At 32.3% G+C, this 288,358-nt stretch overlaps 14 protein-coding genes and 5 long non-coding RNA genes across 31 annotated transcripts in view; 6 read left to right on the forward strand and 13 right to left on the reverse strand.

Moving 5' to 3' along the window:
- LOC145314590 (SET domain-containing protein SmydA-8-like) overlaps positions 1 to 7,394 on the reverse strand; it is a 13,545-nt gene extending 6,151 nt beyond the window's left edge. For both annotated transcript variants that reach the window (XM_080154574.1, XM_080154573.1), the window contains exons 1-9: positions 7,227 to 7,394; positions 6,048 to 6,108; positions 5,789 to 5,835; positions 5,417 to 5,504; positions 2,723 to 2,785; positions 1,956 to 2,038; positions 1,693 to 1,720; positions 701 to 807; positions 357 to 404 (exon numbers count right to left, since the gene is read on the reverse strand). In XM_080154574.1, coding sequence (XP_080010700.1) covers positions 357 to 404; positions 701 to 807; positions 1,693 to 1,720; positions 1,956 to 2,038; positions 2,723 to 2,785; positions 5,417 to 5,504; positions 5,789 to 5,835; positions 6,048 to 6,108; positions 7,227 to 7,363 — 662 coding nt within the window. In that variant the 5' untranslated portion in view covers positions 7,364 to 7,394. The remainder of the gene's footprint in view (positions 1 to 356; positions 405 to 700; positions 808 to 1,692; positions 1,721 to 1,955; positions 2,039 to 2,722; positions 2,786 to 5,416; positions 5,505 to 5,788; positions 5,836 to 6,047; positions 6,109 to 7,226) is intronic.
- A 22,659-nt stretch (positions 7,395 to 30,053) lies between these two features.
- Positions 30,054 to 53,953, forward strand: LOC145314593 (uncharacterized). Of its 6 annotated transcripts, none has more exons than XM_080154579.1 (11): positions 30,054 to 30,105; positions 32,338 to 34,531; positions 35,164 to 35,249; positions 41,650 to 41,760; positions 42,319 to 42,419; positions 43,191 to 43,293; positions 43,489 to 43,554; positions 46,964 to 47,046; positions 50,863 to 50,928; positions 51,596 to 51,638; positions 53,089 to 53,300. In XM_080154579.1, exons 1-10 carry the CDS (start codon positions 30,097 to 30,099, stop codon positions 51,606 to 51,608), a joined length of 2,832 nt encoding a protein of 943 aa, XP_080010705.1. In that variant the 5' UTR covers positions 30,054 to 30,096; the 3' UTR covers positions 51,609 to 51,638; positions 53,089 to 53,300. The 6 variants fall into 6 exon arrangements, with proteins under 6 accessions (XP_080010705.1, XP_080010704.1, XP_080010703.1 ...); XM_080154578.1 differs by having other exon boundaries at positions 51,596 to 51,620; XM_080154577.1 differs by lacking the exon at positions 51,596 to 51,638 and having other exon boundaries at positions 53,089 to 53,953.
- Positions 53,954 to 55,750: 1,797 nt separating this feature from the next.
- Positions 55,751 to 66,393, reverse strand: Brd8 (Bromodomain containing 8). The gene is made up of 17 exons (XM_080154584.1): positions 66,270 to 66,393; positions 65,637 to 65,690; positions 65,187 to 65,322; positions 63,847 to 63,985; positions 63,188 to 63,280; positions 62,585 to 62,780; positions 61,962 to 62,176; positions 61,387 to 61,513; positions 61,083 to 61,144; positions 60,302 to 60,451; positions 59,849 to 59,965; positions 59,417 to 59,531; positions 59,004 to 59,222; positions 58,541 to 58,648; positions 57,073 to 57,162; positions 56,593 to 56,728; positions 55,751 to 56,038 (listed from the first exon to the last, which is right to left on the reverse strand). Exons 1-17 carry the CDS (start codon positions 66,391 to 66,393, stop codon positions 55,900 to 55,902), a joined length of 2,220 nt encoding a protein of 739 aa, XP_080010710.1. The 3' UTR covers positions 55,751 to 55,899.
- A 430-nt stretch (positions 66,394 to 66,823) lies between these two features.
- LOC145314596 (spindle assembly abnormal protein 6 homolog) lies at positions 66,824 to 107,937 on the reverse strand. Its single transcript, XM_080154585.1, has 22 exons — positions 107,826 to 107,937; positions 105,627 to 105,691; positions 105,053 to 105,163; positions 104,478 to 104,578; positions 103,051 to 103,171; positions 101,623 to 101,663; positions 100,776 to 100,877; positions 100,506 to 100,596; positions 100,013 to 100,069; positions 81,314 to 81,459; positions 80,719 to 80,855; positions 80,376 to 80,480; positions 79,638 to 79,743; positions 79,062 to 79,165; positions 71,897 to 71,984; positions 71,381 to 71,476; positions 70,677 to 70,860; positions 70,118 to 70,184; positions 69,237 to 69,364; positions 67,867 to 67,966; positions 67,253 to 67,321; positions 66,824 to 66,963 (listed from the first exon to the last, which is right to left on the reverse strand). Exons 1-22 carry the CDS (start codon positions 107,873 to 107,875, stop codon positions 66,891 to 66,893), a joined length of 2,142 nt encoding a protein of 713 aa, XP_080010711.1. The 5' UTR covers positions 107,876 to 107,937; the 3' UTR covers positions 66,824 to 66,890.
- LOC145314591 (uncharacterized) lies at positions 73,801 to 78,115 on the forward strand. Its single transcript, XM_080154575.1, has 2 exons — positions 73,801 to 76,484; positions 76,623 to 78,115. The coding sequence occupies exons 1-2, from the start codon at positions 75,342 to 75,344 to the stop codon at positions 78,090 to 78,092; spliced, it is 2,613 nt and encodes an 870-aa protein (XP_080010701.1). The 5' UTR covers positions 73,801 to 75,341; the 3' UTR covers positions 78,093 to 78,115.
- LOC145315306 (uncharacterized) lies at positions 106,084 to 107,233 on the forward strand. The gene is made up of 4 exons (XR_013878023.1): positions 106,084 to 106,544; positions 106,693 to 106,817; positions 106,926 to 106,987; positions 107,129 to 107,233. It is a non-coding gene; the product is annotated as an uncharacterized LOC145315306 (long non-coding RNA).
- A 1,003-nt stretch (positions 107,938 to 108,940) lies between the features above and the next one.
- LOC145314597 (abasic site processing protein HMCES) lies at positions 108,941 to 131,863 on the reverse strand. Of its 4 annotated transcripts, none has more exons than XR_013877813.1 (13): positions 131,502 to 131,863; positions 131,136 to 131,211; positions 130,717 to 130,838; positions 113,337 to 113,452; positions 112,660 to 112,772; positions 112,344 to 112,413; positions 112,081 to 112,195; positions 111,468 to 111,559; positions 111,205 to 111,260; positions 110,331 to 110,691; positions 109,922 to 110,022; positions 109,363 to 109,480; positions 108,941 to 109,144 (listed from the first exon to the last, which is right to left on the reverse strand). XR_013877813.1 is itself a non-coding variant. In XM_080154587.1 (12 exons), the coding sequence occupies exons 2-12, from the start codon at positions 131,195 to 131,197 to the stop codon at positions 109,429 to 109,431; spliced, it is 1,260 nt and encodes a 419-aa protein (XP_080010713.1). In that variant the 5' UTR covers positions 131,198 to 131,204; positions 131,502 to 131,863; the 3' UTR covers positions 109,351 to 109,428. The 4 variants fall into 4 exon arrangements, 2 of the variants coding, with proteins under 2 accessions (XP_080010713.1, XP_080010712.1); XR_013877814.1 differs by having other exon boundaries at positions 108,942 to 109,095; XM_080154587.1 differs by lacking the exon at positions 108,941 to 109,144 and having other exon boundaries at positions 109,351 to 109,480; positions 131,136 to 131,204.
- Positions 122,408 to 129,359, forward strand: LOC145314592 (uncharacterized). The gene is made up of 5 exons (XM_080154576.1): positions 122,408 to 122,507; positions 122,774 to 122,901; positions 127,451 to 127,554; positions 128,331 to 128,389; positions 128,986 to 129,359. Exons 1-5 carry the CDS (start codon positions 122,413 to 122,415, stop codon positions 129,125 to 129,127), a joined length of 528 nt encoding a protein of 175 aa, XP_080010702.1. The 5' UTR covers positions 122,408 to 122,412; the 3' UTR covers positions 129,128 to 129,359.
- Positions 131,864 to 132,338: 475 nt separating the features above from the next.
- LOC145314598 (centrosome-associated protein 350-like) lies at positions 132,339 to 133,987 on the reverse strand. Its single transcript, XM_080154588.1, has 3 exons — positions 133,869 to 133,987; positions 133,212 to 133,322; positions 132,339 to 132,578 (listed from the first exon to the last, which is right to left on the reverse strand). The coding sequence occupies exons 1-3, from the start codon at positions 133,947 to 133,949 to the stop codon at positions 132,435 to 132,437; spliced, it is 336 nt and encodes a 111-aa protein (XP_080010714.1). The 5' UTR covers positions 133,950 to 133,987; the 3' UTR covers positions 132,339 to 132,434.
- Positions 133,988 to 134,233: 246 nt separating this feature from the next.
- On the reverse strand, positions 134,234 to 150,656 carry LOC145314943 (uncharacterized). Its single transcript, XM_080155019.1, has 8 exons — positions 150,504 to 150,656; positions 150,107 to 150,295; positions 139,180 to 139,235; positions 138,617 to 138,734; positions 138,040 to 138,291; positions 135,459 to 137,530; positions 134,981 to 135,154; positions 134,234 to 134,637 (listed from the first exon to the last, which is right to left on the reverse strand). Exons 2-8 carry the CDS (start codon positions 150,145 to 150,147, stop codon positions 134,234 to 134,236), a joined length of 3,117 nt encoding a protein of 1,038 aa, XP_080011145.1. The 5' UTR covers positions 150,148 to 150,295; positions 150,504 to 150,656.
- An 878-nt stretch (positions 150,657 to 151,534) lies between these two features.
- Positions 151,535 to 161,305, reverse strand: LOC145314944 (uncharacterized). The gene is made up of 17 exons (XM_080155020.1): positions 161,291 to 161,305; positions 160,937 to 161,165; positions 160,278 to 160,472; positions 159,663 to 159,737; positions 158,869 to 159,145; positions 158,580 to 158,587; positions 158,272 to 158,482; positions 157,396 to 157,601; positions 156,837 to 156,997; positions 156,241 to 156,438; positions 155,503 to 155,594; positions 155,047 to 155,172; positions 154,244 to 154,384; positions 153,739 to 153,820; positions 153,298 to 153,404; positions 152,916 to 153,043; positions 151,535 to 151,833 (listed from the first exon to the last, which is right to left on the reverse strand). Exons 1-17 carry the CDS (start codon positions 161,303 to 161,305, stop codon positions 151,535 to 151,537), a joined length of 2,550 nt encoding a protein of 849 aa, XP_080011146.1.
- Positions 161,306 to 161,447: 142 nt separating this feature from the next.
- On the reverse strand, positions 161,448 to 166,272 carry LOC145314945 (uncharacterized). Its single transcript, XM_080155021.1, has 7 exons — positions 166,197 to 166,272; positions 165,600 to 165,743; positions 164,955 to 165,053; positions 164,599 to 164,676; positions 163,651 to 163,800; positions 162,183 to 163,230; positions 161,448 to 161,714 (listed from the first exon to the last, which is right to left on the reverse strand). Exons 1-7 carry the CDS (start codon positions 166,253 to 166,255, stop codon positions 161,448 to 161,450), a joined length of 1,845 nt encoding a protein of 614 aa, XP_080011147.1. The 5' UTR covers positions 166,256 to 166,272.
- Positions 166,273 to 168,125: 1,853 nt separating this feature from the next.
- On the forward strand, positions 168,126 to 209,341 carry hyd (E3 ubiquitin-protein ligase hyd). Of its 2 annotated transcripts, none has more exons than XM_080154593.1 (63): positions 168,126 to 168,236; positions 168,710 to 168,828; positions 169,388 to 169,511; positions 169,856 to 169,989; positions 170,296 to 170,417; positions 170,817 to 170,954; positions 171,313 to 171,600; positions 171,842 to 171,951; positions 172,561 to 172,686; positions 173,084 to 173,203; positions 173,633 to 173,722; positions 173,968 to 174,074; positions 174,538 to 174,692; positions 175,261 to 175,349; positions 175,604 to 175,890; positions 176,524 to 176,618; positions 177,136 to 177,213; positions 177,778 to 177,912; positions 178,304 to 178,392; positions 178,562 to 178,761; positions 179,239 to 179,357; positions 179,871 to 179,976; positions 180,285 to 180,361; positions 180,504 to 180,809; positions 180,949 to 181,059; positions 181,503 to 181,605; positions 182,094 to 182,182; positions 182,474 to 182,652; positions 183,176 to 183,320; positions 183,641 to 183,729; positions 183,924 to 184,019; positions 184,560 to 184,731; positions 185,092 to 185,235; positions 185,963 to 186,140; positions 186,681 to 186,762; positions 187,071 to 187,201; positions 187,607 to 187,704; positions 188,038 to 188,182; positions 188,459 to 188,588; positions 189,310 to 189,488; positions 189,863 to 190,062; positions 190,404 to 190,515; positions 191,143 to 191,250; positions 192,082 to 192,282; positions 192,801 to 192,883; positions 193,417 to 193,565; positions 194,067 to 194,247; positions 194,545 to 194,626; positions 194,971 to 195,504; positions 197,203 to 197,522; positions 197,921 to 198,281; positions 202,057 to 202,338; positions 202,598 to 202,662; positions 203,001 to 203,068; positions 203,924 to 204,002; positions 204,505 to 204,615; positions 205,569 to 205,653; positions 205,972 to 206,079; positions 206,668 to 206,815; positions 207,588 to 207,734; positions 208,068 to 208,139; positions 208,624 to 208,700; positions 209,250 to 209,341. In XM_080154593.1, exons 2-62 carry the CDS (start codon positions 168,711 to 168,713, stop codon positions 208,685 to 208,687), a joined length of 8,844 nt encoding a protein of 2,947 aa, XP_080010719.1. In that variant the 5' UTR covers positions 168,126 to 168,236; position 168,710; the 3' UTR covers positions 208,688 to 208,700; positions 209,250 to 209,341. The 2 variants fall into 2 exon arrangements, with proteins under 2 accessions (XP_080010719.1, XP_080010720.1); XM_080154594.1 differs by having other exon boundaries at positions 183,644 to 183,729.
- A 16,151-nt stretch (positions 209,342 to 225,492) lies between these two features.
- On the reverse strand, positions 225,493 to 227,312 carry LOC145315307 (uncharacterized). Its single transcript, XR_013878024.1, has 3 exons — positions 227,291 to 227,312; positions 226,638 to 226,747; positions 225,493 to 226,174 (listed from the first exon to the last, which is right to left on the reverse strand). It is a non-coding gene; the product is annotated as an uncharacterized LOC145315307 (long non-coding RNA).
- A 21,391-nt stretch (positions 227,313 to 248,703) lies between these two features.
- On the forward strand, positions 248,704 to 249,297 carry LOC145315308 (uncharacterized). Its single transcript, XR_013878026.1, has 2 exons — positions 248,704 to 248,754; positions 249,013 to 249,297. It is a non-coding gene; the product is annotated as an uncharacterized LOC145315308 (long non-coding RNA).
- A 1,825-nt stretch (positions 249,298 to 251,122) lies between these two features.
- On the reverse strand, positions 251,123 to 251,712 carry LOC145314946 (uncharacterized). The gene is made up of 2 exons (XR_013877891.1): positions 251,656 to 251,712; positions 251,123 to 251,390 (listed from the first exon to the last, which is right to left on the reverse strand). It is a non-coding gene; the product is annotated as an uncharacterized LOC145314946 (long non-coding RNA).
- A 3,926-nt stretch (positions 251,713 to 255,638) lies between these two features.
- On the reverse strand, positions 255,639 to 256,811 carry LOC145315309 (uncharacterized). The gene is made up of 3 exons (XR_013878027.1): positions 256,786 to 256,811; positions 256,358 to 256,548; positions 255,639 to 255,771 (listed from the first exon to the last, which is right to left on the reverse strand). It is a non-coding gene; the product is annotated as an uncharacterized LOC145315309 (long non-coding RNA).
- A 1,298-nt stretch (positions 256,812 to 258,109) lies between these two features.
- LOC145314608 (T-box transcription factor TBX3-like) lies at positions 258,110 to 274,102 on the reverse strand. The gene is made up of 14 exons (XM_080154601.1): positions 273,641 to 274,102; positions 270,737 to 270,813; positions 269,915 to 270,028; positions 268,394 to 268,470; positions 267,652 to 267,728; positions 267,189 to 267,335; positions 264,102 to 264,178; positions 262,822 to 262,908; positions 261,422 to 261,473; positions 261,163 to 261,247; positions 260,734 to 260,844; positions 260,220 to 260,277; positions 259,782 to 259,844; positions 258,110 to 259,332 (listed from the first exon to the last, which is right to left on the reverse strand). Exons 1-14 carry the CDS (start codon positions 273,689 to 273,691, stop codon positions 259,233 to 259,235), a joined length of 1,176 nt encoding a protein of 391 aa, XP_080010727.1. The 5' UTR covers positions 273,692 to 274,102; the 3' UTR covers positions 258,110 to 259,232.
- A 9,824-nt stretch (positions 274,103 to 283,926) lies between these two features.
- Positions 283,927 to 288,358, reverse strand: part of LOC145314607 (uncharacterized) — an 8,352-nt gene continuing 3,920 nt past the window's right edge. For all 3 annotated transcript variants that reach the window (XM_080154598.1, XM_080154599.1, XM_080154600.1), the window contains exons 4-8: positions 287,243 to 287,328; positions 286,744 to 286,833; positions 286,022 to 286,077; positions 285,477 to 285,539; positions 283,927 to 284,482 (exon numbers count right to left, since the gene is read on the reverse strand). In XM_080154598.1, coding sequence (XP_080010724.1) covers positions 284,437 to 284,482; positions 285,477 to 285,539; positions 286,022 to 286,077; positions 286,744 to 286,833; positions 287,243 to 287,328 — 341 coding nt within the window. In that variant the 3' untranslated portion in view covers positions 283,927 to 284,436. The remainder of the gene's footprint in view (positions 284,483 to 285,476; positions 285,540 to 286,021; positions 286,078 to 286,743; positions 286,834 to 287,242; positions 287,329 to 288,358) is intronic.

Consider the following 288,358-nt stretch of genomic DNA (forward strand, 5'->3'; position numbering starts at 1 on the left):
AAGTAATTTTTTTTTCTAAATTGCCAGGTAGAGAGGGGACATTGAGTTGTTCATTACAATAGTTCCAAAAGATTTATAATAACGTTTTCTTATACGTTGGCTTAACAACTTTGGGGACTTTTTATTATTTTTTTTATTATTTCATTAAGTTTAGAGTCCAAACGTTTTAACAACTAATTGTAATCTACAGAATAGGTTATTTTGTGTATAATCATTGATGATGTACATCAATTTATTAACCATTGTCTTATCCCTTTAAATCCCTGAGTTTTGCTTTTGAATGTATGACTTCAAATTAGAAAAGATATAAAAATAGTTCTTCATACAAAGTGAAACAAAAACAAATCAATATCTTTCCTATAGCACTTAGATTACAGGCATTTGTCCTTGCTACACCAACACATCTAAAAATGATAAAAAAGTTTATGCACAGTTCAAAATGATTGAAATAGAGGTATTCAACATATATTAAAGTAAAAGAATAGATGGGACACGAGCTATATGTAACTACAGACAGGGTGGGGACCCTATGTCTTTGATATCAGCGTCGAAAATGCAAATCCCTACAAAAGAACAGAAAGCAACTTAATAGCAGACAAAAAGGGTGCCCAAATAGTTGTCTGGATTACACATCTATACATATACATTTATTCATCATATTGAAAATATGCAGATAAAATCCATTAATTTTAAATGTAACCTTTGGATCATTTCTGATGTCCATTCAGTTTTCTTGAGCTTTTCATGAATAGGTTTGACAACAAATTCTTCAGTCCTTGCCCAGTTCTCTTTCTCTGCTTCTCTTTCCTAGTAAAGTTGGGAAATTAGGTAACTTTTACAAAGTGTCTCAAAAATCAGCCATGTGACGTCATAAAAATGAGGGTGATGAGAGGAGAAGTGGGAAAGAAAATCCCTAAAATGAGATGGATAATCCCTTATTTTTATGACGTTACATGGCTGATTTTTGAGATACTTTGTAAAATGTGCAAGGCTATTATCTTAAATTATCTCAATTAAAAGTAACATGATCTGTGTCTGTTTGTCTGTACTGAAGAATCTTGCTGAACCGATATGGTTCTCCTTTATAATTTTGCTTCTTATAAGTAATGTGAAGGTTTATTTCTTTTTAAGGGAGGATACTACCTCCCACTCAAGAGAAATCACCCCTAGAAAAGAAATATTCCACATCCAAATTTTTAATCACTTATTTTTTTCTTTAAAACTGAAATTGAATGTTTGGGGTGGGTAAACTCCCATTTCACCACCTCAAGTGCCCATAGTACAGTATGACTCTCGAAAAAGTATTTTTTAGCATCTGCAGCCCACATTTATCAATAAAATAATAAAAGATGCATATGTACTATTTTTTACATCAATTAACAGCCGAGATTTTTAGAGCCAAAGTTTGGAAAAAGTGCTTGAGAAACTGGATATTGCTAAATATTTCTTAGTTTTTTATTAGTATATTACTTTTTTTTCAACCAGTTAAAAAACAAATAAGAAAGAAGAGCAAGTTTACAATTGATACATTATTATATTAAAAAATGTTAGTTTTACATATAAAAAATTACTTTTCAAAATTTCATCAAATGCATAAATATGGGAAATATGGGCTGCAGATCCTAAAAAAATACTTTTTTGAGAGTCAATCTGTATTATATGAACTTAGCCGCTTATAAATATTAAAGTAACCTGTTTGTGGTCCATGAGAAACTCAAACCTAAAAATATGGAAACATATTAAAAACATACATATGAATTTTTTTTTTCTTCATATCTAAGTGCAAATGATAATTATCCAAATAATATGTGTATTAGCATTTATGATTTATGATTAGATTATTTTATTGTAAAATTTAAAAATGGTGGAAAAAATAGATTTAAATTGTATTTTGGTATTATGTACAATATGTAAAAAAATAAAAATAAAACACTCTTTCAAGATATTTGTCTTACGTTGAATGCCTTGATAGTTGATCCTCTAGTTGGGTCAACATTCTAATAGGCATTAGAATTTGATACTCAGATACATGCTCAAACTAATCAATAATACAAATATATAAAAAAGTTAAGAACTTTAGTTTAGTTTTCTTTTATCATGCAATAATCAAGTTTATCTACTTTTGAATTTAAGATTAAAATTATATTTATTAAGATCGACAAACCCCAAACTGTCCCAGTTTTGAGCAAGACGATTCCTGTGACGTCATATAAAAAGGGAAGGGAGGAAGAAAATCTCTTCCCTTTTCTCCCATCTCTTTTGAAGAGATTTTCTTCCCCCCTTCCCTTTTTCTTTCCCGAAACGTATATGACGTAACTGGAATCGTCTTGCTCAAAACTGGGACAGTTTGGGGTTTGTTAAATACAAAGAGTATATTCGAAGTAGCTTACAGTGCCTAATAAAAAATGACGTAAAACAATACAAATGACCAATTGTAAGCCAGTATACATTTTGATTGAACCATAGTAAAATATATACTGGCTTATCATTGGTCATTTGTATTGTATGACGGCATTTTTATTAGGCACTATATAAGCTGCTTCTGTACATACTAGTAATTTTTTATTTGTAACTGAACTATTTTTTATTAGAAATGTCCCGTGTACATGCATTATTTCAACTCCATTTTATCAAATTTTATCAGTGTTTGTTAAAGTAATATTAAAATCCCTTTTTCATGGCCATCTTAATTAGAATAACTAGATTAATTTAGTTTTGTAACCTGAGCACTTGCTTCTTGGTATATTTTACATTCAGCTTGATGTCGTCTTCCAGAACAACATTTCTGAAATAAAAACTTTTATTTAATGGAAATCCTTGACTTTGATTACTTATGTGAATGATTTCTTTAAATTTAATTTAGGTAATTAAACGGTTTTTCAAATCTCAAAGTTTAATATATTTAACTATTCAGTTAATTTGCAATATCCTATTTTTTATATTAAAAAATTTTAAACAAATTCTAAAAAAAGTAAAAAATTATCTGTTTGTACCAAAGGATCTTTCCAACTTATTTAAAATGTAGTTTCTTATAGGTAATTGAAGTTTATAACTATTTAAGGAAAAGGTACCACCATTCCCCCAAAGAAAAAAATTAAACCCCTGAGGAAAAATATATTTTTTTATCTTTTTTCAAAATAAAATCGGCTTAATACCAGCTGAGTATCCACGGGGATATTTAGCTACTATTGGGGTCATTTTAAGATACTCAGCTACCATTGGGAAAATGTGTGGATATTCAACTATCATTGAGGGAAAAAAAGTTTTTAAAAAATTATTTTAGTTAGCTTTTCTGTTAATCTATACATGTTAGAATTGTCCTATCGATTTAATACAAAAGGTACGATTTAGGAAGCGTAGCAACTCTATAAAAGAAAGTCTGTAGTTCAATTTTAAACATGTTGCTTTTTAACCTTTTTAACAATTTTTAGTAGCGAAGCTACTCTATAATTCACTTTGTCTGTCAGTCAGTCCGTCAGTCCGTCAGTCAGTCAGTCCGTAACGCTATGGGGGAAATGGGATTTACTCAGCTCCTATAAAAGATAGAATTCTGAAATTTTTTGACAACATTCCCATCATTAAGGAGCACAATTAACTATAAAACATCACTGGCGGTCGGACGGCTTTTAGCAGGTTTTAGGCTATTTTTAGATTTCCCACATTTTCCCCCATATCTTTGGTGTTTATGGTCCGATTTTCAAAATTCTTTCAGTTAAAGATATCAAAATTAAATTTTCCGTCATTTGGAGAAAACAACAATAACGGTCAGACTGCCTTTTTGCAGGTTTTTAGCTATTTTTACATTTTCCACCATATCTTTGGTATTTATGAACCGATTTTCAAAATTTTTTCAGTTATAGATATCAAAATTAAATTTCCCGTCGTTTGAAGAAAACAACTATGAAGGTCAGACTGCCTTTTTGCAGGTTTTTGGCTATTTTATATTTTTTTACATTTTCCCCCATATCTTTAGTGTTTTTAGTCCAATTTTCAAATTTTTTTCAGTTAAAGATGTTAAAATTAAATTTCCCGTCGTTTGAAGAAAACAACAATAATGGTCAGACTGCCTTTTTGCAGGGTTTTGGCTATTTTCAAATTTTTTACATTTTTCCCCATATCTTTGGTGTTTATGATCCGATTTTCAAAATATCTGTTTTAGATATCAAAATTAAATTTCCCGTTGTTTGAAGAAAACAACCATGACGGTCATTCCCATCCACGAAATTTTGTGCTTCGCTACTTATGGATGTTGTCATCCTTGTTTTAATATAATGTAATAAATGAAAGCAAAGTTTTTCTACATTTCTAGGAAATTATATCAACTCTAAAAAATCGTGGCTTTAGGGGAACACAGTAATAGTATCTGACTGATTATGACGTAACAAAAAAATTAGCCAATGAGAGGCCACTATAAATTTTACCATTGGTCAATAACGGCCTCTCATTGGCTAATTTTTTTTTGTTACGTCATAATCAGTCAAGTTTTCAAAAAAAAAATATTAGATTATTAGCCCTGTAGATTGATCATTTTAAAAAGCGAAGCTTTTTTATAATAAGGGTCTGTGCAGCATCTGTCCGTCTGTCGATTTCAAACTTGGCATTCTGATTCCTGTAAAGCACATTACAAAAAACGTAATTACCAATATATCAAATTGATTATTGTATGCCCAATTACGCTTTTAATGATTTTGTCATCCTTGTTTTAAAGTGCAAGGTGCAATAAGTGGGTGGAGATTTTCCGTCTTCTTTGTACAACTTAAATTCAAGACAAAACATACATTTATATCTAAATGGTATTTATTATTTTTAAGTTTGAGGATATTTACTTTATGGAATACTGATTCTTATTACGATAAGGTACAATGTTATTACAATATCTCAATAATAAAGTCCTAAAAATGTCAGTATGTCCTTAAACAGTTGCATATACTTCAGCAGTTTTGCAACAAATTTACTATAATTGCAATAATTTTATGTAGACTTATGCATTATTATCCTGTTAATGTTAGTTTGCCCTTTCATTTAAGAGCTTCGCTTTTTTCAATATTTGGTTCCTAAATCTGTATTAAAGTTAAATGATAGGTGTGAATTGAATGCATTAATGTGCTTTATTGTCATGGGAATCAGCATTATGAAAGGATATAATAAAAATAACAATAGGAAACTATTGTGGATATTCAACTACCATAGGGGAAAAGTTTGGATATTCAACTACTCTTATGCGTGGATACTCAGCTACTATTGGGGAATTTGTGGTTATCAGCTGGTATTGATCCATAAAATCAAATCTTGGGGGGGGGGGTCGACTATCCATCCTCCTCCACACACACACATTAAGTGCCCCTAGAGCTCGCTGGAAACAAAATAACACAATTTTAACAATGAATTGAATCGTAGCAGTGCCACATAAAACTACCTGACTACACATGGGAAATCCGCATTTACATGTGACTGTTGGAATATTTTCTAATAATTTGAAGCATTGCAGACAAACAGGCTTTGTGTCCTGGATTTAAACTATTGTAAACATACTAAAGACTCAGATTTTGTGTATAGGAATAGTTCATTCATTTATAGAGAAACTATCTTTTTACTCCAGTAAAAGCAAAAATAAGACAGATAAAATTACCTAAATTGAATTTAAGGCCTAGATATTTGCCTTAAAAATTGCGGTGGGAGGTTTAGTGATTGACAATTTGAATCAAACATATTCAGTCGATAGTTAGATTAAGGTGTCGGCTGCCGAGTCATTCTTAGATTTAAATGATATATGTTTTTAAATAAATTTTCCTGAACAGGCGCTAGACCAAATGGATCATCGTGCAGTATTATTTCCTGAAAACAAATAATTAAATAAACATATTGATATTAGATTTGCTTAGTTTCATAAAACGCCATTATTAAGTCAAACATACAATAAATATCAATATAGTCTGAAGTAGACAATTATGCATTTTTAAAATAACCAAAATGTTGTTTTTTTAAATGAAAATGAAGTTTAACTAATCAAATATATTTTTAAATTCTTGCACAAAAAAAGGTCTCACCATGGGTTGAATATCTCTTACAGCTACAAGTTTTCTTTCTGATTCATCCATATACTCTAGCCTATTTACCAGGGAGTAAGGGAGGGGACAATGGATCGAATATTCAATTTTTAGGAGTCTCAGACTTTGGGGACTGGCTTAAAGGGAATGTGCAAGAATTTAGCAGTTTCTGACTGAGTTTGGGGACTTGCGCATAGAATGCCGCTACTCGTTATGTATGTTTTGAATATTGCAGACGGGGAGAAGGGATAAGGGAAGTGGGGGGAAGGGAAATAAACACTCATTGTGTTAGTTTGGAATGTAGCAGACGGGGAGAAGGGAGAAGGGAAGTGGGGGGAAGGGAAATAAACACTCGTTGTGTTAGTTTGGAATGTAGCAGACGGGGAGAAGGAAGAAGGGAAGTGGGGGGAAGGGAAATAAACACTCGTTGTGTTAGTTTGGAATGTAGCAGACGGGGGGGAGAAGGGAGAAGGGAGGTGGGGGCAAGGGGCAAGGGAAATAAACAGAATAAAAAGGGGCAGTCATATTCTTGCTAGCAGCTGGCCGGGTCCAATAATCTTTTAATATAAAAATCGCACCAAAAAACCTCAATATATTTCATCAAAAACAAGTTGTGATTTCACTTTACATGACGCTATGGAAATCTATTATTCAATTAACAATCCCTTTATAATTTCCTACAAATTTATTGGATTAAACTGGATTTCATGCCCTTTCTTTGATAACTCTTATATTGAATTAATTGCCCATTGTCCCCTCCCTTACTCCCTGCCTATTTACACAAACAGTAAAAAATATCATTTCACAGAATGATTAAATGTGTTTAGCAAAAAAAATGAGATGATCAATAGAAAGTTTGGTAATAATTTTTTTAGGCGAAGAAATGGATTTATCATAAATCTTACACCAGATTATCATGTACTCTAATAAAGTGAAACTTGTAGCTAGCTACAGGATTTACGCTTTTCCCATCCCCTCTGCTCCTACTTGATAAACGACCATTATCTGATGTTTGTTTATGTTAGCAATCTAAACTGACGATACTTTACCCTGTCAAAATATCCACGTATATTTAACATGCATTGGTGCAGCTTTAACCAAGGCTCGGCAGCCAAAACTGCACTGATTACGGATGCCAAAGTCAGCCTAACATATTTACTATATAAATTGTATGTGCACCTTATTGGCAGACACATATCATCATATGTATGGATGGAACAATGTTTCTTGCAGGTGTAAACAGATTTACAAGACGGGCACAGGTCACAATCGTCACTGTGACAGAGGAAACAGTTACCAATACTTGTTTGTGGCATTTTATTATCTATTTAATTCAAATATAATTGGTAGAAATAAATATATCCAGCCTTACTTTAATTTTATCAAAAGTGTTCCCTAATCAATAAAGTAAACATATTTTTAAAAGTGAAGCTTTTCTATAATTAGGGTCGGTCCGTCCGTCCGTATCGGTTTTTTTCCGTTAAATTAGGCATATTATAATTGCCCTATAGATTTCAAACTTTGCATGGTGATTCCTGTAGTGCATAAAGTGTGGCAACTCTATAATCAATACCAGAATGTCCGTACGTCCATATTAAACATGTTAATTTTTAACTTTTTAAACAACAAATTTTTATGTGATCTAATTATCTGATTGGTATGATTTTTGATATACTGATTCCTAGGACAACAAAGCACAATATTATAAGCGAAGCATCTCTATAATCAAGTCCTAAAAATGTAAGTATGTCTATAAACATTATCCTGTATTTAATCAGTTTTTCAACATTTTACTTACATTTTTTTTAATCTTGTACATTTACATTCTGATAATTCAGTTCTGACACTCTAAAAGTGTTAATGTCCGTTTGTCCTACCATTTAAGAGCTTCGTTTTTACGGGCGGATAAAAAAAACCTTACTACTTTATACAATAGGATAAGCAAACTGAAATGTTAATGTGATAGTTATTAACTTTTAACATTGTTTGGGATTTATTTCTTGACTGAAACAATTATTTCTAACAAAATCCTACATTCTATCCTTCTTAGGTCCATTAATAGACAAATTAGTTTAGAGTTTTTCAATTTGTTTAACTGCTTTAGGGGTGTAACCATCACTTACCCCCACCCTTGGACGTCTAAGACAAATATAAAACTCCCTAATGCTAATAAAGAAATTTAAAGGAAATTAATTGAATAACACTTCGAACCATTGAATAGTTAATTCTAAAAAAAATTAAAATTAAAAGATAACTCATAATAGCATGAAAAAGAAAGCTATTGTCTAAAAATTTCTATTTTACCTCAATTATATTGTAGAAAATTTTCATAGGGAATTGTTACACAGATTTCCGTGGGATCTATATCTATATTGGTGTCCTAATAAAACAGCAATATTATTGTAAATTGTTAGCTTATATCAATCTATTTAAGATAAACAAAAAGAATGGTCGAGAATATTTTAATATGTAAATATTTTTAGTTTGCCCTAGAAAAAGTAAAAAAGTCTACAGCAAACCAATAAAAAGCTTTGAAAAGCAAAGAACAGTTTTTCTCGTATTCATTTGAATCCGGTGGATAGGAACCGGTTCTCATGAATACGAAAAAACTATGTCTAGCATCGTATTATATCCAGTTTTCTACGAATATAGAAATGTACAATCATAATCCGAAGGCACCAGCTAAAAAAACTAGTTTTAATCTTATAATTGTACATTCTATATCCGCGGAAAGCCGTTTATAATACGATACGAGAAATAACTATTCTCGTATTCAATCGAATCCGGTGGATAGGAACCGTTTCTCATCCATACGAAAAAACAATGTCTAGCATCGTATTATATCCAGCTTTCTACGAATATAAAAATGTACATTCATAAGATTAAAACCAGTTTTTTTAGCCCATGCCTTCGGCACCCAAGGGCTAAAAAAACTGGTTTTTATCTTATAAATGCACATTCTATATCCACGGAAAGCGGTTTATAATACGATGTAAGAAATAACTATGTATATATACAGATATTACAAAACAAGAGTATAAAAGAATAGGATGAGAATATAGAATTAATTTGAATTAATAAGAAGATTTCAAATTCGAGATTTTGTAGAACAGTAAGTTTAAAGCTTTTACTACTTTGAAATATTACATAAAACATTTCCCCCCAAAAGTAATGATATTATACGCCTTAATTTATTCCTTTTGCTATTAATATTTTTTTGTTAGTTTATGAAAACAGGATATTCTTTCCCTTTATGGGACTGCTACCGCACCACCTGGCAGCCGCTGGCTCCAGCTGGCCCCAGCGGGCTCAGGCTGGCAGCCTCCTCCAGCCTACCAGCTGCAAATTAAACTGGAAGTCTGCCAATAAAATTTTACCAACGTATTAAAGTTAAAGAAAACAACATGTAATTTTTCTGAAAAAAAAACATTTTTTGTTGGGCAAAAATAATTGTAAAGAATTTTTGCGGTCTAAGGATTAATTTAAGTAAAGCATATAAAGCAGCAAAAAACTGTAAAAATATGCAAAAATTAAGGATTAACATATTATTTTCTTTTACTTATAAAATGAGAAAAAAAAATCTTTAAGGTCGAAATTCGTTTTTACAGAAAAAGATTACCCCTATGAAACATCAAGGGTTTTCTATATATCAATCAAGAATGACAACATTCATACCTGTAATAGAATTAAGGATAATCATATACTATAAGATTGTTTTTAAAAATCCTCATGTTAAAAGTGGACATCCATATGTATTTTGGTATTAATTATGAAGTTGCTACTCTTTCGAAAATGTACCTAACTGTTATAGAAATCATAAGGCTAAGTTTACAGAGATACGGATCTAAGTATTATTAAATCATTGCTTTATACATAACACAATACTTCATAATCCCATTTAATAATTATAAATACATAATATTTAATTTTCTTTCTATTTTTATTGTATCTTTTCGTGTTATGGCCGTTTTTTTGTGTTTTCTGTATAAACCCCGTAAATTCTTGTAAATAACGAAGCCTATCATTTCTCAAAGGAATGCCTGTCAAGCAACGAAAACTCCCCCTCCCACCAATTTTTATATTGTATTTAAAATTAGGGTTGTAAATTTTTCCTTTTTCCTATCTCATGTGGGGCCTACCCTGCAGGGCTACCTAAAACCAAATATCACGTAACCCAACCCGACCAAGAGTAAATAAACAAACGAACAAAACTAACACTGCCCCAAATTTTCAATTTATTTCTGAAATGAGTGGGGGGGTTACTGTGTTCAACAATGCAATTTGAGGGAATAAACCGTAACATTTTCTTGACGCTTAATCTGCATTCTCAACATAATGAAATTTCTTAAATTCTCTTAGAAAGAAATGCGTCAGCTTTCTTATTTCTGTTTAATAATGTGGCTACGCCCAAAGTTGTAGAGCTTGAGTCCAGACCAATAATAAATTCATACCAGACGGTCGTGCATTAAGAGTTCTGCTAGAAAGGTATTGAAATTAACTTTTTAAAATTCAAAATATAGTTTAAGACTTTATCAAATATCAAATTGGCGAATTAAACAATTTTAATTAATTATAATTGTTTTTATTACTTTATTTTTGTAAATTTTCAATCACAAAAAAAAGAAAAATTGTATAGGTTAATTTCCTTTTATTTAAAGATGATTTTTTGATGAAAAATTATGATAGCAATAAATGTTTAAAAATTCTTAATGGTTATAAAAAAGAAATTTTTTTCTAAATAAATGTATTATTCTAACATGACCCAAGCATTCATGTTTGATGTACACTTTATTGTACTTTATGATTCTATTTATGAAAAGTGAATACACAAAACAAAACAAAACGTGAGGATTTCGCAATAATAATTTTTTTTTTACATTTCTTTCCAGTAAATAGGAAACAAATTATTCATAGTAGCGTAGCTGAAAACTATCTAAACTATGGGAGAAAAATGGTATTCAATTATGTGTAAGTAACATTGATATCTAACACTTAGATTCATAAATCTCAGCAGATAGATACAGCTAACTCACATGTCATGACATGTTGAAGCATTTTATAGTGCCTATAAAATGACGTCATCTGACCTACCAGTGGTCAATTAAAATGTATACTGGCCTGCCATTGGTAATTTAGTCTGTGTATTGGCCTATCATTGGTCATTTTTATTGTATGATGCCATTTTATTACAGGCTTGATACATTCAATGGGTGGAACGAAAACTTGTAGATAAATTATTCTTCAAAGTGCATTTTTATTTTATTTTGGCATTGTCAAGGCTGTTTATAATGCAATTGAAAAGCCGGCAGCCTACAAAAATGGGGCCAAAATTCACCCTTTTTATTATATTATGTAAAAGCAAGGATGACTGCATCCATAATTGCAGAGCTAAGAATTTTTATTAATCAATACAATCAATAACTTTAATATGCTTTATCATTTTGAATTACATAAATCCTGGTATTATTATTGTATGGTAGCCCAGAAAGATCTCAGAAATCGCCAAATATATAATTATATGTACATATATGTTTTTACTGGTCCAGGTCAATTTTCAGCCTCAATGGTCATAAATGCAAATCACTGATTTTCGTTTTGACTACATTTTTTTCTTTAATAGTGTTAAGTATTATAATTAAGCTATATGTAAAAATTATTGATATTTTATTCATTGATAGTTTTCTAGTTGTTCTATTTCACAAGGGAGGAAGGAAGTAGAGAATTATTCACCAAGGATTGTTTACTTACAAGTTTCATAGTTTTCTAGTTATTCTATTTCACAAGGGAGAAGGAGGTAGAGAATTATTCAACAAGGATTGTTTATTAACAAGTTTCATAGTTTTCTAGTTGTTCTATTTAACAAGGGAGGAAGGAAGTAGAGAATTATTCACCAAGGATTGTTTACTTACAAGTTTCATAGTTTTCTAGTTGTTCTATTTCACAAGGGAGAGGGAAGTAGAAATTATTCACCAAGGATTGTTTACTTACAAGTTTCATAGCTTTCTAGTTGTTCTATTTCACAAGGGAGAAGGAAATAGAAATTATTCACCAAGGATTGTTTACTTACAAGTTTCATAGTTTTCTAGTTGTTCTATTTCACAAGGGAGGAAGGAAGTAGAGAATTATTCACCAAGGATTGTTTACTTACAAGTTTCATAGTTTTCTAGTTGTTCTATTTCACAAGGGAGGGGGAAGTAGAGAATTATTTACCAAGGATTGTTTACTTACAAGTTTCATAGTTTTCTAGTTGTTCTATTTCACAAGGGAGAGGGAAGTAAAGAATTATTCACCAAGGATTGTTTACTTACAAGTTTCATAGTTTTCTAGTTGTTCTATTTAACAAGAGAGAGGGAAATAGAGAATTATTCACCAAGGATTGTTTACTTACAAGTTTCATAGTTTTCTAGTTGTTATATTTCACAAGGGAGAGGGAAGTAGAGAATTATTCAACAAGGATTGTTTACTTACAAGTTTCATAGTTTTCTAATTGTTCTATTTCACAAGGGAGAGGGAAGTAAAGAATTATTCACCAAGGATTGTTTACTTACAAGTTTCATAGTTTTCTAGTTCTATTTCACAAGAGAGGGGGATATAGAGAATTATTCACCAAGGATTGTTTACTTACAAGTTTTATAGTTTTCTAGTTGTTATATTTCACAAGAGAGAGGGAAGTAGAGAGTTATTCACCAAGGATTGTTTACTTACAAGTTTCATAGTTTTCTAGTTGTTATATTTTACAAGGGAGAGGGAAGTAGAGAATTATTCACCAAGGATTGTTTACTCACAAGTTTCATAATTTTCTAGTTGATCTATTTCACAAGGGAGAGAGAAGTAGAGAATTATTCACCAAGGATTGTTTACTTACAAGTTTCATAGTTTTCTAGTTGTTCTATTTCACAAGGGAGAGGGAAGTAGAGAATTATTTAACAAGGATTGTTTACTAACAAGTTTCATAGTTTTCTAGTTGTTATATTTCACAAGGGAGAGAGAAGTAGAGAATTATTCACCAAGGATTGTTTACTTACAGGTTTCATAGTTTTCTAGTTGATCTATTTCACAAGGGAGAGAGAAGTAGAGAATTATTTAACAAGGATTGTTTACTTACAAGTTTCATAGTTATCTAGTTATTTATCCTAACAAGGTAGGAAGAGTAGAAATTATTTACCAAGGATTGTTTACTTACAAGTTTCATAGTTTTCTAGTCCAAAGATCGGGGTGTTAAGTTAAGTATCACCCCACAGACAACCAACTGTTTAATTGCACAACCTATGTCTGGAAGTCCTACCTGTGCATAGTAATGAGTTGCACATTCACGCACATCTGACATATAAGCAGTATAAACCATTTTTAACATCTTTAGTTATATCGCGGTGTTAAGCCGAGATTCGAACCTATCACCTTCAAGACAATGAGCGGATGAGCTATATGTTGAGCCACGGTCGCGTGTAAAATACGGAGGTCCATTTAAGAACCACCTATTTAAAAAATAAATATCAGTAGACAAGAAATTATTAATTGAAACTATATAGTTTATAACCTTGAATAACCATGGCTTGGTTTGGTTATTGGTTAAAGTATCCCTCCCTACCTTTACTATTTACTAACAATAGTTGGATATTTATAATCAATATAAGAAATGGATACAGTGTTTATTTCGGTGATTTTTTGTTTACATATAAAAAAAATATACCAAAATGAGTAATTGAGTCTACAGTCAAAACTTGGAACACAGGAAAATCTAGCCCTGCAAGATCATAACTGACTTTTATTTGCTATGTAAAATAACAGAAATCTTCCATTTCTCAACAGTTAAAGAAAAAGTCCATTAGCCACATATTGAGGTCGTTATTTGTTAATACTTTGTACCCATCCAAGTATCCTGAATGATGTCATATTAGAATAGTCCATTATTCTCGGCATTCGAATTAATTCGGCAAAAATCTTAAATTTATCCCCTTTTTTACAGGCACTATAAAGAGCTTCAGAAGTTATTACAGAGAACACAGTAAAAGTGTCGGACTGATTATGACGTAACAAAAAAATTAGCCAATGAGAGGCCATTATTGACCAATGGTAAAATTTATAGTGGCCTCTCATTGGCTAATTTTTTTTTTACGTCATAATCAGTCCGACACTTTTACTGTGTTCTATTACAGAAGTTATTAATCCATTTATATTATATCCATTGTAAAAGGCGAGAAAGAACAGTAACACAATCATAGAGATTGAGAAGGAGAGAGAGAAAGAGAGAGAGAGAGAGAGAGAGAGAGAGAGAGAGAGAGAGAGAGAGAGAGAGAGAGAGAGAGAGAAAAAGAAAGAGAGAGCAAGAAAAAAAGAGAGAGTGAGAGAGCAGGAATAATAGTTTGAATGTGTTTGTAACCAACTGTTGGCTGACTTTTAGTAATCTATAGACACGCGGGTGGCAAGTACTCTACCTGTAATACTTGCTGAGTTATTTGTGACCTTTTTCATTTAAATGGTGGATTATTTGTTCAAAGATTCTTTACAATATATATCTGTCCGTCTAATATCTATGAACAATAACATATAAATTGATTGTAATTATTTGAATGAAATGTTTCTACAATTTTAGTCTGTCCGTCTGTTTATAATGCTTTCATAGATTTTGAACAAGAAGTTTGTGATTTTAGAAAGGAAAAATGTAGAATTTTCCTTTAAAAAAATCTTTTAGACTGGGTCTATCTGTCTATTATAGTATTAGTGATTCAATTTTAGTAAGTGATATAAACTTTTAATCAAAGATTCTACATATATTTTATATATCATGACATGAAATTGATAAACATTGCATTGCTTGGTTGAAAATAATTTTTTAAAATTTTTGGATATTTTTTTCAAGCAAACTATTTACAGTAAAGGTATTTTTACACAATCACAAGATTTTTAACTAAATTACAAAACTACAAAAGTACCAAAACCTTTACACGGTTACGAGATCTCTACATTGAATTCCCCCCCCCCCCCACCCCCACCCCTTTAAAAACTCTAATTTTTATATGTCTTGTATTTTGTGCAAGAAATTTATTTTGAAAAGTTTATTATTACCACAGCGAGACTTTTTATAATGACGTTTATATTTGAATAAGTTTAGTGGTAAAAGAAAAGACAATATTAGAATCTACAGAAATGGAGTAGTTATTTTTAGATTTTTAAATATAAACGGAATTAACTTTGAAAATAGAGCAGACATGTGGGGAGCTCAAACCCTGCTATAAATGATTTTCAGTGATTTTCGAAACTATGCTCTAAAAATTGTTTAATTGAAATGAAAAGTGGTATAAATATTGTCAGTTAGACTTTAACAAAGCATTTATTTACAATAAGAAATAGCAATTGATATATTATTACTTGGATGTTGCACCAGATTTTCATCACTCTTATAAAGGTTTACTCGCAGCTGGCTAAAATAATGACAATACACACGCCTTTTACCCCATCCCACTCCTTCCTACTGGCCTACTGGATGAACGAATTAATCAATAAATGAGTTTCATATTAGCAACAAATTTTTCCCAATGCATCCACGTATACTATATCTATTAAAATAACCCAGCAAGGATTTGCCACAGGAAAAGGAGCAAGAACAATATCATAAACTCTACCTAAAAAATTCGAGAAGAATTATTCAAAATAATCAAATGGATCAACTATAGTCATGATTTAGAATTAGATGCAGTACTAGTGATAAAAATTGGCCTTTATAATAATTTAATATACTTCTCTTTCCAGACGATTATATCTTGTTTTTTCAATGCAATGATATTGGTCAATTTTACATTCAAGATTTAACCGGTATAAAAATAAAAATATTATTATTCATGATTCACGATAATGGGCGTTTCCCTTATATAGCATTTGGAACACAACCGAACTTTTTAACAAAAAAAAAACATTCTTTTGATGCTTATTGTAAAATTGCAAGAGAGTCCCGCAGGGGCTGGAAATATTTTTCTTTCTAAAATGTGAAATAAGGTAGATGGTCAATAAGTGGGTTTCGGTGACAGCACCTGTGAAACCTAACTATAAATTTCTTGTAAGGAAAAAAGTAGATTTTCGTAACGGATAAAAATGCCTTTACGTAAGAAAGAGATTACAACCAGGAATTTTACACCCCTGCGGAGGACTTTCACCCCCCTGGATCCTATACACAATCAATCTAAGATTTGTTTTATATTCTTAACCTAACCTAATCTTAATAAAAATAAACTTTCCTATAATATAAAGTCGTAGGGTTTTCTTTGTCTGAAGCTCAAAATCTCTGAAAATTCTGGTTCGAATTGGTTGTACTTCAATAAAGCTTTTTTAATGTTTTGTGGTGGTTTTAGGCTGTTTACCTCACCTTACCCCACCCCCAGCTGCTAGGGAGGCAGCCGCTAGTTTTTTTTTATAAAGTGTGTTTCTAGAATATTTTCGGTAAAAGTAAAATTAACAAAACGGTAGACATACTCTTGTTTCTTGACTTGACAAACTTTATTAAAAAATCTAAATTTGTAAATTTCTGGATGAATAATAATAATTGTAAGTAGGGTAGGAGTATTGTTAATATTTAGACGAGGTCTACCATGGCAATGGATAATTATTCTAAAATAATCTTCATTCTAAATTAGCAGAATTTGTGTGTAGGTGTGTCCAGTAAGATTAATAACCGTTGAAAAATTATAAGCATTTTTAACAATTTTGAGACAGAATCCTGTAACTAGACAAAATGTCTCAAAAATCTACCTTGTGACGTCATAAAAATGAGGAAGATGAGGAAAGAACTGGGAAAGAAAACCCCTAAAAAAGAGATTGATAATCACTCATTTTTATGACGTTGAGAAACTTTGTCCAGTTACCAGAATCCTTCACTTTACCAATTTTTAAAATTTAAAAAGCTGTGAAATATAAAGATTATATTAGAAAACATGCAAGAAAAGCTTTCAAAATGATATTATAATTTTAGTTTATCATACCTAAAATTATGACTGGTCGTATAAAATACGACGTAAATAGTTAAAGTGGGGGGAATGCCTTGGCCCAAAACAGGCGCAACTCGTTACCATGCACAGTTGGGCCTTCTCAGTCAAAGGTTGTGCATCTCAGAGAGTTGGTTGTCTGATGGGCGAATGAACGCTTTACACCGCAATCATAAGCGGGGTATGTTTCAAGGTGCGTGGAGAGAGGTCTAGTCTTAATATTTGGATTTAATTTTAGTCTTCTTTTATCTAAATTTAAAGTTGTTATAATTTAAAATTAAAATAATATTCCATATCCCTTGAGTCTAGTTGTGTGAAACTAAGCAGAAAACAACCCTCTAGCTACCCTCATAACATAGAATAATGTTCCCTATCCCTTGAGTCTAGTAGAGTAAAAAATAAGAAGAAAACAACCCTCTAGCTACCCTCATAACATAGAATAATGTTCCCTATCCCTTGAGTCTAGTAGAGTAAAAAATAAGAAGAAAACAACCCTCTAGCTACCCTCATAACATAGAATAATGTTCCCTATCTCTTGAGTCTAGTTGAGTGAAAGTAAGAAGAAAACAACCCTCTAGCTACCCTCATAACATAGAATAATGTTCCCTATCCCTTGAGTCTAGTTGGGTGAAAGAAAGAAGAAAACAACCCCCTAGCTACCCTCATAACATAGAATAATGTTCCCTATCTCTTGAGTCTAGAAAACAACCCTCTAGCTACCCTCATAACATAGAATAATGTTCCCTATCTCTTGAGTCTAGTTGTGTGTAAGTAAGAAGAAAACAACCCTCTAGCTACCCTCATAACATAGAATAATGTTCACTATCCCTTGAGTCTAGTTGGGTGAAAGTAAGAAGAAAACAACCCTCTACCTACCCTCATAACAGTTCATTGCACTATTGAATATATACATAACTTCTGATAAAGTATAGGTTACATCAACCTAACAAAATATTAACCTATTTATTTACGCATAATAATTAACTTTTAATATTTATACTCTCGTCAGATGACAATTTATACTTTTTTATATATTTTTATATGTTTTATATATATATTTTTATATGTTTTAATTAAATCAATATTCCACAATTCGCTTTTATTGGGTTATGGGAGGTTTTCATAAATTAAGCTTAATAAAAAAAATGTTCAAAACTTATTTTATTTGCAGTGGCTGCATAATATTACTTGACTTTATTAATTATTTCCTTAGTGCAGTTTATTGTTCTTTTCATTTAATCTTAACATAGATTACTGGGACATCCAAGCTTTTTATTTTTATGTATGAAAAATGATGGGTTCCAAAGGTTTGAGGGGGTAATCGAATGTATTACTTTTTAAATTTTGAAGAGGGTTGATTAAGGGGTTTCAAAGTTTGAGGGAAGAGAACACCCCTTTACCTCCACCTTAGGACGTCTATAATAGATAAATATGATTTTTAAAACTGTTCTGCTTATTAATATCTTTGCCAGCCATGGATCTAATTGCTTTTAGTATTTCTATTTTTAAACTGCATCACAGTTTTCTATTGCTTTTTCTTACACTAGCGGCTTCGCCCCTAGCCTCTAGGGACTTTTTTTCCATGAGGTAATTTTAAAAAAAAATTAATAAATTTTGTTGGGGGGAAATTTTCCTTTTTTGGGGGGTTGGGGGTGTCCCACCCCCAAGAAAATAGCTTAAAACCACCACAGGACAAATAGGTATATACCTTGAAGAGTAGAATCCGATCGGTTCCGAGATCTTAAGGGACAGACGGACGGACGGACAGACAGACAGACAGACATCGTTCTACTTAGTATTATAGATATGTTGTTATATAATTGTTGCTGCGCTACTTATGGACATAATTATCCTATTTATTCTCTTATTATTCCACCGTGCAGGCAGTAGAGCAGAGAGAGAGTTTCTATCCATGCAATGGTAAAATCCTTGACAACAATAACTATAAAACTTTTCCTCTACATTTTTATTTTATTTTAGCAAGGATTACCACGGATATTTGCATTTCAGTCAGGGATTCAAGGATAGGATTATGCAGGATTAATTAATCTTCCCCAATTACATTGGGCTGTTTATTACACTAATCCCAAAAGTTTTATAATAACGTTTTCTTTATCGTTAGCTCAACATTTTTGGGGACTTTTATTTAATTTTGATTGGTTGATTAATTAAGTTGTGTGTCAAAACGTTACAACTATTAATTGTAATTTAATGAAGGGGTAATTTTGTGTCTGATGATTAGTGATGTAAATTTATTTATTGGCCATTGTCTTATTCCTTGAGATCCCTGGATCAAATTGCATTATAGAGAAAGGAAAGCAATTTTTGTAATTGTTAAAAAAGAGAATTTAGATAATTTTACCAGATTTTTTGTGATTTATATGGTTATTCTAAGGCTATTTTTGTAACAAAGCGACTGTCTTATTGCTTGGTTTTAAAAAGGTTTGTAAGAATAGTTAATTATAGACAGTTTTCCCGCATATATTGAAATGAAATATTTTGTTAGCCCCGTGTGGTTAATGGCATTGGTTAACAGACGATGCTATACATGATTTTTCAGAATAGCTGAGAACTGGTTCTAGTCCAGTGTATATTAATCGGTTTAATGCCACTGGAAAGTCTGTTAGTATGCTACTCTTTGTTGAATTAGCATGGCTTGTTAGAATTGTCCTTTAAATTTCAAACTCTGCATGCAAATTCATTTAAATTTAAGAAATAATTTTGAAAACATACCAACTCTAAAATTAGCACAAGAAAATCTTTACGTCTATTTTTAAGTTTTTTTAGCTATGTGAAACCATTTGTAAATGCTAGAATTGTTCTACTAACTTGAATTTTGAAATAGTGATTCCCAGGTCAATTAATTACAATATAAAATGAGTAACATTTTATCAATCGTCATAAAATATAAGTACATCCATATTGGGTAAATTTAATTGCAATTTTTTGGGATATTACCATCTTTGTGATCTGTGAAAAGACTTGCTATGTATTGTTCACCATTTTATATCATCCAGTAAACGTTGCAAAGCTAAATACTGGTAAAATCAGGTAAATGTTTATGCCTTTTTTTGTGTTATTACGCACAAACTCGTTGGGAATAGGTAGTTAAACATCAAATACTTTATTTTGAATGCGAAGCTTTTCTGAAAATCTTAAATCTGTTTATCTAAAATAGTTGATTTAAGTCCTTGAAAATAAAATTAATATTCATCATAGAGAAATTGTAATAGATGTAATAATTGGCATAATTGTATATTTAATCAAAGATACTTGAATACATAATTTATGTATTTTTAATATCGAATTCACTTTTCTGTCTGTCCTTTCGTCAGTCAGTCCATCCTTAACGCTATGGAAAAATATGATTTCTCGGCTGCTATTTAAGACAGACAATTGACATTTTGGGTATATTCCCTTTCGTAGCAACGCCTAAAAGGGGTGTTTCGTTGTATTTTCACATTAGCTTTTCCCCTGCTTCTAGCCCTTGCGGGGAGCTCTAACATTGTGGGGCAATCACCTAACCTAACCTAAAATAACCTATCAAAAGATACTTGAAAATAAGACGAAACGCCCCTTAATAGGCGTTGCAACGAAGGGTACTATACCCGACTTTTTTGCTGAAGAGTACCAATACAAAAGATCAACCCAGTATATATTTTTTGGTCCTTCGGTCAGTCGGCCATACTGTGAAAGCCAAAAATAATTTTTGAAATGGGTTTAGTGATTTTCTATATTTTTTTTCTTTTTAGTTTTAGCTAATAAAACTCCTTGTTTTCTAAAAAATGCTTAATCCACTTTTCTAAATTCTACTGCTTTACTGTTTTCGCAGTAAAACTGTTCCCATTTTTGCAAAACATGTTTAAATCAAAGAAAAGTAAACTTTGTGAAATGTACTTTTCAGCACAAAATAAAAGTTTTAATGAAAAAGCGCCAACAGCCATGCACTATTCATGTTTTATCATATTGTTGGCAGGAAGGGGAACAAAAAAATGTTTTAAAATCAAGATTTAGTCCAATAAATATTAACCACAAATCAGTAGGCAGTGGCATGCACTAGATTTTGTCATGGGGTGCGTTTTGCGAGCTCTATAACAATTTGTTAATACTTTACTTGAAATGGATTGGTAGATTTGCGCGCGATGCGATCTAATCATTTCTTACACACCTCTTAATTTTACACTTGACACGTCCTTTGACAGTTTTAGACCCCAGTCAAGAGGGTTGTATCTACCCCCCTTTATTTTTCAAGGGAGTGTATACAACCCCTTAAACTCTCCTTCTGCACGCCTTATAGGTTAATCTTTGGTTATTATTATTGTATTATCATTTGCCTTTCTCTTAATAATAAGGATAAAACTTGTTTGAGGTTTGGTGAGGAATAAGTTTTAGTGATAATTTAAATCATATTTATTTATTGTATATTATTATTTACAATTTTCCACTGATAATAACATAATAAATATAGTATTGTTTGTTGATATTCGTTTTATTAAACTGCATGAATTAATTTTCCTAAAATATATTCCAATGCCTACTTGTAATAATGTACAATTACAAAACTGTATATTACAGGGAATTCTAGATTTAAATGACCTCATCTCCCTTAACATTTAATGCCAAAATTTTTTCAAAAATTTGGATGTAGGATTATTAATAATTACCATGAAATGTGAATCAATCATCTTATTTTAAAAATTGCTTTTAGTTTAACTAAAAGATTTTTAAAGAACAAGGATGACAACATCAATAAAAGCAAAGCTCTTAAACGGTAGGAAAAACGGACACTAACACTAAAATCAGAATATAAATGAATAAGAGTCAAAGCATAATTGTGAGTAAATTTGTTGAAAAACTTCTTGATACAGGATAATGTTTATGGACATACTTACATTTTTAGGACTTTTCTATAGAGTTGCTTTGCTTGTAATGATGTACTTTGTTGTCCTAGGAATCAGTAAACAAAAATCAGAACAATCGGATAATAGGATCACATACAAATAAGTTGTTAAAAATGTAAAAAAATCAACATGTTATAAATGGACGTACATACATTTTAATAATGATTATAGAGTTGCTACGCTTGTTAAATCGTACCTAACTACTATAGGAATCACCATGCAAAGTTTAAAATCGATAGGACAATTCTAACATGCATAAATTAATAAAAAAGCTATCTATCTCAGACGTACGGACGGACCGACCCTAATTATAGAAAAGCTTCGCTTTTAAAAATAGGGAAGATTACGAACCACAAATTTAAAGCTGTTTGATTTTAAGCAAAAGATACGGTCAACCACTAAGATAGTTGGAGAAAACAAATTTAAGAAAAGAAAAAGAAGTTGATTAAAGTCCCTCTACAGATTATGACGTCATACGATAAAATAACCAATGAGAGGCCAGCATAAATTTTACCATTGGTCAATTACAGTGTATACTGGCCTCTCATTGGCTATTCTATCGTATGACGTCATAATCTGTGGAAGGACTTTAATCATCTTCAAAGAAAAAGAATTAAGATAAGGATCTTTGAATTCCACCTCTTTATGGGTAGCCAGTGCATTTTTCTCTCTTTTTGACAAATGATTGAATGTTATTATCACAATTAAGCCACCCTGCATTACAGATAAAATGAAGGACAAACAGACAGACAGACAGGCAAATGCGAAGATTTAAAGAAAAGCTACCAAAAATTTGTTTCTTTCTAAAGCCAGCCAGTGACAAATACGGTACTACGTCAAACCCTAGATACGCCAAACAGTAGATGCGACAAACGCTAGACAGACAAACAGTAGACAGACAAACCCTAGACACGACATACGCTAGATACGACAAACACTAGAATGCGACAAACGTTAGAATATGACAAACAATAGATTTTTTCTAAAGGCGACAAACAATAGATACGACAAACGCTAGAATTAATCCTATTATGTAAAGGAATACGCTTTTTTTTGTCTGTAGCGATGGATCTCACTAACCGCTAAACCGTTATGGTTCTCATTTACAGTGAAGCTTCATATTGTCCAGGGAAGGTTTTTTAATAATTTTGTGGAGAGTATCTACCCCCCCCCCCACCCCCAAAAAAATATTTTTTTTCTTTTTAAAACTTAAAAAGAAAATGAAATAATCTTTTTTTGTATGTACCAAAGGATCTCACTATCCGCTGAACTGATATGGTTCTTCTTTAAAGTGAAGCTTCATATAGGCCCAGAAGGTTTTTAACTAATTTTGTTGAATTTAAATTATTTTGCCTATTACTGACTAAAATTATAAGGTGATTATTATTTAAAGTAGTGCCTGTGGTAGGGGTTTGTAGAGGGGTGACAACACCTCCATTTAAATTTAAATTAGTATTGCCTGCATTCCCCTACTTTTCCCCAAAATGACCCCAGACGAATCGCTGCACTAATTCAAAGACAAGGAGAATAACATATGTTAGTAGTGCAGCAACATTAAAGCAAGATTTTTTTCTCTTGTAATAAACAAGTATTGTAAGTGGTAAGTATGAATCTAAAAAGAAAAATTATTTTATATTTATTAGATTTATTTGATTTAACCCACGGCCTAGGTGAAATAAATTTCTGTAAAACGTTTCAGTCAAGCAACGGATTGTCAGAATTATAGATATACATGCATACACTTACTACTAAATAGCTGCGCTGTTGAAAAAGTGTTGTAAGGCGAAGTCATAAATGGTCAAATAATTAATGCTCATAAAATATTGCTCATACTAAGTCTTTATTACTCCGCCCATTTATATCTCCCTTTGATGTTTAAACAAAGCAACTGTAAAAAAAAACTTTATACAAACATGTCATTTAAAAATAATTATATTTAAATTACTAAAATTCTTTATCTGTTTAATTATATTAGACTTAATTTAATAAACCTTCTTTGATGTATCTTATAACTGTTAATGACTACAAATACAAAACAATAACACATGCTGGTTTAGTTTTAACTGTATTACAAAATCACCTTTTCATTGCTATATCACATTTTCTGCAGGGAAGGGACAATGTTAGCAGAGCAAGAGGGGACAATGGGCTGTTTAGTACACTAGTCCCCAAAGTTTTATAAGAACGTTTTCTTAATCGTTATCTAAACAACTTTTGTTACTTTAATGAATTATGATTGGTTGGTTTAATAAGTTGATTGTTCAAACGTTTCAACCACTTATTTTTTTGCTATAGGGGATGTACATAGATTTTTACGGCAATTATCTTATCCAGTTAGATCCCTGCATTGATAGTAATATAAATTTAGTATTAATGAACAAAAATTTTTTTTAAAGTTTATATTCTAGCGTATGTCGCTTCTAGTGTTTGTCGCATTTTACAAATTCTACTGTTTGTCGCGAAATGGCAAATTCTACTGTTTGTCGTAGTCTAGTGTTTGACGTATCTATCGTTTGTCTGTCTAGCGTTTGACGCATCTACTGTTTGTCTGTCTAGCGTTTGTCGCATCTACTGTTTGACGTATCTAGGGTTTGACGTAGTACCACAAATACTTTAAAAGATAAAATTAAGTACCAATTAGAATAATAACCATCTAAGAAACTGTTTAAATTTAATTAAACCTTCTAACAAATGATTAAGAAAACCTTATTTATAGTGACACAAAATAGTTATAAAAATAGTTATTTATCGCATCGTATCATAGACAGCTTTCCCGGATATTAAAATAAAAAAAAAATTATAGGATTAAAACCAGTTTTGTTTGCCCTTAATATTAATTTATGATTTTTCATTTTAATATTCGTAAAAACAATTCTGTAATTTCCAGTTTGGCCGGTTCCAATCCAGCGGATATCAATCGGTTTCGAAGCCATACTGGAAAATTATTACAAGTATTACGACAGCAACTTATTCAAAACTGTGTAGACAAAAGTACAACAAAACATTACAAGAAAAGACTAGTCTACCTTTTCAGGCTTTGAGTAAACTTAGAAAGTATCTTCAAATCAAAAATATGTAGATCTATTTTAATAGTTAAGTATTTTACAAATGAGAGTGAGGATATCTATAATACAAAGTAGAACGATGTCTGTCCGTCTGTCTGTCCGTATGAAGCTTAAGATCTCAGTAACCGCTGAACCGATTGGGCTCTACTTTTCAGGGATTATACCTACTGGTCCTGTGATGGTTTTAAATTATTTTCTTGGGGGGTGGGACACCCCCAACCCCCCCAAAAACGAAAAATCCCCCCTCCATTTTTTTTTATTGCAGAAGATTTCCTTGGTCCTTTTTATTTTTATTTTTTGCACCAGATTTCCTTCGTCCTTTTACGAATTTCACCTTAATTTTTTTATCACCTCTTGGGGCAAAGCCCCTAGAGGCTAGGGGCGAAGCCGCTAGTATCTGAAAAAGAAATAAAAAAAATCAAGTATATTCACTTAAGTATCATACATGTGTGTACTCACTTGGAATATTGTTTGTCAACCATTGCTAACCATTGAATTGATAAGTTTCTTTAGGCTATTTTGACCATATATTCAATTACAGATCCCCAAATGCTAGGGATAAAATCTATAACTTATAGGATTTTTAAAACAGCTTGATTGTTTCAACTGTGTTTTTATGGGAAGATTAGTAGTGAGTCTTTAGGATAGCATAAGACTCTTTTCTTTCTGAAAATATTATCCTTTCTCTCGATAAGTTTGTTGGGAAGAGCTGCACACATAAGTCTATATTTTAATAAGTTTGCAAAATGATCATCTTAAAATTTTGGGTAATGAGATGTCATTATAAACTAGGGGCTACGCCCCTAGAGGCCTCTAGAGGCACTTGAGGAGCAGAGAGTCGAATTTAATAACCCAATTTCTTATTTTTTTTTGGGGGGGGGGTGCACCCCCCTTATTTTTAATTTCAGTTTAAAAAATTAAAAAAATTAAAAAAAAAATTAAGAAGAACCCGATCGGTTCAGCGGTTAGCGAGATCCTTCGGTAAAAATACATAAAGATACATAAAGTAAATAAAAAGATACATCCTGTTACTTAAGAATAAGGATTGTTATTGTTCTGAGGTAAATATTTCTGACCAATTTTTTTGCATTGTTTTTTATTAGCAAATAAACATTGCCGATTGATCGGTCTATTGTTAATTAGTCTAATTTGCGTGGTAGAAACAAATCCTAATTAACCTCGAATCCCAGTCTAATGTCTGTAACGTTTCTTATGATTCCAGGACACGGATTAGATTATTTATCGTATCTTACTATAAAGACAGCTTTCCGCGGATAGTAAAATAATAGATATAAGATTATTTCCAGTTTTGTTGGCCCTAAGGTTCCGAAGGCAAGGGCTTACAAAACTGGTAATATTATTATGATTTATCTTTTATAATTCGTGAAAATTTCCTGTAATACCCTACGATACATAATTTTTCAGTATGGCTCAGAACCAGTTCTAATCTAGTGGATATTAATCGGTTTCGGAGCCATCCTGGTAATGTGATTACTATTTTCATTGTTGCATATTGTTTGTTTTGTTTGGCTTATTGTTCCAAATTAATGTTTAACCTTTTTAGAAACTTTATCTATGTTCATACTTTTGAAGACTTTTACTTTTATTGATTAATCAAAATATTAAAATCCTCCTAATTATTCCCCTTCCAATGGATATAGGATATACGTGGATATATTGACAGGGGAACGTTAGTCGTCAATTTAGCTTGCTAATATGTTCTGAATTATTGGTCAGTTCATTTATCCAGCAGGAGGGAAGGGAATGGAGTAATGATGGTGGATTGGGGTTTCGTTGTTTAAGCCAGCTGCAAGTATCACTTTATCAGAGTACATGTAAATCTGGTGCAACATCCAAGTAATAATATATTCATTCCCCTCCCTTCAATTTTTTTCTATTCTCGTGCTTACTGAAAAATTATTTCCCTTCTAGTTCTAAAAATAACTTGAAAATGGAAATATTACAACCTAATTAAAAATAAATTGTTGAAAACACTTGGTTTATACTTGATTTCCAAAAATAAAAATCTCCTATTTTGTCAATTGGCCAAAGAATGTTCTATCCCTTACTCTTTCTGAAGGTAATGCTTTAATTATATTTATTGAATTACACATATCGGCTTCTCGCTGGTATAGGACCAGAAAATTCTTGTGAATAAACCTCTGAATAATGAGAATCTATTCTCTAATTAATAATGTTTGTTTTTATTTATGTGCTACGGCTGCACTACTTATTTATGCTGTTATCCTTCTTTCTAATATGCAGGGATGATAAGTGATAAGATAATAGCTAATAATTAATTACATCCCCAGTGATAATACACAAAATACTCCTTCTGTAGATTACAATTGGTAACTAATACATTTGGACACTCAACTTAATGAACCAACCTATAAAAAATCAATAAAGTCCCCAAAATTTGGTAAGCCAACTAATAAGAAAACATTATTATAAAGCTTTGGGGACTGTAGGGGAGTGTAGTTAAACAGCCCAATATTCGCTCCCTCCCTACTAAAATGTCTCTATTTATAATTTTGCTTCTAAAAATATCAAATGAATATAATAACATAAATATAGTTCTACGTCATACATTATAACAATAAATCTACATAAAATGTAAAAAAGCTATTAGTGTTTTATTATAGTTTTATTGTCCTGATTGCAAATTGATTACAGGTTTTATTACTCCTTGTCAGGTTGAAACTGTCCTATAGAGTCAAGTGTATTATTATGTACATGCAATCCTACTTTCATAATACAGTTAGGGAATATAATTATTTGTTGTGATGAAACTAATCTACAACTAACTTCTTTCTGTCCAACTGTCTGTCCTCCTGTCTGTTTACCTGTCTGTACAACTGTCTATCTGTTTGTCTATCTGTCTATCTCTTTCAGTCTGTATGAATATCAGTCTGTCCTTCTGTCTGTCCTTCTGTCCCTCCATCTGTCTGTCGTTCTGTTTCTCCATCTGTCTTTCACTATGTTTATTTGTCTATCCAAATGTCTATCTGTCTGTTGGTTCTTCTGTCAATCTCCCTTTTAATCTGTCTGTCCATCAGTCTGTTTGTTCTATTGTCAATCTCTCTATCCAAATATTGCTTCTTCTGTCCATCCATCTGTATAAACATTATCCATATGTCTGTCCATCTGTATGTCCATCTGTCTGTCCATCTATCTATCCACCTGCCTGTATATCAAACTGTCTTTAGAAATTTCCATTTTCTGTCTGTTTGTATAATGTATCATAAACATTTAAGGAAACTAAACAACAAGATTATACTAAAATTAGAAATAACCCTTAAATCTAATATTGACCAAAAACAAGATTTTTAAGATTAAAATATGTTTTTAATGCTTATTGGAGGTTAGAGGTTAGGGTAGGAAAGTACCTTGAGGTGTTGGTGCCCAGCAGGGTTAAAGCCATCTTCAGGGGCTAGAAATCTACAATAAGGAAGAGGGAATCTTTGGATTAAGAAAAATATTTGATGGAAATATATCAGGGTGTTTAAAATTAAACTTTCCCCCCAACTGGCTTAACACATAGCACATCTGCTTTTCGTCAAGGAGTTTATATTTAGGTTCAAATCTTAGCTTAACACCACGTCACTTCTAAAGATGCTAAAAATAGTCCCGTCTGCTTCTATGTCAGGTGTGTGACATTAACAGTTATAGTAGAGGAATGCCTTGGTTCAAAACAGGTGCAATTCTTTACCATGCACAGACAAAGGTTGTTCAATCAAAGAGTTGGTTGTCTGATGGGTGTTACTTAACCTAATACCCTGGTTGTTTGGACATTATGTGAAAGTGTCATGGACAGCAGCCTTGCCCGTGTTAGATAATACATCTCAGCAATTACGAGAATTATAAAAAGATGGGTTGGTACACCCAACTGAAAAAATATTTGTAATCCCCAACTGTTATAAAAACTATAAAAACAATAGCAAGAATATAAATTCTGGAAAATTATTATTATTATTTATGCATCTTGTGCATGCTAGGGATAATAAGCACTGGTAGTTCATTCAATATAGCTACCACATTTATTGATAATACCTGCGAAGGACTTTATTTGTGAATACTTAAAACAATGATAAAGTTGATAAAAATAAAATAAATAGATGGAGTTACTGAAGAGTTAGTTATTCCAAAACTACCTGCTGAAAAAAAATACTAAAATTTAGTAGACTTAAATACTAAAAAATGAAGAAACAAAAATTGAAGTTTTGTATTAACAATAAAGTAATTTAGTGGTTGTCCTAAAGTCATTTAATTGTTTTACTCAAGCATAGAAAAAAATTTACAAACTTGAAACTATTTTGAACCTGCAAATCCTTAGGTATTAAGATTTGAACTAGTTTTTAGTAATAAAAAATCTTTGTAACATTTTGATATGGAACTTTATAAATTATTCTTTGTTGTTTTTGCCTTAGAAACTTAATTAATTTACAAATAATTTGCAATAGGCTGTACTTTTATGGAAGTTGTAATCCTTGTATTTTTTAAAAAGGTTTTGTGATTCTTGTAAATTATGCAAAATTATTTAAAGCTACGCTATTAACAAATATCAATGTCGGATTTAGAATTAACTTAATATGAAAAAGATTATTTTGATTTTGTTCAAAGCAAATTTTTTTTTACAAAAACATGTTTTTTTGGAATTATGACCTTTTTTGTTTCGGAACAAAGTGTCTCAAAAATCAGCCACGGGACGTCATAAAAAAGAGTGATTATCAATATCTTTTTAGGGGGATCCTTTCCCACTTCTCCTCTCACTGACCTTATTTTTATGACGTCATATGGCTGATTTGTGAGACACTTTGTCCCGCTACACACTTTTAAATTATACCAGCAACCAATAATTTCTATTTTCCAAAATCTTATTTTTAAATAAGAGATAATTTTGGATATTTTGGTTCTTGTTTTACTTTTGCATTATTGAATGAATAATGCACTATAAAAATGTTGACATCATTCTGTTTTATAAAAAAAAACTCTTACTTTTAATCTTTCTAATGGTCGTCGTATTTTAAAATTTATTTGTGAATTTAAAAAATTTTTATTTTCAGATAAAATGTGTTGTTTCTCTGCCTGGTAAAGACTAATCAAAATGACAGAGGTAGTATTTTAGCTCAAATAAATACAAGGACTATAAAAGCCATAAGTAGCGAAGCACAAAATAATGAAATGGACAGTGAGGTTTAAAGCAGATGTTCAGTAATCATAACAAAGAAAAGAGAGAGAGTGAATGTGCAAACAAAGTAAAAAACATCACGAAAAACTTAGAAATATTTTGAAGCTTGACCGACAGACAGGTGGACTGACTGACTTGCGTAGTGAATAATAGAGTAGCTTCGCTTAGCATATATTAGGTAAATGTAATGTTCGTTTAATACCCAAGTTTTTCTACTGTCCAAGACAGATAGATCAAAGATAGACAGACAGACAGATAAAACACTTTTTAATCAAATATTAATTCATGTTGCCAGACAAATCAATAAATTCAAGTTCAACTTTTTACTTTCACCTAGAAAATTTAGATAACAAGGGCAATTTTGTCCATAAGCAGCACAGCAATTACAGACTTAGTCTACAGATTTAGTACTACGCCATTAAAGGACGTTTACAAGAAGCTCTTTCTAGTTCCTTTAAAAAATTACGTCATACTATACAAATGACTAATGATAGGCCAATACACAGACAAAATTACCTATGGTAGGCAAGTATGACGTAATTTTTTTATAGACACTTTACTAAGCTTCCTATCAAAAACGTTTTTTGATATTTTTGTTGAATATTTCATTGCACTGAAATCAAATTTCGTTAATTCCAAACATTATATGCTTACATTTAAAAAGACAGATGGACGTACGGACATACCCTAGTCCTATAGCAGCTGCGCTACTAATATAATTATTATCTAAAGTAATTATTAAACCATCAGAATAATGATAAAATATGATGGGTTATAATGTACAATCAAAAAAATATAAAGGAGAACTCAAAACTTTTGACGCATTACAAATAAAAGATTTTCATTTATTTACCGGGTCAAGGATATGTTTTCTGAAATCAATCTTTCAACAATGTAGCTCATAGTAATTGGAACTATAAAGAGGCTTGGTTAAATTAGAGCACATTTAGGCCTTTACTCCATACCAGACAAGCTTTTTTTTATCATGCTTTAACTTGAATTTTATCTAACTAGTATAGGAATCATCATTCAAAGTTTAAAAATGATAAGACAATTTTAACATGACTAAATTACCTTCCTTTATTACAGAAAAGCCTCGCTTTTAGATTTAAAAATCTGCCAATTTCTACTAAATATTTGTTTCTATTAATATTCGTACTCTTAGAAGCTTGCACTATCTATTTCATGACTTTCATTCTAGTCATACTTTTACAAACACAACACCATTATTAGTAACTCACAGCTACTCTACAACTAACTTTGTCCGTACAGCTTGATAGGAAATTTTACTTGCTTATATTATATAATTTTCTTAGCTGCTATTAAAGATTGTTTTTGGTTCTCCTTTACAATGTAGCTACTCATAGGTTTTGGGAAGGTTTATAATTATTTGGGGGAAGGGTACCACCACCCTTTCAAGAGAAATCGCCCCTAGAAATAATGACCACCCCCACAAAAAATTTTACATTGGCAAATCTCCAGTTTCTGTTAGGTTTCCATTCTCTTGAGATTATTCTCCATCCACCCATTATTATATCCTAACTTTATTCTATGTATTATTATTTATTTGATTGCTTTTCTACTTATGTATGGTGTCATCCTTGTTATTATTATGAGTCTATAGTAGAAAAAAAAGTATTATTGAGGAGTAAGAATGGGTTAAACGGCAGGAAAAGGGGAAAGTAGAAAATATTATTGGCCTAAACACAGAGATAAAAGGATTATAAATTGCATTTACAAAAAATGCCAATTTTTTATCAATTCTTCCTCCATCTTCCTAATTATAATTTTTTTTGTCAAATTTAGATATCTTAGAGGAAAACTTACAGCTTCTTTTTACTGGTATTGTTTATGAATAAAATTTTGTTCTTTAACATACCATTTTTAAAAGATTACCCTAAATTTCAAAGTTAATTCTTGATTAGGATTTTTTTCAATTTCTAGATTTTATTGAAAAAATATTTGATCTCAATTGAATATCTCTTTATCCCTGTTGAATAGTGTTACAAGGAAGTGGGGAAGTAAATCTAGTATGATTTGGTTATTATCCTTGTAAACAACAACGCAGATATTATTCTCTCAGCTCAACCTTTGTGAACCTATACTTGTATTGTTATTATTGTTTCCTGTTCATTAATATTATTTTTTGGTGTATAGGACGTGAATACTCCTGCCCCCGAGGCTCAGGATGGAAGCACTCTGCTTAGTTCTACAGTAGATGAGAATACCAAGCCAGATATAAGTGTTGATGAAGCTCCTAGTGCAGGCCCAGATGCTGAACAACCACCAGAGGAAGCAGCTGTCACTGAGCCCACTGATGATTCTGCTGTAACAGAAGAACAACCACCAGCTGAGGGTGACACAGGTGAAGCTCCACCAGCCGAACAGCTAGCATCTGAAGAACCTCCGCCTGTTGAAGAAACTCCAGCAGTAGAAGAACCACCACCACAAGAAGAACAGCCATCAGCTGAAGAACCTGCAGCTTCTGAAGAGCCAACGGCAACAGAGGAGACGACAACAACAGAAGAAGCCCCTGCTGCAGAAGAGCCAGCTGCTACTGAAGAGGCTACAGCTGCTGAAGAACCAGTAGTAACTGAAGAAGTTACTTTAATTGATGAACCTTCAGAGGATCCAACTGCTACAGAAGATGCTATAGCTTCTGATCAGCCTTTAGCAACTGAAGAACCTGTTGCTGCTGAAGAACCTACAGTGGCAACTGAAGAAATTGCTGCGACTGAAGAAACTCCCGCTGCAGAGGAGCCAACTGCTACAGAAGAGTCAATTGCTGTAGAACCTGTAACTGCTGAAGAACCCTCTACTACTGAAGTAGCTGCTGAGAATACAGAGGAACCTGCAGCTGCTGAGGAACCTGTTGTGATAGAAGAATTAACAGCTACAGAAGAACCACCAGCTGCTGAGGAACCTGCAGCTACAGAAGAACCACCAGCTGCTGAGGAACCTGCAGCTACAGAAGAACCACCAGCTGCTGAGGAACCTGCAGTTACAGAAGAACCACTAGTTGCTGAGGAACCTGCCGCTACAGAAGAACCACCAGCTGCTGAGGAACCTGCAACTGCAGAAGAGCCAGCTCCTGAAGAACCAACAGATGAACCTATAGTAGCTGAAAAAACTGTTGTTACAGAAAAGCCTCCACCATCAGAAGAAATTCCTCCTACTGAAGAAACTGCTCCCGCAGAAGAACCTACACAAGTTGAAGAACAACCACATCCTGATGCAGTTGAGGAACAGTCAATTTCAGAAGTAGTTGAGGAACCACCACCTAGTGAACCAGAAGCTTCAGAGAATCAAGCAGCAGTTGAAGAACAGCCACCCTCTGAGGCTATTGAAGAAGTTTCTATAGTAGAGCCAGAAGTAATTGAAGAACCAACCATAGGTGAAACAGATGTAATAGAGTCAACTCCTGGAGTTGATGAAGTTGTTGAGGAGCAACCTGTTAGTGAAAGTACAAAGGAAGTTGAAATTACTATTGAAACAGAACAAGAATATACAGAAGATCCTTTTTTAACCTTTGATGATCTCTACAATGAAGGTGAAATTGCCCAAACATTGATTCAAAATCACTTGGAAAATCTTGCTAACGAGGAGTTAGAATCATCTCAGCTTGAAGAAGCTAGACGTGTTGCTGAAACTGCTGTTGGAGAAACCATAGAGGCTGCAACAAGTATTGCTGGTACAATAAAAAATAGTTCGTCAGAAGCAAAGATTACAAGAGAGAAATCAATAAGATTTGATGACAACGTCATTACACATGAAACAGCTGCAAGTGGTGATGAATCATACTCAATATTGCCAACAGTTCAGGATGCATGTGACCTCTCAGCTGCATCCCCAGGAATGCAGGTAAAGCCAGAATCCTATTCTGAAATAGAAAGAGCTGATGACGTGTTAATTGAGCCCCAACCACCCCAAGAATGCAGTGAACCCCCTTACATTGAAGAAGAAAGTAACTTGACCAAAGACGAAAACTTCAAGCAAAGTGCCATAAGCCTTGATGAACCACCAGTTCCTATAAAAACCCATGCTCTAGTTGAAAATTATGAGGAAGGTGCCAACACAACCAACAATGAAGCTGTGATCCCAAACGAACCTGTTGCTGTTGAAACTGTTGAAGAGCCACCACCAGAAAATCAACCACACACAAATGAAGAAACTCCCCAAGTGACAGAACCAGTTGTCGAAGAACCCTTCCAGCCAATAGCTGGTAACCCAGGCTTGCCTCCGGTAGAAGATTCAGCACCAGACTTAGAACTAGACCAAGCCATGCAGTCCAGGTTGAAGGTGGCGCAGTGGAACTCCAGCTTTGATGTCTTGGGGGAGATGGTAGATTCAGGTAAACAAGTTTCTAGCTAAACAAGGAAAAAAAATGTTTATCATAGTATGTAAAATATAAATAGATGAGTTATCTTTTTTCTATCCTTTAAGATGTCACTTGCCAATTGAACGATTAGAAAGAATAGGATTATGGGTGTGGGGGGACCTTATTTTTTAGGGTTGGTTTCTATTGGGAGGGTGGAAGTTCCCTCCTGCAAAATAGATTTTACCTTCCCAGGAACTAATAGAAGATACTTTGTAAAAAAGAACCATATTGGTTCAGCGGTTAGCGAGATCCTTCGGTACAGACACAGACACACACACACAGATCCTGTTAATTTTAAATAAAGATTGACTAGCGGCTACTCCCCTAGTGTGCTTTAAGTGGCGGGGGATGAATTTGCTCCCCCCCCCCCAATTTTTCATTTTAGTTTAAAAGAAAAAGTAAAAAAAAAGGGTTCCCACCTCAAAAAAATAATAGTCTTTGGGGGTGGGGGAGTATCCTACCCCAAAATTGCTATAAATTTTTCCAGGACTTAGGAGAAGCTACATTGTAAGGAGAACCATATTGGTTCAGCGGTAAAAATCCTTTGTTGCAGACAGACAGACCGAGATCCTGTTACTAAGGATTACTAATAATACTCATTTTAGAAATAAATTCCAACCCTCCATCTGGAATCAGATCAGGCTCTGGAAGGTCAAGTGTTACCTTTGCTCTGGGCAGACAAAGCTCCAAGGTGAGAGTATTTTTTTTTGGGGGGGGGGAGAGGATAACCGCCTTCTCTGGATTTTCAACATATTTTTAGGTTGTGATAGGTTCGTTTTCATGAGCTCTGTATGGTTAGACTCCTAAAAGTAAATACAAATTTTAAGGGGGTTGGTTTTCGCATAATTGTTTTAAGACAATAAAAAGCTCAATATGAGAACGTACCCCTTCTGTATAATACAATTTGTGGTTTAATAGTTTGAAATCCCTTGAAAGTCAGCAAAGTTGTTAAGCCAACAAATAAGAAAACGTTATTTTAAAACTTAGGGGACAAGTGTAATGTTCCCTTCTTTCCTGAAATTATCTAGCTCTTATTGCGTCAAAGGCTGATAAATAAAATGAAGTTTCAAGTTCAATAAAAAAAAGTGTAATAGTTATTTCTAGCATCGTATTATAAACAGCTTTCCGCGGATATAGAATGTACAATTATAAGATTGAAACCAGTTTTTTAGCCGCGAGGTGCCGAAGGCACGGGCTAAAAAAACTGGTTTTAGTTTTCTGATTGTACATTTTTATATTCGTAGAAAGCTGGATATAATACGATGCTAGACATAGTTTTTTCGTATGGATGAGAACCGGTTCTTATCCACCGGATTCGAATGAATACGAGAAAGAGACTTTATTTTGTTGAAAGGGGGCTAGGTTACTTTGCTATCAGCCACTTTTATTTAATAGTTTTTTTTTTGAGAATTTAAACGATTTAACATAACGTTAATGATAAACTTTTGACCAAAGCAAATTAAGCTTCCACGTACTTTAATGTCTTTTTGTTGAATAGATTTATTTCACTTGATGCTCAATCATTCTCAATAATCCGTTAATTTTATAAAAAGAATTTCTAACAGGCGAAGATTTTTGTTTATGTTTAGTTTCATATGATTCATTCCAATAATACGAGCGAAATTTTTGGACGATACAATTTTCCCATGTAAACCTCTTTATCCTATAGAATTTATCTACTTATAGCTGACCAATTATGCATAACAAATTACTGCACTTTTCGCAATAAAGTGTGTACCCTTTTTAACCAATGATTTGACCAATGATATGTTGTATTTCTATTGGTCCTATTAATAGATTGAGTATCTAGACTTTCAATATTTATATTCTCCTGTTTACCAATGATATAGAATATACGTGGATATTATGACAGGATTTTCGTCAATTTAGGTTACTATTTGCCCTGTCGTTTATTTTTCGGACCGTTCATCCATTAGGAGAGAAAAGAATGGGTGAGGGGGGTGGTTGGATCGTTATTTAGCCCGATGCATGGTTCACTTTATTAGAGAACATAAAAACCTGGTGTAAGATCCAGTTAATATGAATCCATTTTTCAAACTTTTTTTCCAGACTACTGACTCATATTTTTCCTCAGAATTATTTATAGATTTTTTGTCTGTCTGTCTGTCTGTCTGTCATAATGTTTGACTGCCTGTCTGCCATAATGTTTACCTGCCTGTCTGTTAATCAAAATGTTTGCCTATGTCTGTCAGTTTTGCTGGCTTGTACTATTAAAACTTGTAATTCAGGAGCAAAAATTTTAATGATTCAATGAAAAGTAAATACTTTTAAAAATTGAATATACATAAAGTGGTTTGAACTAACTTTAATTGTTCCCCAATTTGACTAGCTACTTTGGATAATAGATATACATAAGGAGGTGTTAAATCCACCCCTGGCCAAATTAAGGGGTTGCATACACCCCTCTACACCCCCTTAATAAGGGTCTACACATCCCTGAAACACTCCCCTTAAACAATTAAATGGGGGTGTCAATGTAAAAAGACACACCCCTCTAAAATTGCTTGCTTTACACATCAATTTATAAGAAAGGACGTTTTTTTGTATTTGATTATGTTGATTATATAGGGGGTGAACATCTAGGTGGTGTATCTCCCACCCCCCCCCCCTGAGAATGAAATAACAAACCTTTTGTTGTATGTATTATATCCCCCTTTGATTTTGATACATTATTCAATTTTGCTTTCAATCTGCTAGATCCTTTCATCAAAGTAACAAAAATGTCAATTTGAGTAAATACATCCAGGGATTTTAAGGGATAAGACAATGACCGATAAATTGATCTACATCCCCAATGATGATATACAAAATTACCCTTTCTGTAGATCACAATTAGTGGTTAAAACGTTTGGACACTCCACTTAATGAACCAACTAATCAAAATAAATAAAAGTCCCAAAGTTGGAAAGCCAACGAAGTAGAAAACGTTATTATAAGACTTTGGGGACTGGTATGATAAACAGCCCGTTGTTCCGTCCCTCCGTGAATTACGTCACTCTCTCTTTGTTGTGTTTTTTAAGTACACAATGTGCAATGATATAATATCCTGGTGGCGCTAAATACATTTCAAATTTCACAATAATTCAAGGACAGACATAATTACTCCCAATTTTGAAGAGCAGCTATTCATAATTTTTAATATTAATGGAAAGCGCTAGAAAGGTATTTTCGGAGTTCACCTATTTCAATTTTGATTCAATTCAAGAAAAATAATATATTGCCATTTAGTTTTAGTGGAAATGCCTCAATTGGTGTTATTTAATAAGCAATAAATTACAACAAACAATTAGACACTTGGCTAAAAATGCTAACTGATTTATTATGTGATTTTCATCCTTTTTTTTATTGGTTTCTCATAATATATTTCGAACCCAGTAATAGTGTCGGACTGATTATGACGTAAAAAAAATAGCCAATGAGAGGCCATTATTGACCAATGGTAAAATTTATAGTGGCCTCTCATTGGCTAATTATTTTTTTGTACGTCATAATCAGTCCGACACTTTTACTGGGTTCATCTCTAGGTGTTCTATGAAGTAATGAGATGTTTATGCGTGGCACTTTTGCGTATATCACTAAAAATACACCTAGTTTCACATAATCCTTTCGTATAAATAAGGTTTTTTATGTAAAAACTTGTATAAAATTAATCTTTTGCTGAAATGCTTATCCCTATCTATGAGGTAAAACATTATGCAATACTATTCCTATCAATTGTATTTATAATATTTATTTTCTGATTTTAAAGCTACTCTGTAAATAATAATTCTCGTTAATGAGTTGTGATTTGTTATTCAAAAAGTAATGACTATTTTGTATTTACCTTTTTTCTCTAATCAATCTTTAAGTTATACTTTGATAGGCAAATCCGAATTTTTAGATTAGGGGCTTGGTTATTTATTTGGATGGTTACTAGTTTCCACTGTTAATTTGCTAAAAAGAATGGCACCAATGAAGCACAATATATGTAAAAGAAATTTTGACTTTTTTATTATTTTGATTAACGTCAAAAACGTTAGATATACATATTTTTCACCAGCCTCAAATCAGCATAAGCCTCAAATCTAAACCCGCATGTGTGCAAAGAAAACTACGAAAAAGATCATCTAGCTGAATTTAAAGTTTTAATATGACGATTTCTTCAATCAGATGAGGAACTTATGTAAATAGTTGTCCTTGTTTTAAAAAGCCAGTAAACAACAAAGGCCAAAGGATGACTAAGGAAAATTTAGCAAGAAAATTTTGTTCACTGTTTATAATTTGCAATATATACAGAAATAAAGGGTTTAGTTTTGATGTTATAAAGTAGTAAGGTTTTTCTGTCTGAAACTCAAGATCTCGGACAGTACTGATCCGATTGGTTTGTACTTTTCAGAAAAGCTTTATACATTTCTCTTGGTTGACAAGCAACTAGTTGAAATTAAGGTAGTATTTTTATCGGTCTGATAGGACAAACTTATATTTTACTTTTAATGGAAGTTGCCATTGACTAGGGCCTAGGCAATATAAGTAGATGTTTAGTTGGTGATTTAAAATGAAAATACATCTAATATTAAAATAAGTTAGGTTAAGTTTGCTATTTCCTCTGCAATTGTTGAGCCCCGACGGAGCTAGAAGCTTGATTTTAATAAATAAGTGGGTTCATAAAATGAGCTCTCATTTTCAAGGAAGCTTCATTTTAATCTCTGTTTGTTTTTTATCAATATTTGGAAAGAGTACGCCAACCCTTCTAAGAGAAATTGCTTTGGTCAAAAGTTAAGCTCCTGACAAAAAAAAATATTTCATATTTACAAAAAAAAACACTACTTTAAATAACTATACATGATATTATTGAATTTTAATATTTTCTAACGCAATTTTAGTCAAGTTTCCAACAGAAAATAATTGATGAATGCCTAACAATAGAAAAGAAAAGAATACAAAAACTTACACAGACACAAATTAAGATTATAAAAAAAATAACAAAAAAGTTTTGTAAATTTTATATATTTTTTAATTTGACTGTTGAGAATTTAATTTTTAACTATTTCTAAAACATTTGACAAAATTATTTACCTAACTCCTATCCCTATCCATGTGGAGGGGAGGAGGACAAAAAAACAAGTTTATTTTCCTTACTATTGTCCTGTCCATGCCCCTTCTCTCCTCCCCCATTCCTTTTTTTTACCAGCTTTGCAACTAAAGGTTGGGGGTTTCTATAATGTGGAGATGTTTTCCTCCTTGGAGAATAGCTTAAAACTTACATTGTCAATACAAAAAATATAATAAAATACATTTAACCAATCTAATGTATTAGACAGACGTGAGTCTGAATTAGAATTAGCTTACTTTTTAGGATATTTTATAGCTCTTCGTAGATTAAACATTATTTAGTAAAAGCAAAAGTACTCACAATCAGATTAAGGAAAAAATAACAGCTTTAAAATTAAAGATTAAATATTTGAAAAATGTTAATTGAGAAACTTTAAACATAACTTTATCCCAATGCTATTTTGTAAAATTGAGAATTATTGAGAGTCAAACCAATACCTTTTCTTTAAACAGAGTATGATTTTTCTCTTTTAAAATATTTACAAAAATGCGGGAACACCTAGGCCAACCATGCAATTTTAAGGTAAAGCTGTGTTTGAGTAATTGATGTGATTACACAGCCACTGTTTAGTTTAGTACAGCGTTCCAAACAGGCAAGATTTCATACAAAATGTTTTATGTGCACGCCAGTTATTTGAGTTTTTACAAAAATGGTTCAGGTATACTTTAAAGTGTTTGGGAGTAATTATCATATTTTAAAAGTTTTATTTAATTTCTTTCTGACATTCCATTATCAAAGTTCTAATTTACAGAACTACAAACAGAAAAGGTTTGAAACAAATTTTTTCATGTTACGCCCATAAATTAAGTTTTTTTTAAATTTTTCAGGTAAACATTTAAAATGTTTAGGAATCATTTTAATATCAATTAGTTGAACTGATATTTATATTGAACAAATAGAGTGATTTATTTTTTACAACAAAAAAAAACAGAAAGGCTTTGGTCCAAAATGTTTTGTTTCCAAGCAATATTTAGATTTAAAGTGTTTAGAAACCATTTTAAAGTAATCTTATTGTTGATGATGCTGAACAATTAGTAGTTGAATATCAAACAGGAAACTGGCCACGAAAATCTATAAATTAAGGCTTATATATTTTTATAGAATTGGGTATTATCTATTTAAAAGGGGCTGTTATCTATCTATCAATGAAAATATTGGCTCTATTTTAAATTCAAGCAAAATTTATCTATCTAATTATCTAGACATAAACAGAGCTGTATGATCTAGGGAAGGAATTATGGACAGCTGCCAGCAAGAACAAAGTAGGAACAGTCAAAATTAATCTATCTATCTATCTAGACATCCACAGAGCTGTATGAGCTAGGGAAGGAGTTATGGACAGGCGCCAGTCAAAACAAAGTAGTAACAGTCAAAATTAATCTATCTATCTATATAGACATCCACAGAGCTGTATGAGCTAGGAAAGGAGTTATGGACAGCCGCCAGTCAGAACAAAGTAGGAACAGTCAAAATTAATCTATCTATCTATCTAGACATCAACAGAGCTGTATGAGCTAGGGAAGGAGTTATGGACAGCCGCCAGTCAGAACAAAGTAGGAACAGTCAAAATTAATCTATCTATCTATCTTGACATCCACAGAGCTGTATGAGCTAGGGAAGGAGTTATGGACAGCCGCCAGTCAGAACAAAGTAGAAACAGTCAAAATTAATCTATCTATCTATCTAGACATCCACAGAGCTGTATGAGCTAGGGAAGGAGTTATGGACAGCCGCCAGTCAGAACAAAGTAGGAACAGTCAAAATTAATCTATCTATTCATCTAGACATCCACAGAGCTGTATGAGCTAGGGAAGGAGTTATGGACAGCCGCCAGTCAGAACAAAGTAGGAACAGTCAAAATTAATCTATCTATCTATCTAGACATCAACAGAGCTGTATGAGCTAGGGAAGGAGTTATGGACAGATGCCAGTCAGAACAAAGTAGGCACAGTCAAAATTAATATATCTTATTATCTAGACATCAACAGAGCTGTATGAGCTAGGGAAGGAGTTATGGACAGCCGCCAGTCAGAACAAAGTAGGAACCGTCAAAATGTTGATAGCAGCTGGAGCCGATCCAAACTTTCAGGTATATTAACTCTCTATAATTAGTTTTGTTTGTAGACCGCAAATTTGAAAACTTTAAAAACATGATAGAAAATGGAATTCAATTCTAAGCATATTATGAGTAGAAATAAAAACATTAAATATTTTTACCTATTAACTAGTGGCTTCGCCTAGAGCATCTGAAGGCACAGTAAATGAAGAGGTAGAAACAAAACATAAAACCACCTTCATACTTTGATTATAAAATAGAATGACCCTAAAACCACACAAGGAGCTGTGTTAAGCTTCGCTAAAATGGAGAATTCAATCAGTTCAGTGTTTGTGAGATCTTTAAAGACAGAAAAAATATTCTATTGGAATGATTGACAACATCCCCCCCCCCCCCAATAGATAAAAACTTTCCCAGGACCTATGAGAAGCTACCCTATTAATGAGAGCTATATTAGTTTAGGAGTAAGCGAGATCCTTTGGTACAGACAGACAAACTGACAGGAATCCTGTTACTTTATTATAAGGATTTGTCGTTCTTCAAAAAAATATTCTTTGCTGTAAGATAAAAATGTCTATTTTAAATTTGTAGATGAGAACTGGTTTAGTATCAACCTCAACCCCATTGATAGTAGCAGCTTGCAAAAACTACCTTCAAGTTATGGAGGCTCTATTAGAATTTCCAGAAACCAGGTAAACTAGCTGCACCTTGCGGATTATTTTTAAACTATATTTAGAAACCAGGTAAACTAGATACACCTTGCGGATTATTTTTAAACTATATTTAGAAACCAGGTAAACTAGATACACCTTACGGATTATTTTTAAATTATATTAAGAAACCAGGTAAACTAGCTTTACCTTGCGGATATATATAATTTTCAGGGATCTAAAGGGAGACAATGGCCGATAAATTGATGTACAAACTAAATTATGATACACAAAATTACTCCTTCTGTCGATCATAATTGGTGGTTGAAACATTTAACTACTAAACTTAATAAACCAACCAAGCAAAATTTAATTAAAGATCCTAAAGTTGTTAAGCCAACAATTGGAAAAACGTTATTATAAATGTGTGTATAAAACATGTAAAATTTCTCCTTGGATTATGTATAAAAACAACCCTTATTTTTATCTATCAGGACAGATTGTGGAAGTTTGTCACTCCTAATGTTGGCTGCTTGGTATGGACACCAACATATCTATCTATCTAGGGTGAACCAGACAGCTAGCGGGGGATAGACACCCCTGATGTGGGCTGCTTGGTATGGACACCAACATATCTATCTATCTATCTAGGGTGAACCAGACAGCTAGCGGGGGATGGACACCCCTGATGTGGGCTGCTTGGTATGGACACCAACATACCTATCTATCTAGGGTGAACCAGACAGCTAGCGGGGGATGGACACCCCTGATGTGGGCTGCTTGGTATGGACACCAACATATCTATCTATCTAGGGTGAACCAGACAGCTAGCGGGGGATGGACACCCCTGATGTGGGCTGCTTGGTATGGACACCAACAGGCTGTAGAAATTTTGTTGGGATGTAGAGGAATAAAGGTACATGTGGTAGTTTTTTTTCTAAAGTCCAAATACCTGCTTTAAATTAAGGATGCTGATTAGAAAATATAGAAACCCTAAACTAATTTAACAAACAAATATCATAATTTTTCGTGGTAAAAATTGGTGCCAAAAAATAACTCTTTTGAAAAGCATACAGCCGAAGAATAAATGATTAATTTAATTGATGTTTAGATTGATAAATTGAATACAGCTGGTAAGAACGCTGTTATGTATGCAGCAGAAGCTGGAAGATATGAGGTAAAATTTGTATAGAAAAGCAATAGAATGTTTGTCTGTCTATAATAAATATTCCATCGGCTGTTTGTGTAATTTACGATCTCGCTAGTTGCAGAACCTATATAGTTTTCATTTATAGTGAAGCTTCTAATAGGTCGAGAGAAGGTTTATCATTATATTCGGGGAGGCTTCAACCCACATTTTTAGTGTAAAATAACAAAAATATACCTGATAGGAAAAAATTGATGGCTTTTATGGGGAAGCAAGGTTTTTTTGGAGTTGGTAATACCTATACCTCTATTCCCTAAACTTTAAGGGGTAAGATTTTATGGCCCGGGGGGGTAAGAAGAATCTGACTTTTCCAAAAACTTATTTTTTCTTGTGCGCAAATATTTTTTGGGGGGTAGTATGGGCCCCAATATCTCCCTCCGAAACTTCAACTTTCTTTTAAAATATTTCATTAAATTACTGGTGTTTAAAATTGGTCTATATGGAAATATTGTTTAATTATTGCACTCTAGACATCAACAAAGCAATTAACGCCAGTTTACTACGCAGATAAAATAAGATTATAATTACAATCACAAAATTACTCTTTTTTATAGGATTACAGGGATAGGGTACAGGAAAAATATTCGCAACAATTTTAATTTCTACAAAAAAAAATTATTATTAAGCTTGAATATTAGGAGTAGTTTTAGTTGCTTACATTTTCTTAACGTCTAAGTTTATTTTTGAATAATCTGACTTTAATCGTTTATTATAGTACAAAATATTAGAGATAAAAACATCCACAAGTAACAAAATTATAACAAGGATGACAACATCCATAAAAGCGAAGCGCTGAAACGGTAGGACAAACGGACATTAACACTTGTATAGTGTCAGAACTGAATAATCAGAATATAAATGTATAAGAGTCGATGCAAAATTGTAAGTAAATTTGTTTATGGACATACTTACATTTTTAAGATTAATTATAGAGTTGCTTCGCTTATAATATTGTACTTTGTTGTCCCAAGAATCATTATATAAAAAATCAGATCAATCGGATAATTAGATCATATAAAAATTTGTTGTTAAAAAAGTAAAAAAATCAACATGTTTAAAATGGACGTACGGACATTTTGGTAATGATTATAGAGTTGCTACGCTTTCTAAATCGTACCTAATTACTGCAGGAATCACCCTGCAAAGTTTGAAATCGATAGAACAATTCTAACAAGCCTAAATTAACTAAAAAAGCTATCCGTTACGGACGGACGGACGTACCGACCCTAATTATAGAAAAGCTTCGCTTTTAAAAATGGACGAACAAAAGAAAAAGGTAGCAAAGAAAATGCTCATACGAGATGGAAATCATAAACAACAAATTTATCGGCTGCTGAGAACGATTTTATTGAACATTAGAGACAAGCCGACGGACCAAGTAAAATATAAAGAAGATGCTGATAAATAAGCCAAATCTTCAGCAAAAATATCAGCTGTCTTTAACATGTCTTTATTTCCACAAGAACATAATAAATAGGCTCACGAACAATTTCTACGTTACTAATCGAAAGTACCTTTAGAAAAGCATACTGTATGTTCTAATTTAAACAATTTTGACCAGCAACGATGAAAATTAAGTTCAAGTTTTGCCAGCTTTGAAATATACGCATTCTATAAAGTTTTCTTCCAGTGGTTTTGTTTTCATTTAGAAATGCAAGTCAAAGTTAGAAGTACATTTTCATGTTTTGCAGCGAAAAAGGAATGGTTTAAAAAATATAAATTAATATTTAATATTTGAAAACATACTTATTTAAAATTAACAGGATCTCTATGTGTCTGTCTGTACCGAAGGATCTTGCTAACCGCTGAAACGATTTGGTCCCTTTTTTTACTTTTTTTTAGTAACTTATGAAAAGATGGCAGGGGGTTGGTCGAATTTAACCACCAAAGTGCCCCTAGAGGCCTATAAGGGCGTAGCCGCCAGTAATATAAAATATTATGCTATTATTTGAATTCAAATAGGACGCCTTTATATTATAAATAATTCTAGAAATCTTAATCTTAATCAAGGGAAGCTATTTTTAAGACTTTTCACTCCTGTTGTGTCGATATAGCGACAACACAAAAGGCCAACTGGGAGTTTAATTCAAAAAATATTTTTTTACTGGTTAATGAAACAAGAATCTACAAATTGTTTTACCATTTTAATAAGCATTTTTTGTTTTATACGAAATAACTTTCCCTAGCAACCCAACATAATAATCTTGATGGGTTTAATGCGGTCAGGGATAAGGGATAAGACTATGGTCGATAAATTGATGCACATCCCCAATGATGATACACAAAATTACCCCAAAATTACCCCCTTTTATAAAACTATAGAGGATTTTGTTTTCAAAAAGACGCAACAATTTAGAACTTTTTTTGTAGTATTTCCTTTGGTTTGTTTTTGCATTGCTATATTAACAAGGATGACAACATCCATAAAAGCGAAGCACTGAAACGGTAGGACAAACGGACATTAACACTTGTATAGTGTCTAAACTGAATAATCAGAATATAAAAGTATAAGAGTCGAAGCAAAATTGTAAGTAAATTTGTTGAAAAACTGCTTGATACAGGATAATGTTTATAAACATACTTACATTTTTAGGACTTGATTATAGAGTAGCTTCGCTTATAATATTGTTCTTTGTTGTCCCAGGAATCAATATACCAAAAATCAGATCAAACGGATAATTAGATCACAAAAAAATTTGTTGTTAAAAAAGTAGAAAAATTAACATGTTTAAAATGGACGTAGAGACTTTCTGTTAATGATTATAGAGTTGCTACGCTTTCTAAATCGTACCGAACTACTTCAGGAATCATCATGCAAAGTTTGAAATCGATAGGACAATTCTAACATGCCTAAATTAACGAATAAAAGCTATCTATCTCGGACGTACGGACGGACCGACCCTAATTATAGAAAAGCTTAGCTTTTAACAACCCATGAGGCCATCCATACCTTTCTATTTATATTTTCTATGAAATAGTTTTTCATAAAAAATGCATAAAAACACAGTTTTATAAGGATTTTTACGTTGTTTTTATCAAGAATGGTTTAAATAAAAATCAATATCAGTTAAGAAAACTATTGGTATTAAAAGGTCAACTCCAAGTTTTATCTATAATACAAAGTAAACTGATGTCTGTCTGTCCGTCTGTTTGACGGATCTCGGTAACAGCTGAACCGATTCAGGGAAATATAATACTGGTCCTAGAATGTAAAAGATGTTTTGTGGAGGAAGAGGGAGGCAAGTAATTCTATGATAGCCAACCCAAGAAAAATTACGGACAGTTAAAAGAATTTTTTCTCTTTGGCGATGTCTAATAGTATCAAAATATCAAATAGATAGTATAAGAGTGATATTTAACGATTTATTAACAATTATAGATTGGATCCATACTATTGTCAAGATGTGACGAGGATCAAAATGGAGAGGCCGACAGATTTGAAAGAAAAACCCGGATAGACAGGTAAATATTAGTTAATAAAAATCAGCCGGCTGTTTAAAAACGGTTTGCCTGCAGCTGATTATTAATGGCAAAGGGCGGCTCAGGAGCGGATTGTTGTCTTTCCAGCAGCTTGCAATGACCTTATGAAAATTTTACTGGTTTGGCTAGCGGCTGTAGTATGTTAAAGAGTGCAACAAAATTGGATATGTAGGAAGAATAACAAGAGCAGCAATAATCAGAGCAATAATAAGCTAAGTAGTAAATAAGCAACTTGCTACATTTTATATATAAATAGCCATGTGCCTTTCGCATCTGTGTGTGGAATACACTCAGATTTTTGCGGCAGTTACTGATAGTTCCTTTTGGACAATTTAGCATAGCGTAGTAACAAAATAATCACAATTGAATTGAAAGAAATTTTTATTTTAGAGTGGTTGCACCTATAGCTTCTTACTGTCAATTCCAAATAACTGAAATTAATTATTGTATTATTTGAATATAAATTGTACTATAACAATAACTTTATAATACAACTTTCTTTTAGTGCATTAAAAGTTTTTACATAAACTTGTAAAAAGAATGATATACTTAGATTGTTGATTATATGGAATTTAAAAAAGTCACAGTGCGATCTTTTGCCAAAAATCGGGACATTAAGAGTAGACAAAAGTAAACTTCCATAAATAAGCTTGTATTTGAAGAAATGATGTAATTTATTTTGCTTTAGCTAAGAAATAACTTAAATTTTGCCTCTGTTAACTTCTATTGTGCATTTGGTAAGTACGTCTTGCTGTTTTGGAGGAGCGAAGCTACCCTATTTTTAAAAAATCTATAAACCTTCATAACTTTAGTTAGATTAGGAATATTTTATCAAAATAAACTTCTATGTGAATATTTCTTCAATGCAAACAATGTTTGTGAACATGAATATAGCATCAGGTGCACCCAGTTCGAGTTCCGGCATTTTTAGGTAGTAAAATAGGACACTTATATGGCATATTTTCAAATATTTTTTTTTTACAGATATAAACAACAATAATATAATTTTTTTAAACTTTTGATTTTGTGTTAATAGCTTTTTTCTAAGTCTAGCTATCTTTATTTAAAGTTTGTATAAAAATTTAAACATAATAACTTATATTATTTTCACACGCATATTGTTCTCTCTCTCTCTCACACGCATATATTATAAGGTTTTAGCAAATATTATAAAAATCACCAAATTTGAATTTCGTCTAGACCAAAACCGGTTAGAAATACAAATTTTTCTTGAAAATGTGAAATTTAGCAAATGAAAACTGACAAGAAGTTTTTCACTACCTTTTTAAAAATTGGCATAAATCCGCCAAAAATTAATATTTTTTAAAAATTTCTTTTCTAGCTGTCTACTTATAGCCATTATTAATTCCTAGGATAGATAAAAGTCGATTTTAATTTTTTTGGGTGTCCCACTGGATCGCACTGTGAAAGTGTTCATAACTGACATATTATTGACATGTTTAATTTGACAGAGAAGCCTATAATGACCAAGTAGGAACGTTATTCTAATAATGACATTATGGATTCTGACAAAAAAAAAATTTTGATACCCTGTCAAAAAAATTGTGTAGTTATTTTAATCGATATTATGCCAGCCATTAAGTCCATTAAAGCGATATAGTAACCGTATAAAATATTGTAATTTTAATAAAGATAGCATGTCGAAAATACGTAAGCTACGACAACTTTTTATAATAGCCATATAGTCCAAACAATTCGTTGGAATTAATTATCGGTAGAATGTCAACGTTTTGTTGTAGTTGAAAATATCAAAAATGTCACATGTAATGTTAATTTTTTTAAAGGATTTTGATGAATCTAATTATTATTTTCTATTTTTGTATAATTCTATTGTAAAGTTTTATGGTGGAACTGTAAAGTATATATCATAGAGGGAAGGAACATTGGGCTGTTTATTACACTGGTCCTCAAAGATTTGTAACAACATTTTCATGTTTGTTGGCTTAACGACTTTAGGGACTTTTGTTGAATTTGATTTGTTGGTTCATTAAGTTAATTGCTCAAACGTTTTGACCACTAATTGTAATCTACAGAAGGAGTTATTTTGTGTATCATCATAGGGGATACACAACAATTTATCGGCCATTGTCTTATCCCTTTAGATTCCTGGAAGTATATAGTCCAGTTTCTCTACAGTAGGGATGGAGGGGACATATAACTGTAAATTATAGAGGTCCCCAAAGTTTTATAAACATGTTCTCTCATTTGTTGGAAGTAAAAAATTTGAGGTTTTATCAAATCTTGATTAGATGTACAAACTTTTTCACCAATAAGTCGGAAGTGTTAATAAGTTTCTCATAATTGGGGTTGTACATCAATTAATCTTTCATTGTCTTATCTCTGAAGATCCCTGAGTTTCTAGTAGTAAGTAGGTGTTAGGCAAGGGATATTTAATTCAAGTCTTATTACTCATCAATTTCCAACTTTTTCTATGTCAAGCTTTATGAAAGCGAACATTTTCTATAATTAGGGTCGGTCCGTCCATACAGTTAGCTCTTTTATTAATATAGACCTGTTACAATTGTTTTCAAACTTCCTTTAACAGTCTGAGTCAGGTACGATTTAGGAAGCGTAGCAGCTTTATAATCGTTACCAGAAATTCCGTACGTCCATTTAAAACATGATTATTTTTAACTTTACAAACAAAAAACTTTTTGTATGATATAATTATCCTATTCAACTCTTCTTTTTGGAATAATGATTTCCAGAAGTACAGCATTATAAGCGAGGCATCAAATCCTAAAAATAAAAGTTTTTCCTTTTACTATAACCTGTATTTACACAATTTTGCAACAAATTTATGTACAAATTTGTTCAGACTTATTCAAATTATCATTTGTTTGTCCTTCCTTCTGATTTTAGAGCTTTGCTTTCAGGGATGTTGTCATCCTTGTTGTTACTGATGTTATAGCAATATAAATTAATGTAGTCATATCCATATTGCAGTTTTTAGTTTATAGTATAAAAAAACATTTGAATATCGTCATGACACATATGAACACTTTTATTATTGCCAAATATGACTATTTCTTATTATTAGAATAGCGTTATCATCGGACGTAACCTTTATTGTTTAATGCTCATTCTTTTATAAATACCATCATAAATTTCTAGATCGTTTAATACACTTGTTTTTGATTTGCTTTGTTATTTGTAATCAAGTATAACATGAAAGTGAAACAATAAAATAACAAGAATGATAACAGCAATAAGTAGCGAGGCTAAAATATTGATTTAAAAATCAAATTAAATGTTTAAGATATTGGGCCAAATCCTATGAAATTTCATACGCTAGCCTAAGAGATAAGGTTTCCTTAATGATCCATAAATATAAAGGTTTTTGTTAGTCTTAGAAACAAGGACGTACAAGCTTTTTAAATTTGAGGGGTGTTTCAAAGGATTGAGGTGGTGAACACCTCTTTACCACCCACCTGGAAGTCTATGCTTAGGAATCCCCAACAATTCTAGACTAGCCTAAGAAATTTTCCAGTATGGCTTCGAAACCAATCTATATCCGCTGGACTTCATCGAGTTCTCGGCCAAACTGCAAAATCGTGTATAACATCGTATTAAAGACAATTTTACTAAATAAAATCATAAAAGTAATTTGATTTGATAGTCCGTGCCTTCGGCCCTAACAAAACTGGTTGAAATCTTATAATCTTTCATTTTATTATCCGAGGAAAGCTGTATACAATACGAGGCGTTAAATAACTATTCTAGGATTTGGCCTATTACTATAAAATTACTAAAATAATAATCTTCGATTTTTTGTAGGCTTCTTGACCAAGCTTTGAAAAGTAACTGTGATGTTCCATTAGCCAAGATGATTTTAGCACTCAGGTAAAACTAGTTTATATTTTGTTTTCCTTGGCATATAAATTTCCTACGTAATTATCTTTAATACAAAGTAGAATGATGTCTGTCCGACCTGTCCGTCTGAAGCTTAAGACTGACCACTGAACCGATTGGGCTCAACTCTTCAAGGAATATACCTACTGGTCCTGTGATGGTTTTAGGCTATTTTCTTGGGAGATGGGACACCCCAAACCCCTCCCAATAAAGAAAAATTACTCCCTTCCCCACCAAAAAAAATATTTCTTTTTAAAACTAAAATTTTAAAAATGGGGGTGGTCGACAATTTTTACTTTTTCTTTTAAATCTAAAATACAAAAAATGGGTTGTCAAAATCAATATCTCCCCCTAAAGTGGTACAACAAAAACTTACTAGCGTTAAGTAAAGCACCCTATTCTTTAATGAAAATGTTGTTTTTCTGTAATTTGATGTTCGTTTGATATCACCAACGCATTTGACAGATAAATAACTTTTTAAAGGCTTTAAGAAAGTGTACTGCAATTCAATTTCTAATCTAGTCTGAGTACTTATTGCTGCTATGTTAAGCAGTTTTCTGATTAGCTGAATATAACAATTTACATATTTCAACTTTTTGTCATAGACAAAGGATTTATATCAAATTGATATAAAAAGTAAATTTTATCTTGGTTTTAGTTTGCACAAGTAATCAGTATTTTAAGTAAGTAAGCAAAATAAGGTACAAAATAATGTATTTCACTTTAAGCACAGGAAATTTTGAATAACAAAGCCACTCTACAAGTCACTATTAATGGTCTGTCTTTCAATAATCTTTCACTGTACTTAGAGAGAGAGGGGACGTTGGACTGTAAACTACACGTGCACCGAAAGTTTTATAACCACGTTATCTTTTTCGTTGAACAAAAACTTTGGGTTGTTTCAAACTATTAGTGTCCCCCCAAAAGGGGAAATTATGTTTAACATAGGGGATATACATATATCAATATATCGTCCATTGTCTTATCTCCTTAGATCCCTGACAATTTTAATTTCTCTGTCATGTTGTTTTGATTCTTATACTTATAGGATTTCAAAAACTTTTTAAAAAGAGCTATGCTGCTAGAGAACGAGGTTGATCTTGTTTAAGTTTATATTATATGAAATTTAAGACAAATTTACCATTTTATTTAAAACAAATATTTTAGAATATTTTCAATTCATAATTTCATATATGAATTATTTTTAGCTTAGATATTTTTGGACAACCTAATAATTTTCAATTAATTTTATTATTGTTACAAAAAGCACTATACTGTAATAGAAATGTAACCTATTAATTTTTTAATTCTGAAGTTTTCTTGTAAACTTAGATTCCCTTTGTGTTATTATTACTTAGCTTTTTAAATCATTAAAAGTATTAAAGAGTTTTTAGAAGAATAATTCTTAGGATAAGATGATTATGTTGGAAAGTAAGTAATAAAGCAAAAAAAAACAAAATGATTTAAATCGCTAGATATATGTCCATTGTTCTTTTTAAATCACATAACAGTATTAGTATTTCATTATTTAAAAGCAAAGCTTTTCTTTAAATTTTGATGGTCTGTAATAAATAGCTCTTAGCACTAATATAGGCGTGTTAGAAGTGTCCTATCGATTTCAAACTTGACATGATGACTTTGACTTTTTAAACACAATATTTTTAAAATATTTATTACTAGGATCACAATGTATAATGGTGAATAGTCCCTTTCGTGGCAACGCCCCTTAATGTGCGATTCGTCGTATTTAGGTGATTGCCCCACAGGGGTAGGCAATTGGCCCCGCAGGGTTAGAGCCCCCCGCAGGAGAAAATAGGAGAAAAGATACTGTGAAAAAAACGAAGAAACGCCCGTTAAGGAGCGTTGCCACGAAAGGGACTACACCCGTTTAATGTTATAAGCGAAGCATCTATACCATGTAAGTAAGTTTATATAAGGCATCATGTATTTATGTAATTTGAGATAGATAATTACAAAAAACTAAATAATGGTAAAAATTCAATGAGTTAGTTGTCTATACTTATTGATGTTCGTTTGTCTGTCTTGCCTGAATGATTTATGATGAGGCTTCGCTTTTATGGATGTTGTCATCCTTGTTTTCTTGTATATTTTTATCCTTTTTATTATTAATTTCATAATATTATTTTTTAGGAATGAAGAAACAAAAATGACGATGACAACGCTAGATATGATACCATAAATAAAATCAGTGTAATATATATATATTCAAACTAATAAAAACTATTATCATTACCATTGTGAACCATAAAATAAATAAAAATATTGCATTTAATTATTGATACAAATAAATTTATTTTAAAACTGATTTAAACATAATACTAAAAAATTAGTCAATAGAAAAATTACAAACTATTTTTTTCTTTCTGTTTAAATTTTGTGAAATTAATCAAGCAACTTTATTAGAAATATTTTCAATTCGATTTCATTGAATAGGTGCTTAGAAAATATCATACTTATCTACATAACCATATTAATAATTATGACTATAAGTAGCGCAGTAATATAATTCTAGATCAATTAAATCAGTAAAGTTAATCTATTATTTAAAGTAGTAAGGTTATTTTTGCTTGTAGCTTACATAGGTTTCGAGAACTTCTTAACCAATTTAGCTCTCCTTTTTAGAGAAGCTTTACATACGTCCATTAAATAGTTGCCTTATGTATAGAGTAGCTGCGTTACAAAAAATACTGGAATTCATTAAAGCAATAATCTTTTTTTTGTGTATGTTATATCTTTTAGTACAAAAAAAATGAAAATTGTCAGTAAACATTTCTTTAAGTTTTCATAACGGCTTTGTAAATAGTTGTATCTATTGTAATTCATTTATAATTTGAAACATAAATAATTAAAATTTTTATAGAAAATAGTTAACTTTTAATTAATTATAATTTAATGTTAAAAGCACATTTCTGTGATCTGCCAATAATAAATAAAAATGTTGTAATTTGTTGTTGTTCTATTTGTTAGATAATCAAGAAATAAAAATATAAATGTTTTAGTTATTTCTCAAGCTGAGATTCTCTATGGGCCAATGCATTCCCCATATATACTCTTAACTATGAATGTCACGCATCTAACCTAGCAGCAATACGAGCTAAATTTAACATCTTTAATTATGACGCAGTGTTTGAGCTGAGATTCTGTACTCTTTATTTGAAATTTCAAATGCAATGAAAAAGTCAAAGTAACAATAATTGAACCATGTAACTAATATTCTTGAATATGGAACAATTACTTATATCCAAAACGTTACCACGCCCCTAGAGTCAATATCAGTGGCAGAAAACGCGCATGAATTTTTAAATGGCTAACAAACAAGATTGACTTTTAAGCAGAATAGCTTTGCTAATAAAAAAAAATTATCAATTTAAATGTTTTATGAAATAACATGTTAAAATAATACAATAACGTATAAAACATTTACAAATACAAGAATTTTATATATCAAATTATTAAGGGCTTAATATCACAAAACTAGCCCATTTGGCACAAAAACCTTGAAAAAAAAAACACCTTAAATTTTGATACAAACTATATGACAGAAATTATAAGAAAGAAATGTATATTTTATTGGGTTTTATGACAGGGTTAACGGTTTTAAATAATAGTTATTTCTCGCATCGTATTATAAACGGCTTTCCGCGGATATAAAGTGTACAATTATAAGATTAAAACCAGTTTTTTAGCCCCGAGATGCCGTTTTAATCTTATGATTGTACATTTTTATATTCGTAGAAAACTGGTCATAATACGGTGCTAGACATAGTTTTTTTTTGTATGGATGAGAACCGGTTCCTATCCACCGGATTCGAATGAATACGAGAAAAAATATTACTGTTTTCTGTTTAATCTATACCTTTAACTCCTTACAAGAGAGGTTTCATATAATGGTACCCAACAAAATTTAATCTTCTTACTTCGCTTAAGCTTTTACAGGAAGCCTATAATGGCCATTTTATTAACAAATCTAACTTAATTTTTTCCCCTAGTATGGCTTTCACACCGATAAATATCCGCTCGATTAGAACCGGCTCTCAGCCATACCGAAATATTATGTACTAGAGGATTCGCCCCTAACCTCTAGTGGCTTTGCCCCAAGAGGTAATTAATGAAAAAAAAATTAAGTACCTGGTGAGAAGCCCCCACTCCACCACTAATTTTAAATAATAGACAACATGGGGGGATTTTTTCATTTTTAGGGGGGTTGGAGGTGTCCCACCCCCCAAGAAAATAGCTTAAAACCACCACAGGACCAATAGGTATATACCATGAAGAGTAGAATCCGATCGGTTCAGTGGTTACCGAGATCTTAAGGGACAGAAGGACAGACATCGTTCTACTTTGTATTATAGACTAACGGCTTCGCCCCTAGCCTCTAGGGGCTTTGCCCCAAGAGGTTTGATCAAACAAATTTTTCGTATTTTAGATTTAAAATAAAAATAAAAAAAAATCTTTTTTGGGGGGGGGATTGATTAGTCGTCCCCACTATTTTAATTTTAGTTTAAAAAAGAAAAGAAAAATTGGGGGGGGGGGTATTTTTCATTTTTTGGGGGGTTGGGGGTGTCCCACCACCCAAAAAAATAGTTATAAACCTTCCCAGGACCTATGAGAAGCTACCCTAAAAAGGAGAACCCGCTCGGTTCAGCGGTTACCGAGACCCTTCGCTACAAACAAACACACAAACAAACAGACAGACATTGTTCTACTTTGTATTATAGATAGCATCGTATTAAAGACAATTTTACACGAATATTAAAATAAAAATCATAAAATTAATACCAGTTTTCTTATACTTTAGCCCTTCTGGTCTAACAAAACTGGTTTTAATTTTATAATTTTTTTATCTTAATATCCGCGGATAAACAATTATTACCATCTAAAATGGTTACAACCACATTTGTTTGCAGTCACATGACATATTAATAATTAATTGAATTAATATCAAAAAGATTTTTTCTTGTCATCCGGCTGTGACCCGCTGCCCGTCCTTGTTCTGCTGGTCAACACCTTGACTGTTTCCTTAGCTCGTAGTTTGGGGGTGTCACTCGCCTTCATCAGGGCTTGGGTATTCAGGAACTCCCTATAAAAATATGGTATACATATTTACCAAGTTATTACCCTTACCAACAATCAGAATATAGCGGATGCGCCCTGAACCATCCAGAGAGCGAGCTTTTAGATCCTTTTTTCAAATAACATTAAACATCCCAGTTCCTATGCAAAGCTTCCCTAAAATGCTTATAAGACCTAAAAACAGGAGTAGATCCCTAAAATTGGGCATGGCAGTTTTTTGAGAACATCAATAAAATTAAAGCACACACAAACGAACATAAAATATCTATAGAGTTACAACGTATTTTATTTCAACAAAATGTTTTGGCAGTTTTCGGCGGAAGTAGCGGTTAGTCCACCGTTTTTTTTAAATTCACGTTGTACTCCATTAAGGAACTAACAAGCCAAAATTTATATGCGTATATCTATCTTCCTATCTGCCTATCTATCTAGCTATCTATTTTTCTATCTACCTTATGATTTTCTCAGTATCCTTCTGCATAGCCAGAATTCTATTTTGAACATTTAATCTTATCTATCTTTCTATCCATCAAAGTATCTAGCTATCTATCTTTTATCTACCTTATCATTTTCTCGGTATCCTTCTGCATAGCCAGTGTTCTTGTATGCACAGGATGATCTGTAGAGTTATACATGGTGGCGTTGAAAAACATTAGGGTTAAATCCTTCTGGAATTCTTCTGTGGTTTTTATGGAACCTGAAAAATAATTAAAATTACTTTAGGTTGCTATTCTATTTCCTCTGTAATTTAATGTCAGTTCGTCTTTCCAGGAAGGGATGGGGGGAAGGAGTGGGGAAGGGATGGGGTGAAGAAGTAGTTTCTTTAGATTACAATTAATGGTTGAAATGTTTGGACATTCAACTTATTGAACCAACCAATCATGATTCAATAAAAGTCTAAAAAGTTGTTAAGCCGGCGAATAATATAACGTAAGTATAAAACTTTGGGGACTAGTGTAATAAACAGCCCAATGTTCCCTCCCTCCTTGGAAAATGTTTAGGTATATAACTTTGAGTACCAATCTTTACTATAATTGTTACCTGTCTCAATATTCTTCTTGATGAGACCTAAATCCATGGCTTCAAAAACAACATCTTTATAATCTGGTGCATCTGTTTCACTTACAGGTCCTATAAATATTATATTATTGGAATTTTAATTTCTTTTTAGTAGGGAAACTTCTCCATGATTCACTCTGTCTGTCCGTCGTTAAAGCTATGTGGAAATGTGATATTCTCGAATGCTATTAATAATATACACCTGATTTTTTTTAGAAGATTCCCTGTATCAAGGAGCATCAAGTAAATGATATACTTGATTCTTCAGTCTGTCGGCCATGGTTTAAAAGGCATAAATAATTTTTATATTTTTTGTGATTTCTGTGTTGTTCTTTATAACAACTGAAAATCTGCTGTATTAATACCTTTATCCGATTGTCCATCCATGAATTTTAAATGCTTCGCTATTATGAATGTTGTCTTCTTTGTTAGTTTAGAGATGATTAAACTTCGGAATAAATAGCATCCATTTTTGATAATTTTTTTCTCGTATTCATTCGAATCCGGTGGATAGGAACCGGTTCTCATCCATACGAAAAAACTATGTCTAGCATCCTATTATATCCAGCTTTCTACGAATATAAAAATGTACAATCATAAGATTAAAACCAGTTTTTTTAGCCAGTGCTTTCGGCACCTCGGGGCTAAAAAAACTAGTTTTAATCTTATAATTGTACATTCTATATCCGCGGAAAGCCGTTTATAATACGATGCGAGAAATAACTATTCCATATTATCAAAGTTAATTTCTTACTATCTAGTATCTATCTATCCCATCAAAATATCTATTTATCTATTCACTAACTTTACCTACAAATTTATATGTCTGTCTATTTAACTATGTGTGTAACAAAACAAAATCACTTTTTTCCTTAATTCTTAGTTAACACCGAATTTCTTGCTATCTATCTATCTATCTTTAAACTATACCTGCAAAAATATTGACATGTTTTTGTGCAGCTATTTGGTTCCATTATAAGAGGATTACATTTCATATGATTTCAATCTATCCATCTATCTATTCAACTGTCTATTTCTATTTTTTGCTATCTACTTAAATTTATATTTATTTAACTATACCTGCAAAAATATTAGCATGTTTGTGTGCAGCTATTTGATTTCATAATAATAAGATTACATTTCTCATGATTTCAAGCTATCTATTCAACTATCTATCTATCCACTTAAATATCTATTTATTAAACTATACCTGCAAAAATATTAGCATGTTTGTGAGCAGCTATTTGATTCCATAATAATAAGATTACATTTCTCATAATTTCAATCTATCTATCTATCTATTCAACTATCTATCTATCCACATAGATATCTATCTATTGAACTATACCTGCAAAAATATTGGCACGTTTGTGAGCAGCTATTTGAGTTCATAATAAGAAGATTACATTTCTCTGTCTATCCACATAAATATCTATCTATTGAACTATACCTGCAAAAATATTGGCATGTTTGTGTGCAGCTATTTGATTCCATAATAAAAGGATTCCTTTTTTCCAAGCTTTATACTCTTTCTCTTCATCTGTTGACAATGGTGATACTGTTGCATAAAAATTGCATTAGTTTTTAGTCTTATAATGTTAAATACCTAGCAAGTTGTATCTTGTATGCGACTATTTTTTTATATTATATACTTGCACTAATTTACCCTTAAGCGTGTTTTTAGAACTAACCTCCCTCGCATTCCAGCCTATGGAGCAAGGAGGAAGGGGGGGGGGGGGTGAACCAACCCCAACCTTTGAAAAGCCCTTCTTTTAAATCTGTGTAGTAAATCAAACTGCGACCACCTTTATTTCCATTTATTCTTTTGAAAATAACAGTGGGAAAATTTAACCCTCTTGGGGCTCATTTCTTTTTGATTGTCCCTTAAATAAAATTAAACAATGAACATTTTCCTGGATTTGAAAACGAGGAGCTCTCTTTGAGCGCCCTCTGAAGGCCTTGCCGCGAACTTCTGCGCGCCTTCAGCCTCGACGACGTCTGTTCGAGCAGCTTAGGCGTGCTGGGCTGTGAGGCGGCTGACACAGGCGGCGTGTCGGAGGGGGGAGGTGCTTCTGTGGTGGGGGAGGGGGGTCGCGTGGAAGCTGGACTGGAAAATGCAGCGGTCAGCTGACCTACAATAAAATGTAAAAATAATCAATTTTGATGATAAAACTTAATATAAAATATTAAAATGAAACTTATTTTTACTTTAAAACACTAGACATAGTTGTTAACCAATAATTCAGATCCAATAAACCTTTTAACCTAGATATTAAAAAAAGAGTAAAGTTCTCTTTCCCTCTTAAACTATGGATGTTCAACTGACCTGAAGACTCTTGATCATCATTTGCATTGCTGGATGTCTCTGCAACTACTTCAGAATTTTTCTTAGACCTCCGCCCCCGTCGACCAATTGGCTTTGATACTTTCTTTGGTTCAACCTGCGATTGAAAGATTTTATGGTTCTTTCCTTTAGAGTTCCTAACAAGATAAGAACCTAGTTTCACTGAGAGCCCTAATAAGTGGTGCTACTATACCCTGTAGCCAACATAACCTGACTCAAATTAAAAAAAAACAGAAGAAAAAACATCACCTCCACTCCTTCCTTTAACATATTTATCTCAAAATAAGAAGGGTGTTTCTATCTTAGAGGGACACCGCAGTTATATTATAGTAATCTTTGGCTGTTGGACCTGTCTTTCCCATATACTAGGTTTTTTAAAGTAAAGAAGGACAAATTTCTGGCTGTGCTTATTACCTCTGGTTCTGGTTGTTCCACAACCACTGTTGGTGCTGGGGGCTGTTGTTCCTCAACAGCAGTTGTTGGAACTTCTGTAGTTTTGTCTTCATTATTCTCGGTTTCTTCAGAATCAACCTAAATATAAACATGTATGATATTAGCGAATGTGAGAGTATATAAAGTAATACTATGTTTTTGTGTTCGTATAACAGCTTATCAGTGTAATAGCATTCCATATTACTTTTCAAGATCATCTAAATTGGAGAAAAATGCTTTTAATTGTAGATTAAATGCCGAATAACCTAAAACCATCCTAAGACATTAATAAAGCTTTACTGAAAAATACAACCCATTTGACCAGCAATTTTCGAGATCTAAGCTTCAGACAGAAAAAAATAATACTTTATATAAATGAATACAATCAAATTAAATGATCATTCATGATTTTGCAACATCTTAAAATGTACCAACCTTTTCTTCTTTAATAGTCTCCACAGTTTCAACTGGAGGATTTACTGTTGTTTCATCAGTTTTTGAGTCAGAAACTTGTAAAGCTTCTTTATTAGTTTCTTCTTCATCTGTCTCTTTCTTGATTTCTTTTGTTGGTTCAGGCTCCTCAACCTAAATAAAAATATGTGGTCCTTTTCCTCAAAGAACTCCCAGCCTGAGGAAAAACAGGGGTGAGGGGGAGTGGAGATATTTTTTCCCCATTATTTAACCCTTACGAGGACTCTAAACATGCGGGGTCTTTATCTGCAGTGCCCTAAACATGCTGGACTAAAGTGAAAAACAAACAAAGAAACAGCTACACATCCGTATTTTCAATTTGGTTTCAAAATAAAGTGGAGGCTTATGTGCTCTACAAGGCATTTTGAGCTTAATAGAAGTCGATCCTCTATTTCTTCACAGGGGTGTATATTCTGCACAAGATTTTTTTTTCCCCGGCTACAAAATGTTTTATTCCCCCCCCCCCCTAGTTTTTTCTCACCAAGATGGGGGGAAAATGGAAAAATATTTAAAGAACTCTATATTTTGTTTATTGTATCCCTCCTACCACACATTTTTAAAGTTTTTTTCACCAAGGAGGGGGGGGGGGGGGGGGAATGGAAAAAATGTTTTCAGTTTCCTTAATTTTCACATTTTTTCCCTCCAACCACTTATTTTTTATTCCCCCCCCCCCCCCCACTGAGCAGGGTCAATTTTTAAAATATACACCCCTGTTTCTTCACTCAATATTTTTAAAAGTAAATACCTTAATATCTTTAATAATCTCCTCTTTGACTTCTGTTTTTAGATCTGACTCTTGTATTTCATCTATTCATAAAAATACATGAATTTAATATAAAGAGAGAGACTTCATTAGATAAAAGTTTAAGATATGTCTTAATAAAGGTTAAAAATTAGCAGCGTACCTGCCATACAATTTGAATTGGAGTATTTTTATTTAAAAAATTATCCAAGGAATTCATACTAAACCAGTCTTAGCTTGCATATACAGTATTTTATTCTAAAATATAGTAAAACTATTAACATTTGTGAATGTAATGTATATTTTCCTGTGATATTTCCAGCGGCTATTTCCTCTGCGTCGTTTATGACGTCATCATCTTGGTCATGATCATCTTCCTTATCGGCTGAGGAATCCTCAACCTCCATTGTATCAGCGGGCGTCTCTACTTTTACCTTTAATAAAATATGATTTATTGTTTACACACAATATCATCAGATAAAAATGTCTACAATGAATCTAGTAAAAAAAATGGAAAAATTCCTAAACAAACTGAGAACAAATCGATAAGCTTGAAAGCATTAAGGAAGATTAGAAAATATAAATGAGTAAACTTTGTCCTATGCTGCATGTTCTTTTTTATCTAACTATGATATTATTTTATATCCATTCATCATACATTAAATTGGTTGAAGATACAAATCTAAAAAGGGGAGTGCGGAAGAGGGGTATATGACTGTGACACCCTTTTAATAGAAAAAAAAGATTGCTGTCTGCCTTCTCTTACAAATCACAACACACATTCCCCCTTCAAACATTCTTTGCACACACAAGTATTTATACATATGTCATTGTATTCATCTGTCTGGGTATTTCTAATGTCTAGCTATCTACACTACATACCTCTTGGGGTTCTTGAGGTGGCTCTAGATCAACAACATCTGGTTCAACTGTAGTGGCAGGCTCATCATTTGTACTCTCATCAGTTTCCATCTTAATTTCTTTATCCTCTGTGTCATCTTTAGCTGCTTCAGTACTTTCCAAGTTTTCACTATCATCTTTTTCTTCTTCTTTCTCTACTTTAATTTCTTTTGCTTCATTGGCGGCGGCAAGAGCAGCTAAAGGAAAAAAGTCTTTTTTAGAAGTTGTAAGGGTCTGTAATTCTTTTTCTTTTATCGACAATTGAAACATTAACCAATAATGAAACTGCTTTCTTATTAGGAAAAAATTGTGTTTTTAATAATACTCCCCAGACCAAGTTTAAAGAAACAAAGTTAAATCCCTAAGTTGTAACATCATTATGAATAGAATACCAGAATTATAATATATAGTAAGATAAGTAGTGCTTTAGGGAGATATCACTGTTGAATTAAGAAAGGGACACATATTTTTTTTACAAACTTAAATGATTAACTTAATTATAAGACTTACATAAAACTATACACAGTTATAAAGTAAAAATAATGTTTCCATTGTAGTTGGCTACTTGTAGACATTTCCATCCTTGTTAAAAATATTTGCTTTACCTTTAGCCTCCTTCTCTTTCTCGCTAAGAATTTTAATTGGTGAATATTGCAGGGGCTTCATATCCGCCTCCAGCTCATTCTTCTCCGGGGTAAACTTGTACGGGTCCACCACAGCTGCTGAACTGGGGCTGGGGGAATGCTCGGACAGGGAAGAGGTTGAGTGAGTTCGGGCGAAATATCCGGTTTTTAGGGCGGCCTAAAAAAATTCAAGATATAGAACTAAAAACAGTTGAAGCACAAAAAAGATACCCAAATATTGATTAAGAACACTTAACTTATAAAAAACTGCTATTTTTCTCATAACCTAAGTATTGTAACTCAATTTCTATGCAAGAGCTATATTTTCTTATATATACAAGTAATTTAAATAACCTAATATATTTTAAGGTTATAAACAATATTGACGATGAATTAACGTACGTACAGTGTAAAACATCTAATATGAAATATAAAGTTTGCATTTTGTTATTTTGTACAAACCTATTAAACTTTAAAAAGTCCCTAAAGTTTTTGAGCCAATAAATAAAGAAACATGCATTTAAAACGTAGTGGACCAGTAAAATTCACAGTCAAATGTTCCCTCCCTCCCTCCCCTGAAATTACCTGAATAGCTAATTTTTTATCCTCTCTGTCTTTAATAAATTGAGCATGAGCGTCCCTTTTCTTGTCTTCCTCCTCTTCCTCTCGTTGGATTTCCTTTTCAAAGGACACTCTCAGACTTAAGCTTTTTAAATACTAGCAGCTATACCTTTAGCGGCCTCTATGGGCACTTAGGGGAAGTAGGTAAGTAGACACTTTATTTCCCATTTTAGTTTCTAAAAGAAATGGTATAAATTTATTTTTAGGGGGGAGAATATTTTTCCAGGGTAAATTTCTTTGAGAGGGGATGAAGTAACCCTCCCTAAAAAAATAATGAACTTTCCCTGGACCTTCACTGTAAAGAAGAACTATATCGGCCCAGCAATTAGTAAGATCTTAACAAACAGACACATTGCTACTTTTTAATAAAGTTAAAAATTAGTTGAAGGTTAATTTCAAATAAAGCTAAATTTCATAGTACAAAAATCAACCCAAAAAGGAAGGAGACAAAGTAACTTTATATAAGCTGCACTCAAAATCCAGCGGTTCTTAAATAGGACTTGTAAAACTTTTCTATTAAGAGTATAATTAGTTATACTGAAGAAGCTAAGAATAATTCATACAGATGTCTTCTTTGATCTATATTGATGTCATACACTAAAAACTGAAGTCTAAGAATGTGCCTTTAATATTTTGTCAAGATCCTCTTCTGATACATTATCAGAGCTGAGAAGTTCCACTTGTTTCTCCAACTTGGATATTTCAGCTTTTTCCTCGGCTAGAATTTCTTCCAACTGTTCCATTCGTTTCTGTCCCAATATTCTAACAAAATGTATATATTATTACTTGAATGTTACACCAGATTTTCATGTTCTCTAATAAAAAGAGACTCGAAGCGGGCTAAAATAACGATATCCCCCATCCCCTCCCCTCCTATGGATGAAAATGCTGACAAATAAATGAGGTATGTATTAGCAAGCTTCCTTAGTGACACATTTTCTCCTATAAATACATACATGCACGACGCACGTATATACTATATCCATTATTCTAAGAGTAAGAATATCAGGAACGATTACGTCCTGACCTATAGTCGCGAAGTTATTTAAACTACGTAAAGATAAGGACATCTAAAGAGAGCAAACATGCTCCAAACAATGTTTATAAGGTAACCTCTAACAAAGATAAGGATATATGTATACATCGAAATTAAGGGAGTAAGAAAGATGATGAAAGAAAAAGATAATAAGAGAGAGAGAGAGAGAGAGAGAGAGAGAAGAGAGAGAGAGAGAGAGAGAGAGAGAGAGAGAGAGAGAGAGAGAGAGAGAGAGAGAGAGAGAGAGAGAGAGAGAGAGAGAGAGAGAGAGAGAAAGAGAGAGAGAAAGAGAGAGAGAAAGAGAGAGAGAAAGAGAGAGAGAAAGAGAGAGAGAAAGAGAGAGAAAGAAAACAAATATAGAGCCTTTGATAAAAAAAAGTTTTTTTTCAAAAAAGGGACAGCCTTAAGATTTGTAAGGCCATAATCGTGTGTTGAAATTCAGAGTTAACATATCTATTGGAGTGCTCGATTCAAGATACCTATTAAAATCAATAGCACAGCCTTTGTCTATTAAACAAACTGGGCTAGAGTTGTGCTATTCTTAGTTCAAATTTTTACTTCAAAAGTATGTTGGCTGCCCTACCAGTCCAGCAGTAGATACTTTTCTGTATTTCGCAGCCAGTAAGGTACATACTCGAACCAGATACCTTTAGCGGACGTGTTATCAGGGAGGTTGGGGATATTGTGCAGTTTATTACACTAGTCCCCAAAGTTTTATAATAAGGTTTTCTTATTCCCTGGCTTAACAACCTTTGCTACTATCGTTATATATTTCATTTGTTGGTTAATTAAGTTGAGTGTCTAAATGTTTCAACCTATAATTGAAATCTACAGAAGCGATAATTTTTTTATCATCATTGGGGATGTACCTCAATTTAACGGCCAATGTCTTATTCCTTTAGATCCCTGCCGAAACAATATTTTTACCTGACAATAGTTTCGCCCGGATCATCTTTGGCATCAAATTTTTCTCCCCTCTTTCTCTTTGGTATGTCTCCATTCTCCATTATTAGATTGTATTGGAGGGCACAATTTTTCTGGGAGTACCAATCTAAAGGTCGTCCTAAATAGTTATATAGTAAGTAAGAATAGTTATTTATCGCATCATATCATAAACAGCTTTCCTCAAATATAAAAATATATAAGTATAAGATTTAAACCAGTTTTGTTGTACCCTAGGGGCCGAAGTCCCGGGCTATTAAAACTGGTATTAATTTTATGATTTTCATTTTTATATTTGCAAAAATTGTTTGTAATACGCTGTTATATATGATTTTTCAGTATGGCTGAGAACAGGTTCTAATCTAGCAGATTCTAAGCCATATTGAAAAGATTAGATTGAAATATGTTAATAGATTAGTTTATCATTTCCTTTACCTGGTTCATTAAACTGCTTCATAGTTCTTGAAACTGATACCCAATTCTGATCACCTGCAATTATCCAATATACAATAATCATAATGATCTATAAATATAATTGTATGATTGGAAACAACTGAACTAAATATAGGTAAGTTTTAGAGAATATTTTTATTGATTTTAGTTTTATCTATTAGAAATAAAATCAATTCTATCTATTAGTCATACTCTGCGAGGGTGAGATAATAAAGAGTAGCTCTCATGAAACAGCAGGTCAAGTACTTGAGCGTTGAGTTTGAATGGCTCTTATTTTTTGTATACAAAAGTGTCTCATCCTACTCTATAACTACTTGGGTCCCAATAATTAGGTATAACCAACAAGCGAAAAAAATCTAAAATAATATTTGGGGGACAAATGGAGAGGTCGTCAATTTTACGATGTGTTGCCCCCCAACGACAGTTAAAAAAGACGTATAAGTTTCGTGATTTTTTTTTCGAATTAATTTCGTTATTGGTATAAGCTGCTTGGGTCCAAACACTAAGAAACTATGGCTACACACAAATACACACACACACACACACACACACACACACACACGAACGCACTCACTCGCGCACACACTCACACACAGTTCTAACCTATTTGCATACCTGTTCTCAATACTGCTAATGCAAGTGTTAACTGTTCTTTCAGTGACCAAGAGTCTATGGGTGTTTGTTTAAGCTTTAATCTTTGTTGAGCCCAAGACATTTTATTTATTTTTGTCTGAAACATAGATCATTAGGATATATTATACATAGTGTTTTAAGTGCAGAAAAAATAAAGTATCTATATATAAAATATAAAAGTATTACAACAAACATTCATACAAGTTTAATGGTATTCAAATAGTAGAAAGTGTAACAAAATATGTTGTTTTCTCTCTTCATAATATTATAAAAAGTCAATAATAAAGAAAGAAATGTAATATTAAAAGGAAAATGTTTAAGGCAGGTTTCTCCAATTTTAAGATTTAAAAAAATTATTAGGTAAAGTCATAATGGCACTAGTAAAACTATAAGTATGTTGATTGTTGATATATAAATAGTCCTTAGGTAGGTACACAGTTTAATTTCATTTGGAAAGCATAAGTTTAAATTACATAAAAAATCAAGGTAGGTATAAGAAAAAATAAAAGTTTTTACATGCTTAAAAACACAAATAAATGATTTTCGAGATCAATATAATAAATGCTAAATATACAATTTTCTATGAGGTATACATGTTTGTATTTATCTTCTAAGGAGGCCACCAGGGGGCCTTTTTACATTTGTGGGAAGTTGTCTCACATCTGGTATCTCATTCCTATTGAAAGAATAATTCAAATATGTTTATATTCATAAGAATAGGTACATAATAAAAAGGCAAATTCAAACAAAAATGGGACACGTACATTGCACAATGATGAACATGTCATATAAGATGATTGGTAATAAGGAATTTTATGTCTAATTGCAAAAGTTACAGACGGGAAAGATGTCCTGAATAATAAGTTATTAAGTTAATTAATACTTTACCTCTAAATCAATAGTAAAACCTAAATTATGGCCAAATTTATGACAGAAGTCACGCACATTAAAATTTGTATGTTTACCTGGTAACTACACTTCCTCCAGGAGTAGAAACTTGGAAATACTTTGGATCCAGACCAACCAATGGTTCACTAAATTAAAAATAATAAATGAAAAGTTTTAAATCGTGACTACTTCTTTGTACTTATATAAAATAGCCTAAAACCATCTAGGGTAATATTTGATGTTTCCCCTAAATGTTCAGTGCAGTAGTTATAGAAATCTTAAGCTACAGACAAAAGATCTTTACAACTGGATAATCTACTTTTTTGTACTTATTGAATACTGACGGGGTTTCCTTCAAAGTGAAAAATCGACCAAGAACCAGCCCCCATTACTTTGAAAATAAGGGGGGTGGGGGGGGGGGGGGGGGGTAGTTATTATAGTGTTTGTGTTTTTGGATCTAATAGAAATGTTAACAAACTTTTTAAAAAGACGCCAGGTAAAAATCAATTTGTTCCAAATAAATTTAAAACTTCCTTTTGTAATATAATGAATGATTTGGCGAATTAACGTATTATCGTGTTCAAACGTATATAAAAACAGACGTACTTACTTTAATCATAGCAGAATAGCTGTGTTGCTTATAATATCAAATTTAAAACAGATTATCGTCATAAAGGAAATATTTACTTACTTTTCTTTGGATGCTTTACTATTTTCTTCAGAGGAAGTACTTTTTCTACCAGGATTTAAAGTGGTTTTCCCTCTTCCTACTACACCAGTTCTTGGTTTACCTGAAAAAAAAGAAAAAAGAAATATTTAGTCCTTTATATTAGACTAGCGGCTACGCCCCTAGAGGCCTCTAGTGGCACTTGAGGCGGGGAGAGTTGAATTTGATAATCATTTTTATTATCTTAAATTTAAGAAATAAAAATTGGGATGGGGGAGGGATTTTTTTTTCTTTTTTTGTTAACTTTTAGTTAAAAAATTAAATCAAACATATTTTTGTTTGGGGGGGTATTTTTTTCTAGGGGCGATTTCTCTTGGGAGGTTGGTGTTACACTCCCCCAGAATAGTTATAAACCTTCCCAGGTCTTATGAGAAGCTACCCCGATCGGTTCAGCGGTTAGCGAGATCCTTCGGTACACACAAACAAACAGACAAAAAAACAAACAATTAGACATCCTGTTACTTTATCTTGAGGATTTGTGGAAAATTGAATTATAGAGGCACTTTGCCTAATTAATTTACTTTAATTACCCAAAACTGTATACACATATGTATGCCACGGGTTTATTTAATTTTTTTTTTCAGATTCAAGGATGTCCAAGAAGAGGAAGGGGGGTGGGGCTCCCTACACCCCCCAAGGCAACCATAAAAAATATTGAAGGGGGAGGGGGTTATGTGTTTTGTTTTAACGTATTAACCACTACAAAATCACCGAAACACATTACAAAAGTAAATTTATAAAAATAAATTGGGGCAATTTAACTCACTCAAACATAAATTACACCCCCCTCCCTCCCCAAGCACCCCATTAAAAACAGGAAATCCTTGTTCGGAATCTTTATTTTTGTCTTATGTAGAAGCTTTCATCAATCATTATTATATTGCAACAATGTTTAAGTTAATTTGACAAAGTTATTTATTATGTAGTTGAAGAATTGTCCGCTAGATGCCTCAAATTTATTACTAACTGTATTTTAAAACAACAACACTATTTTCCATTCCTTTGAAAGAACGTTATATATGTAGAAATATAAAGAAAGACTTTTGAAGACGATGAAATCGCATTTAAAACAGTAGCTTCGAGTTTAGAGAAACCATCCTTCATGAAAAAATTAAAATTATCAGTAATAATAATTTTTAAGCTAATTTGAATTATGTTCTCAAATGAGGTTTCCAAAACCAAGATAAAATTCTGGAGGTTAAACGTATTAACCACTTAGTTAATTATAGAACCAAGTTACAAAATTATCGTTTTAGCCAGCCACAAATTTCACTTTATTAGAGTACATGATAATCTAGTGTAAGGTCCAAGTAATAATAAATCCATTAAATTACCTAAACTGGCCTCAGCCGTTTTAAACTCCGCCAGCTGTTTGTTCAGCCAGTTGATGACATTCTCATTGGATTTGTTCAACTTTTCCAACTGATCCTTTTCTATCTCTAACTCTTTCACTCGTGCAAGATCCTTTTAATTTAATTATGTTCATACAAATAATAATAGTTATTTCTCGCATCGTATTATAAACGGCTTTCCGCGGATATAGAATGTACAATTATAATCTTATGATTGTACATTTTTAAATTCGTAGAAAGCTAGATATAATACGATGCTAGACATAGTTTTATATCCAGCTTTCTATGAATATAAAAATGTACAACCATAAGATTAAAAGCAGTTTTTTAGCCAGTGCCTTCGTCACCTCGGGGCTAAAAAAACTGGTTTTAATCTTACAATTGTACATTCTATATCCGCGGAAAGCCGTTTATAATACGATGCGAGAAATAACTATTACTACAAGGACGTCTAAAGATTGGGACTGGGTGAAGGAAAGGTGTGATTTCACCAACAAATTTGGAGGTGCTATAAGATTAGAAATATATTAGATTCTAACCCACCCCAACTTTTATCCCTCTCAATTTTGTTTACTTTCCCCAAAACCAAGAAACCTTTCTAAAAATTATAATTAAACCAAACCCGATTTTCATGCTGCCAAACATTGAAATCATGTTTAGATAATATACCACAGGTAAATCTTTGTATTGACTAGCGTGTAAGTCTTAATTGTGTTTGGCATTGGGTTGCGATTTTATATTGTCTATAGGACTAATGCAAATATACATTAGCAGATAAAACTTTATAACGTATTTAGAATGACACAATATGAGTATAACTCTAAAAAGAAGGTATCAAAGCTAATATTCTGTTGTATAAACATTCCTTCTCGTGTTCTTTGCTGATGTCGTCTTTCTTTTCTTCTAATTTTCTCAGTTTTTCTTCAACACCTTAATAATTTTAACTAGTATAAGTAAAGTTTAATGCAAAACATCAATAGAATTCTCATTTTAGAAGAAAGGGAGAGAATAATTATATGTCAAAACTCAAAGAAGAACAAGAAACCTTAAAAAATAAGGTTTATGTTTTTTAAAGCATGACCGATAGACAGACGGACAAAATTTATAGACTTAGATGCGCATATGTCATAGGAATCTTCACTGACTATCTCCAATAGGAGCCAAAAAATCATAACGTTATTAACTGACAGACAGTCAAAGTTAATTATAGAGTAGCTTCGCTTCTAAAAAAGAAGGATAATAAAATTTAAAACAACTAATAACAATACAATACATTAGAAAATTCAGGTTGAAAATTTTTCATTTGACTCTGAATTATTCATCTGTTACGAGCTCATATAAAAAACATAAATTCACATCTTATGGCTGTATTTTATTCAAACAACAATAAAAATAGCAAGTCCTGTTTTGAAATTTTTTTACCTTGAAGGTCCTTATCCTTATCGCTTAGCAGCTTCTCTTGCTCCGCTGCTATCCTACCGCGCAGCTTGGATTTGTTCTGTTCTTGTTTCAACTGATCTTGCAGCTTACCAATAATTTCATTGGCTTTTAGTAGCTCTTCAGTGACACTTCGCACAGCTGTTTCTCTTCTAGACACTGTGCCAGCCTAAAATACTTCTTTTATTTAATAGGTAGATGGGTTTATATACAGATGCAGGGGGTGAGGGGTGCATCAACTCGTCATATAAAGTACCAGCAATTTTATTAAGTGTGCTTCTCACGTAGTTTAAGGAATAATTACCTAAGTGAAAACTTTTGGAATAAATCGGTTATTACCTCCAACTAAATCTAGCTTTCATAAAATCTTACAAGACAGTTAATTTTATGTAATTATCTACATTAGGGTAAAAGAAAAAATTAAAAATTTAATAATATAATATGTTGTATACTGTATAGGCATTACATATTATATTTTACATTTTAAACTAAGATATTAATTTTAAATTTTTGACCTAATAATGAAAACATAGCAAAGACATAATAATATAATTAAGTATTATCATTTTTAAAATGCCTTAACTACCTACAGTTTTTCATTACATTACCTACCTAAATCATACTCCAGAAGCTTCTTATCTTAAAAATGTAAGTAAGTGTGGAAAAAAGAAACGATAAAAGCAATTTACCTTTTCTTTCAAATCTACCATAAGATCCTCTCTCTCCTTATTGGCTTGTTTTACCATATCTTTCATCTTATTTACTTCACCATCTTTATCTCTAGCCTAGATCAGAAAATTATCAAAAATTAATTAATGACTTAATAATTGTTATTAAGTAACGCAGCAATAGCTTTCTAACGTCAGGGATCTATAGGGATAAGACAATGATAAATATTATGTACATCCCCAATGATAATATATAAAATTACCCTTCTGTAAATTAGAATTCGTGATTAAAACGACAAAATTCAATAAAAGTCCCCAAAGAATATTAAAACATATAGGAAAACGTTAATATAAAACATTAAGGACTAGTGTAATGAATAACCTAATGTCACCTCACTTTTTACTCTAAAGTAAAAGATCACATTATAGTGATGGACGGCCATACATTCATAATTAAAGAGCTGAAATACTAAATAAAAATCCAAAATTTCTTAAAGAATTTGTTGTAAAAGTTTGTTCAAAATAAAATTTGCAAACCTCTAATTGCATGTTATCTAACTGTTTTTGTAGCTCGGCCACCCTCCGAGCATCCTCTCTGTTCCGTACATCTATTAATCCCTTATCCCTAATTATAAAATATGTAGAATTTTAGATGACAGTCATATTCAGAAACTTTTATAATTCAAATTATCTGATCACATTGTTTTTTCTCGATTTACGATAGTTTTTTTTTAAACAGCTTATTTGTGGTATGCGGCAACTCTGGACCATGCAGAAACCAAGACATTATAGTGATGCTACGCACCCAGCTAAATCCTGTTATTCTACAATTGTAAAGCCACCTGAAAAAGATGTCAGATAACGGTATTGATTTCATCTCTCAGTTGTCCTGCAAATGGAGGGAGGGGACAGGGATAGTCATCTACCTAACCATTGCAATTATCTATGTTTTACTTGTATGATTTATCTTTAACTATCTTTATTCCTAATCCATATGTATTTATATTATGTTGTACAACTTTAGTTATCCTTAGACCTGCAATAAAGAAACAACTGAATAGACTATGTTTATTATTTAGTGATTGCTAGAGAAGCGTAGCTTCTCTATAGTATAGGTGTCCACGTCTGTTCACACTGCCGTAGTCTTTATTCGAACTCTGGTGTCTGCCATTTACCCTAGGCGGATACCACAACTTTTGGTGACAGCTGTGTGAGATTACGGCAAACCACAAGTGTAGAGCAGACGCGCAGCTGAGGCTAAGGTACTCCCAGCAGTAAAACTGGCAAAACTGACACAAGCAACCTGAATTACCCACCCTGGATAGCAAGGTCTAACTCTGTATCCGGCAGTTGTGGAAGCAAAACTGGCAAAACTGACACAAGCAACCTGAATTACCCACCCTGGATAGCAAGGTCTAACTCTGCATCCGGCAGTTGTGGAAGTGAAACAGCGAAACTTGACGGAGAACCGCGAGAAGCGCCGACATCTAACGGAGAATTGAGCGCTCAAAAGGCTGAAACAGGCCTGCGGACTGGCTGAAACAGGCCAAATAAGTGCAAACGGCTGAAAATAGGCCAACATTTACTGCAAGAGATAGCAGGATCCGAACCAGCGGCGCTAGCAGGACGGGACATTCCCTGCCGCCATCAGCCGGATTCGGATACACGGCGCTGCAGGACGGGACATTCCCTGCCGCCGATAGACTGAAACAAGCCAAGGATTCGAACCAGCGGCGCTAGCAGGACGGGACATTCCCTGCCGCCATCAGCCGGATTCGGATAAGCGGCGCTAGCAGGACGGGACATTCCCTGCCGCCGATAGGCTGAAACATGCCACATAGCTGCGAGCTGCGAGCCAACATACGAGTGTAGTGTACCAAAGCAGAGAAACTACGTCAACTCCAAGTATCCTGAGAGGCTACAGCGCAGCCACCCATCTAGAAAAGCAGATATTATATCACATTGTAGGGATTACCACCCTGGTGTGATGGTTAAACAATAGATTTATGAGCAAGGATTGGCAAACAATTTGTTGTGTATTGTGATAAAACTAAAAATAGAACAGGCTTGGATTTGTTGTGTATTGAGATAACAACTAAAAATAGAACAGGCTTGGTAAGCAAATCTGTTATGTATTGTGATAAGGCCAAAAATAGAATCTAGATGTAATATAACAATGCCTTGATAAACAATCTAACCACCCAAGCCTCCTGCACAACAAATACACCCTTTATTCCAGAGGAAAGGGAGGGGCCCACTCTCCATTGAAGAGAATACAATCAAGGTGATATAACAATAAACCTAGGATTAAGGAGAGAGGGCAACATTACCTCATTACACACTTACCTCAAACCCACAGCATTTCCCCCCTTCCCCACAGGGGGAACGGACGGCTTTACCCCGTCCCCTCACGCGCTTCCCCCCTCCTACCCACACTTGACTAAGTCCGCCCATGGTGTGGAGCTAGCGATCGGGAGGACAGAGCGCCATTTACGGGTCGCGCAACTGAGTGCGGGACATATCAGAAAAATTCAACGGACAAAGCGGACCAATGAGAGGGCGAGTTGAGGGATAAGTGCGCGTTTTACCTGTGTGCGCGGATTTGACGGTGCGTAAGCGCGCTGCAAGGAAAGGAGATTTCACGCACACACACACACACACACACAGGAGAGGGGCCACTCTATAGCATACAACAGAGATATTTTTTTAGAAGAAAAACTTGCAAGCTCCTCCCTCCCTATCTACAGTGTGATAAGGAAAACTAAATCAGTTCCTCAGACCAGCTCAGACCCTCAACATCTTCCTAGCCCTGCCAACCCTACTTCAAAGCTGAGTGGTTAGTGAAAAAATATATGTATATATAAATACCCAAGTGATAAATAGTGTTGTTTTTTTTTGTATCATGGGTGCAAGTAAGTGAATACTAACCTCACCATACAACACTGGAAACTGATATGGTAACTGAACGAAAGTACGCCCACCCTGTGGACATAGCCTGACTTGATGCCCCACACTGGGCAGTGGTGGTGTGTACCTGGACCATAGACCCTCATAGTTGTGAACTATATACAGAGGAAGCGTGATTTTTTTGGAGCAAGGAGGAAAGCTAGCTAGCTCTGGGGATATTCCTATACACGTATATATATATATGGGAGTGTAGCCATATATATATAGATAGCCCACCTATCCATATATCTACTAGCGGATACGCTCCTAGAGACATCTATGGATACCTAACCTATTCCCTTTTATCTCTAAGCTAAGATCCGCTGGTTATCACAGAAATCAAGAGCTATACTGGAAAGGAGAACAACTCAGGCTCAACAGTTAAACAAGACGCTGGCACCAACAGACCAACCCCCTGCTACTTATCATGGGGACGCGCCAGCCACAGAAACTCTTGAGCCAGGAGGACCGAGCCTACGGCTACGTGGACTACCACCCTAATTACACAGCTATAGTATTTATAATAGGGGTGAGCCGGCTCGAACCTCCTTGCGGCGCGGCTACTCTACTCTGCTCCTATATCTACAAGATAAGAAATTGTCAGCCCCTAGCCCGACGTGCGGCAATAGAAGACATTCCTGATTGGGCATTAACTGTGTGCCTAGGCCTGCGGCTGGCACTGTGGTGGACAGAAGTCTTCATTTGGACCATAACCACCAACATCTGTACCCCACCACTCTCTGCTTCTTCATACAAGATGCTGCTTCTGTTATTACTTTGGCCTACTGTGTTGAGTACAGTGAACATCAAACACATGCCAGGTCACAGACCCCTGGTCCCTGAGATGCCCTTGTCTGGAAGGGTGACTGAATGTCCGCTGCACAGCTCCTGTACAGTTGGTGCTCAACGCACGAGAAATGGCGATACTGGACTGGGGATTGTTGAACCTGTAGGTGTCCTCCTGGGGGTGTTGAACGATGCAACTTAGCCTAATGAGAAGGTGACAAGCTTCAGAGACTTAGTGGCCAGCCCCAAGATGGACACTACCACCAGAACTGAGACTCCAAAGGGGCCCAGCCCTAGGGCCAGTACCACCTGTTTCTGGGGTGGAAAGGTCCTCCCTGGCGCTGGCCTCACCAAGCTGGAGGATGGGGAGCTGTCCCAGGGGAATAGGCTCTTCACCCAGATGCCCGACGCGTACCTGGGGGTGGGGGAGCCGCCACCCAAGCCTCCCTGGGAGCCCCCAGGCATGGAACGACTGGGGACCGGCCTAAGGATGGGGAATGGTGACCTGCTGCAGTGGAAGGCTTTACCCAGCACGGAGGGAGCAGGGTTGACCAGCAGCAGTGAGGCTGTTCCCCCACACTCCAAGACCAGATGCCTCTACTCTGTTGAACCACTGCACATGACCCAGCCAAGTCCCCCCATGCTGCTGAAGATGGAGGCCCACCAGGATGCAGAGCTCCAACTAGGGAAGTCAATAAGAAGGCCACCCCCTGCCAAAACCAGAACCACCGCAGGGACTCCCCACCAGCAGCTGACAGAGCCTGGCAGGGACGCAATACCAGCTGGCAACTCTGGCCCAACTCAGGTGGCTACCAACAGCCTGCTGGCCGTCCAGAACACAGTTCAGGCTACCATCAGTATGGCATCTTCTGGGCCTTGCTGGTTCAACTGTGGGTACCTGTCCACACACTGGCCACAGGTACCCCCCAGGGATCATAGCCCCCCTTCCGACTGGCACCATCAACGGCCTTTACTACCAACTACCTGGCGTAACCAGAGGCAGGATCCCTCATGTGGAGAAGCACCTGCAGAAGCTAAGGCCAAGGCTGGCCTCGCCACCCAGGAGAGGAGAGCCGCTGTTGGATGGAAGGGACCTGTGTGTATGGGGAGGAGGCTGAATGTAACCAAGGAGCCACCACAAGCAGCCCAACAACCTGCCTACAACCAGTCGGACACCCAGGTCCACCTGGAGGGAGACGCCCAGCCGTCACCCCAACCAGCTGCCGCCGCTGGGGCCGCGGCTACCCAGGAGTCTGTGTCTCAGATTGGGACCATAGTGGCCAGGATCAACGTGCTGGGAGGAGCGGCTGAACCCAACCGGGTTGGCCTGGACCTCAGCCTCAACCACATGGGACCGGTGTTCGTGCAGCCAACCAACATTGCGGAGCCAGAAGTCCTGCGGCCTCTGCCGGCCGGCCTCAACATGATGGTACCCGTCAGACCGCGTCCCCCGAAGGAGGAGGTAACCCCCGTCACCCCCAGCAAGAGCCGAGGGGCGCTACCCAGCGCCACTGGGGCGGTGTACGGGGAGGCCCTGGCGGCCGCCGAGCGGGAGAGGCAAGAGGCGCTAGCCAGCGAGTCTGAGTCGATGTATGGGACGCCAACCGGCGTCGCCACCTGGAAGGAACGAGAGGTGCTTCCCTGCACCACCAAGCTGATGTCTGGGGCGACAACCGTCGCCGCAACCTGTGAAGACTGGGGGGTGCTATCCAGCGCCCCACGCTGGTGCCTGGGGCGACAACCGTCGCCGCCACCGAGAGACCTGGACCCCTGTGAAGACTGGGGGGTGCTATCCAGCGCCCCCACGCTGGTGCCTGGGGCGACAACCGTCGCCGCCACCGAGATACCTGGACCCCGGAACGAGCCCGCAGCCCCAGAGGAAGGGGTGACACCCGTCACCCCCAGTCAGCCAGAGCCCCCAGCCAGCAGGGAGAGTCCAGCTGTCCCTCACCCTCAACTGCATCCAGCTGTCTACCTCCCGCAACCAAGCCAGGGTAATTGTATTGCACTGGTGTACCAGGAAGTTTGGGCTGGGTCAAACTTGCCTGCGCCCCCTGCATCTGCCCCAGGAACCAGGATATCAGCCATTACCAGCCAAACCGAAGAAGCTTTGACCGCTGCCTGGGGAGTAACTCAACTAGATGCGCCAAGTGCCGAGCCTAACCATAGAAGTAGAGGATCCCCAACAATTATGTCTACCCAAGATGGAGACGATGTGCCTGGACACCTTCAGGCTAGGGGAGGAAATCCGGAGCCTTGTGCCTCCAATCCACCAGCAGCAGTGGCCGTGGATGGGCCTGTCTCCCAGCCAACTAGAGCGGAGCCACCCTTGCAGATCCAAGACAGCCTCCGGCATAAGGGATGGACTGTTACCTTCCCCTACCCTGCAGGTCTGACTGCCATGCACCACCCTGCCAATGTCCAGGATGAGCCTGAGGGAGGCAACGCTCCTACAGTATGGCAACCACCACCTGCCTGCGTTGACAGAGACCCTGGAAGCCGAATGAACCTGACCAGCCCCGAGGGCGAAGAAGCTGCGCCTGCATCCAGTAGCCAGCCTGCCAGCAGCAAGGTGACCAACACGATGGAGACCACCAGCCCAGTAGAGAAACCTGAAGAGGTGTGTACCAGGCGGCTGTTGGTCCAAGCCCCCTCATGTGCTGTGCCACCCCTGGAGGTTGCCAGGGTGGCCTCAGAGGTACACATCCAACGGCTAGAACATCCAACAGGGCCAGCTACTCCAGCAGATATAGCAGATTCCGTTCGACCTGGGGAGGGCTGGAGTCTACCACCGTTCAGCAGCTGGTATCCTGGCGGACCCATTCCACAAGGACAACAAACTGAAGGCCGCAACCACTGTCGGAAGTCTGGCGGTGCAGACAACCCCTCCCAGCCTTCCGAGGGGAGAGTTGTGGTATGCGGCAACTCTGGACCATGCAGAAACCAAGACATTATAGTGATGCTACGCACCCAGCTAAATCCTGTTATTCTACAATTGTAAAGCCACCTGAAAAAGATGTCAGATAACGGTATTGATTTCATCTCTCAGTTGTCCTGCAAATGGAGGGAGGGGTGTTACCCCTCCCTCTCCCATCTTAAGCACCGGAACCTTCCCCTTCAACCACCAAGTTATCAGCACCACCTCAACCCTGAGGATAAAGGATCTAAGCCTTCCCTCACCTGATAGAATCACCCCCACACAGACTGCTGTTGTCACAGTAATCATCAAACCTTCCCTTTTTAGTACCCAGACCTATCACTCAACCCCTCTATGCTTATCTACCTATTGTGCTGTTCCATGGGCTATCCTGCCTTCCCCGGACAGGGATAGTCATCTACCTAACCATTGCAATTATCTATGTTTTACTTGTATGATTTATCTTTAACTATCTTTATTCCTAATCCATATGTATTTATATTATGTTGTACAACTTTAGTTATCCTTAGACCTGCAATAAAGAAACAACTGAATAGACTATGTTTATTATTTAGTGATTGCTAGAGAAGCGTAGCTTCTCTATAGTATAGGTGTCCACGTCTGTTCACACTGCCGTAGTCTTTATTCGAACTCTGGTGTCTGCCATTTACCCTAGGCGGATACCACATATTCACCAAAATGTGCAAATCCCAGTAAAATCTTTTAGAACCAGTATTTTAACGTTTTTTCCCTTTGAACTTTTAAAACTTGAATACATTCTAGGGCTACTTGGTATCTGTTCAGTGTTCATAACTAGCAAGTTAATATTATAATTTTAAATAAATCAATTTGCATTTTTTATAAAAACAAAAAAAAAAGATAAAGTAAGATTGTCTTTAAAAGCACATCAGGTATAAAACCTTTGCTGTAGAGATTTAGAAGAACCAACCAAGTCAAATGTTTAGTTAATATAAAATTAACAACAGTAAGATTAGACTTTTAACAAAACCTTTACCTCTAATGAAATGTCAGAAAGGAAAACTTTTGAAATACCTGGATAAAGCATGAAAATCTGCCTCAAGTCTTTTTAATTCTTCATCTTTTGCCGCCAGTTTTCCACGCAGTTCTCGAATATTAGATTCATTTCTATATTTGCCCTAAATAAAATAACTTTTATTTTAAATGCAGACTTAGATTTTTTTCCATCTTTTCATGTAAAGCTTCCCTTAATCTTTTTAGAAGCGAAGCTACTATATAATTCAAAATTTCTGTCTGTCCGTATGAAACGTTTTTGGGGAAAGTGATTTTCTCGGCTCCTATAGAGACAGCTGAAACTTCTTGTCAACATTGCCAACAATATGGACCATAAATCAGTATACAACATCCCTATCTTAATACTTTTAGGCAGGTTTTAAGCTACTTTAATATTTTTCACCCATATATTTGGAGATTTGGGTTCGATTTCACAATTTTTAGGATGGCAGTATCTAAATTAAATTTTCCTTTGTTCCAAGGGATTAATAATACAGGTAGCTTTTTTTTTTTTTTTTTTACATATTTCACCTTATCTTATTGACCCTATTCTGTTACTGGTATTAACTTCAATAATAGTACCTAAATCTAATTTACCTCTAATAAATCTCTATTTTGAACATCTAAACTAGCAACTCTATTTTCTAGCTGATCAATACTTCTGGCATGTCGGGATTCCAGCTCACGTCTCTCTGCTTCAAATCTAAAATGAGAATAGTTTCAAGAAAGGTCTTTAATGGGTTTTTGAATCTGGGGTTGGGGCAAAATAATAAAAGAAATGCAACTGCTATATCATTAACAACATTAGAGGCAACCGATCGGCCGGCAAACTTTAAATATTTCAAAATTTCATCTAGTCATCACCTTTAAACAATATTAATGATTTTCAGCTACCTCCAGCTGATACCTTTTTCGACAAACACTGCCGCCAACCCTTAAAATGCACGGCTGCAATTAATGTAATCGATATATTATTACTTGGATGTTGCACCAGATTTTCATGTACTCTGATACAACTGGCTAAAATAATGACACCCTTAACCCCATCCCCTCCCCTCCTAATGGTTGAACGAACTGATCAATAATTAAGGTCCATGTATTCAACCTTAATTGACGAAAACTTTTCCCCTGTCAAATGATAGTCTGCAGAGCCTATGTTTACACTTCATATATTCTTTATTAATAAAAAATTAATCCTCATATAAAAGTAACAGGATCTCAGTATGTCTGTGTGTGGTTAGCAAAGGATCTCGCTAACCCCATAACCAATATGGTTCTGCTTTACAGTGTAGCCTTTTAAAGGTCCCCTAGAGGCCGCTATCTTAAATAATGTACCTGGATTGCATATCATTAATTTTCTTGGAACAGTTTTCCTTTTCCATCTGAAGATCATTCATTAGTTTCTGATTTAAACTGCTGCTGGTCTCTTGTTGTTCTTTTCTGTTAATGTAAATGATAAAATATAAATATACTTTGAACTTTGAAATACCTAATAAAATTTACCCTATTTTGTAATATTTTAAAAGTGACAATTTTCGAGAAAAAAGAGGTTTGTCTTTCTTACTGTCTTTTATGCTGGCTAAAAGGGGTTATATCTACAACAAAAAAAGCAAGTAATAATTTTGACTTTTTCAAACATAAATTCTAAATTCTATTTAATCTAACATTGTCCATTTTCCTGGTTGACTCTAAGTCCTTAACATGCTGTTCCAGCTGTTCTTGTTTGTCTAGCAGCTGCTGCTGACTAAATGACAGCTGGCTGCTAACCTGTCCTAGCTCGGATTTTAGCTGTTGAATACAGCTTACCAGATATTCCTATAAAAAGATAAATTCAAAGCTGTTTATAATATGAAAAATTGTATTTACAAAATCTTATTTCAATTTCAAAAACATGAAAATTGATTATGCAAAAGTTTCATTTATATAATTGTAAAGTTTTTAGATAATGGATTGGTTTGAATGAATTATACAAAAATATTTATTTAAATGTATATTATTTAATGAAAATAAATAAGTATGTGTATTTTTTACCATTAAATTTTTTTTTTGTTATTTAGGTAATCAAAAATACAATAAATTATATTTGGTCCAAGAATTCAAATATGTTGTTAAATAATAAGGTATTGGATAAATAAATGTCCTCAAACAATCAAAGTACTTACCTACCTACTTTAGATTAAAAAAAACTTAAGGAAAATTTATCTAAATTGTGGAAAACATAGATAAATTTGATTTAAGTCAACTTTGTACAAAAAAACGCATAAAAATGTTACCTTCAGTTTCGAATCTGTCGCCTTTGAGATGAACAAGCTAAGATGGCACAAATGTTTGAAAAGATTGAGCTCTGTGAAGTCCAGAGAGCTTGTATCTAGTCCTATGTTGAAGATCAGGATAAATGCGGGGCTAGGGTTGTCTCCTTCCTGATTTGTTTCCTTGTGTTTATACAATGGATGTAGAATATACGTGGATATTATGACAAGGAAAATTCTCGGAATTTTAGCTAACATTGAATTCATTTATTGGTCAGTTCGATCATCCAGTAGGAGGGGAGGAGATGGGGTAAAGAGAATAGAAGGAGGGAATCATTAATTTAGCCCGCTGCGTGCTTAATTTTATTGGAGAACATGAAAATCTGGTGTAAGATCCAAATAATAATATATCTGTTGTTTATACAATACGGACAATATTACTATTAGAAAGCTAAGAATGATATAATAAGGTATATATATATTATTTCGCAGCCGGCTGTAAAAAACACTTTCAAAGCCGAAAAAAGATAAAAATATATGTTGACAGCTTTCGACCCTTTTTTACTAAAAATAAACTCCTAAAACCCTTTTTTCTTCCAAAATTAACCCCAACCTAAAAAGCTCAGAATATATGTAATTTGGCTTCAAGTTATATGTATCAATTTAATATTTGAGATAAATAGATTAACAAAGAAAAAAATCACTAAACTTTCCATTTGAAAATCAACTTTTCTACCCTTATATTTAACAACCTTTTTATAGGTCCCTTTTTACTTAAAAATTTCAAACTGTGAGAAAAGCTAAAGTTTATAATAAGAATAAGAATAATAAAATCAAAATCATAAAAATCTCTTGGGGCCAATAGAACTAGAATTATTCTTTTATTAATCATTTATTATCAGTATAACTGTCTATAATACGATGTGATACATTACCCAATAATGTTAAGTTAAAACTTTTTGTATTTTTGTACGATTGTAAGATTGTTCTATTTGCGCTAGATATGGAATTTATCATAATTTTAAAAGTGAAGCCTTTCTGTAATTAGGGTTGATCCATCTGTACGTTCGTAAGGGTTAGGTCTTTTTTGTTTGGGCATGTTAGAATTGTCCTATCAATTTCAAACCTTGCATGATGATTTATTTTATAGGTACAATTTAGAAAGCATAGCAACTATATAATCGTTACCAGAAAGTCCATATATCCATTTAAAACATGCAGGTTTTTTTACTTTATTTGAAAACATTATCGTATGATATAATTATTGAAATAGATATTTGCATGGTGTTTCCTGTAGTACTTAGGTACGATAGAGAAAGCGTAGCAACTCCTTAATTGTTAGCAGATTGTCTTTACGTCCATTTTAAACATGTTCATTTTTAACTTTTTTAACAACTCATTTTTATGTGATATGATTATCCAACTGATCTGATTTTGGGATAACTAGGACAACAAAGTACAATGTTATAAGCAAAGCATCTCTAAAATCAAGTAAAAAAGTAAGTATGTCCTTTAACATCATAACGTATTTAAGCATTTTTTCAAAAAAAAATTACATTGTACTTTGTTATTCTAGTAATCAGTATCCCAAAATTGTTGTTGAAAAATTAAAGATCATCTCGTACTTTATTGTCCTAGTAATCAGTACGGACATTCTTGTAACAATTAAGGAGTTGCTACGCTTTCTAAATCGTACCTGACCACTACAGGAATCACCATAAAATGATAGGACAATTCTAATATGCCTAAATAACAAAAAAAGCTATATATTCCGAACGTACGGATTAACCCTAATTATAGAAATGCTTCGGATTTAAAAATAAAATAGCCTAAATCACCCCCAAAACCATATTAAGCTTTCCTAAAAGGAAAACTTAATAAGTTGTTGAAATCGTAAGCTTCAGACAAAAAAAACCTGCCAAGAAATTGGTGTTAATGATATTTAGGTAAAATTGATTAGCATATTATTTCTGGATAATTGTGCTGTTATTTTGTAACTCAAACATTGATACATTTTTTTTTACATCTATTGATACAATTAGCTTAGATCTTTTCTATGATTAGGGTTGATCTGTCCGTCCGGATAGCTTTATAATTATATGATATAATTATCCGATTGATCTGATTATTTTGAATACTGATTCCTAGGACAACAAAGTACAATATTATAAGCGAATCATCTCTTTAATCAAGTCCTAAAAATGTAAGTATGTCCTTAAACATTATTCATTTTTTTGCAGTATTTTAACAAATTTACTTACAATTTTGTGTTCACTTTTTTACACTTATATTCTGATTATTCAGTTCTGTTAGTGTTCGTTTGTCCTCCTGTTTTCAGAGCTTCGCTTTTATGGATGTGGTCATCCTTGATTGAGAAAAGTAACTTGTATAACTATATACAAAGAAAACATTGATTGAGAGTTTGCTCCTTACATTTGGTTTTGGATATTATAACCCCCATAGGGCCTATATGAAATATTGAAGACCATAATTCCATACAATTTGGGGTCGTAGATTCCGATTCTGGGGTCCATTTTAATCTAGCTGACCTCCTTCATGACGGAGGTAATAATAAAGTGAGAGAAAAATAGACTTTTTTTGATAGATTGCAGGTTCTTACGTATAAATTGATATATAAAGATAGTGAGATAGAGAGAAAGAAAGGGAGAGAGTAAGAGAGATAGAAAGAGGAAGAATTTAAATAATTAGTTTAAAGAGTTTTTCATGGAGTTGCTATTCATGCTTTATTTATTTTTAGTTTTATAATTTGCGATACCATAACAGAGAGAAAGAGAGATAAAGAGAACGTTAGAGAGAGAGAACGACAAAAGGAGAAAGAAAGAGAGAGCGTAAGAGAGAAAGAAAGAGAGGGAGAGAGAGAGTGAGAGAAAAAGAGAGATAGGCAGAGAGAAAGAAAAGGAAAGGGAGAAAAAAAGGACAGAGAGAGAGATAGAAAGAGAGAGAAAAAGTGAGAGAGAGAGATAGAAAGAGAGATAGAAAGAGAGATAAAAAGTGAGAGAGATAAAGATAGTATGTTAGATAGAAAAAGAGAAAGGGATAGAGAAAAAATCCATTTTCTAAGAAAGAGAAAACATACAAAAAAGATCAAATAAAAAGATTAAGCTTTTGGGGATCTAAGGGGCGAATAACCAATGGCGAAAAAATTGATGTACATCCCCAATGATGATAAACAAAATTACTTCTTCTGTAGATTATCCAGTTAATTTGATTTTTTGAATAATGATGTTTATGACAACTAAGTATGATATCATAAGCGAGGCAACTCTATAATTAAGTCCTAAAATCGAATTTAAGACCTAAATAAAGTATCCTGTATTTATGCAATTTTGGAATAAAATTAAGGACAATTTTGCCAAGACCAGCTACCGTCGTGGAAATTTATGCTTTGAGATTTCTAATATGAAATATACATAAAGAAAAACATTTTTCTGAAAAAACTGTTTTTGTTAATAGTTAAAACACTATAACAAATTCAAATTCTTTAAATTGAATTAAGATAAAAACTGGCTTAATACGCAGAACATTATCATTGGGTTGACAAACAGACAAGGAGTCAAAGAGCAGATATTCAGTTCTTATAAAAATGAAAAAATTAAGAGATACAATATGCAAAAAAACAAGTAAATCACGAAACTTCAAAACTAACGTTTTGAAACATGAACGACAGACAGACAGACAAAACAATGTATAGATATTAGATGTTCATATGCCATAGAAATATTCACTTTAAATTTTAGTGGTCTATCTTCAATATCAGCCAAGAAAAACACATTTCACCTATAAAGTTAAGGAATGACTGACTGACGAACTGACAGACAAAGTATAAAGAACCTGGATTGATATACCCAGCCATTCTTGTTGACAATCTATAGATATGCAATTTTAAAAGTTTATATTTACTTAATAGCTTTAATAAAAGTGTTCGTGGCTTGGCTTACATAATATTGACAATTATGTTTACATGAAAACAAAAAAAAATCTGGATCGATGGTACTTTAATTCCAAATGTCTGTCTGTCCATCAGACACGAAGTGGGGGAAAAGTGATTTTCTCAGGTCCTATTCAAGATACACGATTGAAACTTTTTGTCAACATTCCTATCATTAAGGGTGCTTTTTATTAGTTTTTTTGCTATTATAAAGTTGTTCGGTTTAAAATCTAAAAATTTTGATTTTGATTGATATATAAGCATTTTACTCTAGAGAATCTTTTCTTTATACGAGTTGCTTTTCCAAATAGAAACAATGTACTGTAAATCTTTTTTCTTAGACCTTTTTCTAAATTAATATTGAAATTTTTAGATTTTTCTTATACAAAATAGAAGAGTTACCTTAATTTTTCTGGCATAAAATTTTTCACATATTGCATTTTTTGAAACTATGTACCTATCATAGAGGCCGCATTTTTAGAGATAATGAAAAACACCTTTTACAAATTTGATGTACCTTTTTACGATAACAAGGACATTTAATCATTTTTTCTGTATTCCTTCTGGTTGTGTCAGAAAAACGGAAAACGCAGTTTTTTCTGAATCACCATGTACATGTTAGAATTATCCTATCGATTTCAAACTTTGCATGATGTGATGATTCTTATGACAGATAGGTAAAATTTATAAAGCGTAGCAACTCTATATAATCGTTACCAGAAAGTCCATACGTCAATTTAAAACATCCCGATTTTTTAACATTTGACAACATTTTTTTGTATGATATGATTATCCTATTCATCTGAGTTTTGAAATAATGATTCTTAGGAAAGCCATTCAAAATATTATGAATGAGGCAACTCTATAATTAAATCCTAAAAATGAAAGAATGTCCTTTCACTTTTGCAAGTTATGGACAATTTCGTTTGACTTAGAAATTAATGATCTGCTTATTAAGTTCTGACACTTAACAAGAGTCACTGTTCGTTTGTCCTTCCTTCTGATTTGAGAGCTTTGCTTTTATAGATGTTGTCATCCTTGTTTAATTATTATTTAAGATTTTGACTTATATCTGAGGACTATATTAGCAACCTAAATTGACGACAAAATTCATATGTCACAATATACACGTATTCTATATCCATGCCTGTAGCACATAGGCACAATTAATAGCAACTATATGATATCTGCTAGTTTTTACCTATTTAAATACTTAATTATAGACCCAAAGACAATTTTGAATAATGCTATAACAAGGATTCTAAGGGATAAGACAATGGAGTAAATTGATGTGCAACGTAATTATATATGAAGAAATTCACAATAGTTTTTAAACCAGCGAATGAGCGACTATCAAAAGGATAAGAATTTTTCAATAAATATACATTCCAAATCATTATGAATAAGATTTCCCTGTGACGGCATATAAAAATTATTGATTTAAAAGTAATAGTAATTGAAACCAACCAAACAGAATTTATAACAGTACCTAAAGCCATTGTGCCAACGAATAAGATTACTTGGTTAAAAAACTTTCAGTACAAGTGCAATTTTTTGCCGAATGTCTCCTCCATCCCTCCCTATGTCACTTTACTATTTTTGTTCATATTCCCGTCATTTTATTCAGCTCTGTATTTATGGCTTTTATCATCCTTGTTTCTTAATATATTTTCATTCTTTGGACTTATGTAAAACTTTCCTGTAAAGGAGAACCATAACGGCTCAGTGGTTAGCAATATCCTTATGTACAGACCGACAAACAGGCAAACAGACAGACAGACTAACAGATAGACAAACAGACAAACATCTTGTCACTTTATTGTAAGGCCCTACATTCAAAAAAATTTCTTTCTTTCACTTAATAATTATCTCCTTCTCTCTTTCTTTTCATCTCCTTTTATCTCTTTCTTTCACTCTCTTTCTCTATCTCTTTCTCTATCTCATTCTCTCACTCTCTCTTTCTCTCTGTTTAGACGTTTAAGAAAGAAATAAAATAATTATAGCTTTTAATCTAACTATTAACTCTCTTTGCTTTTATGAATGTTGTCATACTTGTTTATCACTCTTTTTTTTCTCAAGGATTAAATTCTGAACGCAAAGGAGGTCTGTGTGTGTGTGTGTGTGTGTATGTGGCGAGAAACAAATAATGAAAGAAAAAGCAATGAATTAATATCACAGTTTTACTACAGAAATTAAATATAAATGAATAAAATACCAAATTATCACACATTGTTTGCACTTCTTTTTATCAGGAATTATCTTCTAGTTTAGAAAGGAAGCTACCCTGTAATTACTTTAACTACTCTTTAAAAACACGCACACAGCATTGATTAATTTTTAGATTTTATGTTCATGTCCAAAAGGTGTCAAGTTTTATGATTTGTTTTCTTTTTTGAAGCACAGCTAATTAATCTAAATAGTCCAACTGTTTTTCACATGTAGACTATTGAAATTTGCTTCACTTTTAAAATCTTACAGCTGCGTCCCTAGCATAGGTTATTGTAGATATTGACTTATTACAAGCCTCTGAAATTAAACAAAATTGCATTTTCAATAATATTTTATTTAGTTTTTAAAAATAAACGATTTGATAAGTAACAGGCATAATAATAATACATGCTGCATCATTTTAATAATTTCTATTAATTTGTTATGAATAAAAACACTGACTTAAGGAAAAAGACAATGGACGATAATTGATGTACATAATACATATCCAAAGATAAAAAATTACCAAATCTTTTTACATTAAAATTATTGGTTAGCAGTTTGGACACTACTTGTTGAAATCAACAAATGGAAAACTAATAAATACCCACCAAATAAGAAAACTTGGCTATAAAACTTTGGGTAACTTACAGTCAATTGTCCCCTATCTCTCTATAAATTTGGCAATAAAATAATGTTAGCATTATCGAACTTATCTACGCTAATAATCTATAATAAGATTCACAGGGAAAGTATATTAGAATCATGAAATGGTCCCCAAAGTTTTATAACCACGTTCTATCTAATTTAGGGACTTTCATTAGGTCTTCTTCATCGGCATGTACATATTTTTAGACCAGGCTTTTAGCAGGTTTTTGACTATTTTTATATTTTTCCATATCTTTGGTGTTTATGGTACGATATTCTAAATTTTTGTAGTTAAGTATATTAAAATTAAACTTCCCCTCGTTTTTCGAAAAATATCCATGGCAGTCGGACCGCTGTTTAGCAGGTTATTGGCTATTTTTGCAATTTTTTAATTTTAAGGTTTCATGATTTTAAGTTATTGCATATTTATTTGAATATATCTCTTGTTTTTCTTTGTTATGATAACGGTTAATTTGCTCTATAACTCACATTGTCCGTCTGTTTATTTCATAATAGATTTTGTGCTTTGCTACTTATGGATGTTATCATTCATGTTAAATTTTAAATCCAAACTTTTCAACCTTATTTTTTCATCTACAGAAGGGGTTTTTAAGATTGTAATGAATGAACGTCCATATTTTTTGCATCCATTGTCTTATCCCTAAAGATTAGATGGTTAATAAATTTCAATTATTTCAAAATAGCAAATGAATAAGGGGGGTTGTATTTAAATTCAGGGAGCTAAAGGGATAAGATAAGACAACGTGAGATAAGTTGATATACATCCTCAGTAATCCCCAAATTAGTAGAAACTGTAAGTTAGAACTGTAAGTGCGCCCCCCCCCCTTATTATCTCAGCTCCATTAGAGCTAGAGGGCTAAAAAAATTTCTGCAAGTCCCCTGTTTGTCAACGAATTTCCGACTATAAGTAGGTCAAAGTCTAATTTCGCTTTCAAAGTGCAAAATGAGCCTTACCGCGACAATCGTATCGAAATATCTGAGAGAGAACTTTGCTAAAGATAATATGTCAGGCTCATTAATACGCTCATTTAGACACATTAACATCGATTCTAGCTCAATCCGTTGAGAAATGGTGAAGAAAACTTGATTTCTAGCTCAATTGGTTGAAAAGTTAGGGCACAATCTTAGATTTTTCAAAAATCAAGTTTTAAAAGGCTGTGGATAAATCTTTAGGAAGTGGGGGGTATGTTTTTTTAGTTTTTTAGTTGTTTCATTCCCCTTGAATACGAATTGCTTAAAATATGACCTGGACTAATCTAAAGCTTCCCTATAAATTGTAGATTCAAAGTTTAACAACAAACTATTAATCTTTTATTCTGTAAATATGATACATTTTAAAGTTGTCTTTCTTCTCATAGCTGGCTAATTAAAATGCTAATGCGTAATAGTGTATGTATGGATCTAGTGCAGTTCACGATGAAATGTTCGATCCTAGTATTAATTGTCTTTCCAAAAATCTATGAACTTTAAAGTCCTCTAGCTGCCAAACAGCTGAACACATTATGCCTGCAAGGCCTATGAATAATCTAATACACCCAAAATCCAATAATGCACAAAAGAAAACACATAAAATGGGTTTTTAGAGGTAATCGATCACAGGACATTTTTAATTGCACCTCAACCATCTGTATTGTAATAAAATAATAATTTTTTAAAAGATTTAAACTTTTAACGTTTAGACGGAAACCCTCAATTACAAAAAATACCTAAAAATATGAAAAAATAAAACCATTAACGGTTTTAAGAAGCACAGCTTCTTTTCAAGTCTTATTTGTTGGTTAGTATATTAATCAATTGGTCTTGTTATTTATTTTATAGAATTAAAATTAAGAAGATATGATTGTTTAAAAATTTACTTATTTGTTTTAAATACTTTGCTACTTTTGAATGTGTTCAATCTTGATGTTTAAGAGTAAAAATTAGCATTAATTTTCAAATTTTATTAAAGTTTGATTATAGTTAGGAATAGATATTCAAGTATGACCTCGAAACTGATTAATATCCGCTGGATTAAAACCAGTTCTCTTTAAGAGGCGTTGTCACGAAATGTTTAATATCTTTAATATAACAAGTAAACGTTTTCTAAATATGCCTTATTTGATGACTAACAATTTACTGCTTTTTTTCTTATTTTCTTGTAATTGCTGCGCTACTTTTAGATATTGTTACTTGTTACTATAATCATATGGATTGAAATTAAAACCTTACTATTAGTATTAACCATATGAAAAGAACAATTATTAATTGAATGAACGAAAAATATACAAATAGTTTACAAGAAAGGTGAAACAAATAAGATAACAAAGTAGCAATATATTTTTTGCTTTCCCGCATTTTAGTAATTGTTCTACTTTCATTAGCGTAGCTACTCTATAGTAAGAGATTATCAATACAACCAACAGTCTACATTCATTAAGAATACATCGACTGACAGTCAAGAAACCTTAGAATTGACGCAGTCTAAATTGCCAACTTTTCGGTCTCTTACATGCTTTTTCTTTATAATAACTTCTTTTACTCAATCACTTTGTCTGTTCGTCTGTAACGCTATCTTGATAATTAGATTTACACAGCTGCTATTAAACAATTATATCACTGTGGGGCACATTTAATAATATAGCATCACTAGTATCTGAATATTTACGAGCTTTACCTTTTTCAATTGTAAATCCATGTTTTTTTTGTGCTTTGCTACTTATGGATGTTGGCATCCTTGTTTACTTTTCTTATAAAACTCAAATAAATACACATTTAATCTTTAACATAAAGCAGTAATCTATGATTACAGTTTTGACCCACTGAAAAACGTAATCTGCCATTCCACTTTCCCATCTCTTGGTGATGATATCACCAATGCCAATACGATTTTTGAAATGTACCATTCCACTTTTAAGAGAGGCGAAACTGGAATGGTGGTTTACACTTTTAACATCGACATGATTGAAATCATACATACTATTTCTAAATTATGTTAATCGTAGTGTATTAAATACTATTTATAATTCAAAAATGTTATGTAAAATAAAAAAAAACTAGAATATACCATTACTATTATGTCGATTTAAATAAAGAAATCAATGTTTATGAATACACTGATAAATGTACCCTCCAGTTTCGCCTCTATTGAAAGTGGAATGGTACATGTCAAAAATCGTATCGGCGTTGAACTTGATGATATCATCACCAAGAGAGGGGAAAGTGGAATGGTAGATTACGTTACTTAGAGAGTCAAAACCGTAATCATAGATTATATTTCTGCTTATATGAAAATGGATTCAACTCCCTAACTGTAAAATCTTAAAATTAACTATTTTAATTATTTATCATTTGTTTCAATATTAATGTATTTGAAAGAAGGTGTATCAACTATTTTTTTTATAGCTAGCCGGTTCTTTTAGTAAGTAGTAGATGTAAAATTTTTCATAGAATTCAGATATGCAATCGGTTTTTTTGTAGACCTCTTATTTTTTAAGTAATTTAAGTTTAAAAAAAAAAAAATTAAGTCGATTTTAAGGTACTAAAATGCAACAAAAAAAAGAAAGAAAATGGTCATTATGAACAAAAATAGTAAGATCTTTAATTTGACACCTTACTTTTTCAATTCTGTCAGGTAATTATTGAAAAAATCGATTTTTTTAAACCCACGAGAATAAAAACTTTGAACTTAATTTTATTATTTCACAAATAAAAAAATATGGGTTCATATATACCATTAGAATCAGAAAAATATTACGAATCCATTGTAAGCAAAATTGAAAAAAAAAGTTTACAATATAGTATATAAACTACAATAAAAGGAATTATATGAAAATATCATATTATGTTGTACAGGCAACGTCTTAATTCTTCAATTGAGTATAAAAATGGGAAGGGGGTAAAGAGGGGGTAAAAAAGGGAATACAATAGTGTTGTCTGAACAAAAAAAATAATTGGCCATTTCTGTAATTTTTTAATTTTTTAATTTTTTTCAATTTTGCTTACAATGGATTCGTAATATTTTTCTGATTCTAATGGTATATATGAACCCATGTTTTTTATGTCTGTTTGAGAAAATATTTAGGTCTAAAGTTTTTATTATACCGAGGTTAAAAAAATAGATTTTTTCAATAATTACTCAACAGAATTTTAAAAGTAAGGTGTCAAATTAAAGATCTTACTATTTTTGTTCTTACTGACCATTTTCTTCTTTTATTTTGTTGCGTTTTAGTACCTTAAAACCGACTTAATTATTTTTTTTAAAAACTTAAATTACTTAAAAAATAAGAGGTCTACAAAAAAACCGATTGCATATTTGAATTCTATGAAAAATTTTACATCTACTACTTACTAAAAGAACCGGCTAGCTATAAAAAAAAAAGTTGATACAACTTCTTTAAAAGAAGGCTTTATCTTATAATTATAATAAATTATTTGCTTAGTAATAAAACAACAAGGATGACAACATCCATAAGTAGCGAAGCACAAAAAATTGTGGATGGGAATACATAGAAGTAGATCTAAAGTGAATTTATTAAAATCAAGAATAGATTTATTGAAGAAAATAAACACGAAATCTTGTTTTATTTTGTATGATGAAGACGGTTAAAGTAAATTACATACTAGATGCACAAAACAATGGGAAAAAATATTTTGAAACTGTTAATGCAAAAAAGTTTTAAAAAGTGGACAAAAAATACCAAAGATATGGGGAAATATGTCAAACATATAAAAATAGCCAAAAACCTGCTAAAAGGCAGTTTGGCCGCCATTGTTTCTTTTTTATAACGCAAGAAATTTAACTTTAATATCTTTAACTGAAAAGTTTTTGAAAATTGGACCATAAACAATAAAGACATGGGGAAAAATGTGAAAAGTATAAAAATAGCCAAAAACCTGCAAAAAGGCAGTCTGACCGTCATTGTTGTTTTCTTCAAATGATGGGAAATTTAATTTTGATATCTTTAACTGAAAACTTTTTGAAAATCGACCACAAACACCAAAGATATGGGTTAAATTTGGAAAATATAAAAATAGCCTAAAACCTGCTTAAAAGCAGTCCGACCGTCATATTTGTTTTATAGTTAATTGAGCTCCTTAAAGATGGGAATGTTGTAAAAAAATTTCAGCTCTCTATCTTTTATATGAGCCGAGAAAATCACGTTTCCCCCAATTCATTAATTACGGACGTACAGACGGACGGACATTGTGAATTATAGAGTAGCTTCGCTACTAAAAACAAGGATGACAACATGAACATGAATACAAACATCTTTAAATCATAGAAAGAAATCGGGTTACATCGTAATTTCACAGTAGCTTTTCTGCTATTTCTAGCCATTGCGGAGGGTTGTAACCCTGATGGACAATCATTAACATTTACCTAACCTAAAAAAACCTATCAAAAGTTACTGTGAAAATACGACGAAACCCGCTACTTATTTTCTTTCCTTAATCCAAATCTTTATAGAAAAGCAAACAAATTTGGTTGAAGATGCTCATTGGCCTGTGTCCAATTTCAGATGTCTACTTTATATAGTACTAGCCTACAGCTCACGTTGTTCGCTGGTCTGTAATGCTCTTGAGAATATTAAATATCCGTACTGAAAGGTAGAAGGCTAATGCAATTATTAAGATATGACGAAGCGGCCTCAGGCCGCCTTAGGGTCTGAGTTATTAGGAAAAATTATTATATTATAAATTATAGAGAAGCTTCTCTACTAAAAAATATTTTAGCAGAAAATCTTACTTGAACTTTGTATGTCTGTCTGGTACAAAATCAGAATTATGATTTACTTAAAATTAAAAATGAAAAGCAAATTTGTATGTGAGGATTTCGCTGACTAAAAAGCATCATATATATTTAATTAACTTTGTCAGTCAGTCCGTCCATTATGCTAAAGTTTTAGTAATTAGATTTTATGGTATTTTATGTTTTAAGTTTACTGTATATATTTCTATTGACATCTAATGTTTTAACCATATTGTCCGTCTATTTTATTAGATTTTTTGAACTTCACAAAGTTTGAGGATGTTATCATATGTTTCTTTGTACTCTAATTGAAATGTCTGTCTGTCTGTAAGAAACCGTAAAGAAGTAAACTCCACTTTTTTTATGAAGGTTAAGATCTCAATAACTACTGAAGCAATTAGGTTCTCTATTTTAGGTAAGCTTTAAATAGGTCCCATGATGGTATTAGGCTATTTCATTTTCAGATGGTTTTGAGCTATTTTTTCTAGCCTGTTTCTGCCCCTTTTAATTGAGAGCCCCTGGATGCTAGGTACACATTCGCTAGTTTAAAATATTCTTATGCATTAAGAATAGAAAGAGATAAATATATCAACTTATACATAAAGATTACTTCAAGTTCAACTACTTACATTAGAATTTCTGTCCGGCTGATTTTAGTTATTTATTTTATAATAAAAGCCTTTGATACTATGAACGTATTAACATTCTGCCTTAGCGTTTTCTTGTTTTTTAAAAAAAAACCTCTCTCTAACTTGCTTTTTCTTCCATTTTCTTTTGATTTCTTAATTTAATCTTCAAATACGTATTTATAATAAAGCCATTTTCATTCTTTCAAAAATGCAATTTAAATTACGGAATTTATTTTCCAATATATATTTTTTTATAACCGTCAGGAAAGGGTTAAAATGTTTTTAATTTTTGTTTCAAAATTTGGACACATTAGGGAGGGGCGCTAGAATCAACTCATTTTAAAACTAAGTTTTCTTAAATTTACTATATTATGAATTTAAATTTTCTTTTTTAAGAATAGTAATAAAATACTTCAATATTACGTAAATAGCAAGATGAAATAAAAAAAAATTATTTATTCTTAATAAAGTAAAATATTGGGTTTTATTGTTCTGGGCAATGAGAGTTTATTATGGATTATTGGAGCACTATGAGTTTTAAACATTTATTCCTTGGAAAACTTGAGCTTGTTTATAGACATTTATTTCCTATATAGATCTGACATGGATCTTGAAGCAATAAAGCAGGCCCTTTTGTAAATGTTAAAAATTGGAAAATCTATTAAATAAAAGTAATCGCAAATATACTTAGTAAATAGCCGAGTAAATACATTTTTCTAAATACCTTATTAGAGTGACAAGACATACAAGTAAGTAAGTTATAAGGTTTAAATGCTATTTAAACAAGGATGACAACATCCATAAGTAGCAAAGCACAAATTTTTTTTGGATGTGAATACGTAGAAGTAGATTTAAAGTGTATTTATTGAAATCAAGAATAGATTTCTTCGAGAAAATAAACACGAAACTTTTTTTATTTTGTATGATGAAGACGGTTAAAATAAATTACATAGTAGATGCACATAACAATGGGAAAAAATATTTTAAAACTGTCAATGCAAAAAAGTTTTAAAATTGGACCAAAATTGGGGAAATATGTCAAATATATAAAAATAGCCAAAGACCTGCTGAAAGGCGGTTTTGCCGCCATTGTTTCTTTTCTTAAAACGCCAGAAATTCAATTTCAATATCTTTAACTTAAAAATTTTGAAAATTGGACCATAAACACCATAGGTATGGGGGAAAATGTGAAAAATATAAAAACATCCAAAAACATGCAAAAAGTCAGTCTGACCGTCATTGTTGTTTTTTTTATTTTTATTTTTTTATTCTTCAAAATTTGGTAATCAGCTACTTTAGCATTTGTTTTGTCGGCAATTTAAAATAAAAAGGACAATTTTGTTAGGATTATCAATATTTTTAAAAGAAAATTTAAATGCCATATTGAGCACTCATAATGATAATTTTATTTTCCTTTTAAAGATAAAATGTTTTAATTTAAAATTTGGAATGAAAAAAGTATTTGTTTGTTTGTGAGGGGTAATACAGTTTAACCAATATGATCCAGTATAAATCAAATTAAACCTTCCATGAAAGCTGAAGAAAAATTGATGCAGTGAATTTCAAGATCATTCTAACTAGAAAAACACATAAATTTTGGTTTATTTTATACAGCTTTTTGGTTCTAAACAAAGTTGATTGTGAAATACGTTGATTTCATTAGGCTCGTTTGTCATTTATAAGCTTTACTTTTAAGGATGTTGTCATCCTTGTTTAAAGGAAAAATTGTTGACAAGATATTTAAATTTAACAAATAACATAAACAAATAAATAACAAGAACAATCTTATTGAAATATTATCTCTTTAGAAACATAAGAGGGAACAGAAAACATAAATCATTTACACATAATGTTAAAAATAAGAAATATATTATCAAAGCTTTTAAGATATGTTATTTGACATCAAAGTTGGTTTTACTAATTTTTACGAATTGATTTGAATCTATTGGATTGGGATATATGAATCCCAACACATTAATATTTAATGAACAAGGATGACAACATTCATAAAAGCGAAGCTCTGAAACGGTATGATAGACGAATATTACCTCTTGTAGAGTGTCAGAACTGAATATACAAAATATTAATATATAAGTTTTGACAAAATTATACGTAAATTTGTTACAAAACTTCTGTTTAAGGACATACTGACATTTTTGAGACTTGATTATAAAGATGCTTCGCTCAAAATATTGTACCTTATTGTAATAGGCACCAGTAATTCAAAAATTAGATTAATCGGATGATTTTATCACATAAAAAATTGTTGTTAAAAATGTTAAAAAATCTACATGTTTAAAATGGACGTACGGACATTCTGGTAACGAGCATAGAGTTGCTTTCTAAATCGTACCTAACTACTACAGGAATCGCCATGCAAAGTTTGAAATCGATAAGATAATTCTAACATGTATATTTCAATAATTATATCATACAAAAATGTTTTCAAAAACAGTGAAAAACCTGTATGTTTTAAAACGATAAGTTTTGACAAAATAATACGTAATTTTGTTGCAAAACTTCTGTTTATGGACATACTTACATTTTTAGGACTTAATTATAGAGTTGCTTCGCTTATAATATTGTACTTTGTTGTGCCAGGAATTAGTATACAAAAAATCAGATCAATCGGATAATTAGATCACATAAAAATTTGTTGTTAAAAAAAGTAAAAAATCAACATGAACGTACGGATATTTTGGTAATGATTATAGAGTTGCTACGCTTTCTAGATCGTACCTAACTACTACAAAAATCACCATGCAAAGTTTGAAATCGATAGGACAATTCTAACATGCCTAAATTAATGAAAAAAGCTATCCGTTACGGACGGACGGACTGACCAAAAATATAGAAAAGCTTCACTTTTAAAAAATCAACATGTTTAAAATGAACGTACGGACATTTTTGGTAATGATTATAGAGTTGCTACGCTTTCTAGATCGTACCTAACTACTAAAGAAATCACCATACAAAGTTTGAAATCGATAGGACAATTCTAACATGCCTAACTTAACGAAAAAAGACGGACGGACGGACCGACCCTAATTATAGAAAAGCTTCGCTTTTAAAAACTGCCTGCCCATTAACATTAGATTTTTATTCTGTTTATATCAATGAAAAAAGTCAACAGTAAGCTTTGCTACTACATATTTGTATTTGCCCTAAGAAAATTGTAATTTGTATTTTTTAACAGATTTTTTCTGAGGATTTTTAGTGGAAAGGGTTTATTTTTCAGGAAAAAAATGATAAGCAATAAAAAGAGAAAAGGGGAGATTTATAGGTATGTAAATAAAGTAATTATAATATTTAAAACAAAGGTTGTTAAATAAAAGGGTGAAGGAAGCAAAATTTGACTTTGACGTACTGTGGGTCTGAAATTAACTGAGATAATAGGGGGGGGGGGGCATTTACCCCCCCCCCCCCCCAATGACCGATTAAGGTGGGACAAGGGACCCGTCGGTTAAGAGTTAAATGAGATGCCAATTAGGTTATATTATGAACAATGTAAATATATTCAAGTTACTAAATATTATGCAATTATTCCTTGTCCATTTACTCTTCTCTATATCCATGGATATCTTTTGAGAAAAAAATCTTTTAAAAGTTACCCTCTTGGGAATTAAGTGACATCTTTTTACAACCTACATCCCAAGTAACTGTTAAGCAATTAATCAAAGCATTGAACAAATTCTTTATTAAACATATTTACATTCTTCTTTTTTTAAGGCGGGTTTTAAGGGCAACAGAATGATTGACTTTTTTAGTTTAATTATTACTTAATTACTTAAACATTTTCCTGTATTTAGGTAGTTTTTAAAAAAAATACTTGCAATTATGCATTGACTTTTATACATCTATGATCTGAATATTCAGTTCTGGCCTCTACAAGTGTTAATGTTCGTTTGGTCTGCCATTGTCCTTGTTTTTTGGAATAGGAGCCGAGAAAAAATCACGTTGGAGATTGAGTTTTGGATTTATACAGTAGCTTTCCTGCTAAAAATACAAAAATGTTGTTTGTTAGGCAACCTGATTTTTTAAGCTTCGCTTTTATTGGCATGACTGTCCTAATTTAACAAAAGAAAGAAGGGAAGGGTCAGTTATTTTTAAACAAGGATGACAACATTCTTTGTCCAAAATGGTAATTTTTCTTATTTATAGCCCCTACAAGGAGGGGTTAACTCTACAGGGCACTAACCAAACCTCTTTCCTAACACTGCGTGGTAAATCTTATCTTTACCTAACCTAACCTATCCTTGAAATTAGTCCATAAAAAAAGGAAATTGTGTTAAGTGGTTTCGAAAATCATTTTAGGTAAACTATGATATCAGAATTAGAATCGTCAATGAATTTCTTGGTGAAAGAAATTTTTATTTGTTGAAATCAGTCCATAAACAAGGAAGTTGAGTTTAGTGGTTCAGAGAGTCAATCTAGGTAAACTACGATATCAGATTTGTAATCTCCAATGTATTTCCAGGTAAAAGAAAAAAAATGGTTGAAATCAGTCCATAAACAAAGAAGTAGGGTTTAGTGGTTCAGGGAGTCATTTTAGGTAAACTACGATATCAGATTTGTAATCTCTAATGAATTTCCATGTGAAAGGAAATTTTTTTTGTTGAATTGGCTAATAAACAAGAAAGTTGGATTTAATGGTTCAAATAGTCATTTTGGGTAAACTACGATATCAGATTTGTAATCTCCAATGAATTTCCATGTGAAAGGAAAAAAAAATTGTTGAAATTGGCTAATAAACAAGAAAGTTGGATTTAATGGTTCAAATAGTCATTTTGGGTAAACTACGATATTAGATTTGTAATCTCCAATGAATTTACATGTGAAAGGAAAAAAAAATTGTTGAAATTGGCTAATAAACAAGAAAGTTGGATTTAATGGTTCAAATAGTCATTTTGGGTAAACTACGATATTAGATTTGTAATCTCCAATGAATTTCCTGGTGAAAGGGGAAAAAATGGTTGAAATTGGTCAATAAACAAGAAAGTTTGATTTAATGGTTCAAATAGTCATTTTAGGTAAAATACGATATCAGATTTGGAATCTCCAATGAATTTCCAGGTGAAATAAAAAATATTGGTTGAAATTGGTCAATAAACAAGAAAGTTAGGTTTTATGGTTCAAAAAGTCATTTTAGGTAAACTACCAAACTAGAAGCGATCATGACAAGTTTAGTGATTTTTTAACTTAATAATTTGAAAAATTTATTTTTATTGATTTTCCCTTATTTAAAAAAAAATTTATTTTCCTCGAAATCTGAGAATGGTAATTAATCAAAGGAATTTATTGAAATATATATGTGAAAAAATCACCAAAAGTTCCAAAAATCTTGCAGCCGGCTTTAAATTTATATATGGAGTTTTACTATATAAATGCTAAGAAATTTTACTTAATAGCATATATTCTCTCATTTTCGAAGCCACTTTTTTTCACAGCCGGCTTCAAAGTAATATATGTAAGAGACAAAAACTGAATAAACATTATACAATGAGATTTTTAAAAATATTTGAATGTATTGTATAAACATCCCTGTTCACACTTATCCAAAAGTTGACACAGCATCCCAGGAAATGATGTAAAATCAACTAAAATAATATTTAATTAATCAATATAATTATTCAATATTTATAAAATATAGGTAAATAAGTATCTTTAATATTAATATTTATCTTTATTATTTAGTAATTTTTTCATATTTGAAGATTTGTAGATATTTTTTTTATTTCATGTCTTCATATTATAAATGATATTTACTAATGCATCTTAAAATAAAACATGCATTTTTAGTTTAGATGAAGATTTTAGGTAAATTTTAAAGTATAGCCCAGAAACCGATTAATATCCGCTGGATTGGAGCCGGTTCTCTAATTAAAATAGAAATCACAAAATTTTTACTATTATTAAATATCCACGGAAAGCTGTTTATAATACGATGCGATTAATAAGTATTTTTTGATTATTTTTAACTAAAAAATGCTCCATGTTTTAATGGTTTCTTATTGAATTTAAATAAGTATTTACCCAGAAGTCCCTGGCTTGATTTAACGTTATGAAAATCTTCTTCAGCTATACATAAGGAGTAGAATAACATTGGATCTTGTTTATCCGTCACCTAAAGGATAATAAGGATAATACATATCTAGATTGTAGATAGATAGATAGCAAGATAGATTTATACCCAGTACCAAATATAATCTGACTTTATAACCTGACCTCAAAGAATAAAAAAACGAACGAAAAATTACTCCCGTTGGATTTATTTTCATCTAATTAAAACTAAATGATTCTAACCTGAATAAATATTTCTTTAGAATTATCTGACGGGTTGTGTTTCTCTTGTAGCAAGATTGTTAAAACTTGTCTTTTCTCTCCATCCTTACTTCGCATCAAAACCTAACCAAGAAAATGTGAATCATATAGAATAACAAACGGCCTCATTATAGCAAAAGCTTCGCATTTAGAAGTCCAGCTAAAGCTTGATTTAATAAGTACAGAAATTAATTGAAAAAATTGGGGTCATCTTTTGTTTTCATTATTGCTTCATTTGCTGTACAATCTTTTACAAGGACAAGGACAATTTCATCCGTAACTATCACAGTAACTGCGAGACTATAATACTCTACATAAAACAGAACAGTAAACTATAATACAATGTTTGAACTATAGAATTTAAAAAACCGGAGATCCTGTAGAGTATCGAATGCGTAGACACTATAATAGAACTTAGGCTACTTGATTGGACGGACAAACATACCATGAATAATAATTATATGATGGCTACGGTACTGAACGAAAACTGAACACCTTATAGGTAGTTAGTTAAAAGATTTGGGAAACTTGATTTAGTACTTTCTTTTTAATAAAAGTATTTAAATCACATAATTGTGTATGTACAATACGTATACGTGAAAAATTTCAATTAAAAAATGTCTCTTACGTCCTTTAATTCTTTATAAATCTATTGAAGTAAAAAATCTTTTATCTTTTTAAAATTTGTACAGAATTTAATTCTATGTCTAACAACAATGTAAAATTTAATATATGAAAAACCTTACAATTATAGTTACGTGACAATTTGAAATTAATTTGACAAAAATTTGATCAAAATGATTAAATTGATTTTGAAAATAGTGTTTACCTTAATATTCCATTCTTTACCACTTTCGGAACCGTTACCAACTAAATTAATAAAATCAAAATTAAATATTCTATTTCTTCTTTATCTAATGATTTTAATAAAAACCTAATAAAGTTTTCATAAAAAAAAACGTTTTAACTTTTGATATTTTCCAAAAAGATCAATTAAAAAAAATGATCCAAGTAGGTACTTTTACATAATCCATTTTATATGGAAATTGTGATTATTCGGTAAAGGTCAGTTGTTTAAGTACCTATGCTATCATGGATTTTTTATGATGTAGTTATTCTATAGGCGATTCTTTGTCAGTCTTTATTTTATGCAACTTAATGTAGAGTCCCACACACAGGAAAAGCATTTATATAAGAACAAGGATGACAACATCCATAAGTAGCGAAGCACAAAAAATCATGGATGGAAATACGTAAAAGTAGATTTAAAGTTTATTTATTAAAATCAGGAATAGATTTATTGGAGAAAATAAACACAAAACCTTGTTTTATTTTGTATAACGATGTCGGTCAAAGTAAAAGATGCTCATAACAATGGAAAAAATTATTTTGATACTGATATCCCAAAATGCATCAGAGATATGGAAAAATAAGGGGAAAATTTAAAAATAGCCAAAAACCTGCAAAAAAGCAGTCTGACCATCATGGTTGTTTTCTCTAAACAACAGGGAAATTTGAGTTTGATATGTATAACTGAAAAAATTTTGGAAATCGGACCATAAATACAAAAGATATGGAGAAAAAACAAAAATAGCCTAAAACCTGCTGAAAGCCAGTCTGACCGTTATAGTTGTTTTCTTTAAAGGACAGAAAATTTAATTTTGATATGTATAACTGAAAAAATTTTGGAAATCGGACCATAAACACCAAAGATATGGAGAAAAATGTGAAAAATACAAAAATAGCCTAAAACCTGCTTAAGGCAGTCTGACTCTCATAGTTGTTTTCTTTAAACGACAGGAAATTTAATTTTGATATCTATAACTGAAAAAATTTTGAAAATCTGACCATAAACACTGAAGATATGGAAAAAAATGTGAAAAATACAAAAATAGCCTAAAACCTGCTTAAAAGCGGTCCTATCGTCATTGATGTTTTATACTTAATTGTGCTCTTTAATAATGGGAATGTTGTCAAAAAATTTCAGCATTCTATCTTTTATAGGAGCTGAGTAAATCCCATTTCCCCCATAGCGTTACGGACTGACTGACTGACGGACTGACTGACGGACAAAGTGAATTATAGAGTAGCTTCGCTACTAAAAAGGTTAAACAACAGATATAAAAATGCCTACATTTTATTATTTTTTACACGGAATTTTCCAGCAAAAGTAGGTAATAATTAATGACGTTGATCGTTTTTTGTTAAACCAGAAACATTTTAAATGTACTTGATATTTCATATAAATTATAAGTACCTGATCTATTTTGATTGTGTTGAATGTTATTAGAGGTGGGGGTAAAGTTGTAAGGCCCTGACAGTCTAGTCCCTGAGTTTCCATGGACATTTTGAATACTTGCTTGATGGGTTTGGTCGTTCTAGCGTTATTAATATTTTTCTATTAATTATCAGCTAATGGTCAAGAAATGTAATATTAAAGTAGAAAAATAGGTGGATCCAGAGCTATTATATATCTATACCCGCGTGGTTGGGACCCTGCTGTGCCGACTTTCAATTGGATCTTTAAATATCAGCCAAAAGTATCGGAAATTTAAACACAGCCAAGTCGCTACAAAAGATAAGAAAGAAATATGCTAGCAGACGTAAAAAGGTCCCCAAAAATCGGTCCAGGTAGTTGTCTGAGTTAAACGTCTATATTTATTATACATTTATTATTTGGTTACTATTACCTGGATTTTTTTTGTAAAGCATGATGTAATATTAACTTTTTAGTAGCGAAGCTACTCTATAATTCACTTTGTCCGTCCGTCCGTCCGTCCGTCCGTCAGTCAGTCCGTCAGTCCGTCAGTCCGTAACGCTATGGGGGAAATGGGATTTACTCAGCTCCTATAAAAGATAGAATTCTGAAACTTTTTGACAACATTCCCATCATTAAGGAGCACAATTAACTATAAAACATCACTGGCGGTCGGACGGCTTTTTAGCAGGTTTTAGGCTATTTTTAGATTTTCCACATTTTCCCCCATATCTTTGGTGTTTATGGTCCGATTTTCAAAATTCTTTCAGTTAAAGATATCAAAATTAAATTTCCGTCGTTTGGAGAAAACAACCATAACGGTCAGACTGCCTTTTTGCAGGTTTTTAGCTATTTTTACATTTTCCACCATATCTTTGGTGTTTATGAACCGATTTTCAAAATTTTTTCAGTTATAGATATCAAAATCAAATTTCGCGTCGTTTGAAGAAAACAACTATGAAGGTCAGACTGCCTTTTTTTGCAGGTTTTTGGCTATTTTATATTTTTTTACATTTTCCCCCATATCTTTGGTGTTTTTAGTACAATTTTCAAATTTTTTTCTGTTAAAGATGTTAAAATTAAATTTCCCGTCGTTTGAAGAAAACAACAATAATGGTCAGACTGCCTTTTTGTAGGGTTTTGGCTATTTTCAAATTTTTTACATTTTTCCCCATATCTTTGGTGTTTATGATCCAATTTTCAAATTTTTTTCTGTTTTAGATATCAAAATTAAATTTCTAGTTGTTTGAAGAAAACAACCATGACGGTCATTCCCATCCACGAAATTTTGTGCTTCGCTACTTATGGATGTTGTCATCCTTGTTTATTTCTATTTAACTTTACATAATTGAAATTTAACCAGCTTTGGAATATGAAATATCTATTTTATAAAAAAAGATGAAAATAGAAAATAAATAAATAAATTCCTTTTGATTTGTGTAGGTATCAGTAATATTTGAAGGCGGAGACATAATGACTGGTGGACCATTATATCTTGTGAAGGGTGTGCTTGTTGATACTTGTATACCTGATAACATGATAATTAAAACAGGCTAAGAACATGAACAGTACATCCCACTTGTGGCATGTTATATTTTAGTAGTGTAAATATTCACCAGCTATATAATGTTCTTGATCATTTGTCTAAAAGTTTGAGTACAAAATTTAATTTATTGACAAAGTAAAAAATCTTTTAGCCAATAATGTTTTACATCAGGGAGTAAGGGAGGGGACAATGAGTCGAATATTCAATTATTAGGGGTCTCAAACTTTGGGTAACATGCCAAACTGTTTGTGAAGGATTTAGTAAGATTTTGGAGACTGGTTTTTATTGCCTTTTAACGAAAACTCTTAAATTGAATTAATTTCCCATTGTCCCCTCCCTTATTCCCTGGTTTTAAATACAAATGAGTTAATAAACGAAAATATTATGTGATAATTTTTTAAGAAGTCTTATTATGTAAATCCTACGTATCTTGCAACTCGTCACAAGTATGATTACCTGGCGTTGCTAAGAAGTTTTGCTGGCTGTTATGTCCCAGACCTGGAGAATTACTAGCAGCAGGGGTATTAAACACTCCAGGTTGCCGTAATCCAGGTAAAGAATTTGCTGCCTGATAAATGGTTACTATTTCATTACATTCCAATTATAAATATCACACAGGGATATATAGGCTCTAGTTTAATTATAGCTTTACTACCCACGATTGTTATCTGTAAATTTATTTCTCGTATTCATTCGAATCCGGTGGACAGGAACCGGTTCTCATCAATACGAAAAAACTATGTCTAGCATCGTATTATAAACCACTTTCTACGAATATAGAAATGTACAATCATAAGATTAAAACCATTTTTTTAGCCCGTGCCTTCGGCACCTTGGGGCTAAAAAAACCGGTTTTAATCTAATAATTGTACATTCTATATCCGCGGAAAGCGGTTTATAATACGATGAAAGAAATAACTATTAAATTCTAATCTTGGAAACACTATCACCAGTTCTTTTAGTCTTGATATGTAAGTAAAGTTTGAAAATACAAAATTATATTTATATGTGTTTGTGTAATGGTAATTTTCCTGTTGTTTGTTATGAGGCATAGAGGGTGAAGAACTAACAGTCTGCTGGATGCCAGGTACAGTCCTAATCAAATGCTTTGGTCAAGTCAAAAATACACTAAGTCTGGAATACAATATTGAATAGGTACAGAACTATATAAAGACACTAATTATTACACATTTTATTTATTACCTAACAATAGAGCACCAATACAAAAATATGCTACTGCATCATTAAACATTTTATTGAAGTCACTCTAAAATACATTCTTAAAAATACATACAAATTTTGTAATTTAATACACCTCTTGGCTATGTAAGGAGTGTCTAGACCCATATCAAGAGGGGTTTAGGGAGGTTGGGATATATGGCAATATGCACGCCACTGCAGCAATATCAATCTAATTGTTGCTTCTTAAGTCGTACTTATTAAGAACTTATTAATTTTTCTTGTAGTATTTATCTGTTTAGAGGCTCAGAAACTCCTCCCTATCTACGCCTATGGATTCCCCCCTCCGGCTAGAGGCGAAGACTCGAACCTGCTACTTTCTTCAACGAGAAACAAAGAAACCTAGTTGTAGTTTATATTATTAAATTGGCTTAATTTTTCCTTTGAAATTTGTTTCTTCTTAAATTTAAAAGACCAATTTATTTAAGTATCAGACTAGAAAATTGTTATTTATGTATTTGGCCACGTTAAAAATAATTTAAGATAATTAAAGCAAAACTCCATCTTTTTTACACTGCGTGGTCAATCCTTAAAAAAGGTAGATTCAATAAAAAGATTTGTTTGTTAACAATTTATATGTAAGAATCTTGTAATGTTAAATTGTAAATCCATTTGAATTTTAACAGTGAAAATGAAAGGCATATTATAATTTCAGAAGTCAAGCAAACCTATTAAAATGAAACTCCAAGTACTATGAGCTTATTGCAAGGTAAAAAAAAAAAAAACATTTAAAATTCTACAATTAAATGTGAGAAAGACAGCCCAAAAAATAATGAAAAGAAAGCGGGGATAGGTATAAATAGAAATTTGAAATTCAGATGTTAACAAATTTCCAATCTCATGTGAGTTAATTTAAGGATTGACGGGAAACGGTTCTGTTGATATTGCAACCTGGGACGGCCGGGAAGCTGGACTTGTGGACTTGGACCTTCGTGGGCCTCAACTAGCCATTGAGGAGCTGCTTTAACCCACAGAATACTAGGTAACTAATTTGTTGTTGGAACAAATAAGAAAAATTAATAATCATGAAGAAAAGAAACTTGTACGAGGCATATTTCTCCTCCATGCTAATGATACTTTCCTTTTTAAGGATTGGACCCAGTATTCAAGACAAACTGGTGTAGCTAGAAACGGCTCCTGCTACAATTAAAGGTACGGTTCTTCAATATAACAACATATAAGTCTAAACAAAATTGCTCCAAGAAAGATTTGAAATTCATATATGCCCAATCCTTAAATAATTTTCCACTAAATTATTATCTGCTAGTCATCTTATGAAAGCCAATTTTTTAGAACACTCTGTGGTGAAGAAAACTTGAACGCCGGCTTTGTTTGAAGAGGCTGGTTGAGGATCTCTGGTGTAACATCTGGGCCAAGTTAAACGTGGAAATAAAAACCTTGCGAAGTAAGTTATATTTAAATAAGCTCAATTCTTAAAAAGTACTTGTTGACAATTCAAAATGACTCTTATATTCAAGTGATAAATGCCTAAGAATTTCAAAGTAGAAAGCCCAAACCTTAAGAAATTAAACATATTTATTGTAACTTTTAAAAATAAAGAAACTGTTGTGTTTTTTACTTATTGGTTTATTTTTCTTTCAGGTTTGTTTTAAACCGTTGTAAACGTGTATCAACAACTTCAGACTAAATCTAAAATGGGTCTGCCAGTTTTGGGCCAACAGAACAGACCCCACTGCCTACAATAACCTGGGTAGGACATTTCTAACTAAGTATAAATACTAGTGGCTACACCTATAGAGCATCTTAGTGGCACTTTTAAATAAATATCTAATTTGTTAAGATTTTATTCGTGTTTATACGACATTGACACCGCCTAGCGGAAACCTTTTAAATATTTTTAGCGTTTTCTCTTGGGAGGTGCTGGTTCCATCCCCAAAAATAGTTATGAAACTTAAAAGAATAACCCTATTGGTTAAGTACACACAGATCCTGTTACTTTTATTTAAGTATTTAAAGTTTCACATTATACCTGAGCATTGGAGGTATACCGCCAGGAGTTGACTGTACAGAGGTATGCATAATAGGATTTCCAACTGAAGACTGCTGATATCCTCCAGGAAAGGTATTATGCTGTGGCTGGTAGCCTGGTGGTAGGTGTTTAGTGATTAGGTATTCATTTTTCACTTGTATTTTTTAAACTTTCTTCTATCTTTTGCTTCATATATCTTTAATAAAATCCGACATTTGAAAAACAAAAATAAATTCTAAATGCGCATTTTACCTTGTCATTTAATGTATTTTTTTTCCATATGATTATGCATTGATATAGGTAATACAGTTTGATATTATATTGTTATGTTCTAAACTTTACCTAATACTTCTATAAATTAGGTGATTTAAAGCAATTTTTTTAAAGATGAATAATAAATAAAATTGATGAATAACACTAGCCTGTAGACGTAGTTTGGTGTCCCCTCTGATTATAGTTGTTAGTTACAGGTGTAGATTGGGGAGCAGTGTACACTCCATTCAGGTTACTCTGTGGAGTGTTTATCACCCCCTAAATAAAATAAATCAGTATACCAGTATATCGATTTATTCTACGGAAGAAGACCATCCTCAAACTTGAATTTTAATAGAAATATTGTAAGTTACTAGCTGTGCGTTATTCTATTATATAAAGTAGTGAGGATTTTTTGTCTAAAGCTTAGGATCTTAATAATTGCTGGTCCGAATAGGTTGTACTTTTCAGGGAAAAATTACAAATTTCTTGTGATGGGAAAAAATAACCAATTTTGGATCTTTCATAGAAATTTCCTGGAAGGCTTTAATATGCCTTTATCTTTAGCAATAGCGGAGTATCTTTCTAAGGACACTATGTTCGTATGTGTACAAAGGCATAAAATAGCTTAGACCAAGACAGGAATCTAAAACTAAAAAAACCTAAACTACTTCGGGACCAGTGGGCAACTTCTCTAAAATGGAGAATTTAAAAGGTTTAAAAGGTAGTAATTATCACCAAAGGCTTTTTTTCTGAGATAAAATTAATATAATTCTTAAATTTGCACCTGCTGATTATTTTGAAAATACCCAGGGTAGGATAAATCTGTTACATTCGGATACATTCTAAACCTTTATTCTAACATCTGAAAAAAATATAGAATTTTTATAAAACAACCAAATGTTTTGATATAAGATCTTATACATTTAAAACAGTCACATAGAATTTTAAAAAATCACAGTTTTTACATTTCAGTCAAAATTAAATAAAATATTAATGTTACCATAAAGTATAATTTCTTTGTTAAGCGTCAACAAATCACAGATAAGATATTTTGGGTATAGTCACTTTCGTGACAACGCCCCTTAAGGGGCGAATCGTCGTATTTTCAAAATGGCTTTTGATAGGTTAATTTAGGTTAGGTTAGGTTATATTGGGTAAGATTAGGTTACATTGGGTTAGGTGATTGTCTTGCAGGGTTAGGCAATTAGACCCGAATTGGCTAGAAATAGGAGAAAAGCTACTGTGAAAATTCGAAGAAACACCCCTTAACAAGGGACTATACCCGATATTTTTAATACAAGAATTTTGAGATACTATACTATAGAGGCATTGGTTTGATTAAATGAAATTAGAGCTTTTTCTCATCTTTGTCTTTTTCATCTTTGATTTCGTTTTGGTACTCCTGTAAATAATGTTCATACATAACAATAAAACCAAGTTTATTAGACATGATTTGTTTCAGGTATAGAAAAAATAGTTTACATCCCCTAATATTCTTTAAAAACAATATAAATCCCTCCAAATTAGTTTTGAAAAAAAAGAAGAAAAATTGTTATGAATAGTTATGTAACCTGCCCTAGACTTATAAGATTCAAAGGAAAGGAGAACCATGTTGGTTCAGCGGTTACAGAGATCTTAAGGAACAAAAAGACAGGCAAACATCCTGTAACTTTTATATAAGTATTTCCTTTTTTGTCTCTTTTGTTTTGAAGGGCTGTTTGTTTCTCTTTGCAGGATCAACAAGAAAGTACACTTAAAATGTTTAAAATAATACTCAAGCTATTCTAATAGAATTGTATTTGAATTACAGATAATTTGAAAGATTTTTGTAGGATGAACATTCCTGAATCAAATCTTCGTCAAGTATAGGAATATCCTCTTCATAAACTCTTATTCTCTTCATTGTTTTATTATCATCATTCTCAGAGTTTTCATCATCAACCTAAAGTTATTCAAGTTGTAGGTTCCAATCAAATTCCAAAAACTGTTGTTGTGCTACTAATATTAAGGTGTAGATAGTTATTCTTACATTTAAATTTATCCATGTATTCAAGTATCTAATCTGTCTATTAAAAGAATATCAATTTAAAAGGGGGACGTAAGTAAATACTTTTGGATCAGAAAGTGGGGTTTGGGGGGTTCTATGGATGGAACCACTTAATAAACCGTGCGTGCAGATATTTTGGGCTTCAGCTTTTTTGTTTATAAGTCACCAAATACGTCCCCCTTTGATTAAGATTAATTAAATACCTCTTTCAAGTGTGTTGACTTTCTCTTGCTAGATCCTGGTTCATCTTTAACATCAACCTTTGTCTTCAAGTTGTCTTTATCATTAATTTCTTCTTTGATATCATCTTTGATGGAGGTATTGGAAGATTTCTTTAGCCAATTTGACATCAGATTTTTGGAAGATTTTTTGTCTTCTTTCTTTGTTGTCTCCTTGCCTTTTTGGTCTGAAGTTTTGGAGGCACCCGGGCTTTTCTTGAGCCAGTTGGACATTAGGTTTTTGGTTGCATTGCTAGATGAACCTTTCTTCTTGTCATCTTGAGGTATGGGTTCAACCTCTTTGATGAGGTCTAGATCTTGTTTCTTTACATTGCCAACTTCAGTGCTAATTAAAATGAGTATATATTATTGAAACATATTGAAAAGTTTTATAGAGCTTAGTTCACAAAACACATAGGTCGACCTCTGGAAATTTTAGGTCGACCTAAAGAAGCTTTAGGTTGACCGATTTTATAGAGGCATTTGTTAGTTGTACTAGTATAGGTTGACCTACAGAATAAATCGGTCGACCTCTAAAAGTTGTTTGTGGACTGGGCATATGATTTTAGTATAATCTGATATTCCTATGAAGGATAAATCAATCTTCCTTATGTTATTACTGTGTACAAAAAAATATGTGAAAAATATGAATGCTGCTTTAAAGCAGTCCGACCACTATAGATGTTTTATAAATTATAGTTGCATGATTATGCTCCATAATGATGGGAACATAGACAAGAAGTTTCATCTGTGTATCTTGAATAGTAGCCGTGAAATTCATGTTTCCCCCACGGATGGACAAACGGATGAGAATTTGGAATTGTAGAGTAGCTTCGTTACTAATAAGAAACTGTGTAACCTGACAGTGTGCCATTCAAGATCTTTTTCCTTTGGTGCTTTCAACATTCTCAGAGCCTAATAATATTAATCTTGTTGAAAACTTTGAAACTAAAACAAAGCTACATTTTACCAACTACAAATTTGAAATAACATACCTAATTCATAAACAAATCATTAGGGGTTAAGTTGCTATAATTTGGAAACCTTGGGTATAATAATAGAGGTTTAAAATTTGAATCATCATTTTTGTTGCCAAAAATAATTAGGTACATTTTAACTTACCCCGTCAACACTGAGGTCTGGATCCAACCATTTGTTAACCATTGCTTCTGATGTCAAAATACAAGGCACTCTGTTGTGTAGCCATGATAATACTGAAAAGATAAAATAAAGTATCATGCATTTTGTATGCAGGGAGGGGATATTTGGATGGTTATTACATTAGTCCCCAAAATTTGACAAAAACGTTTTCTTATTAGTTAACTTAACAACTTTCATTGAATTTCATTGGTTGGTTCATTAAGTTGAGTTTTAAACGTTTCAACCATTTATTGTAATCTACAGAAGAGGTAATGTTGAGTGTCATCATTGGGGATGTACATCAATTTATCGGCCATTGTCTTATCCCTTAGGATCCCTGTATTGTATGTCTTTACTATTTAAGTCTTTACTACCATAAGGTTACCAACTCGTTCTTGTTCCAGGGGACGATTTTATTTTGGATGGTGGAGGTACCCTCACAAAAAAATTTGTTATAAACCTTCCCTGGAACTATCAAAAGCTGCAATGTAAAAGAGAACAATATCAGTCCAATGGTTAACGAGATCGTAGGGTAGAGACATGCAGACAATCATCCTATTACTTTTATATGTATAAGAATAATATCTATCTATACCTGGACCCGGATCTCTAGTAATTATAGTATAGCTGTGAACCTCAACCCCATCAGGATCTGTCCATACAGAGTATAAACCTGCCATGTACAGCAACTTTGGCCCGTTCCATTCTCCCTGAAATGATAAATCTTATAAAATGCTCTTACATCTTTTTTTTTGTATTTACGCCAAGCCCATGATAAAAAGTAAGTAAATAGGTACTACAATTGGTAAAAAATAATAGTATAGAAAAAAAGAAAATGTAACAAGAAATTGACAACACCTCATTTATCTTATCATCTGGATCTTGGCTGTACTTCAAAACTTCGTCAATTTCATGATCTTCTTTTTGTCTAAAAATAATCAAATAATCAAAATACAAAAGCTTGTAGTTAACGACATTTTATAAGTTACCAAGTTAAATTTTGGTCACCTTAGCAGGTTTTAAACTATTCAGTTTTACTGATAGATAGTAAGCAATAAAACGAAATAAAATAAAAGATACCTACAACCAGGCACTTAAAATTACTTTAAAAATCCAGTTAAAAATGATCTATGAAATATTGCTATTTAAAAATATATTTGAATGAAATGGTTACCCAGCATAGATAAAGTACGGCTGTTTCTTAGAACCGCCACGTTGCCACTCATAAAATCCATCACATACAATAACACATCTTTGTTCCAGGTACTTGTTGTACAATTTGGATGACTAAAATACAATTTAGGTTAACAATAAGATAAAAGGTTGATCTTAAGGAAAGTCATTTAACACAGGGATATAAAGGGATAACACAATGGCCTATGAATTGATGTACCTTCCCAATTATGATACACAAAATTACCCCTTTTGTAGTTATAAACGTCATAAAAAAACTTTGGAGACTGGTCAAATAAACAGCCCATAGTCTCTTCCCACTTAACAACATTATTGCAAAAAATCTTAATTACAACCCCCTCCTCCATCGTAAAAAAAAATAATCCAAGAAGAAGTTGAATGTGCCCTGCAATGTACTTTTTTTAAGGCGATGAGCCAAGCAATTGTTTTCTTACAACGACAAATGACTATTGAAAAAAGGACCTACAGACTGACGGACCAAGTAAATTATACACATAATGCTCAATGGTACAAGGAATCTTTACGAAAAATTTCAGCTGTCTCTATCTTAAATAGCAGATGAGAAAGTCATATTTTCGCCATAGGCTTACAAAAGGACTAACAAAGTGAGTTAAAGAGAAGCTTCGCTACTAATGACAAAAATAAAAATTTCTATACCTGGATACCCTCAATTCTTGCATTGTGAGTTGATAATCCATGAGATTTTGGATCCGAGTCTTTGTGCCAGTAGGGTACCAGCCCCCACATCATTGGTTCAATTATTCTTTCATCCTCTAGATATAATACGATTCGATAAATAACTATTATATAATAATATTTTATCTAGAGGATGAAAGAATAATTGAACCAATGAATATTATAAATAAATATTATTATATAATAGTTATTTATCGAATCGTATTATAGACAGCTTTACACGGATATTAAAATGAAAAATTATAGGAATAAATGAGTTTTGCTAGCACCGAGCGGCAGAAGGCCCTGGCTAACACAACTTGTATTTTAATTTTGTAATAAAACACTAATATATATGTACAAAATAATATTAAGTTTATAATTTTATAGAATATACTAAAATATTTAAAGTTATCTTAAGTCAAAATATATTCTTGTTTAAAATACGTCATACAAAAAAATTTACAAAAAAAACATAAAATTTTTTTTTATGAAAACTTAAAGTTTAGTAATATATTCCATAGAATAAATTAATCTTGGCTGATATTAGAATATTGATTATTGGTTATTTTTTGTTTATTCATTTTTATAAACAAAAGTATCATAAACCTTAACCTAATTAAAATAAAACAAGGATGACAACATCCATAAAAGCGAAGCACTGAAACGGTAAAACAAACGGACATGGACGTACGGACATTTTGGTAATGATTATAGAGTTGCTACGCTTTCTAAATCGTACCTAACTATTAAAGGAATCACCATGCAAAATTTAAAATCGATAAAACAATTCTAACATGCCTAAATTAACGAAAAAAGCTAATCGATACGGACGGACATACAGACGGACATTTCAAATTATAGAGTAGCTTCGCTACTAAAAATGTATTAAAATTAAAATTGAAGCATATACTGATATTTCCAGGAAGAAAATAGGCTGTTTACTACACTAGTCCTCAAAGTATTTTAATAATGTTTTCTTATTCGTTGGCTTAACAACATCAGGGACTTTTGATTAGTTGGTTTATTATGTTAAGTGTCCAATCGTTTTAACCACTAATTGTAATCTACACAAGAAAGGTTAATTGTGTTTATTATCATTGGGGATGTATGTCAATTCATAGGCCATTGTCTTATCCCTTTGATCCCGAGATATTTAAAAAGATAGAAGAAAAAAGCTGTAAGGGGATGGTTCTTTAGCTTTCAGCAAGTAAACTTTTATTTTCAAATAGCAACAAAAAATCTTTAAAGTTTACTTCATATTTCTAAACTATTTCAAATTAAATCATTTTGCCAAGAAATATTTTGACGTCAGCAATTTATCTAACAAAGTTTCTATTATCCAATTTATAAAGTAGTAAGCTTTTTTGTCTGTAGCGATGGATCTCGCTAACCGCTGAACCGATATGGTTCTCTTTTAAAGTGGAAATTCTTATAGGCAATTTATTCTTATAAAAAATGGCTGGTATGGTTCTGACTATTTTTCTGCACTTCCATATACATTCGAATTTAGAGCCCCCTAGATGCTAGGGGCGCAGCCGCTAGTCAATTTAAAAGAAGTATCGTAATTGCATTAACTACTTGGAACGATTTTCTTTGGAAAAGAGAATGAGTTTTATTGGTTCTTGCTAATTTAATTAAGGGTTGTAATGTATTTTTGTCAGAGATAAAAAGGGTAAGTAATAGTCAAATATTTAAAGAATTTTTTGTATTAAGATGTTGATAGAAATAGTGATTATTAAGACTATAAGTAACGCAGCAATGACAAGCTAGAAATATTTACGTTTTATATCTTAATATTGCAAATTAAAAACTGAATAATGATAGGAAATACATGCTCTAAATAAAAAACATACAAATTTAAGTAAATTAGAGTCAATTTACGCAATATCTAGAACGGACTGACGTCATTACGACCCTTGTAAATGTTGTAGATTATCTGCAATACTTACAATATTTATTTTTAAGTGGATTTTTTAGTATTAACTAATAGCGCGCGGCTACGAACCTACCAGCTCTAGAAACCCTGTATTCGAAAAGGCAAAGAGGGTCAAGAAAAATGTGTATCTTACCTAAAATGAGAACTCAATCGCTTCAGTGGTTATTGAAATCATAAGCTTCATACAAAAAAACCTTACTACTTTATATATTACATGTATCCCTGCAATTGGAGAAAAAAATGTTCGTGTAAGTCTCCGAGAGAGTCTAACACATTCTTTCGTCAACGGAGAATTGAGAGAGAAGAACTAAAAAGAAGAGAGAAAAAAACTTAGTCATTTCAAACTATTAAAGGTTTCATCACAAAAAAGTCCTTTTAATAAAATGTGTAAAATATTAACAGAACTATTAATTTCTGTCATAAAAAAATACAGATAAATGAAAAAGAAATATGAAAGCTTTAACAATGCAAGAAAATCACAGGTTTGGACAGAGATAAGGATCCTAAAACGGAACAGACAAAAATTAAAAAAATATAATCCCCCTAAACTGAAAAGTAGCAAGTTGTATGTGTTTGAGTGCATGTCCTTAAAGGTGTCGAAAACTTGTTATTCCAAAATTTTATGAACATCCTTCCCCCATAAGAATAAAATTGCACTAAACAAAAAAATAAATGTTAAGGGGTAACAAATCCATCTACGGGTGATGTTACTAGAAGTAAACTTTTATTTTATTCTTACTTAAAATCTTTGATAATAGATGAACCAATCATTTGGTTTTAAGGCTTTTTAACAGTAATAAAAGTTTACCAGCTTAGGTAAGGGGGGGGGAAGTTTGTACACTTATAGGAAATGAAATTCAGTACCAAAGTTTGGGAGGGACGTATGGGCTTGTTTTTAAAGTTATCAACCTAATTCTTTTTGTAGGCTCTCTTATATGACTTGATATACACGGAAAACTTTGAAAATTGAATTTCGGTACTTTCCTTCTAGGGACTTGTGGAGCAAAAGACCCCCCAAAACACTAAAAAAAATGAGTTCTGACCTTATTTTTAAAGATATCGACCTGATTTTTTCTTTATAATACTTTTTTAACATACCCGAATCAACGAACCATTACAAATTTCATTTTGGGACTTTCCTTCTAGGGGCTTGTGGAGCAAGAGACCCCCAAAACACAAAAATATGAGTACTGGGCTTATTTTTGAAGATATCGACCTGATTTTTTTTTATAATACAATTTTAACTTAACCGAATTAACGAACCATTACAGATTTCATTTTGGGACTTTCCTCTTAGGGGCTTTTGGAGCAAGAGACCCCCAAAACACAAAAATATGAGTACTGGGCTTATTTTTGAAGATATCAACCTGCTTTTTTTATATTAAAATAATATTTAAACATAACCGAATCTACGAACCATTACAGATTTCATTTTGGGACTTTCCTTCTAGGGGCTTGTGGAGCAAGAGACCCCCAAAACACAAAAAAATATGAGTACTGGGCTTATTTTTGAAGATATCGACCTGATTTTTTTTATAATACAATTTTAACTTAACCGAATTAACGAACCATTACAGATTTCATTTTGGGACTTTCCTCTTAGGGGCTTTTGGAGCAAGAGACCCCCAAAACACCAAAATATGAGTACTGGACTTATTTTTGAAGATATCAACCTGCTTTTTTTATATAAAAATAATATTAAAACATAACCGAATCTACGAATCATTACAGATTTCATTTTGGGACTTTCCTTCTAGGGGCTTGTGGAGCAAGAGACCCCCAAAAATCATAAAAATATGAATTGTGGGCTTCTCTTTTAAGATATCAACCTTATTTTTTAATATAATAAAAAAATACTATTTTAACATAACCGAATCTACAAACCATTACAGATTTCATTTTGGGACTTTCCTTCTACGGGCTTGTGGAGCAAAAGACCCCAAAAACACTAAAATATGAGTTCTGAGCTTATTTTTAAAGATATCAACCTGATTTTTTAAATAAAAATACTATTTTAACATATCCGAATCTATGAACCATTACAGATTTCATTTTGGGACTTTCCTTCTAGGGGCTTGTGGAGCAAAAGACCCCAAAAACACTAAAAATATGAGTTCTGACCTTATTTTTAAATATATCAACCTGATTCCTTCCTTTCCTTCTAGAAGCTAGTGGGGCAAAAGACCCCCAAAAAATATTTTTAGAGATATTGAGCTGATTTTTTTCATGAAAACTTTTTTCATATGTTTGAACTAGGTATCTACTAAAAATTTCATTTTGGCACTTTCTTTTTAGGGGAAAGTAGGGTAAAACACCTCCAAAACAAAATAAATTGAGTTCTCAGGTTATCTTAAAAAATAAGCTCAGAACTCATATTTTTAGTGTTTTGGGGGTCTTTTGCTCCACAAGTCCCTAGAAGGAAAGTCCCAAAATGAAATCCTTAATGGTTTCTTAGTTCGGTTATGTTAAAAAAGTATTATTGTAAAAAGATCAGGTTGATATCTTTAAAAATAAGCTCAGAACTCATATTTTTAGTGGTTTTGGAATCTTTGCTCCACTAGCCCCTAGAAGGAAAGTCCCAAAAAGAAATCTGTAATGTTTTCTTAATTTGGTTATGTTAAAAAGTATTATTTTAAGAAAATCAGGTTGATATCTTAAAAAATAAGCTCAGAACTCATATTTTTAGTGTTTTTGGGGTCTTTTGCTCAGCAAGCCCGTAGAAGGAAAGTCCCAAAATGAAATCTGTAATGGTTCGTAGATTCGGTGATGTTAAATAGTATTTTTATATAAAAAATCAGGTTGATATCTTAAAAAAGAAGCCCACAACTCATATTTTTATGATTTTTGGGGGTCTCTTGCTCCACAAGCCCCTAGAAGGAAAGTCCCAAAATGAAATCTGTAATGGTTCGTAGATTCGGTTATGTTTAAATATTATTTTTATATAAAAAAAAGCAGGTTGATATCTTCAAAAATAAGCCCAGTACTCATATTTTTGGTGTTTTGGGGGTCTCTTGCTCCAAAAGCCCCTAAGAGGAAAGTCCCAAAATGAAATCTGTAATGGTTCGTTAATTCGGTTAAGTTAAAAAAGTATTATAAAAAAAAATCAGGTCGATATCTTCAAAAATAAGCCCAGTACTCATATTTTTGTGTTTTGGGGGTCTCTTGCTCCAAAAGCCCCTAGAAGGAAAGTCCCAAAATGAAATTTGTAATGGTTCGCTGATTCGGGTATGTTAAAAAAGTATTATAAAGAAAAAATCAGGTCGATATCTTTAAAAATAAGGTCAGAACTCATTTTTTTAGTGTTTTGGGGGGTCTTTTGCTCCACAAGTCCCTAGAAGGAAAGAACCGAAATTCAATTTTCAAAGTTTTCCGTGTATATCAAGTCATATAAGAGACCCTACAAAAAGAATTAGGTTGATAACTTTAAAAACAAGCCCATACGTCCCTCCCAAACTTTGGTACTGAATTTCATTTCCTATAAGTGTACAAACTTCCCCCCCCCCCCTTATTTCACCTTTCCTAACATGTTCTAGAAGGAAAAAAATACATATAACTGTCGTTTTTCCAGGGAGGTGGCTGTTTATCACACTAGCCCCAAAAGTTTTGTAATTACGTTTTCTTATTTTATTAGCTTAATAACTTTGTAGACCTTTATTGAATTTTAATTGGTTGGTTTATTAAGTTGGGTGTCCAAACGTTTTAACCGCTATTTGTAATCTAAAAAAGTAGTAATTTTGTGATGCATCATTGGGGATGTACATCAATTTATTGGCCCTTGTCTTATCCCATTAGATTCCTGCGTTTTCCAAATAATTGAGAATATTCTGTATCTCTGTCTTGTGTTATTAGAATGAATCCAAAATTGCGACGAGGAGTGAACGTGATACTATTTATGTCTCGTATGAAAATATTATCCATGAGAGAGGAGACAAGTGACAACAACACTAGGAAATCTTCTAATGCAGTTTTCATAGCGATTTGGTACACAGTTAAATTTCTGCTAGTTTGCCATTATTTGTATGAGGTAGGTTTAGAAATAAATGTATTAGTATAGATAAATAACCCAGAAAACTACTTGGTTCGGATTGTGGAAATCCTTTTCGTCTGCTCTTTTGAAGCGACCCTGCTGTGTTAAAATTTCTGACGCTATTAGCTGATATTCAAAGACCCGTTTGAAAGTGCATATTCCCCGCCACCCTGCCCCTCTCTATTCATTTGATTAATGGTTTGGATACTATATTGAAATAATATCAAAGGTATTTTAGGACTAAATAACAAAAGATTTATTAAACTATCAAACGTTTATTGTTACAACAATTGCCATTGCATACTAAAAAAATGCTATCCCTAATAAAAAAAAAAGATTTTGTTCATGTAAAAATGTAGCTTATTAGGTATAAAGTACTAGTAGGTTTGCCCCCAGCCTCTAGGTAAGGGCACTTTATATATGATGGTGATTATCATATATTGAATAAACTTTATATTAAATTATTAAAGATAGGATTAAATAGAAATAAACTTTCTTTGAATACAACAATTAGATAGAAACCTATTCTTTGTGTTTAAAACAAATTTGACAGAGAAAAGGGGTCAACATGATTATAAATAAAATAAATGTTGTATATGTATAGATATATAATCCAGAAAACACCTGGATGCAATGTCTGCTAGCAAATTGCTTTCTGCTCTTTTGTAGCGACTTGATTGTGTTCATATTTCCGACGCAATTGTCTGACATTTAAAAACCCAATTGAAAGTCGGCAAAGGGACATACAGTTATTTAACCCCTTCTTCCTCTATTGTTTAACTTTAATATCAATATTCAATTATGAATTAACCAAATATCTAAAATATTTAGGTTGGAATCCAACTTGACCTTGAATCCTTCACAATCTTATCAGGAGCCGTTGTTGCCTTTAGGAAAGTGTTCATTTAAAACCAAAATAAGATAAAAATGCTTCAATGAGAACATATTTTTAACGTTTTGAAGATTTAGCAAAAGTAAATACCAGTTTAATTCATTAACAAAACTTCTACTAAAAAGACAATGAATAGTAAATAAATATACGCACCCAATGATAATAAACAAAATTAACCTATATGCAGATTAAGATTATGGGTTGAAATGTCTTGACACTATCAGTAATGAATCAACCAATAAAAATTCTATTCAAGTACCCTGAGTTTTGGGGCCACTGAATAAAAAATATAGTTATAAAACTACAGTGTGGCCACAACCAAAAAAATACTGATACTGAAGAAAAAAAAGGAAATACTGAAAATACTGAATCCTAAAATAAGAAAAAATACTGAAAATACTGAAGAAAAAAAAGGAAATACTGAAAATACTGAATCCTAAAATAAGAAAAAATACTGAAATACTGAACAAAAAAATACAAATACTGAATAAGTATTTTTTTTATATGATTCCTCATTTCAAAATTTCATATATCATACCTTTATAATTTAGGGGATATTTTAAAGACCTTTTAATTTTGCCTCTTAGATTTTCTTGCACCAATTAAGCTGAAAATGACTGATAAATATTTTAAATGATTACAAAACTTAAATACTTTTTAGTTAATTTAAGAGCATGCTAAAAAACTTTACCTTTAATAATCATGCAAAGTTAGATTATTCATTCTATTAATAGACAAAAAAATATCTGAAAAAAATACTGTATAAAAGCATCTCAAATATCTAAAAAATTTATATTTGAGATGAAATTGAAAAAAAATGTATATTACCATCATAGACGTCCAAGCTTTTTATTTTTTTGGGGGGGTAAAATTTTTTTAAGGGGGGGGTAATTCGCTTTTTGGGGGGGGGGGGGGGGGTAAAATTCGTGCGTCGCAATTTTTTTTACCCCACCCAAAATTTTTACCCCGGGGGAAATCTGTTGGCAGGGGTAAATTTTTTTTACTCCCCCCAAAATTTACCCCCTGGGGTAAAAATTTTTTTTTAGGGGGGGTAATTTAAATTTTATTAAATATTTAGGTAGTATTAAAAATGCGCGCGAAGCGCGCAAATTTTTTTTTGTTAGAGATTTTTATTTTTTTTTTTGGGGGGGGGGTAAATACCCCCTCTTTAATGGTTAGGGGTAAATTTTAAACGGGGGGGGGGGTAAAATGAAAAAAAATTTGGGGGGTAATCGCCCCTTTACCCCCCCTCCTTGGACGTCTATGATTACCATAAAAAAAAACAAAATTAATGTACAAAGTTATAGGGTAATTTAAAGGAAAGTAAAGTGAGGCGCGAAGCGCCGAAAAAAAATCTGACATCAACTACTTGAAAAAACATCTTATTTATGCAAAATTTTTTGGAATTTAAGAAATAATGAAAATACTGAATCGTGAAAATTTCCAAAAACTGAAAAATACTGAATAAAATTTTCAAATACTGAATATTCAGTATTTACTGAAAATACTGAAGCCCCAATTTCCAAATACTGAAGAATACTGAAGATTTTCAGTATACTGAAGAATATGGCCACGCTGAAACTAAGTTGAACTATTTCAAAATTAGAAAAAAATTATACTTGTGAATTTGAATGAACACTTTTATTAGACTTTTAGCCTTAGTGGCAGGAACACCCAATCCAGTCATTATAAACTATTCCTTCTTTAAAATGGGTGCCAACCCAAGAAAAGTAACCTTCAGAATAACCATCAAAGAGTTGGCGCTAATAACCGCACTGGTGGGTACAATGTACGTGGGCATTATGATCTTCCACCTGCCATTTTTCTTCCTGGTACAGAAGGAGACGTATATAGAGACAACACTGTTATCGCTCACTGTTACTGCACTTATAGGAAAGCATTTTTAAAGTCAGCAATTAAACTCATCAAAAAAAACTGGGGTAGATTATAAATAATTCTAATTATTATTCTCTATATACATACATTTTTTGCAAAGGTATCCAACTGATTCATATACTTTTTATGAAAACTTTTATCAATTCTAAAGCTCTTTTATAATTGCCCAGTAGAAAATCCTTTATTCTTTCATATCAAAATGATGGTTCTTTTAACCATTAACTTGCTCTTACATATAACAAAAAGTCACTTTTAACTTTTGCTGGCTGTAAAAATGACAAAATTAAAATCATTAGTTGCTGGTATGACTGAATGGATGGTTTTCTTTACTGCTGTTTATATCTGGATTCAGGATATGAAAACAATCAGTCAGGGAATAGCTGATCTCTGTGTTATCAGGTAATTAAAAGATATCAGGAATCTAAATGGATAAGACAATGCCTGATAAATTGATGTACATCCCCAATAACGATTGAAAAAATTACATAAGTGGTTCAAACATTTGGACACTCAACTAAATGAACCAAACAATCAAAATTCAATAAAAGTGTTCAAGATTGTTAAGTCAAAGTATAAGAAAACGTTAATTTAAGATTTTGGGGACTAGTGTAATAACCAGTCCAATGTCCCCTCAGTCCCCCCTCATCAATGCATATCTATTACAGGGTAGGAGTAGCAGAATGGCTGTTGAACAAGTACAAAATATTCAAGAGCGGCATAGAGCTTCCAGTATTCTACATCCTGAGTGCTATCCAGTGTTGTCTTATCTGTACAGTCTTCATTTGTATCAGAGGTAAGATTTCAGAATCAAAGGGGGTGTTCACTGTTCATTTTTGGGGACATCTCGTAAAACACGGTGTTTTTATATCAAACCTTGAGGGGGAGAAATCGAGATAAAGGCAGGCCGGGCCTAAACATTTTCTATATTATGGAAAGAGGGGTTAAGTTCCCCCTTTCACACCATAAATTAAATAGACTATATACAAAAGCTTTATAGCTGGTGCATTATTTGCCAAATGTACCACTTTTCTGCACTACCTCTCCGATTTTGTTAATACTCTATATTTTGGTCCGTTGGGTCATTCAAGGATGCTGGATGGCCAAAAAAAAGTTTTAGAGTCCCTGGATGTCTAGATATCTAGCTATCTATGAAGGTAGGTAACAAAAATGTAAAAAACAACCATTTTTTCACAATTTTAAAAATTAATTTTTTCATCAATCTTACATCCAATCTATACATTTTATGATCAATATTTTCATATTTTTTGGACACCCTGTATTTTCAAAAAAAGAGAAAAAAATTTTTAGTTTTTTTAAATTTTTTTTTCTATTTTTAAGTTACTTAAAACTGTCATATAGATACAGATTTTGACTAATAACAATAATATTTGCCTATTTTACAATTTTTTACACTTTTGGGACACCCTGTGCATGTTTTTGAAAAATGATGGTTTTTGCCCATTTTTGGGAGGAAGGAGTCGTTTTAGGGCCATAGACTATTTCTTCATTTTTGTAGAACTTTTTAAGACACTTCATTTGTTATTTATGCAAAAACCGCAAAAACCGAACCGTTTAGCCGTTATTCACCGCCAAAGGCAGAATTTTTTACATTTTTTGCCGTTCCCGAGGTTTTAATGGGCATTTGTGGTAAGAAGGCGTTGATGTATCAAGATAACTGTGAAATACTTTTATTTAGGCATTTTAATTTACTAAATTTCATGTGAAGTAAATTTTTTTGTATATCCAACCGATTTTTGTCAAAAGGAATTTCAAATGCACATAATTTATGTTTCTTTTATCACTTATGTTATAGTAATTATTTATGTTATATTCACTTCATTTTCTTGTTTTAACAATTGAAATCCATCTCGACGAAAAACGGTTAGCTGCACAAAAAATTTTACTTAATATGAAATTTAGTAAATTAAATTATCTAAAAAAAAGTATTTAAGAGAGATCTTAATAAATCAACGTTTTCTTACCACAAATGCCCATTACAACCTCCGGAACGGCAAAAACGCAAAAAAATTCCGCCTTTGGCGGTGAATAACGGCAAAACGGTTCGGTTTTTGCGGTTTTTGCATAAATAACAAATGATGTGTCTTGAAAAGTTCTACAAAAATGAAGAAATAGTCTATGGCCCTAAAACGACTCCTTCCTCCCAAAAATGGGCAAAAACCATCATTTTTCAAAAACATGCACAGGGTGTCCCAAAAGTGTAAAAAATTGTAAAATAGGCAAATATTATTGTTATTAGTCAAAATCTGTATCTATATGACAGTTTTAAGTAACTTAAAAATAGAAAAAAAATTTTAAAAAAAACTAAAATTTTTTTTCTCTTTTTTTGAAAATACAGGGTGTCCAAAAAATATGAAAATATTGATCTGGTCAGAAAACACTATGGCCAAACATACTAAGACACATATTAGAGTAATTTGAAAAAAATAGCCAATTTGGACCAAGTTTTAGCTCTACAGACGCAAAAATCACATTTACAGGGTGTCCCAAAGTGAAATTTGACAACCTTATAGTCCCGGGTGGTCCGAACCGTTATATACCACATATGCACACAGATAAAACACAGGATTTAAGCCAAAAAAAATGATTTTTTTCGGACAGGTATTTTGGGTATTACGCTAGATATCCAAAATACACTTTTTGTTGGTCACCCTGTAAAATTAGAGTTTTGGCCAAAATAGCATTATGTGCGCTTTTTACATGAATAAACGATCATTTTGGTGTATAAAATGTATAGATTGGATGTAAGATTGATGAAAAAATTAATTTTTAAAATTGTGAAAAAATGGTTGTTTTTTACATTTTTGTTACCTACCTTCATAGATAGCTAGATATCTAGACATCCAGGGACTCTGAAACTTTTTTTTGGCCATCCAGCATCCTTGAATCACCCAACGGACCAAAATATAGAGTATTAACAAAATCGGAGAGGTAGTGCAGAAAAGTGGTACATTTGGCAAATAATGCACCAGCTGTATTATGTTTTACTTAACTTTTAAAAGCTGATTTACAGAATTCTATTTCTAACCTCTCATTTCTAGAGATTTCTCTTTTTGAACTGTACTATGCAACTGGATATAGGATATATTGACAGGGGAAAATTTTTCGTCAATTAAGCCTACTAACATGTGCCTCATTTATTGGTCGTTTCGTTCATCAAGTAGGCGAGGGGATGGGGTAAATGGGGTTTATGTTGGGTATCGTAGCCAGCTGCGAGCATTACTTTATCAAAGTACATAAAAAACTGGTGCAACATCAAAGTAATAATATATCGATTATTATATACAGTACTATTCTCATTCATAGTGGAAACCCTAATTTGATTTGAAATTAATGTATTTCTCATAAAATACAAAGAAAATATGTCAAATATATAATGTGGTATATGTTATTTATTATCAAATATTTTAGTTAAATCTTAATTTGATTTGATTCATAACTAAATATCTATTCATAACATAAATATTTATCAAAATAAAAATCTTACGTACTAAAAGTACTTAATCAAAGCAAATATTTTTATTTATTGATTCTTGTATTTTGATAAAAAATAATACAAGGGTGACAGGATTAATTGAGGATCCCGTAATACTAAGTATTTCTTTTTTGGGACCATCATTTTGGAATCCCCAAAGCCATAGAAATTACGAGAAAGCATTGGAAATTTTTTTGAATTGATGAAAGATGTGAACACTCGATGCCATTTTTTTCAAAAAGGCATTAAAATTGTGGGGAAAAAAAATTAAAAATCTTATTATTAAAAAATTCATAATAAGTAAAAGGGAAGGAGAGTATTAACTAGAAAAACACTTAGCTACCTGACCTTAAATTTGTTATTCAAACGTGACATTAGAAAATAACATTTTAACAGACATTCACAAAAGGCATCGAACTTGGGATATGTAAAAGTATTTCTAAATAAAAATAGCCAAATATAATCAATGGCTTTCTCTCAAACAACCTCTTGAGCATTGAAAACGAACCATTTAAAAAATTAAATAAATAGAAAATATAGGAAGGGTGGGATCGCTTGGTTCTTTGAGGGAAAGCTACTAAACATTTCTCAAACTATTATCTACTCCCCTCCCTCAGGAGCTTGACCCCAAAAGAGTGTTGGAATGTCAATTTAAAGTAAACTTTTTTGTTTAGTTTAGAAATATGAAATTGGCAGTTTCAAGGGAGTATTTCTTACACTTCAAAAATAGCTTAAAGGGGTAGTTTCACGAAATGCATTTGAACTTAATTTAGTGAACCGCATATTTTTTCCTGGTTAATTGGTTAAACTACATTTATATGGCATATATTTGAAAGAATTTCAATTTTCTACCACGTAGTTTTTAAAATATCAAGACTTAAAATCGTCTTTTTAAATTGCATATATCACAAAAAGACGATTTCAAGTCTTGATATTTCCAAAACTACGTGGTAGAAAATTGTAATTCTTTCAAATATATGCCATATAAATATAGTTTAACCCATTAACTAGCAAAAAATATGCGGTTCACTAAATTAAGTTCAAATGCATTTCGTGAAACTACCCCTTTAGTCTAGACCTTTCAAGCTACACATACATCCGACAATTTTTATCGGTGAAATTAAACCTAAATCTGTGTTTATTCCGATCTAATATTACTTGCAATATAATTCTATAATACATGTTTCTCTATCTAAAAGTAATATGTTATAAAAGAAACAATATTACATCATGTCTTTCCTCTTATAACATCTTAATTACTTGGAAATGTCAGGCTGCATAATAAAAGTAAAACACTATAAATAAAATAAAATTGCCATATAAAAAGGATACAATTAGAGTACGATATGTTTAATATCAAATAAAATACATTTTCATGGTTTTACTTCATACATGTACTTGATGTACAATAACATCTTTATTTTCAATAATAAGTTACGCATTGTACAATGTACATTCATGTTAGGTATATTTAAATACCATATAAAAAACGTGTAGGACTATTTTAAATGTGTCAATAAACTTTTAAAAGCTTAGCTTTTCTATATCTAAGACACACCCGTCTGTATGTTTGCAACGAATAGCTCTTATTTAGGATTAAGAAATATATTCTAAATAGCAGGTACGCCCCTAGAATCTAGGGACTCTCTATTCAAAGAGGGAGAGAGGGGCTACAAAAATAGCTTAAAACCATCCCAAGAATTAAATGTGAAAAAATAATAGTTTAAAACCATTATAAGACCTATGTGTAGCTTGCCTAAAATAGAAAACCTTATCGGTTCAGTATTAAGCTTCAGACAAAAGAATAATAATATTATAGGATTATATTATATCTCGGCTGATATTTAAGGTAGTGGCTACATGTATGGAACAATGTTAGTTACCGGTGGAATCATTATTACAGTTATCGTAGGAGTTATCCTGCTTGATAAACTCTATCAAACTCTAGATCAGGTAATAATAGTTATTTATCGCATCGTATTATAGACAGCTTTGCGCGAATATTAAAAGGAAAAATTATATAGGATTAAAACAGTTTTGTTAGATTCGAGTGTCCGAAGGCACAGGCTAACATAACTGGTATCATTATATGATTTTTATTTTAATAATCGTAAAAAAATTTCTGTTATACAATGCTTTACATAATTTTTCAGTATGGCTGAGAATCCGTTCTAATCCAGGGGATATCACTCGGTTTCGAAGCTATGCTGGAATATCTATTGACAAATATCATTTAATGCTTTTACAAAGTCAAACTAACAACAAATTATAAATCCTTATAATAAAGTAACAGGATGTCTGTTTGTTTATTTGTTTGTACCGAAGGATCTCGCTAACCGCTGAACCGATGTGGTTTTCCTTTACAGGGTAACTTCTCATAGGTTCTGGGGGGAGGGTACCAACACCCTCCCCAGAGAAATCACCAAAAATATATAAAAAAGCATGTCCCAAGATGCCCTCTAGGGTTGTAGCAGCTAGTTAGGTGTATAAAGAGGTATATGAACCTTAAATAAGACAGAAAAATATAAGTACAAATCAAATTATTCTAGTTATTGTTAAAACCTTTAATTTTTGGAGATCAATGAGAAACATGTCTGCCGAAATTGTTTCTGATTTAGAGAGCTAATAATCTAAATTTCAATTAAATTATCTTGACAAAAAAAATGTAATAAAAGAATTTGACGGAATTTTGATTGAATTAATTTTTAATGAAATACTTATGAATTTAGATCGCAGATATATTAGAAGAGCAAGCACTAGCTCAATCCAGTATAAGACAGCTTTTCAGGTAAAAAAAATGACAAGGTCAATTTTGTCCATATGTAAGGGAGCACTAGCAAGCTATAAATAAGGACAATAATCTGTAATCTTGTCGTATCTTAGAAAATCTTGACATATTAAGTAGAAATAATGTGAAAGTTGATCAAATCATTGAAAAACTTTAAATAAAAATTATCTCTAATGCAAAGTAGAACGAAGTCTGTCCGTCCATCGGTCTGTCCTAACCACTGGACTGACAATGTTGTGCTTCTCAGGGTAAACACATACTGTTCTTGCAGTTGTCATAAGTTGTTTCCTTTGAGGATTGGATGCCCCAACCCCCCCCCAAAAAAAAAAAAAAAAAAATTAAAAATTTACCTCCCCTCACACCAAAATTTTACTTGTTTAATCATAAAAATGATAAAAGATACCAGTATACAAGATTTTTCGCTGTTGAAATTAAGTTCTTGTGTTGTTTAGTATAAGTAAACATGAGAAAAAGGTTGCGATCATCTGCGTAAAAAATTATTCCTAATCTCAATGTTCTTGAATTTAAAGAGGGGTGCATTGACAATGCTTATTCATTGAAAAATTATTATTCTAAATTTATTTTTTTATTTTAAGAGTAAAAAGGCTAGCGCAAAGATACAGAGAGGCGGGACCGGTTACTGGACTTGGTTTCTTTGAAGTGAAACTCTCAATCATATTGGCAATGGCTTCAGTTACCCTCACCTACATGATATTCCTACTACAAAGCGGACCTTAAACTCAAAAGCTTTAAATATTTTAATTTGTGAAGCTTTTCTTTAACCAAACTATGTCCGTCCGTCCAAGTATCTTATAAATTAAATGAGTCGCCCAACAAAAAGATAGTCTTACAAAAAATCTTTTCTTCCAGAATGATTTTGCTGCGCTTTTATGAATATATATGTTCTTGTTATTAATTCATCTATCAAATTATCATGTTTCATGAAAAAAAGCGTTGTTTGCCTGTAACAGTGTACGTAACCAATTTGTGATCTATATTTATGCTTAAAATTGTAAAATTATTTGATAGAATATTTTAAAGGGGGGAGGCGGATGTGCCACTTTTTGAAACCAAAAGTAAAACGTGCATGATCTCAGCCCATAAATGAGTTACAGCTCTAAAATTCTGCACAGCAGTTGCTTTAGTGGTGAACAATATGGAACTGTGAAGAAACGACGGCAGAACCGCCGCTCCCGCCGAAAACCGCCGTTTCCCTCCGAATTTTTTTTGCCTTTTCTCGCCATAATAGACAATTTTCAATCATCTGAGATAAACTTTTTTTTACATAAAATTTCGCTCATATTTTTACTTAACACATGTAAGATTTTACACTTGCAATTTTTTTTAATATTGACATATTTGAAATATTACAAGTGTCACGTGAAAATATAAGGGAAATTTTTATGAGAAAAAAAGTTTATCTCAGATGATTGAGAACTGTCTAATTTGGCGAAAAAGGGCAAAAAAAATTCGGCGGGAGCGGCGGTTCCGCCGCCGTTTCTTCACAGTTCCATATTGTTCTTCACAAAAGCAACTGCTGTGGCGAATTTTAGAGTTATAACTCTTTTATGGGCTAAAATCATGCACGTTTTACTTTTGGTTTTAAAAAGTAGCATATCCGCCTCCCCTCTTTGTTCCATATTGTTATTTTTAAGGAAAATATTATTGTTAAATAAATATGTAAATTTTGTAAATAAAATATTTTGAGTATTAGGATACCTAGGTACGAAATAACATTTTTGAGTGTTTTTTCAGATTAAAACAAACAACTTGTGTCCTTTCTCCGGCCCCTGAAATTTCTGTAATCTATAAGAACTTCGCGCAATATTAGCTTAAAGGATATATTGACATGAGCAAATTTGTCCTTATTTTAGCCTGCTAATAGGAAATCATTATTTTAGACAACAGACAGTATTACTTTATCAGAGTACATGGAAATCTTTTAAAACAAAAAAGTAAAAATATATATTGATTGCTACAACATTATCAGTTTAAAAAAAGAACAGGGGTGTATATTTTCAAATTGAACCCGGCTGAGGGGGGAGGTAAAAAAAAAATATGTGGTTGGGGAAAAAAAATGTAAAAATTAAGAGAACTGAAAGCATTTTTTTTTCATTTTTCTCCCCTCTTTGGTGAAAAAAAACTAAAAGAATATATATGTGGGATCGGGGATAATATGAATACCTAAAGAGTTTTTGTCCCCTTCCTTGCTGGAAAAAACTAGGAGGGGAAAAAAATTAAAAATTTTGCAACAGGGGAAAAAATGAATCTTGTGCAGAATATACACCCATGAATAAGAATAGCTGCACATAAAAAAAAATTCCTACCTGGATTTTGCAGGTACATGACAGGGGTATGAGAGGTTGGGGGGATATTTGCGGAGGGGTAGTAGGTCTCCCCATCTGTAGCATCTACCCACTTAGGCTTATGCTCTACACCATTCTTGTCCCTTAAAAAAATTTAAAATTTATAAAAACAAAACAGTACAGGATTTTTTCACAATAGTAGGTAATATCCCAAAGAAAAAGAATAAAATTATGTTAGGTACAGAAAGATAATTAAAAATTATTCAGAAAGTTAATTCTTCATAGTGAAATATTTCCGTTTGAAGCAAAATGAACACAACCACCGCAACACTTTGTTTTTTATCAATAAATTAGATGAATTTGAGACTATTATATACCAACTAATTTCATAACAATTGTGTACTTTACCAAAATTCTTCAATCATTTTATTGAAACTTACTTGTAGGTGCAAGCACGGACAATGTTAGCAGAGGAAAGTGTACACGCCATTCTACCACACATCTTTAATCTAGTCACTGGGGATAGGACAATGGATGATAAATTAATCAACTTCCCTATCTTCCTTAATTTAGGTATTTTCAATATGGCTTCGAAACCTATCAGTATCCGCTGGATTAGACCAAAATTCGGCCATTAAAACCTGTTTTGTTAGCCCGGACCTTCGTCCCCACTGGGCTAACAAAAGAGGTTTAAAATTTGTCATTCCAATATCCGCGGAAAGCTGTCGATAATACGATTTGATAAATACCTATTACATGATTTGGTGAGAAGATTAATCTATCGTCCAATTGTCCTATCCCTGTACCTAGTTCTTTTTTACCATCTGAAATTTTATCACATATGAAAATTGTGCAGGAATGGTTGCAAATATGTTCATGTTCATGGCATAAAAAGAGATCATCAGTTTTCATGTTTTAAAAATGCAATTAAAACAAGGTTGACAACATCCATAAGTAGCGAAGCAATAAAAATCAGACAGACAATCGAACAAAAGTCTAAACAAAATTTAATGTAAATTTGTCCCAAAATTCTTTAATTCAATTTAACTTTAAGACGAGCATATTTACATTTTAAATCTTTATTTTGAGAAGGATTTTAAAATTAACCTTCGAAATTTCTAGCACCGCTTTCTAAATTGTACTTATTCTTAAGGGAATCATCATGCCAAGTTTAAAATCGATATATATTATAAAATAATAATACTATAATAGCCACCAATTACATTTGGACAAACTAACAAACTTATTTTGGTTCCATATAAATTAGCTTTGCAAATATCTTGCAAATTTCAATATGAAGAAGGAAAAAATTAACCAATAATTAAGTTATAGCGTAGCTTTGTTATTTACAAACAATACAATTTAATTAAGAATACTAAATGGCAGTATGAAACATTTAAATAAGTCATAATGAAATAATAATTTAGGTATATACGAAAGTACAATATTATAGAGAAAAATCACATAATATCAGTTTAAGTTAGAGCCAATAGGTCGTATAGCACATTTTTAGGACGGATTTTTACATTTTTTTACGATAACAAATTAGGAATCTTATACATTATTATTATAATCCTAAATAAAAAACAGTAATTAAAATTAATCTAATTAATAATTTTTTCGACTAACAAAAAAGCTGAATGCAAAAAGGTTTTCTTCATATCAAAATATGTAAAAATACTAAAAGTTTGTTACATTAAAAATTTAGTATTCACAAAAAAATGGCAAATACCCTAGTTTTAAGAGAATCTTTGTTTCTTCCTGTAAATATTGATCATGTATTGAACAGTATCAGTAAGTAGATCATGTATAATATCATCAACAAGTTGATCCTTCACTTCTACTTCGTCACGAGTAAAATCTTTCCATTCCTCATCTTCCTCCTAAATTATTTCGTGGATTTTTATATTTTTAATTAGAAGATTTTTTATTGTAAATAAAATTAAAAACAAGGGTGACTATTTTAATAGGCGTGAAGCTCTAAATTCAGAACGTAGGACAAACGAATATTGACACTTAAGTGTAAGAACTTCACAAGCAGAATATCAATTTATAAGTCGAAACAAAATTGTATGTAAATTTGCTGAGGGATTATATAAATACAGGATAATGATTAGGGACATAATGACATTCACTTTGTTTTGGAGATACTTTGCTTAAAATATTGTGTCTTGTTGACCTAGAGATCATTTTCAAAAAATCAGATGAAAGGGATAAATATTATTGTCAAAAAAGTAAAAAAAACATCATGTTTAAATGGATAGGACATACAGAATTTCTGGTAACGATTACAGAGTTGAGACACTAAATTGTACTTAACTCTTACAGGAATCATTATGCAAGGTTTGTTAGGAAAATGACTGATTTAACAATAAAAGCTATCCGTTACATACAGACTGACCCTAAGTATAGAAAAGATTTGCTTATAATAGTTTAATACTGTAAAAAGAGTATTTAAGCGATTTTTATCAATTTTAACTATGCAATGTTTGTGCATTTAAAATGTAATTGCTAACCTGTAGTTCCCTGACTAGAATATCATCTACCCTGTCCCTTTTCTTCCCCGACCATCTAATCAGCATGTTTTCTTTCCGAACCTTCTTCTCAAGCCGCAGGTCGGCTAAGACCTAAAACAAAATAATTTTCATGATCTTTAAATCATATCTTAAGATGGATATAGAATATACTTGGGTATTAAGACAGGGGAAAAATTGTCGTCAATTTAGGTTGATATTTCTCTTGTAATTTATTGGTCAGTTCGTTTATCCAGTAGAAGGGGAGAATATGGGGTAAAAGTGGAAGATCGGTATTTTTACTTTTAATTTATTAGAGTACAATATAATATGATTCTAGTGTAAAATCAAAGAAATAATAAATTAAGTTCTAAAATCTCTGAAACTGCTAGTACAAAAATACGCTTATTCATAATGTTTCATTATAAGAAGGGTTAATTATTATTAAAGCCTAATTTAAATATATCATCATATCCTATAATAAAAAATAGTAAGATTTTTTTATAAGGAGCTAAAGATCTCTAAACTACTTATCCGAAGGGATTGTACTTTTCAGGGAAGCTTTATAAATGTCTTAACGTGGTTTTTCACTAATAATTCATTATCAACTAATTAAATGCTGGATATTTTCTGTAACTCTTAAATTTAAAAAATATATACCTGTTTCTGAATAACCTCCAGTAAATGTTCTTTGGATTTAGGGATTTTGTATTTGAGTTTATTTATTGGTTTCTGTGGCATCCAGGGAGGATTCTGCTCCACGTTTTCATGCTGATAAATTTCCTGTTTTAAGAAAAAATCATAATTGACTTTGAAATAAGGTTTATGAACGTAATTCATACTATATTTTGATTTGCTATGAACAATTAATTAATCCCCCCTCCCCCCTATTTGTTGGATAAGTGTAAACTTTAATTTTAATACGATCTTGAATCTTAAATAAACGAGACACTATATATATTTTACCAGTTACAAAAGCATGAAGGAGGTAAATTACACTGCTACCCAAAGCTTTGTAAACGCATTTACTTATTTGTTTGGTCATTAGGATTGTTTATTAATTCATCATCCCTTGTCTTCTCCCTTAATATCCCTGGACGAAAGTCAATTATAATATTAATTTCCTTGAATCTCTTGTGTACCATATCATGTAAAAACTCATGATACTCAATCAACGCATTCAACTCTTTCTCAGACAAATCTTTGCCGCCCTCGGTCAGAGACTTGTCAAAAGTCAGGCTGCTGGGATCAAAGTTGCCATGCTTGGCATTGAACAGATCTGTCACAGTTTTCTCAATAATGTTGGCAACCTTGTCGGCTGTGTTGGGTATGAAGTGTATGATGGGAGGTACGTAGGGTGGAGGGGGTTTGTCAGGGATCTTTCTCACCAGTTGTTCTTGTGCCTGTAACCTGGCGATCTCTTCCTCAACCTTTATTTAGGTACTATGTTATTTTGATTCATTAAGGCTTAACCATTGAAAAATTTCTAGAATTTTGTAATTAATAGTAAAAGAAATAGTTTGTGTGCTTTTGACTTTATAAGAGTGTTTAATTTTTAAAACTTATCACAAAAAATGTAGGTAATGTAATGAATTGACAGATTTCTTTTATGGGCAGATTTAAAAAATGTAACTTTTTTTATGTTGTTAGTTTGTTATTATAAGCTAAGTACTTTTAAATAATCTAATATATTAACAAAAAAGTTTGAAATCCTAAATACTTAGTAAATATTATTAGGTTTTAGAGAATAAAATAATCAAATACATAGTATTCCTTAAGTTGTTGCAATCTAAGCATTTCAGCTTTCTGTCTCATGGCAGCATCAGAGAGGCCAAAATCATCATCAAAAAAGTCCTCATTGTCAAATCCAAGGGCTTCAGTATCAAGAGTGGGAATCTCTGGGTAACTCAGGGTTGGATGGTGAGGTGCAGTTGGGGAAGGCTCTCCTGAAAAATCATAATTATATATCTAAGAAAAGAAGGGTGGGTAAAAATAATGGAGATTGTATTTATCAACAACCTCAACATCCCCCTTATAATTAAATACTACCAAAAACATAATTCAAAAATTACTTCCCTGTTTTAGCAGCAACTAAAATAAAATTTCATAAATAAGAATTTTACTATCCCTATAACTGTTTTTGTTCTTTAACGCCTAGGTATATGGTAGTTAAAAACAGAAGACAGACATATATATTTGTCAGTTGTTAAGGCAATGGCTTTGATAAAAATGAGATTAAAATTTTTGTACCTGAACTTTCAGATGGACTGATATCAAAAGTGGTAAGCATAAGATCTTGCGGCTTGGATCTGGGAGAAATTGGACTGCTTACTCTAGCAATCTTGGGTGGATTTTTGGCTCTTTCAAATTGACGTTCTTCAACAATTTTCTTCTCATTCTTATTGATAAGTGACGTCATATGATTTGCTGAATCATTTAATAAGTCGTTAAGTAACATTGCTGTTACTGCTTCAACCCTTTCTTCCAATTTATCTTTTGTATCAGGAGAGGCAATTTGATCATTTATAGAATCCTGAATGACATCTTTTGGAACATTAGTTGCTTTATTTTCAAGTATCACATCTTTGGCTTGGAGATTAGCATCTAATGCTTTAGATGAAGGAGGATCAAGGGTAGAGGAATCACTTTCTGTAACATTAGGAAAATCTTCATCTTCAATTTCATAAGCTTCACTTACAATAGATTTATCTTCAGCCAATTTATCATTGCTTGCAGAAGGTTCATCCTTCTTTAGTTCTATCTCAGTTTCTTTCTCATTTAATTCAATTTGGTTATTGTCAATATTTTCATTTAGGCTTATGGTTTTTTCAGACTTAGAATCATCTTTTACAGATTTTTCTTCATTTTCATCAGCAATAGCACTTTTCTCACTCTCATTCTTATCAGGTTTACTGATGATATTTTCAGATTCCTTTTCTGAATTCTGCCTCTCCAATTCCGACGTTAGTGATTGCTTTTGGTCACTTGTTCTGCTGCTTTCTATATCCTCAAAGGCTTCTTGAATGGAAGGTGTTTCTTTTTCATCTTCATTTAAAGATTTTCTGGAAGGGGATGTTTTCTTGCTGCTTTCTGATTTTGACTCTTGACTTTCAGATTTTGATAAGTCTTTGTCATCTTTTCTAGAGCTTTTTTCATCTGCAGATTGTCTACTTTGGACATGTTCAATAGACTTTTTGCTAACACTGTTAGTTGTACTTGAAGTTGACTTTGAACCGGTATTGTCATGTGAAGCAGACTCATCTTCTGATGTGGCATTATCATGTTCACTCATGACATCATCAATGTGACTTTTAGTAGCTTTGGATAGAGATTCAAGAGCTTCTTCAATCACCTCAGACACAAGAAGATCAGATGGCTTTTCTGCTTCAATTGGAGGTGCAGGACTTAAACCTTTGGTTGGACTTTGCAAAATAGTGCTTGAACTATTTGGGTTGCTGTCATCAGATTCTTTTTCAAAATCATCAGAAGCATTGTTAATGTAGGAGGGCATTTCTGCACCTGATTGTATTGAATCCTGATTCATTTCAGATTCTATGTGCGTGTCAATTGATTCTGTTATGTTTGACGTTTCACTTAAAGTCCCTTGGGATATTTGTGATGTTAGAACTGGTTTAGGTTTTTCCTTCAGTATATCTCCTGAAAATGATCTTTCTCTGTCTATAAGATGTGATTTGGGTTTATCTAGCAGAAAATCGCCTGAATATGATCTTTCCCTGTCACTTGAAGAAACTTTCGTTTTATCTAGAATTGCATCCCCTGATAAGGATCTTTCTCTCTGGTATTCACCCAAACTGCTTCTTGGAGATTTGATTTTAGGCTTAGAAAATGCTTCAATGTTGTCTTTAGAAATATCAGCTTGATTTTTATTGATAAGATCATCATAGACTTCTATTTGTTTCAACAACATTTTCTCTTGAGACATTAACTTTTCACGCCTTTTCTGTTTCTGTTCTTTTTTGAGCTGTGCCGATACCTGGATCCTCTTTTGCAGCTGTTCATTCAATGCCATGATCCTTGCTTCAACATCACTTTGATCAGAAAATGTGTCATTTAGAGAATTATTCTGGTTTTCCCCTTCAGATTCTGCACTTGAATGCTTTAGACTTTGACTTCTCCTGCTGCTTTTATCCTTGGATTGGGAGGTTGATGGTTCAGACACAGATCTCGACCTTCCTGTCAATCTTTGGGAGGAATTAGAATTTGTAGCCTCTACATTTTCTGAGACAGAATCAACTGTTGTTGTTTCTTTCTCAGTGTCAGTTCCGCCGCTATCCATTCTTCTTCTCAACTTCTTTTCTCTCCTATAAAATATGTCTATATTCAACTCTAAATGGTTAAAGGAAAAATAATTCAAAGGTTTAAATAAAAAAAAAATACGGGTAACAATGCATATTTCTACGCCCAAAAAAAGGTATGCCAAAAAAGTTGGCAGTGCAGGACAGTGGGAAAAATTTTATTTGAATTATAATCCTGAAGTTAAAACATAAGGACCAATAAATATGGGAATATTGAGCAATAATTTAAATCATAAAGTAGTCCTTTTTTATGTTTAAAGCAAAAGAGCTCAGAAATAGATTGTCTGAATGACTTATGTTTTTAAGCGAATCTTCATATATGTATTAGTATAGTTTTATAAAATTTCTTATGAGTTGTAAAGCACCTACCATTTTCTGTTCTATAAAGATAATATTTTCAATAGACAAGCAGAACATATGTACACACAGAAATGCAGAGTGAAAGTTTTATAAAGGAAAAAATTTTTGCTTTTTAAAACCTGAAAGATTTAAAGTAATAATAATAAAAAGATTACCTTGTAAGAAACTTATCTTGCTGTCCCAGTTTAAGCTTTGTCAACGAATCTTGACGAGATTCAGGTCTTGGTTCTTCACCAACAGATCTATCAACATCTTTATCAATAGTGTCATCATTAGCTACATTATTTTTAACAGTATCTCCACTGCTTGATTGTTTCAACAATGATTTTTGTTGTTTCAGCAGAAATTTTCTTTGCTTTTCAGCATTTTTTAGGTTTCCTCGAAGATAATCTATTTCTTTTCTTCTCTCCTGTTTAATGTTTGGTTAGACTTAATGAACTAATAAAAATTTTAACTTCCCTAACATAACATATTAAGAATAAAATCATAATGATGAAAAAAAAAATTAAAACAGTGCAAAGTTGTCTAAGGGGTGGAATAATCAAATTTTCACCCCAGAATTTTTTAAAAATTCATTAGATTACCCACAATCAAACCTTTAAAATCCCTCATTTTACCCCTCTCCCCCCCCCCCCATGAATAAAAAAATCTTTGTCTTTGAAAATTATGTGTAATATACTAAAAATATCATTGCAGCAAATTTTAAATCAAAGTTAAGTAAAACCAATTCATTCCTTTAATCTACTCATGATAGCATCTTGTTTCTTCTTTATCTTATTTAGTTTATCTTCGTCTTCTTTACTTTTCAGGGAAGCCTTTAGGCTCTCAAGGGCCAACACGTCTTTCTTAGCCTTCAGGATAATTTACAATCAACATTTGTAAAAAAAAAAAACTGTTTAAATGAATAGGTTTATAATACTTCCTTACCTTAAGGACATGGCCATCCATATGGATTGTTCTCTTGTAGAATTTACTTGATTTAAATAGCAAAGTAGGGTATCCCCTTCCAATGTAGCTTGTTTAATCAAAATAGGACTGGAAGTTTTTAGCAATTCTTTACTTAGCATCGATTGGTCAAGTAAAACAATAATAACTAAGTTAATTACAAGTGCAGCAAATTGCAATATCAAGCTGCTTATAAAACTGTAAAGTTATATAACATAATTTCAAGCTATTTAGATTTACAAGTTATGGGAGGATCGAATAGTCAATGAATTAACAAATTATACAAATTATAAATGAATAATAATTCTTAAGTATTTAATTAAATAATAAAATGTCAATTGTTAACTTTTCCTTGTCAATTAGTGTTTTCTCTTTTAAATTTAGTATTGCTTCTGTATGCTTGTCTCTGAAATAAATGCAACATTTTTAATACAAATTAAGCAGGTAATCTTAAAAAGGAAGATATTCTTCAGAAAAAAATCCAAAATAGCCTATTTTGTGAGTTTAAGTTTTAAAAAAATCAGAAAAATTTACAGGGTGGCCACAGACTTTTTTTCAAAATAGTATAAAATAGTATGCAAAAAAAAAGTAAATAGTATGCAATAGTATGTAAAATTTTAAAAAATAGTATGCAATAGTATGTAAATTTTTTAAAAATAGTATGAAATAGTATGCATTTTAAACAAAATAGTATGAAATAGCAAGCATTTAAAACACTATAGGGCCTTAAAATGTTGGTTAGCTATCAGGAAATCATTACTTTCTTGTCTTATTAGATTGAAAAACATAGTAACAAACACCAACATTCTATTCTGAAAAAAAATAAAAAAAAATGAGCTAAGAATTAGTAAAAAAATAAGTTGTTTATTGACTATTAAAAATTTTGGACTAGTAAAATAATTTTGTTGTGCACAGTGTCATAATTCATATCGTGATTTTAAAAAGAAATATTATATAAAAAAATTGAAAGTTCAAATATAATAATAAATAAAGGTAAAGTTTCTGACAGGGGCGTCCAAGCTTTTTATTTTGGGGGGGTTAAAATTTTTTTAAGGGGGGGGTAATTCGTTTTTGGGGGGGGTAAAATGGCGCGCGAAGCGCGCCGCAAATTTTTTTTACCCCCCCCAAAATTTTTACCCCGGGGTAAAATTTGCTTGGGGGGGGGTAATTACCCCATCTGAAATCTGTTGGCAGGGGTAAATTTAGTTTACCCCTCCCAAAATTTACCCCCGGGGTAAAATTTTTGGGGTGGGTAATTTAAATTTTGTTAAATATATAGTATTAAAAATGCGCGCGAAGCGCGCCAAAAATTTTTTTTATTAGAGATTTTTTATTTTGGGGGGGGGGGTAAATATCCCCTCCTAAATGGTTTAATAAATAATAATAATAAAAGTTCAAATAATAAATATTTTACAACAAAATGAGAGGATCTTTCTAATGACATAGAGAAACACATTATATTCATATTAGTTTGTTAGGAGTTAATCATAAACCTCAGTAACCTGTAGGATCATTTAATAATAAAAGTACTCCTCAATGATATTAAAATTTAAAAGGAGAAATCTTTACATTGAATGTAGAAATACCAATAACTTTCAATAAAGGTACAACAATCTGAACTGAAAGACTACTTTCTTCTGGAAACATTTCTAAAAAAAAATTGAAAACAAAGTAGCGAGTTTGCCGCATTTTCACAGTAGCATAGATAGGCATTTAGGTTAGGTAAGTGTTAATGATTGCCCCGCAGGGTTAGAGCCCCCCGCAGAAATAGGAGAAAAGATAATGTGAAAATGCGATGAAACCTGCTACTTGGCTTTCTTTTCATGATTGTCTCAACCATGACACTTTGGTTGAGCTTGACTTCCGAATTAGCGGGAAGTTCACGAGATCAGTTGGCGAACATACAAACCCCCAATACCAGGAACCATCAAGTTTCAACAGCAGGTTTGAATATAGATTTATTGATGAAATTATTTCAAAGACCTGAAATTACAATATCAATTAGTTCATAATTCCAGTTATTTATAACCACGTAATCTTATTTGCTTTTTTTAAAAATCATTTTTCTCTACGGTAAAAAATCTTTGGAAACTTTGGCTTTAAAGGAAAATTATTTGGTTTAATAAATCATTGTTAAATGCAACAATAAGGCACATAAAAATTACTAAAACATATATTAATCATAATTAAGTTTCATGCTTAGCTGGCTAAAGCCTTTTTAAAACTACATATAATCGTCCTATACACCATTCTTCCTAATAAAATTAACAAATTCTACCTGAAGTTCTTATGGTTTCAAATCCCTGATATACTAGGGTCGTTCACACACTATGAGACCAATGATAGGCCCAATTTTGTTCTCCGAAATCTTCACACTCTCATATCTCATTCAAAAGTAAAGAACGTGCGCATCATAATAAACAAAACAATCCATGCCGCGCCACATTATCAAAGGAAAGGCTAAAAAGACGACATTTGCGCTTAGTTTTAGGATTAATGATAAGGAATTAATTTTGCACTTGATAAACACAAAGCTTCCTCGAAAAGAGGTTAAGACACACCCCCCGTTTGAAAGTCAAATTAACTTCCTTAACGAGATTCAAGGTTTTTTTTGCGCTGAGCACTAGCAACATTTCTCACTAAACTCAACTCACCATAATCACATGAGAATGGCCACATCCCGAAAACGTGACAATTTTGCTCCTAACTAAATGAAACCCCGTGAGATGCATACACAATATTATACTCCTCACTAGGACTCATAATACCTCACATTTTAGGATAGAAGGATGGGGATTGGTTTGTACCAAACAACATTCCATGCACATGACAATCACAAGATCACATACACAAATCCTAAAATAGATAATCCTATTAATCATGATGTTGTAATATAACAACTATACTAAATAATAATCATTTCATAATCAATAGGTAATAAATCATTATTAATAAATCAATAAGTACCTACGAAATCAGGTTGAAATGTAATGTAAACAAATAATGGTAAAAATAAACGAAATAAATCTTAGACAAGAAAATTAAGATTTATAGGTACTTAAAACTAAATTTGTTAAGCATCAAAAAGAGTAGTAAGAAAAAATTTTTCAAAATCCTTGGGCAGAAAGTTTTTCAAACCTAATGAATAAGAACTGTAATATCTTAATCAACAATAAAACTTTTTAATGCTTAAAGAATAGCAAAATGATAATATCTTCGTTAGAATTTTCATTGAAATTATGAAAAAAAATACCAATTTTTCTTTGTAAAAAAATATGAGACTTTAAATATGAATTTTCAATCATTCCTTGATCTGAATAAAAATGTTTTACTTGATTGAAATTCATATATAATTTTTAAAAAAATCTGCTAAAAAATACTTGATTTTTTTCTTAGAATAAATATCGAATCACGCAACCTCGACACATTTATTCCTTTTTGTTAAACTTTTCAGGTAAGTTTTAAAATGAATTGTACTTTTGAAAAGAAATTAAACTCAATAAAATTAAACTTGAGCATATGAAATAGAAGAATATTTAATCGCATTTCATTTGATTCTTATTTTAGGCATAAAAATAGGCATATGAAAAATGTGGCTTTTCACTAAAAAAAACTCAATTTCCATAAAATAAGAATCAATTATTAATCATAATTTTTAACAACTGCCTGACTGATACAGCATGTTCTTCTAGGGGAGATTTATCTGTCAGTCTGAACAAGACTCTTGCAGTCTTTCTTCCATCCTCAATTCTCGTCACTCGGCCCATCCTCAAACATCTCATCAGCGGATTGGTACTCGTAACCAGAACTCCGTCAGCTAGTGGCTCCGCCATCTCATCCTTCCACTTGGACATCCGTAATATCTTCGGCAGGATCTCCTGGCGGTAGGCAGTCCAAAACTGGGCAGACAAATCTTCCAACAACTTCAACCTGGAGGAAATTTGGTCCTCCGGTCAACATTTCCCAGCAGCTGGCCAGGGGTAATCAGCCGCCAATTCTCCACGTCGTTCGCAGCTTCAATCGTCAATGGTCTGCTATTCATCAACTTGCTAACCTCCGCCAACAGCACCAGGAGCTCGTTGAAATTAACAGAACTATTCACCAACTTCTTGGACAGCAATCTCTTGGTTAATCCCACCATTTTCTCCGCTTGCCCAATATAATGGTGGGCTCGGGCCGGGATCTGAGACCAAGAAAACTCTACCTGGCTGCCCAACTTCTGCTCTAAAACCTTGCGAGCACCGGATAATTGTGTGCCCATGTCGCTTACTATGATCTTCGGCAGACAATGAACAGCTTCCAACTTGCGCAGGGACAACAGGATACTGCTGGTATCATACTTTTCCAAGGCATCTAACCACAACGCCCCTGAGAATCTGCAGACCACCACGAACACCCACACCTTCTTCGTTGCTGTCTGACTCCTCGTTTTGGCGGCAGCTCTCCTCGTAACCAGCGGACCCATCAGGTCGACCTGCACAGCTTCAAAAGGCCTGCTCGGGACCAACTTGTCAGGTAACACGTCCTTCATGGTAGTACGACATTCCTTAGCCCTCTCAACACTGCAGGGCCAACATTTCTTCACTTCCATGATGGCCAACCTCCTTGCCTTCACAATCCAGCACCAACGGCGGCTCTCAGCTAAAGTTCCACGGACACCAGAGTGAAGCTCAACATGCGCTTCTCTCATAAAAACAGCAGCTAACCAATTACCAGGCTCCAAAATTATTAAACCTGGCATGTCTTCAAATATCATGTTACGGCCGCCAGTAATGGCGTCAATGACTGGCTGTCCACGACCAACCATTTTAAGAATCCTCATCTCCCTGGTCACATAATTTCCTCCGGGACCAACGACAGGCCAGGTCAATGATACTTCATGCACTAATGGATTTAATGACGCATAATTGCCTTTAGCGTCATTTATCCACTCATCCTCTTGGCTTCGTGACACAATGAAAAGTTCCGCCGCCGCCATAAAATTGTACAAAGACGGCTTGTACACAGAATCTGCGGCTGCTACATGACTACCAGCGGCTGTAGTCTTACCTTCTTGTCTGCTCTTTAGCTTCTTCAACCAGGTGTTCGCAACTTGCAGGACAGCTGCCATAATACGTTTGGCCTGTCCAAATGATCTCCTGTGCTTAAACCTAAAGACATCTTCAGCGGTTTCTCCGGCAACTTTCATTGAACATAACTTAACCATTTTGGTATTCAACTCCTCTGGGGGTAAAACCTGCTTGACTTCTTCGGCAGTTTTCACCGGCCACGCACTTTCATCCTGGCGCAACCATTCTGGGCCCACTCTGTACCTGGAACCTGGTCCCAAATCTGATACCTTGCAGGTGCTTCTGGTGCCCAAATCTGCAACGTTGTGCGTCCCCGGGACCCACCTCCAGTCATCCTTGTTGGTTGCAGATTGAATTTCTCCAATACGATGAGAATTAAATGTGTTCAACATAGCACTGTTGGAAACTATTTGCGATAAAACACACGATGAATCAGTAAAGTACATCACTCTGATAATATCAAAGGGCAGGGCATCTCTGACGGACTTTGCCAACCTTGTGGACATCTGGCACCCCATCAACTCAAGGCGTGGAATTGATTCACACTTGACCGGCGCAACTCTTGACTTGGTGGCTAGCAGAAACGTTTCAAATCCTTGTCTAGTTGGCCACCTCAAATATGCATTACTTGCATAAGCCTCTGATGACCCATCCGAAAACATCATCAAGGATGGAAGGCCAGTTGGTTCATCCGGAACCACACAACGGTCAAACTCCAATTTAGCGACCTCAGCTCTGTCCTCCAGCGACTTAACAAGTTCATCCCGTAGACTTTTTGGAATGAAATCTTGCCAGCCCAAATTCAGCAAACAGGTTTTCCGCAGGACAAGTTTAATTCTCAACAGAATAGGGCTGCAAAGCCCGATCGGGTCGAAGGTCTGGGCGGCGAACCTGTGGACCATCTTCTTTGTCAGATTCTCGTCCAAGGCGTCCTGGAGGTTGTACAAATCAGCATCCTCTTTCACCTTCCTTCCCTTGACCTTACCATCTTGGTTGACTCTTGTGGCGATGGACATCCCATCTGTGGCTGGCTTCCATATCAGCCCGAGAACCTTGGTAGGCTGGCAATCATCTCCAGAATAAATGACTTGTTTGAAAGAAAAACTACCTTTGCCGATAATTCTGTCGGCCTCTTTCATCATCTCCTTGGCTTCTGGCTTCGATCCTGCTCCCGAAATAACGTCATCTATGAAGCTGTGCTTCTCAAGCTTGACTGCAACTGGAATCTGAGGTAACTTGAATTCCTCATCAGGGTAGGTAGGTATTTGTGGCTCTTTCCATAATTCAGGTTTAGCAACAATTTCACTACCGTTTATCTGCCCCTCTCCATACATCTCCTTGACCTCTGCTTCACTCTTTCCGCCGAACAGGCGGGACGTCAACTTCAGGGCTGTAACTGCCAAGTTTCCCGCAGCCAAATCGCCGAAATTCACAACTTTGGTCAGGTAAATTTCAAGTGGACCATCTGGCGTCGGGGAAAATAAAACTCTCTTCATCTGGCTGTCGAACTCTGTGGCCAGGATGGAGTTATAAAACTTGGAGATATCCGCGGTTATACCAACCTTGTAACCGCGGAAAAGCATCAAATGATAAAAAATCTTCTGCATTGGCGGCGGGCCTCCCAGCATTATGTTATTAAAACTGGTACCCTTGAACGTCAGAGAACTATTTGCACACAATCGCATGGGTGTGGAACTTGAATCCTCCTTGAAAGCAACCACTATTGATGAACAAGACTTAGGTCCTTCATACTGCAATTCTTCAGGCGTGGCTTTTTGAAAAACGCCTCTTCTTATGGCGTCGTTGAATACCTCCACATACATTCCATAGGTACCTTCCTTAACCATCCTGGCACGATCCTTTTCAGCAATTTTGCGGGCTAAACTCTCATTGTAGGGTAAAGTGTGAGGATCTTCAATATAAGCATATTGACCTGTCCACTTGTTGGACTGCAAGTCTAGTGTTAAACCTGCCTCAATTATCCTCTGCCTCTCACGCTGGTCCCAGGTAGTGCCGTCGGCCATGGCCTTGCACTCTTGACAAGCAGTACATCCTGGACAAAGTGCCTGCGGCTGTACGCCAAACGATTCAGACGTCAGAAAGTCTGGCAAAGTGCCTCCACTGACACTGACAGCCTTATAAGCCGACTTTTGATCTCCAGCTCCACCATCAGCACTCGTACAGATAAAACCACTACCAAAAATGGTTCGCCACAACATAGACTGGCCCACTTTCTGGTAGGTTGAAGGAAACACGTCAGGATGTGTATTTCCAATGATGATATCTAAGCCTCCACTAATATATGTAAACCTTTCTGGCGGCATTTTAAATATCTCGGCGGCAGTTTCGGGGTGGACCGAGCGCATCTCGTTGGCCCCGCCGAGGGTAGGCATAACAGCTGCCTCAAACTCCCTCAAATTGCCGTCCCTATCCTTCAGATAAAACACAACATTGCGGCAGGAAGACTCACTGCCATCAGCTACAGAAATAGTTGTATATCTGCCGGTAGATTTCAGCTTCAACTTGTTGGATAACTTCTCAGACACAAGTGGCAAATTTGCCCCGGAGTCAAACATTACCGTGGCGTGGCAGGTGCCGCCGCCAGGTGCTACAACAGGAACTAACTGAAGTAAGAAGGTACAGGGGCTGGGTGCAGAACTTGACTTGTAAACTGTATTCACACCAGCACTAGCCTCATGGAGTAACCTGGAATGGTATCTGTCGCAATTATTGGTACCACAAACACCAAGCTTATCCGATTTATTACATTTGTCAGCAGTATGGCCGTCACATAGGCAAAGTTCACATAATTTCTTCTGCTGGACAACTTTCTTTCGGTCAACCACGTCCATCTTCTTAAACGTGAGGCAACGGAAAATCGGGTGTTTCTCCTTGCAGCTCTCCACAGGACATGCACTGTTCCACTTGGAAGCCTTGTCCTTTCCAGCCTTTCCATTCTTATTGTCGTTGCGGCCAGATACTTGCGCGGCGGCAGCTCTGTCACGATTTCTCTTGCCGGCGCCATTATCATAAGACATATCACCGGCCAACATGGCACCCCTGGTCCTCTCCAGCAGTTCTACAATCTTCGGGATGTTTGGTTGGTTCATGCTACCTAGCTCCATCATAATTTTGTCTCTCAAATTTTCAGGGCACTTGTCTTTAAAAATATGAATAAGAGTTAGGTGGTTGTAATCCTTAGCTGCAGAACCAACGATGGCTTCTACCTCCTGCATCATGCTCTTGAAGGTAGCAATTGCGCTAACCACGTCCACAGGTTTATCCACAGGTTTCATCTTGTTCAACTTAGTTAAAATCCTCATGAACCGGCGAGTGTTTGATAAAAACATCTGATCAAGAAACGCCCATTGTTCATTATGATCTCTAATCGCTGACACTTGCTTGCGTAGTTCCGGGTTGGTTATCACCTTCTCCATACACAACATCAGACTTAACCTCTGGTCAGCAAATCCATAACCAGAACATAGATCTTTAAAGACCTGTTTAAAGTTTGGGTAATCCGTGTCAGTACCGTCGAACGACGGCAACAAACTGTTGTCCCAGCGCCCATACTGCGGGTTGGAACTCCGAATATCCACGGCAGACATACTTCTGGAGAGCATGGCAGGTGTCCCACTCTCATCCAGGTTAGATGAACGACGTTCCATCTCTCTAAGCCTTCGGTACATATCACGTACTTCTTGGCGCAACTCCACGGAAATTTTAAGCACTCCCATGTCCATCTTCACCTTCTCAATGACGTCGAGGTTCCTGGCGACAGTGCTTGACCTCGCGTCGTCTGAATCATTGTCAAGCCAGTACAGAATTTTTGTACACTGCTCCAACGACGCATAAACTTTATCTGCAACAGTTTTCTGCTCACTAGCTTCATCTAAATCACGCTTGAACTCGCGCAGCTCACTAGTCTCCACGGCAGGTTTTAGACTTTTTATTAGGTCAGATTGGTCCTTGACCTCACTAAAAATGTCACAAATTGATTTTACATTCACATTTTCACATGAACTAAAACTTTGGCAGGCTTTTAGATTGTCATAAAACACTTTTAACTGTTCATCAAAAACTTCTAGCCTTTCACTGCCAATAGCGATAGCTCGCTCAATTTTCTGCTTTTTGGTTAGTGGCATATTGATTCACTAGGTACTTATTTCACAGAAAAATTGTCACAGTTTATTGCATCAATAATTCACTGGATGCTATTGATCTCTTGATGAATGCTAACGCCTATTCATCAGATACTTTGAAATTGTCTCAACCATGACACTTTGGTTGAGCTTGACTTCCGAATTAGCGGGAAGTTCACGAGATCAGTTGGCGAACATACAAACCCCCAATACCAGGAACCATCAAGTTTCAACAGCAGGTTTGAATATAGATTTATTGATGAAATTATTTCAAAGACCTGAAATTACAATATCAATTAGTTCATAATTCCAGTTATTTATAACCACGTAATCTTATTTGCTTTTTTTAAAAATCATTTTTCTCTACGGTAAAAAATCTTTGGAAACTTTGGCTTTAAAGGAAAATTATTTGGTTTAATAAATCATTGTTAAATGCAACAATAAGGCACATAAAAATTACTAAAACATATATTAATCATAATTAAGTTTCATGCTTAGCTGGCTAAAGCCTTTTTAAAACTACATATAATCGTCCTATACACCATTCTTCCTAATAAAATTAACAAATTCTACCTGAAGTTCTTATGGTTTCAAATCCCTGATATACTAGGGTCGTTCACACACTATGAGACCAATGATAGGCCCAATTTTGTTCTCCGAAATCTTCACACTCTCATATCTCATTCAAAAGTAAAGAACGTGCGCATCATAATAAACAAAACAATCCATGCCGCGCCACATTATCAAAGGAAAGGCTAAAAAGACGACATTTGCGCTTAGTTTTAGGATTAATGATAAGGAATTAATTTTGCACTTGATAAACACAAAGCTTCCTCGAAAAGAGGTTAAGACAATGATCAAAAAATCAGTTTGTTTTAGTTACCTAAAAATTGAAGATTTATCTGAAATCCAAAGAAATAGTGGAAATAGTATGCAATTTTGGACAATAGTGGAAATAGCATATTTTTTTTGGAATAGTTTGCATAGTATGCAAAAATAGTGGAAATAGTGGAAATAGTATGTTTGTGGCCAGCCTGAATTTATTCTAAAGCAATAAAACAAATCAAAAGCAGTATACAATATACTTGCTAAAGTTACAAGGTTTTTTTCTTTTGAGTTAAAGGTTTTCAAAAATTACAAATAATAGAACTGTTCATACTTATACTCTAAAGTCAAATAGGCACTTTACCACAAAGAGTCTATCGATTAATGAAAAACGTCCCTGCACTTATTTTTAACTAGAGTTGGCTCAATATAACTATATCGCAATTGGCTAGTTTTCTATAAGTACATATCTATTTATCTATTTCTCAATAAATTAATTTTCCTCCCCCACCATTACTATCTAAAAGAAAAAAGTAAATATTTATTAATTTAAATGATTTTAAAAAGGTTTTTTCAATTTTATTTTTTTCACATTATCATCACCAAAGGGTTAATATGATTAAAGTTTTGGTTTTAATATTTTAACACAAAGGAAGTGTCGCCACAATCGAATTCTTTCAAAATAGAGTTTTCTTAGATTACTCTATTATGAACGTATATTTTGTATTTATGAATTAAGGATTAAATACTTTAATGTAATTCAAATATCTACATGAAGTGAAAAACTTAATTCATTCCATAAACAAATAGGATAAAGGTCTTATCGCTTTGGTCAATGAGAGTTTAATGAGGATTATTGGAGCACTATGAGTTTTAAACACTTTACTATTGGAAGACTCGAGCTCATTTGTAGACGTTTATTTCCTATATGGATCTGTCATGGATCTTGATGCAATAAAGCAAGCCGTTTTGTAAATGTTAAAAACTGGAAGATTTCATTAAATAAAAGTAATCGCAAATATACTTAGAAAATAATTTTTTGTAAAAAGAGGGGGGAAGGGGTAGTTTTTTTCCTATGCCTAAGACCAGCTGTGGCCCTAACACTGAACTGAGTAATAAAGAAAAAAAAGCTACTCCTTCCCTTTATTTTAAATTTATTTAAATTTGGGGAGGGGAAGGTTTCAGTGCTCAACTAGGCAGTTTTAGAGAATACGCCAATAGAATCATTTAAATATTTTTACCTTGATTTTTCTTCTCTCATATACTGTTGGACCATCTCCATTGTAAACTTAGTAAATGAATCCGAATCAGAAAACAAAGATTCACTCGAAGATTTTTTCTTTCTTCTGTCCTCAGTTGCAGCAACTGAACTTTCAGATGCATCGCTGGAATCAACATTTTGTACGGCTCGAGCTATCTTTTCGCTCTTCCTAAAATTAAATACAATTATACGTCTATATTATTGGTTGCGAATAAGGCCTTCAACCGCTAAAACAATATTAAATTACATTTCCCCTAAAGCGTTCTGACGGATTGACAGACAAAGTGACTAATGGAATAGCTGCCTACTAGTAAGAGATTTCGTTTTCATCAAACGTTTTTATGTTAAACTCTCCCTTGCAACAATCAAATAAGTACCTGCGATGTGATTCCGAGGGCAGAACAGCACGAAACGACTTCTCCCTTAGGGTGGACTCGTCCTCAAACTGACTAGAGTAGTCAGTAGATAGAGCATCCTCTACTTCCCCAGTTATGGACGATTTTGTCCTCTGTAAAGTCAATCCTTAAATATTTTGGGATAACAAAGCCTGTTAAAAGAATCAGGTATCTGAAGGGATCAGACAATGGCCGATAAATTGATGTACATCCCCAATGATAATTCAAAATCTCCCTTATGTAGATTACAATCAGTGGTTGAAACGTTTGGACACTAAACTTAATAAATCTACCAAAAAATTCAATCCAAGTTCCCAAAGTTGTTAAGCCATCGAATATGAAAACGTTATAACAAAACTTTGGGGAATAGTTCAATAAACAGCCTATTGTCCCCTCCATTCCTGTAAAAGTAAAATTATAAAAAGTAAAGGTAAAATGATTTATATTGATGTTGGTTTCAATTATTTAAGGATTATTCCCTGATCAGGTTCAGAAAATGAGGCTATAGCTTCAGAAATTGCCTATGAAAAAAAACAGACATTAATCTAAATTTTTTTTTGCAACTTTTTATGATTACCTAAGGGTAGGAAAATTATGAAAAAAAAATATTTTCCAATTACTTTTAATGTATCCATTAATTGAGGTTCGTGGATAACAAATCTAGTTTTCCTTATTAAAAGAAATAAAAAATTATTGAATTAAAATCTTTTCCTGAATGATAGATTCTCCTTGAGCCTGATGCAAGCTAATGGCTTCCTGAACACTTGAAGCTGAACGGGTGCTACCTGTTTATCCAATCCACCATAATTTAAGATATAAAGAGAAGGTCAAAAAATCATGGATAGTCAAACGGATAAAGATATTCATTATTGGTCATAAATAAGAAAAACGAAGATAATTGGTATTCTAAAGTGTATCTCCAACCAAAAGCCAGCAGTATGTCTTAATTACCAGCCGATAAAATCACTTTTAGTTACATCCGGACTGAAACACAGACCAACAAACAAAGTGAATTATATAGTAGCTTCGCTAATAAAAAACTTTAGATTATGGTGCATTCCTATAATAATCTCAGAAGAAATGGGGGCACTGTCAATCACATCCTCCCCTGTATGATCCAGCTCTGTATGTACACTCTGGTCAGGTATATCCTGGCGGCTGGCCGCTGTCCGTATCAATTCCTGGACACTTGCATCAACAGCTGTTTGTATACTGGAGGATTTTCTGTCCTCTGACATAATCTGTGGCTGTTTTCTCAGGCTGGATGCAGTTCTGGCTGTTTTAACTGTACTGGTGGTTAAATCTTGCTTACCTGGATAATTAGATAGATAGATAAAGGTAGCTTTAACAAGGATCATGCATAACGACATCTTCAAAAGGGAAGTTCATAAATCCTTATACTAAAGTAACAGGATGTCTGTCTGTTTGTCTGTGAGTTTGTACCGAAGGATCTCGCTTACCTGCTGAACCGATCGGGTTCTCCTTAACAGGGTAGCTTCTCATAGGTCCTGGGAAGGTTTATAACTATTTTGAGGGAAGGTACCACCAAGCAAATCGAAAAATGTTTTCCTCGAATAAAGACTCCTACGTAACATTGCAAAGTATCGTAGCAATTTGATAGAGACTCCTTCGCAACATTGTATTGTATTATTTTTTTTTAAACACTTAACATTTATAGTGCCATTAGAGGCTTCTAGGGGCGTAGCCATAAATTCAGGGTTTCGGATACGGATCTGGATCCGGATCCGGATCCGCAAGGATCCTTGGACTCAAAAAAAATGCGGAAAAAATGGAAAAATCTACCTAAATTTATATAAAATCTCAGACATTTTCTTGATGAGAGCCAATCTTTAAGGTTTAGGGTCAGACTTGAAAATTAAAAGTATTTTTGACTTCGAATTAAAGAATAAATATTTTTTGAAAAGTTTGGTGATTTTATTTTTATTGTCAAGGATCCGCATCCGGATCCGTATCCGGATCCGCACTGACCAAATTTGGAGGATCCGGATCCGCAAAAAATCAATGCGGATCCGAAACTTGCATAAATTAATCCTAATTCAGCTTAAACCCATAGCAATAAAATAAGAAATAAGTGCTACATTAAAGATATATTTTTGTATTAAGTTGAAGAGTAGCTGCACTCCAAAATTATTGTGGAGAAAGACTTTCAACTTTGGCAATTACGTTTTCAGTGCGTTACTTACAATTGACGTACAGGCCCTTTAGGTAATATTTAAATATAAAGTAGATTCGCTACATAAATTGTCAAAATTTTTCAAAGATTTAATGGATTCGTAAACTATTTCGTGCCTATCTTAAATGATCTTACTGTCTTTGTAGAAGTCACACAGTTTTAATAAAAGCTTTTTGAAGAAACAAAAAAGATAAAATCACCTGAAGCTAAGGTAGATCTTGAAGTAGAAGTGACAGTTCTTGCCGTAGATTCTCCAGAAGATTGACTAGAAGATACTGACCGACCTTTGTTCAAGTTTTCTATGCTGTTGTGCAGTAGGTGTAAAGTTCTAGCAAAATTAAAAGATTTTTACAAACTTCTAGAAAGTTATTATTTGTGTTTTCTGAAAGAAAGAATTATGAAATAAGTTAATAAAGAACAGTGTCATTTTTTTCACGTATTTTCCGTAAAGTTGTATGTTAGTGCTTAGTCAAATGCGTTTATTAAGTCAAACTGTCCTTAAATATGAAATGGTCAAAATAAGAAAGAGTTTACTCACAACTTTTGGAAAATTCGCGAAAGAAAATGACCCTCTTTGTTTACCTTATCAGATCAGGATCTGGTTTGCTGGTCTGTTTATTTAGCTCTCCAAGTTGTTGAGCCACAGCAGATGTAGCTTTAGTAGCCTCGGTCTGACTTTCTAGTAGTTCCTAAATGTATGAATAGACAGTTTTATTTCAAATGAAATACATAGATCAATAGAAAGATTTTAAACAGATAGTAGGAATAAAACAGTTAAGAGTTCTCCTGGTATCACATTTAGAACACACACATACTTGTTGCTTATTTAATTTAGATTAGGTTAAGTAAAAGTTAAGAGGGCCCAGAAGGGAAAGTACCATGTAGGGAAAGGCCTTCTGTAGAGTTTTTAGAATTTCTTGGAAAATTGGGAGGGGGTTTCAGGGGTCATTTATGGATATGAACGAAAGCACTAAATAATGATCAATAATAGAATCAGTAGGTAGGCAAATAATAGATACTAACCTTTAGTTTTTCAGCATACATCTGGGTTAATTGAACTTTAGTTTGTTCTGCTTGGTTCTTGAACTCACTTATTTCTCTTTGCCTAAAAATTATTTCAATTACTTATAGAACTAAGAATAAATTTATAGTATAGATGTATAACCAGACAACTACCTGGATTCCCCCCCCCCCCCCCCTGTTAAGGGCCTTTTTTGTCAGCCAGCAAATTGCTTTCTGCTCTTTTGTAGCGACTTGGCTGTGTTTATATACAGTTATTTAACACCTTCCTCCTTACTCTAATGAACTTAGTGTCCTTTATCTTTAAAAAATCAATTCAGAATTTCTAACAAGGACAAATCATGATGTTAATAGCGGGAAACATAGATCATTAAAAATAAAAATAAGTGATAGTTTTGTATGGAAATGTATATAAGTTAATTTACACCAATAAGAATGCCCCTACAACTTTAAGACAAATAATATGCAATCAAAGGGCTGTCTAATTTCCTAAAAGTTTATCATTTACCTCTGTTCAGTTTCCAACTTTTGAGTAACACTAGCCAGAGTAGTCTGACTTGTGAATGTTGATTCTTTTATTTGTTTTAATTCTGTAAGTAACTGTTCTGTGGCGTTCATAGATTCTAGCTGGTTCAATTCAGTCACAAACCTAAAACATTTTTAATTGCAGTCCCTTTTTAGGGGTATTTGTATAGAGATAGGAAAAATATATTAATTTTCTTTCAATATTCTATCCAAAAATCTCAATCTAGACATTAGAAGAATTGTATAGCTCTGGAAATATGTGCAAAGACTATTTCATCTCGTATTTTTTTTCTTACTACGTATCTATTAGTCAGCATACCTACGGACTTCTGTATCTTTGTATATCATATTTTTAATTTTGCACAGATAATGTTTCATTAGAATATTATAAACAAATTTAAATTTTTCAAGGCATTGCTTTAAGTGATTGATGGAACAATATAACAATATCATACCTATATAATTATCTTAATGTATTATTTAGTGTTTCTTAAACTTCCTTGTCTACTTTTTAAGAACACTAGGCAAAAATATGTTTTAAAAAGTTAATTCCTACGTAATTATGATGAATTTGCCCTGAAAATAGGCAAAAACAAAAAACGCCTAAACGGATGAGCCGCCAGCCGTTACTTTTCCAACTTTTTGTTCGATTTAGGGAAAATTGACCTACCAAGGAATACTCAAGAAAAATTTCAAATCGAAATTCGAATTTTAAGTGCCATTTAATCATTGATTACGAGATTGTTGAATTACCCCCCCCCCCCCCCCCTAAATAATAAAGTGTACCTGAGATGCATAAGATTGGGTACAGAATCAGGATGTACAGCAGGCAGACTAGGATCTGTTACAGATGTTTGGGATCTACTTCCTTTGCTTTGGCTGGTCCTTGTTTTGTACTCTTTCCTTCTTGCTCTTAAAAATATGGAATATGAAAAAAGAAAAAAAACAATCTATACATTATTACTTAGATGTTGCACCAGATTTTCATGTACTCTGATGAAGTGATACTCGCAACTGGCTAAAATAACGATACCCCCCCCCCCCCATCCTCCACTTCTACTTACTGGATGAACAAACTGGCCAATAAATGATGTCCATATTAGCAAGCTAAATTGACGACAAATTTTTCTCTGTCAATATATCCACGCATATCCTATATCCATTAAAACAATAGATCTATTTATCAAGAATATCCAATAGTGACAGAAAAACCTAAACATTTATAGAGAGAAACCTTATTACCTTGTTTTACTAGAAGCCAAGCTTTCTTCGACATCTGTTCTCCCAGATTCTGAATCCTGGACAGTTTCTACCTGACTTGATCTTCTGGTCATCTAGATTGTTGGATAGATAATAGAAAGAAATTATGAGGTTCAAAGCTTAAGTTTGACTCCTACTTTTAGGTGTCACTTATGTACATTACAGAAAATATTTTCTCCTATGTATTATACAAGAAGAAAATACCTTATTCTGGCCTAATTATGACAGATATCCTATATTAATCAACCCTAATTAATTGAACTTCACAGTAAAGCGTGGAGGGGGATTGATGTCATAACACCTTCGTGTTACTAAGAAGAGTTGAACCTTCTATGCCCCAAAAAGTTCTTTTACCACACACACACACACACCCACACCCACACACTTAGACTATATATATTTAACTAGCGGATACGCCCCTAGTGGCCTCTAAGGGCACTTGAGGAGGGGGGAGTTAAATTAAATTAACCAATTTTTAAATTTTGGATTTAAAAAGAAAAAGTAAAAAAAATTGTGTGGGAGTAATTTTTCTAGAGGCGATTTTTCTTGGGGGGGGGGGGGATGATGGAGCCCTCCGCAAAATAGTTAAAAACCTTCCCAGGACCTATGAAAAGTTACCCTCTAAAGGAAAACCATATCGGATCAGCAGTTAGCAAGCTCCTTCGGTACAAATAGACAGACAGACATCCTGTAACTTTTATAAAGATACCATTTTAATACCTGTAATTGATGGCACTTTTTAGGGACACCAGAAACAGAAGTTTCAGAGGAAGATTCCAGTGCACTCAAAGGTCCTTCCTCTATACTCATATTTAGCAGACTAGCATGGAGGCATCCGGGCTGTAACAGGTTGTTTAGTGACTGCTGGCGTACAGGTTTAGTTACAAACATGTCATTTTGATCTGTTTCGGATGAATCCTGAAAAATAAACAAAAATTAAACAAATTTTTATATTGACATTTAAATCAGTCGAACTGTATAAAGCTATATAATCCTATAAACATCTATTTGCATAAGAATTCATCTATAATTAATTTACTTTTAATAATGATTGTATCTCATTAACTGGTGGATGAAAACCTTTCACCTTTTTAGGGACGTCCAAGTTTTTTTATTTTGAGGGGGATAAAATGATGGAATTCAAAAGTTTAAGGGGGAAATCTAATGTTTTAAAATTGTTAGAGGGGAAATAAGGGGGTTTTAAAGTTTGAGGGGTAGAGGTTGGGGGGGTCGTAACCTTTTTAACACGCCCTTTTGGACGTCTATGCACCCTAAATAAGCTTTTACATACAATTAAGAAAAACATTAAATCATACCTTTGTAACTTCAAACCAATGCGGAGGTTTGTCACTATTAAGAGACTCCTTGCTACCATATCCAGGACCAGTTTTGTCCAGGTCAGGTACAATCCAGGTTTTCCTGCCAGAACTGGACACATGGCCGCCCTCTAATGATTTGCTTATCCTTGTTTTTGGACCTAGACGTTTTATAGAGTTTTAAAAAATCATTTAGAATCAAAATATAAAATACATGTATTCCCAGTATGGCTTTAAAACCGATTATTATCCGCTGAATTGAAACGGTTTACTTCTCAGTCATACTGAAAAATCATGTATAGCATCATATAACAGACAATTTTTCACGAATGTTAAAATAAAAATCATAAAATCAAATAATACCAGATTTGTTAGCCTGGGCCTTCGGTCCCTCAGGGCTAACAAAACTACGTTTTTCTTTTAATATCCGCGGAAAACTGTCTCTAATTCGATGCAATAAATAACTATGACTTAAAGAACTATCTAATATTCGAAAATTTATATATAAAAAAAATGTAATTGACTTTTTCAAGATTATATTTTGAAACAATAAACCTACCTCTGCTTAAAACTTGTGGAAACTTTGGAACATATTCTTCTAGTTCATTATTTCTTTCGGCATTAACTAACTTGTTTTGCAGATTTTCTTGAGTTTCAAATTGGGGGATTTTTTGCAAATTTGTTTGTGCTGCATATTGACTAAATTGTTCTGCATATGTAGATCCACTACTATCCAATATCTTGTTCTTGGATACGTTTTTTGACCTAAATATAAAATATTTCAAAATACCTAACTTTATTTTGTACAGAATGTTACTTGCAATATATAATACTAGCGGCCACGCCCTCTATAGGCCTCTAGGGGCATTTAAGAAGCGGGGAGTTGAATCCCAAAACCTATTTTTATTTAATTTAGATTTTTAAAAAAGTAAAAGAAACCCATTTTTTTTGGGGGGGGGGGGGTAATTTTTCTAGGGGCAATTTCTCTTGGGAGGTTGGTGTTACCCTCTCCCAAAAAAGTCATAAACCTTGGGACCTATGGGAAGCTAATCTGTTAAGGAGAACCCGATAGGTTCAGCGGTTAGCGAGATCCTTCGGCACAGACAAACAAACATCCTTTTACTTTATTAAAAGGATATTTTGAAATTAAAATCATTAAAAGGCTTTAAAAGAAATTTGTAAAACAAAAGGTAGATTAATCAAGGCATAAATAATCTGTTTTAAACTGTAAAACATGTGTAAAATCAACGAAAATGACAGAAATAATAGATGTAAAGCAAAAAAACTAGCCTTCGGGTAAAGAGAATTGGAAGAAGGCTAAAAATTGGGTAAGGGGAAATAAAATTAGAGTAAACATACAAAAGCTTTACCTACAGACAGGGACAGAGAACTCATACAGTAGCTTTACTTATACAAAAAGAAAACATCAACATACCTTTGAACATTCAGAACATCATCTGACAGATTAGGAGGTGGACCAAAGTGTTTATTGGCCAAATCAGAAAAAGCGGCTTCCAAGATACTTTCTGGTATATTCCTGGTTTCTTTCGGAGGACCTGGAACGAGCTGTGAGTTTACAGGTATAGTGTCTAAAATAATTTTGGGCACTGATGAAGTATTTAGGGGGATATTCAGTGGCTCTATTCCTAAAGAATTTCATAATTATAAAAATCATTAGCTTTAGATATCACTAAAGTTTTCAAAATGGTATTTCAAAAACAGATAAGTTGAAATTTTATTTACTTCTTAACCTACAAAATTATACAAAATAATAATTCATCTACTGTTTAACTAGAATGGATATAGAATATACGTGGATATTATGACAGGGGGAAAATTGTCGCCAATTTAGGTGGCTACCATGAATATCATTAGGAGTGGAGGGGATGTGGTATATGTAGTGTTTGGAGGGATCGTTCTTTAAGCCAGCTACAAGTTTCACTTTATTAGAGTTCGTGATAATTTGGCGTAAGATCCAAGAAATAATAAATCCATTTTAACTAAAAATATGCTTTATTAGATAAATAGGTACTTTACAATATTAAAATTCCCAATGATTTTTAAAATATTATAAAATTTTCCTGGGGTAATAGTTGTATCTTTGCTAACTTGATTTTGACTTCTATCTTGCGAACTTTTCTGTGTTTGATCCTCTGGTAGAGATAAAGAGGGAGCTAAGAATTTAGGAACTGGGATGGGAGCAGAGCTACTCTTGGATCTCTGTACAGAGTGTCTTTGACTTGATTGGTTGGAGCCTTTACTAGAAGGTTTGCTGTGCTGTGCAGGAATTGTTAGGTAATCAGAGGCATCTTAATCAAATATTCGCATAATGATAATTTTAAATTGGAAGATTTTTATAAAGAAATTGTTTCAAAAAGACATAAAATCATTTGAAAGTTTAAGATAAACTGAATAGGTAGGTAGGTAATACATTTAAGCTAAAAATATCAGAAATTGATTTCAACTTGTTTTATTTTCTTTCTCATTTTCTCCCATTACTAAGAGAAGGTAAATATTTTAAGTTGATTGATTTAATTGTTATAATTTCAGGCGGACCAAGGTCCATTGAAAGGATCTGAAGTTGATAAATACAGAGAAAAAAGCACAAGACAGAAGAAAATGTAGAAAGTTTGTCAGCGGTCAATGCTCCCCCCAAGCGGAGTGAAACGGCTGGTACAGGTACAAGGTGAAGGTCCATTAAAGGAATATCATATTATCTCAGGAATCAAATGTCTATTAACAAAATTTTTAACTTTTAAAGGTGACATTTTCACTGGATTCATGCATCAATGTTTCATTCAAAATTAACCATAACAAAATATTTACCTAGATGTGGGTCTGTTTCTTGGAGAGGTCTGCCATTATCAGAAAGATCTCTCTCAGGAATCTCATCAACATAACCTTAGTCAAAACCAGTATTTAGAAAACAGGGTAAGATAAGTTTGTAAAACAGTTTTGTTTATTTTTTGTCTGTGTTGTGTACTGTGTTTATTAGTGATTTGACCTAATCAGTTTAGACGAGACAATCTAAATCAAGACTAGAAGCACCGCTATTAGAATATTTTAAGAATGTAGTTTTCAAAATGCCATTAACTTTTATATTACTTTGCTTCAGGGGGCTTTGTAATTATATTCAAGCGGAAAAAGGAAGGGTAGGGGATGAATCTTAAAACAATCCCAAGAAATTAAAAGCCTTAAACACATTCTGGGACCTGTGTAAAGCTCCCTTTAATGGAGAACTCAAACTGTTTAGCAAGATATCAATGAACAGACAAAAATACTTTATATTAGATAAAAAAAAATAGTGTTACAAACTTAAAACACCCAAAAAGGCAAAGCTCTTATAAGAGTAAAGAGCACTAATAGCCAAATGTAAAATATTTAAAAAGCACAAAATTTAAATGTTTATTTATTCTTTAAAATTGAATAAATGCCAGTTACCTAAAGAATCGCCTTCATCCTCTCTTTGAGTTTCAGCTAAAAAATTATATCTTTCACTTCTTTCTGATGTTTGCTTTTCATCATTCTTATAATCAGTGGCATCATAAGCATTGTCAGCTTGGTGATCATCTTCTATTCTAAATGATCGAGTGATGCTTCTCCTTTCTCTATCATTTCGACTCTCATTAGATAAACCTGAATAAAATAGACTTTGCTTATACAGAAATGGATATAATATAAATGGAAATTATGACAATTTAGGTTGCTTTTGGTCCTCATTTATTGGTTAGATCGTCAGTAGGATCAAAAGGGATGGGGTAAAAGAGGTGGATGAAATTTTACTAGATTAGGCAAAAATATGGTGCAACATCCAAGTAATAATATATATCGATTTATACAGAATAAGAAGTCAAATGATGAAAGACCCTTATTCTATTTCACAGTTTTTCAAATAATTTTCAACATATACCAATTTTTTTAAAATTTGAGAATAGCAGAGTATAGGTATTAGGTACCTATAGCAGAAATAAATAAGAAATTAAACTCAAATTCAAAGGTTTGGGTACTCAAAACTTTGCCTGCAAGATTAGTTATGCTAGATATTTGATGAGAAAAAAAAAAATTTTACTCCTTGTCACCTTATAAAATATTATCTTTACCTATTGAAACTGACTTATAAGAATGTGAGATAGATCTGGTATGTGACTGGGACCTACTATCCGGCAGCGATCTGATCTCTGTAGCGTCTGACAGAGCATCAGAGCTGTTGTTGCTGTGCTTTGAGAAGTGAGATTCGAGCTTGTGGTCCACGTTCATGCCAATATCAATGTTGTCGACAACTATCTCTTCTTCTTTTTCAAGATCCACATAAAGTTTGGAGGATTTTTCCTAAAGACAAAAATCTTCATGACATTTTAGCAAATAAATGTAGATAATCTAATAAATAAATATAAAACGGATATCGTAAGACATATTTTGGTAAAACTTATATTGCTTTGCTCTTTTTTAAGTACTGACGGACATAGCATTGTTAAAAAATAGTTGCGCTACAACTAAACCAATAACATGAATTATTGGGATAGTTTTAGGCTATTTTACCTATTTTTTCCCCTATAACTTCAATTACAAATCCCCTAGATGCTAAAAGCCGCTGGTTAAATTAAGAAATACTTAAATTCCATGAAATGTTAATGTTTTAAAGAAGCAAATTGAAGGTTTTTGAATTTCCTTTTGTTTATAATTTCTGACAACAGTTTCAGAAGAGCCCAATTCTTCATTTTCCCCGTCAACATTGATTTCAGTTTCACCATTTTGATTTTCATGATTGTTAATATCAAAATGTTCCTCGTTCCAGTGCCGTTTCATTTCATGTGTTAGTTGAAGTAGTTTTTCTTTGATACTCATCTGACTTTGCACGGCGTTTTCCCTGTCTTCATCCTAAAAACAAGTAGATTTTTGTACATGGACACCGCAGCAATAGTAATCTACCAAGGGATCTAAAGGGATAAGACAATGACCGATAAATTGCTGTGTATCTCAAATGGCAATGATGATACAAAAAATTACTGTAGATTACAATTAGTGATTGATCAAGTTTCAATAAAGTCCCCAAAGTTGTTAACCCAACGAATAAGAAAACGTTAATATAATATCTTGATGGCTAGTGTAATAAACAGTCCATTGTTCCCTTCATTCCTGTAATACCAATATTATAGATTATAACAGTAAATCACTAAATATGACACTGATATAAGGTAAATAATTCTTTAAAACCTATTAGATTATTTTTTGTAAACAAGAAAAAAACGATTTTTTAGTTGTCAAAATGACTTTGGGAACGTTTATTTTTCTCAACTATAAATAGTAAGAAGTAACAAGGTTCTTAAAAGATTTAAAATAGCTCACCTTTAAGGACTTTTTGGAAGCTTGAATTTCAGTTTCCGCAATCTGTTTTTGAAGCTTTTCTAACTCTAACAATCTTTGTTTAATAAGTTCTTGCTTTACCATATTCTCTTTTTCAATCAACATTCGTTCCTCCTTGTCTTTTCTCTTTTTAGCCAACATAAATCTTCGCACTTCATCTCTGTTGTAAGCTGGCTTTTTAGGGCCAGATTCTTCTTTATTCTCAGGAGTTTCTTTAGGGGCTTTCATGTTGACCCTCCATGGTCGATCTGCTCCTTTTTTCTCAGGTATTGAAACCTCAACACTTGCCTCTATGTTAGCACTGGGAGGTTTCATGTTAACCCTCCAGGGACGATCATTGATAATTTTGGTTGGCTTTTCTATTTCTGTTTGTTCATTTTTAGAATTCGTAAATTTTTTAGTTTCAGTGTTGGTGGATTTTTTGGGTTTCAAGTTTGTTGGCTTTTTATTAGAAGTGACATTACCGGTGGGTTGGACGATTTTTGCTACAATTCGGCGGCGATTTCTGTGCGTTACTTTGTTACCCTCCCCACCTAAGGCTGACGTTTGGGTTCCCTCGTCTTGATAGTTAAAGCGAGCTTCATCAGTTCCCACAATTTTATCCATTCTTGCAAGCTTTACTGGCACGTTAACATTTGTATCTTTTTCTTTTCTTTTTGTCCCTATAGCTTCAGGGTTAAAAGATTCTATATGAATATGGCTGTTTGAATCTTTTCTAGCATTTGAATGTTCAGATGAAATTTCAGTGTTTGAATCTGTAAGTTTGGCAACTTTTCTAGTTTTTCTCTCTGCCTTTCTAGTCTTGTTTTCTTTATCTGATGAACCATCTGATTTACCAAGAGATGAGAGAGATTCAAATGTAGATTCTTTGACTAGGGAATAACTTGATTTTTCAGAGGCTATGTTTTCCAGATTGAGATTGAGTTCATGGAATGCTTGAAACGGTTGGCTGGGTGGGTCAGAAAGTGTGGCGGCTTTTTCTGAGGATTCTTGGCTGTCTTTGCTTACAACGTTTTCATAATCTTGGTGACTATTACAAATATTATTTATACATTCAAGCCAAATAATAAAAACTTAAGGCATATATAGGTATTTTACCTAGGACATATTTTTATGGAAAAAATATTTAATTTAAAAACAAGGACAATTTTATTCATTTTTCATAGCGCTTTATTAACAGCATTTTAGACGCAGGTAATGTCAATTGATCATTAATCATGAGATTTCTGTTTTAATTTAAATTTTTCATAAATTTTTAGAAAACTAAGTCACCATTGTATTCGAGTCAATTTTCTATTAACATCAGATTGACGTTCATACAGACAGACTCGCTATTTTTTCAGAGTAGATTTGCTCTTTAATACAATTAAATGTATAATATGTAGGTAAAAATATTTTTTTTCTTTTAAGAAAATCAAAAATTGTTATTAGAACTGGAATGTATAAAAACCTAAAATGTGAGGGACGGTGATCGTTTCTGTGGCGATTTTGATGGCTACAATGGTGGGATTCCTGATCCATTTGCTCAAACTCTTTGTTCTGTGCATCTTGTTGTTGTTGAAAGCGTCGTTTTTCTACCTTTTCCCGTTTTTCATAATATCTAAAACAAAACAAAATTACCTATAGAGTTTTGTACATTGAAAAACATCCTAAACAGAAACAAAAAATTACAATAAACTCTGGCTATCTGTAAAAACTAAACAGCTATTCAGGGGCGTCCAAGCTTTTTTTTTGGGGGGGGGGGTTAATTCGGTTTTGGGGGAGGGGGAAAATGGCGCGCGAAGCGCGCCGCGATTTTTTTTTACCCCCCCAAAAATTTTTACCCCGGGGGTAAAATTTGCTTGGGGGGGGTAATTACCCCCCCTGAAATCTGTTGGCAGGGGTAAAATTTCCCCCCCCCCAAAAAATTTACCCCCGGGGTAAAATTTTTTGGGGGGGGTAATTTAAATTTTATTAAAAATTTAGTATTAAAAATGCGCGCGAAGCGCGAAAAATTTTTTTTGTTAGAGATTTTTTATAAAAGGGGTAAATTTTAAATAGGGGGGGGGAATGAAAAAAATTACGGCACCCCCAAATTCGTTTTGGGGGGGTAATCGCCCCATTACCCCCTCCCCCCTTGGACGTCTATGCAGCTATTATTAAGCTTGATTGAAATATTATGTGGACCGTTTAATATACCACTATTTTTCGCTATCTGTTACATAGCATTGTTATCATATCTTTTCATTTATATAAAACATTAGGTATTAAAAGTAAAATTACGTAATTTACTGCTATTTCAACTGGTCTTTCTAATGACTAAAGTTATAGCTTTCTCAGATGTTTCTAATATGTTTCCCTATATCTTAATAAAGTATTTGTTTATTACAAAATTTTATTTATGAAAATATTTCCTTACCTTAGAAAGTTCTTTTGAGCAGTGATGAGTTGTTGAATTCTTTGCATAGATTCTAATGACAATTTCATTGAATGTGGATCATTCCTGACATCAAGAAAACTTTTATCAACTAAAAGGTTAAATATTTAATGTTCTAAACTGTTTATGTGCAGGTTTTAGCCTATTTTAATGTTAAAATACACCCCAAGAGACATTGTTGTTAAAAAAAAAAGGTTTAATAATTAGACAAAGACAAAGTCTAGTTGTTGCCTCGCCCTCTTAAGACTTAGATAAATACCTAATTCTAATTTAAAATGCTTAAATTCAATACAAACACTTATACAATTTCAATTAATTAAGTGCTTGTTATATAAGTTTCATTCCTGTCGCCAATAACAATATCAGTGTCTAATTGTCGTTGAATCGGAGCTTGCCAATGTTTAACTTCGGGCACAACTGTACCCTCAAAATGTGACCTAAAAATATTAAAATCAAAAAATCTTCGAATGTATTTTTCAGAAATCTGGGGAAAAAAATAATTCTTTTTGACAAGTCTACTGCTTTAGAGAAAACTGTGTAGGTAAGTAAGTATAATCTATAATATAAATTTCGTTGCAGTGCATTGGGATAAGTAAGAAAAAGACATCATTAATATAGCTAAAACATGTTGATTCAGGTATTTAATAGGTATATGATATCCATAATTATTATAATAAAAATAGAGAATTTAAAACACTCAAAATATTTATTTAATATTTTTCTTGAGCAGTTAGGGAGGGGACAATTGGCTGTTTTTACACTAGTCCCCAAAGTTTTATAATAACGTTTTCTTATCTGTTGGCTTAACAACTTTGGGAACTTCAAGAAATTTTGATTGGTTGGTTCATTAAGTTGAGTGTCTAAACATTTCTTTCAACTACAGAAGGGATAATTTTGTGTTTCCTCATTGGGCATTTACCGGCTACTATCGTCTTATTCCTTTAGATCCCTGATTCTTCAAACTTTTCAACCTTTTTTCTTACCTATGCTGACTTAAATGATGGCTACGGATCCGTTTGGACCTAACGGCTGCAGCCTCAGCCGTTATGTCTCTCATTTCAACGTATTCTGTTACTACACTAGACTGTCGGGAACTTGCTTGTTTGGGTCCTTCGCCCGTGTGCGACCTAAAATCGTGATAATTATTTGTCGACAGCTTTCCTCGGACCGATTTTAAATGAAAAATTATAGGAGTAAAACCAGTTTTGTTAGCCCTGAGGGTCCGATCAAAACTGGTATTAAAATTACGATTTTAATTCTAATATTTATGAAAATTGTCTGTAATACGATAATATATATGATTTTTCAGTGTGATTGAGAACCGGATCTAATCCAGCGAATGTTAATCCATACTGGAAAATTAAGTATTATTTTATAAATGAAATAAATAATTTTAATTCTCATGAAAAATTTGATGTCAAACTTCGCAGGTTTCAATAAACGATAGGTATTTAATCTATATAATTTTCAGGAAACCAGTTTCTATTCCGATTATATAAAGTAATTTATACGTAAGACACTTTTAGCCTACCCATATAAGTTAAAAATATAATAAAAGAGGCTAGAAAAATTAACATTACCTAACATATCTGGAATGTTTGGAGTGCGTCGTCTTACTTCGTTTACTTCCTGATTCCATGGCATTTCTGTAATAATACCTTTGAAATATAATCAATTAATTCAGGGACGTCAAAGCTTTTTAGCTTGAGAAGGGAAAATAAAGTGTTTAATATATAGGTTTGAGGGGGTTAATATAATGGTTTATTTTTAAAATATTTGAGGGGGGTTAAATGGAGGTTTCAAAGTTGGAGGGGGGTAAAGACCCATTATTATTAACAATTTAATCATTATTTTACAAGCTAAGCAAAAGTTTTCATTGCACAAAATGATTTTTAAATGACAAGAATTTTGTAAACAAACCTAAATAACACAAATTTTCATTAATTTTACATAAAAATAATGATTTTTACTGAATAAAATGATGTTTTATTCTTTATAAATTATCATTTCCTTAAAATATTCACCAAAAAATCACTTAAAATCAATAAAATATTAAAATATTTAAAAACAAAAGGCCAAAAACCGCTTGTTTAGGTTTTGAATGTTTAGCAGACAGGAATGTTTTGTACTTTGGAAAGCAGGTAGAAACAGGTTGCCGAATCTCAAAATTTATAAATTACATTTTATTAGTTTTCCATTCGAAGGGATTATTTTGCCGGAGAATTACTCAAATTTTTAACCAAAATCTTCTTTTTTGGTCGTTTTTATAACAATGTAAAAGATTCCAAATATCCGTAAATAGCGATTACGCCCAAATGGAGGTCTTTTGGGACTTAATTTACCTTCAAAAGCGTGAAGCCACAATAATAGCATGAAACGTCGTTTTGGGACTTAATGGAAGCTTTACTGTAAAATAATAACCTTTTAGGTCTGAGGAAATTGGTTATAAGAATGATATCGGTTAATTTTACTTTTTGAAAAAAATACTCAACCGTAATATGGCAACCCTGTCAAAAAATGCAATATAATCAGGTTGCCAAACTACACAAAAAGAAATAACGTTTTTCTTAAAATGTATGTTTCAATTTTAATATAATATATTTTTTCAATTATTTAATTCCTTTCATTTAATAAGCTTTTGATACTAATATTATCATAAAATTATATATAGTTAGAACATTACTTTTTACTGTTATTTTAAATTGTTTGTAAACTGGGAAATGCAATTTTCTCGAATATGGCAACTATGAATTATAAAAAAGCAAAAGCAAAACGAGTGAAGCTGAATACAAATAGGAAAATTAGATAAGTTTTTTTGATAAAATTTAACATATAATTATTAATGTTTTTATAATAAAAAGTGATGATTTTTGTTTAAAAATAATATTTCTATTATAATTCATAAATGTTATGTATTTTTTATTAGTAAATTCTGTGTAATTTTAGTCTGAAAAAAACAAAGAAATTTAAAATGGTGCAACATGTTTTTTTTTTGTTGGTAATACCTAACGAACACCCTTTTTTTAAAAATATGTATCCATTTTTGCTTTTAATTCATTTGAATTATTTATATTACTTTATTAAAATGCATGTCAATAAAATTAATTGCCGGTACAATTTTTAAAAGAAATATTTCGGTTTTGAAAGTTCAGAAATTAAAAAAAATGGTGATTTTATGAATTGCTTATAGATTGTCATTTAGGGATGGACGAAATTGAAATGATCTTTGTGGTCATGTAAAAACACGTTTTAAGGAAATTCTCCCAGTTATTATTATCGTATATAAGCGCGCAGCCGGCCGTAGCTTGCATTTAACCAGTTGAACACATTTTAGCGGCTGCAGCTTATTATAAATAGCCTTCAGAGCTCTATGAGGGAGGGGGCTTAAAATGTCCTGATACTTTTGTAAAGCTTCACTCTTTCAACTCTGTCAGTTCAGCTGTTAGCAAGATTTTAACCAACCAGCATCAAACCTTACTACTTTATATAAAGGTATTAATTACATGTAATTAATTTTTCAGATATATCTTATAGATGGTAAAGTTTGGACCTAATTAAACTAAGAGAAGAGATTATCTTTTGTTACAGACGCACGCTTTTTAGCGTGGTTTATCTAACAGGTATTTATAATAAACATTATTTCATATTTTATGAAATGGGGAGGTACAATTTTCATTTAGAGACTGCTATTATGGTGAATTTTTTACTTTTACTATTGCCTCTAGCCATTGTCTACAATAGCAATAAAATGTGTTATTTAAAATGGTACCACTACCTATGCCCATCGGGGGTTGTACCCACGCTCTGGCAATGATAAGGGTTTTGATACACCTCCCTAAATCAAATCTACGAGTGGTGTCAAGCTAAAAAGCAAGGTATTTTCTTCTTAACAGGGACGTGAAAAAAAACTTCTAAAAGTTTTTTTTCAGTTATCCTGCAGCTAACTGATATTTAGCTTTTTTCATTTGCTATATATAAGGATTTTCTTTCACATTTTCTTGATTTATTGTTATATTTATTTATATTATAATATATAACTTATTATATTAATGATATTCTATTTCATGCCCCAATTAATAATATCTTTTAACAGGATGCGCGAGCTACCTGGGATAGAGTTTCTAATCCACCCTCTTCCTGGGACACAGGACCAGCTTCAGGAAAAACTGAAGGAGTTGGCCAATAAGATCAATAACAGATCTACTGACAGCGGTAAGTGGAAATATTCAACAGAGAGATAGGGGACAATGAGCTGTTTATTACACTAGTCCTCAAAATTTTATAATCGTTGGCTGAACAACTTTAGGGACTTTTACTGTATTTTGATTGGTTGGTCTATTAAGTTGAGTGTTTAAACGTTTCAACCAATAATTAATAATTCTACAGAAGTGTTAGTTTTGAGTTTCATCATTGGATTTGAAGATGTACATCAATTTATCGGCCATTGTCTTATCCCTTTAGACCTCTTATATTTATAGTTTTGCACCATATAAAAAAACTTCTATTACACCATTTAAATTTTTCTGTAACCAACTTTTTCACCACTTAAATTTTTCATTACAACATTGTTTTAACACACATTTTTTTTTTATTGGTTTCCAAAAAATATTTTTTTGAAATATGTATAATATTTAGTTCTATCAATATACTTGTTAATGTAAAATCTATCTTTCCGTTGGACCTGGTTACTTAATAAAAATTAGTTTTTAGCAGCTAAGTAAGATTTTTTATTACTTAGTAAATATGACATTGAAATATGAATATTTTTTAGATGACACAGCCTTGCGAAGTGTCCGAGGAGAGGTTAAAGAGATTGCAGTTGGAACTTCTCATATTGCCCTGCTGCTTAAGGATGGTAGACTTGCTAGACTACCATTCTCTGTTATTTCTGACAGGTATTCTTTTGTTAACAATCATTGGTGGGCTTCAAATTGAACCAGTCAAAAAAAATCAAACACTTTCATCTTTATAACATACCTAATGAACAACTTTCTCCCATTTTACAAAATTAAATTATTCTGTTCTGAAGTCTATATTATTGAAATTGATACCCAGCTGTAACCAAGAACTGAATTAATTCTAAAAATATTTGTTAATTTCAGCTGAATTTTCCTTGTATTTGGGGAGTAACAACTTTTTTATCTGCCCTTCAAATATCATTTTAGATTTATTTCGCTTGTAGGCTATACCTTTAATCCAGCTAGATTCCTACCTAATGATTATTTTTTTATCTATCTAGGCTTGATTTATCCAAGAACAAGAATGGTTCAAGTAAATCAGTCAGCGGCGGTCTTAGCGGCTCTGGTAGCGGCTCTGGAAGCGGTTCAACTGGTTCCTCACTACGCACAAGAACTACAGTCCGTATGAGTACAGGTAATTTATTTTTTATTTTAACAGGTAAGTTATTTTTTTGTAGGAAGTTAATTCATCTAAAAGAAAATATCAAGAAAAACTATTTTTAATTTTAGTACCTTTAAAAAAATTCTAGTGGCGATTTCTCTGGAGAGAGTGGTGGTACCCATTCTCAAAACAGTTTAGAACCTTCCCAGGACTTCCCTAGATAAGCTATCCTGTAAAGTAGAATCATATCGGTTGGGCGGTTAGCGAGACACTTCGGTACAGAAAGACACATACACAAACATCCTGTTAATTTATTATAAGGATTTTTGTTTGATTTAGGTGGTAGCACCCGTAGGCGCAATACAGCAACTGCAGGTTCCAGGGGAGTTATTCTCCCCAGCTCTAGACCAACACCTTATGTACCAGAGGATTTGATCAGCCAGGCTCAAAGTGTTTTGCAGGTAAAAATTTTTTAAAGAAAATAATTTCATCTTTTATGCTTTCAATCTAATAAATTCGTATAAAGATTCATTATATATGGTCTAATATTGTGTTTTGAACTTCAGAAGGCATAAATTGGAGTTTTTGTATTTTTTAAAGGTCTCAATTTTAAGTCCCATAACTACAATATTGGTCATTCTAATGACTGAAGAAAAACTCATGTTTTGTAATATTTGACTTGATTGTAGAGTTTTTGGTCGCAATATTTTTAGCGTAGATACTCTTTTTTTAGTACCTATTATAAATAATATTTCTCTAACAAAGGAAAAAAAGTTTTTCTACATTTGCTGCCCAAAAATTTGCTTTTATGGTTGGTTATCGCTTTATTTTCCTTGTTTCAAATAGCATCTCTTAATTAGGGTCGTAGCAGAAATCTGATAATTCGAGAGCTGCAGCGTACCAACCTGGACGTTAATCTGGCAGTCAACAACCTTCTCTCCAGGGATGAAGAGGGAGAGGACGATGGAGATGATAGCCAGTCTGAATATGTACCAGAGGTAGATAGTTAGATACCTAGATAGATAGACTAGGATAGCATGATAGCTAGTCTGAATATGTACCAGAGGTAGATACATAGATAGGTAGATATACAGAGACTAGGATAGGATGATAGTCACCCTGAATATTTACTAGTAGAGGTAGATATAAATTAGAGGGCTAGGAAATATTGGTATAATTTTGAAACCTACATAGGTTAAACCATTTTGCCTATATTTCAAACGCCAGTCGTAGCTTATCATTATTGATACAAAACTTTTTTTTATTTTATAACTGCATATTATTGTACAGTGGTATATTGTTTGGAATACGTATCAACCACAGGAACAGTTTATAATTAATCATATTTTACAATAGGATCTGATGTCATTACTGGATGCTGGCATGTCGTCAAGTGACCATCCTTCAGTCATCATCGACTCTGAAGCAATTTTCAACGAGGACGTTTTCGGCTACTCGCAGAGTCGTTCTCGCAGCTCCAGCTCGCGGCGAAGCAGCGAACGCGGTGCAAACGGCGGCACTGGCGGTGATAGGAGTGAGAGAAGTGACGGTACGGAGAGAGATACCCTGCTGAGATGGAGGGACAGGCAGTATGTCGGACAGAGAAAGTGGTTGGAGTCGGCTCTGAGAGATAATAACTGGCAGGTAGGAATCTTTAGTTGTCCAACCACTAAATCATATACTATATCCACTTTATTTGAGCAAAAATTCTACCATGCATTAATATTTTGAGTTTTTGATTTTTCTGAACAAGGTTTTCTTTCTAGAATTTTTATTGAATAGGTAATATTTGGGAGAGGTGGAGGTTAATATGCTCTTTTAAAACATTTAAAAAATATTATAACCTGAGAGTAGGAAGTTAAACTTTTACCTAAAATTATTTCAGGAAGCAACTGAGGACAAAAAGAAGGAAGGTCCGGGTTCTAGTCCCTCTCCTCTTTGGTTGGGTGATGAACTAGAATTCTGGCCTGAGAAACCAACTGGAAATCCAATCAGGTAAAAACAAGAACAGAATGTTCAATTCATATAGTTAGCTCTTGAATGAAAAAAAAACACATTTAAATATATTATTTTTAAAAGCGAAGCTTTTCTATAATTAGGTACGTCCGTCCGTCCGTAACGGATAGCTTTTTTCATTAATTTAGGCATTCCTTTAGTAGTTAGGTAAGATTTAGAAAGCGTAGCAACTCTATAATCATTACCATAATGTCCGTACGTCCATTTTAAACATGTTGATTTTTTTACTTTTTTAACAAATTTTTATTTGAACTAAATATCTGATTGATCTGATTTTTGGTATATTGATTCCTGGGACAACAAAGTATAATGTAATAAGCGAAGCAACTCTATAATCAAGTCCTAGAAATGTAAGTATGTCCATAAACATTATCCTGAATCAAGCAGTTTTTTTCAACAAATTTACTTACAATTTTGCTTTGACCCTTATACATTTATATTATGATTATTCAGTTCTGACACTATACTAATGTTAATGTCCGTTTGTCCTACCGTTTCAGTGCTTCGCTTTTATGGATGTTGGCATCCTTGTTTCTTCATAAAGCATGAAGATTGATTGCTTTGTTAATAATCAATCTCTCTATTTAGATTCAAGACCATTGCCACGCTTCATTCTGAGTTGTTAGCTGTGAGCACAACAGGCTATTTGTATCAGTGGTGTTGGACAGATTTGATACCCCAGCGGGCTGACAACCCCACGGGTAACCATCCCAGGTAAATAACCCAAATTTTTTTATCAGTGAAGATTGCTCATTTGTTTGACTGTGTCATGATATAACATATATTATTTATATTTAGACTTTATTATATCAAGATAAACAAAACCACTTTAATATATATGAGAAGTCGAGCTGTGCCCCTATCATTTAGGGGCTCTGTATTATAAAGGGCAGAAAAGAGCATTAAAATAGCCTAAAACTAGCGCAAGGCTTAAATCTATAAATGATTAGTTTTAAACAATCCCAAGACTAATGAGAAGTTTCCCTGAAAAAGAGAGCTCAATCCGTTCAGTAGTTATTGAGATCTTAAGCTTCAGACAAAAAACTGTTAGATAGGTGGATAAGGTTATTAAAATCTTTTTAATGTTTAAAACAAACATTTAAATTTTCAGGGCAAGTTTTCTTGGATTGGCTAATATCAACATTAACAGTGGAACATTGCCGCCAAATGATCGCGTGGTGAAGCTATCAACTAGCGGCATTCGCGCTAGCTTACTCACTGAGTCGGGAAGGTTAGTATTTAATTTTAAAATGCATTTGTATACTAGAATTTTCATAAATAAGGTTGTAATCAGCTCAGGTATACCAACAACAAAGTTAGTTAGAAAAAATCACGAAACCTATACGTGATTTTAAGCTTTCGTTTGTAGTCAACACTTTGAATTGAAAAACCTTTGTATCTCCCCCAAATAATATTTCAGATTTATTTCGCTTGCTGGCCATTGCTTATTCCTGGGTTGTAATATTTTATTGAGAGTCCGGTTATGTGTCAACATTTCAACTAGTTCAAAAAAAAACAAATTGGCAGAAAGTCAGATTGCTTTTGAATTGCAAAAAAAAGACTCGAGACAACAATGTTTTTCTTCTGATGCAACAATCTCTTCTTTAATGAATTATTTAATTTAATTATAATATGTTATTATACATAATTTTAATTTCAGAGTTGCCACATGGATGGATGAAAGTGTATCGCACATTTGTAGCAAGTTGGAACATCCGGCCACCCTGTTTCCAGATATTGCAGGAGAAAAGTAAGTTTTATGTCAAATTTTTTTATCCGATTTTGCTTTTGAAATCAGGGATCTAAAGGGAAAAGACATTGGCCGATAAATTGATAAACATCCCCAATGATGGTACACATAATTATCCACTCTGTAGATTAAGAATAGGCAACTTAATGAATCAACCAATCCATATTCTTATAAGTCCAATTTCCTATACATAAATATTTTGAATTTGAGATAATTTCAATTATTAACAAATGACAATGTTTCAGGATCGAGTCTCTGCATACTTGTGTGCTGTACACACTTGTCCGTACAGAAACAGGATCCATTTTCTGGTGGGGAGTTCTACCTGTTAATCACAGAAAGAAACTACTTGGTAAGCTTTCTTAATATTATCGATGGGTGTAACTTGTATACAACCAAATCTACATACAAAAATATTTTTTCTATAGGTAAATATTTCTTTCTTTTGTTCGATCTTAAATGCCTTTTCATCAGATGGTTTAATTAAAGAGATCCATTTTAACATTTATATGATCCAGGCTTCTCTAAAATCACACGTATTTTAATTACCTTTTTGTAGTTTTTTCCTTTAACTTTGAATGTTTTTAAGGATAAACGAGCTATCTGGCTAAATATATTTTTAGTAGCGAAGCTACTTTCTACTCTATAATTCACTTTGTCTGTCCGTCACTTTCTTCGTAACGCTATTTATCATTCCTAATTTCTATTCTTATTTTTCTTTTTCCTATTTTAATATATGGTTGATTCACTTTTTCAATCCATGTTTTTTTTGTGCTTCGCTACTCACAGATATTGTCATTCTTGTTTATTTTTAGAAAAGTACACGAACAAGAAAAGAGCCACAGAGAATAGTGGAAAGAGAGGAAGGGGAATTATTAAGTCAAGCAAGGGAGAGAAGAGTAAGAGCCATGGCAATACTGAGATTACTGTCGGCACTCAAGTCTGTCTGTCTACAGCTCCTTTATATCAGGTAAATAGATAGATAGATAGATGATAGATTATTAAGATTATCTTATATTACTATTGAGTAATAAAAAGGTAAACTAAGTGCTATGGTAATACAGAGATTACTGTAGGCACTCAAGTCTGTCTGTCTACAGCTCCTTTATATCAGGTAAATAGATAGACAGATAGATAGATAGATTATTAAGATTATCATATATTACTATTGAGTAATAAAAAGGTAAACTAAGTGCTATGGTAATATAGAGATTACTGTCGGTACTCAAGTCTGTCTGTCTACAGCTCCTTTATATCAGGTAAATAGATGGATAGATAGATAGATATACAGATTATTGAGATATAATAGTAATAGAAATGTAAACTGAAAGATGTTTTATCAAGTGAAGATTCCCTGTACTGATGTGCATCCATTATAGTCAATGTGATGCTTTTAAAAATATAAACATTAAAACATATATCAAACTATTGAAAGGTTTCTTAATTACGAAAAAATTTTTCTATTTATGATCACTGAATTTCTGCTCTATAACTTTGTCCGGTTGTTCATTCTTGATTTTGTCATTTTTTTGTTTTAGGCTGGATCTATTGGTTATACTGTAGCCGGAGGTGTTCCCAAAGTTGGACAACTTCTCAATGCTGCCTGGAAGATTACTGATACTTGCAGGTACACAGTTTGTCTTGAATTTTGATAAAGAATTTTAAAATATCGATACATTATTATTGTTTTTATGTTGTATCAGATTTTCATGTACTCTAATAAAATGTACTATAAGATGTACTTTTCTGTAACTGGGCAACTTTATAGAGTAGGTAAAGAGTTTGTTTTCTAAAACATCTTTAAGGGACAGTCCGAATGCCTGAAAGACGGATATACTTTGATTGTAGAGTCACTGTCAACTTAGTTTTGCATATATTTAGATTCCGAATTATCCAACCGCCAAAGAAACCCAAAATTCCCGAGCTGCCCAAGGAGCGCAACAGGGGGCGGGATGACGATTCTGCCAGCATGCCGCCGCCTCCCTCGCCCGCAAGCTCAACCTGCTCGGACGGCAGCCTGAGCAACCCTGCGGGCGGCCCCGTACCTTCACCCGCCCCGTCCTGGCGCCAGAAGAGAAGTGCTCCTCGGGAGGAGGAGAGGATAGATGAAGAGGAGTGGCCCCTCCAGGAGGTTATCTTCGTGGAGGATAGCAAGAATATTCCTGTGGGTAAGTCAGATTATTATAGTAGATAGTTAGTAGTATAGATATCTAGATAGCTAGTAAAATATAGGTAGAAAGGGGACATTAGGTTGTTTATTAAACTAGTCCCCAAAGTTTTACAACAATGATTTCTCTTCGTTGGCCTAACAACTTTGAGGACTGTTATTGAATTTTGATTTGATAGTTCATTAAGTGTAGTGTCCAAACGTTTCAACCACTTATTGTATTGTACAGAAGGGTAATTTTGTGAATCATAATTCGGGATTTACATCAATTTATCGGCCATTGTCTTATCCCTTTAGATCCCTGAGTAAAATAGATATGAAGATAGATTGTGATCTTCGTAGCATAGAGGATATCAAAAGTTTTCCAGTTGGGAAGTTAGAATACTTAAATAGATATATGTATACGATTTATACTCATGTCTTAGAAAGATTAGCTAATTGGCAGGGATAGTTATACTTTCAATTATAATCCTTAAATAGGAAAATCAAATAGTACAATGGTTCTAACAATAGTTTAAGTAAGTTATATCTTTACTATATGATTTTTTAAGTATACCATTACTTATGCTTGTTCAAAAAATTGTAAGTTGTAATCTTTTAAACTAGTCCCTATATATTTGATTTCTATTCATAGGCAAAGTATTGAAAGTGGATGGACCTTATTGTGCTGTACGATTCCCTACAGCCTCAACTACTGCTGCCCCAGCCTCTGCTAGCCAAGACAAGACTAAGGAATCAATATAAATAAACAATAATATACAAAATGTTGATTTTGTGAAAATAAACCAGAGGTGAATTCTTTAAAAAAATTTGCCCCACTAAATCAACTAAAATAAGTGAGGCTCGCTAAAAATTTAGAGGGGATAATTTTGCCTCACTAAAATTTTAGTGAGGCAAAAGTTTTTTAAGAATTCACCTCAGCTATATAAATTGCACGAATCACAAGAATGCGATTTTTAAGAATTGATATTTTTAAACTACATAGTAGAAAATATGCCCTATAAATGTATCTTAAACAGGAAAGAATATGCAGTTCACTAAATTCAAGTTTAAATGCAATTCGTGCAACTACCCCATTATTTATTATCATTTATTATTCAACTTTTTCTTTGGTAAACTTAGATAGGTATGTTTTGTTAAGTAAAAAAATCAATGCTATGCTAAGGAATTCTCTCTTATTCAATTCAAGTCAGTAATACAACTTCTTAGATATATTTGACACATGTTTTATTATATTGATGTAATAAAGGTTGAGAAAGAGGAAGAAGTAGCCGGGGGAATTTTGTCCGAACAAACCAGACTTCTTCGTAAAGATGAACTACAGGTAAATGAACCGGAGAAAAATTGTCCAAAATATTTTTTGTTTGAAAAAAAATATGTTAAGCAACACAGCATTTTGATGTGATCGAGATTTGTTTTTGTAAACAGGTAGAAAGTGTAATTAAATTTAGATAAGTATACCTTAACCATGTAGATTCGTAGAATCGTGGATATATAAGCAAAAAGCCTAATAGGAACGAGCAACTGAATAAAACTTTGGATAATAATAATCCTATTATATAAGTAATAAGCTTTTTTTTATCTGTAGCGAAGGATCACGCTAACAACTGAACTGATATGGTTCTCCTTTATAATTGAGCTTCTTATAGGTCCAGTGAAGGTTTTTAACTATTTTGGTAAGGTATCTCCCACATTTATTGCCCTTAGAGGCTTCTAGAGGCGTAGCCGTTAGTTGTTGTTGTATTAGATAATAATACGTTGCAGTAAACATCGTAAGAGAATAAACTATCTCAGCTTGATAAATTAAAGATTAGACTCAAATCTTATCCTTTAGAAGAATTACAAACTTTTAAATGAATCTTCTTAATGGAACTATCCTATCATGTAGATTGTGCGTGGAGGCAGCGTTCCACGTCTGCCAGATTGTTTCCAGACCAGGCCTAAACGTGTTGTCAACCTGGATCCTAACAACCTGTTGGGCTTGACTGTGGATGGACAAGGCGTTCATTGTGTTCTGAAACAGGTAAGATCAATGGTAAGATATTATTATTGATAAGACAGTTAGTAATACCCTTTTAACTAGTAAGGATTCTTTTGAGATTAGTTATTTTGTTTTATTGACAGTTTTCCGCGGAAAGTTAAATTAAAGATTTTGAAATTAATTCCAGTTTTGTTGGCCCCGAGGGCATGATTGCTGGGGTCAACTAAACTATTATTTTATGATTTTTTATTATTATTCGTAGAAAATTCTCTATAATACGATGCAATACATGCTTTTTAAGTATGGCTCACATTGGGTTATAATCCAGTGGAATGTAACTGGTTTCAAAGCCATAATGGAAAAATTGCATTCAGTTTAAAAATATGTTGATCTAAATGTTTATGCTATTGTTACAACTATATTTTATTTGTAGGGAACCAAACTCATGTTGAGAAGCTACAATGTTTGCTCTGGTAAAGTAGAATTAGAATCAAGATTCCCAGTTGATGTTCCTTCTTTTATAGGAAAGTTTTAGTAATATTTAATTTTTGAATAAAAAAAAACTTCAAACAAATATTAATAAGGGTAGAAAAATATTTTTGCTTTTAGCTTAGTTACAACTTACAATGATTAAACTGTTAGGCGCTTTTTTATTATTTTGTCAAGATTTTAAAACTTACAACAAAAAAGCAGGCCTTGAAGCCTCAAGTATATCCTTCCAGTCCACCGGCGAATCTGAATTTGTCTCGTTGTTGTTGGACGGGAATCGAACCGTGTACCCTCTGGTGAAGGACTGTACAAGCAGTGCTGATAGTATCAGGGATCCTGTTTGGTTGGACCTGCCGCCAGTGGCCGCTGTTGGACTGGGCACACATGCCCTACCCCATGTTCAGGAATTTATCCTCAAATTTGATTAGAAATAAAGATATTTTTAAATGCGAAGGTTTTCTATAATAAGGGTAGGCCCGTCCGTTCGGGACATTTATCTTTTTTTATTTATAACAAGATATCATAATTTTCTGCTTATAAAGTTCCGACACTCTACCAGGGTTAATGTTCGTTTCTCATACCGTTGCAGAGCTTCGCTTTGATGGATGTTGTTATCCTTTGTTTTCCATAAGAAGCGCAGTAATCCAAGAATAACAATTTTAGTTTTAAAGAAGAATATTTCTCTCCAAAACAGAAATGTTATAGGAATCTTTTGACCTATTGACCAAGTATTAGCAAATTGAAGGAAATTTCTTGAGAAATGGTGTTTGTCATTTTTCGGTTAAATCTTGTTTAAAGTGTAGCTACTAAATACTAAATAGGTAGTTCGTGGTATTGTAGAAATCTTCGTAGGTAATCAATTTGAGGATTTTTTTGTATAGACTGGATTAAAGAATGAGGTTGCAGTGATGGTATTCAGCTTTACACCCCAACAATTAATGTCTAAAATATTGAGAAGAAATTTAAATGAGATTCAAGATGCTGTCAATGAACTACAGGTGAGGTTTCAATGACGTATGGTTAGTTAAGAATTTAATAAATTAAAACTTACACTGTCCTTAATGACACAGTTTTTAAAAATTAGTTTTATTTTGCACTAAAAAAGAACAGTTATATAAATATTAAATATAATAAGAATTTGAGTTTTTTGTTGTCTGCACAAAGAATGGATTCTCCAAAGTCTAATAATGCAGATGTTGATTATACTGGTACCAAAAGTTTTACATAGAAACAAATCCTCTTATTAGTTTGTTAAATTACAAGTTATTGTAATCTTAATTAGTTGCAGTGTCAAAACTTTGCCACCAATAGTTTTAACCTACATAAGGAGTACAATAGTTATTTACCATTGGGTATTTAAATTTCATTGTACAGGGCATATGAAAGTAGTTACGCTATTGATTGAAATTTGAGACTACATAGTGGGATAGGCCATTAGTAGATAGAAACAATCTTGCACTTTTAAAATTAATATTCTATCTATTTATCCAACAATAATATATTTATTGTAGGAGAATAATGATTTGGAGGCAGTGCAAAGTATTCTGGAAGAAAGATGTGATGGTGGTAGAAATATTCTACACGCCCTTGTGTCTGCCTGTACACCTTCCTCTAATAAGGAAAACATCATTTTTATAGTTCAGCTTTTATACACATAATGAAAATGACTAACAATTCATAAAAATTGCTTGGCAGGGGTTATATATCTACGCGCAATCGGTTGAATGTCAAAAATATCAAGTTGTAAAAAAATAAATGGTATAAATTAAATATTTGTAACGAAATATATTTATATATTTTGTTTATTTCCTATAACGACTCTTAAATCTTTATTGTATAGATAGATGCATTGAATTACAAAGCATTACTACCTATACAGCTAAATAAAAGCTCCCTTTTACAAAAAAAAAAATGATGTTTAAAACAGGAACCGGAAACAGAAGAATCAGATAGAGGATCTGGGATTGAGAGCATTGAAAATATTACCAGCTCACTTTCTAGCAGGAAAAACATAAAATGAAATATTTATTGTATAAATGCATGAAAATATGCAATATCCTTATTAAAAGTCTTCTACCCTGGAAATCAGCATTTGATAAATAAAATACATCGAGATGACTCGGTTTTATGTCTAAAATCCTTCTAGGAGTATGAATATCAGAGATATAATGCGCCGTGCCACCCAAGCCTCTGTCGGAAGGTTGGATTCCGTCGGCAGCGGAGGTCAATCTGGCGGCGATGTTTCACCGCCGAGCAACGATGACTTGCCCGCCGGCAATCCTATCCCAAGCCTGGCGTGGCCCGCCGAACCTATGGATTCTGTCGACGATGATGGGCTACTGGGGCTTGGTGGTAATTCCAACGGCGGAAGTAATAGTCAGGGTACTAAGGATAAGAACAATGGTGGGGATGAGGCTGAGAAGAGGAAAGCTTCCCTTTCAGCTTTGAAGGTATGAAATTGTTGTTATTTTGGGAATTTTGTTTTTGAAATCACGATTTTGGGCAGTTCTATTTAACAACCTTTAAATAATCTTGTAAAGTTTTTAATTAAAGTTTGTTTATTTATTTCTATATAAAAATTTGTTTTAGTTGATTTGCGAGTCTTCAGTATTTGCACCACATCTGGAATATTTGCTGGCAAGCTTGGACGCACAGGGAAACACACCCTTCATGGCCAGTGTCTGTCATAGAGCGTACAAGGTAAGAATTTTTTTAGGGGAATTGGGGTTAAATAATCTGTGCTTAGCGAGCTCAAAATCCCCACCCCCCTTATATTTTTAATAAATTGAAAATATGGGGGGTCCTTCGTAGTTATCCTAGCTGTACCCTATAATTATAACCTTATCTACAAAAGCTGACTAACAGTAAAAAAACACGAAAAATTCCTATCCCGTTTAATTAAATTTTTATTTGTTTTAAAATAAGGGAGGTTTCTGTGCTCGACTTAGCACTTTAGGAGAAACTGCCTAAAATTATATTACATCAATTTTAAAAATGAAGTTTATACCTACCTCAAAAAAAAAACAATCTTTCTCAATTTATTATGCTTTGGATTATAGATGTACATTATAAGGGCAAGACTATAATAATATTATTTTATTCATATCTGTAGAAAAGGTATATCAATATGTTTTACTTTTTAGGCCAGCCTTATCCTGCTGGAAACAGCTATCCGAGTTGCAAGAGAATCTTCACACCATGAAGAAACTCAACAACAGACTTTGATGTCAATGATTTTCCCTCCAGGCATTGTGACATTTTTTTTCTTTATTTAGATACTAGCGGTTGAGCCCCTAGCATCTAGGAGCGCAATTATAAAATAGGTCAGAAAAATGGCCTAAAACCATTCCTAAAAGGGAGAATTCAATCAGTTTTGTAGTTATTAAAATCTTTAGCTTTATATTAAAAAACCTTAATACTTTATATAATAGGATATTAATTCTTTACTAGATTATTATCAAGTGGGAGTATCCTAGAATGAAATATAAAACAGTGCAAAGATTTAAACTGCATTAATGTAGACAATTTTAGAAGAAATCGTCATATTTTATCATTGACGGTGTAAATTCATATTTAAGAAATGTGACCTTTCCTAATTATTTAATGTTGATTTGTATATTATAGGATTATAAATAAATTTGATTTCTCATAGGTACATACTAGATGATTTTTTGTAAGCCAAGTCGGCTATTTATGGAAGAAAGACTCATATTTGAAATGTCACTATTTGTTAGGATCACATCCCAATGCCTCACCTCTGCATGTGTTGGCATGTAATGATACCTGCAGCTTTACTTGGACTGGTGCTGAACATATCAATCAGGTACGTACGTCCAGTAATTTTCATAACAATATCATACATCATATTTCAAGAAAACAATACGCTTGTGATAGATATAGAAAAGGTGGATTTTTTCATAGGGGAAAATTTGTCATGAATTTATTGGTCAATTCGTACATCCAGTAGGAGGGAAGGGGATTGGGTAAATGGGGTGGATTTGAGGTTTCGTTATTTAGCCAGCTGTGAGTATCACTTTATTAGAGTACATGATAATCTGGTGTAAGATCCAAGTGAAAATAAATCCATTAATTTGTTATCATTAATATTGTTCAGGATATTTTTGAGTGTCGTACCTGTGGGCTGACCCAGACCCTGTGTTGTTGCACTGAATGTGCCAGAACCTGCCACAAGGGTCATGACTGCAAGCTGAAGAGAACAAGTCCCACGGCGTATTGTGACTGTTGGGAGAAGTGCAAGTGTAAAGCCCTGGTTGCTGGACATCAGCCCTCCAGGTAAAAATCTTACAGATTTTTTGAAGTCGGATTTAGTGTAGTAAAATGCTAATTTTAACTTGTTTTACTCAAGTTGATCGATTTAACTTTTGTTTGAGAAATTCTGCTATTGGTAGCTGTTTTGTAAGAGTATAAGAAATGGTTATAGTTATCTATTCATATTTAACTTTACCTTAAAGTTATTGATAAGAATGTAAGCATATATTCTTTTCACTCATTATTCCTGCGTCTCAAGTTCAGGTATAATCTAAATTTAAATAAAATGGTTAATAAATCAACATTACATACATATAATAGATATTATCCATTTATAATAAGAGATAAAATACCATTATTTCAGGAAATTATGGGGTGCTACAACTTCTGCTACCAGCAATATATCAATTTCATTTTTTGCTGTATTTTTGGCAATATTTTTTTATCCACTATCAAAATTTCACCTTTACCGTTGTAATAAACACAGTATTATTGTCATTTTCACACCAATGAAATTTAACTATCATTATCAAACTTCTTTGTATAGGTATGATCTTCTATCTCGCCTGATAGCCGACACTGACCTCTCCACCCGTCCTAACAGCCAGAATGAGAACCTGTTGCTGTTCCTTGTACAGACAGTTGGCAGACAGATGGTCGAGCAGAGGCAGTACAGGCCTTCCAAGACAAAGGTATTAATAATAGAGATTGTCATGTTAGTCTGTCAGACAGATAATAGACAATTGGCAGAGTATAAGAAAGATGCAGATTAATTCGCTTTTTCATCAGTCAGAAACAGAATTTTGTTAGTATGCATACACAGGGACGTCCAAGGGGGGGGGGGGGGTAAAGGGAGGATTATATATACGAGCATCTAAATTAATTTTTTAATATGCGTAATTTGTTTGCAGCTGTCATAAAAACATAAATAAAACATTTAATTTATAAATTGGTGTATTTTAAACTGGCTATACATCCAGTATTTATCTAATGACTGTCTTGTCTATCTAAGAAGCTGGTGGGAAGTAGTAAGAAGTCCAGCAGTCTGCCTGCGGATGGATCAGTTCCAGAAATGCCAGAACATGACCTGGAACCACCAAGGTACATTTGATTAAATTACAAACAGTCTTTTTGTTCTTTAGTTTGCTGTTATTTAAAATGAAGGCTTCCATTGGATAGTTTCATCTAAATTAAATAAAAAGTTTTAATGTGTCAGTTTCTTCAACGTCCATTTAAATTCAATTTATCACTAAATACTATATTGTCTACTAAAAATGCTATAAAATTGTATTTAGGTTTTGTCGACGAGCACTGGAGAAGTTATTAAATGATTGGCCGGCTGTCAACAGTATGTTAAATTCTGGAGCTAAACCTGAGGATAATCCAGTCAAAGGAAAGATACTTTAATTATCGCGAACAAGGATGATTTAATTAACATGGATGTTAACATTTTTTGGTGAAAAAGGACATTTCTTGCTTATCAATGCATTTTGTGGAGGATAGTTTAGGTATTTCTTGTGTTTTTGCTATAAACACAAATAAAAGATAAAATATGCAGCTTATATCCAAAACAAAATTAATTCCGGGGAAAAAATCACGAAACCTATACGTGATTTTCAGCTATCGTTGAGGGCCAACACTTAGTAAAATAGACAACCTTTTTATCTGCCCACAAATATTATTTTAGATTTATTTCGCTTGTTGGCTACCTTTACCTTATTCCTGTAAAATACGAACAAATAAATGAGCATATAGGGAACCATAAAAGAAAAGCTTGCTAGATCGAAATAGATCCTAATGAAATAAAAATCAGTTGTATCTGTCCCTTTTTTTTTTTTTTTTTTTTTTTTGAGAAAATAGCAATTTATAAATTGTACAATACATAAATTTCACTATTATAGTCGCTTAATTAACAAGAATCTAATAAAAACAGGCTCAACTATGTATGAAGATCAAGCCTTTCTGGCAAGCCAATCAGGCACTGCTCTGCTGGACAAATTTACTCATTGTTTGATTGTCAAGTGCTCGGCTGAAATGCTTGACGCACTACTTACTACACTGATCAAGAAATTGCAAAATACACCGGATTCCACCAAAGATGAGGTAAACATAGAATTCTCGATGTAGAATAAGCCCCTAGAAGTATTTGAAGGAGCGGGGGGGGGGGGGAATTTGATCCTTTATTAAATTTTGTAAAAATATTTTTTTAAGGGGGTGATTTTAATTCCAGTGCCGATATATCTTCATTCTTCAAAGGGTTACACAAAATTGCTATATACCTTCTCTGGACATATAAAAAGGTTCTCTTTTAAGGAAAACCATTATTGGTCCAGCTGTTAGCGAGACTATAGGGGACAATAATAATGATTCTTAATGTGTAAACTACTGGCATGTTGATGAAGGTAGATTAAGATAGATAGTAAAAAGTAATTTGAATTAATATAAATATTTCAATATTTTCAGGTAAAAGCAACTGTGCAACGATTTGTAAGATCCGTGGCCCGTCTGTTTGTTGTTCTTTCCGTGGAGACCTCACCAACTCAAAATAAAAAGAAGATTCCAGCGTCTGCGTCACAACCCTTGCAGAGATGTAAACGAGTTTTCCAGGTCAGTGGAATTGTTTTTCCAGTATGCAGGGTTCCGGAGCCGGGAGCAGCAACATTTTTGGTGGAGCCGGATCCGGAGCCGTATTTTTCGTTAAAAACGGCTCCGGCTCCGGACTAGATAAAAATGATTTTTTAAAGTAATATTATAATTTGGCAACGGTCTATTTCCATATAATAAACTGAAAAACTATTGTTACTTAACAAATAGACACACATCCTTTTACTTTTATATAGCTTTAATCAAATAAAAGCAAAATATTTTACATTATTTTATTTTATCAAATTCAATAATGAAAAAAAAATGATATATTAATTTTAAGGTAGGAGCCGGAGCCGTATTTCCAAATACGGCTCCGCGGAGCCGGAGCCGCATCAAAATTATACGGCTCCGACACCCTGCCAGGATGGCTTTCAATTCGATTAATATCCGCTGGATTAGAATTGGTTCTCAGTCATATTGAAAAATCATGTATAACAACATATTACGAACAATTTCCACGGATAATAAAATAAAAATAAATTAGTAGGATGGTATGGGGCAAAGCTGGTAACTTTTTTTTTGTTTTAAAAAAACATATAAAAACTTTTTAAATATATTTTTGTTGAATATAAATGAAACTTTTAAAAAGATATTTTTGGTGAATATGAATTGATTGGTCATAGTGGTGGGTGGTGTCTGTCTTAGTCCCGGTTTCATTTTCAAATCAAACAGAATATTTCTGTTCTAGGCCCTGATTCACATATCAATCGAAGAGTTGTGTGAAACGGCCAACTCGCTGCTGGCCCCAGTCAGGTTAGGTGTAGCCCGGCCCACAGCTCCGTTCCCGCTGCCGAGCTCCAGTACAGACTCTCTGTCTGCAATGGATGATATTTTTAATGTGGATCCTGTAACCAGAAGCGATTCAGGCAATGAATAATAACTCTTAGAAGACGCTATAAAATCATTAAGCATTGCTGTATTTTAGTTTTGTCTTATTGATTTTGCAACTTAGAACTTTTTTTTCTCAACCTAATAAATTTTAACCTAGTTTTGGAAATAGATTACTTTCAATTTATTATAATAACAAGTTAGAAAAGATCTATTGAAAAGACGCTATAAAATCATTAAGCATTGCTGTATTTTAGTTTTGCCTTATTGATTTTGCAACTTAGAACTTTTTTTTCTCAACCTAATCAATTTTAACCTAGTTTTGGAAATGAATTACTTTCAATTTATTATATATTTACTGTATTTATTATAATAACAAGTTAAAAAAGATCTATAGAAAAGCAATCGTTTAATGAAAGACTATAGGTAGTATAAACAAACTTCGAAATATTTTTCTATTAAATGTGATCAATATTAGAAGGAAAATTGTCAATTCAAGTATTTAGTTTTCAAAATATTTTTTTAAACTGTTGACATTTTTTCACTTTTATTCTTAATTATTATTCTGTGAAAACCAGGGGGTGGAGGTGGCCCCGGTGATAACGGAGGAAGTGGGGGAAGGTCAAACAGCAGGCGGAGAAGAAGAGATGAGGAAGGAGGGTAAGAATTCATAAAATTTGGGGGGGGGGGGTAGAGACATTGCATTAGTAAATTAAATTGGTTCACAAAGTTTAATTGAACATATACTCTATAGTTGGCTTGAAAATTATGAAACTTATAATAAATTTTTTTTTGAATGTAATTTTGTTTACAGACAGTAACATCATTTAATAGTTCATTTTCTTACCCCTTAAGATCACTGCATAGTTAAAAGTTTAAATTATGAACCGAAGAAAATTTGAAAAACAAACTACATACATACCTACATAAAAATATTAAGGGTGTTTAAAACATTTTATATAATATAGTGAAGAGAACAGTCGAATAACCGGTTCCAGATCAACCCGGGGCGATACTGGGGTGAGTGCTAGCGCCAGCCAGGCAGAGTATGAAGAGATAGGCGGCGACGGCGGAGATAATGGCGATGGTGATGATCAAGGCATTGATAAAGACATAATAAAATGGACCTACAAAATTTTGCTTGCCATACATGATATTGCAAAAGAAAATAATAATTTAAAGCAATGCAGAAGGGATAATTTTTTAGTGGTTTTAGTTGTGACAATCAAAAATATCTGGACGCATTACTATTAGTGTTGGAAACTGCATAGCTCAGTATTTTGTTCTTATTAATATGATTAGGTAGAGAGTTATCTACAAATTGCATTATCCTTGTTATAAGAGTAACTATACTGTCTCTATAAGTAGTTTCTGAATAGGATTTGTACTACATTACACTGTTAATGTATTAAATTCTACTGTTATGTTGTATTCTGAAACTCTTTGTTAACTTGTTTACAAGTAGTTGGTCCATTATCTTATACCTTTATCCACGTGACCCTAGGAGAAGGAGGGGAGGGAGGAGACGATGATAATGGGGGAGATGACGGGGCAGGACCTGACGAGGGAGGTGTGGGTGAGAGGGAAGGAGATGTTTCTCAGGTAAACATTTACTTGTCCTTTTCTCAAAATAGGAAAGTGTCGCGGCTCATAAACAGGATAAACTCTTTTAAGAATATTTATTATTCGAGCTTCTTAAAATCCCTTTATAAATGTTTTATTAAACTTAAATCAATAATACCTAAAGTTGAAATGATTAGGTATTAAATTAAAAATTGTGTAAATTTTCAGCGAGAAACACCGTTCAAAATTTTAATAGAAGTATATAATTAAGAGTTATATTTTCCTTTTTATAACTTTCATAACATTTTAGGTTATAAAAAATGACTTTTATATTTTAGTTGAGTATTCTTTTAACAAAATTGAAATATTTAGGAAAATGATGAGGGGCAGCAGAGTGACATGGACCTGGACTTGCACAGTTTGTCCAGTGATTCTGATGGAGAGGGTGACGGTAATGATGGTAATGATGCTGGAAGCACAGCAGCCGGTCAATCTATACAGACTGGTGCTACAGCAGGTAGAGAAATAATCTTACATAAAAGTTAGAGCATGTCTGTCTGTTCGCAGCAAAAGTTCCTGCTATAATTGATAGTTCTACTTTACAGTGAATCATCTTTTAGGTCCCAGAAAAGTTTACGGGTAGATAAACCCCCCAAATATTTTTCATAAACCATGTTGTGTTTGTAATTTAAAGTTTTCATATTTTATGAGAACAATAAAATATCGACACCAAGAATATTTATGTTCAGGTTGCGAAGCACTGTTCAGTGATGATTATTATATTTATATTCAGGAAGTGAAGCACTATTCAGTGATGATGATAGCAGTGAATCATCTCAACCAGTTGATGAGGAATCAGATGCTTGTGAAACAGATGAACAGGCAGAGGAAGAACTATTCCCGGAGGATCAGCTAGAAAGAAGGTAAATTTTACCATTAAACAATTTTAAAGTTTTGTCTTATATTTTGTAGTTGTATTTTTTTAAATGAAAAGTTTTCTTACTAAGGAAGATTATTATATTTTAGTTTAGATTTAGTAAAAGATAAAAATAAAGGGATCATGATTTAAAGAAGAATTTGACTATTTATTGCATTTCGAAACCTTATGAAATTCATTTGCAATATTATATATAATGTATAAACAATTCAAAGATACGTAAGTTTTATCAAGCAACGGATTTCTAGCATTTAGTGACAAAAAAGTTTGTGATCTCGGTACGTTTGTATCTTCAGCGTTAAGAATTAAATAAATTTTTATGTTATTTGAATTTATTTAACTCATTTACTGTTACTCATCAGAAAGGGGTAGTTTCACAAAATGCATTTAAACTTAATTTAGTGAACCGCATATTTTTTCCTGGTTAATTGGTTAAACTGCATTTATATGGCATATAATTGGAAGAATTTCAATTTTCTACCACGTAGTTTTTTAAATATCAAGACTTAAAAATCGTCTTTTTAAATGGCATATATCACAAAAAGACGATTTTCAAGTCTTGATATTTTCAAAACTACGTGGTAGAAAATTGAAATTCTTTCAAATATATGCCATATAAATATAGTTTAACCCATTAACTAGCAAAAAATATGCGGTTCACTAAATTAAGTTCAAATGCATTTCGTGAAACTACCCCTTTTTTTTAGAAACACCAATGCTGTGAGTACAACGGCAGAACGTGTGAATTCAGCGCCGCAGACCATGCAGTGGGCTGTCCGCAGCCGCACCAAGCCAGGACGCGGAGGCAGTAGTGCGGATCCCGCGGGATCTGGAAATTTCATCTATATTGATCCGAATCTTAGACGTAATCCTCCTGGAGGTGGAGGTAACAAATTTTACAAAGTATCTTAAACTCATGGATCTTAAGGGATAAGTCACTGGACGATGAAATTATGTGAATAATAAATTATGTTCATTAAAAATACCCCAATTGTAAGTAGAATTTAATTATAAACTTTGAAAAGATTGGAACGGACATTGTTAGTTTAAGCCTAACAATCAAGGTTTAATATGCAATAAAAGTACCCAAAGTATTTGTCCAACGAATGAAAGAGTGTTTTTAATTATAAAACGTTGGGTACTGTTATGATTTTTTAGTCAAATGTTCCTTCCCTACCTGCTTTGTTCTTTCATTCTCTATCTCCTAATATTTTCCTTATGGTTTCATTCATACAGCTTTCCTACTAAATTTATTTTAAGGTGGAGGAGGAGTGGGAACAGTCGGAGGTCAAAACGAACCAGTCACCATGGCCACAACCTGTAACAGCCTGGCCAGAGCTTTCGGCATCGTCCTGCGCCAGATCTCACAGCTGATGACCATGTTGCCAGATTTCTATTGTCTGGCACCTAACCTGCCCAGAAAGCTGGACGTTACACAGGATGATATTTTAGCTCTCCAGGTAATCTTAGAATTCTATCTGGAAAGACATAATTAGATTAGCAATCTATCTTTTTTTCTTTGTCTATTGTCTACAAAATTGTCTTTACTTCAGTGGGATTCTACTGAGCCTAACATAACCAGAATATTCTTTCTTTCTATCTATAATACAAAGTAGCTTGCTGTCTGTCCGTCCGTCCGTCTGTCCCTTAAGATCTCGGTAACCACTGAACCGATTGGATTCTACTCTTTAGGAAATATACCTACTGGTCCTATTGTGGTTTTAAGCTATAGGCTAGTAAGGAAGTTTTTTTTACTGATGAACTTTTTTTGTACTGTATAAATATTTATTTATGGTTTTAGGAGTTTGTAGATAAACAGATGCGTCTTAATTGGGCGTGGTTAATGACAATTCTGGATTCAACAGAGGCGCAGCTTAGGTTCGGCTCCGCCCTTTCATCCGCCTCGGAGACAGGTAAAGAATTTTCATATTTGTAAACTTTCAAAATAGATCCTGGAATATCAATACAAAGACAAAACGCTTGCAGAAAAAATACTTAAGCGAAGATTTGCATTTATCAATGTTGTTTGTTAAGATCAGGAATCTTAGAGATAATTCAATGTACATTAAATGGATATATATCCACAATGATAATGATTAAAACTTTCCCTCCTTTAGATTAGGAAAAAGTAACGAATAAGAAAACGTGGTTATAAAACATAGGGTATCAACCATTGTAATTTACAGTCCAACAGGGGTGTATATTCTACATGGGATCCCCTGCTCAGGGGGGGGGGGGGTGGAAAAATAAAATAAGTGGTTGGAGGGGAAAAAAATGTAAAAATTAAGAAAACTGAAAACATTTTTTCCATTTCTCCCCTTTCCTTGGTGAAAAAAAACTAAAAAAATGTGTGGTAGGAGGGATAAAATAAATAAAATATAGAGTTCTTTAAATATTTTTCCATTTTCCCCCCTACTTGGTGAGAAAAAACTAGGGGGGGGGGGGAAATAAAAAAAATTGTAGCGGGGAAAAAAATAAATCTTGTGCAGAATATACACCCCTGCAGTCCAATGTCCCCCTTCTCCTTGTTTAATGTTTAGGTGGAAGTGGATCAAATTCAGCAGCAATGATTGGTATGTCGTCTGGCGGACGGACTGCCAGATCGCAGGCAGAACGCAGCAGCTTTGTAACTAGCACTGCCGGTGCAGGTAAAAGACTTTTGAAGACTTCAAATAAAAATCCGCTTGATTATAACTGGTTCTCATTCTCAGCCATACTAAAAATGATGTAAAGCATCGTATTACAAATAATTTTCTACGAATATTCAAATCTGCTCTACTTTTCAGGGATTATACCTACTGGTCCTGTGATGGTTTTAAGCTATTTTCCTGGGGGGTGGGACACCCCCAACCCCCCAAAAAACTAAAAAAACCACCCCCCCAAAAGAAATTTTTTTTTCTTTTTAAAACTAAAATTAAAATAGTGGGGTCGACTACCCCCCCCCAAAAAAAAAATAAATTCCCCCCCCCCCCCAATTTTTTTTTTTTTTTAAATTTTTCTTTCAAATCTAAAATACCTACGAAAAATTGGTTTGATTAAACCATTTGGGGCAAAGCCCCTAGAGGCTAGGGGCGAAGCCGCTAGTAAAATCATAAAATTAATAACAGCTTTGTTAGCCCGGGCATACGGCATCTCGGGGTTAACAAAACTGGTTTAAATCTTAGATTTTTTTTATCAGTATCCGCGGAAAACTTTTCAAAATATTATGCGATAAATAAACATGATTTTTTTGCATTTTTAATGAAATCAAAAATGTATTTCTGACCAAATTGTGTTCATGAATTGGCATTTGATTTCCAAATCTCATAACAAGGCTTTGTGGGGTTTCAATATTTGAGATATATCGGATATGTTTTAAAGTGCCTTGACTCATTTTCCTGTATATCCACCGGGCTTTACGTTTTCTGACATTTCAATGATTCTGAAAAAAGTATAAATTTGCATTTGTATCATTTATGAATTTGTATTATGAATTTTAGGAACAACTGCAAGTAGTAGACCAGGCCTTGTTGGTGTAAGCGCAGATCCATCCGTCACCAGAAGAGAATTTCTCAACTACGCGCTTTCATTGATGCGCGCGCACAGCAGTGAGCACTCAGATTCTCTGCCTGTTCTGGATGTGTCTGCCTTGAAGCATGTAGCGTATGTGCTTGATGCTCTTGTCTATTGTATGCGTGCAGGTTAGATACAGTTTAAAAAGTTTTATCTTAGTAATGGATGTAGAATGTACGTGGATATTATGACAGACGAAAAATTTTCGTCAATCTAGCATGCTAACATGGAACTCATTTGTCGGTTAGTTCGTTCATACAGTATTATAAGAGGGGATGTGGCAAAGAGGGTGGAAGGAGGAAATAGTTTTTTTTTTATCCCGTTGCGTGTTTGACTTTATTAGGAACATGAAAATCTGGTGTAAGATCCAATTATAACATTTCCATTATTTTAGTAAAACAAAACAATAGATTACTTTAATTCATTGTTTAAAATACAGCCACTATACGATTATGTTAGCTAAAACTGAACTTTCAAGATCGTTGGCCAAAAAAAACATCATTCTCGATTGTTTAATTGAGGGGGAAAATAGATATATACATAGATAGTATATACATATAGCTTAGAAGTAAAACTTTCGAAATTGTCATAATAAGTGATTTATTGACATTATTATTTTGTCTTTAAATTATCTCTTAATTTTCAGGCACAGATAAAACAAGCAGAATTGATGCCCTTGGAAGCTTGGATCCTGGAACTCTGGTCCAGCAAGCACACAAAGCCGCCCAGGTATTGAAAGAAGAATCCTTTTATAAAAAGTAATAGGATGTGTCTGTGTGCTGAAGGATATCCCTAACTGCGAAACCAATATGGTTCTTCTTTACAATCTAGCTTTTTATAGGTACTGGAAAGGTTTATAACTACTTGAGGGGAAAGGTTTCCATTTTAAAGTGCTGCTGGTATTATATACTGGGGATTAACATATAGATTAACCATAAATATTCAGGGTGATAAAAAAAAGCACAATTTAAAAGACACATTCATATTATATTAAGTATTAAGGACCAAGGTTTATATTTGTATAAAGCTTAAGACTTTAACTAATGATCCGATTTATTTATATATTTTAAGGATGCTTTTTTTTCTATCATTCCCTACACCTACAAACCTCCTAGATGCTAGGGGACATCTGCTTGTATTTACCTAAAATAACAAGCTATAGTTTAGTTTTATTTATTTAGATATAACTTAGCTTTCATAATCTTAGATACAGCTGTGTTTTTATTGACTAGGTACCTAAAATACACATTATTTTAATTTAGGCTGAAGCAAGGCAGAAAAGAAAAGACTTTTTCAAGCGTACCGACTCTACACTTTGTCTGGGCTGTCCACCCTGTGATCCTTACACTACACCTCTGAATGAAGCTCTGCCACTAGCAGATCAACCTCAATTACTTACACCCACCGCTAGGTAGTATGTCCTTTTAAAACGATTAGGCTAATGTATGTATATGGCCACACATTTCTTCTAAATTTTGTCCAGGTTTATGATAGTTATTTATCTAATCGTATTTTAGATAGCTTTTACGCGTTTATTAAAATGAAAATTTAATTATAAGATTAAAACCAGTTTTGTTAGACCTGAGTGGCCTTAGGCCCAGTCTAATAAAACTGGTATAAATGATTTTTAATTTTAATAATCGCAGAAATGTTTGATTGATGTTGTCATTCTTGTTTCCCTGAATTTTTTATTTCTGTAAAGTTGAAATGTTAATTCTTACAACACGTCATACTAAATACATCAAAATGTTCATGTTGTTCTGATAAAACCTATTATCTCATAGTTTTATTACACGATAACAGGGGAAATACCTTGGCCTACAAACAGCCGCAGCTCCTTTTTTAGAGTCCAAGGTTAGAACTTAATATCAAAGGATATGCGCGTAAAATTAACATGATCATTTTCATTTAGGAGAGAAGAATTATTTGGCATTGCAAGGAACCAGTTGGATAGAGAATCCAACAATGGCAACTCTATCAAATTATTGCCAACCAAGTTAAGTTTATCATCCCGAGGTGGCAACAGTGAATTTAATTTGGATTTTACACCCACGCCCCTAGAGGCAGATGAAGAAGCCTCCAGAACTTTTACACAGGAAAAAAACCTAACATATTTTTCTTAGTTTTAAGGTTACAGTGACAGGTTAATCCAAGATGATCTTGCTTCTCTTATTCATAAGTACAAATCTTTTTAGCTTTGTAAGACATGAAAGATTTACATACCTATTCCTTAGCAAGCAAACTTTTAATATGCAATTAACATGACCTAATCAGTAATCATTACCTAAAAACTATTCTTAGTGTGTAGATTAAAATAACATATAAAAAATCAAATAAGCAAAGAAAACATTTTATTTTGTAAATTACAACAGGTTAAGTTTTTATTTCTGCAGAGTATGGTAGAAGATGTAGAAGATGGTGGTTATACCCCTGAAGATACAGATATGGTTCTAGATACACCTAGCCCTAGAGGTTTGAATCTTGAAGGTTAATTTCAGGGACCCAAAGGGATAAGACGATGGCCGATAAATTGTTGAACATCCCCAAAAATGTTACACAAAATTACCTCTTTGTAGATTAAATTAGTAGTTGAAACTTTTGAACACTTAACTTAAATTTTTAGGCCAACGAATAAGAAAACGTTGGCCTAATCTTTGGTGGCTAGTGTTATAAACATCCCATTGTCCCCTCTCTCTCTGGATTAATTTACCTAAAAGCGAAGTAGGGAATATTTATTTATGTTATTTAAGTAAAGCGTACCCTTTTTCTAAAAATTCTTTATATTTAAAACTAAATTAAATGGTACCCAATCTAAGGTGGTGACACAGCCAGCGGAAGGTCAGTGGACGCAGCCTCTGGTGGCAGCAGCAGCGACCAACGTCGTGCTGACGACGAACCTCAAGACCTCAGCATGAAAGCTGACGATGCTCTAGCCGCCTCTGGCAGTGATTTAGCCGCTGCAGGCAACCAGGATATCTACAGCCTTGTCCAGTTAGATGAACCAAGTGGAAGCAGCGGAGCTGGCAGCAGTAGCAGTAGACCTTCACAACAGCCGTCAGGCGCTACAGGCAGTTCGTCCGCCAGCAGCTTCACCAGTCCAAAGAAAATGATGCTGCTCCGCGAGGCTGCCAGAGAGAGTGAACGTATGGAGATTGAAGATGACCGTCTGGCAACGCTGGCCGGCGTGGCCAGCCAGCTGGTGGATAGCAAGTCGGATTCCGCCGCGGCTGGTGCCCCGGAAATTCTGGTTGTCCCGAACACGTCCTGTGAAAGATCTGAGGATAGCCAGGATGTGTCTGCTAATGTTACGGTGGAGACTAGCAGACCTAGAAATGTTTATATTGGTGCAGGTAAATATTTATACCTACTTAATTAGGAAAGGTTTTTTTATTTAGGGGGGGGGGGCGTTAATTTATTGTGTGATACTGGGACAATGCTCACTCATATCAAATATAAATTGTATACAAATTTAAGTGTTAGCTCTCAGAGCATACAGTCGCATGCACAATGTGAAAGCTGCAGTAAACTCACTTGTGACTTAAGTGAGTAACTTCACACAAAAAATAAACTACAACTCAAAATGGATCTAAGTGAAAATATCTACATCCTACAAACCCAATTCAATGTCAACCACATTTCTAAAACAATATCAACACTTCATCTTCAAAATTTCATAATCCTCATAAATTAAAATCGCTACTATGTCATCTTTGCCTTCATTTATAAAAATAAAATTCTTCAAATTTAAAATATTTTACCTAAAACGGCCACTTATCCCAAGAAAATAAGTAATATTTCATAGTCAACTTAGCCTTCAAAAAATTAATCTTCCATCAAATCTTCTAATATAACTTAATCTGCCAGACATTAGTTGTAAAATCATGCTTACAACACTCACTTCTGAATATTCATAACAAAATTGGCCTAGCATCAGAATTCTGCTTTCTAAGTGTGTGGGTTAGCATTTTTCTAGGTTTTATGTAGGTCTCCAAAAACTAGTCCTTAGATTTACGCTTAATGGTGTGGGGCATGAATCTATTTTGACTACATATGATAATTTAAAATTTCAGAGGCGTTTTTTATTAAGTAGATTTAACAGCAAATGTCACCAATATCAACTTCAAACCTAAAATAATGTATCCTAATCGGCCACCATGTTCAATTCTTAATCTGCTAGACATTAGTTATAAAATTATACTTACATCATTCATTCTGTAATAAACATGACAACAATGGCCTAGTATCAGAATTTTGCTAGCTAAGATGTCGGGTTAGCATTTTCTATTATAAAGGTCTCCCAAAATTAGTCTTTAGATTATGCTTAAGAGGGCAAGGGCATTTATCTATTTATGACTACATATATTAACCTAAACTTTCAGGAATGTCAATATTGTATAGATGATTTAACAAAAATGTCAGCAATGTAAACTTCTCCAGACCAAATTACAGTATCCTAAAAGGCCACCACATTCCATTTTAATAAATCACAGCTGCAAACAATTTAAACATCTAAATATAGAGTAGCTTCCTTCTAAATATCACAATAAAATTTTTTTTATTTATGATACAATCAGCATAATTTTCTTCTAAACACACAAATCAGCATATTTTTACACTTTAAATGACATTCATTATTTCTACAATTTTTTTACTTAAAAAACTTCATTATAACTACAATAATAACTACATATATAACTACAATATAACTACATTAATAACTACATTTATAATCACAATATAACTACATAATAACCACCAGTTAAGTCACATTTAATTTTGCAATCATATCTCCAGGGGGGTTTACTCCCTTATCAGAAAACACAAACCGCGGCTTGGGTAAACCCTCAAACTTGACTAATGGTCATAAATGAGGTGTCAAGTCGCAATTATTTACTTATGACTGACTTTATGTTCTTTTTTGCATTATGATTAATTGTAATTGTTTTTTTCTTCTATAATCCACTTACATAAACGTTGTCATATGTATAATAATTGAATTTGAAATATACATACAAGTCAATTAATTTTTATTCTTTTTTTCATTTTAGGTCTTGGAGTCCCATATGACGCCTTACTTGGAAGGTATAGACTAACCCTGGACCTATTTGGACGTGTTTTTGTGGACAGCGTGGGGCTCGAACCTGGCAGCATCATATCCGAGCTAGGCGGCTTCCCCGTCAAAGAGGCCAAATTCCGCAAAGAGATGGAGAAGCTGCGCAACTCGCGTACAAGCGACTTGACCCTGAATAAGATTGAGCGGGAAAGGTCTCAGTTGATTATCACGGCATTTAAGGAGTTTAACAATCATTATCAGAATCACACAAAGCGCTCCATGTCTCACCCTCCCATGGTTGTTAACAGAGTAAAGGTATGTCGGTTTAGTTAGAGCATAAGTTTTGTTACTGTAAATCTTTATTCCATACAATTCTTTAATTATTAAATAATCTTAATTCAATTCAGTTTTGTTATTTTGATATGAAATATTAATTTTTTCTTTAGACAAATTACTATATAGCGGCTACGCCCTTCATAAAAGGGTACTTTATATTTTTATTTTTATGGTAAATCTTCTCGGGAGGGTGGAGGTACCACATCCAAAATAGTCATAAACCTTTCCAGGACCCCTAAGAAGCCCACTGTAAAGGAGAACCATTTCGGTTCATTGGTTATATCCTTCGTTGTAGACTCTACCAACATCCTGTCACTTTTAAATCAGGATAATTTTCTCTCAAGAACGTGTTGCATTGATAAATTAAAATATTTCAGGTGATGTTCCAGAATGAGCCTGGAGAGGGTAGCGGCGTAGCCAGATCTTTCTACACGGCTCTGGCCGAGGCATTACTGGTCAACGCTGCCATACCCAACCTGGAGCCCGCACAGGCCGGCACCCAGGCCAAAGCCATGCAGATGAGCCTGATCCAGCGGCTGCGCGGCAACCGCACGCGTGCGGCGGGCGGTAAGCGGTCAAGCGGCCGCGATAATCGGTTGAACTACGATGCCCGTCCATTTTATATGAATGGTGAGGGGGGAAGTAATGACCACTTGTCCAGCCATCAGATTCAACTCGGTGAAAGATTGTACCCGCGGGTACAGACTCTCCGTCCCAGTTTGGCGGGAAAAATTACAGGTAACCTTTTACTACAGATAGAATTTGAAGGAGGTCTAGTACCACACTTATTAAATTTAACCAACCAAAGAATTTTTTATCCTATCTTAACCAGACAAATGCCATCTAGCTAAAAAAGATGCGTAGATTTCATTTCTAGCAACTAGAAAATCCGCAGAAATCGAATTAACGAGATCCAAAAAAGTTTCATTAAAAAAAACCTTACACCAAAAAGAACAAACAATAAATATAATGACGACTTAGTTTCTTTTTCCTGTTTAATACGAAGTTTTTAAACTAATTTTCAGGCATGTATGTATTTTATAATATTCTTTTCTGAGAAACATAAAAAGGATTTTTAACATGAACAAAAAGCTACTTTTAGTTCTAATGAAAGATACTCTTTTTTTCTTGTAATAAAATTACTTTTGTACATTAAAAAAAACCGCATTGTCTCTATTTTATATTTAAACATGCATGTCGTAATGATTAATAAAATCCAGCCATTTGATATACCTAGAAAGAAAAAAAAGAATATTTTCTCCCTGTGGGCAAAAGAAATTTTTAATTATAAGGGTGAAAAAAAGGTTTTTGAAAAATATAGTGAATTATTAAAAAGTGAGGTGACATAGTAATATAAAAATAATCGGGTGTAGTCCTTTTCAAAACATCGCACCTTATAGGGCGATTCTTTGTATTTAAAACAGTAGCTTATCTCCTATTTCTAGCCCTTGCGGGGGGGGCCCTAACCCTGTGGAGCCAATTACCTAACTCTGTGGGGCAATCACCTAACCAAATATAACCTAACCTAACCTAAAATAACCTATAAAATCTAAAGCAGAAATATCTAAACTGTAATGTATCAATCACTTTAAAAGCCCATGTTATTTTATGTCATATCATTGATGCTCTAAGATACTCAAAGGGAAAACAACTAGGATTTTTAAGTGAACAGTGTGGTGAGGCCATTCATTTTGACTTTTCAAAAACATGGCAAAAGTGCCAGTGCACAGCAAAAGTTATCAGCAAAAACTGTTATCAGCTGTTGCAAGCTACTCATCCTTTCACATATAAAAGGAATATTCTTAGGAAAATTGATTACTTTAATTATTTAAAGTTTTATTTATAACCAAAAGTCTGTCTCTTCTTTTTATACATATATAAAAATATCTGTATCTTTATTAACATATCTATGTTTCCATGTAATAATGTATGTATATATTTAACCATTTATATCCTATTATTTAAAGTAGTAAGCTTTTTGTAGTAAACCTTCATATATGCCCTGAAATAGTTTTAGGCTATTTCAGTTTTATAAATAAGTCTGGGTATTGTTTTTTCTGCACTTTCATATTCCTTCGATTATAGAGTCCCTAGATGCAAGAGGTGCAGCCTCTAGTATGTTTTATAATGTTATTTTACCCCCCCCCCCCCCCCCCCCAAGTCCCAACCCATCCACTTAACCCTTAACAGTCCTAACTGAGAGTTAGATTTTTTTTGTATATCTCCACCCTGGCGGGCACAGGATGCCAGCAAACCTGGCAGGTTTATCCAGGTTTTTATCTCCAACCGCCGATTTCGGCGGCTTGCAGCTGCCGAAATTTATGTTTTGAGATTTCTATTATAAAATTTACATAAAAATAAACATTGTATGAACAAGATAAAATAAGAAAATGACAGCTGTTTTAATTTTTTTAGTAAAAAAGGACCTACAAACAAAGGTTATTAAATAAAAGGGCGAAGGAAGCAAAAATTGACTTTCACTCACTTATAGTCGGAAATTCATTATCAAACAGAGGGCATGCACAAAAATTTTAAGCCTTTTAGCTGTAATAGGAAGTGAGATAATAGGGGGGGGAGGCATTGAACGCCCCCCCCCCTCCCCCTGGCCGATAAAGGTGCGGCAAGAGGCCCAACTGTTAAGGGTTAAGCTTTGGAAGGGGTCCGACTGCTTAGGTTAAAATAATTTCAATTTATTTATCTCTAGGGGCTCTGTTTTCTGAAGGGTTAAGAAGGGAACGTAAAATAGCTTAAACCCATACCGGGACCAATGTAAAGTTTCCCTAAAATGGAGAACTCAACCAGAATAGCAGTATCAAACCTTAAGATACTGACAAAATATCTTACTAAGTTTATATAATATGATAGGCCCAACAAGTGTTATTTATAATTTTAAATTCTATCAGTCTAATACAGGGGTGTATATTCTGCACAAGATTTATTTTTTTTCCCCTGCTACAAAATTTTTTATTTTTTTCCCCCCTAGATTTTTCTTAAAAAGTAGGGGGGAAAATAGAAAAATATTTAAAGAACTCTATATTTTATTTATTTTATCCCTCCTACCACACATTTTTTTAGTTTTTTTTTAACCAAGGAGGGGGGCGAAATGGAAAAATGTTTTCAGTTTTCTTAATTTTTACATTTTTTTCCCCTCCGACCACTTATTTTTTATTTTTTTTCCCCCCCCCTGAGCAGGGGATCCCATGCAGAATATACACCGCTGGTCTAATAACAAAAGAGGAAAGAGTTTATAAAGACGACACAAAAACATTTATAAAAATTACTTATTTTTTTCTTTTTTTAGATTCTTTAATGATTTTAACGTTTTTATTATGTAAATGAATAAAGTTTTATTCAAACTTAAAGGATTTAATCTTTTTCTTTGAAATTTATATGTCTAAACAGTAAAAATATGAAGTTCTTTATTACGAAATCTCAAATCATTAGATTTTAATTAAGTTTATTTATAAAAATAAAGAATAAATTTGGCAAAAAATATAGCTACAAAAAGGATTACTGCTTTATAAAACTACCTTGATTGTAGAATTGCATTGATTTTGTTTAATAACTGTAAAAAATGAGTTTTTATGTGATGCGTTGCTTATAATCAAACCTAAAAGTGCATTTTATTCAATGATAGAGTGAAAAAAACATATACCTTGTTTTATAGTTTTTTTTCTCTCTCTTTTTACATTTATATAATATGTATATTAATAATAAAAAGTATTTATTTCTTTAAATATTCATACTTTGCTAAAATGCCCTGGTTACTTTTTGCAATATATTCGCTCTAAAAAGGATTCAGTATCTGACTTTTGCATTTAAAATGATAGATTTTATACCAATTATTATGTTTACTGCAGAAAAAAATTATTTTTGTGTTTATATGCAATTTTCTATAATAAAATGTGAGAAATGCCTTTTTTCACACGTAGGGCGAAAAAACTAACACTGAAAATAAAATGTATGTCTTGAACATGTCCTAAACTCATAGATAAAAACTTTCATAAGAACATTTATTTCAAAATATGTCATTTAAGGCATGAAATTAATTTTGCAAATTAACATTGCAAATGTTTGCAAATAACTTTTGAAAATGATTTCTGCGGATTTTCTAATTTACATAGGTGTTTTCTGCACTTTTTCCCCTTTCCAAAAATACCTTCCTCGTTAAGATTGGCTTCAAGAAAGTATTTACTTTCCAAAATTGATATGTGGTACGTTAAAGCTAAAATATGGAAGGTTTATCAAAGAAGGTGATTTAGCAAATTAATTTCATTTGAAATTGCTAAAATTTAGATATTTTTTGGTAAGCCACTTTGCGTTAAAAAAAATTGTAACTAAATGGGTAAGAATGGGGGTGGAAGGAAAAAAAAGTTGGTTGTGGGGGAATTTTCACTTAAAAATGTCTGTCAGAATCACTGTTCTTTGACCCTGATCAAAGTTTCACTTTTTTACCATTCCTATTTTTACTTGAATCCCTTCGGTCTGATTTATTATTATTTTTTTTATACAGGAATGTTGTTAGAGCTTTCTCCTGCCCACCTGTTGCTCTTACTAGCCACAGAAGACAGCCTCCGTGACCGTGTAGAAGAAGCTGTCGACATAATCCTAACCTCTGGCGGTGGTTCAACCGGCGGAGGCAGCCAGTCCGCTTCTGGCGGCTCCGCCGGGGTCGGCAGTGATCTGGAGGTACCGCCAGGTACTGGGCCACTTTCCCTGGGAGATGATAATTCTAGGCTGGATGTTTTCAGCCTCACTTCAAGTCCTTCGTCGGTAAAGAAGGATTTACTTTCAGGTAAAAGTTTCTTTAGGAACCTACTGAAATAAAATATTAACAAATTCTTCTGTTTATAACGTTTACAAGTTGAATTATAGGATAAAAACAATTGATGCTTTAGATTTATAAACTTTTGGCATATTTTTGTCACAATTTCTGCTTATTTTCTGTAAAGTTGTGTGTTTTAAAACTTTCAAACAGGAATAAAACGCCCAATTTTCTAAAAATCTTAATGTTTGACAATAACAAGGATTACCTACTGTATACATTGTTATAGGGACTGGTGGAGAGCCAAGTAAAACTGAAGTAGATGGAGAAGATTTATCTCCTTTGTTTTATCAGGTATTGTAGATAGATAGATAATGAGATTTATAAAAAGATAATCAGATAGTCACACTTTATCATAGAGTGTTAAAGTAAATAGATTCGACTATGGTCCCAAATAGCGTCAATCCAATAGACGTCGAAAAGGTCATAAATGCTGTTTAACATTATGTGTGATATTTTAACTAAACCAAATTGATATTACAAAGTTAGAATTTAAGGTCAAAGTTCTTCAATCAAAGTGTCATGTTAGGTATGCAGAAATGTTTTAGCTTAAATAGCGCAAGTCTTAGTCCTAGATAAATAGAGTAGCTTTATCGTTGATGTATCAATTGATCAATTTTATTTTTGTATAGCCTGGTAAGAAGGGATTCTATTCTCCAAGACAGGGCAAACCAACAGAAATCAGATTAAATGCATTCAGGTTGGAAATTTTTTAAAACTTTATTAATACAAGCAATCTAAAAGTATAAGACAATGGAGGTAAATTGATGTACAAACTCAACTACTGTAAACAAAATGAACCCTTATGTAGATTAAAATTATCAATGGAAAAGATTGGACTAACAATTTTTGTTCAACTTAATCAAGGCCAGGTTTAATAAGAGTTCCCACCGCTTTAAGCCAACTAAGGGGGAGGGGGGGTTAATGCAACCATCTCGTAATCAATGTATAAATGGCACTTAGAATCGAATTTCGATCTGAAATTTTGCATGAGTAATCCTTGGTAGGTCTATTTTCCCTAAATCGAACAAAAAGTTGATAAAGTAACGGCTAACGGCTCGTTTTTTGGCTATTTTTAGGGCGAATCTGACATAAATTACGTAGAAATCAACATCTTAAAACATATTTTTGCTTTAAATCATGTGAAATGATACAAAAACATTTTTTTAGATTTATATACCAACAACTACCGACTAGAATCGTTTGAAAACGTTTTGGAGCAGCAAAGGGTATTATATGGAGATAGGTTTTGTGATGGATTTGCATAGAAAAAAGCCAAAAAAATGGCTGAACGGCTGAGCCGCCAGTCGTTAGCCGTTACTTTTTCTAACTTTTTGTTCGATTTAGGGAAAATAGAACTACCAAGGATTACTCATGCAAAATTTCAAATCAAAATTCGAACTCTAAGTGCCATTTATACATTGATTACGAGATGGTTGCATTAACCCCCCCCCCCCCCCCTTAGAGTTCATTTTTATAAAAGCATAATTTACAGACCGATTACCCCTCCATCACTGAAAAAAAAACCTTTGAAAAACAATATTTATGTTTTTAGAAATGTTGGAAGACTGCTTGGTCTGTGTCTCCTACAAAATGAACTATGTCCCTTGTTCCTCAACAGACATGTATTAAAGGTAAAGTTTTATTCATTTCTATAATTTTTATGTAGAAAAAGGGGCTGTTTTGTTGAATAAAATGTGCTTCTTGAATTATTTATGACGTATCCTATGATTTAAAATTATGAGCATCTGTTATATATGTTAATTTGTTGTTTGTTTTCTTGATATCTTGAAATATTTTCGTGTCGCTACTTATGGATGTTGTCATCCTTGTTTTTCTAACAATAAATTAGATACATAAAAGTTAATAAAAAATAACAGAGCAAGAGGGTCACTTTTTTCGCAGATTTTCCAATAAAACTGTCTGTTAGTGTTTAGTCAAATGCGCTTATTAAGTCAAAATGTTTAATTCATATATATATTTGGTCAAAATTATTTAAGTGCATTTGACTAAACACTAACACACATCTTTAAGAAAAATACGCGAAAAGGTGACTTTCTTCATATTTTCTGTATTTATCTGCCATTATTTTAAGTGACTAATAAAATGTACCTAACACAATTTTTTTTTTTTTAGTATTTGTTGGGTCGAACCATCAAATTTCATGATTTGGCATTCTTTGATCCTGTGGTGTATGAGAGTTTCAGACAACTACTAACAGATATGGAGACAGCTACAGATTCCAAGGTAATAGATAGATAGATAGAAAATTGGGGTATAGTCCCTTTTGAGGCAACGCCTCTTAAGGGGGCGTTTCGTCGTATCTTCACAGCAGCTTTTGAAAGGTTATTTAAGGTTAGGTTATTTTGGGTTAGATGATTGCCCCGCAGGGGCTGGAAATAGGAGAAAATCTACTGTGAAAATACGACAAAATATTTATGAATTCATTGTAGTTTTGTTTAAATAGTGATCTGTGCTATTATCACTCTAATTATTTTTATTATCTAGGAATATTTGAATTCATTGGAGTTATGTATGAGTATGGATCAATGTGATGAAGATAGTTGTTATCACTCTACTTATCTCCATTATTTAGGAATATTTGAATTCATTGGAGTTATGTATGAGTATTGATCTCTGTGATAAAGATAGTTGTTATCACTCTAATTATCTCTATTATTTAGGAATATTTGAACTCATTAGAATTATGTATGAGTATTGATCTCTGTGATAAAGATAGTTGTTAACACTCTAATTATCTCCATTATTTAGGAATATTTGAATTCATTGGAGTTATGTATGAGTATTGATCTCTGTGATGAAGATAGTCACTCTAATTATCTCTATTATCTAGGAATATTTGAATTCATTGGAGTTATGTATGAGTATTGATCTCTGTGATAAAGATAGTTGTTATCACTCTAATTATCTCTATTATTTAGGAATATTTGAATTCATTGGATTTATGTATGAGTATTGATCTCTGTGATGAAGATAGTTGTTATCACTCTAATTATCTCTATTATGCAGGAATATTTGAACTCATTAGAATTATGTATGAGTATTGATCTCTGTGATAAAGATAGTTGTTAACACTCTAATTATCTCCATTATTTAGGAATATTTGAATTCATTGGAGTTATGTATGAGTATTGATCTCTGTGATGAAGATAGTCACTCTAATTATCTCTATTATCTAGGAATATTTGAATTCATTGGAGTTATGTATGAGTATTGATCTCTGTGATGAAGAAGGAGGCGGAACTGTAGAACTAGTTACTAATGGTAAGATTCAATTAAAACTATGGTGGTATTGAATATATTTTATTGAACATTATATTTCCATATAATTAAAGATATGATTATAAATGTTTTAAGAACATTGGTAATTTTTGCACAAATAGTGAAATATTTGCAAATAGACCAAGAACAAGCCTAAAACTAAACATGGTAATAGGTTTTAGCCAATGTAAATATTTTTCATATACCAAAATTTAATTCCTAAATGTATCAATATCTATAACGTTTATTTCATCATTTAATCTTAAATTATTTCTCTCGCTTTTAGTTTTAACATTTTGATAATTCTATCTCTGTTTTAAGGCCGTGAAAGAGAGGTAACCCCGGTGACATTACCAAGCTATATCTGCAAATATTCAGAATATAGAATGGTCAAATCTCAGAAGAAAGCTCTAGATAATCTTAAAGATGGTGAGCATTAGGTTTTAATGTTTCTCAATACTTCAGGAGTTTGAGGTGCAAGCTCCAAGAAACTATGGGTAATCAAACAAACAAACTTAATTATTTGAATCTTAGACTGGCATCGAAATAAATGTGTTGGCAAGTTTTGTAAATTTTTAAAATCCGTTAAAATAGTTTAATGTGTTTCTACACTGCAAAGTTGGTTTGAACAGTGTAAAATGTCCTTAGAATACAATCTTAATAAGCTTTTGGTGACTGCTATATCCTTTGACAAAGGACGGTCTTTTCAAATAACAGCATTGCTGATTGAATTTGGATTTTCACTTTGTTCTACTTTTATACATTAGTATGGCATTGAAACCTATTCATAACCGCTTGTTCTCAGCAATTCTGATAAATCATGTATAGCATCGTATTTCAGACAATTTTCCATGAATATTAAAATAAAATCCTAAAATGAATACCAGTTTTGTTAGCCCGGGTCTTTGAACACTCGTGGCTAACAAAACTGGTTTTAATCTATTTTTAATATCCGCGCGGGAAAGCTGTATATAATAGGATGCGGTAATTTATAACTATTATCGAATTTATGTTTAGGTTTATTTGATGTGATCCCCACGCGTGCCCTGGATGGATTAACCAGCGAGGACCTGCGCCTACTGCTCAACGGAGTTGGGGACATCAATGTTCAAACTCTTATCTCTTACACTTCCTTCAATGATGAGTCTCAGGAATCTCCTGAAATGTAAGTTAATTTTTTCTCGTATTCATTCGAATCCGGTGGATAGGAACCGGTTCTCATCCATACGAAAAAACTATGTCTAGCATCGTATTACATCCAGTTTTCTACGAATATAGAAATGTACAATCATTATATTAAAACCAGTTTTTTTAGCCCGTGCCTTCGGCATCTCGGGGCAAAAAAACTGGTCTTATTCTTATAGTTGTACATTCTATATCCGCGGAAAGCTGTTTATAATACGATGCGAGAAATAACTATTATTGTCTTTTCCCTGATAATTTACCAGAGTTGCGTTTCTGAATAATTCTAGTTTATTTAACACTGCATCATCCTAGCGACGTCATTAGTATGGGACATCCATGTGCAATCATTCTACCAGAGCATTATTGACATTGTAAACATTGGTTAGGTTCCATTTTTAGGGTTTATTAAAGAATGATACCTGCCATTTGCAGTCAGGTTTAAGTTATAAAAAGAAAGTCTTCGGCTATTAATCATTATTCTACATCATATTATTGTCCCTCAATTGTTACATAATTACGTAAGATGATGCACCAGATTTTTATGTAATCTAATAAAGTGATACTCCCAGCTGGCTAAAGCTAAAATAACTATACCCCCCCCCCCCCGCCCTTTACCTCATCCCCTCCCTTCCCACTAGAAGAATGAATTATAAACCAAAATGTATATCCAATCTCCATAAATAAAAAAACCTAAGTAAATGAAATCACAACAAGAGCATTTTAATTTTTGCATTATTTCTTGTTGCATTTAGGCTTGTAACCTTCAAACGTTGGCTGTGGTCTGTGATTGAGAAGATGTCTCCCCTGGAGCGCCAGGACCTGGTCTACTTCTGGACAGGTTCACCTGCCCTGCCTGCCAGCGAGGAGGGCTTCCAGCCGATGCCTAGTGTTACCATCAGGTACAGAGATAGATAGATAGTTGTACAGGAATGGACATCTAGACAGCAAACAGTGAGTTTTATGCATAGATTTATATATTTAGACTGATAGAAGGATAGCTAGAAACACAGACAAATTAAATGACAGGTATATAAAAAAATAGACAAACATTGTTAACAGACTAGACAGATTCGACGGACAGATAATGTTAGATTAGGTTATAATTGGTGTTGCGTGGATACGCAGGGTTTAGGCATATAAGGGGGGGAAACTAAGCCCCCACTAATATTTTCAATTAGTTGCTCAAAGCACCATATTAAAAATTGCTAGGTATAATATAATTTTATTTGTAGGCCCGCTGACGATACACATCTTCCATCCGCCAACACGTGTATTTCTAGGCTTTACATTCCTTTGTATTCAAGGTAATAATTTAGTTTCGTTTTGTTTCGCTAGGTGACGCAATGTAGTTTTATACAATTTTTTTCTATTTTGCGTTGGTAGGTGTCTCAAAATATTTTACTTTGTGTGTAGTTTGTGGAAAGAGTTATTGTTTAATCTTAATCCCAAACCAATACTCTATTCTAAAAAAAAATCTATCTTCATTTTCTACATGTTGATTTGATTTTACACATGTTTGGACACTCAACTAAATAAACCAATCAATCAAAATTCGATAATAGTCCCCAAAGTTGTTAAGCCAGGGAATAAAAAAAACGTCAACAAAAAATTTGGGGATTAGTGTAATTAACAGCCAATGTCCCCTCCCTCCCTGGTATTGGACAGACTTTTATAAATGTTAATTGGAACTTGGAAGTGTTTTTCATTCGAAAATTTTATTTGAAATTATAACTTTTTTATTCATCTTCGCTCATGTCTTTTACCGAAAATTAATTGAATATTTTTCAGGAAACAAATTCTGAAGGCCAAACTGTTACTTGCTATCAAAACTAAAAACTTTGGATTCGTATAAAATAAAAGTTAAAGGGAGAGGTCATTTTCTAGTAAATCCCGTAAAGGTGTGTGTTATAAGGCCTAAAAATAGTAGTAGAACGATAAGGTGCTCTAGATATATGTATTCCCTATTGAATAGAACAATAGGGAAATTTTTTTTTTTTTTTTTGATAACCGTACCTGGATTATCTAAAAAAAATACGAAATTTCTATCAAACGCTTTGTTTGGCTCAAACTGACAAAAATTTAAAAAAAATATAATTATAATAATAATGTTTTCTATAGGTACAAGGTAAAGGTTAAGAACAATCTATACCATTAAACAAAGGAAGAAGTCATTCTTTACAGGTTGATTTATTATAATTATATTTTTTTTATTTGTGTCAGTTTGAGCCAAACAAAGCATTTGATAGAAATTTCAGATATTCCAGGTACGGTTATCAAAAAAAAAAAAAAAATTTCTTCCCTATTGTTCTATTCAATAGGAAATACAAATATATAGAGCACCTTATCGTTCTACTACTATTTTTAGGCCTTATAACACACACCTTTACGGGATTTACTAGAAAATGACCTCTCCCTTTTTTGTTTTGAAACAGCTGTATATCATGTACGAATCGTACACAATACTAAACAACATTAAAAGATATTTTGGGCGAAATTTTATACAAAATTCTTTTTTTCTGACAATTTTATTTATTTTTTTTACCAAAAAATGCCCGAAATATCTCATAAATTATGCTGTACAAAATCTGCTTGAAATAGTCATGGGAAGTTTTTTATTTAGATGTCTACAAAAAAAATTAAATGGGAACCAACTTAAAAGTTTATAATCGTTTATGGGCTTTTTGAATATATTTTTTTCCTTTAAATGTTTTTCTTGTGGACAGCCAAATTGTAATTGAAGTAGCGCAGTTATAAATTGTTGTGTAAATACTATGCTATGAATTATATCAATTATGTTCTGAAATGTGTTGAATATGAATTATCAATAAATTCTTTTGTCAAAACTTTGTTTTTATTTCAATGTACAAAGATGTCAATAATATAATATCTTATTTTTACAGAAATATTCTTGTTAAGTCAAAATAAGATTCTACCATTTATAATAACAAAGTTTGACTTGAATAGTAAAGCTACGACTTCAAAACTTCTTATTTGTCTCTATTAAATATTTAAGATCTGGTACTGATTAAAATAGATAGTTTAACAAGAATGACAACATTCTGATTCATAAGTAGCGAAGCTTCTAAGTTATGGACGGACATCCGCATAAAATAACTAGAGCACTGCCATAGAAATAAACTTAAAAAGATAATTACGAAACCTTACGGACGGACAGATATAGTGAAATATAGAGTATTTACGCTACAAAAATTAAACGCTATCTGAAAGTTAAAATGTCAAAAATAATTTCCGAATTAATATGAAAGTTGAAATTACTTTCTATAAATGTTGAATTCCCACTTTTTTTTCTCAGCAGGGAAACTGAAATGTACTCATTCAAAATATTGAAAATATGAAAAAGTAACAGTACGTGTGTTTTTTTCTAATGTAAATAATCCTGCTAACCACTGAACCGTTTTGAATCATCTATGCTGTGAAGCTACTTATATGTCAATAGAAGAAGTATTCCTATTTTGGAGGAGGGAACCTACACCCTCCAAATTGTCAATATTAGAAAAAATAACTTCCCCCCCCCCCCTTTAAAATTTAAAGCATGGGGTTGACTCCTCACCCCCCCCCCCCTTTTTTTAAATGCGATGATAGATGAAAGAATCTATATAATATTACTTGAAAAGTTGAAATATAGACTCCCAGCTGGTAAAGCGATACCCCCTATCCCATTCTACTGGATGAACGAACTGACTAATAAATGAGGTCCATATTAGCAACGTAAATCGACGTCACATTTTCAATACATCAATTGATGAAAATAATGAATCCATCTCTTGAACCATTTATGTTTCATAATATTTGTCTGCAAAGCCACGCTTTTGTGTTAATATTAAAGTTTATAAAATCATGTTTGATGAATGTGAGAATCTGTTTAATGCTTGTGTGTGTCATGTGTTCATACATTTAAGTAAAAGAATAGAGGGGGCATGAGCTATATGTAAGTGGAGACCATTTCCTAATGTTTTATTGGGTCTTTTAAATTATAGCTAATAGCGTAGGAATATAAACACAACCGCGTCCTCACAAAAGAACAAAAAGTAATTTGCTAGCAAACAAAAAGGGCCTCCATCACAATGTACAGTTTGAAAATTATTTTGTTATTCTTTTTACAACAGAGGAAGAATGTCTGTAAAAAAATATTTCGCTAATCATAGGATTATTACAGTAGGAAAGATTATTTGTATATTTATCTAAGTGTATTAATATATATTGCATTTATAACTCTAAAACATAAAAAAGAAATAATTAATTTGCTGAAAAGATATTTTTTACTAGATATAACCATTTAATTTTGCAATTTTTCAAAGGTTTATTAACAGATATATCTTTAGTAAAGATGTATATACAGATAACTACCTCCCTCCTCCCTTTTTCAATGACATTTTTCATCTGCTAACAAATTGTTTTTTTGCTACTTGGCTGTGTTAATCTTCCCGTTGGTTGATTTTCAAAGACCAAACTGAGAGTTGGCACAAGGTCATTGCGATAGGGAAATACAGATATTTAACCCTTTCTCCCTCTAGTGTTTCACTCTAATAGTATAATAACTAAATCTATTAAATTTATTATCGAGTAGTTGATTAGTTTGTCCTGCGTATTATGGTATGCCTTGCTTTTTTTCATAAAAACTAATCTTTTAACTGTATTACATAAAGACTAGAGCGTGTGTAACCTTTAAAATAATTGCTAGTGCCACCTTTCCAATTTTCAATTTAGATTCATCAAATATTCATATATTAGGTCTTGCACAGTTACAGTCCAATAAATATCCTTAAAATCTATTTGTATGACATATAAACATTATCTCACGTGACTCTAAGCAACCTAAAGATATATTTTTTATTCTTTATATTATAAATCTTGTTTTTTTTTATTTTTCAAAAATAATGGATATAGAATATATGTGGATATTGTGCTAGGGGAAGGATTGTTGCCAATTAAGGTTGCTAACTTGTATATCACTTATTGGTCAGTTCGTTAATATTCAGGAGAATATCGTTATTTTAGCCAGCTACAAGTTTAGAATACATTATTAGAATACATGATAATCTGGTGTAAGATCAAAGTAAAAATAAATCCAATTCTACAATTAATGTCAATGTGATATTAACAAAACTTTTGTTATTATATAGATTATTTTACTTAATTCCTGAAGAAGCTGGCTGGCTATGACGATATGGTAAAGTTAATTCTATTACAAAATGTCAGCATATAGTATTGAAATATCCACAATTAGGAATAACACTGTGGTATAACTCTAATTTAAGTCAATTACAACATGTCATATTGAAATTTCCTCAATTAAAGAATAAGAGTGTGCTACAACTCTAAGTTAAGTCTATAATAATAGGACGTCATTTAATATTGAAATATCTACAATTAAGAAAAATACTGTGCTACAACTCTAAGTTAAGTCTATTACAATGTGTCAGCATATAATATTGAAATATCAACAATCAAGAATGCCACTGCGCTATAACTCTAACTTAAGTCTATTACAACATATCAGCATATAATATCAAAATTAAGAATGACATTGTGCTACAACTCTAAGTTAAGTCTATTGTAATGGGACGTCATATAATGGTAAAATGAAGAATGAAACTAGGCTACAGCTATATGTTAACTCTATTATAATGGGACGTAATGTAATGGTGAAATATCCACAATTATGGAAAATAAATCTCTTCTTAATACATTAGACAAACGTGTAATAGACTAAACGATCAAAATCATAGGAAAAACTCACTGAATAAGCTATTTCATTTGATAAAATAACATTGATTTGTTATGCAGATAATGAATTACGTATAGTTTTCTTTTTCGTTGACTTAAAAACTTTGGGGAATTTTGATTGGTTGATTCATTACGTTGAGTGTTCAAGCAAATCAACCACTGTTTTCAATCTATAGAAGGGGTAAAATTGTGTATCATCATTGAGGATTAAATCAATTTATCGACCATTGTCTTATCCCTTTAGATCCCTAGAGAAGGGAGAAGACTATACAAATGGTTGACTAATAGTTAACTCTCCTATCCACACCACCAAAAAAACCGTAGCAAATATGATTATAACATATTTGTGGGTAAATGTGGTCAATGATGAGTGAATTATTGCCGCATTTTTCTTAATTTTCTGTCCTCCGCGGCATTACCTCGCACCAGTCCACCACTTCCCCTCCCCCTTTGTTATGTGCCAGCTCATTGCACACAGTTTTAGCGGGAAACTTGTCATTTTGGCGGAAAAAGACATAAATTGCTGCAAAAAAAGTAATACAAAATTGTTAGAAACAAATAATAGCTTATTGTGACATTTTGCTAAAGATTTCTAAAAATTTAATCAAAACTACTAAAATTTTAAACTGACCTTTATAATTTTCAAGCCTTTTTATAGTTTTATTAAAGAAGACTTATTTCTTTATAAAAAGTTAGCCTAAAAGCTTCTGTATTGTTCAATGTCTATGCATTTAGTTTAAAAAACATTTTGAAATAAATTATAGTTCAACTTGATGAAATTAAATTGTTTATGTTTAATTGTGCCACCAATAAGTGTTATGGTTATTATAAATAAGTACTCTTGTATCTATGATGGGGTTAAGTATTATAAAAATATATTTTAGTTGATTACAGAAACTGTTTTAGTAGCGCAGCTACTCTTTACTTCACCTGTGCCCGTATGTCTGTCTTAATTTTTACCATACAGTCAACTATGCAAATTTTTTTTAAGCAATAGATAATCTTACTACAGTTCATATTTTTAAAAGTTTGCCAACCTTTTTTTGGCTTTTTTCAATCCAAACTATATACTTTTTGCTAATTTTTTATCTTTAGAATAAATATCTGTATCCTTTGGTATTGCTTAATGTTTCATAACAGTATAGTTATGGACGGGCTTAACAAGATTATACCATTTTGTGGATGCTTTTATTTTGATCCAAGATGTTACAATTATAACATCTTGTGATAAGGTATTTGTCTGTCCATTAATATCTCGCTTACCGCTGAACTGATTCAGTTTTCAATTTTGGGGAGCTTTACATGGGCTACCAAAGGAAAAATCAGTTTACAAAGTTTAGGAAGATTTATTTACAGTCCATTGCATTGGCCCATATGATATTGTTTTTTCCTATTTCTTGTTACATTTATAGCATCTTGTGATATGGATTGATAAGATCTTTTGTCTGTTCATTAAGATCTCGTAAACGAATTGAACTGATTGAGTTTTCAATTATAGGGATGCTTTACATTTGCTACCAAAGAAAAACTAGTTTTCAAAAGTTTATTAATTTACAGTACATTGACCCATATGTTATTGTTTTTAGTAGCGAAGCTACTCTATAATTCACAATGTCCGTCCGTCCGTCTGTCCGTCTGTCCGTCTGTCCGTCCGTCCGTCCGTAATTAATGAATTGGGGGAAACGTGATTTTCTCGGCTCCTATAAAAGATAGAGAGCTGAAATTTTTTGACAACATTCCCATCATTAAGGAGCACAATTAACTATAAAACATCAATGGCGGTCGGACTGCTTTTTAGCAGGTTTTAGGCTATTTTTTATATTTTCCAAATTTTCCCCATATCTTTGGTGTTTATGGTCCGATTTTCAAAAATTTTTCAGTTAAAGATATCAAAATTAAATTTCCCGTCATTTGAAGAAAACAACAATGACGGTCAGACTGCCTTTTTGCAGGTTTTTGGCTATTTTTATATTTTTTTACATTTTTCCCCATATCTTTGGTGTTTATGGTCCGATTTTCGAAATTTTTTCAGTTAAAGATATCAAAATTAAATTTCCTGTCATTTGAAGAAAACAACAATGACTGTCAGACTGCCTTTTTGCAGGTTTTTGGCTATTTTAGTATTTATCACATTTTTACCCACATCTTTGGTGTTTATAGTCCAATTTTCAAAAAATTTTCAGTTAAAGATATTGACATTAAATTTCTGGTGTTTTAAGAAAAGAAACAATGGCGGCCAAACTGCCTTTTAGCAGGTTTTTGGCTATTTTTATATGTTTGAAATATTTCCCCATATCTTTGGTATTTTTGGTCCAATTTTAAAACTTTTTTGCATTAACAGTTTCATTTTTTTCCCCCCATTGTTATGTGCATCTAGTATGTAATTTACTTTAACCGTCTTCATCATACAAAATAAAACAAGGTTTCATGTTTATTTTCTCCAATAAATCTATTCTTGATTTTAATAAATACACTTTAAATCTACTTCTACGTATTCCCATCCACAATTTTTTGTGCTTCGCTACTTATGGATGTTGTCATCCTTGTTTCCAATTCTTTCTTAGGATCAAGTCAAGCTGAAAGTGCCAATGGCAACAAGTAAAACAGAGCGTGCCAATATTCCCCCTAGTCAAGTAGAGTATGCCAATATTCCCCCAAGTCAAGTAGCGTGTGCCAATATTTCATCAAGTAAAGCATAGTATGCCAATAGTTTATCAAACAAAGCAGCATGACAAAAAAAATATAAAAAAAGATGAATTGAACATATTTTCCGATTTATTTACCAAAAGACACAATTTTATACATAAATAACAAAATAAATTAAACTTTTAATATCATATTTTACATTTATAATACGTTTAAGTTAGTTTGTCTGTGGGTTTAAGCTTTTTTGCTTCGCTTTCATGGATGTTGTCATCCTTGTTATTGATATAAATATATGTATGTCTTAAAAGGGGTCGGAGATGAGAATTATTAAGAGATTAGGGGATTAATGTTTTCCGTAACTGAATGGTTAAAAAAGGCCGAAAAAATTATGGATAAGGAAATGGAAATTTAGAAATTGTTTTATATAACATATTGGAATTTATTACAAAGGATTATATTAAACAGAAACAAGAATGATAATATTTATAGAAGTTCTGTCTAAAGTCAAATAACAACATGTAATATTGTCATATTTAAAGGTATAAAATCGAAAGTACATTTATTTAACATACGAAAATTGGCTGTGGGGGAAAAAGTTTAAAATGATAGACTGCCCGATTAGAAAAAGTTAACTATAGAGTAGCTTCGCTACTTGTATGATCATGACTCAGGATTTAAGAATATTCATTTAAGTCTAATATTTATTATATAGGTTGTCATCTAATTCAACCTACAAATTTACTACTTTATGTACGCATAATATATAAAATAGCAGTTGCGTCCCTAGCATCTAGGAGCTCTCTATTCCAAGTAGTAGAAAAGTTACGAAAATTAGCCTAAAACCATTAAAATTTCAAAATAAAAGATCTCACTAATCGATGGACTGTTATGATTCTTCTTTCAATGAAGCTTCTTATTGGTCCTTCAAAATACCATGATTTTGTTACATAGTTTTTCTTTTTAAAACTTAAATGTAAAGGAGATTTTCAGCTCTCTCCTTCCCTCAAATGCCCCTAGAGATATCGAGAGTGGGGCAGGGGTGAAGCCGCTAGTATATATACATAAATTATTTCAAAATTCTAGGAAAAGCATATCTTGATAAGTAAAGCAGAGTATGCCAATATTCCCCCTAGTAAAGCAGAGCATGCCAATATTCCCCCTAGTCAAGTAGAGTATGCCAATATTCCCCCAAGTCAAGTACCGTGTGCCAAAACAGGCTATTGGCATACTCAGCTTGACTTGATCCCTTTCTTATTTTTTGGTTGGGGATATTTGTTCCAAGTGTATGTGTGATCTAAACAATACACATTAATTATTCTGCCTGATCAAACAATTTATTTACAAGTCGACAACTTTTTATCTTACAATTGAGATAAATAGATTGCATCAAAAAATAAAAGCGTTTAGAAATTTTTTTTTATCTGTTAAAGTGGTAAAAACTAACATTTTCTTTCTTTAAATCAAGGATGACTCATGAATAATTGGTTTATCAGAGTTTAAGATTTTTTTTTACTCCTGAAGGGCATATACAGTATACATCCCCCCCCCCCCCCACCCCTGAATTTCGTCAGAGGGTAATTTATACCTCCCTTAAACATGAAACCATAGAGAAAATATTAAAAGAGAGAAATCGAGGTATTCGGAGGACTAAAATAAGCAGTGGGCCTAGAGGCCTATATTGACCAATATTGTTATTCCACCACTTTTCAAAATGGGAATATTTTAAAATTAGATGCAATTTCAAGACAATTATAGTTGTTGTTTGAAGCATACATCTGTTTTTTATAGGATGATATAGAAATATTTTGAATTATTATCCATTCTGATGAAACCTGGTGAAAGAATATAAAATTATGATTATAAATTTCTCTTAACTTTGCTACTGACTTTAATCATGACACACATTATTAGTTTATAAGATTTATATTGCAGTCTATCTAACTTTTATTTCTTAATAAATAAAAGTTTTTACAAATTAAGATAAACATTTAAGTGTAAATTATAATAATCAGTTTTTTGGTGCAGTCTAGCTTTGGATATAGAACTAGAATATCGAAGCATTCATCTATTTTTTTTTTGTCAGTATTTTTCTTGTTTTGGATTTTTGTCACTAAAGGGCCAAACCCTGAGGGCTAAATAACATCACTTGAAAATGTTAAAAATATTATTGTCTTAGAAAAAATGAAGATAGCATTACAGATTATTCACTATTTTAGATTATTCAGTTTTGAAATTTTTTATTTGATAATTAGCCTTAGTTTTCAAGTATGTCTTTGAAGTAGACAACTAGCAAAACTGGTGGCTTAGAGCTGAAATATTATTTTTTTTAGTAAACATTTAATAGTTTTATTATGTTAATTAGATTTAAATATTACATTTAGGCTAATTTGAAAAAAAAAAAATTTTCAATCATAAAAGGCGAATCCTCCCATTTTTAAACTAGGCGTAACATACTTTTCTGCCAAACCAAAACCACAACTGGCTATTTGCTTTTTAATATTCTAAATCAATCTGTATTTTAGTTATTTTCCTTATGTTTTTTTTTAAACCAATAAATTATAGAATAATAATAAAATATATTATATTTTTTTTTATATATAGTATAGGTTATGATTAAAATGCAAAAAGCTGCTAGTGGTTTCACTTCGTAGCAGACGGATTATTTTAATACTTCCCCCAAAAATTGTTACAATGAAAAAGGGGTGAGTGTTTATCCTCTCATCCTTTTTCCTTATGCACGTAACTAATTAGAAATACAAAGTTTTAAGATTTAAAGTATAATTTGCATCAATATTTAATAAAGAGGTATTAAACTGAAAAATTCTACCATATGAAAAAACTGTTTCTGATTATTCTAAATGCGTAGCTCTAAAATTCTGCAATATATGACACATGTTAACTTATTCAATCAAAAAACACAACCAAATATTCTATATTTTTCTGTTTTATCATCTTAGTATTTGCTTCGCCCCTAGCCTCTATCGCAGGGCGTGGAAGGTCAGGAAAGCAGCCTGAACCGCTTCAAGAAATTTTTGAGTTACTTGAAAAGTACAGCCAATCGGCATTTCAGAGATCTTTAGCTTCAGAAAAAAAACCTTACTGCTTTTATAGGATAACTCAGTAATGGAAACCCAAGAAACCGAATTTACTTTTTTTAAACATGCATTTACTTAAGCCTTTAGGGGTATGAACTTAGTTTCATATTTACCCTTGCCTTACCTCCTTAAGCCCAGCGGGAGCTTAAAAACCCTTTTTAAATATTGGACATCACCTTAGGTGTTTCCTTGGAATTCCATATTCTTTTTAAGTAGCGACTCCCCTGCCCACTACCTTTACACCATCGGGGCTCAAAATCCCCCTGAAAATCAACCTAACCCTTTGGACTTTAGGTAGGTTTAGCTACTTTTTCCGTTTAAAACTAAAATTAAAAGTAAAGGGCCCACTTCTCCCGTACCCTTAAGTATATCTAAAGAGCTATCGGGGCGTAGCCGCTATAGTATAAGGATAATAAGGAGAAATATTAGATTCCTGGTCACAAAAAAATTCATTTTTAATCCCTAAAAGTCTTTTTACAATAGGGTATGTTAAAGTACAAACGCGTAGATCTAAAGAAACAAATAAAAAAGTCAATACTCAATTGTTTTCACGAAAGACGTAATTTTACAAAAGTACACCGATAAAAATTCTTCTGTCAATCTTTGGTGCCTTTTTTATATAAAGCTTTAATAAAATATAGATAAACCATCCCAAGTCCATCTCTTTTTTAGGGGTTTCTTATCCAACTTCTCCTATCATCCTTCCCTTTTAGATGTATCTTTCCATCCCAACCCTTACTAGTTCAAAAAGCCTAGAACCTTCCCGGGACCGACGTGTAAAACTTCCCTTATAATTGTGAAACGATCGTTTATGAGATCTTAGCGAACATACAGACAGTTTCTTTTTCGTTTAGTATATGGACTATCAAAATCAGATGCCAGTACAAGTTTTCAAGTTTTACTGATAAACAAACTTTTGAAGGTTTTTATATGCCTAGGTGTATTTGTCCAGGCTATTTAAAAATCTGCTCATATACATAATGTTTCACTAACTTTATCATAAATTTAAAAAATCGGCACTCAAGCCATAATAATCTCAGCTTAAAAACAACACATTTCTATAGAACAAAAGTTTGATTAAAATCAACAAAAATCGTTTTTTGTTTATTTGTAAAATGTCGTGTATTTTAAAAAGCAAAACTTTTCATATCATTATCGTGCCCATTCGTGACTTACATCTCTGATGGTAAGTCTTATATTGAAGGAATCTTTCAATCTATTCTAAATCTGAAAATTCCTAATTTCTATTCTAGGATGTGTCACTTTTTATAATATAACAATACTAGCGGTTGCGCTCCTAAAGGCCTCTCTGGGCACTTGAGTGAATATGAAAGCGTAGAAGTCGTATCTCCACATTTAATTTTATTTTCTTAAGTAAATATTTAAAGGGGGATGAAAGAAAGGTGGAGGTACTCTCTTAAAATAGTTATAAACCTTCCCCGTATCTATGAAAAGCTTTATTGTTGAGGAGAACCATGTTGGTTCAGCGGTTAGCAAGATCCTTCAGTATGCATAGACAGACAACCTCATGTCACTTTTACATAAGGAGTTTGAGCTACCTTGATTTTATAAATGACAATTTCTAGAACAATAAGACACAATGTTTTATTTTATATTTTTTGTGTGTTTAATGATTTATTCATCTAATGGAAAAATCATACAGATTGAAATAATAAAAAATACGTTAAAAATATAATATGTTCCTTTTAATAAGACACAATTTAATAAGAACAAGCAGAGTGCCAAATCAAACTGCAGTCAAATTAACTATTCAACCAATAAAAACTTTTATCCTTATTTTACTCTTTGTCAGTTTTGTTGAGCTTCGCTTTATTGGTAATTGTAATACTAGTTTATCTTTAAACTATAACGTAATTTTTGTGGCCAACTTTCATTGCATTTTTTATTTCAAAATTTTATCTTCAACTTAAAATAATCCATTACTAGGAAAGTACAAACGAATATTGTTTTTATAGGTAATAACGTTAATCTGTAACTCAATCCTTTTATGTTTAGTATGTCAAAATCAGTTGCGTGCACAGCAATTTAACAGGGAGTGTAAAACCATCTGACAAAAGGGGAAGGTAGACATCCCCAATTTTAAATTTAACATTCCCCTACCGCAAGCCACAGGTAAATATATTTTAAAAATAGTTTTCTTTCCATCTTACCTTTTTGTGTTTGTTTGTAAGTTCATAAATATCTCAAGTAACTAAAAGTTACTTTAGATATCAAGATTATCTGTAATTGTCCTCTCCCTTCAATAAATAACTACACCCAAAGACAATAACCTAATGGTCTTTCAGATATAACCTCTTTCTTTTTCCCTATATATACATCTATCCTGGACAGGAATAGGTGTAATGTACAACAATGGATATATTGTTTACTTGTATACTTAATCCTTATAATAAAGTAACAGGATATGTGTTTGTCTGTTTGTTTGTAATTAAGGATACCGCAAACCGCTGAACCGATCGAGTTCTCCTTAACAGAAATTAATCTTATACGGTAGATATTTATCAAAGTTATAATTGACTCAATAGCTTACTTTTCTTGAGAATTCCTATCCCTAATTTGTTATATCCTCGATAAATGGCCCCCTACTTCCTTACAATTGGTTGGCCCTATCTTTATAGATGTTCTAAAAAAACTGCGAATAAAATATTTTCTGTAAGAAGTGCTGCAAAAATACGATAAAACTTTTCACATAATGAATAATTATTTTAAAATGTGGCAACCTTTATTAAGTATTAACGTTAGTTAAACTTTTATGGCTGTTTATATAAGCTTTCTACCCGCGACCGTGCCTCAACACGTAGCGCATCTGCTCGTCGTCGGGAAGGTGATAGGTTCGAATCTCGGTCCGACACCGCGTCATTACTAAAGACATTAAAAATGGTTCCTACTGCTTCTATGTCATGTGCGCGACATAGATAGTTAGAGAAGGGGGAATGCCTTTGTCAAAAACAGGCGCAACTCACTACCATGCACAGTTAGGACTTCTCAGACAAACAAATGGAAACAAATCAAAGTGTTATCGAAGTATATTGAATTTTTAGCCCTTTACTGTTTTCTGGAAACACCTAATAGTGTCCCGAGAGTCATATACTTCCTTATAGATCTTTATTTGCATCTACATATATAATATTATATCTATCTATCTATTAAAACTGCATGTTTACTGTTTATAAATGTGTTTCTATCCAAGGAAGACGTCCCGTCATTTTTGTGATTGGGGGGGGGGGGGGGTGGCATCAATTCCATTATCGCAACCACCCCCCAACTGACGTCCTTGTACTTATGTATCTATCTTAAATTTTCTAAAATTCTAAAAGTTCTAACTATCTCTTTCTATCCATCTACCTATTCAAAAAGACATATACTTTATTAAGTTCTAGATGACATTGTTTCTTTTTATTTTTTTCTTACTCTCTAAAACTATCTATCTATCTATATATATAATAAATAGTGTCCCAGAAGACATATATTTCTCGCATATATCTTTATTTAGATCTAGAAATTATTCTTGTCCACAATTTAGGGTGTATTACATCACATGATAGGCTTGTTACAGAATTTATCAAGCATAAAGAATTGTTTTGTTTTTTTTTAATTTCAAACTATGCATGGCAATAAATTTATAAGTAAGTAAGCCAATTTGTTCTTTTAAAGATTAACAGTTTTGTAATTTAAATAGAGAAGCTACTTTAAAACTACAGTATGTGCGTCTATCAATCCGATTATACACGTAAAAATTACTAGGTTCCTTGTTTTTTGATTAAAAAAATTTATAAACCAAATTCTAACCATAGGCAAAATATTATTCTCTGATTGGTTGAATTGAAAATACCTTTAAATGCCGGATTTTTCTCTTCAAAAATGATGAAAAATAGTTATTGGTATAGACCTAATTTTCTTTGTTTAATGCTTTTCAAATATCTGTGAAAACCCTAGCCCAAACTGCTTACATACAATACATAAAGATTGTCCGTACATGGTTATTTTTTTTACATGTTTATTTATTGTGGTTTGGGGTGGGGGAATTCTTTATTACATTTGAACCCAGGGATTTAAAGGGATAAGACAATGGCCGATAAATTAATGTTCATCCTCATTGATGATACACAAAACTTCTCCTTCTGCAGATTAAAATTAATGGTTGCAAAGTTTGAACACTCAACTTAATGAATCAACCAATTAAAATTAACTAGAGTTATCAAAGTTGTCTAGCAAACGAATAAGAAAACATTATTATAAAACTACGGGGACTAGTGTAATAAACTGCCCATTGTCCCCTCTCTCTCTCTGTCTTTAGTACCAAGGGAACTGAGGAATGGTAAAGTTAGTATATAATCCTTGTAATAAAGTAACATGATTTGTGTGTGTCTGTATCTAATCGCTGGACTGTTATGGCGAATCTTTACAATGTAGCCTCTCATAGGTCCTGGGAAGGTTTATAACAATTTCGGGGTAGGGTAAGTGAAATCACAAAAGAAATTCTAAAAAAATGTAGATGCCTCTAGGAGGGTATCCGCAAGGGATAAATAAGCAAATACAACTAAACAAGATAATTACTAATCATTTTTATTTTTCCTCTTTTTTGACTAAATAATTTTTCTCTGGTCAGATTTTTTACATTTATTGTATTGAATTGAATCTCCCTATAGATTTCAAGCTTAGTTTGAAGATTCGCGATTATTCAAATCACTACTACTTATTATTGTAAATGGGGTATTCCTGTCCAGTTTTTTGTTTAGGAATGAATATTTCTTACCCGAGGGAATAAATGATGGACCGATATGTCATCCTTAGTATAAAGATCTAATTAGTTTTAGAAATTTCCATAATTGTTTTGTTAATTAAAACAAGATAAAAGTTTAAACGGAATAATTTACTAATAATGAAAAATGTGCTGTTAAAATAAAAAAATAAAAAAACCTTTTTTTATCACCTGTCTAAAACTGTAGCTTAGGACCCTAACCTCAAAAGGGACATGACTCACATCCCTCCCCTCATTTTTTCCCTGGGCCATAACTCCCATGTAGGTTGACATGTCCAACCAACATTTAGACAAAACCTGCCTTAGACCAATATTAAACTTTCATACAAATTGTGGAATATTTGATTCAACCGTTTAGGAGAACAGAACGAACATTGGGCAGTGTTACAGGTGCTTTTTTTAAAGAAAAGTCAAAAGGATAACAGAAAAAAAGGAGAATAGAGATGATTTGTTTTAGGAAGTGAAATAAATGTGGGTGTTTTCTCAATTACGCTTATTTATAAAATGTTTTATCATCGTGCTTTTTTAACGATGTTAAATAAAGGTGATCATTGTTTTGTCGGGTGGGGGGGGGGGGGGGGGGAATTTGGAGTTTCCAAAATTTGAAAAATTGAAAAAAAAGAGGATAACGCCAATTATTTTAATCTTAATAATTGTTATGTTTTATTACATCATCATTTATTTACATCAAACACGTCCTCCATTTTTCTTTTTCTCATAGATTTTGCCTTATAAGCTACTTTTGGACATAATTGTGATTGTTATATCCTTATAATAAAGTAACAGGATGTTTGTGTGTTTGTCTGTGTGCATGTTTGTACCGAAGGATCTCGCTAACCGCTGAACCGATCGGGTTCTCCTTAACAGGGTAGCTTCTCATAGGTCCCGGGAAGGTTTATAACTATTTTCTTGGGGGGTGGGACACCCCCAACCCCCCCAAAAAAGGAAAAATCCCCCCCCCAAAAAAAAATTTTTAAAATTTTTTTTAACTAAAATTAAAAATGAGGGAAGGGGGGGGTAGGGCACCCTCTCAAAAAAAAAAAAAAATTTCGCCCCCCCCCCCTCTAAAAACCAAACCTTGCTTAAAGCTCTGCATAATTATATGGTCATACGTCCTTTAGACAAATAATCCTTTGATTGCATGGCCTTTGTCTAAGAAATACTATTTGTGCATGGTAATGAGTTGCGCCACTTTTGGGATAAGGGTTTCTAGCTATTTATGACATTTAGGAATCATTTTTAACGTCTTTAGTTATGACACGCAGTCGGGCCGAGATTCGATCCTGTCACCTTTCCGACAAGAAGCGAATGCGCTACATGTTACGCCATTCGCGGGTTGAAATGAACACTTAGCTGGCGCAATTAAGATGTATATCTTTTGACACTGAACAGATGCACACTTCTAATAACAATCAGATAACCTCAAATAGGCTTCTGCAGAATATTTGAAGATTCATTAATTGGCATTGTCACAATGAAAGATGATAAAAAATGATCATACATGAAGCTTTTGATTTCTATATTTTTTTTATCCTACATTACAAAGTATTTATTTATTTTGTCTAAGACTAAAAATCTCGGGAAAGGCTGTTTTAAAATGGTCGCACAATTGAGTAACTTTTAATGTCTTGATGGTTTTAGGATATTTTCCTCAACCCTTCCCCCTTTACCCCCACCCTCTCCTAGAGGCAAGAGGTGAAGCAAGTAATTCCTTTTAAAACAAGTGTTATGATTTGCTCGATTTTTTTTACATTCCATTCACCAACCAACACAAAAATCTAAAAAAAGCTTTAAAATGATTATTACCTCTTTATTTGACATTTATGAACATTTCTACATACTTGTTATTGAAATTTATTATTTTCGACCTAACCCTAGTACTACTGTCAAAATTCCCAAATTTAACATACCGAAAATGTACTTAAAAGAAAAGATAAATTTCAAATGTTTTACATTTTTAACATAAAGATCTTTGTCCTTTGACAAATTACTTTCTTTATTATATCATTAATTATGTTTTAGAAGCGAATAAATGTATGAATGAACATCAAGTGTATAATTTACTTTGTCCGTCAGTCTGTCGGTCATGCATAAAAGACATGATATTTTCATTAATATTACAGAAAGGTTTCGTGAAATCTAAGAATTATTGCATATTTATCAACTGAACATCTTCTCTATAAATAATTCATTTTGTATGTTTGTCCTTCAATTAATTTTTTGCTTGTTATGGATGTTGTCATCCTTATTTTACAAATATTTCAAATTTTATTTCTTAGTTTGAAATCAAAATAATAATAATAAAAAAACATTTCAAATATGTTTTTATTTATTTATTTGTAATAATTATAGATATAATTAAAAACAAAAATTAGAAAATTGCATCAAATCTTAAAACAGATTTTTAAATTATTATGATAATCATATTTGAAAGAGTATAACGTGAGGCGAAACTTCTCTATTATAGGGGTCGGTCCGTACATCAGTAATGATAGCTCATACCGTTAATTTAAGCACGTTAGAATGGATGATTTTTATGTTATGTGTTATAACTTTTAATATGGATTCCTAGGATCTTTAGGCACAATATTATACGTAGGGCATCTCTATAAATAAGTAGTAAAAGTCGTAAAAGTAAGTATATCTCCATTTATTAAGTAATTTTGAAATTAACGTGTTTAGCTTTGCTTTTATGAATGTTATCTTCCTTGTTATTTAAAATCTATATCTTAGGTCATAATTTTCCAGTATGGCTTCAAAACCTATCAATATCCGCTGGATTAGAACCAGTTCTCAGCCATACTAAAAAATTATGTATAGCATCGTATTGCAGACAATTTTCTACGAATATCAAAATAAAAATTATGAAATTAATACCATTTTTGTTAACAAAACTGGTTTCAATTTTTCATATTAATGTCCGAAGAAAGCTGTCTATAATACGATGCGATAAATAACTATTATTGAAGAATTGTGTTGATTTGTTTAACGTCCATATCTTCTTCTTGAATACCTCCATCCATAATTTCTTCTTGAATAATTGCTTTGCCTTGCTCCTGGTCTGTTTCTGGAATTAAATAAATTAACAAGGATGATAACATCCATAGGTAGTAAAACACAAAAATTGTAGATCTAAGGGATCTCTAAGAGATAAGAAAATAGTCAATAAATTGATGAACCTCCCAAATGATGATATACATAATTACGTCATACAATACAAATGAGTATGACCAATGATAGGCCAGTATACATTTTACCATTGGATAATTATAATGTATACTGGCCTATCATTAGTCATTCATATTGTATGGTGTCAATTTTACTAGGTTTTACCTTTGGTACCTGGCTCTAAAAAGCGCGCCATTAAAACGTACATGAGAATCAGCTGTTGCAAGATAATCAGCTGTTTAGGTGTTACCTTTGGTACTTGGCTCTAAAAAGCGCGCCATTAAAATGTACGAGTAACCAAAGAGAGTCAGCTGTTGCAAGAGAATCAGATGTTGCAAGGGAATCAGCTGCTTAGGTTTTACCTTTGGTACTTGGCTCTAAAAAGCGCGCCATTAAAATGTACCAGAGAATCAGCTGTTGAGATCATCAGACACAGCAGAGAGAGAAGGAAGGTGACCACAGACAATTTCATCTGAAAAAGTATCCTTATAATGAAGTAACAGGATGTTTGTACCGAGAGATCTCGCTAAACGCTGAACCGATATGGTTCTCCTAGGTCCTAGGAAGGTTTATGATTATTTTGGGGGAGGTTACAACTTTTTTTCTTTTTCTTTTAATTATCTAAAATAAAATAAAAATAGGTTATCGAATTCAACTCTCCCCCCCTTCTCAAGTGCCCCTAGAGGCCTCTAGGGGGCGTATCCACTAGTTCCATATATATAAGAGTACCAGGATGGCTATATGTCTGTAGCTTAGAATCTTGCTTATCGTTGAACCGATATGGTTCTCCGTTCTAGGGTAGCTACCCATAGGTCCTAGGAAGGTTTATATCAATTTTGGGGGAGGGTACCAGCACCCTCCAAAGAGAAATTGCCAGAAACGAAAAAAAAATTTTGAACAAAGGTTGATACTATGTCTATGTACTGTAGATCAGTATTTGTGTACTTATGTACCCTCTAACTAACGCCAGTTCTAAATATATGATATTAAAAATTAATTAAAATATTAAGTTTACCTTTTGCTGGATGTTACTTCTTTTAATATATCTTTTCAACTGAATAAAAAAAACTGTAAACCATAAGAAATTAACATTTATTGTATTTTACAAAATATCTAAGCCCCGCCTATTTTTTCTATGACGATGCTACCCTGTATATAAGGTCTTTCTGCCCGATTGTCCCAATAACAACATTTCTTAACAGGAACCTGTTTTCTTGACATATTTTTGTGCCTATTCCCCTAACTAAACGACTTTTTAAAGCATGTTCATAATTATTTTAAAGTAGTAAGATGTTCATGTGTCTTTAGCTCAAGGTCTCGTTAACTGCTGAACTGATTTGGTTCTCCTTTACAGTAAAGCTTCTTTTAGGTCCAGAGAATGACTATTGGCTATTTTGGAAATGGGTATAGTAATTAACCCTCCCAAGAAATATCAGCCTAAGGTAAAATCTCTTAAAAATATAAAACTAAAGCTGAAATCTTATACCCATTATTTCTTTCAAATGTTAAATCTTTAAAAAAAAAACTAATTTAATTCTCCTTTTCTTCTAATACTTTATTAGATGAGTGGCGTCTTCGCCCCTAGAGGCATTTGAGGAACAGACAGACAGTGAAACATACTAGTGTTTCATTATTGTAAGGACATTGTTGTTGTTGCGCTACTCATAGGCAGTATCGTCCTTGTTTTACACATGTGTTTGGGTAGGAGGGGTAACAAAGGGCGGAGTTTGAAATACAATTTGGATGTTCAATCATGAGTTGATAGAAAATAGGAATAAGTAAAAAGTTTAACCTTTAATGAGTATTTATCGCATCGTTTTATAGACAGCTTTCAGTGGATATTAAAATAAAAAATCATAAGATTAAACCAGTTTTGATTGTTGGCCGGACCGGTATTAATTATGATTTCAATTAATACTGGAATAGTTATTTCTCGCATCGTATTATAAACGGCTTTCCGCGGATATAGAATGTACAATTATGAGATTAAAACTAGTTTTTTTAGCCCCGAGGTGACGAAGTCACCGGCTAAAAATACTAGTTTTAATCTTATGATTGTACATTTCTATATTCGTAGAAAGCTGGATATAATACGATGCTAGACATAGTTTTTTCGTATGGATGAGAACCGGTTTCTATCCACCGGATTTGAATGAATACGAGAAAAGATTATACAAAGGACCGATTTTAAAAACTTATATTTTTATTATGGTTAAAACTAGTAAATTAGAAAGCTTGATTTTGTATCATTAAAAATCAAAATTATAATGATGTGAAATAAATTTAAATATCTTTTTACCCTAGACCTAAAGTATTGTATACTGTGAGACATGGGGCTCACACAGGGATTTAAGGGATAAGAGAACGGACGATAAATTAATGATGATACACACATTTACAACTTCTGTAGATTACAATTAGTGGTTGAAACGTTTGGATACTCAACTTAATGAACCAACCAATCTAAATTCAAGAAAAGTCCCCAAGGTTGTTAAGCAAACCAATAATAAAACAGTTATTACAAACTTTTTGTGGGACTAGCGTAATAAACAGCCTAATGTCCCCACCCTCACTGGTGAATGATTTAACGAATTAAGACAGGACAGTTAAAAGAAAATAGATAAACCCGTTTTTACTTTACTAAAACACAATAGAGAGAATTAATAAGTTTATTAATTGATTACTCTAGTATTGGTAAATCTAATATTATGCTACACTCCAGAAAGAATGATTCTGCCAATTATAGGTTAACCATCTATGTGTTACTCTAGTATTGGCATCTCTAATATTATTCTACACTGCAGAGAGAATGATTCTGCAAATTATAGGTAAATCATCCATGTGTTACTCTAGTATTGGTATCTCTAATATAATGCTACACTGCAGAGAGAATGATTCTGCAAATTAAAGGTAAATCATCCATGTGTTACTCTAGTATTTGTATCTCTAATATTATGCTACACGCACTGCAGAGAGAATGATTCTGCTAATTATAGGTAAACCATCCATGTGTTACTCTAGTATTGGTATCTCTAATATCATGCTACACGCACTGCAGAGAGAATGATTCTGCTAATTATAGGTAAACCATCCATGTGTTACTCTAGTATTTGTATCTCTAATATTATGCTACACGCACTGCAGAGAGAATGATTCTGCCAATTATAGGTAAACCATCCATGTATTACTCTAGTATTGGTATCTCTAATATCATGCTACACGCACTGCAGAGAGAATGATTCTGCTTATTATAGGTAAACCATCCATGTGTTACTCTAGTATTGGTATCTCTAATATTATGCTACACTGCAGTGAGGATGATTCTGCTAATTATAGGTAAACCATCCATGTGTTACTCTAGTATTTGTATCTCTAATATCATGCTACACGCACTGCAGAGAGAATGATTCTGCCAATTATAGGTAAACCATCCATGTGTTACTCTAGTATTTGTATCCCTAATATTATGCTACACTGCAAAGAGAATGATTCTGCCAATTATAGGTTAACTATCCATGTGTTACTCTAGTATTTGTATCTCTAATATTATGCTACACTGCAGAGAGAATGATTCTGTCAAGGTTAACTATCCATGTGTTACTCTAGTATTGGTTTCTCTAATATTATGCTACACTGCAGAGAGAATGATTCTGTCAATTATAGGTTAACTATCCATGTGTTACTCTAGTATTGGTATCTCTAATATTATGCTACACTGCAGAGAGAATGATTCTGCCAATTATAGGTTAACTATCCATGTGCTACTCTAGTATTGGTATCTCTAATATTATGCTACACTGGAGAGAGAATGATTCTGCCAATTATAGGTTAACTATCCATGTGTTACTCTAGTTTTGGTATCTCTAATATTATGCTACACTGCAGGGAGAATGATTCTGCCAATTATAGGTAAACTATCTATCTGTTACTCTAGTATTTGTATCTCTAATATTATGCTACACTGCAGAGAGAATGATTCTGTCAAGGTTAACTATCCATGTGTTACTCTAGTATTGGTATCTCTAATATTATGCTACACTGCAGAGAGAATGATTCTGTCAATTATAGGTAAACTATCCATGTGTTACTCTAGTATTGGTATTTCTAATATGATTCTACACTGCAGAGAGAAAGATTCTGCCAATTATAGGTGAACCATCCATGTGTTACTCTTGTATTGGTATCTCTAATATTATGCTACACTACAGTTTACAATGATTCTGCCAATTATAGGTGAACCATCCATGTGTTACTCTAGTATTGATATATCTAATATTATGCTACACTGCAGAGAGAATGATTCTGCCAATTATAGGTAAACCATCCATGTGTGACAACATATCCAATACATGCTTTCATTAGAATTCCACCCATACGGTATTGCACCCACTAACTGCATCTATACCCAAAGCACCTTTAGGGGGTCTAAAAATTATATAATAAACCTTACCTTACCCAACTTAAACCAACATAACACTCTAATATTTTTTTTTGAAATGGTTGCAATATTGTTTTGATGCAATTCTACGTTCACCCCCTAGATAATATTCACAAATCTATCTAACTTTCTATCTGTCTATCTAATATATAGATTATCCATAACAAACCATCTATCTATCCATTTATTTTTATCCACCTATCTAGCTAATCATAGCTTTTCTTAAGATATTTCAACACATATTCGACAATAAAAAGACACAAAACTAAAATGTAAAACCAAGCTAATGATAAAAATTAGAGTGTTCCTTCTCAGGGAGGGAAGGGGCATTTGGCTGTTTATTACGCTAGTCCCCTAAATTTTATAATTTAGTTTTCTTATTCGTTGGCTAAACAAGTTTGGGGACATTTGAATTTTGTTTGGTTGATTAATTAAGTTAAATGTCCAAAAGTTTCAACCATCAATTTAATTGTAATCTACAGAAGGGGATATTTTTTGTATCATCCTTGGGTATGTACATTAACTTAACGGCCATTTTCTTATTACTTTAGATCCATGCAAAATTATACCTGGAATTTTGTTATTTTGTCCTGTTTCTGGTAATGGCCTATGTGATGAATGGTTTCTACCTCTCCTAGCTGGAGACTATCTATCTATCTTTCTTGTGGCTGAGAATTTATCTATCTATCTATGAAAGATGGATGATATGTCCGAGAATTGTGTGTGTAGTTGATCTTACAATGTAGTATAGTAAAATAGATTCGCTGATTGTCAGGAAGAGGATTTGATGAAGAATATATGTACCATTGTACATGAATATAGTGACAGGGGAAAAATTGTCGTCAATTTATTTTGTCAACATGGAACTCGTTTATTGGTCAGTTAAATAATCCACTTGTAGGGGATTGGATGGGGTAAAGTGGGTGGATCCCAGAGGGTATCGTTTGTCTAACCTGCTACAAGTTTCACTTCATTAGAGAACAAGAAAATCTGGCATTTGATCCATTGGAAGGGGACGAGTTAAAGTCATACCCAATGCTGCTATGACAATAATTAAAATTGTGGGTTTGGTCATTCAATGAATTAATGACAATCTATAGCACTTTAAACCATAGGTTTAAATCTAAGGACGGTTGGTTTTACAATGTGCACTTCAGTATGCAAAAGTTCATGTGATGTGCCCTTCTTGTAGATGTTATCTTCATTATAAAATTGTGGCTAAATTAATTTTAGTTGTTTCCTTATAAAATTAGTGTATTTGTTATTGTGTATACACAGGACATTACCCAACACTAGGCCATTTCACTCTGTGTGTGTGTTGTGTGTCTCTCCCGCCAAAAAAAAACTGGTTCCATTAATTTCCCGCCAAAATCAATGACAGGTACAACAATTATTGAAAAAATTATACCAAAATAACATAATACATGTAATAAAAGTTTTTAAAGAGTTAATCAAATTTTTAATAAATAGGTTTGATATGAAAATGGATTTATTACTACTTGCACCATTTACTCTAATAATGTGAAACTTGCAGCTGGCTAAAATAACGATCCTCCCCATCTAGCCCCTTTACTCAATCCCCTCCTCTTCTACTGGATGAACGAACTGACCAATAAGTTAAATCCATGTAAGCAACCTAAATAGACAACAAGTTTTCCCCTGTGATAATATCCAGGTATATATTATATCCATTGGTATAAAAGACATACTGTCATTTCAGTTATGCTTAAAATTTTTAAGAATATAAGTTTCTATCCCATGTGAGAAGTTGTAAATAGCTTGCTGTCAACAAAGGCTGTAGAACTTTGTTTCTACCTGTTTGTGTGAGCACACTTTTTGTTCTTTGCTTCCATTATATCTATTTTAAGACTAGATATATTTGGATGTTCGTTTGTCTATGTGTAATTTTAGGCCATATTTTTTTCATTATTAAATGGGGATATAGATGTCCAAAGGGGGTGGTAAAGGGGTGTTTATCCCTACAAACTTTGACCTTACCCTTCCCCCCCAAAAAAGTTGCACGTCCTTTGTGGGGGTTCTCCCCTTAAAGTCACCCCCTCTCTGTTGAACACTGTAGAGGCTAGGAGAGCATCCAAAATTAAACAAAAGACCAAGTATATTTCTAAATTTTTAGCTTATACAGGGTGTTTTTTTTAATAAGTTAAAAGTATTGCTTAATTTAACCCACTTGCCATTGACAGAAATTAATAATCTATATCTTAATTTCTTCATTGATATGGGACATTTTGTATGAGAAAAAAATATTTGGCGATTTTCAACAAATTCTGCCTTAAAACCCGGGTTTTTTAAAGTACCTATTTTTGGAAGATTTTTCGATCATGACTATTTTAAAGGGTTTGCAAAAATGCGTACATTTTTAAAAATCAAATAGCGCGGCTTGTGTTAATAGTAGAAAAATGTTAATTATATCGTTAGAATCGTCATAAGCTCTAGTTTTTAGGTGTTTAAGAACTATTCCTGTGCTACGTATAGTTTAGGAGCTACGTGGTAAAATGTCCCAACTTACTTAAAATTTTCAACACTTCTCACATTTTCCAATGTAGCTTCTGTACTACTATTAATACAAGCCGCGCAATTTGATTTTTTAAAATGTACGCATTTTTGCACACTCTTTAAATTCGTCATGATCCTAAAATCTTCCAAAAATAGGTACTTTGGAAAAACCGGTTTTTAAGGTAGAATTTGTTAAAAATCACCAAATATTTTTTTCTCATACAAAATGTCCCACATCAATGAAGAAATAAAGATATAGATTATTTATTTCTGTCAATTGCAAGTGGGTTAAATTAAGCAACTTATTAAAAAAAACACCCTGTATTTTTACAAAATACTTTTAAAAAGTTGAAAATAAATTTAGCCAGGATATAATTATATTCAATTAAAAAGATAAAGGATCATTAAACCTTATCACAAAATTTTCAACCGTCTCTCAATTCACCAGTTATCCCCTTTTCACAATAGCGCAGCTACTCTTTAATTAACTGAGCAAAAAATGCACTATATGAAATATGTATTAATTTGTCAAGATAAAAAAAAGAGAAAGATATAATTTCCAATTGTTGACGATTTTGATTCGTTTTTCCGTCCATTTATACTACTACCACTACCATGGTTTAGACTGTTTTCTGCTGGATGGGACAAACCCCCCCCCCTTAATTAAAAATTTCCATCTTTAGAAAAACTGCAAATGTGGGGAATTTATTTTAATAAGAAATAAGTAAGTATTACAGAAACAATTTGGCGAACCTTCATTGGATAGTTTTATCCCTGTTAAATTTTATTAAATTTCCAGTAACATCATTAAGTTTTTTTTTAGGCTGATTGGATAATTATACCTGCATATTACAGCCACAGATACAAGTACTCTGGAAAACAATTAAATTTTATATCTTATAAACTCACCCTAATCAATATGATATTACTTGGATGTTGCACCAGATTTTCATGTACCTTAATAAAGTGTTGCTCGTAGCTTGCTAAAATAATAATATTCACCCTTTTTACTCTATACCCTATCCTCTACACTCCTACTGGATGAACAAATTGAACAATAAATGAGGTCCATATTAGCAAGCTAGATTGACGACAAATTTTCCCCTGTCAATATATCCACCTATTCTATATCTATTAACCCAATCAATATTAATCCTTAACCTCAAAAGTTCGTAGTCTTTGTTATAAAACTTTGGGGACCGGATCAAGTATAGTCCATTGACCTATCCTTACTTCCTGCTGTTAAAAAATTTTGGTATATAATGTTACAATAAATCTGTCTCTTATTTTGGTTCTCCTTCTTATTATTCTAATTCTTTATATCTGTCCCGATATTCGTTTGTTTGTTATGAAACAATTAAATTCTTATCTTTTATCTATATTTGTAAGTGTTGATAAATTGGCTTTTTTTAACACTTTTTGCATATGCTATTATAGATAGATAGACAGACAGATGGATATATTAGATTGACTTTAAGATAACATGTAATTACATCAATATTTGAAATATACATATATTGTACTTTTTAAGCAGCAAAGATACTCAATAACTTCGTCAATATGAACTTCTGGTGCAATATTTTTTGCAAAAATATTTTAAAAACTCTCATTAAATTTCTCTTATTAAATGGTAGTAAAAAATGTAAAATAAAAGATGAATTGAATGGGTGTTTTACTTTAATCCAGGGAAGGTTTTAGGCTATTGGGTAAAGAGGGGAAACACCCCACTCCCCAAAAATGTCTTTTTTTTTATGTGAGAAACAATATCAATAGAAATTAAAACACGCCCTAAAACATAATTTTTTTTATAACTCTCAATGGTCTAATATGTTTTGATTCGCACGCTGATTAAACACAAAATCCTTTACCCCTCTATTATGTATCAATAACATTACTATTTCTAATATTTTCAGGGATATGCGATTAGTAAATTACAATTTTTTGGCATCGCAGCTGCATTATAACTAGTAAAAGCCTGTGAACCATAAAATACACTTTCAGTTTAGTTGTTCTTAAATTGGCTATTTTTTGCTTAAACCTCAAATTACATTTGCATTACATAACATCTTATTCCTGACTATAATGAGAACATTTTATTTGATATTATATATCCCTCTATCCCTGATTATATTTATAATATTTCAGTAGATAATTTCTTGCGATATAATTTAAAAGAATGATTACATATCCCTCTATTTCTGATTACATTTATAATATTTCCATTGATATTTTCCAGATATATGATTTTAAAACAATGGTCACATACATAACATCTTATTCCTGACTATAATGAGAACATTTTATTTGATATTATATATCCCTCTATCCCTGATTATATTTATAATATTTCAGTAGATAATTTCTTGCGATATAATTTAAAAGAATGATTACATATCCCTCTATTCCTCATTATATTTATAATATTTCCATTGATATTTTCCGGAGATATGATATTGAAAGCATGATTACATATCCCCCTATTCCAGATAATATTTATAATATTTCCATTCATATTTTCCGGAGATATGATTTTAAAAGAATGATTACTTATCCCTCTATTCCTGATTATAATTATAATATTTCCATTGATATTGTTCGGAGATATAATTTTGAAAGAATGATTACATATCCCCCTATTCCTGGTTATATTTATAATATTTTCATTAATATTTTCCGGAGATTTGATTTTGAAAGAATGATTACATATCCCTCTATTCCTGATAATATTTATAATATTTACATTAATATTTTCCGGAGATATGATTTTGAAAGAATGATTACATATCACCCTATTCCTGAATATATTTATAATATTTCCATTGATATTTTCCTGAGATATAATTTTGAAAGAATGATTACATATTCCTCTATTTCTGATTATATTTATAATATTTCCATTCATATTTTCCGGAGATATAATTTTAAAAGAATGATTACATATCCCTCTATCCCTGACTATATTTATAATATTTCCATTGATATTTTCCGGAGATATGATTTTGAAAGAATGATTACATATCCCTCTATTCCTGATTATATTTATAATATTTCTATTGATATTTTCCGGAGATATGATTTTGAAAGAATGATTACATATCCCTCTATTCCTGGTTATATTTATAATATTTCCATTGATATTTTCCTGAGATATGATTTTGAAAGAATGATTACATATCCCTCTATTCCTGGTTATATTTATAATATTTCCATTGATATTTTCCTGAGATATGAATGATTACATATCCTTCTATTCCTGATTATATTTTTTATATTTCCATTGATATTTTCCGGAGATATAATTTTAAAAGAATGATTACATATCCCTCTATCCCTGACTATATTTATAATATTTCCATTGATATTTTCCGGAGATATAATTTTGAAAGAATGATTACATATGCCTCTATTCCTGGTTATATTTATAATATTTACATTGATATTTTCCGGAGATATAATTTTGAAAGAATGATTACATATCCCTCTATTCCTGATTATATTTATAATATTTCCATTGATATTTTCCGTAGATATGATTTTGAAAGAATGATTACATATCACCCTATTCCTGAATATATTTATAATATTTCCATTCATATTTTCCTGAGATATAATTTTGAAAGAATGATTACATATTCCTCTATTTCTGATTATATTTATAATATTTCCATTGATATTTTCCGGAGATATAATTTTGAAAGAATGATTACATATCCCTCTATTCCTGATTATATTTATAATATTTCCATTGATATTTTCCGTAGATATGATTTTGAAAGAATGATTACATATCCCTCTATTCCTGATAATATTTATAATATTTCCATTATTATTTTCCAGAGATATGATTTTGAAAGAATGATTACATATCCCTCTATTCCTGATTATATTTATAATATTTCCATTGATATTTTCCGTAGATATGATTTTGAAAGAATGATTACATATCCCTCTATTCCTGATTATATTTATAATATTTTTATTAATATTTTCCGGAGATATGATTTTGAAAGAATGATTACATATCCCTCTATTCCTGATTATATTTATAATATTTCCATTGATATTTTCCGGAGATATGGTTTTAAAAGAATGATTACAAATCCCTCTATTCCTGATTATATTTATAATATTTCCATTGATATTTTCCGGAGATATGATTTTGAAAGGCTGATTACAAAACTAAATACACTTTTTACTAATATCCTGTCATTGGTTAGCCATTAAAACCGCAAATTTTGGAAATGAGGCTAGATTTTAAATTACACTAGTACCCAAAGTTGGCACAAAAACTTTGGGTACTTTAGTATAATCGTGATTGGTTGGTTTAAAACGTTTAAACCAATAATTTCAATCTACAGAAGGGGTAAACTTGTTTTTTCTTCATAGTCAAATTATCGTCCATTGTATTATCCCATAAATTCCCTGGAAGGAAGAGGACAAATAATATTTACAATTTACAACACTTTTTTCCCTTTTAAAATTTGTCAACTTTAAGAAGAAGTATTTGAAGTATTTTAGGGTGAAGATTTATTTATCATTCAATATCCCATCCTTTAAGTGAGCTAAAAATAACGTTGATTTAAACACACATATATATTTTATGTGCAATTTTTGCTTTTGTGTAGTATTGATGAAACATCTAGTACTTTTAAACTTTTCTTATCATCAAAAAGGAGCCCCCTTAACTTTTTTAAAGATGAAAATTTGATATAGGTAAGCATAGGTAATTGTATTTTATTTCTTATTTTAAAATGAATTATATTTTTTAAAAATTAAAATTAAAGAATAGTTTTTTTGTCGCATTTTATTTAAGACAGCTTTCTTTCTTTTTTTTATATTATTACTACGATTCTATACATGATTTTTCAGTACAACTAAGAACTAAGAACCATTTCTAACATTTATCGTTTTGGAAGCTTTACTGGAAAACAATTATATCTTAGTATTCTCTAATATACATTATTTTTAGTTTTTTTTTTAAATACATAAAATTCTTGGAAAGATTTTAGGCTATTGTCCTCCAGTGAAACCCCCTCCCCCACACATCAAATGCTAAGATTGATCCTTTTTATCAAATTTAATAATATATTCTTGCATTGAGGCGTTCCTTCTGATCCTGTCTAAATATTTACTGCAAAATACTACGGTATAGTACATAATAAACCAAGTTGACAAAAAATGTATTCAAAATTACTATCAAAAGAGGGGGTTCTCTAAAACCTCGGTTTAATCAAAACATTAAACCTAAATATTTTCTCATACAGACATAAAAAATATGGGTTCATATATACCATTAGAATGAGAAAAATAATATGAATCTATTCTAAGCAAAATTGAAAAAGTTTAAAAAAATTGTAATAAAAAATAGAAAAAATAAAAAGTTTATTTTAAGAATTGTAACTACTAAACTAGCCAATCACAAATCGCAAAAATTGACGAATCGGGAAGCTCAACCTATAAAATTAACCTATAGAATTGCCAGTAAAAAAGGAGAACGTTCATACAATATATACAATAGATACTACATTAAATATAGTGATGTTAAAGAACATGTAAAGAATGAAAAATTATGAACAAATATGCATCAGTCTGTTTATAAACTTTAAAACAATGCAGTTAAAAATACATTATTGTTTCTTGTGTTTAAAAAATATCTGCTACATTGCATTGTCTTTAGTTTAGGTTTGGTTCAGGTTTGGTTCAAGCTAACCCTTTAAAGCCGAAAATTATGATTCTTAAAATAAACTTATTTTTTTATTATAGTTTTATAAAACTTTTTCAATTTTGCTTAGAATAGATTCGTAATATTTTTCTGATTCTAAAGGTATATATGAACCCATGTTTTTTATGTCTGTTTGAGAAAATATTTAGGTCTAAAGTTTTTATTAAACCGAGGTTAAAAAAATAGATTTTTTCAATAATTACTCAACAGAATTTTAAAAGTAAGGTGTCAAATTAAAGATCTTACTATTTTTGTTCATACTGGCCATTTTCTTCTTTCATTTTGTTGCGTTTTAGTACCTTAAAACCGACTTAATTATTTTAAAAAAAAAACTTAAATTACTTAAAAAATAAGAGGTCTACAAAAAAACCGATTGCATATCTGAATTCTATGAAAAATTTTACATCTACTACTTACTGAAAGAACCGGCTAGCTATCTTAAATAAAAAGCAAAAAAGTTGATACCACTTCTTTACAAAGCTCATTAATATAGAGAATTCCTGTAGGTTAAGTTAATTATCATTAAAAATCAAAATATTTTAGGGTTTTATTTCTTTTTGAAGTGTTTACTTTTACCCTCTCCAATGAAAGAAGGAAGATATCAATGCATTGTTTATTACACTAGTCTCCAAAGTTTTGTGATAACGTTTTCTTATTCGTTAGCTCAACAACTTTGGGGACTTTTATTAAATATTTATTGGTTTATTCATTAATTTGAGTGTCCAAACATTTAGACCAAAAATTGTAATCTACAAAATGGGTAAATTTGTGTATCATCATTGACATACAGAATACAACCAACCCTTCCTTTTTGGTTAGTTTGCAGTTTTATATGCCTACTATTGATATGAAAAGAATCATAGGTATGGAACTGAAGATAATTTGATTGGATTACAAAAAGCAATGGATTTATTATTACTTGGATCTTACGCGAGATTTTCATCTATGATAAAGTTAACCCTCTAGTAGGCTAAAATAACGATCTCCCCCATCCCCCTCCTTTATCCCATCTCTTCCCCTCCTACTGGATAAACGGCTCGCCCAATCAATGCGAGGGGAAATTGCAACCTAAATTGACGACAATTTTTCTCCTGTTATAATATCCATTTTTTTACATCCATTAAAAAAGCAGATTAGTAAAAATTTCTTTACGGCGCGGCGGATTTTTAAAAAAACTTGTTTCTGCAGGAATTTTAAGGTATAAGACAATGAACAATTAATTTATGTACATCACCATTAAAAATAATCAAAATTTCCCGTTATGTAGATTAAAATTATTGGTTGGAAAGTTAGAATATTACTAGTTCGTGTTACAAACCAATTACAATGAAGTAAAGGTATCCAATTTTTTGATCCAACATATAAGATAACGGGGTTATAAAATCTTGGGTACCAGTTAAATCAAAATTTCAATTTACGTCCCCTTCCTCCCTGAGTTTCTAGTAGTATTACATCATTGAACAACATTTATTATTTATATCATGGCGTGCACAGGATTTATGACAAGGGGGTGTGAGACAGGAAAAGATAAGAAATGACGTAGGTAGACGTGAATTAAATGATGATGTTGGAGAATATATTTTAAATAATGATATAAGAAATTACTTACAGGTATTGAATTTAACTATTGACTTAACAGTCTCCATATATTCACAAGAACGAGAGAAGAGATTACAATGAATGTGATACAAGAAATAGTGAGATTATACATACTGATTCATTTAAATAAATCAACATGTTTACCCTAGAATTTTTTAAAAAAATATGAAACAAAATTCACTTAAATTCTATTTAGCCAAACTTAGTAAATAATTTTTTAAAATAAATGTTTATTATAGTGCCTAAAGTTATTAACCATCTATCTTACTAATGTCAAATATTATAACACCTAGCGAAATATTTTTAAACTAAAATTTTCAACAAATAGTTTGACTTAATTTAACCCTTTGTTTACGACTTTGATAATAATCTTGAAGTATAAGACAACGATAAATTGATTTACATCACCCAAAAAGGATGTACAAAAATCCCCCTTCTGTAGATCAAAATTTTTAGTTGGAAACTTTGAATAATACTAGTTTGTGTTACAATTATGTAAAAGTTTTTGAGTAAACTAATATGATAACGTGGTTATTAAATCTTGGGTACCAGTGAAATAAACAGCCCAATGTCCCCTCCCTCTCTGAATTTCTAGTAGTATTACATCATAGAACAACATTTAATATTTATATCAGTGGCGTGCACAGAGTTTTACCAACTTAAACTTAAGAGGATGAAATATAGAAAGGTAGGCCTCAAAATCTAAAAATCGGAGTAATTTACTATGTCAATAAATAGTTCAGTGTTTCAATATTGAATTAGACTTTACAGTCTTCAGATATTAGAATGAAAAAAAGAGAAAGTATATTTAATGCAATAATTTATAACAGAAATTGCAGAAACTAATGATTTAAACTACATCTAAATTTAACTGCAATGCACTTTTTTTTTTTTTATAAAAAACAAATACTAATATGTCATATATAGCAAAATACAATAATTTCTTTTTAATAAAATTAATATTTTATAAAATAACTCAAAATTTATATTCATCTAATTTACTTATGTCAAAAAGTATACCTACCATCTAGAGAAATTTTTTGAAACCAAACTTTACAAAAATAGTTTCAATTAATTTAACCCTTTGTATACGATTTATTAATTTACTTTTTATTCTGTTACTAAAATAATTCGTTTGTTAATTACATTAATAATCCTATCCTATAGTATTAAAATATCAAAATTACATGTTCAAAGGCAATGTACTTTTCAGGGAAGCATCATTAATATCTTTAGTGGGTTTTTGGCTATTTTTATGGTCTCCATAGGCTTATAAAATATGTATAAAATTACATCACTAAAAGTATTTGATTTTTTATATCAGTAGCCTGTACGGGTTTTACAAACAGGGTTTTTAAAGAATCTTGTTCCTATACAGGAATCCATGAGATAAGACAATTAACGATAAATTGTCGATCAAGTATAAATAAAATTTCCTTTTCAGTAAAATTATTGGTTGAAAGTTTGAATATATTTTTATTTTGAAATTAAATCAATTACAATTCAATGAAGGTACTTAAAGTAGTAAAACCTTGGGTACCAGTGAAATTAACATACAAAATCCCCTCCCTCCCTGAATTTCTAGTAGTATTACATCATTAAGTAATATTTTATATTTATATCATTGGCGTGCGCAGGGTTTTACCAAGGGGTGTGAGACAAGAGGAGGGAGGCGTACCTCTCTATCTATAAAACAAAGTAGCTTGATGTCTGTCCGTCCATAAGATCTCGGTAACCACTGAACCGATAGGATTCTACTCTTCAGGGTAAATACCTATTGGTCCTGTGGTGGTTTTAAGTTATTTTCTTGGGAGGTTATTAAAGGTTTTCAGTTAATAAACTAAGATAAGTTGATTGACTTTAAAGTATCCATATATTAATAACAATAAGTTTAAAGTATCAAGTATGTGGAATAATTAGTGGTTGTTTTCATAGAATATGTTTTACTTGATTATATTTAAATGCTTATCATAAATTTTTATTTCTATTTGAAACAAAATTCAAATAAATCCTTTATAGTTTAACTTTGTTTATATCCTTAAAAGTAATGCTTTTATGATAATGCTTAAAATTTTTAATCATCTTTCTTACTAATGTCAAATATAATAACACATAGCGAAATACTTTTAACTAAACTTTTCAACAAGTTTGACTTAATTTAACCCTTTGCATACGATTTTGAAAATTACTTTTAATGAAATAATTTATTTGTTATTTAAATAAATAATTCCATCCTATAATGTAAAGGTATAGAAAATTCTGTTCCAAACACAGTGTACTTTTTAGGGACGCTTTTTTTATATCTTTAGTTGGTTTAAGGCTATTTTATGTCCTCCACAGAGCTCTCCTGGAAGCAACTAGTTAAATATGTTTAACATTGCATCCTTAAAGAATATTTGATATTAAAAATCAGTAGCGTTTATGAATTTTATCAACAGGGTGAGTAGCTTAAGAATACAAATAAAGAGGGAAAGGCAGGTATAACAAATAAAATAAAATGGATAGATTCAACATTATTATTCTTCCGAAAAAATTTTAAAGCATGTATTAGACTGTAAAGTCTGCAGATATTAAAAGAAAAGAAAGAATTATATTTAATGCTAAGATATACATATTATCTTGGTATAATATCTTATTTATTTAACTATATCAAAATCAAATAAATCTACTACATCTCTTTTATGAAATAATATATTAGGTAAATCATATTTAGAAACATACATTTTACAAACAAAAAAATGTAAAAGTAATATTTTGTAAACTTCTTATCATTTAACTTTTTTTTCTAAACCGAATAGTATAACACCTAGCAAAGTATTTTAGTATTTTTCTATTACTAAAAAATTTCATTTGTTCATTATATAAATATTCCCATTATATATTATAAAGATCTCAGAAATTACTAATTTAAAGACAATTTACTTATCAGTGAAGCTTTAATTATATCTGTGGGGGATTTTAGGCTATTTTTATGACGTCTACCGAGCTCCCCATGGTGAAGCAACTAGTGAGATATGTGTACAACTTTGCAGCATTAAATAATACTTAATTCTTTATATCAAAAGCCTGCAAGGATTCTACCAACTGGATGTGAACTTAAGAAAATAAATAAGAGAGAAGGGAAGGTATATAATAAAATAATTGAAAATTTGAATAGGGATTTCGATATTATTTACTAAGTATATTTGCGATAACTTTTATTTAATGAAATCTTCCAATTTTTAACATGTACAAAACGGCCTGCTTAATTGCTTCAAGATCCATGTCAGATCTATATAGGAAATAAATGTCTATAAACGAGCTCAAGTTTTCCAAGGAATATATGATCAAAACTCATAGTGCTCCAACAATCCATAATAAACTCTCATTGCCCAGAACGATAAGACCCATTATTTTACTTTATTAAAAATGAATTCATTTTTTTCATTTCATGTTGCTATTTACCTTATATTGATGTATTTAATTTTCAATCATAAAAAAGAAAATTTAAATTTATAATATAATAAATTTAAGAAAACTCTGTTTTAAAAGAATTCGATTGTGGCGACATTTTGTGTGGTCAAATATTAAACTAAAATTGTAATCATCATCATTAACCCTTTGGTGATGGTAATGTAAAGAAAAAAATATAATTTAAAAAATCTTTTTAAAATCATTTAAATTATTAAATATTTACTTTCTTTTAGATAGTAATGCCGGGTGAGGAAAATAGATTTATTGAGAAATAGATATGCATATAGAAAACTAGCCAATAGGGAGATAATTATATCGAGCCAAACTCTAGTAGATCAATATAGGATAAATTTTCAATTATGTATTAGACTTTTAAAGTCTCCATATATTTAAAAAGAAAAAACTATAATGAATGATAGTTAAGTATCAGGTACATTGAAGGATAAATTAATTTATTTTACTATATCCAAAATTTATGGTTCTGCTTTATTTTATTCTTTTTAAAAGAAAAGTATTACAATCTTATTTAATGAAATGCACCAATTTGATTCCAATGAAATAAATATTCAATGAAGTTACTGATATTTCCTTATCATCTATATTTATTATGTCAAATAATATAACACCTAGCAAAAGATTTTAAAACTAAATTTACTACAAATAGTTTGAATTTATAAATTAACCCTTTGTATACGATATTTAAATTTTTTTACCATATTATCACTAAAATATTTCAATTTTTTTATTTCATAATAATAAAGCTTAAGATCTCAGTAACCACTGAACCGATTTGGCTCTACTCTTTAAAGAATTTAACTACTGATCCTGTGATGGTTTTCAGTTATTTTCTCCCCCCAGAAAAAAATACTCCCAAATACCTTTCTTTTTAAGTTTAAAATACATAAAATTTGGTTGTAACAATAACCCCCCCATCAAGTGCGTAGCCACTAGTATGCAATAAAGATGTTATTTTTTTTGTCACCTGTCCGTTAAGAACTCACTAACTGCTATGTTGATTGAGTTTTTCATTGCAGGGTACATTTATATAAGCCTTTGGGCAGGCTTTTACCTATTTCATCTGAAGTTTAAGATGTCTTTTGAGACTATGGGCGTGCAGCTTGTTGTAAAATAATACTCTCTGAGAATGGATTTATTATTACTTGGATCTTACACCAGATTTTCATGTTCAAGTCTAACTTGCAGCGGGCTAACATAATGATACTTCTCATCCAACCAGTTTTCCCCATCACCTCCCCTCCTACTGGATGAACGAACTGACGAGTTCCGTGCTAGCAACCTAAATTGACGACAATTTTTCCCCTTTCATGATATCCACGTCTACTCTATATCCATTATTCTCTGAGACTTAAGTTTACAACAGTAACAATCTTTGTTTATTCTTATCCAATAAAGATAATGTAAATTTTAACACCTCTGTCTAGCCAATAATAGCACATTCACACCTACTCTCAGCCAATCAGAGGCCAGCAAATATTATCCCATTAACCAATCAGAATCAAGAACACAGTGGAGGTGTGAGATTTCACGCCGATTCGAAGAAGCGGAAGAGGGGAGTAGGGAGAGGAGGGAAGGATATGGGGTAAAAGAGAGGGAAACAAATAATCTAAATAAAAATAAGAAGCATTAGAGGAGCCTATTTTTTGAGCAATAGAATATAAATGTTATTGTTCATTGCAATAAAAAAGTAGAAAATTAACTTTTTCTGTTTTAACATATAACAAAAATGCAAGAAAATACAAAAATAATGAAATTTATGCTTCAATATATGCAAAAATAATGGATTTATTATTTCTTGGATCTTACAGAATATCATGTACTTTAAATAAAGTGAAACTTGTAGTTGGCTAAAATAACGATCCCCCAACCCACCTACTTTACCCCATCACCTCCACTCCGACTGGATGAAAAAGCTGTCCGATAAGGGATGTGCATATTAGCAACCTAAATTGACTACAATTCTTCATAATATCTACTTATATTCTAAATCCTTTGCAAAAATAGGTATTTTAGTATTTTTACTTTTTTGTTTACTGAAAATGGTTATGGTTTTGTATTGTTATATATATATGTTTACATGTGTTTATTTAGCAGCTGTTTTAATACTATATAAGTATTTACTACAAAAACTGGTTTCAAAGTTGCCTAATTTCTTATGTTACAGTATATATCAAACCTAGTTCTAACCTGAAATTTCTCTGTGATTCCCCTAAAAAGATTGACTATAAAATCCGCTCAATATAAAGGGTGCAATGAAGTGTATGAGGTAGATACAAAACAATACATGAAAATGTAATGTATCTATCCATCTATCTATCTATACATTATAGTAACAAGGATGGCAATATGCAAAATAGTTTTCCCCTAAATATTACAAACAGATCAATGGAAAAAATTAGCTATTATAGAAGAACTTATCGAAAATCTGCAAAAATGCCATCTATCTCTGATAACAACCGAGTAAATAACAGATATATAGTATTACAGATTACTACATCACACTATTTTCCAATGACCTTTTTTTTTGTCTGCTAGCAAATTGTATTCTGCTACTTGGCTGTGTTAATACTCCCGACACCATTGGTTGTTTTTCAAAGACCCAATTGAGAGTCGTCACAAGGTCATTGCGATAGGGAAATACAGTTATTAAACCCTATCCCCTTCAAGTATTTCACTCTTTAAGAATAGACAGACAAATTAAGTTATAGAGTCGCTTTGCCACTGGAAATGTATCTATCTATGTATTTAAAATGATATCCCTGTGTAGGAATCCTTTCTTCTTAACTGAAAATCCCCTCAATAGAGTTTTATTAGATTGTTCATTCGCAGTTTTTGATTTTTCTACCTAAAACCAATAAGATATCCATACCAATTATTAATAGAATGAATAATTATTACTTGCCAAATCTTTTTGGGATGCTTGACATTACTAACACATGCCTTGGCATAAGAACAGGTGCAAAAAAGGAACGATTATCTGTTATGACTGAGATAAAATGTCTTTGGATCGTCTACAATCCATAAATATGCTTCTGGTAGATCTAGAACCAAAATGTAAGTTACTTCTCTTTTTTCTCTTTCTTATCCCCCCCAACCCCAAAAATTCTTTTATTTACAATCCAAACCAGCCACCAAAACATTCCCCCAATTTCTATTGTTTCTCTGTCAAAATTACTTTTCCCCATTCTCCTAAACAATATATCTTTGACATATCAATCAAGCTCTTACCAGAGAGAGAGAAAGAGAGAGAGAGAGAGAGGGGGGAGAGAGAGAGAGAGGTAGAATGTATTTGTTATCAGTATTCCCCTTTTTAAATCAGGGATTTTAAGAAATAAGACAATGAACGATAAATTGATATTCATTCCCAAAATTAACCCCTTCTGTAGATTAAAATACTTTGTGGTTTATGTAGTTACTTATGGATATTGTCATCCTTGTTGATTATTCATCCAAAGAAAGGAATTTAATTTCTTGAAAACAGATGATCTATAAACAAGGATGACAACATCCATAAAAGCGAAGCTCTGAAACGATAGGACAAACGAACATTAACACTTGTATAGTGTCAGAACTGAATAATCAGAATATAAATGTATAAAAGTCGAACGAAACAAAATTGTAATTAAATCGGCTGAAAAAACTGCTTAAATACAGTATATTGTTTAAGAACATACATACAATTTTAGGACATGACTAAAAAGATGCTTCGCTTATAACAAAAAATTGTAAGTAAATTTGTTGAAAAACTACTTGATACAGCATAATGTTTATGGACATACTTACATTTTTAGGACTTGACTATAGAGTTGCTTCGCTTATAACATAATACTATGTTGTCCTAGGAATCAGTATTCCAAAAATCAGACCAATTGGATAATTTTATCACATAAAAATTTGATGTTAAAAAAGTTAAAAAGCAACATGTTTAAAATGGACGTACGGACTTTCTGGTAAAATGATAGAGTTGCTTCGCTTTCTTACTCGTACCTAACTTTTATAGGAATCATCATGCAAACTTTGAAATCGATAGGACAATTCTAACATGCCTAAATTAACGAAAAGAGCTATCCGTTACGTACGGACGGACGGACGGATCTACCCTAATTATGGAAAAGCATCGGTTTTCAAAAACAGGTAAATGTCCCTCTCCTCTCTGATTAAAATTTAAAACCCTTTTCATATATTTTGTTATACAATAGACAACTAATCCAGGTAAAGCTAAATAGGAGGCGGAGATTTTTCCGAATTTCCCCTGTGATCTACTTCCCCTTTTTTTTATGGTGTTATCAAACAAAGACTGCTGAAATTTCTTTTGGAGATATTTGTATGACCACTAAACATCTTATTTTAGCAATCTGTTTTTAATGTATTTGCTTTGTTGGTACAACTTTTGAGCATATTTTAGAGCCACACTACTTATGGATGTGATCCTTGTTCCCTTTTATGAAGATTTTACTTGTTGATATAATTAAGTCTTAAATCAAGCTTCCCTTTTCTATATCTTTCTGTTAAACACTAGAAAACTAATCCAGGTGAATGTTTATCCTATACTGTTAAGTATACTTAATATATCACGTGTTTTTAAAAGGAGGCGGAGATTTCTCCACATTTATGCTCTGAACTCCACCCCCTATTTATGATTTATTTAAATTTGGGTATAAAAGGTCACTGACATACAATCTCAATTCAGTACCCAGTAATTACCTCAAAAAACAAGAACAATACAAATATTAAGGTATAAATATTTACTTTCTTTGTCGTAGACTATGATCAATTTGTCAGCCTGTCCGTAACCCTAAAGGGTAAATCTCATTTTCTCAGCTGATATTATAGATATATCATTATTTTGTAAATATACCTCTTTCTAAATAGTATCTGCTATTAACACTAGCAACGAAATTTAATTTTTTTTTAAGTACTGCATTTGTTTACAAAATAAACAGAAGCTTTCGATTGATTATCTTAATTATTAATTATACTTCTTATTTATTAGGATGAAGTTGTTTGTAGTATTATTGGCTTTTAGCCTGTATGTATCAGCAGCTCTGGCCCTACCATTCTTTCCTGGTGGAGGCTTTGGAGGCGGCGGTGGAGGTGGTGGAGGCTTCGGAGGTGGTCTAGGTGGAGGATTTGGTGCTGGATTTGGAGGTGGATTTGGTGGAGGTCTTGGAGGAGGCGGCGGTGGAGGTGGTGGTGGAGGAGGTGGTGGTCTCGGAGGTGGTTTTGGAGGCGGGTTTGGAGCAGGAGGCGGAATTGGAAAATAAGAATTTTCTGAAGAAAAAAAAAGATAATTATATTTATTATTTAAAGAAAATTTTTATCAAAATTGCAATTCTGAAATACATTAATAAACAAGGATATTTTTGGTTAATTTAATTTGTAGTTTTAGAAATCATAAAAAATATTATTTATCAGCCAATATCAAAACAAATAATTAATTATTAAATAATTAAAAATTAAAACAAAATTAATTCTTGACTTACATTTTAAACTTTCCCTTGCACTAGTGCATGAAAAAAAAAAAAAAATTATATTATTTGTTATTGTTGTTTTGTAACACTAAAATGTGTTACCTTTTTATTTGTTTCATTATTATTTGGCCACAACTTGGTAAAAAAGGTCTGATTTGCGAGCATTTTTGACCAAGTTGTGGCCAAATAATAATGAAACATATAAAAAAGTAACACATTTTAAATAATATTATTAGCACTCAAAGCGTTTTCTATAACACGCAGAAACCCCCACTCTTTATGAAAAGCATGTCATATATTGTAAATATTTCATCTGAAGGTTACATCTTACAGTTTAGAATTTAAAAGTTTAAAACATGCAAAATAAAACATGCTTTTTCTAAGATACCATCATAGGAGCTTTAAGATTAAAGATTTTTCATGCTTAAAACCTTGTTCAAATATTTAACATAAAAATTAATATGTCAATACTATGTCAGTTGTGACCACTTTAATTAAAGCTGAATAGTCTACTTAAATATTTTTAAAATATCTAAAAAATATTTTAATCTTTTTTATATTAAGCACCTGAAAAACTAACACACTTGTACATTAAACAGTTTGTAATGCAAACTAAACTTCAAATTTAAATACTTGTGAGTTAATTAAAGTACTTTTGTCTCATCTCTTATGAATGTATAAAAAGTCTTCTTACACTATGGGATTTTCACAGCTGATATTTAATCTAGAAGACTGATTTTTCTTGTCAACATACCCAGCATTATGGTGCATATTATAGTGCTTTATAGCAGGGAGTAAGAGAGGGGACAATGGATCAAATATTCAATTCTTAAGAGTCTCAGACTTTGGGTACTGGCTTAAAGGGAATGTGCACGAATACAGCAGATTCTGACTGACTTTGGGTACTAGCGCATCAATGCCCCACTAACTAGCTGAGTTAGTGTTGAATATGCAGACAGAAAAATTTGTTATTGATGGCTGGTTTTAACAAATATTTTTTCCCAAGAAAATGTCATTTCATTTATAGAAACTCTATAGAAAAATTTTTTTTTTCTAGTGATTAATTACAGAATGTTTACTACATTGTGATGTATTGGTAATTTAATTTTCAAGTAAATAATTTTTTTCTTAGAACTATTTTTTTATAAATTAGATTACCATGATCCCTTTACAATTTTGGACAAATTTTCTTGATAAATCTGGTTTTCATTGCTTTTCAGCGAACCCTCTTAAATTGAATTAATTGCCCATTGTCCCCTCCCTTACTCCCTAGCTTTATAGTCAGACATATAGTTCAACATTTCTTAGGCGTTTTTGGTTCGTTTTTTAAAACTTTTGTGGGTAACATTACCAAAATTAGATTGCTATAGATAATAGGACATGCAGTTTTTTTTGTTTTTCTCATATTTTGGATTCTCTCTGCTAAAACTTTAAATACTTCCCGTAGAGGGTTTATCTCCTAGTATATAACAATGAAAGAATATACACAGAAGAAAAATTGATGTATGTATATGATTATAAATTAACCACAAAATAGGCTTGATTATTAATGTATTTCAGTATTGCAATTTTAATGTAAAGTTATTTATAAATAATAAATATAATCTAATATTTTTTTTCTTCAGAAAATTCTTATTTTCCAATTCCGCCTCCTGCTCCAAACCCGCCTCCAAAACCACCTCCGAGGCCACCACCTCCTCCACCACCACCACCACCTCCACCGCCGCCTCCTCCAAGACCTCCACCAAATCCACCTCCAAATCCAGCACCAAATCCTCCACCTAGACCACCTCCGAAGCCTCCACCGCCGCCTCCAAAGCCTCCACCAGGAAAGAATGGTAGAGCCAGAGCTGCTGATACATACAGGCTAAAAGCCAATAATACTACAAACAACTTCATCCTAAATATATAAAAGTATGATTAATAACCAAGGTGGTTAAATTTTCTATTAAACTTATGGCAAGGCTCCAAGCATTAATGGGCTTTATATTCAAAGGGGGGGGGGGGGGGGGGAGATACAAAAATCGCCTAAATATTACATAGACTTGGATATAAAAGAAAAAGAACCTAATTATTAGCCATGTGAAATTAAAAGTTTAGTTAAATCTTAAAGACTCACTTCTATATTAGGATTTACGTAATATATGCGGAAAAATATTTTTTACCTTATTATTTGTAATGATCTTGACAGTAAAGATGACAAGTGAGTACTGACTGTGGCTTGTATGTCATTGTGCTTTTATACCCAAATCATATCATATGTAAGGGGAGGAGTAGAAGAAAAAAAATAAGAGATTTCCGCCTCTTTTAAAAACATGTGATAGTATAAGTAGGATTCACCTGGATTAGTTTTCTACTTTTGTACAAAAATATAAAAGGGTGCTTGATTTAAGGCTTGTACTATTGGCTGCGCCCTAGCTTCTAGGTGCTCCATATTCGTAGGAGAAGTAATGGGTAGAAAGATAGTCTGTAACTATCCTAGGACCTGTGTGAAGCTTCCATAAAATAGAAAGGTCAATCAGTCCAAGAGTTACCTATATCTTAAGCTACAGACAAAAAATGACTACTTTTTGTAATACTAGCGGCTTCGCCCTTAGCCTCTAGGGGCTTTGCCCCAAAAGATTTAATCAAACCAATGTTTCGTATTTTAGATTTAAAAGAAAATTTTTTAAAAAATTGGGGGGGGGGGATTTTTTTTTTTTGGGGGGTGGGTGGTAATCAACCCCACTTTTTTATTTTTAATTTTAAAAAGAAATTTTTTTTTTTTTTTTTTTTGGGGGGGGGGGGGGTATTTTTCATTTTTTGGGGGGGTTGAAGGTGTCCCACCCCCTTAAGAAAATAGTTATAAACCTTTCCGGGACCTATGAGAAGCTACCCTGTAAAGGAGAACCCAATCGGTTCAGCGGTTAGCGAGATTCTTCGCTACAAACAGACAAACAGACAGACAGACATCGTTCTACTTTGTATTTGTAGAAGATTATGTAATAGGATAAACTAGTAAAAGCTTAATGAAAAGAAACCAAGGCTGACAACTAGGGTGGGTTGATTTGAGACAATTACATTTGAGACTAAGTAAGAAAGATTTTAACAGCCATACTGAAGGGACAATCGTGAAACTGGGGGCTTTTAAAATTAAAACCCGTAGGTATGGATGTTTTGAATTTTTTTGTTTTAAAATAGGGATTTTCATATTTGGGTCAGGTTCAGACATCAAGATGATTTTTAAAAGTTGTGAAAGGTTGAATTCTTTGAGACTTACAGGCGGCTGACGCGCGGCAGCCGAGCCCGGATTTTAATCTACAGAGGGGGTGATTTTCTTTATATAATAATTATCTAATTTATTCACAATTTACTTTAAAAATTAAGGGAGTGGGGCTGGCATTGCTCGACAAGCAATTTGAGGTGATAGGAATTTAAACTTGGGATTTAGATATCAAAATCTCCTCCCACTAAAAATACAAGGTGATAAAGCTAAGAAAGTTTCACCTGGATTATCTAGTTTTAATTTTTACTGTTTGGGTGCTATAATCTCCGCCCACTTAAAAAATTCGTTATAAAGTTACGTAAGGTTTTACCTGCATTATCTATTTTTACCATTATATACATTTAAAAACAAGAATGACAAAGTCTAAAAAATTAATGTAAATTTGTTGCAAAAAAGGACGTATTTATAACTTCATTATTGAGCTACTTTGACTATAACATTGTATCTTGTAGGCCTATTTTTAAAATTATGATTTCAAAACTTTTGAATAGGATGATAATATCATCCAGAAGTTAACTGAACAGCTATAAATCAACTTGTTTTAAATAGACGCAAGAACATTATGGAGGAACGTTTATGGAGTTGCTACGCTTTCTAATTCGTACCTAATTATTGTTGGAATTATCAACCAAAATTTGAATTCGATAGGACAATTCAAACATGCCTAAATTAATGATATGAGCTAACAGTTCAGAACAAAACAGTTAAGAACAGAATAACAGACGGTCATGCCGACCCGAAATATTAAAAAGGACATTAATGTCCATAGGAAGAGTAACATGATATCAAATACATGTTTGATACTATGAAAAGCAATTAAAATGTATTATTAAAAAAGGACCTTTAATTTAAACATGGACAGCAACACTCATAAAAAACGAAGCTTAAAAAAAGGGTTGGGCCGGATATCCGGTTTGGCCGGTTATCCGGTCGGATATCCGGCCATTTTAAATAGCCGGCCGGATACCGGATATTAAACTCTCCGGTTACAGGATATCTGGCTGATTTTTGACGCCGGATATCCGATTATACGGCCAGATATCCGGTAAATTGCCGGATATCGAACGTTGGCCAGACATCTGGCCGGAACCGGATATCCGGCATTATAAATCAGCCGGATATCCGGTATCCGGCCAAAAAAGTATCCGGCCCAACCCTACTTAAAAATTAGAAAGCCATACAAATATAGACTCTAGAGTAAAAACGCATTAAACAATCAACATAATTTAGAAGATTGAACAAAAATTCAAAACTTAAATTCTAGGAATCCTTGTTACAACAAGGATGACAACATCCATAAAAGCGAAGCTCTGAAATGGAAGGACAAACGAACATTAACACTTGTAGATTGTCGGAACTGAATTAGCAGAATATTAATGCATCAGTACAAACAATATTGTAAGTAAATTTGTTGCAAAACTGCATAAATAGATGATACTGTTTAGGGACATACTTACATTTTTGGGACTTGTTTATAGAGATGCTTTGCTTATAACATTGTACCTTGTTGTAATAGGAATAGGTTTTAAAAAATCAGAAGAATCGGATAATTTTAACATACAAAAATTTGTTGTCAAAAAAGTTAAAAATCGACATGTTTCAAATTGATATACGGACATTTTACAAAAATTTGTTGTCAAAAAAGTAAAAAATCGACATGTTTTACGGACATTTTGGTATTGATTATAGAGTTGCTACGCTTTCTAAATTGTACCTAACTACTACAGGAATCATCTTGCAAAGTTTGGAATCGATAAGACAATTCTAACCTGTTTAAATTAACTAAAAGAGCTAACTCCCTGTGACGAACGTACGGACGAACCGACCCTAATTATAGAAAAGCTTCGCTTTTAAAAATTAAATGAATAGGATGGTTATTTCAAAACACTAAGAGAAATCTAACGTGCAATCTGTTACGGCCTCGTCGACACTTATTTAACAAGGATGACAACATCCATAAAAGCTGCTTGATACAGGATAATGTTTATGGACATACTTACATTTTTAGGACTTGATTATACAGTTTATTTTCTTATAACATTATTATATGTTGTCCTAGGAATCAACATACCAAAAATCAAATCAATCGGATGATCACATAAAAATTTGTTGTTAAAAAAGTAAAAAAATCAACATGCTTAAAATGGACGTACGGACATTCTTGTTATGATTATAGAGTTCCTACGCTTTTTAAACCGTACCTAACTACTAAAGAAATCACCATGCAAAGTTTGAAATCGATAGGACAATTCTAACATGCCCAAATTAACGAAAAAAGCTATCCGTTTGTAATGGACGGACGGACGGACGGGCCTACCCTAATTATAGAAAAGCTTCGCTTTTAAGAATTATTAATTTGCTACAATTTCTAAATTGTACCTAACTGCTACAAGATTCATCAGAAATCAGTAGAACAATTCTAATTTGCCTAAATTAACGACAAAACCTATCCTTTGCGAACAGACTACCCAAAATAGAAGTAAAACAAGGATGACAACATTCATAAAAGCGAAGGAAGGACAAATAAACAATAACTCTTATACAATGTTAGAACTTACTAAGTATAACATTAATTTGTAAGTATAAACAAAATTATGCACAAATTTGTTGCAAAATTGATTAAATACAGATTGCGTTAAAAAAATATACTTTATTTTTTTAGAATTTTATATTAGAGATGCTTCGCTTATATTATTGTACCTTGTTTTTTTTTCTTCAGAACTTAGATGAATAGGATAATTATATCATAAAAAAGTTGTTGTAGGAATCAATAGGACAATTGTAACATGTCTAAACTATAAAAAAAGAGCTAACGTTAATGAACATACGTAGAGAACGACCCTAAATATAGAAAAGCTGCGCTTTAATTAAAAAAACAAACAATTAACAATGGATGATGTATATTTTCAATATACAATAAATATATTATAATTTTAATTTAATAATTTTAGATAAATCTTAATATTATTGAATTTACTTTAAATTTTTCATTTCTTCTTTCTTCCAAATATAGCTCCTGAAAAATAAGAATTCATTTAGAAACACTAAAAGTAAAATATATGTTTATACAAAAGTAACAGGATGTCCGTCTATGTATCGATCTTGCTAATCGCTGGCGCAGATATGGTTCTCCTTTTCAGTGAAAGGTTTATTTTGGTGAGGGTATCTCCACCACCTCAAGATAAATCACTCTGGGAAAAAATACCCTCTTTGTATTTTTAAAAAAAATAAAAAATGAGAGTGAAGGTTTGATTCCTCCCCCCCCCTCCATCTTCCCCTTCCCTTAAAGACTTCAAGTGGTATAGCTGCTAGTGTCATATAAACTACTAGCGGCCGCGCCCCTAGCATTTAGGGGCTCTTTATTCGAAGGAATATGGAAGAGCTATATATTCGACGTGATATGAAAGGGCAGAAAAATAGCCTAAAACCCTACATCGACTTTTTTGCAAAAAAAGTAGCCTAAAACCATATAAGGACAAATATGAAGCTTCACTATAAAGGAGAACCTTATCGGTTTAGCGGTTAAAGCGAGATCCTTCGTTATATTAAAAAAAATATTACTACTTTATATAATAGGATTTGATATAATACAAATATCATACCTAGAACCTCTTGAGCGCCGGCATTATTGAATGTTCCAGAAGTGCTGGTCACCTGACCGTCAGAATTGACCCAGGAGCCGCCGAAACCGCCGTTAATCCCGCTGTTGCCGCCCTTGTTGTTGCTACTGCTACTGAAGCAGGACATGGCACAGTTGATGAGGTAGGCAATCATAACAATTGTTGATACGAATCTGAAAAAAAAGATATTGTTAGAAAAATTTACATAGTATACGTGGATATATTGGACAGGGGAAAATTTGTCGTCAATGGACCTCGTTTATTGGTCTGTTATTTCATCCAGTAGAAGGGGAAGGGATTGGGTATAGGGGGTAATTGGGGGGTATCGTTATTTCAGCCAGCTGCGAGTATCACTACATTATAAAATTATATAAAAATGTGGTGCAACAAAGAATAAATAATATAAATACCTCATTATTGATATGTTGACTGTTTTAATTTCAGTTGATAACTAAATTAGTAAGAGGCTTCTGAAATTTGATATGACAGGTAAAATAGGCGGAGTACTTTCAAATCTAATCCAACCAAATCCAGTTTGGAGTATTTAGATTAAGGCAGAGAGGAGGGGGATATTGGGCTGTTTATTACACTAGTCCCCAAAGTTTTATAATAAGGTTTTCCTTTTCGTTGGCATAACAACTTTGGGAATTTTTCATTGAATTTTGAATAGTTAGTTCATTAAGTTGAGTGTTCCAACGTTTCAGCACAAACGGTAATCCACAGAAGGGGTAATTTTGTGTATCATGATTAAGGATGTACATCAATTAATTGGTTATTGTATTATCCCAATAGATCCCTAATTGAAATATATTCGTTAATTTAGGCATGTTAGAATTGTCTTATTGATTTCAAACTTTGCATGGTGATTCCTGTAGTAGTTAGGTACGATTTAGAAAGCGTAGCAACTCTATAATCATTACCAGAATGTATGTACGTCCATTTTAAACATGTTGATTTTTGTTACTTTTTAACAACTAATTTTTATGTGATCTAATAATCCGATTGATCTGATTTTTGGTATACTGATTCCTGGGACAACAATGTACAATTTTATAAGCGAAGCAACTCTATAATCAAATCCTAAAGTTGTAAGTATGTTGTCCATAAACATTAGTCTTTATCAAGCAGTTTTTCAACAATTTTAATTACAATTTTGCTTCGATTCTTAAACATTTATATTCTGATTATTCAGTTCTGATATTATACATGTGTTAATGTCCGTTTGTCCTACCGTTTCAGCGCTTCGCTTTTATGGATGTTGTCATCCTTGTTATCAGGAATCTAAAGGGATAAAACAATGACCGATTAATCGGTGTACATCCCCAATGAAGAAACACAAAATTGTCCTTCTGTAGATTAAAATTAGTGATTGAAACGTTTTAATACTCAACTTAATGAGCCAACCAATCAAAATTCATGAATGTTGCAAAAGTTGTTAAGCTAACGAATAAGAAAACATTATTATAAAACATTGGGGACAAGTGTAATTAATAGCCAATTGTCCCCTCTCTCTCTTTTTTTTCCTCCTGAAAATTTCATGTATGACTTTGAAATAACATAAATAAGACTCAAAAGTTACTTAAATTTATTTTTCAAAATTTTACACATATGGCAATATTCAAAACAGAAAATTTTTAATTTAGGGATATCACAGTTTTATTATTTTAAGAATATTACATTTAATATTACAATACAAATTATTATAAACAATGATAATTTTGTGCATAAGGAAAGGGTTAAATAACTGTATATCCCCTTACCAAAGACCCTGTGCCGACTTTTAATTGGGTCTTTGAAAATCAACGAATAGCGTCGAGAATATTAACACAGTTAAGTCGCTACTAAAGAGCAGAAAGCAATTTGCTAGCAGACGAAAAAGGTCCTTAGCAGGGGGATCCAGGTAGTTGTCTGGTTATACATCTTTACTACAAATTTATTTTTTAAAACATAGAATACTGTGGACAGAAGGACTGTATCAAAATTGTTGCCCAAAGAAGAACAAACGGACATTTCATTTATAGAGAAACCATACTCCTTTACAATAAATTAAAATATTAATACTATAATTTATAATAGTTATTTATCGCATCGTATTATGGACAGCTTTTCGCGGAAATTAAAATTTTATTATTTTTATTTTAATATTCGTGGAAAATTGTCTGTAATACGAACGTTATTTTCAGTATAGCTAAGAACCAGTTCTAATCCAGTGGATGTCAGTCGGTTTCGAAGCCATACTGGAAAAGAACTTTTACATACATATATGGGCTATAAAATGCATAACTCAAAATTCATATTGCTCACTAGAAAGACAAATAGTGCTAAAAATCACATAAAAGCTTTTGTGCCATGAAAAATACAAATAAGTAGGCGCGTGCACAGGAATTTGCAAGTAAGGGGAGAGGATGGGGGCGAAGTAAAATTTAGTTAATAAAGAGGGGGGGGGGGGTAAATTTGTCATTCATTAAGGGAGAAAATTAAATTGAAACATAAAAAAAATATTTCAGACACCTTCTATATAAATTAAAATAGAAATAATTAACAATAAAAAATCTAAATTTAGATTAACACATTAAAGTTAAAATATAAATACATCGGGTTTTGCCTTCAAAGGCATACAAAATATTTTTAAAGTTTGTTTGTAAGAATGCAATAAAAGTAGACAATTAGAATTCAAAAAGACATATTATGATTAATATTATGTTATGATTAATTCTTAATTTTTAAATCATTCGATATACTGACATAAAAATTACTTTTAAACTTATACTGGTTTGATAAATAGATGGACAGACAAATAAGTAGAAAGTAAATTAAGCTCCACTATGCCTTGTTAACAGATTAACTAACAAAGATTCTAATCTTCTGTTTGTTTGTTAACTAGATGTTTGATAAATGGATGGATTTGTTGGTTGGTTGTCTCCTCTATTTCAATTTGGTCCTCGTCTGATATTTCACTAGAAAAAAAGAATAGCTATTTATCGCATCGTATTATAGACAGCTTTCCGCAGATATTGAAATAAAAAATTTAAAGAATAAAACCAGTTTTGTTAGCACTGATAGGCCAGATGTTGAGGCTAACAAAACTGGTATAAATTTTATTTTTTTAAAATTTTAATATCAGTTGAAACTTGTCTATAAAGTGGTTCTAATCGAGCGGGTATTAATTGGTTTCGTAGTCATACTAGGAAGTAAAATAGATAATTGATCGATAAAATATAGACAAAAAGATCCAATGGCGTTTAAAATTAAAATTTGCACTCCAAAAAATTCTAGGCGCTTCACCATTCAATAATTTTGTTGAATATTTTAAATATATTAGTTATTTTGGTTACCACTGAAATAATTATTAACCCATTTTCTTCTAAGGGGTGGGTGGAGTTGAATGAATACAAAAAAGTTATACCTGTTTGAAGGCTGAGTTGAACTTCCAATTTTGTTTTCTTGCAATAATAACTTTTCTCTTAATCTAAAGGATAAAAAAGTAATTTAAATTTTTATTTAATTTCTTGTTTAGACGCTATTCTATATTTAGGGTAGGTCCTTCTCTTTGGAACGGTTAGCTCTTTCGTTAATTTAGACATGCTAGAATTGTTCTATCCATTTCAAACTTTCGTTGATGATTACGATTAACGTAGGTCCATTATAAACAGCAAAAGTTTGTTTGATATAATTTTCCTATTCATCTCAATTTTTGGACTAATGATTCCTATGACTTTAAGGTATATTTTTATAAGCGAGGAATCTTTATAATCAAATTCTGAATATGATTTTGTAACTTTTATGGATGCTATCATCCTTGTTTAAATATATATAAAAAAGATAAAATAATTAGAAATTTTACCCAGTGAAAAGAGGCAAAGGAGAGGTACAATTATTGGCCACGAGAGTATCTTGCAAACCTAAAAAAATATTCAAAATTAAGAAAAATGATTGCTATGTGTAATTTTGTATGAATTTAAAAAGATTTTAAATCATATTGACAATCAAGTATCTTTTTTTCATCATACTACATATTTTTATTTTAATTGAATTATTAAACAATATTTGTTAATACGAAAAAAACCTGAGCTGGATATTAAATCATTTTAGTGGTGAGCCAGATCGAGGTGCGCCGAATTTCAGCCAATCACAGCGCGGCATTTCATAAAATGCTGTGCTCTCATTGGTGGAAAGTTGGCTCACCCCGATCTGGCTCACCACTAAAATGATTTAAAGATCCAGCTCTGAAGAGTCTGTCATAGGTAGCTTATAAATGCAATTGTCTTATCCCTCCCCCTGTATATTTGAATTTGTCAAGCACATCCTATTGCTTTCTTTTTATGCGTGGCTATTCTACAAATGGTTTTCAAGTATACCTGGCGTTACAAGTTGACCATCAGCAAGGAATGGAAGGCTGCTGGATGGTTGTTTAGAACTTAGTAAAGAACTTGCCATTAACCAAGGAAACATGGTAGGAGTTATTAGGTCTAGATAGTTAATAAAAATAGCTGGATAGGTTAATAAATGGATAAATGGATATTTATTAGATAAAAAGTTTTTATTGATATTGATTAACAGTGGTTCTAAAAAGATAAATAAAATAGAAAAGATAGATGAATAAATTGATAGTTAATGATTAAAAAGATATGATGATTATTAAATAGAAATAAAAGTAGATGAAGGTAGAAAGATATGATAATGGATAAAATATGATCCAAAATGTAAATAAAGTATAGATTAAGAATAGATAAAGCAAAGATGTTTGATAAATAGATTATAGTTATCAAAACTATTTGATAAATTACCCATGAGTGTGCTCTGAGCGGTCAAGAACGGATTTGCAGCCAGAAGAGCTTGGATATTTGCCAGGTACAGGGCAGACAGATCCAACTATAGACACAATTCAATTTAATCCAGAAATATGTATCAGTGCTCAAGTGACATTTTTTTAGAAAGGAAAGAATAGCTTACTTTAATTATGCGTAATATTTTTAACAAACAAATTGATTTTCAAAACTTTATTACATTTAAATATCTAAAATCTTCAAACAATTAAATTGTTACCTTAGGTTTTTTAATTTCTGTAATATCATCTGCCAAGTCGGTTTCTTCATTACTAAAAAATAAAACTTCTTATAGTGACTAAATTACCAATGGCAGACCAGTATACATTTTTAATTGACTAATATTAGGCCCGTATGACGTCATTTTTTTATAGGCGCTCTAAAAAGCTTCCTAAAAAAATATGTTGAAAATATCTATTTTTATTTTTAATTTTTCTGAAAAGTAACTTGTTTTGTAGTTTTGACATTATCAAAACGTTTATTTAATAATTTATAGATTTCCTGTTTGCTGTATTTTTGTAGGAAAGTTAGAAGGATCCAAAAATAAAATCTTATAGTGCACTGAGATTTACGAGGGGGACGTGTACCCAAAGTTTTATAATAACGTTTTCTTATTCGTTGGCTTAACAACTTTTGGGACTGTTATTGAATTTTGATTGGTTGATTCAATACGTTGCGTGTCCACTAATTGTAACCTGCAGAAGGGGTAATTTTGGGTATAATCATTGGGGATGTACATCAATTTATTGGCCATTGTCTTATCCCTTCAGATCCCTGCCAAAACATAGTCTATATAAATTACTTTAAGAAAACAAATCCCTTTACATGGTCAAATAGTACATATTTGTAGTTTATCAAATATTGTTCTTGACAATAATATTAAATGTAATATATACAGGGTGTTCCAAAACAAAATTAAAATTTACAGAGTCCTTATTGTAAGATTATCAAATATTGTTTTTGGCATTAATATTAAATGTAATTTTAACATGTCCCAAAACATATTTAGGGTATAGTCCCTTTCATAACATCGCACGGAGTAGCTTTTCTCCTATTTCTAGCCCCTGCGGGAGGCTCTGACCCTACGGGGCCAATAACCTAACCCTGTGGGGCAATCACCTAACCCAATATAACCTAACCTAATCTAAAATAACCTATAAAAAGCCATTTTAAAATATGACGAATATTACGATATTACGAAAGGGACTATTCCCCATAATTGATATTTACACAATGAAAGTATAAATGTTAATTTTACACTTCTTATATTTGCAATGGTATATTGTAAGATTATTAAATATTGCTCTTGCCATGAATATTATATGGAATTTTAAAAGGGTGTTCAGAATAAGTAATTGATATTCACAATGTGAAACCAAAATAATTTGCCAAAATAACAACTATATTTTTACTGAATAAACTACATACATATATTACAATTGTCAAACTTAATAAAAATGATCGACAACACGTAATAGATTTAGTTACAGCCACTTAAAATGTCAGAAAAGGTAAAATTTCAACTAGAAAAACTAAGGCACCCAGTATATTACAGGAAAATATTGTTTAAATCACAAACTTTTTTATGTAGACACCCTGTGTAAATGGTATGATGTTAACCTGTTTTTATTTAGAGATGATTGTTTACTCATAAGCTGGACGCCATTTTCTTCTCCCGAATTCAGATTTACGTCACTAGGGGGCCTTCTAGATACAAAACAAGAATGACAACATTTATAAATAGCGAATAACAAAAAATCCTGGATTTTAATACAAAGTAGCTTGAAAAGGTGTCTCAAATATCATATGACGTCATAAAAATGAGGGAGATGAGAGGAGAAGTGGGTAAAAAAAACCCTTAAAAAGAGGTGAATAACCCGTCATTTTCATGACGTCACATGGCTAATTTTTTGAGACACTTTGTCCAGCTACAATACAAACAAGGAGATTTGAAGAGTGTTTGTTGAAATTAAGAAAAGATTTATTGGAGAGAAAAAATCACAAAACCTTTACACGTATTTTTAATTTATGATATTTATAATTTGTATGATGACAGACAGGCCAACGGTCAAAGTATTCAACGCTACTAAAAAGAGACTTAGATTTTAAAGGTAAATTGCTTAATATTTTTTTGAAACATAGAAAGTTTGAAACAAATTATAGATGGATAGATGGATAGATTGATATATAATAATTCGAGTTAATCTGATACAAATGTAGAAAGTATCAAAGTTAAGTTAACATACATTCATTATTTAACTTTCCAGTATGACTTTGAAACCGTTTAATATCCGCTGAATCAGAAACGGTTCTCAGCCAATATTAAAAAAACCTGTATCTTTTCGTATTATGGACAATTTTCTACGGAAAGTAAAATGAAAAGTCGTGATTTTGATACCAGTTTTAATAGCCCGGCCCTTGGGTGCCTCGGTGTTAACAAAACCGGAATCTATCTTATAATTTAGCGCTTTAATTTCCCCGAAAGCTGTCTTATAATACGATGCGATAAATATAACTATAATCAAATGATAAAAAATGCACTTTTGACTTTAGTAAAATATTTGATAGCAAGTTTAACGCAAACGTTTAAAGAAAACCAAAATTAATTATTAATTTCAAGAAAATGTACTATTTGTTTTTTTATTGTAATAAAATCACGAAACATTTTAAACTTAAAATTTTTGAATAAATTAATCTTAAAAAGTATTTCTTTATTTGTTATCTTTCATCATACCTTGTTATTAATCACATCGTATTATAGACAATTTTCCACGAATAATAAACTGAAAGCCATAACTCTTAAGTTTCTATGATACGTTACGACACAATGTTTTTCTGTATGGCTCAGAACCGGTTCAAATTCAGTGGAAATAAATCGGATGAGGAAATATATTACTTACTTTTTGCTTAATTTGGCTGTGCCTTGTTCTCTAAAGCCCTTGGCAAACGGATTGTTGTCGATCTTCAGTTGAGTTATCTATAAAAAGAAAAACAGTGTTTGAGGACAATCAAATTGTTCATTTCTTCCTTTCTTTTTAATTTTTAGACATCAAACATGTGATAATATATCAATTAATTCACTTCATTTGAGTCAATGAATCCCCCCTTTTATTACAATTTTGTGTATTTTCTATCTATTCTGCAAAACTGTGTAAGTATAAGTTCTTGTTTAAATCCCCCCTCTGATTATAATGATATTAGTTAGAAACCACTGTTCTACCTGTAAGTAGATTAATCAACACAAAATAAATTCCTTAATTCTTTTTTAACCCCCCCCCCCCCGGCCACCCTCTCTCTAGCTCTTAGAAATTGATGTAGAATATACGTGGATATTATGACAGGGGAAAAATTGTCGTCAATTTAGCTTGCTAACATGGACTTTACTTGTTGGTCATCCAGTAGGAGGGGAAGGGATGGGGTAAAGAGGGTAATCAATATTTTAGCCCACTGCGTGTTTCACTTAATTAGAGAACATGAAAATCTGGTGTAATATCCAAGTAATAATATATCCATTCTCTCTCGGAGTAAGTGAGGGGAGAATTTTTCCTTTAATTTTTCACATTTTTCAGATTGTTCAATTAAGAGAGGATGAGAATAAGAGATCAGGGGAAATTATAACTTTTAACTTTCTCAAGAATAGGAATAGGGATAAAAATTATGTATACTATTAAAGGTTTCTAGACATTATCAGGCTCAAAAAACTTTGGAGTTTATATTAAATCACATTTCGCATGTACAACGAACTATTAATCCAATCTTTTCAACTTAAAAAGAGGCAATTTTGTTTGTAAAAATTGTGTGGGAGTATAATTGATTTCCATTGTCGCATGCATTCATTGAGATCTAGAGAGAGAGAGAGAGGGGAGAATTGGCTGTTTATTACAATAGTCCCGAAAGTTTTATAATTCTTATTCGTTTGCTTCAAACTTTGATGACTTTAGTAAATTTTGATTGGTTGATAAATTAAGTTGAGTGTTCCAACGGTGCAACCACTAATTTTGATCTACAGGAGGGTTATAATTATGTATCATCATTGGGGAGGTCCATCAATTTATCAAACATTGTCTTATCCCTTTAGATCACTGATTGAGATCTATAGATGCGCTACTTTTTTAGAATCTTTTTTCCATTTTTTTTTTTAATAACTTGTAAACATAATATTTATATTATGATAAATTACTTAAATAATTCGAAATCATTTGCGAATTTCTAATTGGAATTTTAAACATTTTGTAAATCATTTCATGTTGACTTTTCAATATATTTGTAGGTAATTTAAATGTCTTAGAATTTGAAGAATTCATTATTAATTATGGTGGGAAAAGATTTCAGGTTTGCACTATAATACTTTTTATTATTACTTAAAACTTAATTTTAAATCAATCCATGTATAAAAGGAACTGGATCTCTGTCTGTACATAAGGGAACCGATATGGTTCTCCTTTACAATGAAGCTTCTTATATGTTCTTGGGAGGTTTTTAACTATATTGGGGGAGGTTATCATCACCCTCCAAAGAGAAATAACCTCTATAAAAGATTACTCATTCAATTTTTTTTATTTCAACCTTCTTTTTCATAAAATAATTATTTAAACCCCCTCCACCTCAAGTACCCTAGAGGCCTTTGGTAGCGAAGCCGCTTATATGTATGTATGTTAGTTGTCACTATAAAGCTGTCATTGTTCATACTTCAACACTGAATTAATCATGACATCAAAAACTTTGTAAATGGATGTATCGTCTTTGTTTATTGATGGATTTTAATTAATAAAAAAAACATAAATTGCTATCAATTTGCTGTTAGTGTAATATAGTGTTATAAAGCTGCGTCACGTAAGTAAATAATTGTTCTTGTTATATATGACAATAAAAAACCCAAAATTTAGTAATAGTAACGCTAACAGAGATGCTACGCATCTTGTAATCCTTAGATTCCAAAAGGTATTACGTATATTTATATGTAAACTCTATATATTTATATTCATCTTATTAAATCATCATTTAGATGGGGAAAGTGGAGGGGGGGGGGGGGGCAGGGGGAGGGTCGGTTGTAGGGGGAATTTGATCTATATACAAAGTCAAAGGATTTATTCCCCCTGTTTTGAATGAAATATATACTAATCTTCTCTTTTTAGTAGCGCGGCTACTCTATAATTCACTTTGTCTGTCAATTCGTCAGTCTGTCAGTCCATAAAACTATGGGATATATCGGTTGATATGTAAGATAGAAATCTGATCTTTTTGATACATAATGCTTTACTATAACTCAAATTGTTCGTTTAATAAATGAATGTTGTTATTCTTGGTTTATAATGAATTTATCCAATTTACTTTTTTCTTAATTCCTTATTTTTCTTTTGTTTTACGCTTCGTTTTTTCTCCAATTTTCATTTTTTTTACTTTAACCAGTTAATTTATTTACTTTATTATAAAGTAGTTAACAATTTCCTACTCATGGCTTCGCTTCCATTGTACGTAATCATTCTTGTTTGATCTTCTAAGTTACATGTCCTGTCCTCCATATATATTGAAGCTAGAGCTAGATTATTGGTCATGAAAGTATATTCTTTGTATTGATTTTTAATAGGGACGATACTCTAAAATTTATCCGTCAAGTTGAAAACACACTCTATATTTATTTTTCTGCTCAAACTATTGAAATTTTTCCATATTACATTATGTTTAATTTCTTTATTTCAAAATTAAAATGTTTCTAACCTAATTTTCATAATAATATACTATACTTCGATTTTAGCAATCATTTTCAATTCATTTTGACTCTTGTAAAAGTTAATCAACCATATTAACTTTGTCGTTTTCATTTTTCTACTTTGCTACTTTATGATATTGTCATCCTTGTTTTACAGTACATCCAAAAGAGATAAAAAATGGTATTTTCTTCATTTTTGAAGGAAAGCCATTTTAAAAAAAAGGTAACGAACTGTCAGACGACCATACTGATGAAAAAACCAATATGTTTTGCTTACCTTTTCATTTTGATAAGCTGTAACAGCTAGGAATTCAGTTTCTTTGAAGACATAAGTTCTGAAAGTAGAGTAAGGTAGTTGAAGAATATCACTGGCTCTCACCAGATGGAACCTGGGCTGGTACTTGTGCATAGAATTCAGGATTGTCTAAAAAAGGAGAATTTTTAAATTTTTCTGCCTATAATTTTTGCCCTTCATAACCTTAAAATACACTTTACGTTTACGCTTTTGTTGGAGGGAGGGGACATTGGACTGTAAATTATACTGGTAACCAAAGTTTTATCTTTATTTGTTGGTTTAAAAACTTTAGATTTTAAAAAATTTGGATTGATTGGTTCAAGAATTTCCAGAAACAATTTTAATTTAAAGAGAGGTTAATTTTGTTAATCATCATTGGGGATGTTTAACCATTGTCTTATCCCTTTAGATCCCTGATATTTAAAAAATAAAATGTGGTACTTACATATCCATGTTTATCAGAGATGTTATTTGTAAGTTTTAATTTATGGAAAGAAACTACTTTTTGCATCCATTGATCTCCTAATATCATACAATAATAATTATTTATCCCACCGTATTATAGACAGTTTTCCGCGGATATTAAAATGAAAAATCATAAGCTAAAGCCAGTATTGTTAGCCCTATGCGGCAGAAGGTTCGGTCTAACAAAACTGGTATTTATTTTATGATTTTTCATTTTCATATTCATAGAAAATTGTCTGCCATAAGGTGCTATAGTCTATAGATGATTTTTTAGTATGGCTAAGAGCCGGTTCTAATTCAGCGGATATTAATTAGTATCATGCTATAGTAGAATAGTTATTTCTCGCATCGTATTACAAACAGCTTTCCGCAGATATAGAATGTACAATTATAAGATTAAAACCCTTCGGCACCTCGGGGCTAAAAAAACTGGTTTTAATCTTATGATTGTTAACTTTTATATTCGTAGAAAGCTGGATATAATACGATGCTAGACATAGTTTTTTAGTATGGATGAAAACCGGTTCCTATCCACCGGATTCGATGAATACGAGAAAACCTATTATGGTAAATTTATAATGATATTTTTGGGTTATACAGAAAAATAATACATTTAATTTTGAGTGACACAAGAGTTTGATCGAAATATTTTCATCAAATAACATGTTTCTTAAATACATGATTTTTAGCAGCGAAGCTATTGTATAATTATTATTGTATGCCTGTAGCCGGACTGTCTGGATGGATGTACATACGCTTAGGCATCTCTGGGTCTGCTTTACCAGCCACAACCCAACACCTTAATTTAGAAATAAATTATTTAAAAAAGATAGATATAACTTTTTTTTTATTTTGAAAAATATTTTTTGAGCAAATATACAATTATAACACTATACCATGCAGTTAACACAATGAATTTCCAATTTAAGGTAAATAATCTTTGTTAATTTCTTATTTATTTTTTATAAATTTGAATCACAAATAATCAATAAATGAAATTAGAATAAAGCTTTGCATAGTTTTTTTTCATAGATTATATTATATAATTCTAGCTATGTTGTATAGTTATACAATTAATTCAAATGCCTTGTTGATGTCTAATTGTCTTTAATGGCATCAATTGATATATTATTACTTGAATGTTTAACCAGATTTTCATGTACTTTAATAAAGTGTTTCTCGCATCTGTATAAAATAACCCCTTTACCCCATACACTTTCCACCTACTGCATGAACGAACTGACCAATAAATGAGCTCTATTCCATCAACCTCAATTGACGACAAATTTACCCCTGTCAATATATCCACGTATTCTATATCCATTTATGGTATCTTAATCTCTTTTTATGAATTAAGACATTTAAACATCAAACCAAAAAATGAAAAATTTTAATGTTTCAATTACAAAATAAATTTTGTTTATGATTAAAGAGTATCAAATATAACTTCTTTATATCGTCTAGGGACCATTTTATCTTAAAAGAAATAATATAAAAGCATTCATTCCTACTTCCATTTATAAGAAATTAGTTCAATTAGAGATGAAATGTTTAACATTAAAGACGGAGTACTAAAAGCTATTTCATATTTCTTCATTTTATCTTCCATTTCCGAGGATAATATGTTTAGTCTCTGTGACAGGAATTAATATTATGGAAAACGATTGTAGAACATAGCAGACACAGATTTATTTGATCTTTTCCTGTCGTTAAAAATCAGTGACGTCCAAGCTTTTTATTGAGAGGAATGTAAAATGAGGTATTTCAAAGGTTTGAGGGGGATAATCTAATTTATTTTTAAAATTTTGATGAGGGTAAAATTAGGGGTTTCAAAGTTTGAGAAGGGTCAACACCTTATTTCCCCTCACTATTGGACGCCTATGAAACTAATCCTAAGGTAAAATTCTTTATAATAACAATTCTTTGACTGCAAGACTGCTTTTGTCAGGAAGTATAATTAAGAATGAACGTTATACACGTGTTTTGGGCTAAGTAAATCCACTTCCTCGTAATATTGTTATCACGCATCTGACTTAGTAGCAATATATAAGATTGCGTTTACTTGAACCTGTCCACATACGAACGACCAACCTCTAAGAAAGGAGGGTTAACCAATTAGCTACCGTCATGAATTTTAATTCATTTTATTCTTTGGAGGGGGAAGGGTGGAGGATTCCCTTTTATTGAAGAGGTTTACCCAAACAGACAAACATTCTATTACTTTGTAAATTCTAACGTTTAACCTGTTGTGAAATTTATATCTAAATTCGTCAGCTGCTATGACATCCATGAGGAGAATGTATTTGGATTCGGGTTCGAGTCCTGTCACTCGTAACTTCAACTGAGGAAACATTTGCCTAAATAGAATATAATAAAATAGCGGCTACGCCCCTAGAGGCCTCTAGGTGCTCTTGAGGAAGGAGGAAAGAGTCAACACCACCCTTTTGAATGCTAGTTATAAAAAGAATAAGTAAAACAAATTTGGGAGGATCTTATTTTTGTCTAGGGGCGATTTCTCTTCGCAGGGTTTTGGTACCCTCTCCCAAAATAGCTGAAAACCTTTCCAGGACCTACGAGAAGCTACATTGTTATTCTGTTTTTCTAGAAGAGTAAGAAGGTATATATTATATACACTTTAAATATTCGTGCAAAACATTTTTATTAGATTATTTACAGGTCAAAGGCTACGTACATTATGCAAATTCATATTATATGACAGAGGCATGTTTTGAAAGGGTTATCAAAAAAAAAAAAATAAAAGCTAGGATCAAGGAGAGGGGGCAAGGGGCTGTTTACTACACAAGTCCCTGGAGTTTAATAATATCATTTTCATATTTATTAGCTTATTAACTTTGGGGACTATTGAATTTTGATTGTTTGGTTCATTAAGTTAAGTGTCCACTTTTCTTAATTTGTAGGGTATTTAAAAAAAATAAGTATATGTATACTTTTTTTAAAGGAGCAAATTTTCAAGCAAAATAGTTCTTCTTTTGAAGTAATTTCTCACGGGTATTAAACATTCCATAAGGACTACAAGACAAAGGTCAGGCAATCTAAAGGTTTACCTTCCAGATTTGGTGATGACCATTTCAGTGCCTAGTTGGTGAAATTTCTCCCAGAGGTCTCCACTATCCAGTGTAACCTAATAATACATTATTATATTTTCCATAGAGTAAAGGTCCAAAAATAAAGTAGCAAGGTTTTCTCGTTTAAAGCTTAAAATTAAAACAACTACTTTTTTTTTAATATATAATTTATTTCGAGTTAAACATGAAACAAACTATGAATTTATGTATTTTTAAATGTTTATAATAGATAAATTACGAATTAAGGCATATAAATCATGTACATTTGAAGTATGAGATATTATTTTTTTGTTTTAATAGAAACTCAAGAAAATCATTAAGAAAATCAGAATTTAGACCCATATTATTTAAAATTGATAAAGCAGATTTTACAACAAACAATGATTGAGAGAAACAGTTTAAAATGGTCCATCTTGATAAACATTGATCTTTACTGATTTTTAATGAGCGATCTTTGGCAATTAGAATTAGCAATGATAGTTGAAAAAATATTTCATTTTTAGCAAATATAGGGTACCAAACATTAAAAAGATAAAATTTTCTTTGAGATAAATGAATTCAGGGGTGTCATTATTAAAATAATAGTCTAAATATAAAGCAAGTGCATGTATAAAGAATTTTGGGTAAAGGCAAAAAAATAATGAATGTTCTATACTACTTTCTACATTACATAGATTACATTTGGTAGAGTCGTTATGACCAAAAAGACCTAGTTTTCGTTTTGATACAAGAGTGCGGCATATTTGTTCAAAAAAGAAACTTTTAAAATATAGGGGTAGAGGAAGAGAGAATAATTTATTGAAACTCAATTCAAAAGACTCAGTGTCAGGGAAAAATAGACCATCTCTCAAACGAGTTTTTATTGCAGGATGTTGTTTTTTGAATTTATTTCTTAACATGATTTTGAAGTGTAGAGAAAATGTTTGTGGATTAAAATTGTTTAGGTTAATGAGGGGTTTTCCTAAATTCATAAACTCTTTTTTGGTGACTACTGGAAAGTGGGATGCAATAGATTTCAAAACATTTAATTTATTAACTAGAGTAGTACATGCAGGGTTATTGGTTATTTTAGTATGTAGAGTAGGAAGTATGATAATTCTATCTCCAATTATTCTGTGGTCAAAAATATTTGCAACTGTAATAATATTATTCTGTTTAAGAAGGGAAATTTCATTTGATGATAATTTGTGTTTAAGCATAGAAGTAGAGGTTAATGAAATTTTTAAACAAGTGTTTTTATTGGTTTCCAAATCTTTTAAAAATGATATAATTTGATTAAAATATCTATCATTACAGTTAGGGTATATCGATTTAATGGAGTTCTTATTTTGAAGAAAAGTAACTACTATAGTGACTTATCTTTTTAAGTGTTGCTTCATATAGGCTTGAGATGGTTATAGGCTATTTGTTTGTAGATTTAAGTCTTAGGATGGTTTTAGGCCCTTTTTTATCAAGATGGTAAAGGGGAGGGGGGGGGGGGGGCAGCCGCTATTTATGTTCATAAGTCCAAAACAAAACAAAAATGGTAGGAGGGGGAGAAAATACCTTTTTCATAAGATCATTTCAAAAAAATAGACAAATAAACATTTGCAAAGAGCAACTTCGCTGCGTATTAAGCATTATTTAAAATTTAGTAATTTCATTTTCAATTTTGATAATTGTCACAAATAACAGTATTTATAAGAATTGTATCTAAATGACTAAAATTACATAAAGGTGAACGACTTTGAAGAAATTCATTAACCTAAAAAAAGATAAAGATTGAAATTAAATCTAATAAACATTACAATTAGAAATATTGCATTTCATATTTTGTCTAGACTAAATTTTAGAGAAGCAACTCAAAAACTTTTAAAAATGTATGAACGTCCCTTTAAGATTTTTGTTTTTTATTACTAACTGACTTGTAATTTGTCGCGTGTGGAAGGGGGTGTCACCCCCCCCCCCGGTAAATCACTGAGCACGCTACTGCTTGTAGTCCATAATTATAAGTAGGAAGGAAACATTGGACCGCAAATCATCCCCAAAGTTTTATATTTGTATTTGCTAGCCTAAAAACTTTGGGTACTTTAATTAATATTGATTGGTTGGTTTAAACTAAAATTCATAGTCTAAAACTTCTCTCCGTAGACCAACACACACATATAAACAGACATTTTCTTTTTCATTACTTTATAACAGTTAATTGTTTTCTTTTAATCCTAAATATCATTAAAATACATCAAGTTTACAAAAAAAATATTATAGCTACGTTGCTTTGAAAGTACAACATTCTAGCACTAAAATATTTTAAATTAAAAATAAAATAACTTATCATTACATGCAAAGACAAATTAAAACATGAATATTAAAAAAAAGTAGGCTAATAAAAAACTTATTAAATGACATAGTTTAATTGGTAATTTGTCTGGACGTTTAAGTCAATATAATTTATAGGCATGGAAAAGTAGGTTTTAATTGAAAATGATTAATTGCTACTCAATTCTGATTGGAAAAAATGTATTTTCTGCGACATCAAAATGATTTTTAATAATTGATTTTTACCCTAAGAAATTTATGTAATTTATCTATTTATTTATCTATTTTGAAACATCTTATTTACTCGTTAGGTTTTATTTCTTTTTTTCTTTATCTCTCCATCCTATAAGTTTTTTTTTATCTTTCCCTTTTTCATATTATTCTTTTTATTTTATCCATACCATCTATCCATTAATTTTTTTCATATATTTTAATGTCCATCTATTTGTTTGTACTTATTATGATTATCTCCTATTCTTTATTATTTAATTATTCAGTTTATAATTTAAGTTCATTCCATCTATCAATCCTTGACCATTTACCCATTTATCCATGAATTTATCTATTAAATTATTATTATTATACCTGTGGTTCATCCTGTTCTGGTTGGAGCCTGGTCAGCTGTTCAGGTAACATCTTGCACAGCGGCCACAGGAATTCACTAAATATGTCCTTTCAAATTAATATAAGAACTAATTAATTCTGATTTTATTAATGTTTTTCATATATAATTTTGTTTTTTATTTTATTTAAAGAACATTTCATTTCTGGCAACACTGAAAGAAATTCATTTCTCTCTGGCGACACTATCCAGTAATTAATTTATTATCATGTCAATCTGGAAACATAAACTTGCAGTTATGGCGCCAAATTTCTATAACTGGCAACACTGTTATTTTTTTTACAAAATGGCTGCTTTTAGGTTCAAACTACCACTTTATTATAGCAACTTTTAATGTTCTTTTCGCTTATTTTAAAGGTTTCTCCGCTGATATTGTTTGCACACACAGACGCACACTTAGTATTGGACACATACAAGTGTCCAAAAAAGAACTGCTGTAAGATTTGTCTCCGTAATAAGGAAACAGGGGGGAGGGGGAGATTATTATGAAGGGGAAACGTAAGAAAAAAGGGAATGAGAAATGGTTAATGGTTTTGTGGGAGAAAATAAGATCATGGAAAGAGAGAGAGAGAGAGAGAGAGAGAGAGGGGGGGGGCAGAGAGATAGGAAGATTGAAATAAAAGAGAGAAGAGGGGGACAAATATTTTTGGGGGTAAATGGGAAGTGGACATTGGATAATACATGCACAAATAAATATAACATACATACCAGGGATCTAAAGAGATAGGACAATGGCCGATAAATTCATTCAGATCCCAAATGATGATACACAAAGTTAACCCTTCTGCAGATTACAATTAGTGGTTGAAATGTTTGGACACTTAGAGCACCAACCAATAAAAAATAAATAAAAGTCCCCAAAGTTGTTGAGTTAAGGAATAAGAAAACGTTATTAAAAAGTTTGGGGACTAGAATCATAAATAGCCCAATGTCCCATCCCTCCCTAAACACACATACAAATACTTTTTACAAATACTATACTGGCATTCAAACAAACATATGAATAGATTGATAAAAATTATGTACCATAGTAAAACTATTTAAACTCATATATGCATGAACTTTACATGAATGGCGATTTTAATCTTTTTAAAAACAGTTTAATTTTTGTGTTTAGTGTCTTTAGTGTTTAACTTCCATTATTCTATTTAAAAAATTTTAAATGATTAAAATTACCAATAGATTTATTATTACTTGGATCTTTCACCAGATTATCATGTGCTCTAATAAGGTGAAACACGTTGCTGGCTAAAATAACTATACCCCCAATCCACCCCCTTAACACCATCCCCTCCTACTTGATGAATGAACTGACCAATAAAAGATATCCATGTTAAGAACCCAAAATGACCACATATATTCAATATCAATTATTTCACTTTAATTGGGTCAATAAAAAAATTTGGTTGGACGTGTTTCCAAAAATTTGGAATGACACGTAGGCATATTAAAAAGTTTTGGGATAATGTTTTATCTGCCATTGACCTTTCTGAGTATTTCTGGTGGATATTAGAATATCTAAGAAATGTATCTACCATCCATGAATTGTAACACAGAGAATTTACCTATAACAAGCCCTACTGTTTTACAAAAGGATAAGTTAGTCTGTACTTAAAACTACTACTTAAAACTGAAAACTCAATATGCTCAACGGCTCATGAGAGATTTATTGACAATACCTACTAAAATAATAATTTCATAATATAATTCTATTAAATGCATCCAAAAAGTAATTTAGGATTTTTATTTTGGATATATGTATATGAAGTCGATTATAACAGCTCTAACGCAAAGGCATTATACAAATACTTTTTTATTTGTTATGCCTGTACACAGGTCAAAGCATTTCTAAAGATTATATAAGAGTAAAGTTGTTATGTGGTTATCTTATCACAGGATATGTGAATATAGACCACCGGATATTTACAAAGATAGATAGATAACACAAAATGGATAAATTCAAATATATAGATTATGATGGACCAAAATGACAACAAATCAGACTTTCCGACAAACGAACATTTAGAAATAAACGCTTTCAACATTATTTAGAAAAAAGTATGTATAAATCAATCGCAAAATTACTTGAATTTAAAAATACTTATTTTGGACATACTTACTTTTTGGGACTTGACTATAAAAATGATTCGCTTATTTCATTGTGTAAAGTAGTCCTAAGAATCAAATTAAAAAAAATAAAAGAAATAAAAAAAAGAGTTTTTGGAGTTTTCTTTTACATGAATCATCATTCCAAGTCTTAAATCTATAGGGCAATTCTAACATGCTTTAATTGCCTTAAATGTCACATAGTATCTAGTGTTTGATGAAACTCAACATAAAAAAACATTAAAAAACACAAAACTTCTGTATAATGCATAATTGATACAGTTTGTCAAAAATACTAAATAATTTCTGAATTAATATAGTTAGTTTTATTTAATGTTAATATCAAATCAACCTCTATCACTAAAAAAGTTGTAGCTTTCTTTCTTCTTTAAGGTCAGGTTAGGTAAAGTTATATAGGTAGCCCTGCAGGTTTAGGGCACAACAGGTAAAAACCCCGTAGTGTTAAAAAATACATTCTACTTGAATTTTTTTGGTTGCATGATTTTTAGGTGTGCACAATAGGCACTTTGAGGGAAAGAACTTAAGGTATATATGTATGTTTGCAAAATTTTCTGCTTTTGTTGATAATGTTATCCGTGTATTGTTATATTTGAGGAAACAAGATAACAAGTTATTAATGACTCACTTTCTATTATATCTTTACTAATCTAACCATAGATCTAAGTGTTCTTGTAAAGTGTTAAAAGGAATAATTGGAAAATAGCGAATTGAGCATAGGTATACGCGGAAGATATGTATGATATAATAGAATTATTTTTTTGGGGAAAATTAAGAAGATGAAGTATTTTCATCAAGACACTCCAAGGACTTGGAACTTCTAGTCCAAGAGGTCAAAACCCTTAACGACACATTACAAACTTTCCCGATTTTGTATTACTTTTGAGGAACATGATTCCAGTTACGTCATATTTTTCTTTCCCGAAAAAGGGAAGGGGGAAAGAAAAAAAGGGAAGGGGGGAAGAAAAAAGAGATGGGAGAAAAGGGGGTTTTCCCCATCTATTTTGAAGAGATTTTCTTCCCCCCTTCCCTTTTTCGGGAAAGAAAAATATGACGTAACTGGAATCATGTTCCTCAAAAGTAATACAAAATCGGGAAAGTTTGTAATGTGTCCCCTTAACCCCCAAAAAATAATTTTTATTTTTTTTAACAAAAACCTCATAGTTTGAAATTTCTTCCCTGAAAAGTGCAACTTATGCTAATCAGCAATTTCAGAAATCTAAAGCTCCAGACAAAAAAACCTTACTACTTATATTACAGGATATAAATCTAAGATTTATTTTGTCTTTTTGTACGAGCACTATCAGTTATCTCTTTCAGTATAGGTTAATTTTGTCATTTCCTAAGTTAATTAATAATCAACCATTATCTTAAAGTTATATCTTTTAAAAATGTCCTCCCTACCTTTATACTATATTTGCGCATAATTTTAGAAGCACAGCAATTCTATAGTATTCATTCGTCCATCATAAGGACAAAAAGGTTCATAGGCTCTTCCCACCCTCCATAAACACATTACTATCTATTTAATATCAAATGTGAAGATTTACTGAATTAAGAACCCAATACTCCCATATTAAATAAGCAATAAAATTTGTAAGTTGAAGAAAATATTAGGATTCAGTATGCTGAAAATCTTGAACTTAAATAGATTTATCATAACAATAAGACGCAATCATGTAGTAATTAAATTGTTAAAAAGTTTAATATAGTTCTATAGAATTTTTTGCAGTAATGATTAGCATTGGTCATTATTGTTATTAAACGTCCTATAACAATGGATTTGTATTACATGGATCTTACACAAATTATTATCTACTCTAATAAAGTGAAACTTGTAGCTGGTTAAAATAACGATCCCCCCATCCAACCCCATTACCCCCTCCCCTCCCCTTATATAGATGAACGAACTGACCAATATGTGATGTTCAGATTATTAAGCTAAATTGACGACAATGTTCCCCCTGTCATAGTATCCACGTATATTCTATATCAATAGCTTTTTTATTTTATGTTAAAAACAATTAACCATTAGAATCGTGTGTCAATTCAGTGCTACCAAGTTTAACAGAGTCTATTTACAGTGTGTATATAAAGTTTGATATCAATTGTATTAAAATCAATTAACTTTTGAGATAAAATTCCCTCACATACAAGATTTATAATTTATGTTCCCTTATATGTATAAGAATAATCCCTTCCCTCTTTTTGATACAATAGAGTAAATTTATTATATTTGTCAAACTATTCTTAGATTATAATGTGTCGGTTTCAGTAGGGGGAATGCTTTGGCCCATAAAGAGGTGCAACTCATTTTCATGATTGTAGAGTTCAATACAAAGGTTATGCAATAAATTGTTTCCTAACCCTGTAGGACAATTATTAACATTTACCTAACCAAGCCTAAAATAACCTTTCAAAAGCTACTGTGGAATTACGACAAAACCCTCTACTGCGTTTTCTTTCCATGATCCGAATTTGCTTTCCCTCCAAGTCCCTATCGAGCACTGAGCCCCCTTTCCCTCAATTTCAAAATTAAAAATAAGGTGGGAGGGGATGGGGGCGTTCCTTACCATGCGGGACTATCCAGGGTAACCTACCTGTACTTTTTTTTCAAAATAAGGGACGCGTTCTGTGCTAGACTAGGCAGTTTTAGGAAAACTGACCAATTTTCTAATATTTCTAATATACTGAGGGGTCTAATACAAATAGTCTAATATGATGAGTATGTATTATTAGAAAATATCATGAGAAACAGAATATCTTTGGTGGGTCTAGTACTAATAGTCTAATATGATGAGTATGTATTATTAGTAAATGTCATGAGATACAGAATATCTTTGGTCTAGTACTAATAGTCTAATATGATGAGTATGTATTATTAGTAAATATCATGAAAAACAGAATATCTTTGGTGGGTCTAGTACTAATAGTCTAATATGATGAGTATGTATTATTAGTAAATACCATGAAAAACAGAATATCTTTGGTGGGTCTAGTACTAATAGTCTAATATGATGAGTATGTATTATTAGTAAATGTCATAAGAAACAGAATATCTTTGGTGGGTCTAGTACTAATAGTCTAATATGATGAGTATGTATTATTATTGAAATTCATAAGAAACAGAATATCTTTGGTGGGTCTATTTCTAATAGTCTAATATGATGAGTATGTATTATTAGTAAATGTCACGAGAAACAGAATATCTTTGGTGGGTCTATTACTATTAGTCTAATATGATGAGTATGTATTAATAGTAAATATTATGAGAAACAGAATATCTTTGGGGGGTCTACTACTAATAGTCTAATATGATGAGTATATATTATTAGTAAATATCATGAGAAACAGAATATCAGAGGGTCTACTACTAATAGTCTAATATGATGAGTATGTATTATTAGTAAATACCATGAAAAACAGAATATCTTTGGTGGGTCTAGTACTAATAGTCTAATATGATGAGTATGTACTATTAGTAAATACCATGAGAAACAGAATATCAGAGGGTCTACTACTAATAGTCTAATATGATGAGTATGTATTATTAGTAAATACCATGAAAAACAGAATATCTTTGGTGGGTCTAGTACTAATAGTCTAATATGATGAGTATTTACTATTAGTAAATATCATGAGAAACAGAATATCTTTGGTGGGTCTAGAGTACTAATAGTCTAATATGATGAGTATGTATTATTAGTAAATGTCATGAGAAACAGAATATCGACTCTTAAACATTGCATGTCAGTTTATCCATCTATCTATCTATCTATCTATCTATCTATCTATCTATCTATCTATCTATCTATCTATCTTCTTATCTATCTATCTATCTATCTATCTATCTACCTATCTTCTTATCTATCTATCTATCTATCTATCTATCTATCTATCTATCTATCTATCTATCTATCTATCTGTCTATCTATCTATCTATCTATCTATCTATCTATCTATCTATCTATCTATCTATCTATCTATCTATCTATCTTCTTATCTATCTATCTATCTACCTATCTTCTTATCTATCTATCTATCTATCTATCTATCTATCTATCTATCTATCTACCTATCTATCTATCTATCTACCTATCTATTTATCTATTTATTTATCTAACTATCTATCTATCTATCTATCTATCTATCTATCTATCTATCTATCTATCTATCTACCTATCTATCTATCTATCTATCTATCTATCTATCTATCTATCTATCTATCTATCTATCTATCTATCTATCTATCTATCTATCTATCTATCTATCTATCTATCTATCTATCTATCTATCTATCTATCTATCTATCTATCTATCTATCTATCTATCTATCTATCTATCTATCTATCTATCTATCTATCTATCTATCTATCTATATACCTATCTATTTATCTATTTATTTATCTATCTATCTATCTATCTATCTATCTATCTATCTATCTATCTATCTATCTATCTATCTATCTATCTATCTATCTATCTATCTATCTATCTATCTATCTATCTATCTATCTATCTATCTATCTATCTATCTATCTATCTATCTATCTATCTATCTATCTATCTATATCTCTATCTATTTATCCATCTATGGACCACCTAAAAGCCTCTCTGTTTACAGGTTTTAGTTTAGTGTTAATTCGTCCGTATTAATCTGCATTAAAATTGTGTTTAAACAATCACACATAACTATTAATTAATTAATTTAAAACAATGCTTAATTTTGATACAGTTTTATTTTATAAATAAGGAAAATATGTATACCATTAAAAGGTTTTTAATAATTAGTACAATAAAATTATATAATAGAAACTTTTTAATGATTATCTAAATTTATTATGGATTATATTAGTTTTTAATTTTTGTTGTTTTATGAGAACAACAAATAAAATTTCTCACAAAACAAAGCTTAAGTTTTTCTCTAGCTTTTAGGCTATTTCAAAGATCTTATGTAAGAGTTTATCAAATGTATTTAATTTTTCATTGTTTCTCTTTTGTGATATTTATTTTCCATATATACTAAATTTTGACTCTTTTTTAAAATTTTAGTTAAAAGGAGAGTCCACCAAAACAGTTATAAACCTTCCCAGGACCTATGAGAAGCTTCATTACAAAGTAGAACTATATCGGTTAGCTAGATCTTTCGGTCCAAACAAATTAACAAACACAAAAAGACAGACAGACATCCTGTTACTTTTATATGAGGATTACTTTTCTATAATGTCATTGGGCCTTTAGTGAGTTTTAAATAGTGTTAAATGAGGCATACTTATAATCTAGGGGACAGGTTTTTATTCAACCACTTTGCACTATTCAATAGAGCAGCAACTCTATAAATGAGGTCTGAATAGCAGAATGTCAACATATTTAAGTTTTTACAAAATTACGGTTGAACAATAATGTATTTTATTTTAATTGTATTTTATAATATACCTACAGGTAGTAAAAATCCTCATGTTCAACTAACAGAATGTTTGTCTGTGTGTGTATGCAGCTTAAAATTTCGCTAATTGCTCAACCGACATGTTTCTCCATTACTGTAAAGGTTCTCATAGGTATATTGAAGGTTTATAACTATTTTGGGGGAGGGTATCACTACCCTTCTTAAAGAAACTTCCCATAGTAAAAATTACCACCCTCCCAAAGAATGTTTTAGCAATGGTCAAATCCCCCAAGAATTTCAATAAGTAGCTGCTATTTTATTAAAGAAAGAAATTATATACATAGAAAATTATATACACAAAAAATAAGAAACATACAGATATAAACAAGGATGACAACATCCATAAAAGTGAAGCTCTGAAATGGAAGGACAAAAGAACATTAACACTTGTAGATTGTCAGAACTGAATTAGCAGAATATTAATGCATCAGTACAAACATTATTTTAAGAAAATTTGTTGCAAAACTGCATAAATAGATGATACTGTTTAAGGACATACTTACGTTTTTGGGAATTGTTTATAGAAATGCTTCGCTTATAACATTGTACCTTGTTGTAATAGGAATCAGTTTTCAAAAAATCAGAAGAATCGGATAATTTTAACATACAAAACTTGTTGTTAAAAAAGTTAAAAAATCGACATGTTTAAAATGGACGTACGGACATTCTGGTATTGTTTATAGAGTTGCTACGCTTTCTAAATTGTACATAACTACTATAGAAATCACCATGCAAAGTTTGGAATCAATAGGACAATTCTAACCTGTTTAAATTAACGAAAAGAGCTAACTCTCTGTGACGGACGTACGGACGGATGTACGGATGGACCGATCCTAATTATAGAAAAGCTTCGCTTTTAAATATACTTAGTTTTTAAACCAAACACAAATTTGTGGTGGGGGCGGTCTTGTAGGCTATAGCCGAATTAAAAGGAATTTTGCCCCTTAATTTAGTTTCCACGCATACATTTAAAGATCATTTGCCATTATTCTGATCAATTTGGCAGAGAGATGACCAATGCTTTTTACAATGCCAAGCATAACTATAAATAACAAGAACAATTACATTCAAAGTTGTTAGAAAGCCTACAAATAATTGTGAAGTATCGCTATTATGCCATTTAAAGAAGAGAGAAACAGGGGAAATTGGACTGTAAATAATACTGGTACTCAAAGTTTCATATTCCCAATCTCTCATTCGTAGACTATTTAATCTAAGTTAGTACCAACTCGCAGTGTTTAAACTTTTCCACCAATAATTTTAACCTACAGAAGAATTAATATTTGTTTTTCATAATGAGTGGTATACATCAGTTCATCAGTTATTGTCTTAATGCCATTTAGTTTATAATAACAAAGGGACAGAGACACTTGTAGAGTTGCAATGTATTTTTGAAATGCCTTCCAACCCTGCGATAAAATTTCCATTTTAATTCTCCCTGACAGAGAAAAGGCGGAGTTTGACCCCGCCTTTTATAACCTCTCAAGGAGAGAGGTTTTAAAAATGTTTTTTTTTTCTTCTCATAAAACACATAAATCTTGTTAAAGTGTTCACAATAGAGCAAAAACTGAAAGATATAATATTTTTCTAAATATTTTTTTTAATCAAAAAGTATTTTTCAGTATGACTTCTAAACCGATTGTTATCTGCTTGATTAGAACTAGTTCTCAGCCATACTGAAAAATCATGTATAGATTACAGAAAATTTTTCACGAATATTAAAATTAAAAAAGGTTTAAATCAGTTTTGTTAGCCCCGATGGGACGAAGGTTAAGCTGTCTTAATACAATGCGATAAAAAAACAATTAAAGGATTTTAATTATTATTTATTTTGGCAAGGATTTTTGTATTTTCATTCTTTATTTTTTAAAGAAGCGGGAATACAATAAAGTTAGGAGTAATAGATTGTCAATAATGAAAATGAAATAGCCCAATAGCGAAGCTCATAACTATAAACATTAATCTAAATAGTTAAATGAATTGATTGAAAGGTGAAAAGATGTTCATATGAATGGGCAATCTCAAGATGATCTTTTTGATCATTAGTAATGGGATCTTTAAGAGAAATTTAAATACTATTCAAAAATTCTGTAAAGTATCTTTTAGACAATCATAACTAAAGAATTTTTTTTATATTCTTCATGACTAATATTGTCTTTTTAGAATTACAGAAATATTATAGAAATATTTGCAACAACTCTCTATAGCTTGTATTTTTATAAAGTTTAGTTAAATTTCCACCATATGGTGTTAGCAGATATATGTTAATTTATAAGTTTTACAATTCTTTTAAACCATTCAACCAAACACTTATTATTTTTTTGTATTTATGACGTTTTAAGCTGGTTCTTAATAGTTATTTATATCATCGTATTATAGACAGCTTTTCGTGGATATTACAATTAAAATAACTAAGCTAAAACCAGTTTTGTAAGATCTGATATCAATTTTATTATTTTTGTGGAAAATTGTCTGTAATTCGATGCTATATACATGATTTTTCAATATGGTTAAGAACCAGTTCTAGGCCAAACTGGAAATATTATTCCTTAACTGAAGATTTTAATTTCTAAGAAGCATTGTCTATATACAATTATTTATTGGAAGCATAACTCTAATTCAAAAGAATCCTCCCATTTTAGTTTGAAACTTTCCTTGATGAAGTAAATACAGATTTTTAATATTCAGTATTGTATATTATTTTTTTGAAGGTGTATTTAATTAATTGTTTAAAGAAAGAAACTATACTAATTTTTAACTTTATTTTATATACAAAAATTAAATCACAATTGAGGTTTTGTACATCTTTTATAAAATAAACTTTGGCAGCTTTTTGGATATCATAAGTAACTTTTAAACTTGCTTTGAAAACTTTTTTTTTGTGGTTACATCAAGAAGATTACGTTTTCGTCTATCATAATGCCCTTATAAATAAGGTTTATTTTTAGGTATATATGTACATATGTATATTCATAGTTTTGATCGTGTTTTCGTAATATTGTACATACGGGAATAGGTTTCCAAATTATTCTGTCCATATAATGATCAATTTCTACCTTTTTCGTTACCAAATGCGAATGAAAACTTTTTACATGTGATCAAAAATTGACATAATATTTGGAATACCCATTCTAACACGAATAGTACAATGAAAACACGATAAATAACTATCTTTTTAAAATTTTCTTCTTATGGTTGGATGGCAACAATCTTTCCACAGCCCACCATTCCTTTCCTAAAAACAAAATAAAATGAAATGATCAAATATTCGATTAAATAAAAATGTTGTTTTTATTTAATGTAAAGGTAATCACTCACATTTGAAAGCATCACAATCGTGAATTTGATGTTCATTTAACTTTAGCAAAACGTTTAACATTGATGGCTATCATTTTTGTTTGTCAAAATTTCCAGTAATAATTTCTATTAATTTTAATTATAATATTAATAATAAATAATAGTATAGGCTCTATTGCATAACCTTATTAAATTTTGCGGTGCAATTATACGAGGTTTTACCAAAAGGTGTAATACCTCGTTAAGTTTGGATTCTCCTTCGATTTAAGTGATTATCTAGGAAAGCCAGAGCATCACCCGCTTGTAAAGGGATGCGATACGCTAAGTTAAGTAAATCCAACAGACAACCAACTCAATGATTGTACGACCTTTGTCCGGAAGTCCAAACTGTGCATTAAGATATATAAGTTTTTAAGTATTTATAAAGAATTTTAATGTTAGAAGTAGATTTGAAATCTGCATCAAATTTAAAGAATTTTTTTTATAAAATTCGTTTTTTGTATAATTCTTTATTGAAAAGCGCAAATACAATTTAAGTTAAATAATTTTAACATCCGTGATAGATGGATTGTAAACTACCTGCGCTCTAATTGGTTGAATGATGTACGACACTTAAGCTTCTTCAATCAGAGCGCAGAAAGTTTTCAATCCACCAATCACAAATGTCAAATCTACCTCTAACATTAAAATTCTTTCCAACTTTATTTTTTATTGTGCATGGTAATGAGGTGCGTCTGTTTATGGGCAAAGACATTCTTCTTACTCTCCTCATTAGCGTCACGTAGTAGACATAGCAGCAGTAGGTAACATTTCTAACGTCTCTAGTATGACGCGTTGTGGCCCAGATTCGATCCCGACACCTCCCCGACAGCATGCATGCACGCTATCATTAACACTAATGCCACTGTTTACCTGACCCTGCAATTATTTACCTGGCATCAATAATAGAAATGGCTTTGTTCATAACATCGTTTTCACCTCCAAGTGTCAACAACCTGAAAATTAATTGAGTCAATAAAAATAGAACAGCAAAAATGCCCATTAAATCTATTAAAATAATAGTAAGTAGTTTTTAAAAATATGGACAACGCACAAAAAGCGTAGCATGAGCAAGCTAAAATTTTTGAATTTTGAATGATAAAAAGAACAAAAAACAATGATTTTGGTTACTAAGATTATTGGCAAATACAAACATCTAATAAAAACATAGCAAAAAGTTATAGTAGAAATCTATTTTTTTATTACTTTTCCGAGACAGCATAAAGTGCCGCCAAAAAATGACGTCATACAATAAAATGACCAATGATAGTCCAGTATAAATTTTACTACTGGTCAATTACAATGTATCCTGGCCTATCATTGGAGGCACATAACGCTGTTTCTACTTTGAATGGCATTTTGACTGGCTTACAAATAACCCTTTAGTTTAAGATTCAGGAGCTTAGGTGATGGGAACTTAAAAAAAAGAATAGCTTACTTCCTGGAGGCAAGAACCTTAATGGAAACATAATTCTGACAGTTATCACATCTCTCCTAAAAAATAACCTTAATGTCAAAAAAATTTTACTATAAAAAAATAAAAAGTCTTTCAATATCTTCAAATATTAATATTATAAAATTGCAGTTCTTTTATATTATAAATTTCTTCCACACCCCTTTAATGCATAATTTTTGAAAATGTTAAAGTAGCGTCTTACTTTTCTTGAAAAACACCATCCAGCTTCAAATTGATGAACTAACATTATATAATGAAGGGTGTCTTAAGAACATCTAGTTTTTTGATTGATTTAAATATAAAATACCGTGGATTTGGACATATAACACCATCTAGTGTCACATTATTATACTAATATTACCTCATGAATAGTTTTTGAAGTACATTTATAACCTTGGTGATTTGGACATGTAACACCATATAGTGTCAAATTTTTGAACTAATATTACCTGATAAATAGCTTCTGAAGTACATTCAGCTACTTTTTGGATTTGGACATGGGACACCATCTAGTGTCAAATTTTTGAACTAATATTACCTCATGAATAGTTTCTGAAGTACATTCAGCACATTAGTAGATTTACAGATAGAACACTATCTAGTGTAAAATTATTATATGTATTACCTGATGAATAGTTTCTAAAGTACATTCAGCAGTTGAACATGGAACATCATCTAGTGTCAAATTTTTGAACTAATATTACCTCATGAATAGTTTCAGAAGTACACTCAGCACCTTGGTGAATTTGAACATAGGCTCTAGCTGCTTCCAAACCCTCCATGGGTCCACGAATCTTAAAAAGGATTAAGCGTAACTATCATAAAAATGAAAATGTGCGTCCTTTTAAATTTCTTGTTGGTTATAGGTTTAGGCTATCTTTGGATAATTAAGTTATATAAAGTAAATGTGTCAGATATGTTTTCAAAAGTGACAAAATCAAACTTTTAATATCTAAACGTCAGAGTAAATATTTGAGTGTCATTTTAATCAATTCTCTTTTTGTTCTGTAGCTAAAAATCTCGAAAATTGCTGGTCTGATCTTTTGTACTTTATAAAAATTTCATTAGATAAGGTAAGGCTATAAACTTTTGGACAAATATTAAATTACCAATGCTTCAAAAATAAATGTAAATATTAACAATTGTAAAAGAAAATCACAAATAGCAAGAAGTCGAGCGCCTGATATAGAAGCAGTAATTTACCTCTAAGCTGTTAGTACCATCTTCCCCAACTATATGTTCAACAGACAAGCTTCCTTGTACCTGGCTGCTTCCAGCAAATTCAATACCTGGAAACAGTAAACATATAATTAGGAGACAAGAGTCTAGTTCACAGAGACACAGGTCGACCTCTGAATGTTTTAGGTGATCTATAGAAGCTTTAGGTTGACCGATTTTATAAAGGAAGGTATTTGTTGTATGTACTTGTTTAGTTTGACATGCAGAAAAAAATCAGTCGAACTCTAAAAGTTATTTGTAAACAATAACGTCCCAACAATACTAAGATTTAAAATAAAAAAAACAGTAAATAGTAATACTTTGAAGTATTTAGGAATTGATTCAATGACATTGAGTCAAGTGAAAGGATTTTTGAATATTTAATATCATTATAGATTAATCATATAACTACAATATGGGTGTTGTAAAGTGTTAAAGCTATAAAAAGTTTATGTTTATTATATTTATAATCCAACAGACAGACAGACAATCTAACGTTAGTTAATTACATAGTAACTGTGCTATTAATCAAATAATAAGGTTGACAAATAATAATGTACATTTAAAGTACAATATTAAATCTTGCTAATAACTTGAAAATAAAAAGTCATGGGCATGAAACTGCACAGTCATTACTCAAGATTTGCAATTAAGCTCAAAATCAATTCTTTAGTAGGGTTTGTATTTAAAAATGTTTATCATCATTGTAGCGCAAATTCTTTGTAACCCAAATAATGATGTCACTCTCAAAATTAGTTTTGTATTAAATACTCGCGGCTTTGCCCCTAGCCTCTAGGGGCTTTGCCCCAAGAGGTGATCAAAAGAAAATTTTTGGTGAAACTCGTAAAAGGACCAAGGAAATCTTCAGAAAAAAAAGAAGAATGGGGGGGATTTTTTTTGTTTTTGGGGGGGTTGGGGGTGTCCCACCCCCCAAAAAATAGCCTAAAACCACCACAGGACCAATAGGTATATTCTCTGTTAAGTAGAATCAGATCGGTTCAGTGGTTGCCGAGATCTTACGGGACGGACAGACATCATTCTACTTTGTATTATAGATAATAAAAATTCTGCCTTTATATGTAAACATTTTTCATGTTATTG

Source organism: Acartia tonsa, chromosome 3 (assembly GCF_053477335.1).
Source record: "Acartia tonsa isolate MP-2025a chromosome 3, ASM5347733v1, whole genome shotgun sequence".
NCBI classification, from domain to species: Eukaryota; Metazoa; Arthropoda; class Copepoda; order Calanoida; family Acartiidae; genus Acartia; species Acartia tonsa.

What these genes read in the sequence shown, in the direction of transcription:
- Brd8 (XM_080154584.1), bottom strand. Translation starts at nt 66,393, where the DNA reads ATGTTTCAGACAAAAATAAATAAAATGTCTTGGGCTCAACAAAGATTA. An exon ending in AGCCGCTGGAAATATCACAG is followed by an intron (nt 61,145 to 61,386) that starts GAAAATATACAT and finishes TTTTATGAATAG; the next exon opens with ATGAAATACAAGAGTCAGAT. An exon ending in ACATGCCAATATTTTTGCAG is followed by an intron (nt 57,163 to 58,540) that starts GTATAGTTCAAT and finishes TAATATTTATAG; the next exon opens with GACCTGTAAGTGAAACAGAT.
- LOC145314608 (XM_080154601.1), bottom strand. Translation starts at nt 273,691, where the DNA reads ATGTTACCTGAACAGCTGACCAGGCTCCAACCAGAACAGGATGAACCA. An exon ending in CGCTCAGAGCACACTCATGG is followed by an intron (nt 260,845 to 261,162) that starts GTAATTTATCAA and finishes TTAACTATCTAG; the next exon opens with ACCTAATAACTCCTACCATG. An exon ending in CCTTTGCCTCTTTTCACTGG is followed by an intron (nt 259,845 to 260,219) that starts GTAAAATTTCTA and finishes TTTATCCTTTAG; the next exon opens with ATTAAGAGAAAAGTTATTAT.
- LOC145314945 (XM_080155021.1), bottom strand. Translation starts at nt 166,255, where the DNA reads ATGGAATCAGGAAGTAAACGAAGTAAGACGACGCACTCCAAACATTCC. An exon ending in GCTCAAAAGAACTTTCTAAG is followed by an intron (nt 163,801 to 164,598) that starts GTAAGGAAATAT and finishes GTTTTGTTTTAG; the next exon opens with ATATTATGAAAAACGGGAAA. An exon ending in CACCGTCCCTCACATTTTAG is followed by an intron (nt 163,231 to 163,650) that starts GTTTTTATACAT and finishes TATTTGTAATAG; the next exon opens with TCACCAAGATTATGAAAACG.
- LOC145314944 (XM_080155020.1), bottom strand. An exon ending in GGATGAAGGCGATTCTTTAG is followed by an intron (nt 159,738 to 160,277) that starts GTAACTGGCATT and finishes GTTTTGACTAAG; the next exon opens with GTTATGTTGATGAGATTCCT. An exon ending in TTGGCTTCTAGTAAAACAAG is followed by an intron (nt 155,173 to 155,502) that starts GTAATAAGGTTT and finishes CATATTTTTAAG; the next exon opens with AGCAAGAAGGAAAGAGTACA.
- LOC145314593 (XM_080154577.1), top strand. An exon ending in TGGGATGTAGAGGAATAAAG is followed by an intron (nt 43,294 to 43,488) that starts GTACATGTGGTA and finishes ATTGATGTTTAG; the next exon opens with ATTGATAAATTGAATACAGC. An exon ending in CAGAAGCTGGAAGATATGAG is followed by an intron (nt 43,555 to 46,963) that starts GTAAAATTTGTA and finishes TAACAATTATAG; the next exon opens with ATTGGATCCATACTATTGTC.
- LOC145314596 (XM_080154585.1), bottom strand. Translation starts at nt 107,875, where the DNA reads ATGCATACCTCTGTACAGTCAACTCCTGGCGGTATACCTCCAATGCTC. An exon ending in GGTATACCTCCAATGCTCAG is followed by an intron (nt 105,692 to 107,825) that starts GTATAATGTGAA and finishes GCATTTGATTAG; the next exon opens with GACTGTACCTGGCATCCAGC. An exon ending in TAAGGATAAGGACCTTCAAG is followed by an intron (nt 70,185 to 70,676) that starts GTAAAAAAATTT and finishes AAAATTATTAAG; the next exon opens with GTGTTGAAGAAAAACTGAGA.
- LOC145314591 (XM_080154575.1), top strand. Translation starts at nt 75,342, where the DNA reads ATGGACACTACCACCAGAACTGAGACTCCAAAGGGGCCCAGCCCTAGG. An exon ending in CCAACATTGCGGAGCCAGAA is followed by an intron (nt 76,485 to 76,622) that starts GTCCTGCGGCCT and finishes GTGTACGGGGAG; the next exon opens with GCCCTGGCGGCCGCCGAGCG.
- LOC145314597 (XM_080154586.1), bottom strand. Translation starts at nt 131,607, where the DNA reads ATGAAAACTGATGATCTCTTTTTATGCCATGAACATGAACATATTTGC. An exon ending in CAAGAATTGAGGGTATCCAG is followed by an intron (nt 112,773 to 113,336) that starts GTATAGAAATTT and finishes ATTGTATTTTAG; the next exon opens with TCATCCAAATTGTACAACAA. An exon ending in CTTGAATGGCACACTGTCAG is followed by an intron (nt 110,692 to 111,204) that starts GTTACACAGTTT and finishes CATTTTAATTAG; the next exon opens with CACTGAAGTTGGCAATGTAA.
- hyd (XM_080154593.1), top strand. Translation starts at nt 168,711, where the DNA reads ATGCGCGAGCTACCTGGGATAGAGTTTCTAATCCACCCTCTTCCTGGG. An exon ending in TACAGTCCGTATGAGTACAG is followed by an intron (nt 169,990 to 170,295) that starts GTAATTTATTTT and finishes TGTTTGATTTAG; the next exon opens with GTGGTAGCACCCGTAGGCGC. An exon ending in AAGCCTCCAGAACTTTTACA is followed by an intron (nt 194,248 to 194,544) that starts CAGGAAAAAAAC and finishes TTTTTATTTCTG; the next exon opens with CAGAGTATGGTAGAAGATGT.
- LOC145314592 (XM_080154576.1), top strand. Translation starts at nt 122,413, where the DNA reads ATGACTGAATGGATGGTTTTCTTTACTGCTGTTTATATCTGGATTCAG. An exon ending in TCTATCAAACTCTAGATCAG is followed by an intron (nt 127,555 to 128,330) that starts GTAATAATAGTT and finishes TTATGAATTTAG; the next exon opens with ATCGCAGATATATTAGAAGA. An exon ending in AGTATAAGACAGCTTTTCAG is followed by an intron (nt 128,390 to 128,985) that starts GTAAAAAAAATG and finishes TTTTATTTTAAG; the next exon opens with AGTAAAAAGGCTAGCGCAAA.
- LOC145314598 (XM_080154588.1), bottom strand. Translation starts at nt 133,949, where the DNA reads ATGCCACAGAAACCAATAAATAAACTCAAATACAAAATCCCTAAATCC. An exon ending in TGGAGGTTATTCAGAAACAG is followed by an intron (nt 133,323 to 133,868) that starts GTATATATTTTT and finishes ATTTTGTTTTAG; the next exon opens with GTCTTAGCCGACCTGCGGCT. An exon ending in TTCTAGTCAGGGAACTACAG is followed by an intron (nt 132,579 to 133,211) that starts GTTAGCAATTAC and finishes GAAATAATTTAG; the next exon opens with GAGGAAGATGAGGAATGGAA.
- LOC145314943 (XM_080155019.1), bottom strand. Translation starts at nt 150,147, where the DNA reads ATGGAGATGGTCCAACAGTATATGAGAGAAGAAAAATCAAG. An exon ending in GAAAACACTAATTGACAAGG is followed by an intron (nt 138,735 to 139,179) that starts AAAAGTTAACAA and finishes TTATCCTGAAGG; the next exon opens with CTAAGAAAGACGTGTTGGCC. An exon ending in CAAGATAAGTTTCTTACAAG is followed by an intron (nt 137,531 to 138,039) that starts GTAATCTTTTTA and finishes CATATTTTATAG; the next exon opens with GAGAGAAAAGAAGTTGAGAA.